The 239720-nt window shown below is 43.0% G+C and overlaps 2 protein-coding genes across 2 annotated transcripts; one reads left to right on the forward strand and one right to left on the reverse strand.

The window, feature by feature from the left end:
• The first annotated feature begins 36600 nt into the window (after positions 1–36600).
• On the forward strand, positions 36601–158645 carry SLC7A10 (solute carrier family 7 member 10). The gene is made up of 11 exons (XM_033940099.1): positions 36601–37056; positions 97257–97461; positions 107065–107216; positions 112870–112995; positions 115952–116105; positions 118781–118904; positions 119001–119104; positions 125598–125694; positions 146479–146628; positions 153294–153471; positions 157000–158645. Exons 1-11 carry the CDS (start codon positions 36954–36956, stop codon positions 157116–157118), a joined length of 1512 nt encoding a protein of 503 aa, XP_033795990.1. The 5' UTR covers positions 36601–36953; the 3' UTR covers positions 157119–158645.
• Positions 158646–169631: 10986 nt separating this feature from the next.
• On the reverse strand, positions 169632–229513 carry LRP3 (LDL receptor related protein 3). The gene is made up of 6 exons (XM_033942377.1): positions 229141–229513; positions 190375–190513; positions 184117–184325; positions 178091–179177; positions 172301–172433; positions 169632–170695 (listed from the first exon to the last, which is right to left on the reverse strand). Exons 1-6 carry the CDS (start codon positions 229205–229207, stop codon positions 169916–169918), a joined length of 2415 nt encoding a protein of 804 aa, XP_033798268.1. The 5' UTR covers positions 229208–229513; the 3' UTR covers positions 169632–169915.
• Positions 229514–239720: the final 10207 nt, after the last annotated feature.

Consider the following 239720-nt stretch of genomic DNA (forward strand, 5'->3'; position numbering starts at 1 on the left):
AATTCATATAAGTGATTTGGGGAACATTATGATGTTGTGACGGTTCACCAAACTGATGGTACGAAGAACTATGACAGCATGGTTGGAGCACTGAGCACACAATTCACATAACCATAAAAAATAATTTTTAAAAATGTCTTTAATATATTGAATTTTATGGAGAGGGTGGTTGATGCATGGAATGCGCTCCTGAGGGAGATGGAGAGGAAAACGGTGACAAAGTTCAAACAAGCACGGGATGAACACAGAGGATCTCTAATCGGAAAATAATGGGTATATATTGAAGGAACTAAGGCCAGTACTGGGCAGACTTGCACGGTCTGTGTCCCGTATATGGACATTCAGTTGAGGACGGGCTGGGAAGGGCTTCGATGGCTGAGATGGTTAAGATGGGCCGGAGTATGCTTTGAAGGAGACCCAATAGATAGAACCTAAGCACATTACCGGGCAGAGCTCTGGGTTTGTGGCCCAGAAATATCTAAGAAAAAGGACCATTTAAATTAAATGATTAATTTCTAGAGCGTGTATGCTTGGGCAGACTGGATGGACCATTCAGGTCTGAATCTGCCGTCATGTACTATGTTACTATGAATTTGAATGGGGTACCACATTGTGACAAATGGGTGAGGAAATCCATATCCTTAATAAGCCCATGGGGGGAGTAGGAGGGAAGGTTCTGTATGTGTGATCATTTTAATTTTTTTTTTAACATCATACTTTCCTGCATATTTTCAAAGTGCTTTTGAGTTTCCTGGTCATAGATCATTGCTAATGCCTGATTAGATATTGGTGGCGTTTCCTACATCTAGATCTTCTCTGTGGCGATGTGCAGTGGTGCCTTGCATCTGTGCAGATTTATCCTTATCTAAGTTCATGCTTTCTGCATTGCTAAATGTCTCTCGTTTGTGATATGTAGTGGCACAAGCTGCAATGTGATGTCTTCGGGAAAAGCATAGAGGGAGCACAAGTTTCTCACTGAGGTTTAACTGCTGTGAAGGTAATAAATTAATTCTTTAGGAAAGCACATGGCACCCTGATACAAGGTAATGAGCGACATTTCCATGTGTATAGATGCACCTTCTTGTTCAGTTTGTCTGTCTTGACTAAAGTATAAGCTCCTTTGAGCAAGGACAATCAGTTCTATATTTTGATGTACACCACTGTGTGATAAGTAGTAGGAGTAGTAGTATTCACATGGTCCCATTATTTTAAATTGCAGGCTGCAGGCGTTAGGAATCCCCTTGTCACAGGCATGAGGTCAGGGCTAAGTATTATAGAGAAAATCATGCACAGATGCATAGTGTTGGAATAGAGAATAATTGTATTAACAAAAGTGAAAAAGAGAAACTTATTAGAAAAGGGATGATAAACAAGACTTAGAATGGTATAATGCCTCTGCATCGCTCAATGGTGCGACCTCACCTTGAGTACTGCATTCATTTCTGATCTCCTTATCTCAAGAAAGATATAGCGGCACTGGAAAAGGTTCAAAGAAGAGCAGCCAAGATGATGAAGGGGATGGAACTCCTCTCGTATGAGGAAAGACTAAAGAGGTTAGGGCTCTTCGGCTTGGAAAATTGATATGATTAAAGTCTACAAAATCCTGAGTGTTGTAGAACGGGTACAAGTGGATCAATTTTTTACTGCATCAAAGATTTACAAAAAGACTAGGAGACACTAGATGAAGTTACAGACAGGGCAGGATTAACCAGTAGGCCAAGTAGGCACCTGCCTAGGGCCCAAAAGGGTCAGGAGGGCCCAATGAAGGAGGGCATCAACATTGGTTTTTCTAAATGGCGATGGGCCCCTCCAGCATCGATTGGCAACGCGCCCCCACCCTCCATCGATGGAAAGTAAGACAAGCAAGCAACGCAGGTAAGAAAGGCAACGGAAACTGTAATTGTGCAAGCGGTGCTGCTTGCCCAAAGCTTCCCACTGACGCAGCTTCCTGTTTCCGCCTGGGCGCATGGTAGGGTGGGGCGGGGCAGGGGGGCCCAGTGTACTTGGGTGCCTAGGGGCCCTCGATGAATTAATCCTTCAATGGTTACAGAGTAATACTGTTAAAACCAATAGAAGAAATATTTTTTCACTCAGAGAATAGTTAAGCTCTGGAATGCGTTGCTAGAGGATGTAGTAAGAGCGGTTAATGTAGCTGATTTTAAAAAAGGTTTGGACAAGTTCCTGGAGGAAAAGTCCATAAACTGCTGTTGAGACAGACATGGGGGAAGCCACTGCTTGCTCTTGATTGGTGGTGTGGAATGCTGCTACTATTTGGGTTTTTGCCGGGTGCTTGTGATTTGGATTTGCCTCCGTGAAGACGGGATACTAAGCTAGATGGACCATTGGTCCAACCCAGTAAGGCTATTCTTATGCTCGTAACATGCGTGCAAGCAATTTGTTCATCTATGTTTTTGTTGTGACATACAGTCTGACCTGTGTATAACAAAGGTGCATAAGGGGTAAAAGGTTATACACCGACTTGATTGAACTCCTTCAAAAAGGCAGTAAATAAATAAAAAGGTGAGAACAAAATGGGATTTTATCCTCCTCTGATACATTTTATGTCTTCAGATACATCCATGAGTTATCCCCTAGTTTTGCAGCTTCGGTTGTCTTGCAAAACATAGAGCTGAATGGCTGACCCTAAGAATCCAGCAAATATCCCTAAACTAGTCCTGCCACATCTTCTGGAAATGATAGGGCATGTGGCCCACCTCCATCCCACCATCTTTGGATATTTTGCATTTAGTAGAATAATGGAAATCTACATATTGTAACAACGCAAACAGATCTTTGCCCTTTTTGTCACCACTTATACCTCCTGTTCAAGCATTGTGTTATCATTGAAGAAGAATCAAGTTGATAAAGACTGTCAGCTTTGTATCTTTCCTAGACTAGGATGGAACGGGACTTAAGCACATGTATGGGCTTGTGAGTGTTTAGCAACTGAATGGAAAAAGCAGTTTTTGCTAAGTACATCTTCAAAAGAAAGAGATGAAAGACACAAGTTTAGAGATTCACAGTGCCTTCAGTTTCCAAAGGCATTCTTACTCCCTAAAACAAATTGCTTTTCATTTTGTCTGAGTGGCAGCTTTACAGATGAATCCAAATGCACAGAACTTAAGCTCACAAAGCACATTGAGAAGTTTGTTTTATATGGCACCAAGAAATAAAATAATTTTTGTCTCCAAAATGGGGGGAGAGGGATAATTTTGGATTTAAGAAGATAAGAATTGTCATACTAGGTCCATCATTTCTAGTATCCTGTTTCCAACAATGGCCAAACCAGGTCCCAAGTACCTAGCTAGATCCTAAGTAGTGATACAGATTTGGAAACATAGAAACATGATGGCAGATAAGGCCAAATAGCCCATCTAGTCTGCCCATCCGCAGTAACCATTATCTCTTTCTCTCTCCGAGAGATCCCACGTGCCTATCCCAGGCCCTTTTGAATTCAGACACAGTCTCTGTCTCCACCACATCTTCTGCAAGACTACTCACCACGCAATATGAAGGAGTTTAGTTAAGATTTGTACCTGAGTCCCTTTATATCAAGTCTACTGCACTGACCACTAGGCTGCCCATCTCTACTGCGATGTCCATGTGGCCAGTTTACTAGAGATGCTGCCAGACAGATGTCCCATGGCTTGCTTTTCCCTGGGCCTTTTTTTTTTTTTTAATGGTACTTACAGATGGATGTGTTCACTATTGTATTGTGCATTACTGATCTGTTTAATAAAAAAAAAAAAGTGTCCTTCCATGGTGTCTTCCATGGGGGACAGGAAGTCTAAGAAAGTGGAATAGCATGCCAGTGTTGTGTATGGTGCCTTCTTCCACATCCCTCTGCCATCGGCTTAGCTTTACCTTCACACAGAGAAAGGCCAGAAGATATACATCTTTCATAGGGTCCCGGAGACTTTCTACCTCACGGGCTTATGTGCAAGTTAGGCGTTATCTTAGAGGAGTGGTGTTCTGCACATGATGTGGTTCCCGTTCGCACCTCTTTGCCTCACATGTTGGAGTTCTTGCACGATGGCCTGGACAGGGGCCTTGCCTGGTCGTCCCTCCGGGTTCAGCTTGTGGCTTTGTCTGCTTTTCGCAGTGTGCTGCATGGTCGGCATTTGACCTCTTCCCCGGATGCGATTCGTTTTATTGAGGGCGGCCAAATTGTTCCGGCCTCCAGTGCGGCCTTTGGTTCCGGCCTGGGATCTCAATCTGGTACTGTTGGATTTCCAAGAGTTTGCAGCTTGTGTCATTGTTTGCTCCTTCATTCAGTGCATTTCTTTCTAGAAAAATAAAACAGGTGCTGGTACTCAAATGCCAGATCATCGTTCAAAAATAGGGTGATAACCGAGGGACCTAACTTACAAAAGGCAGGCACCCCTGCAACTAGCCACAGAATCTATGAAATGTCAGAATTGATGAGCAGTCTGAGATTTTTCATTAACACTTGAGGACAATGGGTCAGTTTAGCAAGCAGTGGAAAAGATGCCAGCACTCGGTACCCCTGACTACCCCCTGCAAAAAAAAAAAAAAAAAAGCCCTGATATTATTCATTATGGTATAATCATTTCTATAGCAATTCAGGTGCTGGGAAACTAAAGACAAAACTTCTGAGCTGAACAAAGCAATTTCTAGAAGTTTAGCTACTTGTAGAACTGCAGTATGATAAACCACACACTGGTTAGGTCAGTTTATACACTCAGATCTTGGTTCTGTAAAATTCCTGAGCTGTTCGAATGGTCAGACATCTGGAGATAACCAGCCCACAATATTTTGTCTTGCACTGCAAACAAGATACTCAGACTGGGCTATGGGATATTTGTGTCTGACCCACAGAGCTTAAATTTATGAGTACCTCAAACTTTTGCAGGACAGAGGGCTGATTATATGATACATAACACAGAATTGTTTTGTTAAAGTCTGTTTTCAAATGAATGTTTAACACAGTTTTCCTGAGATTGTTTTGTTTTGTGGTATCGGCTCACAATCGTCCATGGTGATGTACACATTTTTGAGGGAGAAATATTAATCGAAATGATATTTGCAAAACTGAATTACGGGTTCTGTTGACAGTAGAGATGGGGAAACTCAGACATGTTTGGGATCTTAATGTTTTGAAAAGTATCAGATGTTTTTGGGGGGTTTTCCAAAAAATTTGAAGCTTTGCAAAATGCATCTTAAATTTTAAATGATATTGTATAAAGAAATTTAGTTTCTTTAAGAGAGATGGAAGAGAACAGATTTGTACAATCCCAAATACTAAAGAAAATAATTGGCAAACTGGTCATCTTATTTTACTTCCTGACCATCACTCCATCATTGATTGTCCCATCCCCCATTGCCTAGAGGTGCTTTAGAATTTGATTGGGACGTTTTTATCTATTCATTCGCTATAGGAGTTGCACGGGCAGCTGGAAGACCTCTTTCACTGGTAGAAAATGCCCCAGATTTATGAAATATAAGATCCCATAAAATGAAGCTAACCACAACTCAAACTCCAAAGTGTTTTTTTTCCTTTGCCAAGAGTCAAGCTGGAAAAAGTTTTAGTGGGTTCTAAATTTTGCTAAATGAAATTCATCCTGCCAGCCTTCCATGCATGTGTTAGTAAATTAGGATAACTACTGTATGTAAACTCCTGGGAGTATTAGACCTGCCAAGTCCAAAATCCAAAGTCTGATACTCCCTACTAGACCTTGGATTTGGGATTTGACAGTTACAATCCTAAACAAAAGCACAGAGGAAGTGACATGGGGCTGTAGTATTCTAGCCACCTTACTGGGCAGACCAGACAGTAGAGAATGACACGGTGACAAAATTCATCACCGTTCCCGTCCCCGCGGGAAACCATCTTCATGTCATTCTTTAAGGAGAGAGGGAAGAATCAGAGTATGAATAGCCACAACCACTGACCCGCAAGCTTTGCTTTGAAGAATGCTGGTGTAGAAGGACTGAGGTTGAAACAGACACTACAGAATAATAGTCTCTGGTATCCAGAGCAGATATTGTGATGTCATATGCCTCATTCCACCAGTGCCTAAGAGCCAATCACATCAGTGATGTCACAATGGCTTCATTATCCTTGGCTCACATAAGAATCAGAGTATGAATGGCCACAACCACTTTGCTCTGGAGAATGCTGGTGTAGAAGGACAGAAGATGAAATAGACACTAGAAAATGACATGTGATTATTTCCCGCGGTTATACGCGGGGATGGGAACGGTGATGAATTTTGTCACCGTGTCATTCTCTACCAGACAGACTATGCTATTTGCCATCAGTTACTATGATGCTCATTTTCAAAAGAGAAAATATCTCAAAAGCAGCAAAAAGTGGCAGATGGACGTCTTCCTCACTAAAACGTCACCAGAAGCGACTCTGATCCTCCGGTACTTGTTGGGCGGCTGACACTACTTACCCCCCCCCCCCCCCCCCGTCCCGTCTCCCCCCCACATTCCTGAAGCAATTAATAAATTCACTTTTCTAGTGACACACACCTAAGGTAACCAGACGTCTGTCTTTCCCCAGACATGTCCTCCTTTTAGAGGACATGTCCGGGTGTCCGGATGGCTTTTCAAAACCCAGCACTTTGCCTGAGTTTTGAAAAGCTTCCAGCTAGGAGCAGCGTTGGGACGGCATCTTCATGTGATGTCATCACGTAACACCAGCGCACAGGGCCGCCATCAGAAATTTCTGGGCCCCTTACTGAGCAATCCTATTGGGCCACCCACGCACCACTTCCCCCCCACCAACCCCCCCCCCTTCTTCCATGGGCCGAATACACACATACTTTTCTCTGTCGCCGCACTCTTTGACCAAAAGATTTGTAAGCCTGCAACCACGTCAAGGTAGACTCTTTCAGCAGGGCCCTAACCTAAACTAAACTAATCTATACCTATCTATTCTAAACTAACATATGTCTAATACTGAACTAATAACAAACTAACAAACATCTGCATAATAAATAACTAACAAATAATAGTGCTAGTAGCTATAATTCACTTTTGAATGTAAAATCTCAGTTAAGGATTTCTTTTGATCTTTGTAGGCCAGAAGTAGATCACAATTGCACAATATTTTTTGTAACAAGTATTAAATGTGTTTTTATAAATACTGTAAGCTTAATAAATATATCAGAAAAAACTACACATCTGAGCGCATATCTGAACATACACATCTGTATGATCCCATCCTCCTCTGCTTGCCTATAGCTGCATCATGCATGTTAAAAATGTACGATATGTTGATATGTGCACCTTCCTCCTTCCTTCCCATCCATCCTCCTCAGCCTGTCCTTACACATCCACAGCTGCATGTTAATGATGATGTATATGTTATGATGATAAATAAGTGCATATGAGCCCATCATTAACATGCAGCTATGGATGAATATAAAAAAGAAACAATATTCTGTACAATTGTCTATTTATAAATCAGCGTCTTCTCCCCATTCTATCTTCCCCATTTCCCTTCAGCGTCCTCATCCCACTCTCTCTCCACTTTCCTTCAGCACAAGCACATAAAAACAAGCAAATAATTTATATCATTTTCATTCTATTCATTCATAGAAATTAAAGTCTAAATAATGCCAGTCACATAACAAAACATGATTTTACAAAAATAATTCCCTGCACAGTCAAGCCTTCAAGGATAACTAGATGTCTTTCAGCAGTTCCCCTCCCTCCCACCCCCTTACCTTCGTGGCCAAGTCAAAATGATCTACCAACAATAAAATTTTAAAAACACAAAGCACGCTGTACGCAGAGAAATGTTAATTACCATTTATATTTCGCGGGTTTTCAAAGAGGTCAAGGCAGATGACTTTATGCAATGTCACCTCAGTAACAACTATACAAAAATAGACAAATATTCCTCCTCCCTTTTTACTAAAACGCGATAGCGGTTTTTAGCGCAGGGAGCTGCGCTGAATGCCCCACGCTGCTCTCAACGCTCATAGGCTCCCTGCGCTAAAAAACGCTATTGCGGTTTAGTAAAAGGGGGGCCATAGTGCAAAATATAGATAGCATATATAAATTCTCAAAGCAGACACATTTTTGATCACTAAATTGAAAATAAAACCATTTTTCCTACCTTTGGTAATTTCATCAGTCTCTGGTTGCACTTTATTCTTCTGACTGTGCATTCAATATTTCTTCCCTTCTTTCAGCCTCCTGTATGCTTCCTTTCCTCCAGACCTCATTCCCTCCCCAAACTTTTTCTTTGTTTCACCCTGCCCCTTCTTTCTTTTTCTCTCTCTCCATACCCCCCTTTCTTTCTGTATGTCTGTTTTTCTCTCTCTCACCCTGCCCCCTTCTTTCTCTCTCCACACCCTCTTTTGTTCTGTATGTCTGTCTTTCTCTCTCTCTCTTTCCGTGCCCCATTTTTCTTTGTTTCACCCTGCCCCCTTTCTTTTTTTCTGGCTTCCTGTCCCCCCTTTCTTTCTTTCTCCCTGCCCTCCCCTATGCCACCACCATTGGGAAAATGCTGCCACCGCCCACTGGGGAATAGGCTGCCACTGCTGCCATCGGGAACAGGCCGGCGCCTGAGTTCACCCTGCTTCTCTTCCCCGCGGGGCGACCAACCTCTCGCCACCCGACGTCAATTCTAACGTCGGAGAGGACGTTCTAGGCCAGCCAGGCAGCGATTGGCTGGCCCAAAACGTCCTCTCCGACGTCAGAATTGACGCGAGTGGCGTAGAGTTGGCCGGCCCCCCACAGGGAAAAGCAGGGAGAACTTGGCGCCGGCCTGTTCCCGATGGCAGCGGTGGCACTCAAGTGGCTAAAGAGCCGCAGTTGCCGGCCTAGGGAGAACACTGGAGGGTGGCCAGCTGTGCACCCCCTTGGGACGTAAACCCGGGGCGGGGCAGGGCAGACCGCCCCCCCACCACCCTGGTATACCACTATCTGTACCTCACTCCCTCCCTATGACCAAAAATTCTCCCTTTCTTCTATTCCCCGTGTACACAACCATCTCTTTCCCTCCCTTCCTCTCTCCAAGTCCATGCCTTCTGTGTCCAAAAACCCATTCCCTCCCCCACCTCAGCATCTCTTTCCCTCCCTTCCTCTCTCCCAAGTCCATGCCTTCTGTGTCCAAAAACCCATTCCCTCCCCCACCTCAGCATCTCTTTCCCTCCCTTCCTCTCTCCCAAGTCCATGCTTTCTGTGTTCAAAACCCATTCCCTCCCCCACCTCAGCATCTCTTTCCCTCCCTTCCTCTCTCCCAAGTCCATGCTTTTCTGTGTCCAAAAACCCATTCCCTCTCCCACCTCAGCATCTCTTTTCCCTCCCTTCCTCTCTCCAAGTCCATGCCTTCTGTGTCCAAAAACCCATTCCTCCCCCAACCTCAGCATCTCTTTCCCTCCCTTCCTCTCTCCCAAGTCCATGCCTTCTGTGTCCAAAAACCCATTCCCTCCCCCACCTCAGCATCTCTTCCCTCCCTTCCTCTCTCCCAAGTCCATGCCTTCTGTGTCCAAAAAACCCATTCCCTCCCATACCTCAGCATCTCTTTCCCTCCCTTCCTCTCTCCCAAGTTCATACCTTGTGTCCAAAACGCACTCCCTCCCCCTTTTTGTGTTTCGCGTTTGCCTCCCAGCCCATCTTTGCAACTTTCTCAGCAAAACGGAGCTCGAGCCGCGAGGCTTGTCTTCTGTTTCCTGCCTGCCGTACCGCGCACAAATAGCCGACCGGAAGTATTCTCTGACGTCAGCGCTGCGTCAACGGGCAGGCTTTGCTTAAGCCCTCCCTCCGACGTCAGCGCTGACATCGGGGAACACTTCAGATCGGCTATATGTGAGCGGTAGGGCAGGCAGGAACAGAAGACGAGCCTCGCGGCTCGAGATGTTTTGAACTCCGCGGGTCCCCCGTCCAGCTCTCTCCTGTCCACCTGGGGCGGACCGCTCCCCCCCCTAGACTGTGGCCTAGGACCCTGGGGGAGCCCGGGCCCCTGAATGCAGGACTGGTGGTACTGCCCTGATGGCGGCCCTGCCAGCGCATGCGTAGATGCCCTGCCGACAAGTGAACCGGTTGAGGGGGGTGGGGCTGGGGGCAGAACGTGGCGTGACTCAGGTGGAACTGGGAGGGCCTGTGGGTGGGACCATGGGTCCAGATTTTTGTTACGGAAAATCTGGTAATCCTACACACATGGGAGGAGCATACATAAGGAGCAAGTCGCGCTCCTCTGTGCACTACTTGGGCACTACTCAACTGCAGCTCTTAAAAAATAAATATCACCTCATTACTAATTTCATTCATGCTCATAAGCAGGACTTACTTTGCCTAACCGAAACATGGCTTACTTCTTCTGATATAGCCTACCCTATATCAGGCTACCCCCTCTGGATTCTCTTCACATTGCTATCATAGGCCCACATGTCTTGGAGGCGGGCTTGTAATAATTCACTCTCTCTCAATTTACTCTCTCTTAACTTTCTTCCACTCCTTTTCCTTCTCTGGGATTGAAGTGTTCAGCTTCAAGAACATAAGAATTGCCATACTGGGACAGAGCAAAGGTCCATCAAGACCAGCATCCTGTTTCCAACAGTGGCCAACCCAGTTCCCATGTACCTAGCTAGATCCCAAGAAGTAAAACAGATTTTATTCTTCTTTAAGAATAAGCTTTTCTCTTCTCCTTCATCAGACTTTCTCTTTCTCTATCACCCTCCCCCCCCCCCCCCTCCTTTAAGCTAGTTACCTAGAAAATCTTATCTTTAAGAACCTGGATTTGCAGCTCTGACAGAATTGCTCATCGACTATCAAGCCACATTTTGAGTTAATTTGCACTCAAAAACAAGTACATCCATTGCATTGATTAGCAATTCTATTCTATCTACTTTAGTTTTCACTGTTGTTTACAATTACCCATACATTGCTTAAAGAACTTTAAATACGAGTCACCTCATGTGCATTTAGGCATTTAGAATATGAACCAAGCATGGGCAGTATCTCTGACACCTTTATCCCATAATCTAGCTAACAGGATAGAGTGATCAACAAAATTGAAAGCAGTAGACAGGTCTATTGAAAGTAAGAGGACAGTCTGTGATCAGTCTAGATCAGTGTCTCTCAAACTTTTTTAGCTCCGGCACACTAAACGGAGCAAATGTTTTTCATAGAACATTATAATTGAAATGGTAAAACTGCAAAACCAACAAAAAAATTAAATTTGAGAATATTTAAACATCTATCATATCTCCTCCCGCCTTCCCTCCAAAGTATTACATATTGAGTTCTTGAAGTCTGTCCCCCAAATGCCTTCTGATGAAGACCACCTACCATTTTAGTAGCCTTCCTCTGAACCGACTCCATCCTGTTTATTTCTTTTTGAAGGTGTAGTCTCCAGAATTGTACACAATATTCTAAATGAGGTCTTACCAAAGTTTTATACAGGGGCATCAATATCTTCTTTTCCTTACTGGCCATACCTCTCACCCTATGCACCCTAGCATCTTTCTAGCTTTTCCCATCATCTTTTCGACCTGTTTGGCTACTTTAAGATAATCACTAAGCTTGTTTGGTTTTATGCCTTCCAGACAGGATTCCTTTGTGTTTATACCAAGCATTTTTTAAAATTCCGCTACTATTTTCAACTCCACCACCTCCTAAGGGAGGGCATTCCAGGCAAAGTCATTGAAAATGCTACTCCACACTACTATGTTATTATGCTATGGATTTGAGATTTTTATTCACATTCTACCCTAGTAGTTTTGGTGTACGATAATGTGAATCAATGACTTAGTAAGAACATAACTCCAACCCTTGTCCTTATTCCAAGTAACGGAGATGACAAAAGACAAGATAATTCAGCACTGGGGATTTTTTTATTTTTATTTTTTTGTATAAGGGGCCTGATTAAAACAGCAGATTTCTCCATTCGGTGTCTATGTGATAAATCTTAAACAAACACTATGAATAATACTAAACAACATCATTCCATGTCAATCATGATACATCAAAATTCTTTGTTGCCTCTTAGATATTTCTTGGAATACAACATCATGGAGAAAAGCTGCTTGTAAAGAGAGAGGCCAGTTGCTTCCACTGTACATTAGAAATCTGACTCATTTTACTGCTGTAAGAAACCAGTATATAGGGCTCTTTATTTGCAACTGGAAATGCATGTAGTCTTTATTTGGAAACAATTTACTAAGAACAACAGTATGAAAGGATCTGAGAAGTTCTGATAGACCACAGACATAGAAACATGATGGCAGATAAAGGCCAAATGGCCCATCCAGTCTGCCCAAACATGGCAGATCTTTTATTTTTTTTAATTTTCACCTTTAACAACTATAAGCGAGGCTTACACTGGTACAACAGAAGCTATCATAGCCTACTAAAGGCTGATTCACTGAACTTTAGCAAATCAGGCCTAAGACTCCACTTTTCTCCAAGACTCATATGGATCCCCACAAATTCTGCACTCTTTTCTCTCAATCTGAAACATGACATTAAAAGTACACATTCTTTTGAAGAACACAAACTGGTCAGAAATTTGGGACTTTTATGCTATTTTTGATTGCAATAGCCTTAAGCCCTGAAGATAAAAACTGCAGATTCATTGTGGTCAAGATCTGAGGGCTTCAGAGGTTCCTGATTAAGACTGTTTTGTTCAGATGTTTGTTTCTGAGAAACCTTTGACAAGAATCACTTTTTGAGGGGGGAGGAAATCAAGGGTGCTGCTGCCAGCTAAGATTAGGCCTATTTCACAACCACCTCTGTTTTAAGGGTATCTGGGCTTTTGCAAATCAAGGGAAGTTCCTTACTCTACCTAAAAGACTGCAAATGTTTTATATTTGCTTTTATGTTTAAGTGTTGTTTTTTTTTACTTAAAGCATAATCAATAAAACAATTATAACAATAGATAACAATGTGCACAGAAGTATTCAATATAAAAAAAAAATCATGTGTAACAAAATATTACACTCTGAAATTTGAATTACCTTTATAGAACCCTAATCCCTAACTCTCCCCACGTTCATGGTTGATTACAAGTTATTAACACCAAACACAACCCGACTAAAGATTCAAAATATGTCTATGTGCCATTGGAGTAAGAGTTCCCAAGTTTGTTGAAATAACATGGCTGGGTGGGAGTGCATGTCCTGAACTGAGATCCTTTCCATTTTAATTTGAAAGATCATATATGTTCTCTAAGATTGCAAGGTTGGTTGCATTGGTGAAAGCCAAATCCGCAATATAGCACAGTTACTTACCGTACCTATTGTTATCCATGGACAGCAGGCAGCTATTCTCACATATGGGTGACGTCATCCACGGAGCCCGGATGCGGACAGCCTCTTAAGCAGACTTGCTTGTAGAAACGTAGAAGTTTCAAGTCAGCCGCACCGCGAATGCGCCCATCGCAGGGCGAATCTCCTCAGTTTAGATAGCTAGCATAGAAGCCAACCAGGGGAGGTGGGTGGGTGTGAGAATAGCTGCCTGCTGTCCCTAGATAATAACTGTTACAGTAAGTAACTGTGCTTTATCCCAGGACAAGCAAGCAGCCTATTCTCACATATGGGTGACCTCCAAGCTAACCAGAATGGGATGGCACTGCCCATGTGCCTAACTAGTACACCTGTGACAGAAAGTGTGAGCCCACCAAAAACCCACTGTATTGCTATGTAGGTGATATCTGCAGGCGTAAGGGCTATTGGGGTTGTAGACGAGTAATTTAGGAGAATAAATTCTGTAATACTCTCTGGCCAAAATGGCCATTCCATCTGGAGAAAACATCCAGACAATAGTGAGAAGTGAAAGTATGAACCGAGGACCAGGTAGCAGCTTTGCAAATTTCCTCAATAGGTGTGGATCTGAGGAAAGCCACTGAAGCTGCCATTGCTCTGACTTTGTGGGCTGTGACTCGACACTGTAGTTGTAATCCAGCCTGGGCATAGCAGAAAGAGATACAAGCAGCCATCCAGTTGGAGATGGTACGCTTAGAGATTGGATGTCCCAACTTGTTTGGATCAAAGGAGACAAAAAGTTGAGAAGCAGTTCTGTGTGGTTTGGTGCGTTTCAAGTAGAAGGCCAAAGCACGCTTGCAGTCCAGAGTATGAAGAGCTGATTCTCCAGGGTGAGAATGAGGTCTTGGAAAAAACACTGGAAGTACAATAGATTGGTTGAGATGAAATACTGAAACCACTTTAGGTAAGAACTTAGGATGAGTACGGAGGACCACCTTGTCATGATGGAACACAGTGAAAGGTGGATCAGCCACCAATGCTTGCAGCTCACTGACTCTTCAAGCAGAGGTGAGGGCAATGAGAAAAACCACTTTCCAAGTAAGATAATTAAGATGAGCCATAGACATTGGTTCAAATGGAGGCTTCATCAAGAATAACATTGAGATCCCAAACCACTAGAGGCGGTTTGAGAGGAGGTTTGACATTAAAAAGTCCTTTCATAAATCTGAAAACCACCAGATGAGCAGAGAGGGGTTTCCCTTCAATAGGCTGATGGAAAGCAGCAATTGCTCTGAGATGGACTCAGATCGATGTAGACTTGAGGCCAGAGGTGGATAAGTGCAAAAGATAATCTAGAACAGAAGATAAGGAAGAATCTTGAAGCTCCTTATCATGAGAGATGCACCACGCAGAAAATCTAGTCCATTTTTGGTGGTAGCATTGTCTAGTGGCAGGCTTTCTAGAAGCCTCTAAAATGTATCTTACAGGTTGAGAAAACTGAAGAGGAGTTATGTTGAGAGGTACCAAGCTGTCAGGTGCAGAGACGGCAGATTGGGATGAAGTAGAGATCCTTGACTCTGTGTAAGCAGAGATGGAAAAATTGGTAGAGGGTATGGCTCCCTGCTCCTGAGTTGAAGTAGAAGGGAGTACCAAGGTTGTCTAGGCCACCAAGGAGCTATCAGAATCATGGTGGCATGATCATTCTTCAACTTGACAAGTCTTGAGAATGAGAGGGAATGGAGGGAATGCATATAGAAAAAGATTTGTCCATTCCACTAGGAAAGCATCTGCCTCAAGGCAATGAGGAGAATATATCCTGGAGCAGAACTAGGGCAGTTTGTGGTTGTGGGCAGCTGCAAAGAGATCTATCTGAGGCGTTCCCCACTGCGAAAAAATGTGATGAAGAGGCGAGGAATTGAGTGTCCATTTATGAAGTTGCAGAAGATGACTCAAGTTGTCCGCCAAACAGTTTTTCGCCCCTTGGATGTAGACCGCTTTGAGGAAGGCGTTGTGGAGGATTTACCTAATTCCAGCAGCAGAACAGCCTGCAGAGAGGATCTCCAGTACTTTAGTGATCTTTCAAGGTTGCCATCAGCCTCTGGAGCTGTTTCCTCTGCTGTGATCCTGCCTCTGATGTCAGAGGAGGGGGCGGGTCCGCGGAAGAAGGAAGACAACTCCGGAGGCCTATGGCAGTCTGCAAAGATCGCTAGCACCAGCAATCCTTTCTGCAGGCTGCTCTGCTGCTGAAATTAGGTAAATGGATGCATGGGAGGTCAGGGGGGAACACACAGGCCTTCCGGTGGGGGGGGACAGGCCTTCAGGGGGGTGCAGTCCTTCAGGAGGGACAGGCCTTCAGGAGGAACAGGCAGGCCTTCAGGAGGATGTTGCAGGCCTTCGGGGGGGGGGGGAACAAGCCTTCAGAGGAGGGGGACCCTGGTGTAGAAGTACACAGAGGGAGGGAGGGAAGGGGGATTCAAAGAGATGTGCCTATGTCGGACTTTGGGGGAAAGAATTAATGGGTCTAAAAACAGAGGAGAGGGAGAGACATGGTGGACAATGGGATTTAGGGAGGGAAGGAACAGAAAGGGAAAGAAGTTGGACACATGGCATGGTATAGAGGGGGATTGAGATACTAGTTAGGAGGGTAGTTGGAAAGAGAAAGGGAGAGATGGTGGACCCTGGGGTGGTGGGGAAGGAGGGAGAGATGAAGGATGAAAAGGTAGTTGAGAAAAGGTGGATCTGGGGTTGGAGACAAAAAAAGGAAAATGCCAGACCTCCAGGGGAGGGAAGGGAAATGGAAGGGGAGGACAGAGATGGAAGATGGATGGTTAGCACCGAGAAAGAAGAAAACGACAAATGGCCAGGAGACCCTGGCAAGCGAGTTATCAGAAGACAACCAGAGCCTGGGATCAAAATGATTTGAATAATGACCAGACAACAAAAGGTAGAAAAAATAATTTTATTTTGTGATTACAATATGTCAGATTTGAAATGTGTATCCTGCCAGAGGTGGTGTTGGACCGCAAACGTGAGCTAGGATTTAACAGAGAGAGGAAAAGTCTTTTTTGTTTCTTTGTTTACACCACAGTGCCAGTGTGGGTAGGAGAGGGCAAAGGGAGTGAAGAGGCTATAAAAGGGGTGAAGAGGCTATAAAATAAACCCTCCAGGATGTTGAAAAAAACATCCACTTGAGCAGGAAAATTGAATCAAATTGAAAAATCAATTCAATAGGCTGAATCGAATTGAATTTTTTTTTTCCTGAATCGGACAAAATGCTGCCACCCTTGGCCCAGTAGCCGATGCTTATGCCTTTTTCTGTGTCTGATAAATCATGCTTTTTTTCCCCATGACAGCCAGTTGCTATATTGGCAACTTGCTGACATCCCACCTTATATAACCACAATGTCTGCATGCAACACATGCATTCGTTCATTGGCTGTGCATTCCTGACATCAGAGGTAGACGGTGGGCATTATAATGTGACACGACTGTGTATATCCCAATCAGAGTTCTCAATTACCAACATCCCCGTGACCACCACTAAATCCAAATTAGCCTCTTCCATCACAGCCTAGATCCAGAATCTGGAGACCTTGATCACCCAATTCTAATCTGAAGCCCTCTTCAAGTTAACCAGTCTGCTGCTGAAGATACTTCTTTCCTTCTTTGATAGATACTCTCGAAGAACCCACCTGTGCAGCAAAGTATTCATGTCCAGGATGCAAAAGGAGTCAGGATGCTTACAGCTTTTGCTGATGATCATTTGAGTTATGTTACCTGCAGTTATTCTGTTCACTTTGTTTTTGTAACTCTACTGATGCAAGAAATAAAAACTTTAAAATACTGTATTATCTGTATAACTTCTAAAATACATGAATACGTTATATATTCTCCATCTGCCAGCAAAGGCATAACTCAAGGTTGGTTGATGCCTGGAATGCCCTCCTGAGGAAGGTGGTGGAGAGGAAAATAGTGACAGAATTCAAAAAAGCATGGAATGAACACAGAGGTTCTCTATAATGAAGGACATAAATTGAAAAACTAAGGCCAAAACTGGGCAGGCTTGGACAGTCTAGGTCTCGTATATGGCAATTCGATTTAGGATGGACTGGGGAGGGCTTTGATGGGAACTCCAGTAATTTGGAACATGAGAACAGTGTTGGGCAGACTTTTATGGTCTGTATCCCGTAAATGACAAGATGGTTTGGATAGGCTGGAGTGAGCTTTGATAGTTGGATCCTAAAAACATTACCGGGTGGACGTTACAGTCTATGGCCAGGAAATATCAAAGGCAAAAGACAATTTAATTTAATCATGAATTTATAATCCATGTAACTATTGGGCCTTTATCTGCTGTCATTTATTTTGTTACTATGAATATTGGACCCTTCTTTGTCATCTTCAAAAAAAATCACAAAGTGATTATAGGGGATTTTAATTTTTTTAGATTTTTATCTTATACCTTTTTCAGTAATAATTCAAGGTGAGTTTCTTTGAGGTTCAATAGGTATTTTCCTGTTTCTGGAGGGCTTAAAATCTGAGGGGCTGTTTTACGAAAGCTTAGCATGTGTTAACGGACATTGGCATGCACTAAAGCCTGGATTCTCTATAAAGCACCAATATTGGCTGCCGCCAATCGCGTGTCAATCATACAATGGTGACATATAGAGAATCACGCCTATGAGAAAGATAGGTGCCAGGAATGTAGGTCAGAGTTTCCCAGGCCATTTCTGGTGCCTATCTTTGAAGTGAATTGTACCTACGTAGGTGCTTTAGGTCGCCTAATCCACTTCCAGCATTAGCCACACCCACAGTGGCATTAGTCAGCCTAAATCACCTATAGAGGCATGATTCTGGTGTTGATTTTTTAGGCATTGGTAGGTGCTTTGAAACTCATGTCATTTTTTATCGAGCTTGTACACTAATTAGAGAATGCGAGCTTAAGTGCCATGTGGCTCATAAGTATAAAACAGGATATGTGACATTTAGCATGTGCTAGTCTGTTAGCAAACAGTAAGCTTTAGTAAAAAGGCCCCTGAGTTTCTACCTGAGGCATTGGAGAAAAATTAACTTGCATAAGGTCACAAAGAGAATCAGTGGAATTTGAAATGGGCTTCCTTGGTTTTCAGCCATGATGAACCTTCAAAATATTCTTGGGTTGTTGAATTATGCAGCAAACCTATTTGTGTCCATTTTGTATCTGAGGTTGTGAATTACAGTTTTTTAGTGCCCTCTGCTGGTAGTTCATGTGAATGTCAAGGACTTTGTGATTTTATATAGCACTAGCAGGTGAAAGCAGAGCTCTAGAGAATCTATCCTTGCTCTGTAAAGTTTGAAGTCTAGGTAAGACAGACAGATAAGAAACATAATCATTTGAGAAGAATCTGGGATAAGATTTAAAGGTCTCAAAGGTAGGTTGATAGAAGGAATTTAATTGAAGACAGAAACCACTTTACCTAATTTCATAAATCTGCAAAAATGTAAATCTTCACCTGAAATAAAGAACTATACTGATTTAGATTTGGCAAAGCGAAGATTCAGTCCACCAGGCACAGAGAGGTTGTTTTTACATAAGAATCTCTGCAAACTTTGGGCCTGATTCTCTAAAAGTGCATCCCGATTTTAGGCAGCTGTAGGCGTCCTACAGCTGTCTAATCAGCCAATCGGGATGCACGTTTTTAAAAAAAAATGCTCCCCAGGCAGGCCGCCTATATTGAAGGCGAGGCCCGCAAGACACCTAGGCCCTGATTCTGAATAGGACGCCCGGGAGAGGCGTCCTATTCAGAATCGGCCTAAACTAAACCCCGATTCTGTAACCGGCGTCCATGTTACAGACGCGGGTTAGAGAAACAGGTTAGATTAGACACGGCCCGCTACACTTATCGCAAGGGATCTCTCTGCCGCTATAAGTATAGCGGGCCGCGGCCCCCTGACCAGGAGGGTGGCCAAACCCTCTGCCCGAAGACGCACCCCCCCCCCCGACACTACCGACCGCCCCCCCCGACACTACCGACCCCCCGACATTACTGATCTCCCCCCTCCGACAATATCGATAGCTGGCAGGAGGGTGCCCAATCCCTCCTGCCCGAAGACACACCCCCCCCGACACTACCGACCGCCCCCCCCCCGACATTACCGATCTCCCCCCCCCGACAATATCTTTTGCTGGCAGGAGGGTGTCCAATCCCTCCTGCCCAAAGACGCACCCCCCCCCCCCCCCCCCGGTGCTAACAACCCCCAAACCTCCATTCCACCAAACCTGTTCTTAGATGGGTCTTGCACGTCTTGAGCAGGCAGGCACGCCTCGTCGAAATGAAGCGGGCCCGCCCCTTCCCGGCCCATCCCGCCGAAGCCTAAGGCCTGATTGGCCCAGGCTCTAGAAGCCTGGACCAATCAGGCCTTAGGCATAGCGGGTCCGCCCATCCCCACTAAGTCTAAGGTCTGATATCTGATTTCGCGAAAGATATTGTCGGGGGGGAGGGGGAGATCGGTAATGTCGGGGGAGGCGGTCGGTAGTGTCGGGGGGGCGGTCGGTAGTGTCGGGGGGGGGGTGCATCTTCGGGCAGAGGGTTTGGGCACCCTCCTGGTCAGGGGACCGCGGCCCGCTATACTTATTGCGGCAGAGAGATCCCTTGCCGCGATAAGTATAGCGGCCGCGTCTACTTACAATGTAGGCCAGCATTTTGCTGGCCTACATTTTAAGCTTCTCCTCTACTAGGGAGACGCATAGGGCCGCCTAGGTTCAGCCTAAGGCCCGCCTAAGGCCCTTAGACGAGCTTAGGCATCTTGCGGGTCTCCCTAGGCTCCCGGAGGCGCCTTCAGGCTTGCCTGGGGAGCATTTTTTTTTTTTTTAAACGTGCATCCCGATTGGCTGATTAGACAGCTGTAGGATGCCTAAAATCGGGATGCACTTTGGAGAATCAGGGCCTTTGTACCTTTGTGCCACAGAACAATCCCACTGAGAATGTGTGTTTAGCCCTTTAATTGGCAGATGGTGAAAATGGCTGCTATACATAACTTGATGTTGAACGGGAGCAACAGTGCCAAGTAGCAGGCATTTGGAAATGCAGATCTTCCATAAGAGCCCTAGAAACATGTTGCTTCTGAGCAACAATACCAAATAAAGAGTTAAGTAAATCCAGATAACTGGATCTGTCTTTTGGCTGTGGCCGATGGGGAACAATTGTGTGGTGAGCATCGTTCTGTTCTCAAGCAGGACTTCAGTGGTCCGATTGGGCTGTATTATTATATGCTTCATATCATTTGCTGAGCTTCACAGCATCTACTGTCTTGAAGCAATGCATGTTCTGCGATTGTGGAAGACCAATAAAGGGGTCACTCACAACCTCTTATTCAGTGTCTAGTCTATTATTTTGTAAGATTATGCTATAGGAGCGCAAGGACCAGTTGTGACCAGGTATTGTGGCTTAATATGACTTCAATTAGGGTTTGCATTTGCACTTTATCATATTTTTGCCATATATCTTGCACTTTATGAACTGTTGGCAAGCACCTTGCACTTTGTATTCTCTTAGAATTATTTGTTAGATATATATATTTTTTTACTTACGGTATTTATTTATCTATTTATTTATTTCCTGCCTTTTGCACTTCACACACAGACATTGTTTTATTGCACATGTTCACCTTAGGGTCTAGTATATTCATAGTATTTATAGTATTTATTATTATAATTATTGTTCTATTTATTGAGGCAAGCTTTCATTCACAAGGTGTGTGTTTGGGAAAGTATGTATGTGTTATGCCCGCATAACCCCTTCTCCTTGGTGTAAACAAGTCTATTTGGTTTTGGGAGTTTGATTTGATCCACATTTTTTTGACATAATATGGACTACATGATGTATGAGGCTACTCTCATTTAGACTGCGGTCTGGTACTGGTCACCTTTTGAGATATTGCCTGAGCCAGAGGTTTACGTTTATCTATCAAGGGCTCATACTGATGTCCATTGTTTAATAATTTTTAGATCCGTTTCATTCCCTTAGACCTGTTTTCTCCAAGGATTAGGTGTGCTAGCCAATTCTGTATTTTTCTTATCATTATAGGTGGGTTCACAGCAGCCTTTGGAATAGCAGTTATTGCAAACAACTCCAGGTGACACATGCATCAGACAGGGCGTTGTAACAGCATTCCTTTTCTCTCCCTCCCTTCACAGAGGGCAGGAAACCTGTGTAATAGCCTCAGAAACTTGATATCAGTTAGGGAAACCAAGGACGTTGAAAAGAGAACACAAGACACCCATATTAACAAACAACTCATATAAAATATATATGTTATGTTATATTGAGGGGCATTTTCGATAAGTCTGACTTTGGATGTTTTGAGCAAAATGTCCAGAAATCAGGTGGAGAAAATGACTATTTTCAAATTCGCAAAACGTCTATCTTCGAAAATGGATGTTTTGTCCAGCTAGATATCTAATTTTTTTGCCATTATTGAAAAACAAAATAAAAAATAAGCCATTTGCAAGTAGGAGGGGCCAGCATTTTTAATGGACTGGCCACATAGATATGCCAACAGAGCAGTGGGGCACTGCTATGAACTTCACATTAAGGATGCCAGGTACATATCTCACCATAACCCCTGTACATTATTTGGTGAGCTCTCCAAAACTCTCTCAAAACCTACTGTACCTACTCGTCTACAACCCCAATAGCCCTTACGCCTGCAGATATCACCTACATGGCAATACAATGGGTTTTTGGTGGGCTCACACTTTCTGTCACAGGTGTACTAGTTAGGCACATGGGCAGTGCAGTGGACTCCAGAGAAGGGGACCCAGGCCCACAAGACTACTCCAGAGATCTGCTTGCAGCTCTACTAGGATAGGATCTGTCAAAGAGACAGATATGCATGCACTATTTCATGCAAATATTTGGGAGGTGGGAGGGGGTCATTGACCATTGGCGGAGTGTGTGGGGGTCATATTTTTATCCCTTCAGTGGTCATCAGGTCTAGCCCAAAACATCCAAACTGTGCCCTGGATGTTTTCCAAAAGGTTTATCACTGTAAAATGTCCAAGTCCTAAGCCCGCCAAAAGCACACCTCTAACATGCCCCTTTAAGATTTAGATGCACTGGGGACAAAATGATCAGAAAGATGTCAAAAACTCAATTTAAAAAAATGTCCACTTAAAGACGTTTTGACTAGTAAGATGTCAAAGTGCTGGTTTATGCCATCTTTTGGACGTCTATCTTCTTTTTTTAAATGAGCCCCATCATGTTATATGTAATCTTATATCCTGCCAAATCCTCACCAAGCAGAGTTTGAGGCAGTTGATGTATAATAACATACTAACAATATATAGAATAAAAATGTAAAAACTATAATGACCCATAGAAAATAATAAAGGATCCAAGATGGCTGCTGTCTATATGTGTGGGTGACACGCATCCGACCAATGCTCTCCGGTTACCTGTTTCTTTGCTGGCGACTTAGTTTTCCCAGTTAACTACGGTTTTTCTTCCTTAACGAGGAAGAGTTGTTCAGGCAGATGCAGGGAGCAGCGCCGATAACTCTGGATGTTATCCCACTGAGGATGCCGGATGTGGGCGAGACTGGAGGGATTCCTCTAGGACCTGATGCAACCCTCAGTCCGAAGGTTAGAGCACTGCCTCCTCCGCCCCAGACCACCAGTTCTCCCAGGGGTGAGGAAACTACGAAGACAGGGGCGATCCTATCCCCAGAGGCAGACTGTACAACATCGGGGAGTATGGAAATGGAGATCCCGGACCAGGGAATCTCTGAAGAGGATTCTGGGGCAAATACAGCGCCAGGAGGAGGCTTGATCCAGAAGGAACAAAGCCAAGGATCTCCTAAGGAAGGTGAGCGATTATGTACTCAAATACAAGTTTCCTTTTGGGATAGGCATGCTGAGGTGACTCTAGAATCCCTATGGAATCTGGTAGTGAACTTTGGAAAAGACAATTAGTCCCAATTTCCAGCAAATTGAAAAAAAAATTGGTTCAGCACTCAGAAGAGCTGGAAAAAATAAAGCTGGATATGACTGCTTCTAAAACTTCATTTTACTGGTATCAGTAAAACAAATGGAGGAAATTCTAATTAAAAATAATATGAATCTTAGAAAAAAAGTAGTCATTAGAGAATCAAGCGCGTAATAATAACTTGAGACTGATAAACATTCCAAGAGTAACAACGGTTACACCTAGAGACATGCTCAGGAGATATTTGTTAGAAATCTTAGAAGTTGCAGAGGAAAATCTTCCACCATTTTCTCAAGTGTATTATCTTCCCAGCAAGATTCCATACCAACAACTTGAATCTACTGAACAACAAGCGTTGAATGTTTCTGAGATTCTGGAGAAGTCATATACGGAGGTGGCAATACCAGCAACACTGGTCATAAAGTTAGCTTTTTCTATTGATAAACCATGGTTATTGAGACTATTTCTTAAAAATAAACAGAAGGAATTTCTTGGTTGTAAAATTCAAATGTTCCCTGATATTTCAAGGGAAACACAAAAACGTAGACATGATTTTCTTCTCCTAAAACCAGGGGTCATCTCATTAGGGGCTACATTTTGTAAGTGCATTGTTCGTTACCATTCAACTAAATATGTCTTTTTTGAGCCTCAACAATTTAACTAATTTTTTGGCTTTGTCCCATTTGGATAAAGATACATCTTGAGCTTATAAATAAAATGTGTAACTCCGCTCCTGCCGTATAGAAGATAGCATTACTTTTGTTGTATAGATTATACTTTTCCTTTAGTTCGCCAGTTTAAAACTTCTTGGATCCAAATAGAGGACTTGAGCTAATTTTACCATTATAATTACTCTTTTTATTTTTTTTGCTTAAATCTTGTTAAAGTATAGATTTACTATGCCTCGGCTTTGTAAATTTGTTTGGTTTAATTTGATTTCTGTACAAGTTGAAATTAATGAAAATAATAATAATGAAAATAATAAAAAATAAAGTATAATTAAAATAATAAGAATAAAAGTACAAAAATGTATAAAAATAGGATTCATTAAAAAATAATATAAAACCATATACACTGAAATAAACAGGTTTGGGAAGGGGAATGGATCACTGTGGGCAGGGGGAACGGAGGAGAGGGGAGGGATGCTACCTCAAGAGCTATTGGAGTTGTATCAGGAGGTGGGACAGACTAAGGGTCCTGAGAGGGGTATGGTCATGGAATCCCAGCATTCCTTAGGTCAGATAAGGTGCACCCTAGAGCAGTGTCCCACAAACTTGTATTACTAAGCTTTGTATGTTTTCATAATTGGCTAGTAAAACAAACAAATTAAAAAAGATAGACATCTAACTGGACAAAACATCTACCTGGGCCATTTTAAAAAAAAAAAAAAGATAAGACATATTGCAGGTTTGAAAATGGAGATTTTCTCCACCCAATTCTTGGATGTTTTTCTCAAAATGTCCAAAAGTCAGACATAGACATCCTATCGAAAAGCCCTTCTATGTTTCCTGGTATAGTAGGATAAATAATAATAATAATAACTTTTTTTTTTTATATATACCGCCATACCATAAACAGTTCTAAGCGGTTTACAAGGGAAGAGACTGTATACAGAAAGCGACATTACAGCGAACTTACGAATTTACACTGGCATGTTAAGTTTAGCCAGGTTTATCTAGAAGTGTATTGAAAGTACATCAGGTTGAGATGGGGGTCAGAGAAATTTGTTGAAGAGGTAGGTTTTTATTGGCTTTCTAAATGTTAGGTACGAAAGTGCGTTTGAGATTAAGTTAATTAACCATTTGTTCCATTTACCTGCTTGGAATGATAGTGTTCTGTCGAGGTATCTCTTGTAGGTGCAGCCCTTTAGGGATGGAAAAGGGAACGAGTGGGTACTGCGTGTATTAGTTGTGCCTGGGAATTCGAATTGGTGAGACAGATAGGTTGGGGATGAACCTGTCATGGTTTTGAAGCAAAGGCAAGCAAACTTAAAAATGACTTTTGCTTCCACAGGTAGCCAGTGTAGTTTTTTGTAATATGGGCTTAAATGGTCTGATTTCTTCAGGCCATAAATGAGACGGACTTCAGCATTTTGGACGACTCTCAGTCGTTTGATGTTTTTTTGGAGAGATCCCAAGTATATGATATTGCAGTAGTCTAAGCTACTTAGGATCAGGAATTGAACCAGCAGTCGAAAGGAAAAGAAATCGAAGTATTGTTTAATGGTACGAAGTTTCCATAGAGTGAGAATGCATTTTTTGACTTGAGCATTAGTGTGATCTTCAAACGTCAGGCTTCAGTCCAGGGTGACACCAAGGATTTTGGTTGTGGGGTTAATTGGGTAGTCTGATCCATTTAGTCTCAAGGAGGTGTTCGCAATCTTGTTATTGGGACTTGCCAAGAAAATCTTGGTTTTTTTCAGGATTCAGTTTTAGTTTGGAGTGCATAGTACAATGTTCAACCTTGGTAAGGACGGATGAGATGAGTTGTTCTGTCTCTTGGGTCAGTGAGTAAATATTTTTCCATGTCCCTATACTTTTTACAAGAATAGCATGTATCATCTAATCTAATCTAATCTAATCTAAGCCTTAAGTTTATATACCACATCATCTCCATGGAGGTGGAGCTCGGCACGGTTTACAAGCTAAGAAATATAATAAGAGGGAGGGGGGAAGGATTTACATGAGGGTATATAAATAGAGGGAAGAGAAGGGGGGGAAAAAAGTATTATATATTATATATTACTAGCTGATGCCCCGGCGTTGCACGGGTATTTAATTATAGCAATAACACTGTAAATGGATTCAAATAAAGATACTTTATAGTGGTGAATGAAATTATTTTTTTACAGCTTAATAAAAAGTACAATATTCAAATTATAATGTGAAATATTTGACAAAATGAATACAATACAACTAACGCAAAACGTGATTATAAACAACATTTTTAGTTTCACCTCCTGGAGCAAGAACATATAAATTCTTGGGTGAACCCACCCTTGAGCAAGCAACATAGAGTTGTGGGCCGCGAGACCCCCAGAACATATCACCCCAGGTAGTGAGGGATCTGCATACCAAGTTTCGTTCAAATCGGTCAAGTCGTTTTTGAATTACTGTGAGAATGGCAGCTTTTTACATTTTTTCCATTGACATGAATGGGTGAAATCTGATTTTCTGTTTGTAGCTCCGCCCACGTGTGCAGGTGGGCCGCGAGACCCCCAGAACATATCACCCCAGGTAGTGAGGGATCTGCATACCAAGTTTCGTTCAAATCGGTCAAGCCGTTTTTGAATTACAGTGAGAAAGGCAGCTTTTTACATTTTTTCCATTGACATGAATGGGTGAAATCTGATTTTCTGTTTGTAGCTCCGCCTACGTGTGCAGGTGGGCCGTGAGACCCCCAGAACATATCACCCCAGGTAGTGAGGGATCTGCATACCAAGTTTCGTTCAAATCGGTCAAGCCGTTTTTGAATTACAGTGAGAATGGCAGGTTTTTACATTTTTCTCCATTGACATGAATGGGGGAAATCTGATTTTCTGTTTGTAGCTCCGCCCACGTGTGCAGGTGGGCTGCGAGACCCCCAGAACATATCACCCCAGGTAGTGAGGGATCTGCATACCAAGTTTCGTTCAAATCGGTCAAGCCGTTTTTGAATTACAGTGAGAATGGCAGCTTTTTACATTTTTTCCATTGACATGAATGGGTGAAATCTGATTTTCTGTTTGTAGCTCCGCCCACGTGTGCAGGTGGGCCGCGAGACCCCCAGAACATATCACCCCAGGTAGTGAGGGATCTGCATACCAAGTTTCGTTCAAATCGGTCAAGCCGTTTTTGAATTGCAGTGAGAATGGCAGCTTTTTACATTTTTTCCATTGACATGAATGGGTGAAATCTGATTTTCTGTTTGTAGCTCCGCCCACGTGTGCAGGTGGGCCGCGAGACCCCCAGAACATAACATCCCAGGTAGTGAGGGATCTGCATACCAAGGTTCGTTCAAATCGGTCAAGCCGTTTTTGCGTGATCGCGGCACATACACACACACATACATACACACATACATACCTCCGATTTAATATATATAGATATATATATATATTATATATATATTATATATATATCATGCAATATTCCTGCTAAAGTTTTCTTTCAACTCAGTCCCTTAAAGAATTCAGGTTTTAAAAAAGCCTAATTTTAACCCCTTTCTCCCTCTTTGTAAGAATAGAAATAAACCAGCCATACCCCCCCCACTATCAGACCTTGGAGGGGCCCCCACCAGTACTTCCACCATAGCGGGAACCTTGGAAGAATCCGCCGCCCCCTGTTAAAAATGATCTGAGTGTTCATAACTCTGTCACTGTGTTCAAGCTGTGCAGATACACTGAGAAACCTAGAAAGCTGTCTTAAGAGGGAAGACCATTTACATTTCTAGCTATTAAAAGGAGTTGAATATCAGGCTGCAGAATGCACTCGTGGATAAAATCCAAAAGCTGGAGTCAGAACAGAAGGCATGTTGTTTACAAGGCTCTCGTGTTAGCTGACGAGGAACTTAATCCTCTTCCAAACTCCTAAATAGACAGGTCTTTTAGGTACACGAGGCAGTCCTTTCACCAACATTGTAAATAGCGCTGCTTCTTTTTTTGGCAAGTACTGGTAGGAAAGAGGCATTCAGTTCTATTATTAATAGTATCTGAGATATATCTGGAGAAGTCAGAGCTGGTTCTAGAATGATAAATGTAACTTATGTAATTTCTTTTTTAGCATTCCTCTTCATTCTCTGTTCCAAGATAAACTCATTCAGAGGCCGAAGTGCTATGTTTTTTTACCAGAACTTATGCTTTATCTGGTCAATAACTAGGGTTACCAGACGTCCGGGAAAACCCAGACATGTCCTATTTTTAGAGGACTGTCTGGGTGCCTGGAGGGATTTCCAAAACCCAGCAGTTTGTCCAGGTTTTGGAAGTCCCCGACCTCAGGGCTTCATCTGGAGGGTGTCTGCGCATGCGAGCATGTCGACATGATGACATCATATGCATGCGCACATGTGTGCGATGTCATCACGTCGACATCCATGCATGCACAGATGCGGTCCCAAGCTCGGGGGGAGAGTCACGTGGAGGCAGGGTGGGGGCGGAACAGAGCAAAGCTGGAGGCGGAACAGGCCGGAGCTGGGGGTGGGATAAGGCGGGACCAGTTAGCTGTCCTCTTTTTTTCACAGAGGAAATCTGGCAAACCCTATAAATAACTATCAACTACATTTTCCAAAAGGAGCTACTATGCCCTAAGACCCCTTAATGTGCATTATTTATTGCAGATCCCTTACATTTAGGGCTCCTTTTATCAAGCCGCGCTAGCGGGGTTAACGTGCGTGACTTTTCATCACGCGTTAACCCCCGCGCTGGCTCAAAATTACCGCCTGCTCAAGAGGAGGCGGTGGCGGCTAGCGTGGCCGGCGGTTCAGCGCACGGTATTACGCGCGTTAAACCGCTAGCACGGCTTGATAAAAGGAGCCCTTAGGTACTCAACCAATATTCATAACAATAAAATCAGAAATTTGGAAAAAGAACTCCAATTTAACACAGGAAATTTAACATTCAACAGAATCACTTATAATTTAGAAAAAAAGTAAAATAGTCTTTCACAGGATGCACTGACCCAGGGAAAAGATTCAAACCTGTTTATCACCTCCAAATGCCTGGGTGAAGAAGTTTTTTAAATTTAACCTTAACATTTTTTGAATACCCTGACTGAAGCCACAATTACCTTGACGTAATCTTTCCCCTTTTTATGTATCAACAGTATATATTTCTTGAGGGGTAGGTGTCAGCAGCTGCTTCTCAATTAGACGCGGGTAAAAAAAATTGTCCCTGTCCCCGCGAACTCTGTCTCTGTCCCCACCCCATTCCCGCAAACTCTGTCTGATCCCATCCGCACAAACCTCGGATAGTTATGATTTAAAATTGAAATCATTTTATTAGAGTATAAAAAGAAACTATATTCTGTACAACTGTCATTTTTATAAATCACAAATACAGAAAAATGATCAACAGAGGGTAGGAGTGAAGGGCCACTACTCGGACTGGAGTAGGGTCACGAGTGGGGTCCCGCAGGGCTCAATGCTCGGGCCGCTGCTATTTAATATATTCATAAATGATCTAGAAACAGGGACGAAGTGTGAGATAATAAAATTTGCGGATGACACCAACTATTTAGTGGAGCTCGGACTAAAGAGGACTGCGAAGAATTGCAAATTCTGGAACTTGAACAAACTAGGGGAATGGGCGACAAGATGGCAGATGAAGTTCAACGTTGAGAAATGTAAAGTATTACAGAAACCCGAGGTACAACTATACGATGGGAGGGATGTTATTAAATGAGAGTACCCAAGAAAGGGACTTGGGGGTAATGGTGGACATGACAATGAAACCGACGGCACAGTGTTCAGCAGCCGCTAAAAAGGCAAACAGAATGCTAGGCATAATCAAGAAGGGTATTACAACCAGAACGAAAGAAGTTATCCTGCCATTGTATTGGGCGATGATACGTCCGCATCTGGAGTACTGCGTCCAATATTGGTCGCCGTACCTTAAGAAGGACATGGCGTTACTCGAGAGGGTTCAGAGGAGAGCGACGCGTCTGATAAAGGGGATGGAAAACCTTTCATACGCTGAGAGATTGGAGAAACTGGTTCTCTTTTCCCTGGAGGGGATATGATAGAGACTTACAAGATCATGAAGGGCATAGAGAGAGTAGAGAGGGACAGATTCTTCAAACTTTCGAATAATAAAAGAACAAGAGGGCATTCAGAAAAGTTGAAAGGGGACAGATTCAAAACGAATGCTAGGAAGTTCTTCTTTACCCAACGTGTGGTGGACACCTGGAATGCGCTTCCAGAGAGCGTAATAAGGCAGAGTACGGTACTGGGGTTCAAGAAAGGATTGGACAATTTCCTGCTGGAAAAGGGGATAGAGGGGTATAGATAGAGGATTACTGCACAGGTCCTGGACCTGTTGGGCCACCGCGTGAGCAGACCTCAGGTCTGACCCAGCAGAGGCATTGCTTATGTTCTTATGTCTCCCCTTACAATATTCCCTCCACTATAAAGAAAATTGAATGCTACATAGAAAATTCATCCTAACAGAATACCTCGGTCACATACACAGAACACAAATGCCAAATACATAAATTAAGCCAAAATCCCAAGAAGCCACACCTTTCATGAAGTACAACACCAAAGAAATAGAAAGATCCATTTCCTCCTATTCTGTGAAAAATATAAAGATTACACATGCCAGTGATGGTGGTAGGCCAAGGAGTGCAATTAGGGCAACTTCTCCCTGGCTAGAGAAGCTGAAGATGACACAGCCTAGTAGTGGGCTTTTCGGTCCCCTTCCCAAATTTCTGCCCTACCCATGTCTAACACCAGCACCAGCACTTTCCCTCTGTGTCCATATACCCCCATGTCTGGCATTGCCCCTCTCTGTCCATGTACCATTCCCGTGCAGCATCTCCCTTTGTGTCCCTCTCCCTATTCTCCTCCCCATGTCCATTATTTCCTCTCTGTTTCAGATATCTCCCTTTGTCTCTCCCTCTCTGCTGTGTCAGTATTTCATTCTCTCTTCCTTCATCCGTTTAGTATGGCATCTCTTTTTCCTTTCTCTTCCCTTCAACCCCTCCCCCTATAGGTCCAGAAGCCCCTTTTCCACAGGTATAGCACCTCTCTCCCTTTCTTCCAGCAGCCCCCGCCCCCTTCTACAGGGTCAGCACCTCTCCCCCTTCCCTCAAGGTTTCCCTCCTGCAGATCCTGTAGCTCTCTCCCTTCCCTTCAGTACCAGCCCTCACTCCATAGATCAAAAATAGGGAAAAATGCTTGAGTACCGGAATAAATTTAATGTAAACCATTCTGAGCTCCCCTGGGAGGACGGTATAGAAAATTTAATAAATAAAAATTAAAAAAACACCTCTCTCTCCCTTACCTTTAGCCCCAGTCCCCTCTTGTGCCCTTACTTCCTGCCCATCTGCTTTGCCTTTCATTCCCTCCCTCTTCCTCGGGGCCAACGGCTCCAGCTCCCCCCCCCCCTCGTGGGTCTAGTGGGTCCAGCCCCTCTCCCTTGTGGGTCCAGCCTGCCTCCCTCCCTCCCTGCTGCTGGCACACACCCTGAAAAGCAAGCCAATCTCTACACACGCCTGCTCAACGGTGCTCGCAGCCTTCCCTCTGCTGGGCTCCTCCTTATGATACAACTTCTTCTCTTTGCAAAAAGAGGAAGTTGCATCATAAAAAGAGGCCTAGCAGAGGGAAGGCCGCAAGCACTGTCGAGCAGGCGTGTGTAGAGATCGGCTTGCTCTTCAAGGTGTGTGCCAGCAGCAGGGAGGGAGAGAAGCCAGCTAGAGCCACCAGACCCATGAGTCGGGGGGGGGGGATGTTTGGAGCCATTGGACCCACAAGCAAGGGAGAAGGGCTGGAGCTGCCAAACCCACAAGCGAGGGAGGGCTGGAGCCACCAGACCCACGAGTGAGGGATGGCTGGAGCCGCAAGAGGTGTGGGTGGGGTACCCTACAGAATCAAAGCTTTTTACCGCTCCTATGGAATGGTAAAAAGCTTTATTCACGCACTTGCAGTAAACAGTAAAAAAGTTTGCATGTTCCTGTGGTTTTACTGTGGTTTGCCAGAGTTTACCATGGGATCGGGTCACCGTGTCATTTTCTAGTCTCAATGGGAATAATATCCTTACTTGCAGAAGGAAGTTTCGGCCTCTGAAAAATGTATTAAATTAGTCCTATAAAAAATTATCATCTTATTTTCCATGTTTTATTTGTATTTATTAAATTTTAATTTAGAGAGTAGAATAAGTCACTTTTTATAATTTACATCTGCCATCTTTATATTTTGCTTTAAAGATACAGAATGCAAACACAATAAGCTACTAAAAATTTTTTAGTATATAATGTGAATCCTCGGTGTGAGGTAACGAGCTCAGAAAAGCAAACACCCCGAAGGGGGAAAAGCTCCAATTATCTACTTGGCCTACATTTACCCAGCGTGAGAACCCTTCTACTGCTTTGGGCACACACCTTCATAGGATGTGTGCATATCACAAACCACATGTACAAACTAGTGGAATAAGTGAATCAAATCAAATCAACAGTGCAGGGGGACACACATAACTGTTTATCTCTGGTATTTCATTGTATGCAAATGTGGCTTTGATTTAATTTTTGTCTACATATTTCTTTTTTTAGTTTGTGGTTAACATAAGAACATAAGAAGTTGCCTCCACTGGGTCAGACCGAGGTCCATCTCGCCCAGCGGTCCGCTCCCGCGGAGGCCCATCAGGTCTGCGACCTGTGAAGTGGTTTCTGACCACTTTTATAACCTACCTCAAGTTCTATCTGTACCCCTCTATCCCTTTATCCTCCAGGAACCTATCCAAACCCTTCTTGAACCCCTGTACAGAGTTCTGGCCTATCACTTCCTCCGGAAGCGCGTTCCATGTGTCCACCACCCTCTGCGTAAAAAAGAATTTTCTAGCATTTGTTCTAAACCTGTCCCCTTTCAATTTCTCCGAGTGACCCCTAGTGCTTGTGGCTCCCCTCAGTGATGGTAAATCTGAATTCTGTATGTATGAAAAAAGTCAAGCATTCTCTTAGTATTGAATATCTATTCAACATTGATCTGTTCTAATCCAATAGTACTTCCGGATATGTTACATTATGGTACAGTAGATATTTCCTAGCCTAAGAAGGTTTACAACCTAAGCCAGGGCTTCTCAACCTAGTCCTCAGGTTACACCAACTCCCATTAGGTTTTCAGCAGCAGCTCACTGTGTGCTTTTAACTTCTCCACACAACTGCTGCTAGTGTTAATTAGCTGCAGTTCCATCAGAGAGTCTTGCGGCCTTTGCTAGGCCAGCCCACCTCCGATGATGCATCTTCCACTTTCATCAGAGGTGGGCCAGTCTAGCAAAGGCCTGATGCTGCCTGATGGATTCACCGGCTAAACTAACACTAGAGGCAGCTGTGAGAGGAAGTTAAAAGCACACCGTGAGCTGCTGCTGCTGGTCTGGGGGGGAGGCTGGGGAGAGAAGACGAGGAAAGCGGGAGATTCACAATGGCAGAAGGAAGGTGGGAGACATACAGCACCAGCGCCGTATACCCTGACAATGGTACACGTACCCACTGGGGTACGTGTACTATGTGTTGAGTACCTCTGATCTAGGGGTTCAAAGGCAGGAGCAATGTTCACTCTCTCCTGCTTATTCTATTCTTTATATTTGTTAGTTGCCTAATCCCTAATATTAGATTCTAAGCAACATACTATAATTAATTCTGATGCATATGCTAGGAGCTACAGGATTAGGTATTATGGCTTCGGCCTCAAAATGGCCACTACAACTTCCAGCAGAAGCCTTGCAGTACTAGTGCTAGTACCATGAAGCTACCACTAGAAGTCATGGTGGCCATTTTGTGACCAGAACTGTGATGGGCAGGAATGAGTGGGCATCACTACTGCTGGTTGAACCTCTAGACAACTAGGGATCTTGAGAGGTTGGCGGATGGGGAGTGTTGTTGGAGAATCTAGTTCTCTTTGAGGGGAGGGAAAATCAGAATGGAGGATGGAAGGGAGGGGTATCAAAAATGGTTGGGGGGTTGAGAGAACTTGTTTTCCCTTATGCAAACCCAGTCAATATTCAGTCAGAGCCTGCGTGTCTCATGTATGTCCCAGCATACCATCTGGTGACCAGCATAATATGCCTGCAACTGCATTGTAAACTGTTTAGATTTTCTGGATAGATGGTGTATCAAGTAACTAATGAACTTGAAACTTGCAAGGCCCCAGATATTTATTGCTGGTCCACAGACATAGTCAAGTATTAAGGGCCCCTTATACAAAGCCTTGGTAGGAAGTAGAGAGTTGTGCAGGAACAGAAATCCCACCCATCCCCACCCGTCCCTGCGAGGAATCCCTCCGTCCCCACGAGGAATCCCCTCCGTCCCCGCCTGTCCCTATAAACTTCAGAAATAGTTATTTCATTTAATTATGCTACTGAATTAAAGGCTCTGGTAGAGACCCATTTACAAATAAGCAAAGAGACTTTATTAATTTGGAAATATTAATTGGGAAGAATACATACTTTGTAAACTGGTTTCTACCAGAGCCTCTAATGTAAATATAAAATATAAATACTCAGCTGATGAGAACCCCAAAGCTGTCAGCTGAGGACTTCCTTTGCAGTTGGCCGGGGGTCCCTTTTGCCAAGCTTGGCAGGCAGCAGTAGCATCCCTGAGTCACAGTTGCTGGCACCTCAGTGGCTCATGGATGTTGCCAGCGACTGCTGTGCTTGATGGAGGGGAGTTCTGGCCGTCTCTAGAGGAGGTCCTCTGCTGGCGGTGCTTGGGGATCCCCCACCAGTCACAGCAAGGGTCATCAAGTACTTCAACACTGTAGAAATAAAACCAGAAATGCATTTCCTTTTCTTTTGAACACAATAGAAAGACATCTGCTATATACATTTCCCAAAGCTAACATATTTTAGTCAATACATTCCGTTTTTTACCTTTGTTGTCTGGAGACTTATTTTCCATAAAGTTGGTCCCAGTTTCTTTTTCCACTTTCCCATCTTCTGTAAATTCTTCTGTTGCTGTCAATTGGTTCCTCCTACCATGGTCCAGCATTTATCCCTTTCTCATTTTTCATGCTTGCCCACCAGCCCCATGCCCAACATTTCTCCTTCTATCACCCCTCTCCAGCACCATGCCACATCTCTCCCTCCATTCCCTTCACCACTATGTCCAACATTTCTCCCTCTTGCATCCATTTCAATCTGTCCCACTGTTCCCTTTCCACAATAATATTTGTCCCTTATCTGTATCTCACTCCCTCCCTATGACCAAAAATTTTTCTTTCTTCCATTCTAGTGTACACAACCATCTCTTTCCCTCCCTTCCTCTCTCCCAAGTTCATGCCATCTGTGTCCAAAAACACATTCCCTCCCCCACCTCAACATCTCTTTCCATCCCTTCCTCTTTCCCAAGTCCATGCCTTCTATGTCCAAAAACGCATTCCCTCCCCCACCTCAGCATCTCTTTCCCTCCCTTCCTCTTTCCCAAGTCCATGCCTTCTGTGTCCAAAAACATATTCCCTCCCCCACCTCAGCATCTCTTTCCCTCCCTTCCTCTTTCCCAAGTTCATGCCTTGTGTCCAAAAACGCACTCCCTCCCCCACCTCAGCATCTCTTTCCCAAGTTCATGCCTTGTGTCCAAAAATGCACTCCCTCCCCACCTCTGCATCTTTCCCAAGTTCATGCCTTGTTTCCAAAAACGCTCTCCCTCCCCCACCTCAGCATCTCTTTCCCCAGTTCATGCCTTGTGTCCAAAACGCACTCCCTCCCCCACCTCTTTCCCTCCCTTCCTCCATCCTCTCTCCCAAGTTCATGCCTTGTGCCAAAAACGCACTCCCTCCCCCTTTTGTGTTCTGCCTCCCAGCCCTCATCTGCAAGCAAAATGGAGCTCGAGCTGCGAGGCTCGTCTTCTTTTCCCTACCTGCCCTGCCGCAGCACACAGCCGACCGGAAGTCTTCCCGATGTCGCGCTGATGTCGGAGGGAGAGAAGGCTTTGCTTAAGCCCTCTCTCCGACGTCAGCGCTGACATGGTGGAAGTCTTCTGGTCGGCTGTGTGCTGCGGTAGGGCAGGTAGGGAAAAGAAGATGAGCCTCGCTGCTCGAGTACATCGAACCCCGCAGGATCACCGTGACCCTAGGTGGCATCCCCACGGGATCCCCGCGACCCTAGGGGGTGTCCCCACAGGATCCCTGTTACCTGAAGGGGGAACCAGCGGAATTCCCGCAGGTCCCACGGGATTCCCGTCGTCCCCATGCAGCTCTCTAGTAGGAAGTACTGGCACTGCAAATGCAAAGCAGCCCATAGGAACTGAATGGGCTATATTGCATTTGCCATATGGGAATCACTATTGCGGCCTTGTAAAATGAGCTCTGATTTGACATCTAATTATGCTGTGGCAGCATAAAAAAAAAGAGACCACTTCCAGCTGATTATTACCGAGATAGCTTTTAAACTTCCAAATTAAGAAGAATATTCAACTGTAAAACTTATGCTCTCAAGTCTGGCTAAAAATAGAACAGAAATTTAGGAGCTTATGGCGCCCTTTAGCTTTTGAGCACACTTTGCTTGAGAGGGTAATCAGTTTTCTTTTGGAGCACACCAGTTAATCTTGCACCCCTGAAAGCCTCACTAATAACGTTTAGTTAGGAAGCCAAAAGTCGTGTGTAAAAGCAAGGAAATCCCTGTCAAGAGCCAGCTGTGTCTTCTGGCTTTTTCAAACAGGTCCCAGAAAGTCAACTAACTCCTGGCTCGAGAGCAGCAAAGTTACTTAAAGGTCCTCTGCTTACAGAAATAGTTGCAGTGCTGTGGGCGCTTGAGCGCCCCCCAGTGTTGAGCAAACTCCTTCACTGTAACCAGTAAGGAGCAAGTTATTTTGGAAAAATTCGCTCCTGTACTTTACAAGAAAGACCTCTCGGTGGAACGGGATTCATATTTAAAAACTGCAGCACTGCCACCAGTACCCGCGCAAGTGCAGCGACTGCAGTGGCCCAGCCCCCCCGCTGCCCTGCCCTTCACGAGCTCTGAGCGGCTCGCGCAGGTCCTCCCGGGTTTTTGATATTCTGTGCTGGGCAGCACTGGCCTCCCACGCATGCGTCTCCCATTCAGCACGCGCTGTGTCGTGGCTGGCTGCTGAGCTGGGCAGAGGGACTCTGTGGGGGACTTGCAAGCGGATCGATCAGCTGAGCAATGGCTGGAGGAGAGCAGCCGAGCAGCCCGAGTCAGCGGGGCACAGAAAAAGTGACTTTGAAAAAAGAGATCGGACTCATCAGTGCTTGTGCCATTATTATCGGTGAGTTCCAGGGGGGGGGGGGGGGGACTGCAGCCAGATTTTATTAAGCAAGCGTGCAATACTTTTTGTGTTTTCTCTCTGTATACTTTATATCTCGGAGCACTCGTTAAGACCTGTCAAAAGCTTGGTGTTTTCAGGCTATTTTTCAATACAATTGGACACTCGGATTCTTAATATTTATTCTCTGATGTTGATCTCAGAGCTGCTGCCTTCGTTCGTTGAAAGTTCATATTATTCGGGGAAAGTTTGAGGGAGAAGTGAGCCTAGAATTTCAGTTTTAGAAAAAAATATGTAACTTTTTAAAATGAATCTTGAAAGAGAAACTGTGTAAGGAAAAAAAAAGTTTATGGAGGGAGAAACAAAACAAAGTGTAAGAGAAGCACCGAATAATGTTAATTAAGCCCATAGGGAAGGACTCAGATCTCCAATAATTTATACAGAGCAAACGTCACAAGTAACAAGATCTTAATCTGCAAAAGCAATATGTGCTCTTTGTTATTATTTTGGCTTTGCGTTTTATATTTAATAACTTTCTAAATCCGAGCTCACTGTGAGTTGCTGTTGTATGCTTACTCGAATACATATCTTCTAACTTTTTAATATTACTATTGGCTTCATTTGAGCATTTGTTTTCTGGTCATCTCACTATTTTGTGCCATTGGTGACTTCTGTTTAGAATAATCTACAATACTAAAAGATAAAATTAATCCCAGGAGGAAAATTATACCTGCCCCTATAAGATATAATTTCTTGATTTGGATGTGAGAGAAACTTCATAAATTTGTAATTACTTGGCTTTCCTGAGGGAGAGAATATAAACTACTGTATTCCTTAAATTTGTCCCAGAAAAAAACGGAATGAGAGTTGAATTGTACATTGTTGGATCGAGATAAAAGTAAGGAACATTGGAGGATGCACATGTCTCAGACTTGCCAAAGTCATTCCTTGCATTCACACTCTGAATATGTACAATAATAATGATAATTACTACATACAGTTAAGTCTGCAGGCAGTAATAATGGGACAGCTCAAATTAATGTTTAATGGACTTAATTATTTTAAAATAAAGAATCAAATATTCAGTGGGAAAATTCAAATTATAGAGGCCTCGTGTTAGGGAGGGGAGGAGTCTACCTCATAACATCCAGGAGCAGAGGGGAGGAGTCTACCTCAGAACATCCAGGAGCAGCTGTAGGGCTCCCATTCATTGCAAGGGCTCAATGGGCAGAATTTACCCCACCAACTCCACTGCAACATTACATGTGAAATCAGGACTATTTGGGGCTCCAGTCACTTTCCTTATCCCCATGATACTTGTGTAGCATTACCTTTAAAACAGGGACAGTAAAAAACGTTTTTACTTGGAGAGTCCCAAGCTCCACCCCTGTCTCCACCCTCTGCTCCTCCATTCACTTCTCTGCTCCTCCATCCTCACCTTTCCCTGCATATGCCCTTCCTTCTCCTCATAGGAGCCAGCTCTGCGAGTGCTTGAGCACTTCCGATATTGAACCAATTCTTTGACTATGTTCAGGAAGAGAAAATTTCTGTTGGGCTTAGCACCCCCAATCATTTTGAAAAGTTACCTCCCATGCTTCTCCCTCTCCCAGTATCTAGTCCTTCTTTCTCTCACCACATGTGTAACTTGTAATTGATCTTACCTCCAGCCTCTCTTGCTATCACTAGTCCATGTCTTCCACCTGCTTTCTTGCCAGCTCTGGCATTGGATCCCTTCTCCAACCCCTATGCTCAGTCCGCGTATTATCTCCGAGTCCCCTTCTCCCTTCCCTAATAGAAGACTCTTCTTCCAGACCTAGCATAAGACCCATTCTGCCCCCCTGCTCCTAGCGTTAGCCCCTTCTGCCAGTCCCATCATCTTCCAGTGCAATCTCCCTTTTTGCCATACCCAGTCTCACATCAGCCCCAGCCCTCCTTCTTTTTTTTTAATCCCCTAACCCTTATTTTATTGTGAACTGCTTAAATTTTAACTTTGGTTTTATAAATTGAAGTTGAACTTCTCCAAGCCTCAGCCCCTCATTAGATTCATCTCAAGGCCCCAGCCCCTTCTTCCACCTGTCTCCTTGTCAGCCTCCAGTCCCCCCCACCCCCCCCCCCCCCACACACATACACCTTTAAATCACTTGCAGAATGACAGAAGCGTCTGCTGCTGTGTTTGTCCTTTGCCAGATCTGGCCACTAGTACTGTGTGCTTGCTAAATCAGCAGCAGGGGAAGTCCAGTTCCTATCACTCTGCAAGGGAAAGAAGACAGCAGTGGACACACAGATTTTGTTGGGGTCAGAGCCTGTAGACACCCCCTCTCCCCTGTTCTAATGCCAGTGCTTTTAAAGTGTTTCATGAGACTGTCGTAGCTTTCAGCTTAGATCTTTCAGCTTAGTGTTTTAGCTTTAACTAAATAATTTTGGGGTGCACTTTGGAACCACATCTTATCATTCCTTTTCCATCCTGTCTCCATAACTATGGGCTAGATTTATTAAAGCGTGCAGTGTGTTATTGATAAATATGTCCCATTGCATGAAAAGGGGCCTGAAGTAGATAGTGCACATTAATTCTTGTGCATCCTTTAATAAATGTGGCCCTAAATGTCATAGCAGCAGTAACCCCCAAACTCTATTAAGCGCAAAAAATTGCATATGCAGTTTTGGCCGTGGACCCAAATTGTGTGTGCAAGTTAATTGAGCAACAAGCTAATTGACGCCAATAATTGACTTAAGCAATTATTAGTGTTAAAATCAATTTACAAGTTACATGTGTAAATTCAGGCTGGAGTCAAAAAAGAGGGCACAGAAACGGGTAAGTCTCCGGGGCTGTTACTTTCAGTTACGAATGTAATTTATAGGATATGAGCATTTGCCCCTAAATTCAGGCATGCACAATTTGCACCATGTTTTCCGTGGTGCCGAAATTTAGTCACGGTTCTTGGGCATAACTATAAACCGCACTTAGAGTGACTTTATAGAACAGCGCCTTTTTTGGTGCCAGTTTTTTTGGTACCATATATAGAATTCAGCCCTAAATGACAGCAAAGGCAAACACAGGCCGAGTCCACAGGAAGGGTGTTGGGATTGTATGTGCTGCACAGCGCAGGTTACTTTTCCCATGCTTGTGTCACGGGGATGTACCGGCCACTTGCTGCCAGTGGCATAGTGAGGGTGAGAGGCGCCCCCTCCCCCACCTTCGTCTCCACCCCCCTGCTCCTTCCCCCAACCCCGCTTGTCGCACGCGTGCCCCCACTTCCCTCCCCCGTACCTCTAGTTGCTCGTCGTCGCAAGCAACAGCGTGGGCGTGCTCTTCGCCACCGCATCCTCTCCCTCTGACGTCGCTTCCTGCGCACAGCACCCAGAAGTGACGTCATCGGGAGCCGACACAGTCGCGAGGAGCACGTTGACTTTGTTGTTTGCGGCGGTGAGCAGAAAGAGGTGTGGGGGAAGGGAAGGGGGTGCGCGCGCAGCGGAGGGAGGAGTGGGAAGAGGCAGGGGGCAGAGAAGAGGAGGGGTGCCAGCGTTCCCCAACTTCCCCCCCCCCCTTTTACTACGCCACTGCTTCCTGCAGGTTATTTTCCCCGTACTTGTCCCGTTGGGGTTGTACAATGTCTGCTTCATGACGCAGGTTACTTTCCCCATGTTTGTGTTGCTGGGGTTGTACCCGCTGTGAAAAAAGAATATCAAATTTCTTTAAGATGATTTTAGAAGACTCGCATGCAGTTTGTGCATGTAAAAAAGTGTGTTTACCTGTGGAAATTGGCATTCACATGTAAGTAGAGATTTAAGAAAAGATGCTACTTATGCTCTATGTATGTGGTGCGGTGTGCAGAGATTTCTGGGAGGGATGTTTTGGGTGTGGTTTGAGCAGTCCTTCAGGGTATGTGTGTTCCCTTTATTCTAGAACAGCAGTGCAAGAAGTACGTCCCTCTCACAGATCGCCTTCAGCATTAACTCCTGCTCTGAGTCATGCTGATTCTTGGCTAACTTCTCCTTTGGACCCGAAATGTGGAGGAGAGCTGGAGAGGAGGGATTGTATGGCTTACTCCTCTCGCACGTGGAACCGCTTCAAATTGCCCAAAGTTTAGGTTTTAGAGGACGCTCTCTAATCAGTACCTCATGGAAATGCAGATTTCCAAATCTGCCACGTCTGCATGGAAGTGGATCTCCTCCAAGAATGTAAAAAGGCAGTCTGAGAGTGCACTGTCATTATAGTAAAAGTTCTCATTTATGCCACGGTTTGACATTATAAATGCCTAAGCAATACATCTTGTTACAGTGCATAACTTAGAAACTCATAATATCATACAGAAAATTGGAGGTAACAATCTGTACTTGATAAATGCTTCTGTGCCACAAGTTAGAGCCAAACAAAGTAGCACAGTTAAAAATTCTGTTAGCTAAAGTTTTTGCTCTGTAGCCTGATGGCTCCTTGGTGCTGCTGAACACTTGATATGGGGACAAATTTTTCCCCGTCCCCACAGGAACTCAATTTTCCCGTCTCGTCCCCCGTGAGTTATGTTGCTTTCTCTGCCCCATTCCTGTAAGCTCTGCCTTAACTCCACAAGCCTCGAACACTTATGATTTTAAAATGTATGAGGCTTGTGCAGACGAAGACGGAGCTTAGGCATTGGTGAAATGAGGCATTATGACATCAGTCTGAGCTCTAGAATGTTGCTGCTTATGATTTTAAAGTGTTTGAGGCTTGTGCAGATGAGGACGGAGCTTAGGCACTGGTGGAATGAGGCATTATGACTTCACAGTCTGAGCTCTAGAATGTTGCTGCTTATGATAAAGTGTTTGAGGCTTGTGCAGATGAGGACGGAGCTTAGGCATTGGTGGAATGAGGCATTATGACATCACAGTCTGAGCTCTAGAATGTTGCTGCTTATGATTTTAAAGTGTTTGAGGCTTGCGCAGATGAGGACAGAGCTTGCAGGAATGGGGCAGGGACTGGAAAAGAACTCACCGGGATAGGACGGGAAAATGAGTTCCTGCGGGACGGGGGAAACTTTTTCCCCGTGTAATTCTCTACTGAGCACTGTCGTGCAGAGGGACCTGGGGTTGGTTTCTAGCTCAAGTTTTTCTCTCTCAGGTTTGGCAAAAAGTTGTAGTCACTGTTCAATGAGGAGACATAGTGGCTTCATTCAGGTCCCTAATTACTGGGTTACAGAAGGAGTCCTAGTGAATACCCTAATCCCCCTCTACCTCCAGCCTTGGTTCTAACTGAGCTGAAGCTCAAAGGAGCAGAAAAATATGCCAGGTCCAAAAAAGCCCACTTGCTTATCTTACTGAAGTTACTAAACTTGCATTTTACTCTGCTCTCTCTCTCTCTCTGTCCTAGCAAACAGTTGTAGAGAATATAAAAACCATGCCAAGCACAATGCTCTGAAATGTATTCTTTGGTCGGTAGTATATAGGCATCTATCAATATTTGATTGGCTGGTTCAATGCCAGCTTATGAATCTAGATATATTTGTACTGAGACAGTCAGATGATTGTCAAAAGTCTGAACATGCATAATTTGCCTTTATGAAGACTTTATTTTGATTTATTTATTCAGTTTTCTATACTGTTCTGCCAGGGGTGCTCAGAACAGTTTGCATGAATTTATTCAGGTACTTAAGCATTTTTCCCTCTCTGTCCCGGTAGGCTCACAATCTATTTAATGTAGCTGGAGTAATGGGGGGATTAAGTGACTTGCTCAGGGTCACAAGGAGCAACATGGGTTTGAACCCACAACCTCAGGATGCTGAGGCTATAGCTTTAACCACGGTGCCACTCTAGAAATCAAAATGTAGTAGAAGTGAGCCAAATATAGGACAGTCAAGTCATTGTGACATCACTGATGAGGTTGGCTCTTAGGCACTGGTGAAATGAGGCATTATGACATCACAATACCAGTTCTAGTTATCAGAGGCTGAAACTTTTCACATTATTTATTCAGTTTTCTATAGTGTTCTCCCAGGGAAGCTCAGAACAATTTACATTAATTTATTCTGGTACTCAAGCATTTTCACCTGTCTGTCCCACAATCTATCTAATTTACCTGGGGCAATGGGGGGATTAAGTGACTTGCCCAGAGTCACAAGGAGCAGCATGGGGTTTGAATCCATAACCTCAGGGTGCTGAGGCTGTAGCTTTAACCATTATGCCACACACTCCCCTTTAATTCTAAGTTTAATTGACAGGCAGTGATGCACAATTCGAATTGGTTCACCGATTCACTTCGGGTGAATCGATTCGAATCGATTTAAAACAAAAAAAAAATCAACCTCCCAATTTGGTAACTGACCCTCCCCCCCTCATCCCCTAAAGCAGGAGCGGCAGCGCTGCCTCTTGCTGCCCGGCTGCTGCCGCACCTGCTTTAGAGGGTGAGGGGGGAGGGTTAGTTGGGAAGTGCTGCTGTCCGGCTTTCCCCCAGCCTCCCACTGGTATCCGGCTTCCCCCCTGGCCTCCCACGCATCCATTTACCTAATATCAGCAGCCGGCAGAGAAGATCACTGGTGCTAGCGATCTTTGCAAGCTGCCATAGGCCTTCGGAGCTGTTTCCTCTGCCACAATCCTGCCTCTGATGTCAGAGAAGGGGCGGGACCGCGGCAGAGGAAACAGCTCCAAAGACTTATGACATCATGCAAAGATCGCTAGCACCGGTGATCTTCTCTACAGGCTGCTGATATTAGGTAAATGGATGCTCGGAAGGCCAGGGGGAATACACAGGCCTTCCGGGGGGGGGGGGGTGCAGTCCTTCGAGGAGGGGGTGCAGTCCTTCGGGGGGGTTGGTACAGGCCTTCAGGGGTGGGGGACAGGCCTTTAGGGGTGGTGGTACAGGCCTACAGGGGGGACAGGCAGGCCTTCAGGGGGATGCAGGCCTTCAAAGGGGGGCACAGGCCTTCAGGGGTGGTGGCACAGGCCTTCAGGGGGGTTCAGGCCTTCAGGGGGGAACAGACCTTCAGTGGAGGGGGGCCTTGGTGTAGAAGTACACGGAGGAAGGGAGGGAAGGCGGGGATTCAAAGAGGCGTGCATATGCCAGACTTTGAGGGGAAGAGATAATGGGTCTAAAAACAGAGGAGAGGGAGAGAGATGGTGGACAATGGAATTTAGGGAGGGAAGGAACAGAAAGGGAGAGAAGTTGGACACAAGGGATGGTATGGAGGGGGATAGAGATACTGGATAGGAAGGTAGTTGGGAAAAGAAAAGGAGAGATGGTGGAGCCTGGGGTGGTGGGGAAGGAGGGAGAGGGTAGGTGGATGAAAGGGTAGTTGATAAAAGGTGGATCTGTGGATGGAGACGATAAAAAGGAAAGATACCAGACCTCCGGGAGAGGGAAGGGAAACCGAAGGGGAGGACAGAGATAGAAGATGGATGGTTAGCACGGAGAAAGAAGACAGAAGGAGACCCTGGCAAGCAAAATATCAGGAGACAACCAGAGCCTGGGACCAACAAGATTTGAATAATGACCAAACAACAAAAGGTAGAAAAAATAATTTTATTTTCTGTTTTGTGATTACAATATGTCAGATTTGAAAAATATAGCCTGCCAGAGCTGGTGTTAGACCGCAAACCGTGAGCTAGGATTTAACAGAGAGAGAAAAAGTCTTTTTTGTTTGTTTATTTTGTTTACACCACAGCGCCAATGTGGTTAGGAGAAGGCAAAGTGGGTGAAGAGGCTATAAAATAAACCCACCAGGATGTTTTATACAAACACCCAATTGGGCAGGAAAATCGAATCGAAAAGTCGATTCAATAGGCTGAATTGAATCAAAATTTTTTTCCTGAATCAGGCAGCACTACTTCCCAGTAACATCCCTGCAGGACACATTCACTATTCTATGGGTGGTAAAATGTTCCAAACCAGTAGCATTCTTTTCTAAAGATGATAGCATTGAACACAGAACCACTTCACTTCTTTATGGTCATTACCATCTATATTTCCATGGCTGATTTTTTTTGTTTTTTGTTTTTCCTAATATGCAGTTGACAGCCTGGGAAATTCATCTACTGCATCCCAGCTTGTCATTCTGCTCCTGATGGCTTTCTCTTTATCTTTCTAAGGACTAAAGTATCATAAAACTGCTACACATTTCCTAGGTTCCTGTTCATGCTGAGTTTTTAGCAAATGGAGTTTGAATTGGCTTAGAGTCGAGAACTGGTTAGAAATCGTTTTCCAAGCACCTTGATCCTGAAAGGTAAACACCGCTTTGCATAATTTCCTTACTTTTTTGCCAAGAACGAAGCACAAAAGTACTTTCTGACCAGAGAGCTGATTTCATAAAGCTGGCAGTTGTTTCCTTGCAAATATTGCAATGATATGTCTGTCAGCATCTCTAGCATACGAAGTCCTCCAAACTATTTGTTCCTGAAAATATTAATTTAAGTTGCATCATTGTAAGTGGAAACTAATTGTTCCATAAGAGAATTCTTATAAATGTGGCATTGGATCCAGCTCCAAAGCCCTGTATTCTATGTTCACCAACACTACCCAGAAATTAGCTTAATAGGTAGTAATGTAAAAAGCACAGACATGTTTTAAAGCACTCTACTAAAGTGTTAAAATATTTGTAACACTGATATTGTTCCAATGAGAAGTTCTCAACTCATTTCATACCGTCTGGTCTTAAAGTCATCAATATACACTTACCATGAGATGCTCAGGTATCTTACAAGGTATTATAAGTCAGATGGGTACTAAGCATCTCTCTTCCTCTCTCTTCCCTGCCGCCACTCAGGTCCAGCATCTCTTTCTCCCTCTTCACTACCTCCACCTCCAACCCCTAAATTCAGGCCTAGTATTTCTCCCTTACCCTCCAAACTTGCATGTTTTTCACTGGCATTAAGGAAGCCAGACTGCCTCTGGCCAGCCTGGGGGCATTCCCTCTGCCATGTCCCATCCACTCAGCAGCAGGAAATTGCCTCACAGAAGGTGGGCTGCAGTAGAGGAAAGACCCATGGGCTCTCCAGAGACAGTCTGGCTTCATCACCTCTGCTGAAAAATAAGTTTGAAGGGCAAGGGAGAGATACCATACCTGCATATGAGGAGAGACATAAGGAGGTACTGGACCTGTTGGGGGTGGAAGGATAAAGAGAGGCTGGACCTGTGTGGGGGAGGGGACAGAGATAAAGAGATATCAGACCTGCAAGATATGGGAAGGGAGAGGCACTGAAAGAAACCTAATTGGCTGCCAGACTGTGTGGGTCTGAGCTAAAAATGGGCAGGCCTGTGCCCAAACAAACCAAATATGCCACGATAGATGCACATCCTATTGGTTACCGCCAGACATATGGCTGAAAACATTCTAGAGCTGCTGATGCAATTTCTAAAGTGTCTATTCATTCATCAGTGCAGTAAGCAAACAAACTGGACAGGAAAAGGTTCCTGTAGAAGATGCTTTATGTAAACAATACAGTGGCTTACATTAATCACATAGATTCAAAAAGAAAAAGGAAATGTTTAAAGGAGCTCTACCGTATTTTGAGATATGATTAGTTATTTGACCAATGCAAATACTGAATGTCCCATGTAGGGTAGATAAAAATCCAATGATTTTTTTTTTAATCAAAAAATTTAATTTTTAAAAATTTAAATTGGATTGTTTTAAATGAAATGCTTTTTTGAGGAAAAATCTAAGATATATAAATGAGTTTTTAATTATGCAGTATGAGGCTGTATAGTCATGCAACGTTTAAGGGTTCCTTTTACTAAACGGTGCTAGAGGTTTTTAGCACGGACCGGCGAGGTAAGTGCTCCAATGCTTGTAAAATTCCTTTGAGCGTTAGAGCATTTACTTTGCCAGCCCGTGCTAAAAATCTCTAGCACCGTTTAGTAAAACCCAGCGTAACGTTTTTTTGTAAATGAATTCCATTAATCCATTCAGAATGTCACGGGCAATTTTTCCATCTAGAACATATCACGCAGATGCTTGGTTTTGCATTTCTCAAAACTGTGAATTTGTGTCAGCAGAAATAACAGGCTTCTTCATCACAGCAAAAATCTTTCTGTAGAAAACCATGATTTAAATCAAGTCTCTCTGACTAGTGATTTAAAGCAAATCTACCCTGCAGTCATGTAATACAAAGATACTATCAAGTAGGGTTTTGGTGGGCTCATACTTAACACCATAAATGTAGTGGTTAGAGTGGCTTATGGTTCTGGGTCCTCCTCTCTATGGTTCACTAGCTCATCCACCGGGCTTACTTAACCTGTGTGATACTCTACTAGGCTTTCCCATATCAAGTGCTGCTGTTCTAGAGACATGTGCGTACTCCTTCATTCAGATTTTTGGGGAGTGGGAGGGGGCCAATGAGCATTGGGGGAGTGTGGGGGTGGGCATGCCTTCATGTACCCAGGGGTTATCTGGTTAGTTTGGGTACCTTTGTGGCACTTAGACCCTTCTAAAACATCTAAGGGCCATCCATTATGTTTTGCAACAGGTTTGATTATCCCCACAAGATGACCAAGTCTAGTCTGTCCAAATCCACCCATAATACGCCTCTTAGCACGCCCCCTTGAACTCTGGATGTTCAGCAGGTGAAATGTCTCGCTGCACATCCAGGAAAACAGTTTTGATTATTATCACTTGGATGTCCTGGCGATTAGGATGTCCAAGTGCCGACTTATGCAGTTTTTTGGGACTTTTTGGCTTTTTGACTATGCCCCTAAATATATACAGGATATGTCCCTTTGCAAAATTTCCTTTCCTAACACATTCTTGATCTAACTCATGTCAAAACAAAGAAATATTTTCTGCTTTCTTTACATCAGATGGTTGAAAACTTACATCCAGGCAAGGTGGGACCACCATAGACCAATTAAATTCAGACGATTGATAATGAACGTGCTGCGGTGACTGACCTCAAGTTAAAATCGATCCTACCTGCTTTCATATCTAATTGGTAACTAAATGATAGTTAATAATTCAATGGTTACCCTATGGTAACCCTACTTTTAACTTTTACAGGCCAGTAGTCTTTATCAGGAAGTTCGCTAAGCCAAAAATAATTATAAAACATTGTTGACTTAACTCTGATGTCCTGACCAGCATTTCATAAAACTAAATTTGTATAAGAACAGTAAGGTGCCAATGCAAATATACCATTGCAAAATTTGGGATGATAATTTAGGACTGTGCGGAATTTTTTTTTTTACTTCTGATGTAATAAGAAAATGAGAAGCACAGTGCAGAATAGTTGAAATTGTGTGTTAAAATGGAATTTAGTGTTAGCTTTACTTCCTAAACTAAACCTTAGGTTTGTATACCGTGCCATCTCCACAAGCGTAGAGCTCGGCACGGTTTACAGGGTTAGATTGAAAAGGAGCTACAATGAAGGGTCATAGGAAAGGAGCTAGGAAGATAAAGAGGGACAGGGAACCAAAAAGTGGGAAGTGTTAGATTTTTGAAAAGAGCCAAGTTTTCAGGTGTTTGCGGAAGGATTGGAGGGAACTTGAAACTCTGAGCGGGGATGTGAGGTTATTCCAGAGTTCTGTGGTTCTAAAGAGGAGGGATGTTCCTAGTTTTCCTACGCGGGATATACCTTTTGTAGAGGGGAATGATAGTTTCAGTTTTTGGGAGGATCTAGTGGAATTAGGGTTAGAGGAATTCCAGAAGAGTGGGATAACGGGAGGGAGGATGCCATGTAGGATCTTGAAGGCTAAACAGGCACATTTAAAGAGGACTCTGGAGTGAACTGGGAGCCAGTGAAGTTTGGACAGGAGTGGGGAGACGTGGTCGAACTTGCCTTTTTGCGAAAATAAGCTTGGCCGCGGCGTTCTGGATTAGCTGAAGTCTATGGAGTTTTTTTTTAGTTAGGCTTAAATAGATGGAGTTGCAATAATCCATTCTAGAGAGGATGGTAGTTAAATATAGAAGTCCATTTTAATAACTTTTTTTTTTTAAAATCTTTATTCATTTTCAAACATACAATAAGTGTATCAATATGTTAAGACAAATTAATCATACATATATCACTTAATAATCATCAGTAGTACAAATAATATGCTATTATCTTCCACCCTACCCATCTCCCACACATCTTGAAATTTCCTAAAACACCCTCGCTGTATTGCAATGAATCTTTCCATTTTATATATGTGACATAGAGAATTCAACCAAAAATTATAATTTAGTCTACTCCAGTTCTTCCAATTATAAGTAATTTGTTGAATGGCAACCCCAGTCATTATTAGCAACAATTTGTTATTTGAAGAAATCTGACTTTTTGCTCTCATTGCCATACCAAACAGCACTGTATCATATGATAATGCCACAGGGTTGTCTAATAAACAATTAATTTGGTCCCAAATTGATTTCCAAAAGGTCATAATAAATGGACAGTAGAATAACAAATGATCTAAAGTCCCTGCTTCAAGATGACAGTGCCAACATTTATTAGACTTAGAGCTGTCCAATTTTTGTAGCCGAACAGGGGTCCATAATGCTCTATGCAACAGAAAAAACCATGTTTATCTCATAGATGCTGACATTGTACATCTCATCCTCCAAGTCCAAATTTGTGTCCATTGAGATGCAGAAATTTGATACTTGATCTCAATGCTCCAAATGTCTTTCAGACCATTGTTTGGTTTCTTTTTAAGAAGTCCAGATAATAATGTATACCACTGGGCAGCCTGATGACCCAGGAAGTCCGCCTGAAAGCATAAGAACTCCATACTATATTGATCTTTAAGGTTTTTCCATTCAGGGAACCCAGCCTGAATGGCCTGCTTCAATTGCACAAAAAATATATGTAAATCAAGAAGGATGTCAAATAAATCAAAATCCACACAAAAAAACACCCTTAATGCTCAAGATTTCATATCAAATCAACTTCAAAAGGGAGAAAAGACCTCAGTGTCTAGGGGTTCACAAAATGGCTATCCACATAGACAAACTGGTCTCAAATGGAACTTGAGACCAGAACACACATCCTTGGTCAGAAAAACTCCCAAAAGAGAAGAAGACGCAATAAGATAACAATTTACAAAGTGAGTCTATTTCAAAAGTAAAAACAGTCTTATAAGTCTTAGCTCACAGATCACTTATCTGAAATTCGCTGTCTTCTCAATCAATCAATATTAATGAAAACTTAGGGCTTGAACGCAGGAAAAAAATGGCTCCAAAAGGGGATCAGCTTAATTGCTTCAATTGCAACCATCTAAAACTTTCTGATTTATTAAGGCCATATTTATATTGCAATTGTGAAAACTCGAGCAGTTTACCATTAGAGATAACATCATCCAGTAAACGTATTCCTGCTCTCATCCAATGCTTCCAGGCAACCTTTTCTCTGCCAATTTGAATCTTGGAGTTTAACCAAATAGATTGATTTGTAGATTTGCAAATTGGAATAGTTGTTAAAATTACTTACATAACGCAATGTTTTCCATGTATCTGCTAATATTTTATTATCTTTACTGTACCTAGTCATTTTGATACTGAGCACATGACAAAGGCGCGTTGGAGACATGAGCTGCCATTCTAACCACAACCAATCTGGGAATTTTTCCATGAGTTCTGGGAGGATCCAATACATACCTTGGCACAAAATATAGGATTGATGATACCTATAAAAATTGGGAAAATTTACCCCTCCCTCTGAAATTGGTCTTTGTAAAGATACCATAGCAACTCTAAGAGTTTTACCCAGCCAAATAAATTTTATAAGAGCGCTATTTAATTTTTTATAAAAGGACCCTTGAAAATAAATCAGCAACATGCCCATCTGATAACAAACCACAGGCAAAATCATCATCTTAATAGTTTGGACTCTCCCCCACCACGAAAGATGTAAAGGAATCCATTGCTCACACATTTCTGTTACCTTCTGTAATAAAGATTTTTCATTTATTTTCACTGTTTCTTTCATCGTATTTTTAATCCAAATGTCTAAATACCTTATACCATCCTCTTTCCAAAGAAAGGGAAATGAATCAAACAAACCTTTTGTACAATGAGTGGAAGAATTTCTGATTTATTCCAATTTATCTTGTATCCTGAAAATTTTCCAAATTTCTCAATCAGTTCAAGTAAACGAGGAACGGTTGTTTCAGGATTTCTCAAATAGAGCAATATGTCATCTGCATAAGCAGAGACCTTATATTCCCGATTACTATAAGGAATACCCTGAATCTCCTTCACTTGCTGAATAGCTAATAACAAGGGTTCCGGAGTACAATATCAAAAAGCAGAGGAGATAAAGGACAGCCTTGTCTAACCCCCCTCTGTAACTTAAAACGTTCTGAAAAATTGTTATTAATATACAGTTTAGCAACAGGGGAGCTATACAATGTTTAAATTATTTGTATAAATCCTGAACCAATACCAAACCATTCCAACGGTTGATACATGAAGGTCCATTCAACTCGATCAAAGGCCTTTTCTGCATCGAGGGATACAGAAAAAGTCGGATCATTTAAGGCTTTTGACAAGTTCAACATATGAAATGCCAGCCTAGTGTTGTTAGAAGAATGTCTTTGAGCAACAAATCCTGTTTGGTGCATTCCAATAATAAAAGGGAGAGCTTTAGCTAAACGTATAGCCAAAGTTTTAGCCAAAAGTTTTCCATCTACATTAATTAAAGAAATAGGCCTGTAGTTTGAAACCAGTGTGGGATCTTTATTTGGCTTTGGTAAGACTATAGTTAATGATTCCGCCATGGTACTTGTAATACAACCTTTGATTAGTTGATTCTGATATAAATTTAACAAATATGGTAATAGGGTAATTTGAAATGATTTGTAGAACTCTACTGTAAAACCATCCCCACCTGGAGTGGATCCAACTCTAAGGGACTTCAATGCTGCTTGTAATTCTTTTATTGATATAGGCTTTTCTAAGCTTTCTTTTATATGCTCAGGAATTTTCGGCCCCTTGATTAATTTTAAAAATTCTAATCCATCCTTTTCTCTATCTAAATAAGGCTCAGAAGAATATAGATCTTTATAAAAATGTAAAAATTGTTTTAAAATAGGACCAATTTGTGAAAAATCATTTCCTTTGTCATCCCTTATCACCACTACTTTTTGTTTTTTTGCTTTTAAATAATTTGCCAATAATCTTCCCGCCTTATTTGAATTTGCATAATACAATGTCTGTTGAGAAAATAAATCTTTCCTTATCATTTTGGAAGAAATCTCATTATATTTCCCTTTAGCTTTCAAGAGATCTTGTACTATAGAGTATTCCCATTTGTCAATCAATTTTGATTATAATATCTTTATATCTTGTTCCAAACTATAGAATTATTTTTTAATTTGTTTTTAATGTATGCCGAAAAAGAAATAATTTGACCTCTCATGGTTGCCTTAAAAGCATCCCACAACATTTCCATAGAAATATCTTTCACATTATTAATTTGAAAATAATCATTCATTTTCAACGGTATTTCCTCAATAAAATCTGGTTCCATCAGCAATGTATTATCAAATCTCCATACAGGTCTACTATCATCTTGGTCAATTTTTTTAATTTTAATCCACACCTCACCATGATCAGACAAAATAATTGGATCAATGGAGGCTTGTCTTACTTGCTGAACTAATGCATTTGAAACAAATATATAATCTGTTCTTGAAAATGATTTGTGTGCATGGGAGCAAAACGAAAATTCCCGATCATCAAAATGAAATATACGCCATATATCTTTTAAATCACAATTTTGAACCAAATTATCCAATCCTAATGATTTTATAATTCTACTAGGTTTTTTGTCCATTAAAGGATCCATAACAGCATTAAAATCCCCTGCCACAACTAATTTAGAAGCAGCCAGTGGTAACATCAATTGTTGTGTAGAGATTTTAAAAATTCAATCTGATTTGAATAGCGCCATGGTAGTATTTCCCATGCTCATGTCTACATGTATCCATCTTCCTGCAGGATCAGTTGTAATCAACTTAAAGGTAGCATTACATTTATTACTCACTAATATTTCTACACCTGCCTTTTTCTTAACAGCTGGGGCAAAAAAGCAATGTTTTATCCAACCTCCTTCTAGCTTTTTGGACTCTATAGCTGATAGATGAGTCTCTTGGATATAGCATATATCTACATTCTGCTGTTTTAAAAATAAAATAGTTTTCTTCCTTTTTATTGGATGGTTGAGGCCATTAACATTTAATTAATAAAATTTAAGCTCCATTAAGATAATTATTTCTATGACATCTGAACTTGAACAAATACATCATCTTTTTATAAACTTCTTACTTAAAACACTCTTCCCTTAATTTACAATATATAACAACCCTTCTTTCCCTTAATTTTATAAATTTTATATTTATAAAATTACATAAACCCTTCCCTTCTCCCTCTCATATCCCTCCCCCACTTATATTACGATAACTTGAAGACATAAGGTTAGACCAGCCATCCACCCCTCCCCCAAATATCCTACTTCACTATTTCATTTCACTATACACATATACATAGACATCAATCAAGCTATATATTAAGAAACCCTTTAATTATTCCTTTAATTATATCCCAAACCTATTACACAAAATTTGCATAAATTCATTTTGTTAAAGAAATGTATATTATAAATTACCTTATGTTTACAATATCATTCTAAATATATAAATACATTAGAATTTCCTTTATCCTTACTTTTAAAATAGTAAATTAATTGCAAATCATAAATGCATTACAATATTACAACACATCAAATCTCAAAAAACTAGGAATTCCATTGAATTATAAATTCAATCCTTCATTCAATATATAAAATATTTTTTAGAAATTTAATTTTATCTAGTCCTTCACTACATTTTATGTATTCATTTTGAGAAATAATTATATAATAAAGTATCTTATAGAATAAATTTAAATGCATTATAATATTTCATTCTATCTTCACTCCATTTATTATGTATTTCATATAACTCAACCTTTCATACATCTCAATTATCTATTCATTAAGGAAACGGATCATAAATATAAATGTATTTATAGATATATTAAAGTATTATTAGAAATCATCTAAAGCAATTAATTAATTTTATTAATATATTTCTTATTATAAAATCAGGAGTATGCTATTAAACAAACCTGTCATTCTAGATCTGCCTTTGAAAAGAAAATGTATGCATAGATAGAGCAGCATACCACAAAATCAAAACTTTAAGGGCAATACAGTGTACCTATTCAATATGTATACTATTAATCTTATATATTAGTATACAAGTCTGCTGATGAAACAACACCAGGGCCAATGATATTGGAAGCCATTATGTTTTTCCTTACTAGCCATTATGGTGGCATCCTAGAATCAAGGGTTAAACTAGAAACCCCATCCAGAGGTTGTAAGATTCAGGAGTTGCTCTTTCCCATAGGATATATCCTCTGATACAGAAAAGTTGTTTAGAAACTTGGATCTCAGCGTGACACATATCCAGGGGACACACCAGTTTGATCTCATTGGAATTTCCTGAGCTATCATTTTATGAGCTCTCAGCAGTATTCTTTCTCCAAATTAGTGACCCATAAATACCTTTAAATAAATTGCTTCCAGGTGAGGAGTTAACATGCGACGTTGGAGAAGCAAACTCAACAGTTCAGACTTCAGCCCTCATCCTCGTTCCCACCTCCAATGGGTTTCCCCTCAGGCGGCAGCGAGGGCAACAAGGAGCAGCAACCGCGATACTGAAGGACCAGGTCGAAGTTCCCAAAAGAGCCGCCATCAGAGCAACCACGAAACTCCATCTCGACAGATGGCAATGCGAACAAGAAAAGAGATACAGGAGGTGAACGCCGTCATAGTCCACCCCACCATTGCCTACATAATAGGAGGAGTCACAGCGGGAGCACCCGCCAGAGGAGGGAAATGCAACAGACACAGGAAAGGCCATCCGATCACACAACCGGAGGCAGCTGGAACTCCGCATCAAACCTGTCCCAACCCAGAACCATAAGTCATCAATGATCTTGATGGAGGGGAGCGGGGCGATGCCGGTGGCCGACGCGTTGTACAATGATCTTGCAAGTAGCGACAAGAGGGTTGGCACTCAGATCCCAAGCCTGCACATCCAGCTCGCATATTTTTCACTTCAAAGACCACCAGATCAGCCATATTCAGGCGGCCGGTTTTAGGGTCTATTTGAAAGACCTGGTGCATCTCCAGAGATATCTGGGTACTGAAGTCATAGATGATGTCTCCATTCAGCCCTTCATTCGAGTAGTCACCACTGCATTGCCGGACCAAAACGAGCAATCTCCATCCTTGACCACCATCTCTAAGGTGTAGGAGGCTTGAGTCTCTCTGCCCAGTTCTTTCACCAGCACCGGATCATCATAATTCACGCCATCCATCCCCACCAGCACAGAGAAGAAGGAACAGAATTCAATGACCTCATAGATCCACATTTAGAACTTCCAAACGTCAGGTAATTTCTGCATTCATTAAATTTCAGCAGCAGGTAATTTGTTAAAACTTAGAATCTTCTCCTGTTTTAAAATGCTTCTAATTCCAACAATTCCATTTCAGTTAAAAGTCTGTTGTAGCGGCCATCTTAATGTTAAAAAAATAAAGCTTTAAATATATATTCATTAATTTCAATAGTTATGAATTTTTATTATTCTTCAAGCTAAATTTTTCCTTTTACCAGTATTTGAATTCTTAATTCATGGGTGTCTCTTGAGAAGATAGAAACGCCTTAAGTTTTTTTGGGTCATCAAAGAAATAAAACTTATCTTTTATAGGTGATTTTCATTTGTGCTGGGTAGAAAATTCCATATTTTGCTCCAATTTCTTTTAATGGTTCTCTTAGCTGTAAAAATTTTTGCCTTATATAAACAGTTTCCTTAGCCAAATGTGGAGCAAAAAACAATTTAGAGTCTTTATATACGACATTTTGTATTTCTCTAGCCTCTTTTAAAATATCCAGAACATGTTGGAATCTCAATAGTTTAAGAATTACTGTTCTTGGCTTACCTGAATTTTGGGACTTTTTTGCTCCAGTTCTATGAGGTCTTTCTATCTCTATTGGTGTTTTAATCTTGAGTGAAAAAACCTTTGGAATCATTTCCTCTAAAAATGAAATCATATATTTTCCTTCACTTCCTTCTTTTAATCCTATAATTCTCAAATTCTATTTTCTAGAACGATTTTCAAGATCTATCATTCTCTTCTGCATTACTTTTAACATTTCATGATCTTCTTTATTTTCTTGCTGTTTTTGTTTAATTTTTCCTACTCTAATTTCCATATTGTCAATTCTGTTGGTAATTATATCCAGCTTGCTGTTCATCTGGTTCATTTCCTTTCTCATCTCTACCAAAGTCAAATTTATGTTTTCCAATTTATCCATCACATCTATAACATCCAATGCATCTATAGATGATGAACTTCCGCTTGATGTCTGAGGATCTTCTTTTAGTCTTATTTTTTCCTACAGACTTTATTGAAAATTCCTGTATCTTCTGTTTAGTAGATGTCATCTTTGAAGATTTTCTCAAAAACAAGTCAAAAACTATAATTATTATATGTTGAATTCTTGTATCAGATGTTCAGAGGAGGGAGCCAGCCATGCACTCAGCCTCCAGGATCCGGAATCCATTTTAATTATTCTTTAACCTTGGGAGAGGTGGGTGAGGGTAGGTAGGTTGGTAGAGGTAGAATGGTTGCTGACTATAAGTGATTGGTAGGGTAAATATGTTGATGAGGGTGAGATGATAGTGAGGAGTAGATGAGCAGGGTAGGTTATAGGATCACGGTTATTGAAACCTCTTTATTGGGATTCCCTAAATGTCCTGCTTCAATAGTATCCTTCAAAGATACTCCACAATGAATCATGCACTCTTGGGCAACTGTTAGATCAACTTTTAAATTAAAATGGAGGGGAAAGCTATCTCCTTTTTAAATGTTAGCGCCAGCAGCTTGGTTAAGGTGGAGTCCATCCCTTCTAAATAGTCTCTCCCTTTCCCAGAATGTTGCTCAGATGCTAAGAGATCTATTGAAAATCCCTCATCCTTGTACTATCATCTCAACCACACATTGAAATTTTGGAGTTCTGCCTGCCTCTCGGGGTCCTGCTCTTAATCATCAATTATTGGGTGCCAACAAGCAATTATTGATATTTATTGACAGGATGCCTAACTCCCATAGAATGGATCTCAAAGGAAGAAAGGACGGAACTGTCTGAACCGTTACTCCGGAATCTGTAAACTTTAAAAAAGGATCATGGCAGGATAACGCTTGCAACTCGGATATTCGCCGAGCCGAAGCCATGGCCACCAAAAATACCATTTTTAGTGTCACATCCTTCAACGTCGCCTTGGCCAAAGGCTCGAATGGGGTCTTTTGTAACCCCCCCCCCCAAACACCAACTACAGACTCGAGTCCGCACAAGGCTGCTTAGCAGGTGGATGAATGAGTTGAACCCTTTTGAGGAACCAAACCACATCAGGCTGCGACACCAGGGAAGAGTGAGATAGCCTGCCCCTGTAACAAGCAACAGTCACCATTTTAACTTTAAGGGAATTATACGCCAACCCCTTGGCCATTCCATCCTGCAAAAACAAAAGAATGTGAGACAGAGATGCCTGGAAGGGCAAAATATCCTGAGCAACACACCAAGAACCGAATACCCTCCAGACTCTAGCATAAAACACAGATGTAGATATTTTTTTTGCCTGGAGAAAAGTCGAGATAACCATGTCTTCATCTCACTACAGCTCCCTTATAGGTCATGGTGAGCCCCCAAACCACCTCCAGAATCCCCTAGACTCACTTATCTACCACCCCAATAGCCCTTATGGCTGCAGGAGTCACTTATATGCTAGTAAAAAAGGGTTTTGGGGGTGTATAGGGGAGTGCACATGTTTCAATATCAATGCAGTGATTACAGGGACTTATGGGCATGGGTCCACCTCTCTATGGGTCCCTAACCCACCCCCAAGACGGTTTAAGATGCCTCTGTGCAGCAGGACTAGGCTTTCCCATGCCAGGCTGCCGGGTAATGATGTTCTGGAGGCACAATTTTCAAGTTGTGATTAATATTTTTATGGGGGGGGGTCGGTGTTCACTGGGGTAGTGTGTGGGGGTCTGTATTATGTGTTTGCAGTGCTTATTTGGTCACTTTAGGTGTTTTTTTGTGACAGACTATGTTTTAAATGGTCTAAGTCACAACGTCCAAGTTCCATCGATCCTGTGCTGTGTACATGCAGTACGACTAAGCCTGCCCATGTCCCTCCCAAATCCCGCCCTCGACATTCCTCCTGAAACGCCCCGCTTAGCTATGGTTGTTCAGCAGCACTATGAATGTCTAGGTCATTTAGAAATACGTCCAAAACTCGGTTTGATTATCAGCATTTGGATGTCTTTCATTTATGATCATCCAAGTGCCGACTTAGGCCGGTTTTTGGACGTTTTTCTCTTTCGATTATGAGCCCCTTAGGATATAAGTGGTATATAAATGATTAATTAAATAAATAAATAATGAAGTCAAACAGATTGAAAGGGCAAATAACTATACATCAAAAGTGGTTCCCATAATTTAGAAGGTCTTTTACCAAGGCACACTAGCCGATTTAGCACGTGCTTATCGGCTAGCCCGCCTTAGTAAAAGACCCCCCCCTAGTAAAAGAACACACAGCATTAGTTCTTTCAGCTAGAACCCTCTCATATTTGGCAGTGAGGCAAACAGTGTTCCACCAAGTAATGTACTCAACCGCAGATGCATCCTTCCAGTGACTTAAAACAATTTTAATAGCCAAATTTAAAAGAATATGCAGGAATTTTGATTGGTCTGCTGTCAACATCTGCTTAAGGGCAAAGGCACTTAACAGGATGATATCGAAGGTCAGAGTATCACTAATCTGCAATAAAGAACAAATGGTCAACCAGAGTTCCTGAGTAACTAATCCAACCTCTTGTAATGTAATCTGACCTCGAACTGAATAGGTTAAAGGTGAAATAGAAAACCTGATTAACATAATATAAAATATTAGCAGGCTACGGTAATCTAAAAACAGAGCATAGTAATGATAAAAAATGGTTAAGGGGCTGGAGGAGTTGCTGTACAGTGAGAGAGAGAGTGGTAGAAATCTGGAACGCTCTTCCAGAGACTGTTATAGGGGAAAGCACCCTCCAGGGATTTAAGACAAGTTCCTGCTGAACCAGAACATAAGCAGGTAAGGCTAGACTCAAATAGGGCACTGGTCTTTGACCTAAGGGCCACCGCGTGAGTGGACTGCTGTGCACGATGGGCCACTAGTCTGACCCAGCAGCGGCAATTCTTATGTTCTACCTGAAAATTTGCTCAAAGTATGTCCAAAAATTTGGCAGTTTGTTGCAACAGATTGACCAGCTGCTATATCCCTAGAGCAAGAGTAAATACAGATTTTTATCATAGATTATCCTTGCATTGGACTACACTCTCATAATCATAACATTCCTTCAGATTTGGCATCTTTGACACGAGGGCTGAAATTCATCAATTTTCAGGGTCAATTATAAAAAAAAGTCCGAAAGAGAAAATTTTGCTCTATAAGATGCATGCCTTTTGGTTTTGTAATGCCACCATCATAAATGTACAAATTCACCTCAAAGTTAGGAAATGCTTAGCAATGTGACATGCAATATTTGCATTTATGTTAGATAATTTGAATACCACTGTATTTCTGTTTTATGCTTGTCAAAGATTTCTAAAGGTTCTACAGTATTGTTGTAATATGTGTTTTTCTGGTGGTGAGTGAGTTTAGTGTTTGGTATTATGGGATCTTTTTACTAAGGCATGCTAGCCATTTTAGCGTGCGCTAGCTAAAAATGAGTGCATGCTAACGCTTCCATTATATCCAATGAACACATTAGCATGAGTTAGAGTTTATAGCACACGCTAATTTTTAATGCGCGCTAAAACAGGTAACATACCTTAGTAAAAGGACTACTATATTTTGTGCTTCATTTGCTGTTCATTCTTCAGTGAAGGCAGCGCGGGGTTTATCAGTTGGTTTGCCATATATAACATTTGTGTACCATTCGTATTTTCCGGGTATTAAAATAGTTTTTACACTCAGAAATGATAGGCTTAAGTAGGCCTTGGGCTCCTTTTACAAAGCTGCGATAGCGTTTTTAGCGCACGCAGAATTTTAGCACGCGCTAAACCCACACTGTGCGGCTAGAACTAACGCCAGCTCAATGCTGGCGTTAGCGTCTAGCGTGCGTGGCAATTTAGCGTGCGCTAAAACCACTATCGCAGCTTTGTAAAAGGAGTCCCTTGTTGAACCCATTACCAGTAATCATTTTAGCCATTTGTTTATTGCTTTGACTCCATTCACGTGCTTTAGTCAGGTATTTTTAAAATTTTTGAACATGTGCCAAGATATCTGATTCAGATTGTGCTTTTCAATTTTTTTGGTTGATGTCAGACTTTGATGAGGATATAACTTTGTCTCCCTGTTCAACTGGACAAAGGTACTGGTACATCAAAGTGCCATGTAATTTTCCATGCAAAAAAAACTGCATTGAAAGAGTTGAAGATTTTACTGATCATGAGCAGAAGCTCAGGAGCAAAGCTAGCTCAAGCATCCCAAGTTTGCCTTCATAATGAAGCTCTTTTCCTCACTGAATATGAGTCTTTAGAGAAGAAATGCTGTAATCCCTTTGGCAAGATAAGCCATAATGTAAACAGACTTGGGATCCTGTGGACAAGAAACCCACAAACAGGCTTGAGAACCTGCGGAAAAGAAACCCACCTGTGGCTGTTGTTGCAAGGCTATTAGGCATGGCCCCTAGGGCAATGGGGGATACTGGTTTGCTCATTTGGAAACCAGTAATGGCAAAGCCACCATGGACCAATGCAACACCGATTTCATATACATTTTCTAACCTTGTGATATGTGTATATCATGGGCCATGCACACAAAATATCCCACACTTTTAAGCAAATTTATGTTTCAATAAGGGTTGCATTGCAAAACAAAGAAATATAAATCTTGTAGAGTAATATTTCCTCTTTCAGATGGTACTAGTTAAAAAAAGATTCATGCAGCCTCTTTTTGTATAATTGACCCTGAAAATTGACAAATTTCAGCTGTTGTATCAATGTGCAAAATTTGAAGGAATGTTCTGATGCAACTATTCATACTGAATTGCTGCAAATTTGACAGTGTAGAGTCCAGTGCAAGGATGGTCTATGATAAAAATCTGAAGTCTGTATCTACTTTTGCTCTGGAGCTATAGCAGCTGATAAATTGGTCAAAATCTGTCATGACAAACTGCAACACGTTTCAAGGCACATTTTGAGCAAACTTTTAAGCTGGCTTTTGCATCCGTGGTGCTCACACTAGCACTGCTGAAAATAACATAAAAAGTTGTGCTGGACTGCCAAAAAGTAGCAGTTTTCATCAATTATTGTCAGCTTTATGAACAGCTAAAAATGACATTTTATTCACTGCTGTGCTATCATCACCCAGTAAAACAAGAAGGTCTAGCTCAGTGACTATTGCAACTAAGGATCTGATAATTTGGGAAACTTTTTTTAAATGCTATGCTAGTTTTTCATATAAATTTTGAACAAAATCTGAGACGAAAGCTAGAAGGATGCTAGGGTGCATAGGAAGAGGTATGGCCAGTAGGAAAAAGAAAGCATTGATGCTCCTGTGTAAGACTCTGGTGAGACCTCATTTAGAATACTGTGTACAATTCTGGAGGCTGCACCTTCAAAAAGATATAAAAAGGATGGAGTCGGTCCAGAGGAAGGCTACTAAATGATGCATGGTCTTCGTCATAAGGTGTATAAAGACAGACTTAAAGATCTCAATATGTATATTTTGGAGGAAGAAGGGATATATGATAGAGATGTTTAAAAACCTACCTTGGGTAAATGCACAGGAGTTGAGTCTCTTTCATTTGAAAGGAAGCTCTGGAATGAAAGATCATAGGATGAAGTTAAGAGATGATAGGCTCAGGAGTAATCTGAGGAAATACTTTTTTACAGAAAGGATGGTAGATGCATGGAACAGTCTCTCAGAAGAGGTGGTGAAGACAGAGACTGTGTCTGAATTCAAGAAAGCATGGGATACACACGTGGGATCTCTTAGAGAGAGGAAGAGATAATGGTTACTGCGGATGGGCAGACTGGATGGGCCATTTGGCCTTTATTTGCCATCATGTTTCTATGTTTCTAGTGTTTCCAGTTTGTAGCACTCCCTTTCAGATTAGTCATGGCTCTCGCACCTTTACCAAGGTGATAGTAGTTGTAGTGGCCCACCTGCACAAGATGAGCATCTAGGTGCATCCTTACCTGGATGATTGGCTGATCAGGGCCCCCTCACAAAAGGAAGGAAAACACACAATGCAGGTAGTGAACCTCCTCCAGAGCCTGGGTTGGAGAGTCAACTTCAGAAAGAGTCATCTTCATCTAACTCGGTGCTTGAAATATCCGGGAGTACGTTTTGACATGGCACAGGGCAATGTTTTTCTTCCTGAGCCACGCAAAGAGAAGCTCTAGAAGCAGATCTTGGAGATCCTGGCTCTACTGAGCCCAATGGCTTGGCATTACCTTCAGGTACTAGGCTCAATAGCAGCTTTCCTGGAAGTTGTTCTGTGGGCAAGAGCTCATATGCACCCATTCCAGTACTCCAGGGGTGTCCAACCTGTGGCCCAAGGGCCGCATGCGGCCCCGTGAAGTATTTTGTGCAGCCACAGTCGAGGGCAATGCAGTGTTTTCCTTAGGTGTTTACCATCTTGCCGGCTCCCTCCTCTGTCTTGTTGCAGTGTTTGCATGGCCCCAGAAAATATTTTTTGGGCCAATGCGGCCCAGGGAAGCCAAAAAGTTTGACATCCCTGCTCTGTTCTCTCCCTGTGGTCTCTGCAATGCCACTCTTTGCAGATGCTGCTTCCCTGGATTGCGGGGCAAAGCGAAGAGGGATTCCCTGTTGAGGGGGATGCCTCATAGGATCCACAAAAGAGTGACCTTCACAACTGATGCCAGCCTTAGCAGCTGGGGGGCTCACTGCTGTGGTCAACCCTTCCAGGGAAAGTGGTCTATAAATCATCTGGAACTGAGAGCTATTTGCTTGGCTCTGAAAGAATTGCAAACCTTCCTGACAGGGAAGGCAGTCGGAGTGTTTTCAGACAATGCCACTGTGGTAGCTTATGTGAACAGACAAGGAAGCCCCAGAAGCGCTCCCCTATGCCTGGAGGCACAGATGTTATTCCAGTAAGTAGAAGTTCTCTTGCAAGCCCTCTCAGCTGCCCACATCACATGGGTAGAGAACATCCAAGCATACTTTCTCAGCAGGCAGACTCTGGTTCCAGGGGAGTGGTCTCTGTCCCAGCGAGCGTTTGCCTTCATCGTGCAACACTGGGGAAGACCAGATATGGATCTAATGGCCACAGCCAAGAACGCGAAGGCAGACCACTTCTATAGTCGAAGAGCTGGACAGGGAAGGGCAGGACTTGATATTCTCGTTCAGCCCTGGCCATCCGATCTACAAATCTATGTATTTCCTCTTTGGGCCATGGTGGGTCAGATCATCCATGGGATAGCGAACCATCAGGGGCTGGTGATTCTGGTAGCTCAGACTGGCTGCACCAGCCTTGGTATGCAGATCTGGTGCTTCTCCAAAGAGGCAGATCTCTCAAACTGCCAGTTCACCCAAGGCTCCTCAGTCGGGGCCCAGTTCCTATGGAGAATCCAGAGCACCTTGGTCTTACAGCATGGCTCTTGAGCACACAGCCCTGATTAGGAAGAAGCCTTCAATATTTGTGGCTTATGTGAAGACCTGGAAAGCTTCTAGTTATGGTGCACCAAGGAACAGGTGAATGAAACCTGAGAAGGCTACTATCCCCATAAATCTGGCTTTTTTACAGGCCAGTCTTGAAAAGGGCCTGGAGGTTTTGTCCCTCAAGTTGTAAGTAGCTTTTTCTTTTGTTTTTTGAGCCTTGAGAGGCATGCAGGCATTAGCATCTCATCTAGATGTCATTCGTTTTTTTTGATGGGAGCACTCAGATTGCGACCACCGTTGTGCAGGCAATTCCCATCTTGGGACCTAAATGTGGTTCTGAAGGGTCTATCTTGGGTTCCCCACAAGCTTCTGTTGGACTTGTCTCTTACGGTTAAGACTGTTTTTGGTCACCGTTATCTCGGCAAGGTAGATCTTGGAGTTGCAGGTCCTTTTTTGTAGGGAACCCTTCCTCTAGTTTACAGAGTCGGGTTTTCTCTGCAGACAGTGCCTACCTTCCTTATTAACTAAGAGGTTCGTTTACATGCTTTTCACCCTACAGGTTCAGCAAAACAGGACAAGATTTTGTGGAGGCTGGATATACGTAGAATCCTCCTGCACTACTTTGAGAGGGCTAATGATTCCTGGCTTTCCGATCACCTTTTTCTGCTAACCAGCCACTTAAGACGAGGCAAGCCAGCCTCCAAAACCTCAATTGCCAGATGGATTTGCATAGCAATTTCATCTTCCTACATTGCCTCCGGTAAACAGCCCCATATCTCTATCGCAGCACATTTGACTAGAGGTGTGGCTGCATCCTGGGTGGAGTTCCAGGCTGTTTCACCTGATGTGATTTGTAGAGCAACTACTTGGTCTACTCTCCACACTTTTACGAACTTCTACAGAGTGGATCTGATGGCTCGAGAGGATGCCACATTTGGCAGGCTCATCTGTCCCTCCCTAGATGTGTGGTATTGCTTTGGTATGTCAGCTAACGTAGGAAATCCCATATTTATGCTAAAGAATGATAATTTTCTTTTTTTTTTTTTAGAAGACTTTGGATTTTGTATAGCCCACCCTATACGGATTTTGATTCATCTGATTTCTTCCTTGGACAATGCCAGTGGCCGTCTCGGGACCTCTTCTCCTCTATCTAAGACTTAGCAGAAACATTAATACAGGAACATGGGGGGCCCCTGTTCCCTTTCTTCTTTGGAGGGTTTTATTGCCCCTACTAGTTGAACTGAGCAGGTTGGTTCCTAGCTACACATGTGCATGATTGTTGTTCGCTGTTAAATTGTTACATGTTCAATGTTTATTAATTTTGTTCCTTTATCATAAGTCACAGAGCAGAATGTGGATTGTGCCGGGGAAGCCCCCTGTGTCACTCCTTCTCTTTTCTTGTGTTTCAGTGGAGTTCAATTGCTTTGGTACCAACTGAAGTGGGAGCTGTTCTCCACTGCAGATGGGGAGGAGTTCAAAGATTTAAAGTGATACCCATCTACAAATTCACAACATATGGAATCTCATGTTTTCTAAAAAAAAGAAAATTAGCAAGGTAAGAACCTAATCTATCATTCTATAAAAAGCTCTCACTATGGGCTAGATTCATGAATCTGCCCGATCCAGGCAGGTCCGATGAATTCAGAAAACTGCAATAAGCAGATGGGGGCAATCAGAGGAACGCCCCCATCTGCATGTTCGGAACGCTCTATAGCGATCCCAGCACATGCGCAGACCATCTGTAGATGGTCTGCGCATGCGCTGGAGCTCCGGGGCCAGCATACTTTTTTGGGGGGTTTTTTCTTTTTTTTTAGGAACCTGTGGTTTTAACCTGCTTCGGGTTAAAACCTTGGGTTGCACTGGGACAGGCAGGCGGTCAGGGCAGGTAGGCAGGCATGTTCGGGGCAGGCAGACTGGCATGTTCGAGAAGGAGACGTGAAGGAGATCAGCTGGGGCTGGTGGCGAGAAGTGCAGCCCCGCTTTTAACCCGCGGGTTAAAAACACGGGCTCGCAGCGGGGCATGGCCGAAGAGAGCAGGGCGGCAAGGCAGAGGCAAGGGAAGAAGAGAGCAGGGCAGCATGGCGGAAGAGAGGAGAGCGGCAGAGAGCTGGGCGCTTTTTGGATAGTTTCAGGGCTGGGATTTCATGCAGAGAGCAGGACAGTCGGAAAGGTGGTGAGCGACTGGTCCCCAGCAGTCGCTTCTTTTGATCAGCCAGCTCAGTGTTTTTGTGAATCGCTTCCTTCCTATATTTGCATGCAATTCCCCCTCATTTGCATGCGCAGATCGGATCGGTTAGCGGGAGTAAGGTTAGCGAATGGGAGCGGGGTCGCAAACTGATCAGTACACGATCGGTTTGCTTTGTGAATCTAGCCCTATGTACAGAATCACACTTAGCAGCCAAACACCACATAACATTAGGCGTACCCATTTAGGCCAAAGAAAACCAAGCTTAAATATCTGCATTTAAGTTGTGTGAAGAATATGCATATTCTGTAACTAAACCTAAGTTTTAGGAACGTCCATGATCTAACACTGACCACACACCCTTTTGAGACTTGTGCACTAGAAGTGATGCATGCCACTTTATAGAATGCACCTACAAAGTTGTGTGCATAACTTCTAATTAGTGCAAATTAGCATCAGTTATTAGGTGTTAATTGCCAATTAATGTCAGTTGACTTGTTAATTAATTTGAACACACAAATCAGCTAGGCACACCGATTTGCACATTCAGCTTGGGATACCATCTGTAGAATTTGGGCCTTAGCACATAAATGCAAGGGGGAATACAAGTGAGTTGGGCATAGGTACAGCTTTGTTATGGGCTAAAATTCAGCAGTTACTACTATTACTACTACTGGGCCAGCCAGAAGGACTGCAGGCAGTGTGAGGAGAGAAGAAGAGCTGAGAGCCAGCTAGAGGAAGAGATGGGGCAATCAGGAACATTGGAGCAGGGATAGCCAATCGGATAGACTAGTGTGAAAATGGCACAAAAAGCAACCAATCTCAGGGTTCTGGAGAAGGAGCAGCCCATGATTTTGAAAAAAACAAAAAAACGAAGGAGAAAGATGAGCAGCAAGATGGAGGGGAAGCAAGCCCGGACAGGGTGTGAGAGGGCTTGGGTGGAAACTTTGGGAGGAAGACAGGAGACAAGAAGATGCTAAGCTAGGCAGTAGGAGGATGGACAAGCTGGGACAGAGAGAAGCATGTCTGGGCAGGCAGACCCAGACTTTGAGCTGAGAGCCTGGCTGCTGAAGGAGGGAACTGCAGGTGAGCTGTGAGAGGGCTGCCTGAGAGAGAGAGCTGCTGAGACAGAAGCCAAGATTAGAGACAGCCCAAGACAGAGAGAGAGAGAAGCAGACAAGCCCAGGTCGGACAGGAGTTGCTGGTGGGCCCTGAAGTGAGAAATAGAGCTGCCTAAGAGAGCTATATGAGAGGGAAAGAGCCTGGCCGCTGAAGAAACCATGCTACAGGAGAGAGAGAGAGAGAGCCCAGCTGGAAGCAGAGAGAGGAGCTGCATACTGGACTCCAGACCCCTTGGAGTAAGAGTGAGCCCCAAGTAGCCACTGCCCATTCCCCTAAGAACTATTAAAAGCATGCCTCCAAGAACTTGATTTAAAAGCCAGAAGAGAAGCCAGACTGAAAGGAGTGCAGAAGTCACTTCTGTTGGGGACAGCTAGGTAGAAACCCCTTTCCTTATCTTTTATTTTGAATTTAGCTAGTCTACATGGTCCCTCTGCTGAAGCCTTCCACTGATTGAAATCAGGAGGTCTTCACAACGACGACAAGAAATCAGGGGTTTTCTTTATTGATTTGTTTAAGTTAGGTTAGTAGGTAGCCTGGAGTTCCTGAGTCAGCGAGCTGATTCCAACTGCCTGCAGAGACGTGGTCCCAAGAGTTGTGATAACCAGCTGCATCGTTTCTAGAAACTTTCTTAGACTGGTAACATTGTGTGTACAAATGTACTGTGATAGGCCAGATTTAGTCCAATGCAATACACTTTAGATCTGAGTATTTAAATTGCCTGTGTTTATTGTATGATATTTTCCTGAAGGAATCCTGGTTAACTGTGAATCTTTTGACACCTGTAAGGAAAAATATAGGAGAATTTGAGAGCAAAGAACCAAAATCTTAGTGGAGGGAATTGAATTTATATAAGTGAGGAGGAATAGTTTTGTACTTATCTGATGCTATGTTCTTTAAAAGTTGTTAGTAGCAGAACTGAGTTCCAGTAGCTGAATTACTGAGAGGAATAAAACAATATTTAAGTTTTGGGTATATTAATAGAAATAATTCTGTAGGTTATAGATGTTAAAGTGAATATTGGACCTTTGCCAGCTTTAGAGAGTAAACTGTTACATCCTGTTACCTTAATAATTTACCCTGAAATATTAACATCTTGTATCATCTGCTATAACCATTGGTACCCTTCTGTAGAGCTTACCTAATGCTTTTCATTTACTTCTATTTAATAAATTGTTACATTTTTTCTTGTTGAATCCCTTGACTTTGTGGAGTTATTTGGGAAACCTACTAGACACCATGACATTTCCATCAATTTATATTTAGTAGCACTAGTTGCACTGCTCCACACCAGGGGGTTCACAGTAAGTTCAAGATTCAGAAAAGACTGGAGTAGGATCAAGAAGTATCTAATGAAATGAGAAGTGAGAAGGAGAGAGTCAAAGCACAATACAACATGAAGTAGGGCAGATCAAGCTTTGGCAATAAAAAAGATAAAGAGACTAGGTTTATAATGAAATCCAGCTGACCTCTGGCAGGAAACAGCGGCCATGGTTCGAACAGACATGGCTTGACATGCTTCATGGGCACACTGCCACCAACTGGTAGGAAGTCGGAAGTTCACCCTAACAACACTCCTAGAAACTGAGCCCCCTGCAGGCTGGTGGCAAAACCTCACAGCAACAACCCCTTGCAGGCAACATAAATCTCAAAAGATAATGACAAATATATTAGAATAGTTCAAGAATAGATATTGTCTGCCACTTGTTTGCTGATCTTTATTTGCAGTGCCTAAAACTAAGGGGATGAGATTACTCCATACTACAAATGACAGGCTGACCTGGTTTTCAGTTTCAATTTTCCTAAGAAAAGTGGGACTGCAAGTCCATGAGTGCAGTGCACATAAGCCAGGAATACCTTAGATTTCCCATTATGATCTGGTCACCTTGAATTTAGCAGATTGACACAGTGACCACCACAGTCCCACTGCATATAAGGAAGACTCATTGTACTGAACTTTCTGTGACAGCATAGAACAGGGAGCTTAACGTTTTAGATTCAAAGATAAAAAAAAATAGCAACTGTTTCTACCATAGACAAAATAAGAAACAGGCAAAACATTTGAGGTACAATAAACAATGCTGGGCTTCCAGCACTAACGAGCTTATGTGAGGCGGTGAAATTACACTGGTTCTAAAAAAGACGGTAGAAAGCTTTGCAGGCTTGTAAAAAGGTTTTCTCTGAATGAGCTCCTAATTACTCAGCTTTTGCACAAAGAAATGCTGGAAAGAAGGAGGAATGTGTGTTGGGGTTTTAACCATTCATCGGTGTCTTTTGCGCACTAAATAAACGTTACAGACTGCTAGATTTGTGTGCTGTCTGGCAGTAGTGCAGAGGGAAAGGGAGATAAATTGACAGAGAAGCAAGCGTGGTAGCCCAAATAAAACATTATCGGCATTAAGAGTAACCATAAATAACTTAGGTCTGTGGAATGCAAGCGCTATGATACGATTTTACTTCTACACTTTTTCACTGATCCTCAGCTGCTAGGTTAGCCGGTTCATAGACAAAACCGCCGAAGACAAAGGCGCGCGCCGACAACTGAGCGTACGACGGAAGTGCGCGCCGAAGAAAAAGAGTGTTTTTAGGGGCTCCGACAGGGGGTTTTGTTGGGGACCCCCCTCCCCCACTTTACTTAATACAGATTGCAGCGGCGTTGGGGGTTTGGGGGGTTGTAACCGCCCTCATTATACTGGAAGCTTAACTGTTTCCTTGTTTTTTAGGAAAAAAGTGAAGTTTTCAGTAAAATGTGGGGGGTTACAACCCCCCAAACCCCCTATAACACCCCCACAACGTGGCGCGATCTGTATAAAGTAAAGTGGGGGGGTTCCCCCCCACACCCCCCGTCGGAGCTCTTTAAAATAGTCATTTTCTTTGGCCCGCGATTCCACGTTGCGCTCAATTGTCTGCGCGCGCCTTTGTCCCGGCGCGCTTTTGATCTGACACCGGTTAGCCAGTTCCAGGAGAAAGATTTTAGGCCCGTCCTGGATTTCTCACCACCCAGCCATGTCGCATTATGGGACCTGAGGTACTGATTTCAATGAGTAGTGTCGGGGATTACAAATACCGCACCGCTTTGTCTCCCTCCTGGAACTGGGTTACCTGGGAGTTCTACTGCTCTTGGCTGTAATCACATGCAAGTTTAAGGTATGTGCCAAGGACATTTTCGTGTTATCCTTTCTGCTGAGACTGAGACTCTTTTCACCACTAATAATGTAACTTCACCCCTCCTTTCCTTGTCAACCTCACTTTCATGTTTGTCATCGTCAAATGTCCTTAATGTCCACTTCCCCTTTGCTCTTTTATTAATTTTACTATCTATAAGCATAATTTTACTTCTATTTTATCTTTTATTGTAAACCAGCTAGATACCCGTTGATGGTCGGTATATTAAAAATCAATAAACTTGAACCTGAACATAAGGCACCCAGTTCCCTATATTCAGGGCAGGATTAGCTTTTTGGTAGACAAATAAGAGGATGGTACTTAATATACCACTTTTTCTGTGTGGTTATAATCAAAGCGGTTTACATATTTTAGACAGGTACTTATTTTGTACCTGGGGCACTGAATTGTTAAGTGACTTGCTCACAGTCACAAGGAGCTGCAATAAGAATCGAACTCACAACCTCAGGATGCTGAGTCAGCTGTTCTAACCACTAGAACACTCCCACTATTTATACAAATATATTTTTAACCCACCATAAACGTGCACAATAAATCTCACTCCTTTTATATACCCTCCAACGTATGTTTAATTATCAGCTTGATATTCCACCTTTTCTGTCTAGCTCACAGGCATAATTATATATCCCTCCTCTGATCCCTTGCAACCTTTATCCCTCTAATCCCTTGCACTGTCATCTTATCCTTCCTCCTCCAATGCCTGATCCTTTCACCAGTCTAATTTGTGCACAGTTAGTTAGGCATGCTCACGCCAAGTCAACAGTAGGTGTAACTGGGTATACATAAGCGCTACATGTCATGCGTGTAGCTTAGTAGTACAGTGTTCTTCAACCACCGGTCCATGGACCAGTGCCGGTCCACAGAAATTTCCTGCCGGTCCACAGGGCCAGCACGTGCATCAGGCCCAAAACAGTGTTCTTCAACCGCCGGTCCACGGTGCGATCGATGCGGCGTTACCTTCGAGCCAGCTCCCTCTTCCTCACTGATTCAGTGCACAAAGCCACGGGCAGTGGCTCCTAAGGGCATCCTGCGCCTGAACCGGAAGCCTTCTCTCTGACGTTGCAAAGTCAGAGGGTAGGCTTCCACATGAGGCACGGGACGTGCAAGGTGCAATTAGTACTATTATGGGGCGGGGTCTGGGGTGGAGATTGGGTCTGGCCCACAACTTAGCCCAGTGTTCTTCAACCGCCGGTCCATGGACCGATGCCGGTCCACAGAATAATTCTTTTATTTCTGACGGTCCATAGGTGTAAAAAAGTTAAAAAAAAACACTGGCTTAGTATTCAGTAAGTTACACGTGTAAAAGGAAAACACCCTTGTCCTGCTCCAATTCCACCCACGTATACACCTTTATGCAGTTATGTGTTGACGCAGTTATGTGCCACTGTATTGAAACAGCACTTAAGTGTCGGTTAGTTCAGCCCTTCATACATACTATGATTTGAGGATCACCTAATAAAAATATTTTACATAAATGTGCCTTTTGCACTCCATTATCTTTATGCCATTATGTGAAATATTTCCTCCTTGCCCTTAGTCTCATTCCATCTGAGACCCTTGGAGCATTCTGGTGATCCCTTAGGCAGAAAATTTTGTGTGTTTTCTTTTGGGGTTGTTTTTTGTTTTTTTTGTTTTTTAAATATCTTTCTTCATTTTAAAAGCCAACATCAAGTGCAACATATTATCAAGCAATGTATAAATAGACAGCACGTAATTCCATCAAATGATATAATGAAATAAAAACATATCCCTTCCCACCCACCCACCCTTTTATATAGCATAAAGACAATCAAGAATAATACAAATGATCAAGACCAACAAATTACAAGCAAATGATAAATTAAAGGCAAATTCCCTCCTCCCCCCCTCCCCCTCTCATGGACGTGTATAATCAAAGGGCTAAAACAAATAATCAATCTTTACAAAATTTTATCAATGGGCCCCAAACCTCCTTGAATTTATTGTAATGTTCCAATTGTATTGCTCTCATATGTTCAAATTTATAAGTTTAGCACAAGGATTCCCACCAAAAACTATAGTTTAACCTGTCCCAATTTTTCAGAATAAGTTGTATGGCAACTCCTATCATGATGAAAAGTAATCTATTATTACATGAAGTTATTGGACTCTTGGCCCTCATTAACGAACAGCACCGTATCATATGTCAATGCCACTGAAGCTTCTAGTATTCTAGTGATTTGACTCCAAATGGATTGCCAAAATCTAAGTATCAAGGGACAAAAGAAGAGTAGATGACAATGCCAGCATCTATTTGACTTAGAACTATCTAATTTTTGCAATCTAACAAGGGTCCAAAAACTTCTATGCAACAAAAAAAACCCAAGTTTGTCTCATAGATGCTGACGCTGTACATCTCATCCTCCAAGTCCAAATTCGTGGCCACTGAGACGCAGAAATCTGCTGCTTTATCGCAATGCTCCAAATGTCTCTAAGACTAGTTTTTGGTTTCTTATTCATATAACCAGATATTAATTTATACCACTGGGCGGCCTGATGTCCTAAGAAATCTGTCTGGAAGCATAGGACCGGCAAGCTAAACTGATTTTTTAGATTTCGCCAATCAGAGAACCCCCTCCTGAAAGGCTTGCTTCAACTGCAACCACTTATAATTTTGAGACTTTGAAATACCGAATGATTGTTGCAGAATTTTGTGTGTTTTCTGAGTTTCAATCAATAGGCTACTCTGTGCAAATATACAGTTTATTTTTTTGTCACGGTCATTGTAATTTGACTATGCTGCTCCTGTTCTATCACAAGACTTAGTTAAAGCTCTTACATATTGCAGTTATTGTTGACCTACTTTTGCAAGTTCTTGGCCTGCTTGCTGAATCCCTATAGCCTTCAGGAATGCTAGACTCTAAAATGGTATTTCTGAAATGTTTCATAATACCTGCTGTGCTTCTTTACTGTCCTACCTAAAACCAAAATAAGAAACTTAACCTGGACAGACTTGCTCATATTTCTTAGGATTCTTTCCTCCTGTGTACAAAATGAAAGAAAATTATTAGGGTCAAATTTAGGTAGGTAGGGCAAATAAGTGAAACAAGCTAGTTAATTTTCTTGTACAGTTCTGAAAAGACCTTTTATTTGCACAGGGTTTTAAATTTCCTGCAGACTTCTGAAAGTGAAAACTTCCCAAGAAAATGAACCATGAAAGCACCGAGTCTGAAATGTGGCAGTTTTAGGAAGAAGTCTCATAGTATATTTTACGGAGGCTCAGGATGGCATAATTTTCCCTTTCCAGAATTTACAGGAAATTAAATTCATAGGATAAAGCTACTTTCTTCCAGAATGAAGGGTTTTGCAAAAATAGAACAAAATGAAAGGAACAAAACCCCCACGTACAATCAGACAAAGAGAGAACAATTGGGGAGTGGAATAGAACATGTCAACCTTGGGACAAACAATCTTTTATTTCTATAAATTCAAAATAAATACAGAAGCACAGGAATAAAAACACATGTATAAAAGTCCTATGGACGTAATGTCCTAATATAAAACCACATGTATAAGGGCATTACATCCACAGGACTTTTATACATGTGTTTTTATTCCTGTGGCTCTGTTTTTATTTTGGGTTTTGCAGAAAGCCAGACTCTGTGGCCACTGCCAAGAACTCTCGCTATGACAGCGACATTATGGAGGGCGAGCGCCCCCTATTTAATAGAAGAAAGCTCGGCACTGCTACAAACAAAGAACAGCACCTTGGCTTTGGAAACCCCCTGTTCAGAACAGCATTTTGCCGGATAGATTCAGGTATGAAGGGACGTGAACAAGGCCAATACATAATCCTTCTTAGAAAAGAAGAGACTTAAGGGCTCCTTTTACTAAGGTGCGCTAGCGGGTTTTATCGCTTGCTACAATGCCCCGCGCGCTAGATGCTAATGCCTCCATAGAGCTTGCGTTAGTATTTCTCATTTAGCACGGGGGTTTGTGCGCGCTAATCCTCAGCGTGCGCTAAAAACGCAAGCGCACCTTAGTAAAAGGAGCCCTAAGGGGCCCTTGTACTAAGCTGCGGTAAGCGCACACACTAAAAAAATATACACGGTTTAGTGCACATTCGTGAAAGGGCACTGAAGTGCACAAAGTGTGTTATTTTATGTTACTAAATACAAGCTTCTTGCAGCAAAATAGTACCCGCAGTATCTAAAATATAACTTGCTTTGAAAGCAGGTTTTAAAAAGTTTGAGTCTTGAACAAGGTTATCTTGTGTTTATTTTGAAAATTCAATAAAGATAAAGAAAAAAAAATAAAAAGTTTGAGTCATGAAGTCCAGTTCTACAGTGGTGAATAAAACCCCCAAGCAGATCCTCGCACTACCACCAGGCCCATCAATATCTTTTTCCTCTAAAATTTTTCCCATTTACTTTAGAATTGATTTAAATTATATTCACCACTACTGATGTAATACTCCCTGGTTAGTAGTTAGGAAGATAGAAAAAAAAACAAAGAACCTTACAAGAAGCTTGCATGCTGCTATTCGGTGAGTTAGTGCTGCCTGGTGATACCATACTTGCCTCTATTTAAAAAAAAAAAAAATGTGGGCGTCGTTACTGAACCAGGTTTAAGCTTCTCTGAACAGCTGGAGGTAGAAATACCAGAGGCGTATGGTAGTTTTGGTTCTGAGCTTTAGGAGTTTCGGGCCTAGTACAGTAGTGACACCTGGAGGGAACCTCTGTGATGACAGTGTTAGCTGAAAAGAGTAAAAATGGGGAAGGAGATGATGGCAAAACACAAGAAAAATCCAACAAGTCTGCAGTGATTGTCGAACAACAAAACATCAAAAAAGAGACTGCAAAGGTGATATACAAAGTGCCAAGTCTTTTATTTGTATCCATAAACAATTTGTATCCAAAGAAAATGTTTCATTGTAGGTTTGAGACCTGGGCCCGATATAGTCCGTGTTTCGAAAAAAACTTCTTCCTCAGTGGTCCTATTGGGAAATATAATAAGATAAACTGGTTCATGTATGTATGTTTTAGTTACTATCAAAACTGAGTGAGAATTTGTGTCCAATGGTGTAGAATGACTTTCTGAGAATAATGTTCCGATACATTATCTGTTGTCATAAGGTGATAATTTGTGTCCAATGGTGTACGTAATGGGAATAATGTTCCAATTCATGATCTTAAGTGATGTGTTATCATAGGGTGGCCTGTGAACTTAGAATCCAGTGTGATCAAAATATGAATCGACTTGGCAACTTGCCAGAGTGGAACAAACCATGACCAGTGGAATCAGAGATAATTGTGCACGTAAGAGTGAGAGAGAACCGTGAGCGTGGAATGATATAAAGAGAGCATAAAAATGAAGATAAATGGTGTATTAAGAACAAAACACTCATACATACCTAGATGTGTCAAAAGCTCAATTTTTGAGAACCATAAGTAGTACAGCTGGATTGGAGTGGTTTCTTAAAAACATCTAAACCAAAAATAAGAAATAGAGTTGAATGTGGCTAAAGAAACTGAAGGACCTTTATAATATAGTCAGAACGAGGGCCAGCTAGACCTATAAAATGTCTATATATGGGATATGACTGTAAACCGCTCTGAACTGCTTGTGGTATTGCGTTATATAAAAATAAAGTTATTATTTAATGAATAATCAATTAAAACAACAATTAAATTAACACCTGAGAATTAAAAATTAAAGGAACACCTTAATAAAAGAAAAAAATATAATAAAACTGATTACGAGGCAAGCATGGACAGATGTCATAGGTGCTGTGAAGTAAGCCGGAATCTTTAATAAAAAGCGTCTACGCATAAAAAGTGATCGATTTAAAAGATCAATTTAATTAACAACTGAAAATTAAAAGTTAAAAAGACACCATGATAAAATTAAAACTAGATTCGAGGCAAATTGGACAGAAATTTTCACTCATTCTTGACAGTACCCAAAACATACACAGGACCCCTGAGGAAGAAGTGTTTTTCGAAACACGGACCGTGTCGGATCCAGGTTTCAATCCTAAAGTGAACCATTTTCTTTGGATACAAATTGTTTATTGATTCAAATAAAAGACTTGGCACTTTGTACATCACCTCTGCAGTCTCTCTTTGGTTTTTGGAGAAGATGAAGGGAGATCACCCGATAGTTGTGTATGAAGATTCACCTTGATAGAACCCAAAGGACAGGAAGGAAACTTCTGAGTTCAACTCTCCTCCCCCTCCCACCCACCCCCACAATTGATCTGGAAAGACCTCCTAGAAAGGAAATCAAGAGGGAGGAAAGTTTTAATAATCCCATAGCCATGACTTCTACAAAAGCCAAAATAAATCTGCTTTGGATTTTGTGTGTATATAAATGCAGCATGATACAGCAAAAGATCCAATCCTAAAACAAGTTACTGTAAACCAGCCAACTGCAACACTGAATTATTATTATTATTATTGCTATAATTACTGTTGATACTATTAAAGGACCTCAGGGCCAAGACTCACAGGATGGAAAGCTTCAGTTTGGCCAGAATATGGCAGCCAGAGTTGTTGTGGGTAAACCAAAATATTTGCCTGCCATTCAGCTGCATTCCGCAGAGGTCTCAGTTTAAAATTTTGATATTTGTGTTTTATAGGTTTCCATGACTGTAGTTATCTGTCTACATTGTCCATTTCAAGTAGTGTCCAGCAATTGACCAGATCTGCTTTAGTTAAAAAAAACCAAAACAAAAACCAACTTTGTTTTCCTCTGCCAAAGTTATGTTTACAAAGCTGTGCCATATAGTGATCTAGTTCTCTTTATTGGAATCATCTTCCTGACAGCACAAAGAGTTAAAATGGTTATTTGTCATTTAGAAAACAACTTAAAACCTAGTTGCTCCAAAAGTATCTAACTGGATCTATAGATTGCAGAATTCTTTACATTCAATTTGCTTTATTTAGTACTACATAAGAACATAAGAAACGCCTTCACCGGAACAGACCAAGGTCCATCTAGTCCGGCGATCCGCACACGCGGAGGCCCATTTAGGTGCTCCTTGTTGGAGACCCGGATTTCCCGTATCCCTAAATATGTTTTGCAAGAAGGTGTGCATCCAACTTGCGTTTGAAACCCAGGAGTTTGATGGTTTTAATTGTATTATACAAAATATTTTTTATGTTTTTACATCACAATGAATTTATTGGGATGAAGTGAGATATAAATAATTAAAGGAAATTAATCTAAACGTACCACAAGCTGCTGTGAGAGGTCACAGCAGTCATTTTTGCTACAGCAGCAGCAGCAGCAGCAAGGGGCAGGAGTGAGTGGGCTTCAGTTCTGCCCCCATTGACCCCACTGGGCAGCTAGGGATGCCAGGTAGGCCTGGGGAGGGGCTATCTGGACAGGGAGGTGGGAGGGGATTGTGAATCATGGGCTGGGGGCTGCATCAGGGGCAGGAAGAATATAAGAGACGCTTAAAACTAAGAACAAAAGTTATGTGGGTTCCAGCTGGGACACACATCTGGGCCCCAGCTGAATACTGGTCAGGACCCACCTAAGCCCTGGCCTCAGATATTCACTAGAAGTTGGTCTTATCGGACAAATCTGATTAATTTCTTTGACTGGGTGACCAGAGAGTTTGACATAGGGACAACACTAGATGTGGTATATTTAGATTTTAGCAAAGCCTTTGACATTGTTCCATACAGGCACCTAATAAATAAACTGAGTGGCCTCAATATGGGCCCCAAAGTAACAGACTGGGTTAGAAACTGAATCTTTATTAGAAACTGGTTGAATGGAAGACGACGGGGGGGGGGGGGGGGGGGTAGTGGTAAATGGAGCTCAATCTGAGGAAAGGGATGTTACCTGTGGTGCCCTGCAAAGTTTGGTTCTTGGACTTTTTCTTTTAACATTTTTCTAAGTGATATTGCTAAAGAGCTGCCTTGTGTGTTAGGAGTCACTGCCCAGGACAAGGATCTAGGTGGCATTGTTGAGGATACGTTGAAACCCTCGGCTCAATGCGCGGTGGCTGCTGAGACAGCAAATAGAATGTTAGGAATGATCAGGAAAGGAATGGAAAACAAAGATGAAAATGTTATAATGCCCTTGTATCGCTCTATGGTACGGCCGCACCTCGAATACTGTGTGCAGTTCTGGCCGCCATATCTCAAAAAAGATATAGCAGAATTAGAAAACGTACAAAGAAGGGCGACAAAAATGATAAAAGGTATGGGACGACTTCCCTATGAGGAAAGGCTAAAGTGGCTAGGGCTCTAAAGCTTGGAGAAGAGATGGTGCGGGGTGATATGATAGAAGTCTTATAAAATAATGAGCGGAGTGGAAAGGGTAGAAGTGAATCGCTTGTTAACTCCTTTGAAAAGAGGAGACTGAGAGGGGACTTGATCGAAACGTTGAAAATACTGAAGGGAATAGACTTAGTAGATAAAGAAAGACTGTTCACATAAGAACATAAGCAATGCCTCTGCTGGGTCAGACCTGAGGTCCATCATGCCCAGCAGTCCGCTCACACGGCAGCCCAACAGGTCCAGGACCTGTGCAGTAATCTATATATATAAAATCGGAGGTGTGTATGTGTGTATGTGCCGCGATCACGCAAAAATGGCTTGACCGATTTGAACGAAACTTGGTATGCTGATCCCTCACTACCTGGGGTGATATGTTCTGGGGGTCTCGCGGCCCTCCTGCACACGTGGGCGGAGCTACAAACAGAAAATCTGATTTCACCCATTCAAGTCAATGGAAAAAATGTAAAAAGCTGCCATTCTCACAGTAATTCCAACTACCTGGGGTGATATGTCCTGGGGGTCTCGCGGCCCACCTGCACACATGGGCGGAGCTACAAACAGAACATTAGATTTCACCCATTCATGTCAATGGAAAAAATGTAAACAGCTGCCATTCTCACAGTAAATCTAAAACGGCTTGACAGATTTGAACGAAACTTGGTATGCAGATCCCTCACTACCTGGGGTGATATGTTCTGGGGGTCTCGCGGCCCACCTGCACACATGGGCGGAGCTACAAACAAAATCAGATTTCACCCATTCATGTCCATGGAAAAAATGTAAAAAGCTGCCATTCTCACAGTAATTCCAACTACCTGGGGTGATATGTTCTGGGGGTCTCTTCACCCAAGAATTTATATGTTCTTGCTCCTGGAGGTGAAACTAAAAATGTTGTTTATAATCAAGTTTTGTGTTAGTTGTATTGTATTCATTTTGTCAAATATTTCACATTATAATTTGAATATTGTACTTTTTATAAAGCTGTAAAAAAATAATTTCATTCACCACTATAAAGTATCTTTATTTGAATCCATTTACAGTGTTATTGCTATAATTAAATACCCGTGCAACGCCGGGGCATCAGCTAGTCCACTATATATACCCTTCTATCCCCTTTTCCAGCAGGAAATTGTCCAATCCTTTCTTAAACTCCAGTACCGTATTCCTCCCTATTACGCTCTCTGGAAGCGCATTCCAGGTGTCCACCACTCGTTGGGTAAAGAAGAACTTCCTGGCATTTGTATTGAATCTGTCCCCTTTTAACTTTTCCGAATGCCCTCTTGTTCTTTTATTCTTTGAAAGTTTGAAGAATCTGTCCCTCTCTACTCTCTCTATGCCCTTCATGATCTTGTAAGTCTCTATTATATCCCCTCTAAGTCTTCTCTTCTCCAGGGAAAAGAGACCCAGTTTCTCCAATCTCTCAGCATATGAGAGGTTTTCCATCCCTTTTATCAGACGTGTTGCTCTCCTCTGAACCCTCTCGTGTAACGCCATATCCTTCTTAAGGTATGGCAACCAATATTGGACGCAGTACTCCAGATGCGGGCGCACCATCGCCCGATACAACGGCAGGATAACTTCACCCTTTCCAAGGTAGGGAGAACGAGAGGGCACTCTTTAAAGCTGAAAGGGGATAGATTCCGTACGAACGTAAGGAAGTTCTTCTTCACCCAGAGAGTGGTGGAAAACTGGAACGCTATTTTGGAGGCTGTTATAGGGGAAAACACCCTCCAGGGATTCAAGATAAAGTTGGACAAGTTCCTGCTAAACTGGAATGTACGCAGGTAAGGCTAGTCTCAGTTAGGGCACTGGTCTTTGACCTAAGGACCGCTGCGTGAGCGGACTGCTGGGCACGATGGACCACTGGTCTGACCCAGCAGTGGCAATTCTTATGTACAACCTACTATGTTTGCTTTCAGTATCCCAGTAGCTGTTTTTTAACCATCGTAAAAGAGCTTCTGCCAAAACTTTTTTTTCTTTAGTAATTGCTGACTCCTTTTGTTTCATATTTGTTATTTTCTGTATATATTTGCTGAAAATATAATCCTCCCCCCCCCCCCCTTTTACTAAACTGTAGTGCAGGTTTTAGCACCGGCCGTGATGGTGGCAGCTCTGACACTCATAGAATTCCGATGGGCGTCAGAGCTGTTAGCGCCGCGGACGGCACTAAAAGCTGTGCTGTGGTTTAGTGAAAAAAAGAAAGAGTTTCTGCAGATGAGAGACGTTAATCCAACAAGGCTTGTATTAATTTAGGCAGTTTTTATAGCCTTTCCACATGAATATCTCCAGGCATTCTGCTAACTGTTGAATTCTCTGCTGCTGTTGTGTGAGCATTGGCAGGTGCTGATCTAAAGGACTCGGTCAACAGGTCTGACTGAATATAAAAGTGAATCAAAATCTGAGGGTCGACATTCGACCCGTGGCAGTCTGTAGTTTTTCAGCTGCTGAACTGAGCCTGGATATTCACTGCTGCGGTCATCCACTTACTAGCTGATGTTCAGACCAGTTCACTGTGGATAAAATTAGGACAGTCTTTTTTTGCTGTTCTCACTTTAACCAGTTAGCAAACTGAATATCGCAGCCCCAACTCTACCCACAGCTTACTTCAGCACTAATTGGACAGTGTCTTGGTGGTCACAGGCAATATTCAGCAACACTACCTGCTTTGTATGGTGTAATGGTTAGAGCTATAGCCTCAACACCCTGAGGTTGTAGGTTCAAACCCTGTGCTGCTCCCTGTGACCCTGGGCAAGTCACTTAATCCTCCACTGCCCCAGGTACATAAGATAGATTGTGAGCCCACCAGGACAGATAGGGAAAATGCTTGAAGTGCCTGTATGTAAACCACTCTGAGTGTAGTTGAATAACTATAAAAAGGCAGTATACAAGTCCCAATCCCTTTCCCTGATGTCATAATGCCTCATTCCACCAATGCCTAAGAGCCAACCTCAGCAGTGATGTCACAATGGCTTCATTGTTCAATACTTGGCTCACTTCTGATATCATATTGGAGGAGAGTGTGGTGCAGTGGTTGGAGCTACAGCCTCAGCATCCTGAAGTTCTGGGTTTAAACATTGCTTTCTCTCCCCTTGCCTATCTCATGGTCTGGTATCTCTTCTCCCTCCTCCCCAACACAACTTCCTCTTTCACCTTTGCATGCCGTGATTAAGTGTGATTAATTATGCGATTAAAATTGTCAATCAGACTATTAACTCTTAGTTAATTCAAAAATAGCGGCACTTATAAATATCTCAATCACTATACCATATACCACATACCACATCATGCTGAATATATATTCTTCTTCACACACGGGGGGTTCTCAGAATGCCACCCTGATGATTTATCACAGTGTGGCAGCACTCCTCACTGACTCACCCTATGTCATGTTTGAATTATTTTAAAATATTTTTTCTCAATTACTGCGTTTATACTTTACTTTCAAATGGATTCTTTATATAAATTTTTCATTGCATTTACTTTCTCTTCTTCAAATTGTAAAGAATTTTAAAGTCAGCTTAGCTTTTAAAGTTGCTGCACCAGCCCCCACCCACACAAGCTATCTTTATTGACAAATGGTCAACATGGTCTGTGTTTCGACCCAAATAGGCCTGCCTCGGGGGTCACAGCGATATATCATAAATCAATCTTCTTAAGAATGCGAAGACAAACAATTGTTCAAATGTATCCAAAACACTATGGGCTCCTTTTAGAAAGGTGCGCTAGCATTTTTAGCGCACGCACCGGATTAGCGCACGCTATAGCGTGCGCTACCCAAAAAACTACCGCCTGCTCAAGAGGAGGCAGTAGCGGCTAGCGCGCGGGGCAATTTAGCGTGCACTATTCCGCGCGTTAAGGCCCTAACGCATCTTTGTAAAAGGAGCCCTATATGGATAAAATATAGTGCATATATCTGAGTGGAGCTTCTGTAGCTTACATTACAGTTGCAGAGGCCCAGAGAAGATAAGCCCTACTGCGTCTTTAATGTAAACTACAGAAGCTCCACTCAGATATAGGCAGTTTATAGTACTCAATTTTAACCATATGGTGTTTTGGATACATTCATAGAAACTTAGAAATTGACGGCAGATAAGGGCCACGGCCCATCCAGTCTGCCCACCCTAATGATCCTCCCCTGCCTTTACTTTGCGAATAGATCCCACGTGTCGATCCCATTTGGGATCTATTCGCAAAGTAAAGGCAGGGGAGGGTCATTAGGGTGGGCAGACTGGATGGGCCGTGGCCCTTATCTGCCATCAATTTCTATGTTTCTATGAATGTATCCAAAACACCATATGGTTAAAATTCGAACAATAATTTGGCTTCATATTCGTAAGGTTTATGATATATCATTGTGTCCCCCGAGGCAGGCCCATTTGGGCTGAAATACGGACCGTGTCGGGCCTTTACACCATCTTGCTGCAGTGCATTATTCCTTTCGGATGTTCCAGTGACTGGTCCCAATTTTTATTCCCACTTTTTTTTATTGTCCACTATTAACTGGGTCATGGGTATGCATGATCTGCTATTTATCAGACCAGTAAAAGTGTCAAGTTCAGTTTTATTTTTACTCAACCAAATTTATTTCTTCTGGAATTAATTTACTATCAGTTGAAATAAGCACTAAAATTCTGGGTGCTAAAGGATTTTATTGGGGGAGTTTCAGATGACCTTGGTTGCCTCAGATCTAAATGCTCTGTCTACAGTTTTTGCAATGATAACAGAAAGGGTGTAAGTGCCGTCATCTTCCTTTCCCTGGACACTTGCATAACCAGCACCAAAAATTAAAAAAGCTTTACACTTCTTGGAAGGAGTCAAATTTTTTTTGTGCTTTTATAAATAAAATAATTTATGCCTGTACAAGACTTTAGCATATTTTTAAGCTCCAATTGAGCTTACACCCATCTTGCTACAACATAATATTCAGTTTTTTTAAAAAAACTTTTCACACTCCAAGAGCAAAAATAATGTACTTTCTTGCACCCTGCATCTGATCATTTTTGCATAAGTTAATACACTCAACTCTTTGGTTTCATTGCAGGTTTCCCAGATCATCATCAAAACATTTGTCCTCAAAGCATTCTACAAAGTTTTACGTTCAGGCTATGAAGCTATTCTTTCCTTTCTTAAGCTCTTTCATAGCCTAAAGAATGGACTTTTGATACAATATTAAGTAGCTTAATTTTTTTTTCAATTGTCAAAGTTTGGCAGGGTGTGATCCGATTACAAGTTCTTAGTCTGGAAAAATCCAGTTGGAATGCTGGAATTATCATGCATGAGGATTGGTCATGTTGTTACTTGCTAAGAATTTCAATGTAAATATTTCCCTGACTAATGCTAAAGTCAGTTTTTAAAGTCTGTTTTATTCTCTGTAGCACAAATCTTCAGTAGGCACAGAGGTTAGAGCTACAGTCTCAGCAGGTTGTGGGTGAAAATTTCCCAAGCTGCTCCTTGTGACCCTGGGCAAGCCACTTAATCCCCTATTAGACAAGAGAGTGAGCCTACCAGGACAGATAGGGAAAAATGCTTAAGTACCTGAACATAAACCACTTAAGTGGTATCTAAATAAATAAAATAAATCCCGGTTTCAGTCAGCCTCTTAATTTCTATTATCTGTACATCACAGCATCATAATTTCCATGACCATAAAGCATCTCTACAAATTTAGCCTTCCACATGCACATCTCAGTCTATTCCATGTTTGACGTATGCGAACACCGAGGAGAGAACAAGAACATACGGTGAAATATTTTCCATTTGAGTGTAGTTCAGTGTCAATCTGCAGAACTTGTTAGTTGACTGGTTTATTGTAGTAAATGCTAATCTGTTTTCAGTTTTACTGCCACTTACATCATGGCTCCCGTTGACCTCTGGACCACTTTAAGGCTGTGCTAAGGAATTACTGAAGGAGTGCAGTGTCCTGAGGGGGGGAGGGTAAAGTGTACTGTTTCTTTAAAAGAGGTTTCTTATTTTCTCCAAGTGTTTTCTGCAGCACCATACCAACGATTACACAAAGTTTGCACTAACCCCTGCCAAATTACAGTATGCTCTGGTCTTTTTCCTGCAAGTTTCAAGTTTTAGTTTATTTGATACACGGCTCAAGGCAAAAAAAAATCCAAAGCTTAACTCAAAAAACAACTGCAGTTTATTTCTTAAAAGTATCCTGTATCGAACATGAGCATACTTTTTTTTTTTTTTAAATAAGTAAAGAAGGGGTCCTTTTATTAAGGTGCGCTAACCGATTTAGCGCGCGCTAAATTCTAAGACATCCATTATGTTCCTATGGGCTTCTTAGCATTTAGCGCGTGCTAAATCGATTAGCGCACCTTAATAAAAGGATCCCTAAATAAATATCAAGTTAAAAGATGCTGTTCACCAGAGCACTCATCGCCATCACAGACACATTGCATACATGGGATTGTGATGAATTTGATTTGGAAATGTTGTTGCCCAGTGAAGTACAAAGTGGGAGCTGTCTCTGCTCAACAGACCAAGTGAGGAAGGCTTGGAAGAGAAGTGTTTTCAGTGCATTTGCTATATTTAAGAGTTTTGTCCTGGAACCATAAAAAAATTTGAAAATTAACACTTTAATTTATGTTGATGAGAGCAGTTTGCTGCCACCATGTATTGTTGTGTGATAGACAGTATAGTCACTTTAAAGAGAGGCTTTTCAACCTATGATGCCAAGTCTGAGGCTTTTCCTACCCTGATAAATGGCAGTGGATATTTATTTTTAGTTTTTTTTTATTGATATATTTTCTGACCCCCCTAACCTCATCTTGCATTGGAGGATATTCAGCCTTAGCCAGTCAAATTTAATCGATCAAATAGGACCACATATAAAGCAGGCCTATCTTTGTACAGTTTAACCGGTTAATGCTGAATGTCGGCGCTTAAGCAGTTAAGTGCCAGCTGAACATAAATACCCGATATTCAATGCCAGTGTCCAGACATGAGCTGGCATCCGATGAGAAAAAAAAAAAAAAATCGCCTACTGACATTAGCTGAATATTTACCCTCTTAATTACAGCATTTTCCCCATACACTCATTTGGCCTGTCTGTCTCCCTGCCTTGATTCTGACTAGATTTTTCAAGCTCTACAAAACAGGAACTCTCTTATGCCATGTACACCTTGTAACTGTAAAAATGTCTTATGACAGTACGTTGTAGCTATCTAAATTTGCAAGACATAACAGGTTTATTGCATGTTTAGTCCCTGCCCCTCCTGAGCTACTTACATCGTTGTAATGCTCAGCAGGGGAAGGGAGGGAGAAGCAATAGCGTCCGTCAGAGCTAAAGTGTCATGGAGGTCTGTCAGATCCCTAACCTAAGCTGAGACTAAAAGTGGCGGGGTGCTGGGTTAGTCCATTTTGTATGCTGGTTCTACTTTGTTGTTATTCCACAGTTGCCTGTACTTTGTAGGTTGCTATTCTGTTTGAAAATAAAATTTGATTGCAGATAAAAAGTGGCACGGACCTCAGATTTTTAAGGATGTGCGGGTTTAGATCCGCGAGGTCCGTAAGGTCCGCGTTTTACCCCTTTCCCCTCAGCACTGAAACCATACGTGCTGTCACAGAGAGCAATCTTAATATTATCTGTGTCCTAGCCAGCGGTTTCAGACAAAGTGAAACCATTTTTTTTTTTTTTTAAACCCTCTCGTAATACAAACTCCTTTTTCTGCTTGCTTTGGTGGCAAGCTAGGAAATCTCACCAGCTGTCTTTAAAAACAAAGAGAGAGAGAGAAGAAACCGATACCGGCTTCAACAGCCCACAACATCCCTGCAAGGCAGAATCTGAGCCAAGAAGTCACCAGAAAGTTTAGTGTTGTGTCCCTTTTGTGTTTCCCCGAGGCTGAATACCTGGCTGCAGGCCCTGCATAATAAGGCAAGGGCATCGTTTCCCCGAGGGGTTGCCTGGGACAGCAGAGACTGGAAATGTGGCAGAGATTGTTGGCTTGACCTTGTGCCACCGAGCTCAGAGACATTTGCAGTGTATAAAGAGCTCTACTGGATACTAGAGAGAATTCCCTTCCGCTAAGGGAATCTAGGACAAGTCCTCTATTTATTCACAGTGCTGATTCCACTGTTACACTGTACTTCTGCCCGGTGTCTCCCTCCCCCGAAAGGGTAATTATGTGTCGTCTGCAAGTTTAATGAGGTCATGTTTGGCTTCTCCAGTTTATTTGTGTTATGAAAACCCATTGAGGCACCTGACATGGAAATCCACTCAAGACATTCACTCGCCTAACTTAATTTCACTGTATTATTTGTTTGATCCACTGTTTCTCAACTCGGTCCTACCCCCTTGCCAGTCAGGTTGTCAGGATCGCCACAATGAATATGCATGAAAGAAGTTTGCATATAATGGAGGCAGTGTATGCAAATCAAGTTTATGCATATTCATTGTGGAGATCCTGAAAACCTGACTGGCAAGGGGGTAGGACCGAGTTGAGAAACAGTGGTTTTAGTCCACAACTTAGCTTCTAGTGGATGTAAATCACCTTGAATGTCTGAGAAAGGGTTGAACTAAATTTTTTTTTTTAAACCCCAAAACACCCCCCCCAAAAAAAAAAACAAAAAACCCAATGTTACATATAGCAGAGTTCCAAAAGCTCCCTCCCTCGTTTTGGCAGTACACTTAATAAAGATGTTTTTCAGAAAACTATCCCCTGGACTGGACTTTTGTTTCGTTAAAGTAAGGCTTTTCCCAGGATGATCAAGTCAGCTATGCCCGCCAGAATTCTTTTTACAAATTTTTGTTGGCTAGCTCATTCCTCTCCAGCAATGAAAGTAATATAACAAATCAAGAAGGAACAATAAACAGAGCAGCAATTTCTAAAAAGACTAATATCTGAATGATATTAACAACAACAAAAAAAATCCAGACAGAAAGAAATATCCACATAACAATCCCTAGGAAAAAAAAGTTTCTTGAAAGAAAACAGAATTTCTTCCCAAGAATAATGATAATATCAAACTCTTGTCAAAAATCATCTGAAAGATTATCTCGTAACACTGGCCCTGCCGTGAACAAAAAAGCGGTAACTGAAAGGAGAGACCACCGAGTTTTTCTGTAGAGCGATGAAGCCTGGGGCGAGCTCCAAGATTTTGTAGTTGCAGATCGCCGGTAGGTAGGGCCAGAAGACCAAAGACCGGGGTGATGGGCTCCCCTGAAAAATATGAGTTGTCACATTTTGAAAACGAATCGGAGAGCCAGCGAATACAGTTCAAATACGGTTACCCTCGCCGTTCAAGACCGTGGACTGACTGTGAGTTTTCCAGGCGAGGAAAGAACTTCAAAAAGCTTGACCAAATTGAGCATCTAAAACGCGCATGCAACTACTGAGGTCACGCACACCCTTAAAATTATAGACCTCTAATCCAACTGGATTAGACGTCGCCCACTAGTGGCTTAAAATGATGGTGCAAAACAGTTGCAGCTGCATAACTTCAGTTCGCTTAAGATTCACAGCCAGATGTTTTGTTCCATCCAGTCTGTTTATAGCAGTCTTGGGCACCTCGGCACTTTATTTCTAAATGCTACCTCCATTCAAAAACCTCATCTTTTACAGTGCCACGTGGTCAAATCATACTCGCACCACTGAATACTGGATTGCAGAGTCAGGATTTAGAGAACAATCTCTGTTATGTTTTCTGCCTTCTAGTTATTGGAGTTAACCTTTGCAGTTTGTACTTATATAACTTTAAAAGACAGTTATTTATTAGGATTTATTTACTGACTTTTTAAAGAAATTCACTCAAGGTGGTGCAGGGGCTGCTGAAAAGTTCTCAGCCCAACCAACAAAGTTGGCACAGTCTCCACCGAGGGCCATACGCTAGGTCCAGCGATTTCTCACTTCTTTTTTTTTTTTTTTCATTCTGTGTTTTTCTGACTGAACGAATAAAAGTGGGAAATCGCTGGACTAAGCGTATAGCCCTCCGAAAACTGACCCCGACGTTGGTTGGGCTGAGAAATTTCCAGCGGCCCCTCGTAAACCAGATTACGGATGCGTACGGTACCGACAATGTCATCCCAACACAAATTAAAACATCTTAATCGACAGCAAAGGGGCAAGTGGAGGTGAGACATAATACAGATGCTCCTGCAATAATTGTTTTAAATAGCCGTGCGCTGATGCTAAGATTAGTGCATGGCCGTACATTCTGGAAATAGGAAAAGACCAGATTTATGGCCGCACTAGAAATGGACATAGCGTGTGTCATACATAAGGATGCACTAAGCCAGGGGTAGGGAACTCCGGTCCTCGAGAGCCGTATTCCAGTCGAGTTTTCAGAATTTCCCCAATGAATATGTATTGAAAGCAGTGCATGCAAATAGATCTCATGCATATTCATTGGGGAAATCCTGAAAACCCGACTGGAATACGGCTCTCGAGGACCGGAGTTCCCTACCCCTGCACTAAGCCCATTTCTTAGCGTAGCTTAGTAAAAGAGGCCCTATGTGTTCCATATATGGGCTTAGAAGTTCTGCTGTCTATTAAAATGTTTTACTGCATACTCTGTTGACATTGTAAGTGACACACTATGCCAGGGGTCTCAAAGTCCCTCCTTGAGGGCCGCAATCCAGTCAGGTTTTCAGGATTTCCCCAATGAATATGCATGAGATCTATGTGCTTGCACTGCTTTCAATGCATATTCATTGGGGAAATCCTGAAAACCCGACTGGATTGCGGCCCTCGAGGAGGGACTTTGAGATCCCTGCACTATGCCATAAGATATATTGTTATGTGCATATGTTACTGATCAGTCCAACACAAAGAAAGAGATCCACAAATACACAATAAAATCAATAATATCCAAAAACAAGTGCACAGGCCAGCAGAGCTGGGACCTAAAGTTCTTTATTCAATGAAAGACAGGTCAATGCTAGTGTTTCGGCCTTCGGCCTGCTTCAGGTGTCTTCATGATCTGTTATTTGATTTCTTTTTAAAAAATTAACAAATGATTGTCCCAGTATCAAATAAAAGTGCTGTCCACGGCTGCCATTCATCAAGAGCTTTTTTTACATGAATGGCGGCTGCGGATAGCGGTTTTATTTGATATTGGGACAATCATTTTTTTAAAAAAGAAACCGAATAACAGATAATCATAAAGATCCCTGAAGCAGGCCGAAGGCCCAAACACTGGCATTGTCGGGTCTTTCGTTGAATAAAGAACTTTAGGTCCCGGTTCTGCTGGCCTATGCACTTCTTTTGGCGGTATTATGTTTACTGATGTAATTGTCCATTGCCTATATTTGAGTTTCATTTCGCCTGAATTTTTTTTCAAGAAGGAGGGAAATAAATCCTAATAAATAAATTAATATAGAGAGATAAGATTGATTCATTGGATCATCAGAATTCCAAACTGGGGTGAGTGCTCCTATTACAAGGAGGGATGGGAAATTGCATGGACCTTTTCTACCCTGAATCATTCATAATTAAGGGATTCTTTTACAAAGGAGCGCTAGCGGTTTTAGCACGCGCTAGCCGCTACCACCTCCTTTTAAGCAGGCAGTATTTTTTACAGGTAGCGTGCGCTAAAAACGCTAGCGCACCTTTGTAAAAGAAGCCCTAAGTGTAATGCTGACACTGGTTTTGAGACTGAGACTTGTAACCTTCAGTTCTCTTACACTGAATATATTGACAGACTGTACCGAGGTTGCTTATCGTGGAATGAAAAGGCAAATACGTATATCTGGTCAGGTGTTATTTGTTTTATTTCATTCATTGTATTCCTGGTATTTTCAGGGTCATTTTGCAGTCAGTGGTCCTATCATGTTTGGACTGTTGTAACCTTGTGCTCTTGGGTTTACCAGGAAATTTGTTGAGTGCATTGCAGGTCGCTCAGAATTCAGTGGTTAGAACCCTTTTCCATTTGGAAAGGACTGAGCATGTCACTGAATACTATTTGAAGCTATACTGGCTGAAATTAGAAGATCGTATACATTTCAGCTTGCTTGTGATGGTATATTTGTGTTTGAATGGTTTGGCTCCTGCAAGTCTGCTGGGTACTATTTATGCTTATGTCCCTTTGTCAAAATTGTGCACTGTCCATCATGGCGATTTGTCTGTGCCATCTCTAAGGGAACAGAGATTAAATTCCTCATGTGTGACTATGTTCTCCTGTAGGGGACCCCAGTAATGGAATCTCCTACCTGTATATATCAGAAAGCTATGTAATCTCGATGGGCTCAAGAGGTTATTGAAGAGACACTTTAATAATATGAAATATGGGCATTAAGACAGCTGTTTAGATGTAAGCGCTGGTCACTTATTTGTGTGATTGTTTTTATATGTATTTTATGTACTTTTTATTATGTATGTTTATACTTTTGAACTGCTTTGGAAAAAGCGGATTATACATAAAAGAAAAAAAAAACATTGATGGAGGGATCAGTACAAAAGTGACTTTCCATTCCAATTATGATTGTTACATAGTAACATAGTAGATGACGGCAGATGAAGACCCGAATGGTCCATCCAGTCTGCCCAACCTGATTCAATTTAAATTAAAAAAAAAAAAATTTTCTTCTTAGCTATTTCTGGGCACAAATCAAAGCTCTACCCGGTTCCAACAACTGAAGTCTCCGTCAAAGCTCACTCCGTCAAAGCACATCCACACCCTCCCAGCCATTGAAGCCCTCCCCAGCCCATCCTCAACCGAAAGGCCATATACAGACACAGACCGTGCAAATCTGCCCAGTACTGGCCTTAGTCCTTCAATATTTACTATTATTTTCTGATTCTAGATTCGCTGTGTTCATCCCACGCTTCTTTGAACTCCGATACCGTTTTCTTCTCCACCACCTCTCTCGGGAGCGCATTCCAGGCATCCACCACCCTCTCCGTAAAGTAGAATTTCCTTCCATTGCTCTTGAATCTACCACCTCTCAACCTCAAATTATGTCCTCTGGTTTTAAAAGTTGTGTAAGAGATTATATTTACATAATAAATGAAAATTAAAGTTTATAGAAAGAATTTTGATAGATGATAAGATTGAATAACCATCTGCAGTCAGAGAAGGTGGAGGAAAATGATCTCAGAGTACGTGAGGTAAGTATTGCTGCAAACAGGAGACCACGTGGGGAACAGACTGTACACATCAGCCCTTGAAACAAAGAAGTTTATTAAATATAATTATATGTTTAAATATAGCAGCAGAGGAGCGGACTTTGTATTCATACAAGTGATATGTTTAAACATATAATTAACTATATTTAATAAACTTCTTTGTTTCAAGGGCTGATGTGTGCAGTCCATTCCCCATGTGTTCTCCCCGTTTTGGTCTATTTGACATGGGCTGGTTTCCTTTTTCTTGAAGTATTTCTGTAGCGTGTGCGCAGCTGGCATTAGTCCTTGTGAGGGTAATTCTCTAGAGGTAGCTGCTGGGATGATACCCACCAAACACAAATTCTAGATTGGTAATTATCTGCCGGATCCTCTAAATCAGTGTATCGCAAACTGTGTGCTGGCGAGATTCTGGGTGTGCCACAAGTTGCCGGCGAGGAGGAGAGGCACCGGCGCTAGCTGACTGCCTTCAGGATGTGCCTCTCCTGCTCCAGCACCCACCACCATCACCACACTGGCGGTTCAGGGCCCCGTCGGGAGGACCTTCGCGCATGCGCAGGCGATGTGATGACATCACGCATGCACGTGACCTCATCACATCAACGTCCGGGCATTTCCAGGTGCCCTCCGGCCGCCGCCCAAAGTTTACTGGGTCACAGAGTAAAATAGTTTGTGGGTCATTGCTCTACATGGCGCCGTTGTTGGCGGCTGCCTCAAAAGCAGCCTCCCATCGCGTGTCGATCACACAATGGCGCCATTTATAGAATTGCACCTCGGCAAAGTTAGACGCCCGAAATGTAGGCCAGGGTTTTCCAGGCCTACATTTCCAGTGCCTACTTTTGATGTGAATCTTGCCTTCAGGGGTGCCTACCGTCGCCTACCGCACTATCTGTGCCTACAGTGGCATTATGCACCAGTAGGTGCTTCTGGAGGCGTGATTCCGGTGCTGTTTGTTTAGGCGCCAGTGGGTACTTTGAATTTTTATTTATCATAGTTTCATAGTTTATTAAAATTTGATTAAATGGTAAACATAAAATTCAAAGCGTTGTACATTAAAATAATACATGACAATTAAAAAAGGGGGAATTAACATCAAAAAACATCAAAATACCGTTTAAAATGGCTTTTCCCTCTTAGGTGCCAGTAGGGTGCCTAAGTTAAGGTGCCGCTTAGAGAATTTCCCCTTATGCGTGTAAGTCTACAGTTACATACCTAACTTCAGTCCAAGGGCTAATGCTAGGTCAATGGCTGGTATAAATGCTCCCACCTAATTGCTGTCAGTTAGGCGCGTGACTAATATTATTCTATAACCTGCGCGCATAAGTGCCAGTCATGCATCTGAGCTTCTCATGCCTCTCCCAGGTCCATGCCACCCCCCCCCCCCCCCCTTCTTGCAGTTGAGGTACTATGGATTTTGCATGCTTAATTTGTAGCATTCCAACTACGGTCAATTACATGGGCAACTGCAGATTTGTTTCCACTAGCGCCAGTTATGGCTAAATATTGGGCATTGATACCAATTACCATCTAATTTAACAATTATGTGGTTCATGTAACTGGTGTTGTACTTCAACTGTGCAAGCAACTTTGCACACTAAGCATCGAATTGGGCAAGTTTTTAGAATTAGTGTGAGAGAGAGAGAGATTAACTCATTAGCTCTCTCTTCCATTAAAGGCTTTAGACGAGTCACAGAAACACGATGTAGATAAAGGCCAAATGGCCCATCCAGTCTGCCCATCCGCAGTAACCATTATCTCTTCCTCTCTCTAAGAGATCCCACGTGCCTATCCCACGCCTTCTTGAATTCAGACACGGTCTCTGTCTCCACCTACTCTTCAGAGAGACTATTCCACGCATCTACCACCCTTTCTGTAAAAAAGTATTTCCTTAGATTACTCCTGAGCCTGTCATCTCTTAACTTCATCCTATGCCCTTTTAATTCCAGAGCTTTCTTTCAAATGAAAGAGACTTGACTCGTAGGTATTTAAATGTCTTTATCATATCTCCCCTCTTCTGCCTTTCCTCCAAAGTATACAGATTGAGGTTCTTTAAGTCCATCCCCATATGCCTTATGATGAAGACCATGCACCATTTTAGTAGCCTTCCTCTGGACGACTCCATCATTGTTATATCTTTTTGAAGGTGCGGTCTCCAGAATTGTACACCATATTCTAAATGACGTCTCATCAGAGTCTTATACAGGGGTATCACCTGTACAATAAAGAGGTTCTTTTTTTGGTAGGGGGGGGAGCTATGTGATTACAAGTTTAAGTGTTGCAGCCAGCTGTTAACATAGAGATCCTTTTACTAAGCTGTGGTAAGTGCTAGTATGTGTCTAGTGCTCCTTAACAGGGCTTACCGGAGGACACACTGGTGTCCTGCCATAAGTTCCCAATTTGCATGCACTACCTATACACTAAAATAATATTTTTAGTTTTTTCTCAGAGGGGATGTGTCTGGGGAGCAGACCGCCAGAACGTTTATCTTTATACCACATTCTCTATCAAAATTTTGTCCAAGTCCAAAACGCCTAGAACAAGATCTTTTGGATGTGGGAGGAGCAAGCATTGTGATGGACTGGCCACCTAGACATGGCAAGAGAACAGTGGGGTACTTTATAGGGCACTGCTGTAAACTTCACAAAGAGGGTACCACATAAACATCTCACCAGAACTCCCTTATAGGTTATCGTGAGCTCCCCAGAACACCCCCAAAACCCACTATACCCACCTGTCTACAACCCTAGTATATGGCAGTAGAGTAGGGTTTTTAGAGGTTTTGGTGGACGCACATGTTCCACCCACATGTAGTGGTTAGAGTGGCTTATGGGCCTGTGTCCTCCTCTCTATGGTTCACTAGCCCACTCACCCCCAGGCTATTTAAGAGACCTGTGTGACACTGCTAGGCTTTCCTATACTACGTGCTGATATTCTGGAGACAGGTATGCACATTTTTATTCCGATCTTTGTGGGGGGGTGAGGGGGTCAGTGAACACTGTGGGAGTGTGTGTGGGTCTTTACTTTGTCTCTGCATTGGTTATTTGGGCACTTTGGATACTTTTGGAGCAGTTATACCTGTTTTTACATCGTCTAATTCACAACATATAAGTTCTGTCCTGGAAATCTAGTAAAACATTTGATTATCCCTGCAGGACGACTAAGGCTAGGTCGGCCCACATCCCATCCCAACCACTCCTCCAAATACGCTCCTTTCAGCTCTGGGCGCAACGGCGACATTCAGAGGCCTAAAACGTCCCTGGATACCTCCAAAAAATAGGTTTGATTATTGGTACTTGGGGCTCCTTTTACTAAGGTGTGCTAGCGTTTTTAGTGCGCACTGCCTTGCCACGCGCGCTAACCCCACGCTACATGACAAGAACTAATGCCAGCTCAATGCTGGCATTAGCGTCTAGCATGCGGGGCAATGCAGCACGCACTAAGCGAACGCTAAAACTGCTAGCGCAGCTTAGTAAAAGGAGCCCTTGGACAACCTGTCCTTTAGGTCATGCAAGTGCCGACTTGGACGGGTTTTTAAATGTGTTTAAGTTTTGATTATGAGCCCCTTAGAGTATAGGCCCACAGCTATCTGAGCTTTCAAGTCTTCTAGGCCAATTTTAAACCTCCATCAGTGGCATAAAAACCTCCCCCATCTACCACTTAGATAAATTATATTTTTGGTTTTTTAAACTTTTGTTTTTTTAAAAAAAATTTTTTATCAAACCGTCCTTCACTGAATGTTAATCCAAAACCAGCAATAATCCATTTTCAATGTGCAGCAACTATGAAGTAACAATTATTTTCTATCTTCTTTTTTTCTTTTATTTTTTCTGTGTACTCTTATATAGCCTTTATCATACACTATCCCCCTTTTACAAAGCCGAGCTAGCGGCTGCCGCGTGGCAACAGCCCCGAAGCCCTTTAAATCTCTATAGGCCTTGGGGCCATTACCGCAGCGGCCCCCGCTAAATTGCTTTGTAAAAGAGGCCCTATGTCACGCTATATCTCCTGTATATCCTCCTTCAGTATATGAGGTCTAACAATTAAGTCCGCAAATTTGCCTCCATGTGCTCACTGTACAACCAACTTGGTAAGGTTTCATAACCTTGGTATATCAGTGTCTCACAGCTGTGTTCATGTCAACGTGTTGCGGTGTCTTGCTGAGTGCGTTTCATTATTGTTGCGTGTTTTTGTGTACTGTCGCAAGAATGTCGGAGCTTGAATTAGAGCAATGAACAAACATTAAATTTCTTGTTAAACTTGGCAAGAGTGGAAGTGAAATCAGGGACATGTTAGTCCATGTTTGTGAGGATAATGCCATGAGGAAAACGTCAGTGTACAAATGGATTAAACATTTTTCCAAAGGGAGAGAAAGCGTCGCTGATGAAGAAAGGTCAGGGTGGCCAGTAATGAGCAGAACTGACGAAAACATTGCAAATATTTGTCGAAATCATCAGCTGACTGTGAGAAGCATAGCAGTCCAAGTAAACATCGATAGAAAACAGGAAAATTTTAACTGAAAATCTTGGCATGAGAAAGGTGTGTGTAAATTTTTCAAAAAATTTATTTAATAAACAGAAAAATAATGTATCTAAGTGGTGGATGGGGAGGTTTATATGCCAATGATGGAGGTTTAAAGTTGGCCTAGAAGACTAGAAAGCTCAGATAGTTGTGGGCCTATACTCTGAAGCTTTTCCAAACCCCACTATAGATTGAATGACAGCATGAAATCTGTTTAGTGGTTTTTGGTCTGATAATCATAGGTGTAGTTTGTTTGGACTGCTACCTCGGTGGGATTTTGATGGTGTAAACGTTAACCTATGGCCATTAATGGGAGAAACGGAAAATAGAATAGCATGAGTAGACATGAATTGCTTTTTTACCCTCATTTACTTCTGAGTAGTAAATTTAAAACGAGAGAAAATATTTCTTCATGCAACACGTAAATACATTCTGGAATTTGTTGCCAGAGAGTGTGGTAAAAGTAGTTCTGGATAATTTCCTAGTATTTCTAGCATATTTCTAGTATAAGCAGCATAAAATCTGTTTTACTCTTTTGGTATTTCACCAGGTACTTGTGACCTGTTGGGAAACAGGATGATGGGCTTGATGGGCCTTCGGTCTATCCCAGTATGACAATGCTTATGTTATTTTGGTTAGCTAACAGGCAAAAAACTGCAAACGCATTAAAGTTTCAAGGTAAATTATTTTTTGCATACTAAATGTGTGTTGGGTCCTAACACCCTTTAGTAAAATGAGACCCTAAGTCCACAAATCACAATGGCTTCCCTTAAGACCTGTCTTTTTAATAAGGCTTTCAGTAGCATCACATAGACCAGTGGTCTCAAACTCGAGGCCCTCAGTATGTTACCATTGTTCTGGAACGTTGCCCACCTCACTGCTGTGACCTCACACAGGCGCTTTCCTGCATCTTTCTGCATGTTGCACTGCTTTCAGCTGTGTATAGCTGAAATTATCAGAAGCAACGAGTTTTACCTCATGCAAAGTTATCATTTCTTTAAAAGGACATTAACTATTTTTTCTGCAGCCCTCCAAGTACCTACAAATCCAAAATGTGGCCCTGCAAAGAGTTTGCATTTGAGACTGCTGACATAGACCATGTGGCATGCTAGTGATAGTGCAGTAATATTGGCTCTCCCCTTTACTTTATCCCTTCTTATTAGTTTTTTTTATTACACAGAATTCCTAACAAATCTCTTCTTTATAACAGGTAATATAATCGGGTCTGGAATCTTCATTTCACCCAAAGGAGTTCTTGAGCATAGCGGCTCGGTGGGATTAGCTCTGATAATCTGGGTACTTGGAGGAGGAGTGACTGTTCTTGGATCTTTATGTTATGCTGAACTTGGAGTTACTATCCCTAAATCAGGAGGAGATTATTCCTATGTCACTGAGATCTTTGGTAGTCTAGCTGGGTAAGTGTATCTGACCTGAATTTCATTTGTTTTAGGTACTTTTACTTTTTACTTTCTTTAGGTCTTAGGAATTTTCGGTCAATTCCTTCACCATGTTTCTTTGCTAGGTGGCATAGCCAGCCCTCCATTTTTGGGAGGCCCAGGGGTAACATGGGCCTCCCAAAATTTCCTCCCCTCCTCCCTTTTGTATTACACATATTACCTTTGTTGGTGGGAATGCCAAAGCCCTACCAGCCAAAGAAATTGGTTGCCCAAGCCACTCCCCTCCTCTCGCTGCCGTAGTAAAGAGGAAGTCGGCAGCCAGCATCCAACTGTTGATGCTGGGACGCCTCACACGTGCTCAGTTCATGCCAAAAACGAGCATGCTCAGGGAGTACCTGCATCAGCGGCTGGAAGCAGTGGTGTAGTATGAAGGGGCAGGGGGGGCAGACCGCCCCAGGCGCAGTCTTGGTGGGAGCGCTAGCACCTCTCTGAACACCCCCATGCCACGCTTGCGCCCTCCCCTCCCCACCCTCTTACCTCTTTAAAATCTTCGCCAGCACGAGGAACTACTCTAGCTTGCTGCTCGCACTGGCCTGGCTCCCTCTGAAATCACTTCCGGGTCGTGGAGCCAAGAAGTGATTTCACAGGGAAAGCCAATGCCAGCGTGAGCAGCAGGCCAGAGAAGCTGCTCAAACTCAAGAGGTATAGGGGTGAGGAAGAGGGCACAAGTATGGTATGGGGGGGCAAAGAGGAGGGCATGGGGGGGCGCCACCGCTCTGGGTGCCTCCCACCCTGGAAACAGACCACTGATTTCCTCTTTACTGCCGCAGCACAAAGAGGAGAGGGCAGCTTGAGTATCAAATCTCTTTCACTGGTGGGACTTCAGCTCCCCACCTGCTGTTTAATAGGTGCTGCAGCCCAAAATAAGGGGGTCTATTCCCCCAAGGCCCCCCTGTGGTTATGCCAGTGCTATAAAGACTGTTCTGAAGAAAGAAAAATATGTTGCTATCCAAAATATTTATTTCTTTTGCTGCTTGAATTCCTTTAGGAACTGTCAAGTTATATTTCCTGCATTTTTCTTTTATTTATTTCGATTTTTATCCCGTTTTCCCAGAAGCTCAGAAAGGGTTACAATTTACAATTCTTGTGGTCAGCTTCATGCTAAACTGAAGCAGAAAATTAATATACCTCAGATTTACTGCTATTGGCTACACAGACATTCAAAGGGAGTATGGGAGGAAGCAGAGCAGGGTGAATGTGTCATCATTGCCATGGAGGAGGGGGACAGAGCAGGACGAATGGGTGGGCCTGGCAAGGTGAGATTATGCCATGGGGAGGATGTTGAGGGGGGAACAGGACACAGCAATAGAATGCGATAGGGGGGGTGAGGTAGAGTAGTGTGCCACTGGTATTAGGGGATATCAAACTTGAGTGGGTACCATGGGAAGAGGAGGGAAGAGATACAGTGATTTCTGGGGGTGAGAGCCTGGGGACAAGAAAATAGGAGGTAGAGATGTGGAAGGGGAGGAGGAAATGAAAAGTTTGGGTACTGCATGTAGGAGAACATTTGGGGGCAGAAAGAATTAGGGTTGTTGCTGGGAATTATAGGGCGAGAGAACTACAGTTAGAGTGAAAGAGAGAACTGGGAAGCCTGGAGCGTGAGGGAAAAGATGGGAGGGAATTTCAGGCCTTATGATGGGGAAATTCTGTGCAAAAATACTAAAAATTAAAAATGCAGAATTTTGTAGAATTTTCAAAAATTGTGCCAGAATTCCCCCAGGAGTAAGATTGCGAGCAGGACTGAATATATGGATAGAGCTGTGAACACCACCATTATCCACATAATGGAGAATCAGTCCACTATCCAGCTAAATCAGGATGAGTTTAGGATAGCCTTGCACCTCACCTAAATTTATCTTGATAACCATACAGAGAGCGGGTTGTAAATCCCCACTATCCACATAATTTCTGGAATGCCCATGCTCCATTCCAGCACTATAAGGACATTACCTAGGTGGTCTGGAAGAATTTTCAGCAGTACTGTTAAATATTCTCCCATAGTGCTGCTGAAATTGTGTGCTGGCTAGAGAAAATACCCAGATAACTGCCTCTATTAACTGGATATTTGCTTTGAAATATAAGGAATGAACACAAACAAAAGAAAATAAAGGTCTCCACAGGAACTGCAAATAGGAACAACAAAAAGTGGAGTCTCAATAGTATTCCAATTGTGGTAGTCGAGAGTGCTGAAAGTCTATAACAAGAGTCTCTGTCACAAAGTCTTTGTTCTTAGAATGACTATTGATATGACCCAACACGGGCCATGTTTTGGTTCCAAAGATCCTTCTTCAGGGGTCGTATAGTCAACAAACCAAAATCCATTGGATCATTGAAAGGGTTTCCAGATAAAACTGGAAAATGTAAATCTCTTTAGGTCGTTCTCTGGTAAATATGACCAAAAGATATTTACATTTTCCAGTTTTATCTGGAAACCCTTTCAATGATCCAACGGATTTTAGTTTGTTGACTATACGACCGCTGAGGAAGGCTCTTCGGAACCAAAACACGGCCCATGTTGGGTCATATCAATAGTCATTTTAAGAACAAAGACTGTATGACAGAGACTCTTGTTATAGACTTTCAGCACTTTCGACTATCACAATTGCAATACTATTGAGACTCCACATTGAAATATAAGGATCATACATTCTGAAGATTCCTTTATTTCTCATATTAAAGCAAGCAATGTGCAGCAAATTTATTTTTAAATTAGGATGGTAAAACAACATTGCCAGTTTCGTAGTGGTTGTTTTTTCATTCAGTATTGCAGGCCATTGTAATAACTGGATTTTTCTAAGGCTTTGTATATAACACAACTTGGAAAAACTGTCATGCAGGACAGTATATAGTGACCCATTTTATATATATATATATATAATGTCTGTTCTGAGAGTTTTGAAATGGCCCATTGATGGGTTCATATCCTAGGGCCTTGGTCTTCACTCCCAGTCTTGAAGGACTGCCAGCAGCTTAAATTTATTATGTATATCTCTAATGAATATGCATGAGGAAAAAATGTATATGCCTATGAATTTCACTGTAGGCGAATTTCTCTCATGCATATTCATTAGCAATATTCTGAAAACCTGACTTATTGGCAGCCCTTGAGGACTGGGAGTAAAGATCGCTACCCTAGGACCCCCACAGAGCATTTATTTTCTCCCAGTTTTCTCTCCTCTTCGCTGAATGCATGCACACTCATCCAAAGGATGAGGTTCTCTCTGAGGGAAAGGTTTTTCCCTTCAAGATCAAGGCAAAGAGATCACTTTGGATAACTACTCAGAGACAGATATGGGTGCTCCAACTTACTTTACTGAAGACAGATGGGGAACTAAACGTTTCCTGGTTTCTGGGCAAACCTATTCCTTTCTGTCTACATTAATAGTCTCTTCAAAAGGTAAGAATTTCCCTTCTGCATAAACTTCTGTCTCTCTGGAATACAGGGGGTTTCCTGGTTATTGGGTGATCCCTTTCCCTTCTGGACAAATACTCCACAGTCTCTCATTTCTGGAACCCTCTTCCATGCAAAATTTAATAAATACCTCCTCCAGTAGTCCAGCTCCTGGCTGGGGCTTCTTTGCCATTGTTCCTTTGGCTTTGAGGGATCATCAGATTGCTCTTCACTCGTTAATTTGCTAGCAGGCTGTAAACCTCTGTCTTTTACATTCACTTCACACTGGACACAAACTCCAAGCATAAGGGAGATTTTAGGCTGTGCCTTAAACACACAAATCTATTCCACAAAAATTTAACACACAAATCCTATGGGGGGATGGGGTCTCTGGCTTATATAAGGGTAGGCAGGGCCATTGTAGCCACCCCAACAGGGGATGCTGCAGCAAATGGTATACACCTCTTCTCTACAATAAGTTGGTATGGTCCTGAATGCAGGAGCACTGAAAGAATCCTTATATTGTGAAAGAAAATATTTAAAAAGAGAGTGCCCATCCACTATTGGTACATTTGCACTGCCTACCTGTATTACAGTGAGTAAAATCCAAGATTTTAGGTTTTTTTTCAGTTTAAATTTTATCTACCCAGCATCTGATATTCAAAGTGATATAAGCGGGCAAGAGAAGCAAGGCTGGAGCTCCCCCTTCCAACCTCACTACCACTCAGGAAAAGCCCTCTGGGTCAACTTGAAGTCCCTGATGGTCCAGATAGGGCTCTTAGCGACTGGTTCTCAAAAATGGCTGTTGTGACCTCTAGTGACAGCATGACTGTTCTTCAGCTAATTTAGCCAGTGACAGTTTAAAAAAAAACAAAAAAAAAAATGCTACCACCAGCTGAACAGCAGGACAGTTCATTGGTATACCCTTAATGGCCTTTTTTTATTCTCTCTTCTTTTCATTCTAGCCAAGGTTGCTTGTTGGAAACTTCTTCAAAAATAGTAATTGAGAAAACTCAGTGGATGGTGGTTACTATGTAATGGAATAAAACTGCCCTTTGATGTGTGTGTTGAATTTGCTAGCATTTAGGAAGAAGCTGAAAAGCTTCCTTTTATGGCAGAGAGTAAAACCAGTATCTTCAGTTTAGAGGGGCTTTGAAATCAGCTATTTTACTGTAGAAATGCTGACAAATGTATGAAAGGCAATACAGACTTAAGAGGGTTAAAAAAAGGGGCAAGGAGCAAAGCTAATTGCCAGACTTAAGGCAAAATGGAGATCTGTTTCACAAAAGAAGGAGCTTGCTACTTACCCAGCAGGCATGAAGCTAAAAACTATGGCCAAAATAAGAAAGCCAAGTGACAGTGGAATGAGGAAGAACTAGACAAGTCCGCTGAGTGTGAGCAGGGAGACACATCACATGCATAGAGAGAACCAATGAACTTAAGAGCTATAACTAACAGCAAGTAAGGCCTGTGTCTGAGGTCACTGCCTATATGTGAAGCAGATTCTGTACCGTACTCAAGGTGCCCAAATTTCACATGACACATGAAAAGGATTTCATTGCTTACACAGAAGCCTTGTTTTATGGGAAACATGTTGCCAGCAGTGGAAAGGAAGCTCTGGAAGGCAAGGCACAAAGGAGAAAGCCTCAGAAGGAACAGGCCAGCTGACTTACTCCTTCATGCTCTGCCTTCCAGGACTTCCTTTACATTGCTGGCAACACGAAGGTTACTAGACGTCCAGATTTACCTGGACATGTCCTGTTTTTAGAGGACATGTCTGGACAGCTTTTCAAAACTCGGCGCTTCGTCTGGGTTTTGAAAAGCTTCCACCTCAGGACCGTGTCAGGAGGGCAACCGTGCATGCAAGGATGAGAACAGGCTGAGGGGGTTGGAACAGGGCATGACTTGGGTGGAACAGGGCAGGGCTGCATGGAACTGGGAGGGCCTGGGGACAGGGCAACGCATTCCCCATAAGAACAGTGAAGCTTCTCTGTAAGCATTGACATACCGGTATTTTCCATGTGTCATGTGATATTTGAGCACTGTGGGTGCGATACAAATATCTGCTTCATATACAGGCAACGACCCCTGATGCAGGCATTGTGTTGAAACAAGACGTGTCATCAATCATTAATTATTTGTATGTGGGCAAGTTATTTCACCTCAGTTTTTGCCCACCTCCACTCCTTGGTTTCCATTTTCATCAGGGTGTTTTCTTTCTAATAAATTTTAGTATGCTGAGAAGTGAGGCACAAATTTGCAAGAAAAAAAAAAATTAGACACTATAGGGATCGGGTCTTTACTCTGCCTGCACACAAGACTGGTGGACATGAACGAAGCCTGCCAAGGTTTGAAAGCCTTTAAAAAGAAATTTGAGGAAAGAAATCATGTAGAGAAAATGTATCGATGTAATAGAGCTTATGAGCAAAAAGATGTGAAATGTTATGGTTATAGTTCAAAATGAGGGAGCTTCTTTCCAAAAAGGAAGACTGGGTGACTTTGACTAGCTACGTCCTCTCATTTACCACCCCCCCCCCCCCCCCAACACACACACACACTTTTACAAAACCGTAGTGCGGATTTTAGCACCGGCCGTAGCGGTAACAGCTCTGACTCTCATAGAATTCCTATGAGCATTGGAGCTATTACCACCGTGGCTGGCGCTAAGAACTGCTTTTGGTTTTGTAAATGGGGGTTAGTGTTCTCCTCTCCCATACAGTAAGGTGTCATTTCTAATCTACAGTATATTATAAATCAGTTCAGAAAAAGCACAGATCTCATTTGATTTCTCTTATCCAGTCAATGGCTTACACAGGGTTTCTTGGAGTTTTCAAAAGTCCCAAAGGTTGACGTCTAAGTTACACCCTTTGATATCTTACAAGAACAACAAAAAAAGAGGATGAGTCAATACCCAACCCTATCTCTCTGAACTGAAACATCTTAAGGAAACATGTGATGAGCAAGAAAGCTCTTAACCTGAAATTTTTGAAATTTCTGTGTTTGTTTTTCAAGCTCATGATCCCATATTGCAGAATTGTGAACCAGGACTTTCTTTTCTCTTGTTAAGTTCTCAGGCTGGCAGTACTGAGACTCCCCTCCTTGCAGGTTCCAAGTTTAACTTTGTTTAAATATAGGACTAACAACTCACGGATAACAGGATCTTGTTACCATAAGCATTCAACTTACCTGCCAACTCTCCAAGAGTAAGAGAAATAACACACAGCAGCTCCTCGTGTCTTAAGCTCTAGCCCCAGGTAATTCATGTTAGAAAAAAGGTACTCGCAATCAGATTAACTCCAATTGCAACTTTAGTTCTCACAAATCTCTGTATTCAGGTTCTACAGAAGAGCTACCGTAAGCAGAATTCCAGCTGCTGGGATGAGCATCCTCATTTCCAGTAATCTCTTTTCCAGTCATGAGGAAAATCCAGTTCATTAGGGGGGTGGGGGTGGGATTACCCAGATCTCTTGGCAGACATAGCATAATGTCTCATCAGTGCCCTCCAGCAGCTCACTGGGCAAAGCTCGTATCAACCTTAAAATTGTCTAGAGCCCTTAGTCTAAGACCCATTCCATGGCCAATCCTATCATTTTCTTTGTGATTGTCCCAGATAATAGGATTGCAATTTAAAAAATCCCACACTTGATTAATGAATTTCATCGGGTGATGGGCTGTGGATTTCTTGATGACCTTGTCATGTAATCTACTGTTATGAACCAGTTACTGGTGTACAATCCACTCCTATTAAACACATGTCAGATAAGCTTATACTCCATTTACCTATATGATTAAACTCCAATACTGGGTGGAAGGGGGGGGTCAATGATTTCAATGACCAGTTATTTTAGTTTGACACACCAGCTATAAATTGCATATTCCATTTACATGAAAGCTAGAAGGATGCTTAGGTATATAGGGAGAGGAATAGCCAGTAGGAAAAAGGAGGTATTGATGCCCCTGTATATGGTGAGAACTCATTTAGAATTTTGTGTACAATTCTGGAGATCGCACCTTCGTAAAGATATAAGTAGGATGGAGTTGGTTCAGAGGAAGGATATTAATATGGTCAATGGTTTATGTCCTAAGGCATACGGGGACAGATGCAAACATCTCAATATCTGGTAGAGGTGGTGGAGATGAAGACTATGTCTGAATTCAAGAAAGTGTAGGACAGGCATGTGGGGTCTCTTCGGGAAAAGAGGAAATAGTGGATGCTGCAGATGAGCAGACTTGATGGGCCATATGGCCTTCATCTGCCATCATGTTTCTAGTATTTTTGATTGGCCCAATTGGCAATATCACTACATTTTGATGTACAGTTGTTCAACTGGACAGCCTACCTTGTGTTCTTTCTTTTTGTATGCCATAGCTGCTGAAGTCATTCAGTCCCTCTGGCACACACAGAGCACTGATCCTCATTGACTCCCGGCCTTGTGATTTATTGCTGCCTGTGTTGTGCAGCAGTTATACATCACAAAGTTTAGAGGCGAGGAGCAACCCAGGACATGTCTGGGGAAATCTGGACGTCTGGTAACCCTAACTGGAAAGATTAAGGCATGACACCTCTATAATCCCCCAGTGGTTACTGTTCCCCTCCCCCACCCCCTGAAAGTGAAACTGGAAAGGAGTACCTACCAGCCTCTATGACAGCTTCAGGTATTACTCTACTATTTATTATTTCTTTAGTGCTCTGAACAAAGCATCATGCAGATCTGAGGAGTAGCTTAGTAGTTAATGTCCTGTAGTAAACCAAAGGGTCCAGGGTCAAATTCCACTTGAACTCTTTTTAATTTATTAAAGCTGTGTGGCCTCCAGTACAGTGGTGTAGCAAGCGTGAGAGGTGCTTGGTGCCCCTCTCGCCGCCCCACCCCCATCCGCTTCTTCCCCACCCCCTCCTCTCACGCTTACGCCCGCCCCTACCCTTCCCCGGTACCTCTTTAACATTCCCGGCACGAGCAGCAACTCCAACCTGCTGCTGGCGCCAGCGTCGGTTCTTCCTCTGATGTCACTTCCTTGTCGTGTGTCCAGGAAGTGACATCAGAGGAAGAGCCGACGCTGGCGCGAGCTGCAGGTTGGGGTTGCTGCTCGCACAGGGAATGTTAAAAAAGTATAGGAAAAAGGAAGGGGCGCATGGGGAGGGGGGCGGGGAAGAAGCAGGGAGGGTGGAGAGGAGGATGGGTATTGGCGCCTTTATTAAGACAGTGCCCGGGGTGGACCACCCCCTCCCCCTACTATGCCACAGCTCCAGAAACAGAAAAATACCTACTGTACTTAAATATATAATCCATCTGCAAGTCTGAAAGCTCCTGAAGTGGTGTACATTCAGGTAAAGTAGATATTTTTCTGTTCCTGGAGGGCTCGCAATTACAAAAAATAAAATGTAAATGAGATTTGAACGTGGGTCCTCTGGTTTACAGTCCACTGCACTAACTTCTAGGCCAGTGTGTTGCAAACTTTTAAAGATGCTGGCACACTAATCTCGGGGGCTGCGGCTGGAGGGCACCCAGAAACGCGCAGACGTCGACGTGATGACATCACGCGCAGGCATGGCGTCATCACATCGATGTCTGCGCATACGCGCAGCCACAGCCCTGAGCCTCCTGTTACCTCTGGCGAGGGGGTGATACAGAAGGTGGGGAGAAGGAGCAAAGGCGCCATCAAGGAGGGGACGCGCCGGCTGACTGACTACAGGATGTGCTTCTCGCCACAAGAGGCACGTCCTGTAAGCAGTCGGCCGGTGCTAGCATCTCTCCTCCTCGCCGGCATCTCGGGACACATCCGGTGGCACACAGTTTGCCGTACAATGCTCTAGGCTGTCCTCCTGTTCTGCGTGGACGTCTGTGTCACAATTTTCAAAGACTGCTGTTACCCTTGTGTCCCCCACCTCCTCGGTTCATAATTTGAATGTTTCCAGTTTGTAAAATGGCTGTTCATGTTGGACTTCTCCAGCACACGGGCAACATCTCGTGCATTTTTGAACAAGAAATCTCTACACATTTCCTGTTCGAAATTACATGTGAGATGGATGTCCGTTTTGAAATGTTCTCTCGTGGGCATCCGTATTCTGACTCAGACATCCTTTGGAAAATGCCTTGCCACGTTACTGTGAAAATGTTGTACAGGCTACTGCTACCATTTGAAGAACTAATTCTTTCTTAATCTGCTTCCAGATTTTTGCTGCTATGGAGCGCTGTGCTTATCATGTATCCTACCAGCCTGGCTGTCATTGCCTTGACATTCTCAAACTATATTCTGCAACCAGTGTTCCCTAATTGTATTCCTCCCTACGATGCCACACGGGTTCTTGCCATGATGTGCTTATGTAAGTGGCTTTAAAAGTGCATGGGTGAAAAAAGCTGCTGTAGCCAACGTATCGTTATTCCCGTCTACTATTGCCCACAAATGCCAAAGCAATCTAGATCTCGTGGGTCGGGGAGCACAGAATGTGCGATGTCACTGGTTACTGTTACTGTATTCAGTTGTACTACATGAGGTGCACAATCAAAATGAAAATACGTCTAAAAACCTGCCTAAAACTGCACTTGGATGATCGAAAAGACAGGTCGCCCAAGTACCAATAGTTGAAACGGGTTTTAGATGTATGCAAAAGCAGCTCAGGCCTTTTCACTGCCGCTGGGTGCCCAGAGTGAAAAGGGTCGGTTTTTCGAGGAGTGGTTAGGGCGGGAGGTGGATGGGATGTGGGCCGACCTAGGCTTAGTTGTCCTGCAGCCATAATCGAAAGTTTGATGAGGTTGCCTGTATGGAACTTATACATTTTGACAGACCAAGTCAAAACAGGTATAAGTTCGTGATTGGGCCGCTGACCTGATCGCAGCTGCCGCGATCAGCTCAGCGGCCCAGGCAACCTGTCCTCCTGCCCCCATAACGATCACGGCAGGAAGGATGCCCAATCCTTCCTGCCTGGCACCAACCATGACCCCCCCCCCCCCCCCAATGATCGCCAGCAGGAGAGATGACCAATCTTTCCTGCTGGAACCTTCCATGACCCCCCTCAAATGATGACTGGAAGGAGAAATGCTCTCCTGCCCAACACCCACCATGACCCCTGATAGTTCTCCAGCAGGAGAGATACCCAATCTCTCCTGCCGGATACCCCCCTAAATGAACGTGGCAGGAGGGATGCCCAGTCCCCCAAGATAGCCCACATGGACCCCCCCCAAGGCCACCAGGACCTCCCTAACCCCACCCAGACCCCCTAACCATTTTTAGATGGATGGAGGGGCCTAAGGCCTTGATTGGCCCAGATGCTTATGGCCCCTAGACCTAGGGGATCTGGCCAATCGGAATCTTAAGCCACTCCCATCGCATCCCAGAATGCACTGGGTGATGGATCTAAGAGTCCGGTTGGCCCAGGTGCCTAAGGCCCCTCCTTCAGGGCCTTAGGCACCGGGAAGGGGTAGGCCTGCCATTCCAGTGAATGCGGGCCTGCCAGCCATACGCAGAAAAGAACCATCCGGCCGGCCATCTAAAAAAGGTTAGGGGGTCCTGGTGTGGTTAGGGGAGTCCAGGTGGGGGTAGGAAGGTCTTGGGGGGTTCGGGCATTCCTCCTGCCGTGATCATTCGGGGGGGGGTGTCCGGCAGGAGAGATCGTGTATCTCTCCTGTTATAGAACTATTAGGGGTCGTGCTGGGCAGGAGGGACTGTGCTTCTCTCCTGCCATGATCATTTGGAGAGTTGCAGTGGGTGCCAGGCAGGAGAGATTGGGCATCTCTCCTGCTGGCAATCATTTTGGGGGGGTTTGCAGCAGATTCTGGCAGGAGAAATTGGGCATCTCTTCTGCCTCTGATCATTTGGGGGGGGTCGCGGCAGGTTCTGGCAGGAGAGATTGGGCATCTCTCCTCCCGCGATTGTTGCCAGGGGGGGGACGGTTCCATGAGTCTCTAACTGGCACTTATGACATGGCGGTCAGAGAATCATGCTTTTAGGCGAATGACTGGTCCCTCCCATGCCTAAAAGGACTTGTTGTGGGCATTTGAGACTTGGGCAATTTTTTTTTTTTTTTTAGAATAGGGCTTAAAGGTATATGTGGTGGCAGTCTGGACAATTAAATGCCTGAACATGCAGGTAGGCCATTCTTTTAAAAAAAAAACAAAAAAACCCAACAACACATTCTGGATGATTTTTTTTGAGAATGGACATTTCCCTGCTGCCTACTCTGGGCGCTTAAAGCCTTAGGCCAAAAAGGGACTTAGGCTTTTTTTTTTATTATGCCCCTCCACCTGTCCATGCAGCTACCCCACCGAGGATTGACAAGTGGCCTCATTTATGCTGTGTGGATTGATCCAGTTCTGGCTTTACCCAGGGGCATAACTACCACTGTGTGAGCTCAGCAAAAAACTAGGGCCTGACTCCTCTGCCTATATTGTCAAGCAGAAGACCCTTCCCCCCCCCCCCCATGAGAGCCAGCAGAAAGAAAATAACTTGGAGCCTATATGCATTCTTTGCATCTTTCAATCCCTCCCTCTCTAGCATCATGTCAGAGGGGATGAGACTGAAATAAGCTAAGCTTGTGTTCAGGCTCTGAGGTACCAAACTGCCATTTTCTTTTTGCATCTAGCCAGAGGCTGGCGGCAGCAGTAAAAAGGTGTGTGAGAGGATAGGGTTGTTGTAGAAAGAAAGGCTGGGTGAGATGCTTGCTGAACATGGGGGAAGGAAACGGGAATATTGGTGGGGAGGGAGATACTGGGTATAGGAGGTAGTGGAAAGGGAAATCCTGAACATTGGGCTGTGGAAGGGGAGATTGGGGAGGTGGAAGGAAAAACTGAGAGCAGATGCTGGGAAAGGGCAGGAATGGATGAGAGTGGAGTTGCTTGATTTGGAAGGAGAGAGATACATGACATGGATGGAGGGGAGTTGTTAAACCTGGATGAAGGAAAGATATAAATCTGTAGAGAGAAGCAGTAAAAAGATGGCGCATGAGATTGAGAGAAACCACATTCACACCAAAAACAGAATTAAAAACAGGAGAGACAGAAAAATTAATAAATATAAGAAAAATGGTGAAAAACAGGCCTCATCCACAGGTATCTGGGACTGCACAGTACCCTAAGCCACCACTGGTCTGAAAAAAACTCCATACATATATATTCTCAATCAATCTTTCATTTCATAAATAACTTCAAAAATTCATTTTCTGTCAAATATATCATTCTTGTGTGAACATAAAGTTAATTCTGTGTAAAACTAATTGCAATGACTAGCTAGGGGCAAAAAAATTATTTCAAATTCATATTAAGAGATGTGAAGGTTTTGGCAAAACTTATCTTGGAGAACACTTCTTTCAGAGCAGGTAATTTTTTCATCCAAAATATCACAAATGCTTATACTTGTACCCGACAGAAAGCACTTCTGTTTCACCTTATCAGGGCTACTTCAGGGGAAAAAATCTGTGAAATTTGCTTAGTATTATTCTCTCCCAACACTTCCACGTAGTAAGCAAGCAGGAATGGTGATCCTCAAAATGGCCGCGGGACTGAGAGACGCGCCCAGCTCATTCTAAAAAAGAAGAGAGCTGGCCTTCATGACATCATCACAAACCGTGATGCGTGATATGCTGGGCACCAGCCTGTCAGAAGGAAAAAAAATCCCTGTAGTCTTTATGAAAAACCTTAGACATTTTCCATAGTAGGAATGTCAAAAGACCAAAAAATAAAAATAAGAAATAAAAATAAAAAATAAATATGGCCAAAAACATTTGAATCATGAGAGCACGATACGTCCATCAAGTTATATTGAAAACATGGTAACAACAGACTTCTATTCGTAGCGCAATTACTGATAAAAACTACATGTTAGAAATGTTATCAATTTAATAGAACCGTTGCCATTCATGTGTGGTATTTAAACCTAAAGGGTCCAAAGTTTTTAAACGATTAAACCATTGTTCTTTTTGCCATAATAGCCTCTTCTTAGCGATGGAATTAGTTTTTATTTATAAACTGCCTGAATTTCAATATGTACTAAGATGGTGGCGGTTTATTGATGATATATTTTTGATTTGGGGTGGCACTATACAACAACTTCTAGAATTTGAAAAAGTTATTAACCAGTGTCATACCTCTATTAAATTTACCATGCCATATAGTATGACCCAAATCAGCTTCTTGGATGTCTCGATTCAGTGGATGGATGGAAAATTAATAACTAACATTTACTGTAAAAATACTGTTGAAATTTGGCAGCATGCACCCCACTCATTTGAAAACAAGTATCCCTTTTGCACAATTTCTGAGATATCGTCAGATATGCAATTCCAAATAAAAAATTTTTCATGAAGCTAAGATTTTGGAGCATAGACTCACATCTCAAGATTATCCACGCTTTTTGGTTAAAAAAGCGAAGAAATGTGCCTTAAACAATTCTAGGGAGGCTCTTCTAGAATGCAGACAGCCTCAAGAAGAGAAAGAAATGATTCCTTGTGTAATTAACCAGATTCAAGCGTCACATAAAAGTTATTAAAAAATATAAAAAACATTTACCTCTTCCATGTTTTGCAAATAAGAAATTTATTTTTTCCTAGTCAAGGAACAGAAGTTTAGGAGATTGGTTATGCCATACATCGAAAGAAGTGTTTGATAATGTGGAAGAAAGTACAGGGTCATAGTCCTTGCGGACACTGTTCTAATTGCAGTATTATGGCCACTATCTTTAGATTTATTAACCCCACAGATGGTAAAAGTTATAAGTTAAAACATAATTCCAACTCTCATTCGTCTAATGTTATTTATGCGATTCAATGTCCTTGTGAACTTTTATATATAGGTCAGACATCTCGAACTTAACAGTTAGACTGACAGAACATAAAAGCTGTTTGAATACTCGCAAAATGTCAGCTTTGATAATCAGGGTTTGCCCGACTTATTTACACAAGAGCTGTATTTACCATGAAACTTGTGCACATGCACCATAGGAGGGGCCTTAGGTGCCTGGCCCAAGATGCACCGGGTAGGGGAAGGCCCTCCATTTTGAAGAGGTTGGGCCTGCTGGCCAGAGAGAGTAGGCATCCCTCTGCCAGCCTTCATCTTAAAGGTATGGGGATTAGGGGAGGGAACAAGGAATGTGCATCCCTCCTGCCAGCCTTCAATTTAAAGGTGCAGGGAGTGTCAGTGGCGGAGGGCATCCCTGGGGGGATTGGTGAAAGGGAGGGAAGAATGGGGGGTCTTATTTTTAAAATTTTCTAGGTGGGGGGATCTGAGCTGTCAAGCCTTACTTTCTTGTCAGTGCCTGAGCCAATCAACACTCGAGAAGTGACCGGAAGGTAAGGCTACGACAGCTCAGACCCTGCCAGAAAACTTTGCCCACAAATGTAGCACAACGAGGTTATAGAATCACCCGGCGATGCTAGAGAATCGCTCGGACTGCTCGTTTAAATATTAAGGAGCCCATTTGACTACCATTTTAACATTAATGACCTCGTTGTACTACATCTGCATGGCAGAGTCGGAGTCTGCAAGGAAGCTCGGAAAAGATCCCGGTGAGCTGTCCTGATAACCGGCGAGTAAAAATGCCTGCACGCTAAACCGGCTGGTACTGGTTTAGCGACCCATCGTTAAGGGCACGGTACGTTTTAAGAATCCTGCCCAAAGTCAGTACGTAATCACCTCAGTTCACCAGACAAATTGGACTGCAAAAAAACCAGAATCCTCTCTTTATCTGGTTTTGCTTAAGCGGTCAAGCGCTGAAGATTGTGCTATAAACAGATAAGGGAGAGCCAGGCACATAGTTCCAGATATTCAATGCCAGTGCCTGGTCGTGGCTGGCTTTGAATATCCAGGGATATTAGGGTCAGCCCAAAAAACGCTGACTGCTGCCAGCTGACTATCTACCCCTATATGTTTTTCTGGCACCTAGAAGAGTCCCTATATTACCCATCTGTACTTTCTCTATTTCAAGGTATATTATTTTCTTTAAATCTATCCATTTGCTGTAGTATATGTATTCTCCGTTTTATCCAGTGCTTCTGACGTGGGTGAACTGCTCCAGTGTTCGATGGGCAACTCGCATCCAGGACATATTTACAGCAGCAAAGCTTCTAGCTTTGGCTCTTATCATTGCTGTGGGATTTATGCATATCTTCCAAGGTATTACTAGCTTACAAAGAGTATGTTTGGGGAATTTGAAACTTTTATTGTAACCTTTTATAGCCCCTCTTCCCCAGATCCAGTAACATGGGAAGAGAGTACAGGCTCAGTAACTATGATGCTTCTTTTCTTTTAATTAAATTTTTTATTTAAGAATTGCCATAAACATATACAACACTGAGCAATACAACCAATATCCCATACGATACAATCTCCCCCCTCCACCCCCCCAAAGCAAACAGTTATACTGGCAATCTTCAGTACAAGGCTAAACATTCCAACCCCAAACAGAGCCCTCCCACTCCCCCATCCCCCCTCACTATGGTGCTCATTTTCGAAGTAGATAGATGTCTCAAATTGACCATAAAAAGGTCCATCTGCTGAAAACATCCAAAATCACAATTTTTGAAAGGCAAAATTTCGATGTTTTCCACCGCTGTTCATCCATATGGCAAGGGAGCATGTTGGAGGCATGTTTTGGGCAGGACTAGGACAGGCCCAAAATTAGGACGTCTTGGGAAGAAACGTACAAGGCAAAAAAAAAAAAAGGAGGATGTGTTTATCTAGGCCCGTTTCAAACACATTCAGGGTGCAAAAAGGGACCATTGGAGGGATGAAGGCATTACCTCTCCATCTTTCAGTGGTTATTGACCCCCTTCCACCCCTGTTAAGCAAAAGTGATAGTTGGTACCAGGATCTTTGAAGGCTTTATGTATTACGACCATTCCTAACAGAGCAGTGAGCAAGTGTAAGGAATAGCCAAGCAGTGGACTTTGAAGAATGGGACCCAGGAGTAACTCCCGCTTTAACTCTTCTATTTCTGTGCAAAACATGAGCCCTCTGTGAACACAAATACCTATTGTCAGTGGCATAACGAAGGTGAAGGGCATCCAGGGCAGTGGTGCCCCTCCCCCCACCCTCTTCTTTGACCCCCCCACCTACATTTGCTCTTTCACCACCCCCTTACCCCTTCCATTCCCCTACACCTCTTTAACATTCCCAGCGCAAGCAGCAACCACAACCTGCTGCTCGCACCAGCATCAGCTCTTCCTCTGACATCACTTCCTAGGTGCAGGTCCAGGAAGTGACATCAGAGAAAGAGCCAACACTGGCACGAGCAGCAGGTTGAGGTTGCTGCTTGCCCCAGGAACGTTAAAGAGGTATGGGGGAAGGGAAGATGTCGGGCGGGGAAGGAGCAGGGAGGGCAGAGAGGAGGACAGGTGCCAGCACCACCACCAAGACGGCGCCTGGGGCGGACCGCCCCTGCCTATTGTACCTGAATTTATAAGACACCTGCAAGCGGCTATTGTAGTGATCAAGTTTATTAAAAATTTGATATACCACCTTATCAGTATTCAAGGTGGTTTTACAACGTTAAAAATACAGAGGAAGCAAAAAAAAAGACGTAGATGAGGTTTTTATCTGTTCCTGAAGAGGTCACAATAACATACGGAATTAAGATGAGATTTGTGCAGTTGTTTAAAGTCCACTTCACTGATCACTAGGCTGCCTTTTGCTCTACAGATATGATCATTTTTGTAGAAATGATAGCAGATGTTTTTCTGCCTCCTTTATTGGCGTTCATATTTTGGATGTTTCATTTTGGAAAATGTCTGTTTATTTTGGATGTTTTCAGCACAAAAATATCCTTCTCATATATTTTTGAACATGAAATCCCAACATTTTTCCTGTTCAGAAATGGCTGGGAGATGGACCTTTATTTTGGATGTTTTGAGCCAGACATTCCAATTCTGACTTGGGGGTTCTTACGAAAATAACCCTCCACATGTCAACTGGCCTCCAAAAATGATCTGCAAGAAAACATCCCTTTCAGAATGAGTTATTCTGGCTTCTTCTGCAGAACTCTTCAAAGACAATAACATAAAATAAACTGATTACTTCCTTCCTTCCATCTTCCATTTGTGAACTGATTTTCTGAAGTTATAAAGCATTTAAGTTAGTGGCTCCCTAACCTGTCCTGGGAACCCCCAGCCAGTCAGGTTTTAAGGATTCCCACAAGAATATCTATTAGACAGATTTGCATGTGAGTATTCTGGAAACCTGACCACCTGGTCAGGTCCTCCAGAGCAGATTTGGAAGCCACTGTTACAGGTCACGGCACAGGGTCATGCCTGGAGGAAATCTTCAGTGAACTCTGGATATGACAATTAGAGACTGCATCCTTCAACAATGACACAAGGTTTGACAATGCTGAACCACCTTGCCGTCTGCCTTGTAGAACAGTTTCTTGCGGCGGGGTTGATTTTGGGTATCTCACGCAGAGAACACATCACTCCGGTGTTAAAACCACTGCACTGGCTTCCAGGGGCTCAAAGGGTTTGGCTTTAAGATGTTATCAGTAATACATCAGAGTCTGTATGGATTTGTGCCAGTGAATTTTAAAACTTTGTGGGAGGTGTACCAACCGAGGAGGGCTTTGAGGTCAGAAGGTACTATGAGACTGACCTCTATGAAGGAGAATACTGTCCAGTAGGTTAAATCTAGAACAGCAACGATGTCTGTAGTGGGAGTAAAACTGTGGAATTAACTCCCTGGCATCCTGAGGACCTGTCCTGACCGGCTAAAGTTCAGGAAAATGTTAAAGACCAAATTACTGTATATGTTGAGGCCTTTTTCTAAATTCTTGACTGTGATTGTCACGATATAATTTAGCACAGATTGATAACTTGTAATTTCCTTTGGTTACCTTAAAGGGGGTAATGTTAGTATGTGATTGTACTGTAATTGATGGTGTTATCCATGTATGCTGTCTTGAACTACAGGGAATGTTTTACTGTTAACCACTTAGGTATGAGCGGTCTAGAAATTTTAGAAAGAAAGAAGAAAAGTCATGGATATTTTTGACATAGAGATTCATGTGGACAAATTTCTAGCACTGAAGAAGTTCTGACTTCTTTCAGCAGATTAAATGCTATTCCACAATTTTTGTTTGCAGGACATTATGAAGAGCTAAAGCCAAGCAATTCATTTAGTTTTTGGATGACCCCCTCTGTGGGACAGATAGCATTGGCCTTTCTTCAAGGGTCATTTGCTTTCAGTGGCTGGAATTTTCTCAATTATGTAACGGAGGAGTTGGTTGACCCTCGCAGGCAAGTATCTGTGTACACCGCGTCCAACCATTCTGGTACATGTGAGATGAACACTGTGGGCTGGATTCTATATACGTAGGGTTACCAGACGTCTGGGAAAACCCAGACATGTCCTGTTTTTAGAGGACTGTCCAGGTTCCCGGACGGACTTTCCAAAACCCGGCAGTTTGTCCGGGTTTTGGAAAGCCCTGTCGAGCTCCAGCCGCATCTGCAGAGCATGTCAGGATGACATCAAACACATCCGCACATGCTCCAGGCCCTCCAGACGCGGTTGCAGCTTGTCGAGGAAGTGAGGAGGCGGGGCTGGGGCAGTGCTAAAGGTGGAACTTGGTGGGGCTGGGCGGGGTCATGTGTCTAGGGTTTTGTGGAAGAAAATATGGTAATCCTATATATACATTACAAGAAACTGGAAATACTACCTCCACAACCGTGAAAGCAGAGAACAAACAACGAAGGTGACTAATCGGTGTTCAATTTCCTTTAAGGTTTGAAATGACTCGACACAATTGTGTTTCGGCCCCAAAGGGTCTGCCTCAGGAGTCTGGGTTATGATGATGCATCAGTAAATATAAAGGTTCATAGTTTTCTATTTCAGATGCTCTTAATGAAATCTTAGACATCTGATTCTATAGTTTAAAAATGTATGTGCCGCTGTCTCTGTAAATCGATTTACAGACAGCGGCACACACATTTTTAGACTACCAAATCAAATGTCTAAGATTTCACTAAGAGCATCTGAAATAGAAGACTATGAACCTTTTTGTTTATTGATGCGTCATCATAACCCAGACTCCTGAGGCAGGCCTTTTGGGGCCGAAACACGATCGAGTCGAGTCATTTCAAACAATATTTAACACCGATTAGTCACCTTCGTTGTTTGTTCTCTGCAACCCTATATAGACGGTACCAAGCAGCACCTACATTTCAGGCGCCACTCAGCACGGTCGTCAATCAACCACTAGACACCGTTTATAGAATCACGCCTAGCGGCACCTAAGCAGACTTAGGTATCGCTAGGCATCCTAGACATAGGCACTGCTCCATTAGGCCGCTCCATTAGGCCTAACTCAACCACTCCTTTTCTCCACCCCGAACCACACCTACTTTTTCAGATAGGTGTAGTTAGGCATCCTTAGGCTTGGGAGGGCACTTCCACTTAGGCATCGCTAGGCATCTTAAGAGTTTGGTGCCGAAAACTTAAATTAAAGTTTTTGTTTTTTTGTTTGGATGAAAACCGATGCGGTGAAATACCATGTCAATTAAACCAGTGGAAGAAAAGGTGCGGATCCCGAACTTAAGCGGCAGTAGGCAGCCGCATTTAGGGTGCCTAGCAACACTTAATATATGCATCGTATATAGAGATTGGACTAATGTTTTCTTGAGAGGAAAAATATAAAGGGACCCTTTTACTAAGCGGCAGTAAAGTGTGCTTTACCGCCAATTACAAATGGTGCTAGCAGGCCATGCTCAGGAGCCATCATCGGTCTTATGGTATGACTACAAGGAATTTTTATTAAATCAGAATTTGGAAAGCTTAAGTTTAAAGAAGATTAAGAAGACTGGTATTATAACATCATAGATATATTGACTCGGTATTTTAAGTCATAGATGCTGAATATATGAAGTGGAGCGACTGTTCCAATTATATTTACAAAAAGACAACAATAAGTATTGTTATATCAGATAATATTTGGAACATTGAGACAATAAGAAATTGAAAGTAGTGTAATATTTTTAATGAATATGTTATTAATAATTTGATTATTACATTGAGAGTATAGATTTATAGTTAATATTAAGCTAGTTACATTAAGGGCTCTTTTTATGAAACTTCTGTAGAGGGTTTTACCACGAGCCAGCAAGGTAAATGCTCTGACTATCACTGGCCCGCAGTAAAATCCTCTACCACAATTTCATAAAAGCCAGCGTAAATTAAGATTAGCTTCAATAGAAAGTTGAAGGAATTTATTTATATAGAAGCTATATTTATATTTGTCCACATAAGTATATTGTTTGATTAATGAATATCAGGGTGGATTTGATTTAAATCAAATCACTTTAAAACACTAGACAGAAAGACTTGATTAAAATTATGCCGGTGACATTATGAATGGATGAATGGAATTCATTTACCAAAAAATGTAAACATTGCATGAATATAAAGCCTCATGCTACATAATTAAAACTAATCCTTACTTCATGATGATAATTTTGGACTATAATGTATCATAAATAGAAAACTATCTTTAGATAAAATTTTTCCTCATTTAATTTTTTAAAAAATCCAATTTAATTTTTTTTTTAAAAACTCAGAATTTTTTTTTTTTTTTAAATCATTGATTTTTATCCATCATGATGAATATGCATGAGATAGATCTGCATGCATAATCCCTTCATTGTATGCATATCCTGCATGCATAATTTATTAGGGATTTTCTGAAAACTTGATCCACTGGCAGCCCTCAAGGACTGGAAATGAATACCACTGCCCTGTAAAGCCATTCAGTACAACCTCATAAACTATTCATTTGGAGCATCCAGCACCTTTAGGTGAGAGAGATGAACTTGATTGTGCCTACTACATAACACCTAGTACTTAGTATAAAAATTCACCCAGCTCATATTATTAATTCTGCACCTTTATTGTAAATGCAAATTCTGCCTTTTTTTATTAGGAACCTACCTCGTGCCATATTCATATCCATTCCATTGGTGACATTTGTGTATGCATTCACCAACATAGCATATTTCACTGCCATGTCCCCTCAAGAGATCTTGGCTTCAAATGCTGTTGCGGTAGTAAGTAAATCATTAACGTGCACATCTAAAATATGCTTTCATTTCTGTTCTGTTCTTTGCAATATATTTCAGTTTCTCTGCCTTCTGTTGCTTTAGACATTTGGTGAAAAGTTACTAGGCTATTTTTCCTGGATCATGCCAGCTTCAGTGGCCCTTTCTACCTTTGGAGGAATAAATGGATACCTCTTTACCTCATCAAGGTTAGATGAAGTGCGGTTGTTATCTGGCTTTTTGCTTTTGAGAATAAATGTAACTTATGGTCTTATCAAGTGGAATTTGAACAGAGCATTTCATTTTGTGGGTCTCCCAGACAGCTGTATTTTGTTATGCCTAATACACAACTTCAGCAGCACATGTGTAGTGATGTAGGTACATAGAAAGGTGTTTCAGTTCAGGTTATCGAAGGACACTTATGGAAAGTGTAAGTCCATATTGTGTAATCAAAGAACGTGGTGAAAGCAGTTAGCTTAGCTGGGCTTTAAAAAAAGCTTGGATAGTTTCCAAGGAAAGTCCATAAGCCATTATTAAGATGGCAATCCACTGCTTCTTTCTAGGATAAGCAGCATAACATCTGTTTGACTCTTTTGGGATCTTGCCAGGTACTTGTAAGAACATATAAGAACATAAGAACTGCCATCTCCGGATCAGACCTTCGGTCCATCAAGTCCGGCGATCCGCACACGCGGAGGCCCTGCCAGGTGTACACCTGGCGTAATTTATAGTCCACCATATCTTTATATGCCTCTCTTAGGGAGATATGCATCTAGTTTGCTCTTGAAGCCCAGGACGGTCGATTCCGCAATAATCTCCTCTGGGAGGGCATTCCAGGCGTCAACCACTCTCTGAGTGAAGCAGAACTTCCTGACATTAGTCCTGAACCTGTCCCCCCTTAGCTTCATTACATGTCCTCTAGTCCGTGTCAAATTGGACAATGTAAATAATCTTCTCTGCTCTATTTTGTCGATTCCTTTCAGTATTTTGAAGGTCTCGATCATATCCCCACGCAGACCTGGATTGGCCACTGTTGGAAACAGGATATTGGGCTTCATTGATCTTCAGTCTGTCCTAGTATGGCAACTCTTATGTTCTATGTGGAAGCTAAAACATCTGAAAAGCATTTATGAGTCAAGGGGACAAATACACCAAAGTTCCATTCCAGGACAAAAACAGTTCCAGATCCACTCATGAAAATGTCTTGGCATTTTGAAAAGTGGGGAGAAAGGCTGAAAAGGGGCCAAATTTGAACACACTTTGCACACAGGGGCAAAATCTGGACTGAGATTTTTGGCCCCTTTTTCACTCTGTCTCGACACTCCCTAAGGGAGAATGTTGAATATTTATTTTCAGTGATGGATACAAACACTGTTCTCTCTGAGTGGGTGTCCTGCAACGGCATTGCTACCAGTAGGGGGTGGTGTTTTTTCAATCGCTATGGACAGGCAGGTTTTCTGGAATCCTGCCGAACTTGCCAGTCCCTCACCGTTGGAAATGTGATAGTGAAACAGCACGCCCCCCACTGGTAGGCCTAGATGGCTCCCATTCAGCTTAGAGGGAACAGTGGATCTAGAACTGACGTTGTACAGGAGAAGAACTTGGGTTCATCTCTCTTAGTTGCATATATGGACTTATGTTTTCCAGTGAGTATCCTTTAATAAAATGAAAGCCTACCCTAAGGGGGCAGTTCTATAAACCAGAGCCAGCGTTTACTTATTTATTATGCACATACATCTTTAGAATACTAGCACATACTCACCTAAACACTATTCTGCAATACCCACTTAACTTACATAGCACATAGTTACAAGGAGGCGTACACAGGGTTGGAGCATAGGCAAGACAGGCAGGGCTCCTACTTATGTGCGTAATTTAAGGAACACTGAGATCCTTTTACTAAGCTGCATTAAATGCTAGTGCCAGGCTTGCTGTGGGATAGATAATGACACGGGGACAAATTTTTCCCCATCCCCACAGGAACTCATTTTTCTAACCTGCCCCAGCGAGTCCTTTTCCTGTCCCTGCCCCATTCCTGCAAGCTCTGTCCCCATCTGCACAAGCCTCAAACACTTTAAAATGATAAGCAGCAACATTCTAGAGCTCAGACTGTGATGTCATAATGCTTCATTCCACCAATGCCTAAGCTCCGTCCTCATCTGCACAAGCCTCAAACACTAAAATCATAAGCAGCAACATTCTAGAGCTCAGACTGTGATGTCATAATGCCTCATTCCACCAATGCCTAAGCTCCGTCCTCATCTGCACAAGCCTCAAACACTTTAAAATCATAAGCAGCAACATTCTAGAGCTCAGACTGTGATGTCATAATGCCTCATTCCACCAATGCCTAAGCTCTGTCCTCATCTGCACAAGCCTCAAACACTTTAAAATCATAAGCAGCAACATTCTAGAGCTCAGACTGTGATGTCATAATGTCTCATTCCACCAATGCCTAAGCTCTGTCCTCATCTGCACAAGCCTCAAACACTTTAAAATCTTAAGCGGCAACATTCTAGAGCTCAGACTGTGATGTCATAATGCCTCATTCCACCAATGCCTAAGCTCTGTCCTCATCTGCACAAGTCTCAAACACTTTAAAATCATAAGTGTTCAAGGCTTATAAGGTTAAGGCAGAGCTTACAGAAATGGGGTAAGGACAGCGACACAACTCACGGGGACGGGATGGGGAAATTGAGTTCCTGCGGAGATGGGGAAAAATTTGTCCCCATATCATTCTCTACTGTGGGACTCAATGAGGCATTCCATGTGTGTGCAGAAACTATGCACTACAAAAACTACCTGTATTTTTCTTGGAGGGGGGGGGGGTCTGTCTAGGGTGCGGAGAGTGGATGTGACAGTACAAATTGTTCATGCTAAGCAGCACAGGATTAAGATGTGAGCCCTAACTGACTACAAAATGGATGGAATTAAGGGGTCATGCGCTAATTGTTGTTAATGGCTATGTGCTAATGCCAACATTAGCGTATGGGAAAATAGAAAGTTGGCCATTTTCCAACTGTGGTAGAAATGGCCCCAGCAAGCAGGAAAAACTCACCTAAGGGGACACTAAAGGCCACTTTTTACTGCAGCTTTAGTTAAAGGACCCCACTATAAGTTACGCACATACCTGCTCACACTTAAACCACTTTTGCGGCTGGCGTAAATGCTTGCACCTAAGTGTTAAGTACATGTTTATCTAGAAGGGTACCATAACTAAAGTTCACCGGACAAAGGCGCGACAACATTTGCGCGCAAGAGAAATGCGTGCCACCATTTCCTGAACTTTGAAGGCTTTCCATTTGCGTTGTGAGTGGGGGTGTGGGTGGGGACCGGACCCCCCCAAGTAAACTTACAAGTGCTTGTGCTCCCATTGGGGGGGTTGGGGGAACCCCCCACAGTACAGTGAAAACTCCCATTTTTTCATTCTTTGGGAGTTTTCAGTATACCCAACGGGAGCACGAGTACTTGTAAGTGTAGTGGGGGGGGGGTTCCCCCCACACACACACCCGTCACAGCGCAAAGGGGAAGCCCTGAAAGGCGGCACTCATCTGTCCTGCATGCACATGTCGCTGAGGGATTATCGGCGCATCTTTGTCCGGCGTGCTTTTGACGGGTCACCTCTAGAAGTGCCCCCTGTGCACCCATGTCAGTAAACACTAGGCATATGTTAGCAGGGTATTTTATATAATTGTGAATGGAGTCGAGCAATTCTGTTTAAAGCGCAAACCATCATTATTTTAGCCATGCAGATAAATACTTTCTGATTGTGTATGTCATTTTAAAAAGCATCTGCATTTGGAAATTGCGGCATTTACACATTTAGGAGCCCTTATACCAAACTGCAGTATAAAGTGGTCTTGTTGCATACTTACGGAGTTTATTTCTGCGTGCCAAGGCCATTTTTTTTCTGCATGGGTAAAATGGCCACAATTCTCTGTTTTTTAATGAATGGCCATGCGCTAATTTTTGCGTTAGCAGGTGAGCCCCTACCACCACCTTTTTGTAGGCGGTGAGGTCTCACACACCAACCACATGCTAATCAGTTAGTGCGTGGCAATCTGACTGCAGTAACTAATTAGCGCAGAGCACGCCTTCCCCCCACGCTAAAAAGTGAAAACTGTTTTTTTAGTGTGGGAAGCACATGCCAGAGTCAAAATTACTGCGGGACGCCTGAATGTGCCCCGAGGGAAGGCATTTTAAGTTGTGGTATGCACGTGTTAGTTCTTACTGCAACTTAGCAAAGTTGGCTATTTACTCATGCAGATGGTAAGGATACAGCAATTTCAAGGGGCATGTTTGGGCAGGCTGAATATTTTCTATGCATTTTTCCCATTTTACAGTGGAAATGTTTATCCATACAGATTTTCCCGTTGGCTTTTGTGGAGGGAATGTTAGTGTTCTTAACCCTTTCAGGACCATAAGGATCGTAGGCCAATTTTTGTGGTTTTGACGACATTTTTATGGTAAAAAGGGCTTGCAGATGCCAAAAAATTGATTTTTTTTGTGAAATATCATTATTTTTTTTTTTTTTAATCAAACTTCTGGCTTATGGACAGTGTGGCAAGTGAATCTTCTCGTCAATCTGGCAACGACGCTAATGAATGAATGTCGGAACCAGTTTGTTTACATAAAGGCAGTATCATATGGAATCCGCACATATCAAATTTAGAACTGTAGACTATCCCAATCAAAATTTATAGGATTTTAAAGTTATGGGACAAATATGTCCCTTGGTCCTGAAAGGGTTAATACCCCGTTTATTATTGTCCTTCATACAAAATTGGGCATTTGCATGGAAGCTGCAAAATCTCTACCTTTGTATATAAAGCTGGCACTTACAGTACATGTGAGTGCTAAATAATGCCATTCATTTATATATATATATATATGCAGCTTTGGAAAATCGCTGCTAGCAATGTGCATGTATTTACCAGTCTCCTTCTATATATTTTACAGTCTCTGCACTTGGCAGGGCTTTTTGTAAAATACACGTGAAACTGTGAGCATTCAGACCTGGACATTCCAAATTTTCCCTCGACAGCCTGTGCAAAATGGGGCCTCATGCATATCAGAAATAAGTGCAAGACGTTAGCAAGTTTGGTTTGCTTAAGTGTCTTGCTGTGATTTTCAATGTGTAATAAACTTTGTGGGTAGCAGGGAGGGAGGTTGAAGGGAAAAGAAATATGCACTGTTCTTCTGTTTCCAGCACAAGACTAGCTCATACCTGCTCAGCAGACAGATAGAGAAAGCAACAAAACATGCCTTTATAGCTAAGTGCACTGGGTTTATTTCATGACTGCATATATTTTGCAGATCCAGATTGACACACTGTACTCCCTGAACCTGCATAGAAGAGTCTTGTGTCGTAATCGATTCTAACCTAATGGTCAGACTTGATTCTGGAGTAGCCTAATGGATAGTGAAGCAGCCTGGGGACCTGGTTTTATTTCCCACTGCATCTCCTGATGACTCTGGTCAAGTCACTTAACTATCCATTGTCCCAGATACAAAATAAGTACTTGTGTGTGATATGTAAATCCTCACACTTAGGGCTCCTTTTACAAAGGCACTAGCGGTTTAACGCGCGTAATAGCGCCTGCTAAACCGCCAGATGCGCTAGCCGCTGCCGCCTCCTCTTGATCAGGCGGCTTTGTAAAAGGAGCCCTTAAATTAGTCATGGATCTTCCATATTCTGTAACACTGCATGCAAATTCTAGGAAAACCTCTGACCTGCCAATGGCCACGCCCCCTTTTCAGGTCCCTGCATAAAAATTTACATACGCATCTTTATAGAACATGGGACTACAAAGATGCACATGTAAATTCAAATTATCGGCAATCGTCAGTAATTGATCGTTGGTGTCCAATTACCGGCCCTAATTGGCTCGTTCAAATAAATTTCATGTGCCCAAATTTTGAGCGCCATATATAGAATTAGAGGGTAAATATATCCATATAACTGTATGAATAGCGGTTTAATTTCACTGACTATCTGTAGACTTAGGTGGAATGCCCATATTTAACCCTTGCTCTGCCTTAGCATTACCCACATGTTGCCTGGGTGATCTGTAAGAATATTTGGTGGCACTATCTATACAGTGCTATTGAAATTCATAGATAGGGCACTTATCTATCCAGCAGCTGCGGCCATAAAGGCAAGTGCTTTTCAATAGCGAGCCCTTCATCTTCAACCAGATAGCAGGTCTAAAATAATCAGATATCTGCTATATCTGTGGCTGAGATAACTGGAGATCATGACTATCCAGTTAACGGTCAGCTTCACCCCTGCACACCTCCGTCTTCTAAGTGGTTAAATGCTGGTCAGACATCCTGTTGTCAAGGTCAAACTCGGAATGCTTTGCAGGGGAGAATTTTCAGTCAAACGAATTATCCAGCTAATTCCTAAAATTAACCAGATAAATGGCTTAGAATATCCACCCTATGTGACCAAACACCTGGGTTTAGTTAGAGGAATAAGGCAATCTCATCCAGACTCAATTGCCCATTTATGTCTTTTCCAGAGAATAACACCCCCCCCCCCCCCCTTTCCATAGTCTCCTATTGGCTGAACCAGGCCCGGGTATTTCACACTGATATTTGTGTTCACTGTTAGTGTAACACTATGCGTCATCTAGATTCCAAGGAGATGGACAGCACAGAAATATTTTTAAACAAATACTTTTTACTTCTGTTCTTTAGGCTATGTTTTTCTGGAGCCCGAGAAGGTCATTTACCGAGTCTGCTCGCAATGATTCATTTTAAACAGTGCACCCCAATCCCAGCCCTTCTCGTCTGTGTAAGTTATACTGTTTCCATGGTGACGTCTTTAAACATTTTTAGGATCAATAGTGAAAATAATTTCTGTGGTCAGCGGCATAAATGTTTTTAAATTTCCAGTGGTTGAATGTATAGCTTTGGATGAATAAATTGTTATGCACCCAATAATTATGCATTCATATGGGAGGCAGGATTTTGGGCACACCGAGGTTGGCTCCACGTAATCGTTTAATTTATACATGTGGATTAAGGTTGGAGAGAAACTGTAATCCAGTCAATATCTGTTTTAAGCAAGCAGGAGAGACTCTTGCCCACTTAAATCGCCCCCAGCGGGCCTGCCGCCACTATTTGGCGCCACTTAACCAGGCAGTGCCACTGAATATTGGCACTAACCAGCTATTTACAAAATGTGCCCGAGGGCAGAGTCAAGGAGGAACCAGGGGCTATGCGTTTGCTGGTAATATTTGCCTGTGCCTCTTAGTTAAAAGTGGCCAAATAGGACCACACATAAATGCAGTCCTAACTTGGGTCGCTGAGTATCGGCTGACATCTGCAAAGTTTTCAGGAAGTGGCTGAAGTAGTTGGGTGCACTCCTTTCCCTCCACCCAGCCACCTCCATCCTGTCAAGCCCCATCCTCGTGGGCCTGCCTTACATCCCTGGTGGTCTGAGGAAGGCAAGTCTACCCAGTGGCATAGTAAGGGTGAGTGGCGCCTCTCATCCACATCCCCCCTCCTTGCCGTGTGCCCACCCCATTCCCTTTCCCCATACCTTTTAAACTTCTCTGGCATGAGCAGCATGCTTCCCAATTCAGTGTCGGCTCCCCTTTGATGTCACTTCCTAAGCGCGGGGTCCCGGACGTGACATCAGAGAGAGCGCCAAAAAGGTATGAGAGAAGGCAAGGGGTGTGCACGACAAGGAGAGGAGTGGGGAGTGAGCGGGCAGGCAAGCAAATGAGCGGGGGAGGCAGAGAGGAAGATTGCACTCGGGGTGGACCACACCCCCACTTACTACACCACTGAACTACACCACCCCCACTTACTATCACTAGAACTCGGCAGCTATTTTATCCAGGATAAGTGAGAGAAGGCCTCAGGCCTATAAAATTCCAGTATCACATGAATGGTTGGATATCTGGGAACATTTGACAAGCAGATTTTTTTCCCCTCTTTCATTTCAGAAAATGGTTAGTCTTTAGTAACCATACATGGAGATTATGGTAGTACTGTATATAATATTGCAAGGTTCCTATATTCTCTCCACAAATTCTTCTCACACTTTATCTGCATTTCTTCATAACTAAAGATCCTCTGAACCTGTCTGATGCTTTTTGGGTTCCATGTGTCCATAAATATTTTCTTAAGTCATTGCCAATCTGTCCCAACCTTTCAGCCTCACTGCATGACCAGTTTCTTTTAGGGATTCCTCTCCTCTGAAGTGTTTAACTCATGTTCAGTATTTATATCTTCAAAGTATTTCAATGTCTCTTTCATATTCCCCTTTCTCTCCCACCTAGGTTTTCTCTAAGTTGATGTGTATTAGGATTTCATTATAGTTAAGGGAGGAGGCAGACTTTGGTGCCATGGAGATGGCTCAGGGATTGTCAGCAACCTTCCCTCAGTGGCTAATGCTTTTGCATTTCCCACTCATTGGGAATGATCTGGAGACATAAGTCTCTCCAGACCATTCCCAAACCTGAGCAGGTGTTAGTAATGGGATTATGTGGTTCCAGAATTCATGATGTTCTGTGATTTCCCCCCCCCCCCCCTGAAGATTGCTGGAAGACTCTGAATATAAAAAAAACAGGTTCTGGTTGTTTCTTTCTTTCCCTGTGATGTTGGGGATCTATTCTTTTCTTTATATCATATTGTTTGGTCAGTAGATATACTAGTTGGCTTTGGGTTGCACAGAACCATATAAGATGATGTCGCTCAGTAGTTCTCAGTCTCCCCATTTGCTGGTAGGAGGTCATATACCCACCTATCAGAAATAGTCTGAAGAGACTCAAGGAAAGAAAATTAGCAGGTGAGATATATCTCCTAAACATTAACTACTCCAAACACCACTTCCAATTCTTTTTTTCCTAATATGCCCCCTCTGAAAATTCTTAACAAATTGTATTCTATAATTCGCTACTTTTTTTCTAAAAGGGCCCCTCTGAAATTCTAAACAAACTATATATTGTAATTCACTGCATTTTTAAGATTCTGCATACTGTAATTTCACTGACTATCTGCATATTGTAACTCGCTGATTGTCCAGCTCTCTTCGATGTGAACCGCCTAGAAGTCGCACGATTATGGCGGTATAGAAGAATAAAGTTATTATTATTATTATTAATTTCTCCTCAAGTCACTTTTGGGGTTTGCTTGTTTTTGGCTGGTTATTCTTCAACCTCTGGCTCTTGCCTCTTTAAGATTGCACTGTTTTGCATTCCTAAGATCATCAGATACGATGCCTCCAAGGTGTCTCTCCTGTTTGGTGCATATGACAACCTTGTTCCCATCATGCACGATCATGGTAGACCAGCTTATATTCATGCCTTGGTTTTTTGCTGTTAACAGTTATTTATGAAATGCTAGACCAAGTCGTATGTTCTTCATTCCAGATAGAGATTGCATCCTTCTGCAAGTTTTAGTATAGTCTGCCAAAGGGCAGGCCTTTCCTACTAATCTCCCTGTAATGGTACTTATGAGAAAATGTTATCCCATGTGTTATTTTCTCAGAGCTCTAAATTTAAAGGAATTGAGGCCAGACTGAATGCTTCTAACATTAGTAGTTTGTGACCTGCTGTGTAATTCTGAAGAAATCTGCAAAGAAATTAAGTAGATTAGAATGTTCTGTCATTATACAGGTAGAAGAAAAAAAAAGGAGATTATGGTAACTTGAAAACACATGCTTGTGTTGGGTGAAGAAAAGCGATCCTAAAGTATCTAAGGGCGCCTTTTACTAAGCTGCGATAGCTTAGTGTACGCAGAATTTTAGCGCGCGATAAACCCACACTATCTGGCTAGAACTAACGCCAGCTCAATGCTGGCGTTAGGGTCTAGCATGCGCGGGCAATTCAGCACGCGCTAAGCACGCACTAAAAACGCTATCGCAGCTTAGTAAAAGGAGCCCTAAGTCAACAGAAAGGATGGAAATATTTCTGCAAATGAGAAGGCTTATTAAGAAAATGTTTTAACACAACAACAAATTTCTAGATCGCGTAACCGTAAGTTCTATGCGGTTTACAAAAGATTATACTAGTGAAGAGAGAACAAATAATTTTATGAAGAATACAGAAATAACTAATTTGCAACATAAATTTGGTCTTAGTAAACTGCAAAGTTTTAGGTGGTTGCAATTGAAGCAGGCCATTCAGGCAGGGTTCCCTGAATGGAAAGATCTTAATAATCAGTATAGTCTGGAATTTTTGTGCTTTCAGGTGGACTTCCTGGGACACCAGGCTGCTCAGTGGTATAAATTGATAGCTGGATTTATAAAAGAAAGAAACCAAAAACTGGTCTTAGGGACTTTTGGAGCATTGAGATTAAGCATTAAATTACTGCGTCTCATGGCCACAAATTTGGACTTGGAGGATGAGATGTACAGTGTCTGCATCTATGAGACAAACTTGGTTTTTTCTATTACATAGAGCTTTCTGGATCCCACTTCGGTTACAAAAGTTGGATAGCTCTAAATCTAATAAATGTTGACGTTGTCATCTCAAGCAGGGACTTTAGATCATTTATTATTCTATTGTCCATTCATTTTGGCATTTTGGAAGTCAATTTAGGGTCAAATAAATTGTTTATTAGAAAATCCAGTGGCATTGGCGTATGATAATGTATTATTTGGCATGTCAATGAGGGCTAAGAGTCAAATATCTTCAAATAATAATAAGCTTTTACTTATTATGACAGGGTTGCCATACAACAAATTACGAATAATTGGAAGAATTGGAATAGACTAAACTATAGTTTCTGGTGGAATTCTCTGTGTCATATATATAAAATGGAAAGGGTAATAGCTACGCAGCAGGGGTATTTAAAAAAATTTCTGGATGTTCGGGAGCCTTTAACAAATTATTGTAATGAGTAACAAAATATTGTAATGAGTAAAAACCTTTTTTCCCTTTAATTGTGTATGTCCAAGGTTGGGGGAGGGGAGAAGGGTAGATTTTGTTTTTTGTATAATTATAAGGAATGTTAAGAAGGGAATTTATTGTATGCTTTTTTTAAGTTCAAATGGTTTTTATTGGTTTTGAGTATTGAACAATACAAACAGAAAAATAAGGAATATCAACAGGATATAAGTAAAGTCCAAATCCAATGTCCGTATATGGGAAAAAAGAGTAAGAGACGTAGATAAATTCACATAATACATTGTGCATTAGGTGTACATGCTTTTATGTGAGTTAAAAATTGGTATGGAATGGAAGGAAGGGGGGAGATAAGTTTTAAAGTGGATTATTGGAGAAAATTAAGTGTTGTATTTAAGTTAAAATGTTATTATTTGCTGTCACACTTATAAGTTTTAAAAATGAATAAAGATTAAAAAAAAAAAATAACTAATTTGTCAAAAATTTAGAAAAGAGAAAAGTTTTCAGCAACTTTTTAAAATGCTCATATGAAATGGAACTGGCTAAGAGTAATCAGAAATCTTTGTCATGATATGCTGCCTGATAAGCAAGGGTATGTTCATGATATGTCTTACTTTTGCAGCCCTTAACTGAAGGAAACGCAAACAGAGCATGTGATCTATTATTCTTCTGCTTTAGCCACTCTTGCTTGCCCCATTTTGGACAAATTTCTCTGATTTACACTTTCAATGTATTTCAATGTTCTTGGCTTACTTCAGCTCTGCTGCAGAAGTAGTACAGTAGACTCTCAGTTAACCGGCACCCGTGGGTAGGGTTACCAGATTTTCTGTTTAGAAAATCCATACCTCTAGACGTGCCCAGGCCCGCTTGTAACCCGCCTAGAACTCTAATTACTGAGGATTCAGTGGGATATAAGATTGCACATAACATAACTTCCGTCATCAAGTAAGATCTCGTGGTACAGTAAAGCCACAGATGTCACCTGATATGTCACCACATGGAATCTAACATCTTTGTTAGTTAAATGTGGCGCAGTGATTAAAGCTACAACCTCAGCACCCTGAGGTCGTGGGTTCAAACCCATGACGCACCTTGTGACCCTGGGCAAGTCACTTAATCCTCCCATTGCCCCAGGTACCTTAGATAGATTGTGAGCCCACTGGGACAGACAGGGAAAAATGCTTGAGTACTTGAATAAATTCATATAAACTGTTCTGAGCTCCCCTGGAAGAATGGTAAATTGAATGAATAAATAAATAGAACATTGTCCATGGTACAAGGGCATTAGAAAAAAAAAAAAGTGGCATATATCCCTTGTATACCAACCCAGCTGAGTGCACAAACCAAATCTGCTGTGATTTGAAAGCTTTGACTTTAATCTAATCTAATACTTGGTTTTATATACCAAGACTTCAATCTAAGGGTGCTCGACTTGGTTTCCAATAGTTGAAAGAAGCATATTAATTGGATAAGCTGAAAGAAGCATATTAATTGGATCTTAAAAGGGTTAATTACCAAAATGTTTGGCGAACAGAGTAGTTTTCAAAGCCTTGCGAAAGGAAGAAAGGGAGCCGAAGCGTCTCAGGAAAAGTGGAAGATCGTTCCAAAGTTGTGTGAACTTAAAGGACAAAGAGAGGCTAAAGATCTTGGTTCTTTTGATACCTTTACTGGATGGGCAGGAAAGCTTAAATTGTTGATCTCCTCTTGCAAAAGAGAATCTATAAAGATTCCAAGATAAAGGAACTAAAGGGATGAAAATACCTAGAAGAATTTTAAGGCGCACTTGAACTGGACTCTAAGATAGCCAGTGGAGGTTGAAAAACAATGGTGTCACATGATCAAACTTACACTTCCCAAAAATCAGCCTAAATAAAATGAGATCTAACCAGAACGATGTAAAGGCAAATCAATTATCCCTGCAACCCCTTGTGACTCTGGGCAAGTCAATTAATCTTCCATTGCCCGGACTGAAAAAGTGAGTTTTGGATATACAGTAGTTTTAAAATTTTGCAGTACTGGGTGAATCCTAGCGGTTGGAAGGGAAGTAGGTTCCATAGATCAGTGTTTTTCAACCTTTTTACACCTATGGACCGGCAGAAATAAAAGAATTATTCTGTGGACCGGTGGTTGAAGAACACTGGGCTAAGTCGTGGGCCAGACCCGCCCATCTCTACCCAATCTCCACCCCAGACCCCGCCCCCATAATAGTACTAATTGCACCTTGCATGTCCCGTGCATCATCTGGAAGCCTTCCCTCTGACGTTGCAACGTCAGAAAGAAGGCTTCCAGTTCAGGCGCAGGACGCCCGTAGGAGCCGCTGTCCGTGGCTTTGTGCACTGAATCAGTTAGGAACAGGGAGCTGGCTCAAAGATAACGCCGCATCGATCGCACCGTGGACCAGCGGTTGAAGAACACTGTTTTGGGCCTGATGCATGTGCTGGCCCTGTGGACCGGCAGGAAATTTCGGTGGACCGGCACTGGTCCATGGACCGGTGGTTGAAGAACACTGCCATAGATGGGTGGAGCAGGCAATGGGTGGAGCAGGCAATCAAGAAAATTTTTGCTTCCTATGAGGACCACAGAGGAGTGTCTGAGGAACTGAAGCACAGGGAAAGGGACAAGTGAGAAAACGGGAAGGGGTAAAATGCGGACCTGACGGACCTCGCGGATCTAAACCCGCACGTCCTTAAAAATCTGAGGTCCGTGCCACCTGTAGTTAGTCTCTGGCTCTGACAGACCTCGGTGACATTTTAGCGCTGACGGATCCTAATACTTTTCCCTCCCTATACTGAGACGGATCCGTCAGCACTAAATTGTCACTGAGGTCTGTCAGAGCCATTAACTAACTACAAGTAGCACGGACCTCAGTTTTTTAAGGACGTGCGGGTTTAGATCCGCGAGGTCCGTCAGGTCCATGAGGTCCGCATTTTACCCCTTCCTTAAGAAAACCAAGCAGAGCCATGGAAGTTAGGAAGACACCTTTGAAATATAAAACAAAATTTCACTGGAAGATAGTGTAAATCTGCAAGGAAGGAGGGAGCTCCTGGAGAAAAGAGGCAGCAGATTTTAGGAGAATCTGAAATAGATGGGAGGGTAGAATTAGACCCGCTAACAAGCTTGTGCAGTAGTTGAAATTGATTTTTATTAGCTCGAGTTTCTGACAATAGGTGTTCAAGTTTATTATAAATTTGATTGATCACATTCAAAATTCTAAGCGATGAACATATCAGTAAAATTACAAAGTTTGAGGGGCAACAAAACAAAGAACTAAACCTTACAAAATATTAAAACAAGAGGAAAGGATGGGAAAAGAAATACAATTGTTGATAGGAGAGAAGATAATTATGGTAAGAAACAATAGGAAGAGAGAGATCAATGAACCTCAGAGAGATTATGGAATTGGAATGAAACTCCTAGTCAGCTTTCTAATTATCAAATGCATCCTTAAAAAGAAAGCTTTTTAGTTTGCTCTTAAAATTTATCCATTATCGGGTCAGGATATTTGAAGCGATTTAGCCAGCCAGAAATGGAAGTGGTGGCTTACGAGAGCAGTGTTGCTGGCTCTTGTTGCAAAAGATCTGGTTAAATGAACTTCTGCTCTTTTGTTCCAGAAACACAGCGCTCGCAGCGAGAGGCCAGCTTAATCACCCACGTGCTAAACACAGTGCACTGAACTGCAGTGCACAGTGTTCTGTCGCAAGTGCTGATAAAAACATTGAGCCAGTGCAGTATACTAATGACTTACTAATTACCATGGCACTGAAAAATGGGCACTGACAGAAAAACCAGCATATACCACTGAGTTTCAAGTTTATTAAAATTTGACCTGGGGTTGGCCACTGTTTATTAAAATTGACTAAGCGGTGTACAGTACTTGGAGAATAAAATTATAAAAGCTTTGGGGGACTATAACTGAGACAAAAATCATAACATGACGTACCGGAGTGTGTGGTGCAGTGGTTAGAGCTACAGCCTCAGCACCCTGAGGTTGGGTTTGAATCCCACACTGCTCCTTGTGACCCTGGGTAAGTCACTTAATCCCCATTGCCCCAGGTACGTTAGATAGAGTGGAAGCCCACCGGGACAGTTAGGGAAAAATGCTTGATGAGTACCTGAATAATTTGTAATCCGCATAGAATTGTAGGATATGCGGAATATAAATTATTAACAAAAAAAAACGGGAAGGAGGGCTGAACTACAATCGTAAAAGAAGAGAAGGATGAAAATGGGCAACACAGTGGGGGGAGGGGCCTATGCTCTTCCTTTATTAGAGTTTCAATGGAATTGGGGGCCTTAGGGGAGAGGGGGTGTCATAGGTCATATGCATCCCTAAATAAAATGTTTTTAAGTTTGCATTCAATTTATCTAGATTTTTCTCTTCCCTTAAGTATAGTGGAATTCGATCTATTTCTAAATTTCTATGTTCAAAATCACTCAATATTCTTATTCACTCTTTGGTGATTTCTAAGATCGATTATTGTAATTCTCTCTTCAAGGGAATTGCGTTGAACGAAATAAAGCGTCTTCAAATCATTCAAAATGCTTCCATTAAGCTTATAACTAAATCCCGAAAGTTTGACCACGTAACACCGCTTCTTAAAAATGCACACTGGCTTCCAGTTATCCATCGAATTACGTATAAGCTTTGTTTACTGACTTTCAAATCTCTTTGTAATAAAACCCCAGCATTTATATACAAATTATTAATTCCATACTCTCCAAATAGAGTTTTGAGATCTAATGAACAGAATTTATTGACTATTCCTTCGCTGAAGGTTATTAATACAAGACGGCGATTTATTTTTTCGGTTACCGCACCATAGACTTGGAATGCCCTCCCAATGTTTTTAAGGGAAGAACAGGAACTTGGAAAATTTAAAAGTAATTTAAAAACATTTCTTTTCAAAGATGCCTTTGAAAACTAATTTTAATACTCCATAGCCCTAACAAGTTTTATCTTATAATATTTTAATTGTTATTTTGTTTACCTTCTGTATCTTTCCCTTTTTGTTTCTACTTTACTATGTTGATTTGTATTTCACTTCCCTATTTACCCAATGTTATGAGTATGTTAAGTTAAATTTCAATCCCTGGTCATTATATAAATTTTGTTTTGTATTGTATTGTTTCCCATCAATATGTAATTTTAAACTGTTCATCGCTTAGAAGTATGATTAAGCAATTAATCAAAAAAACTATTAAACTTGAAACTTGATATGCTGTTGTTTAGGGATTGACCGTAAAGAGTCTCCCGGTCCCGTCCAGTGCAGAGATTAGTTCATGCACTGACAGAAAGGAGAAAACAAAAATCCCAATAAAAAAATTATTTGGTGCCCAATGAGCCCTCTCCCTGCAAATCTTATCCTGATGACCCAACAGAGCCCCCCCTCCCTCCTTCCCCCCCTCCCCCGGCCGGGCAAGATTAAGACAGAGAAAAACTAAGCACGTGCCTAGGGGCCTAAACATTTAAAAGAGGCTCTCTCAGTTGTGCTAACTCAGTGACTCTCGAGGCAGATTTTTGCCCTGGAAAACCAGCTGTTGGGTTAAATATGAATGTGAGGGGGTGAGATCAGGGTGGGAGTCAGAGGTCTCTTTATTTTCACTACCCCACTTGCAAATGTGATCCATGGAAATACCATCTAATCAGTCATAAGAACATAAGAATAGCCTTACTGGGTCAGACCAATGGTCCATCAAGCCCAGTAGCCCGTCTTCATGGTGGCCAATCCAGGTGACTGGCACCTGGCAAAAACCCAAATAGCAACATTCCATGCCACCGATCCAGAGCAAGCAGTCTGTCTCAATAACAGACTATGGACTTTTCCTCCAGGAAATTATCCAAACCTTTCTTAAAACCAGTTATGTTAACCACTTTTACCACAATCTCTGGCTACATGTTCACAGAGCTTAACTATTCTCTGAGTGAAAACATATTTCCTCCTATCAGTTTTAAAAGTATTTCCCTGTAACTTCATCAAGTGCCCCCTAGTCTTTGTAATTTTTGATGGAGTAAAAATTCGATCCACTTGTACCCATTCTGCACCACTCGGGATTATGTAAACTTCAATTATATCTTCCCTCAACCATCTCCGCTTCGAACTTCACGGTATAGCGGTATATAAGAAATAAATTATTATTATTATTATCTCTTTCCAAGCTGAAGAGCTCTAACCTCTTTAGTCTTTCCTCATACGAGAGGAGTTCCATCCCCTTTATCATCTTGGTCACTCTTCTTTGAACCTTTCCTAGTTCTGCTATATCTTTTTTGAGATAAGGTGACCAGAATAGAATACAATACTCAAGGCAAGGTTGAATCATGGAGCAAAGCAGAGGCATTATAGCATTCTTAGTCTTGTTAACCGTCCCTTTTTGATAATTCGTAGCATTTTGTTTGCTTTTTTGGCCGCCACCACACATTGGGCAGAAGATTTCAGCATTTTGGGTCAGACCAATGGTTCATCTAGCTCAGGGGTGTCAAAGTCCCTCCTCGAGGACCGCAATCCAGTCGGGTTTTCAGGATTTCCCCAATGAATATGCATGAGATCTATTTGCATACACTGCTTTCATTATATACTAATATATATCATGCATATTCATTGAGGAAATCCTGAAAACCCGACTGGATTGCAGCCCTCGAGGAGGGACTTTGACACCCCTCATCTAGCCCAATATCTTGTTTCCACAGTGACCAATCCAGGTCACAAGTATCTGGCAGAAACCCAAATAGTAGCAGATTCCATGCTACCAATCCAACGGCAAGCAGTGGCTTCCCTCTTGTCAATCTCAATAGCAGATTGTGGACTTTTCCTCCACAAACTTGTCCAAATCTTTATTAAACACAGCTACACTAACTACTGTTAACACATCCCCTGGCAACAAATTCCAGAGCTTAACTAGTCATTCCTTCTATTGGTTTTAAAAGTGTTTCCCATAGTCTGGACAAGTATGGCATAGTATACAATGGGTCTCATTTTCAAAGCACTTAGACACACAAAATACCATATAAACTTATGGTACTTTATGCGTCTAAGTGCTTTGAAAATTAGCCCCAATGTCAGTTGCATGCCGCCTTGCTGCATTTGTAAGTTAGGTCTGTGCCTGGTGCGACTAAGGGTGTATAAGTTTGATGCGGCTGATACCAGGTTGCGCTAGTATTTTACAATGAAATCTAGGCACTAAGATGCTGTCAGAGAATAAGGTCCCTGTGCAGCACTGGGTGACCTAACAGTGGGTGCCCGGTGCCCATTGGAGTGTACTGCCAACTGCCTACAGCAGGGGTATCCAATGTCGGTCCTCGAGGGCCGCAGTCCAGTCGGGTTTTCAGGATTTCCCCAATGAATATGCATGAGATCTATTTGCATGCACTGCTTTCAATGCATATTCATTGGGGAAATCCTGAAAACCCGACTGGATTGCGGCCCTCGAGGACCGACATTGGACACCCCTGGCCTACAGCATGGATCAAGCGTATGTGTTTCTAAGTACATGAGAGTCACATGAGGGAGCTTGGAGGGGAGGGGAGAAGCAATAAGCAGAAAATGCCTGCCTGTGAGAGCGGCATGCTGGTTCTAACAGAGAACTTTTAATTCCTCTGAAGTTCTCACCAGAAAGCCAGATTTGAAAATTCACGTAACTCTTTCCATGAATAAAGTTCTTAATACCTTATGAACATTCTTTTAAAATTCTACGGGCGAGGCTATACAGTAGTTAATCTGAGAAAAGCACCAGTCCTGAAAAGGGAAAATTACTGAAGTCCACTCGCCGCCTTTATGAAGAAGTTCACTCAAAGCAGTATGGGGGAGCCTAGCATTGTAATATACCGGCCACTAGGGTGAACCCAAAAAATTAATTAACACATTTTGTTTGTCCACAAGGCTAATTTTATTCCTTTATATAAAAATGAAAAAAAAAACCCACAAAAAGTTTTAATTAAAACAAATTTTAAGGGTCGCCCTACCTCACTGTTTTGTTTTTTTTTAATTACCGCTAAGCTTAACAGTATATTGTAATTCTTGTGCACTCGATAAATAATCAACGCAATAAGAGCCGCCTTTGATGCAGAAGGAAACGTCTTTCGATGGCTGGCCACTAGCCAAAGAACAAATTGTTTCTGTTCTTCATATTTTGTCAAAGTATCATTGTATTTTTCAATGAGGCTTATCCCTCATAAGAACATAAAGAATTGCCATACTGGGACAGACTGAAGGTCCATCAAACCCAGTATCCTGTTTCCAACAGTGGCTAACCCAGGTCCCAAATACCTAGCTACAGTAGATCCCAAGTAGTAAAAGACATTTTATGCTGCTTATCCTAGAAATAAGCAGTGGATTTTCCCAAGCCATCTCAATAATTGACTATGGACTTCTCTTTTAGGAAATTAACCAAGCCTTTTTTTAAACCCTGTTCTGCTGCATCATTAACAACAGTTAGTTTGGATGCCCAATTCCAAAGTTCCTTGAAAATTGGATCGTCAGTCCACTCTGGGATATTCTTCAGGAATAATTTCGCTTTTGTTGATCCTCCTTTAATCAAGAGATCAAAACTTGGCTTATGAACTTTTGTTTTAGGAAATTATCCAAACCATGCTAAGCTAACTGCTTTCATCACCTTCTGCAATGAATTCCAGAGTTTAATTTCATGTTGAGTGAAGAAATATTTTCTCTGGTTTGTTTTAAATCTACTACTTAGTAGCTTCATCGCATGCCCCTAGACCTAGTATTTTTGGAAATAGTAAACAAGTGATTCACATTTACCCTTTCCACTCCACTTAGTATTTTCTAGACCTCTGTCATATCACTCCTGAGCCGTCTCTTCTCCAAGCTAAAGAGCCCTAGCCCTTTAGCCTTTTCTCATAAGGAAGTCATCCCATCCCTTTTATCATTTTCATCACCCTTCTCTACCTTTTCTAATTTCGCTATATCTTTTTTGAGATACAGTGACCAAAATTGCACACAGTACTCACTCAAAGTGTGGCGATTCAAAGGCATTATAACATTTCCATCTTTGTTTTCCATTCCTTTCCTGATGATTCCTAATATTTTATTTGCTTTCTTAGACACTGCCACACACTGAACGGAGGGATTCAATGTATTTTCAATGTTGACACCTAGATCCTTTTTCCTGAGTGGTGACTCCCTGCATCGTATAGCTATAGTTTGGGTTCTTCTTTCCCATATGTACCCCATGAGCGTCTGCTAAGGAAACTGGAACCACAGCGTGGAAGGGGACATGCACAGATGGATCTGTAATTGGCTGGTGGACAGGAAGCAGAGGGCAGGAGTAAAAGGACACTACTCTGACTGGGAAGCAGTCACGAGCGGTGTCCCGCAGGGGTCAGTGCTGGGACCACTGCTGTTCAATATATTCATTAATGACCTGGAAGTAGGAACGAAGTGCGAAGTTATAAAATTTGCGGACGACACAAAACTCTCCAGTAGGGTTAGAACTGTTGAAGAATGTAAAGAACTACAAAGGGACTTGAACAAACTAAGTGAATGGGCAAATAAATGGCAAATGTGCTTAAATGTAGAGAAATGCAAAGTCTTGCACATAGGGAAAGGAAACCTGATGTACAACTACAAGATGGGGGGATGGTATTGGGGAAAAGCAACCTAGAAAGGGACTTTGGGTTTTAGTGGACCAATCAATGAAGTCGGGAGCACAATGCGCAGCGCCTTAAAGAAGGCGAACAGAATGTTGGGCATTATCAAAAAAGGAATCACTACCAGAACCGAAGAAGTTATCCTGCCGCTATATCGGGCGATGGTACACCCGCATCTGGGATACTGCGTTCAATACTGGTCGCCGAACCTTAAGAAGGATATGGCGACACTCGAGAGGGTCCAGAGAAGAGCAACAAAAATGATAAAGGGCATGGAAGACCTTTCATATGCTGAGAGGCTGGAGAAACTGGGGCTCTTTTCCCTGGAAAAACAGAGATTTAGAGGGGACATGATAGAAACTTACAAGATCATAAAGGGTATAGGGAAGGTAGAGAGGGGCAGATTCTTCTACTGGCGGGGGAAACAAAAACAAGAGGGCACTCAAGAAAATTGAAGGGAGACAGATTCAGAACCAATGCTAGGAAGTTCTTCTTCACTCAGAGGGTGGTGGATACCTGGAATGCGCTTCCGGAGGAGGTGGTAGAGCAGAGTACGATTTTGGGTTTCAAAAAGGGGTTGGACAAGTTCCTGAAGGAAAAGGGGATTGAGGGGTATAGTTAGAGGGGTACTATATAGGATAAAATGTCTTAAGTAAAGGATCACTTACAGGTCACTGACCTGGGGGGCCGCCGCGGGAGCGGACTGCTGGGCACGATGGACCTATGGTTTGACTCGGCAGAGGCGATGCTTATGTTCTTATGTTCTTATTTTGCACTTGCTCACATTAAACGTCATCTGCCATTTTGATTCCCAGTCTCACAAGGTCCTCTTGCAATTTTTCACAACTTTGTGTCATCAGCAAATGTAATTATCTCACTAGTTATTCCCATTTCTAGATAATTGATAAATATGTTGTTGGGGTTTTTTTTTGTAAATCTTTATTGACATTTCAAACTTTATAATGTAGACAATTGAAGAATCAGAAAAACTGTATGAAAATACATTATCATCACAATTATTACATTAAACAATTTTTTATCCCCTTCTTATCCTAATTATAAACAATAATATTATACATTATACTATCAATATAATAAAAAATTAATTTTACTCTTCCAAATAAATAATCCACCCCCCACCCTCCCTGGATGTGTAAAGGAGTCTAACGAAAAAAAAAAGGAGAATCATAATTTTAATTATAACGTAATAAAATTAGTCAATGGACCCCCCATAAATATGTTAAAAAGCAGTGGTCCTAGCAGATCCCTGGGGACCTCTTCTCCATTAAGAATATTGACCATTTAAACCTACTCTCTGTTTTCTATCTTTCAACTAGTTCTTAATTCATAATAGGACCATTGTTTACCATTGTTTATACCCCTGTTTTCTGTACCATATTTTACCACTGTATTTGCTTCTGTTTTGATGTCAAATTTTTACCTGTTTTTCTGCTCAGTCTCTGCACCACACTGTACTCTCTGCCAAAGGTTTTGTTACCAGTCTCTCACTCCAGTTGCCCCGTTCCCCTAGCACATCACTGTGCAATCCCCCTATTACCCATTTATTACCCCAAGTCTCTTCCGCTCTAGGCACCACACGGAAAGCGCTTAGCCACAAATCGTCCCCACTAGCCCCTTTAGCCCAAAAAAAAAAAAAATAAAAAAAAAAAGGCTCTCCTCCCCTCTCTCGGCCCCGTACTTAGTAAGCTCAATTCAAATTCCCCTGCTCCTCCCCCAACCAACTCTACTCCCCCTTGCTGCAGACTCTCACACACCAACCACCCCACCATGAATCCATCCTTCTGGATCCTTCTCCTCCTACTCTGCTCACCTCTCTATTCTTCCCTCTGTCTGAAACCTCCCTCCCCCAACCTTCTCGACCCCGCTAACTCCAATACCATCTGCCCCGGACTCAGAATCCCCACATTGATACGCACCAGAATTTCCCCTCCCAAGAAAAACCCCCGAAAAGTCAACCAAGATTCCCTAAAGCCCCTACCCCCTGCCAATCCTCCCAACACTGCCCCAGACTCTCTCACCCCAGTCCCTACACTTTACTGCAATGCCAGATCCGCGTGCAACAAGACCCAAATCTTGAAAGACCTTCTAGACGAGCTCGACCCTGGATTCCTGTGCATCACAGAATCATGGATCGCCAAAGACGACCTATTCACGCAAAACGAACTCCTCCCCCACGGTTACCAAGGCCTCTTTTCTCCCAGACCCAATCGAAAAGGAGGTGGCCTGGCACTCCTCTACAAATCTTTCTTCGACGTCCAGCTCCTCGAGACGGGCACCCATCCTTCTCTAGAATATTTGCTTGCTTCAGTCAATGACGAACTCCGCACCCACCCACTGGGCATCCTATTACTATACCGGCCGCCCACCCCTTGGGCAAAATCTTCAAATCTCGTCTATGAGACCATAACAAATGCCTTCCTTAAATTCCAAAGACTTCTGATTGTTGGTGATATCAATCTCCACCTCGACGACACAAACAACAATGATACATCCGAATTCAACAACTTCCTTACCTCTCTTGGCTTTCCCTCACCCACCCCATCCCCAACCCACGAAAAAGGGCATACTCTAGACTTCACCACCTTCATCGATCTTACCACCTTCAAAACCTCAACCGACGACACTCGCTGGGAACAAGTCCCCTGGTCAGACCACTTCTTAGGGACTACCTGTCTCCCCGTCTTCATGTCACACCTTGACTCCCCACCCCACTCCTCCCATTCCATAACCTTCCGAAAAAAAACCTCGAGCAACCTATTCTGGCCCAAATTTCTCAACAAACTCTCCTCCAACCCTAGACCTATAGACCCCGAATCACATTGGCACAACTGGACTGCCCTCTCCGAGTCCACCTACCACTCCCTTGCTCCACTAACCACCAAAACCATCTCCTACCCCCGAAAGGCCCCCTGGTACCTACCTCTTCACAGAGAATTAAAACAGAAGTGTCGCGCTTTGGAGCGCAAATGGAAAAAATCCAAATCCCCCTCCGATAGACAGACCTGGAGGGCTTACATTAAATCTTACAATTCAACATTAAAAAAAGCCAGGAAAAACTTCTTTGGAGACAAGATCTCCAGATCCAACAACCAGATCAGTGCGCTGTTCAACATCTGGCGCTCCCTAACTACAAAAAAAGACCCGTCGTTGCTTCCACCATCTCTATCAGCCGAGGCCCTTGCAAATTTCTTTAATGAAAAGATTTCCACCCTAAGATGCTCCTTCCCCCCCACAGTCTCCTACAATCCCCTGACCTCTACTGTTCCCAACTCTACCTTACCTGTATCCATTCCTGCCGACAGATCCTGGACCGCCTTCGAGCTTGTCTCTGAACCGCAAGTCTCTAAACTCTGCCTCAAATTAAAAACTTGCAAGTGCATTTTGGATCCTTTCCCCTCCTACCTATACGAGAATATCCCTACACAGGCCATCACTTCCCTCACCGAACTTATAAACTCTGCCCTAACATCAGGCCTTTTCTCCCCCGACATGGGTCACATTTCACTGTCCCCTCTACTGAAAAAGGCCGATCTCGATCCCTCCATTCCATCAAATTACCGTCCTATAGCAAATATCCCTCTCCTAACCAAACTATTAGAATCCATCATATCCACCCAACTCTCATCCTACCTAGAACGATTCTCTATCCTCCTACCCCACCAATTCGGCTTCAGACCCAACTTCAGCACCGAATCCCTCTTGGCCTCACTAATCTCTAAGGTGCAACAACTCCATTCTCGCAACAAACTTGCTGTTCTTCTTCAATTCGACCTCTCCGCAGCCTTCGATGTCGTTCACCACGACATCCTAATCTTCCAACTCTCCGAAATAGGCATAAGCTCCACAGTCCTGGATTGGTTCTCGAAATTCCTACGCTCCCGCTCCTACACCGTTAACACAAACGGTACCTCATCCCCCGCCTGGAAGCCAAAATGTGGAGTCCCGCAAGGCTCACCCCTCTCCCCTATCCTTTTCAACATCTACATGTCCTCTCTGAAACTCCTTCATTTATCCCCCCTAGAAACTCTCTACTCCTACGCTGACGACATCCTCATCCTCCTCGAAACCGACTCGAACCTCTCGAACCTTGCTGAGAACATCTCCACATGTATTACGAACCTCCAATCCTGGGCCCAATCTGTACAAATGAAACTGAATGAGTCCAAAACCAAACTACTTTGGCTCGGCCCAATCTCAGACCATTTACCCACCTCCATCCCTCTACCCTCCGGCCCCACTCTTCAGCTTGAGTTTTCAAGCAAAGTCCTAGGCATCATCTTAGATTCCTCTCTCTCCTTCAACGATCACCTCAACTCCCTGGTAAAAAAATGCTTCTTTAGCCTCCATATGTTGAGGAAAGTAAGATCCTGCTTTCATCATTCTCATTTCGCCATCCTCGTCCAATCCACCATCCTCTCTAGACTGGACTACTGCAACTCCATCTATATAAGCCTAACTAAGAAAAACCTCCATAGACTTCAACTAATTCAGAACGCCGCAGCCAAGCTTATTTTCGCAAAAGGCAAGTTCGACCACGTTTCCCCACTCCTCTTCAAGCTTCATTGGCTCCCAGAATACTCCAGAGTCCTCTATAAATGTGCCTGCATAGCCTTCAAGATTCTACATGGCGTCCTCCCTCCCATTATCCCACTCTTCTGGAATTCCTCAAACCCGCTCTCGACTAGATCCTCCCAAAAACTGAAACTATCTTTCCCTTCCATAAAAGGTATATCCCGCGCAGGAAAACTTGGAACATCCCTCCCCTTTAGAACCATAGAACTCTGGAACAATCTTTCATCCCCGCTCAGAAATTCTAGCTCCTTCCAATCCTTCCGCAAACACTTGAAAACTTGGCTCTTTTCAAAAATCTAATCACCTCCCGTGCTCTAGTATCCTGTCCCCCTCTATCTCCTCAGTCCCTCTCCTATATCCTTTCTTTGTAGTTCCTTTCCTTTCAAACTCTGTAAACCGTGCCGAGCTCTGCGCGCGCGGAGATGGTGCGGTATACAAACCTAAGGTTTAGTTTAGTTTAGTTTAGTTTAGGACATTACCTCTCAGAATTTTTTCATGAGATACTTTGTCAAATACCTTTTGAAAATCCAAATACACAGTATTGACCAGCTCACCTTTAGTCACATGTTAATTTAACCCCTTTAAAGAAATGCAGTGGATTGGCGAGGCTAAATTTCTCTTGACTAAATCCATGTCAGATTTGTCTCATTCATTAATCCATGCTTAATGTATATGTTCTATCATTTTGTTCTGTATAATAGACTCTACCATTTTGCCTGGTACCGATGTCAAACTCAGCAGCCTGTAGTTTCCTGGATCACCTCTAAAACCCTTTTTAAAAATCGGTGTTTTGTTCCAGTCTTCTGATGCCATGCTGGATTTTAAAGATAAATTACAGATTACTAACCATAGCTCTGCAAGTTCATTTTTCAATTCTATCAGCACTCTGGGATGTTTACCATCTGGTCCAGATGATTTGCAGTTTGTCAGATTGACCCATTACATCTTCCATTATTACAGAGATTTGTTTCAGTTTCTCTGGCTCATCAACATTGAAAACACTTCTCATCTGTATGCAAGGGGGCACCTGGACTTGAACCAGGGACCTCTTCATCTGCAGTCAAATGCTCTACCACTGAGCTTTGTCCACCTTTGGAATTGATGCAAACCCGTCATAGTCAGATTAGTGTACTGTGCATTTTAGTAATCCAGAATCACAGAATTGCAAATGTGTTTCATGCCAGTTGCTTGAATAATGGTCGTGCCATGGGTCTATGAGGCAGTGTGACAAAATCGGTGAAAAGAACACTCACAGCTCTAGGGAAAACCCAGCTCACCTATTCTTCAACAGCAGCTGACACAAAAGTGAGATGACCATTCAAAAACTTAATGTTTTGAAGTTTTAAATTCAAGGTCTCTGTGAAAAAGGCCTTAGTGCAACCAATATATCCACACATTTATAATGACAGATACTTGTCCAGGGACAAGAGATACTTCAGCTCAATTCTAGCAAATCCCCTAGCCAGCTGGGTTTTCAGGAGGTCCACAATCATTATGTATGACATAGATCTTCATGCACAGCTTCATTGTATGTCCATCTCCATGTTAGATAACTATGGCAAATTGTAATTGGTAAGCTGTATATTATGTTTGTCAGGTTAGGATAAAAACTTGTATCGTAAACTTGTACCGAAATTATGTATGTTTAACCTGTAAACTATTCTGAACTCTTTGGGGACAACAGGATAGAAAAATGAATTTAATTAGTTAATTAGCTGTGGATATCACAAAAGCTCAGTGGCTTGGAGGATCTTCCAGGAACAGCACCGCTGTATTACGTTGTAAGTTGACTGTGGTATTATTATAGTTTTGGGGATCAATATTCAAAAGCATTTAAATGGGGAGGTGAGGCTGTGACCTCCAAAGCTAGGTTAAGGACGGTCCAGGGGTGTAATGATATTCAGTCCACTAACCGGTTAGGTGAGCAGACAAAATTAGAGTAGCTGTATTATGTTTTGGTTTCCTAGTAATATTGAGATCTCTCTGTCTTTTCTTTAATTGTTTCTCACCTAATATTGAGGACTTTCTAAGAGTTAAAAATTATGTTTGATCATAATTCTTAAAAATCCAAAGAATTGCCTAGGTTATGGTGCTTTATTTGATTTTCATGTTAGCTTTGGAAATTTTCTTTTTTTATTATAGGATACTCTGATTTGCTGTAACAAGTGGATGCTTGTAATTTTATTAGAAAATGCATAAATAAATAAATAAAAATTAGAGTAGCTTAAAGGCTGTTCTAAAACTTTATCTGCCAAGCTAGCTGCAGTGCACACCAGTCTGAACTTTGGTGGTAAGCATTTAGCTTCTAGGTTGCTGCACGAACTGGGATTTTTAGTGCAGTAGGGCCAGACATGTCTCGGCATTGAATATCCGGGGTACACATTTCAACGCTATAGAAATGATAAATAGTAGTAGTAGTAGTTTACCACCTTGGCCTGAATATTGATCCCTATATTTCTAATGCAGTTGTGTTAATAATTTCATCACGCAGCAATCTGCAATGTTAAATTACTTCTTTCCATTGTAGTGTGGGACCACTGCAGTCATCATGCTGATTGGTGACCTCTACACCTTAATTAATTATGTGTCCTTCATCAACTACCTCTGCTATGGAGTGACAGTTATGGGTCTAATTGTACTGCGTTTGAAGAAACCCAAGCTCTACAGACCTATAAAGGTAAAAATCATTCTTATGTTGTGTACACTGTATTTATATACATACAGAAACAGTGAAAAAAAGAGGCTGGGGGTAATATAGACAATCAAAACAAATGTGCTACTTTTCATATGTGCGGATTAGAAACGCGTTTTTCCTCTGGTTTTTGAATTAGGCAAGTGTTTTTTCTGCTTATGATGGTTGGATAGTGGAGTGGTTTTCCCCTTCCAATATAACTAAGGCTTTTTCTTTGGGTTTATTATGATTTAGAGCAGTGTTTTTCAACCTTTTTACACCTATGGACCGGCAGAAATAAAAGAATTATTCTGTGGACCGGCATCAGTCCGTGGACCGGCAGTTGAAGAATACTGGGCTAAGTCATGGGCCAGACCCCGCCCATCTCTACCCAATCTCCACCCCAGACCCCGCCCCCATAATAGTACTAGTTGCACCTTGCACGTCCCGTGCCTCATCTGGCAACGTCAGAGAGAAGGCTTCCGGTTCAGGCGCAGGATGCCCGTAGGAGCCACTGCCCGTGGCTTTGTGCACTGAATCAGTTAGGAAGAGGGTGCTGGCTCGAAGATAACGCCGCATCGATCGCACCGTGGACCGGCAGTTGAAAAACACTGTTTTAGGCCTGATGCACGTGCTGGCCCTGTGGACCGGCAGGAAATTTCTGTGGACCGGCACTGGTGGTTGAAGAACACTGATTTAGAGAATGACACAGTGGCTGTTACCCACGGCGAACCACGGGTAACCCGCCAAAATGGGGAGAGAAAAAAAAGTGGTGGCCGTGGGTACGGGGATAAGGCTATTCGCCGCCCCATGGAGCGGTGAATGGCCTTATCTCTGCAGTGAAGTGAGGGAACGTGAACGGTCACCGATCGCGCGGTCCAGCATTCTTCTCCCTCCTTCCTTTCGATCGCCACCGGCCATCTCACTCCCCCTCACCTTGTCTCCCAGCAGCATAAGCGTTTCGACAAGTCACGCGCGGCTGCTTCAAACTTCTCCTCTGACGCAACCGTAAACAGGAAGTTGCGTCAGAGAATAAGTTTTGGGCAACCGCACGCGAGTTGATGAAAGACTCAGGCAGAAGAATAAAACTTTTGAGCAGCATTGGCTGCCTGATGCATGTCTGCAGTTCCCAAATCAAGGCTCTGGCTCCCAACCGACTGCCATATTTCACCCGTGTCTCAGGGGAGAAGGATGTTGGAGTAAATAGCGGTGCTTGGGTCTCCCCTGCAAGAATCGGGCCTCAATTGGGACTTCACTGGAAGGCCCTAAACTCAGTGCAGGGACAGGATGGCGACAAGCTCACAGGGACGGGGCGAAGACAGGGACAAATTTTTTCCCCAGGTTATTCTCTGCTATGATTGTTATGATTTGTGCTTGGTAGTTCTAAGTTTTTCTGAGCGGAGTTGTTGATTTGTTTTGATTTTTTATATACATACACACATTAACGACCTTACTTACTTTTTGTGAGGTAGGGGGTTCCCAAAAATGTTATTGTCTGGATGTTTTAATCATATTTGTGTTATTGATCTTAGTACTGTTATCATTATTTGAAGGTGGTTTTATTTTGATGTCTTCTATGGTTCTGCAGGGGCCGGGAGGGGAGAGGTGATTCTGAAGCAGACACTAATCCCCGGATTCTGGATACAGTATTAACAGACTGGCACCAGAATTTGTGCACAGGTCAGAGATCCACGTGCAGCCTAGTTGCCAAATTGGTTCAATTACTGGTTAATTAAGGCAATTATGAGTGCTAACAAGCACTTAACTGATACCAATTGGAGGTTACAGATGGATCTGGATTTTCCACCAACTGCGCCGTTCTGATCTAGTATAGATCTTAAAAAGAGCCAAGGCCATGGGAGGGGCATGGGCAGGATGTTTCTAAAAGCATAGTTTTAAAGAATTAGGCTATCCGTGTGTATCTTTGGGCATGGAAATTACACCTGTTTTTAAGAGGCATTAAGTCTTTTGCTGAAAGTTAGGTTTGACTTGTGTACTGCACTTGAATTCTTTAAAGGTTGAGTGACCTTTATAGCAGGGGTAGGGAACTCCAGTCCTTGAGAGCCGTATTCCAGTCGGGTTTTCAGGATTTCCCCAATGAATATGCATTGAAAGCAGTGCATGCAAATAGATCTCATGCATATTCATTGGGGAAATCCTGAAAACCCGACTGGAATACGGCTCTCGAGGACCGGAGTTCCCTACCCCTGCTTTATAGAATGATCCTTAGCAAGGATCATTTCAGCGCTGATCTTTTGGTGCTATATATAGAATCCAGCCCTACATAAGGATGAATTAGTAAAAGTTTGAAATGAACAGGAGTACCATTCTTTAAAGCTCCAGCACTAGTCTTCATGACTGGCATTTCTGTCCATAAATTTCAAACATGTGCCAACTAAACTCCTCTTTAAGTTTGTTACCCGGGGCTTAATTTCTGGCAGAAAAATTTAGAACAGTATTTCAAGACCTTTTTTCCAGGCCCCCCAAGGAGCTAGCGGTGTAAATGAGTTCTAGCTAAGCCAGGGAAACAGAACAGATCCACTGATTTAACATGGATCATCTCTGGCCCCACTATCTCTCAGAGGATGCAGAGCAGAGGAGTATCCTTAGATGGAAGGAGGAGAAGGGTTCCTTGTTTTTTTGTACGATTTCCACTTACAGTTGAAGTGGTTGCAAGAGAAGACAAGCAAGGAAAAGGGAACACATTTTGAATTTAGCTCATACCTTTTTCACTAGCAGCTCAAAGCAATTTACATCCAGGTTCAGTCAGTTTTTCCCTGTCCCAGAAGGATCTGCAATTAAACTAAACTAAACCTTAAGTTTGTATACCGCATCATCTCCATAAAGATAGAGCTTGACACGGTTTGCAGGTAATTCAATAAATGAGGGAAGGACATAAGAAATTAGAGGTTATGAAGAGGATAGCTAGCTTTACATTTTAAATAGATAGCTTTACGTTTTGGAGAAAAGCCAGGTTTTCAGGTGCTTTCGGAATATTTGGAATGAGCCTAGGTTCAGCAGCGGGGCAGGGAGGTTATTCCAAAGCTCAGTGAATTTGAAGAAAAGAGATTTCCCTAATTTACCTGCAAACATGACACCTTTTAACGAGGGGAAAGATAGTTTGAGTATGTGGGCGGATCTGGTAGTGTCAGGTCTCGAAGAATTCCAGGATAGTGGGATTAGGGGAGGAAGAATGCCATGCAGGATCTTGAAAATTAGGCAGGTACATTTAAAGTGAATACTTGAAATCACCGGAAGCCAGTGAAGTTTTGACAGAAGCGGGGAAGCATGATCGAATTTGCTTTTTGCGAAGATCAACCTAACCGCAGTGTTCTGGATCCGCTGAAGTCTTTGAAGATTTTTCTTGGTTAGACTTAGATAGATGGAATTACAGTAGTCCAGTCTGGAAAAAATGATTGATTGTACAAGGACAGCAAAATGTTGTTTGCGGAAGCAGGATCTCACTTTCCTCAACATGTGAAGACTAAAAAAACATTTAGAGAATGAAATGGGGACAAATATTTCCCTGTCCCCGCGGGAACTCATTTTCCTGTCTTGGCGAGTTCTTTTCCTGCCCCTGCCCCTTCCCTGCAAGCTCAGTCCTCATCCGCATAAGCCTCAAACACTTTAAAGTCATAAATGTTTGAGGCTGAGTTTACAGGAAAATGAGTTCCCATGGGGATGGGGAAAAATTTGTTCCCTTGTCATTCTCTATCTTCAATCAAAGTGTATACCTGCAGCAACGAAGGGTTAAGTAACTCACCTAACCATTAGTGAATGAGGTGGAGCTGTACCTTCACAACTCTTCCTCTCTCCAACCCCTTGAAAAGGCAAAAAAGCGAACCAGACTTAAAATTGCAGGACCTCTCAATCTTCTGAGGATACCAAGGAAAGCAGACACTTTGGTTCTTCAACCGCCGGTCCGCGGACTGGTGCCAGTCCGCAGAAATTTCCTGCTGGTCTCTGCAGGGCCGGCGAGATCAAGGCTTGCCTGCAGCAATGCAGTGATTCACTTTGGCAGCCTTGGGGCTTTTACTGAGTTGCGGTCCGCCTCTGATGATGCAACTTCCTCTTTCCTCAGAGGCGGCACGACCCATCAAAGGACCCAAGGCTTTCTAAGTGAATCGCTGTGCTGCTGCAGCAAGTATTGAGAGCTGCTGGGAGGGGAGCACAGGGAAGAGGAGGAAGCCACTGTTGGAGGCTGGGAAGCTGCTGGACAAGGGAAAATAAAGGGGAGTACTGCTACTGGACCTGGAGGGAGAGGGAAGGAGAGATGCTGCTGGGAGGGGAGGAGGGAAAGGGAAGAGAGTTACTGCTGGACAGGGCAAGAGGAAAAAAGGAAGGAAACAGGGAGATTAGAGGAGGGGGAGGGGAAGGAGTCAGGGTGGAATGGAGAGATCAGATGAGAGAAAGGGGAGAGACAGGAATGAGAAAGTAGAGAGAGATTGATGCTGGGAAGGGGGTCAGCAGAGAAATAAGGAGAGAGGGACAAAGAAGCTAGATCTGGTGTAGTAGAGATAAAAATGAAGAGAGCAGTGAAACTGGAATAAATCATGTAAAAAGGAGGGGCATAGAATGAAGGCAGATACCATATGGAAGGGGGAGAGGGCAGACAGTGGATGAAAGGGGCAGATTCTGGATTGAAGAGACAGAGAGGGCAGAGAGTGAAAAGAAGATGAAAGCAGAAACCAGAGACAACAAAAGGTAGAATAAAATGATTAGAATATATCAGATTTGAAATATGTATCGTGCTAGACCTGGTGTTAGACATAACTGGGGACCGCAAAGCACAGGCTGTGCTTTTTTAGCTTCCAGCTGGCGTAGGCCCTAGTTGCACTCCCCTAACACTATTCCTGTCATGTGTGACTGCGGTATTCTGTTAGCATGATATTTCTGTGTAGCATTCTGTATCAATTTGGCTTATTCAGTTTTCTTGATAGTAGAGGGGGTATATGTGAAAGGGAGGGGTGACAGGGGTTTTGTTTATCCTTGCTCTGTATTATTTGTATTTATAAAATGACAATTGTACGGAATATTGTTTCTTTTTATACTTTAATAAAATACGTTCAGTATAAAATCATAACTATTTGAGGCTTGTGCGGATGGGATCAGATGGTTTGCGGAAACGGGGCAGAGACAGGGTTTTTGATTTCAGTCTTAGTAGTTGGCTGGTCCACAAAATAATTCTTTTATTTTCGCCAGTCCACAGGTGTAAAAAGGTTGAAGAACACTGCTCTAGAGACTCCTGAGGGGCTGTCAGTCAGATTTCCAGATATGCTTAATGAATATGCATGAGACAAATTTGGATGCCTATTACCTCCCATGATATGTCAATCTGTCTCATGCGTATTAGGCATAGCCTGAAAACCCGACTGGCTGGTAGTCCTCCAGGACAGTTTTAAGAACCACTGCTCTAGAGCACTGTACTTCAACCACCGGTCCATAGGGCCGGCACATGCATCGGGTCCGAGACAGTGTTCTCCAGCCGCCAGTCCAATCGATGTGGCGTTATCTTTGGGCCAGCTCCCTCTTCCTCACTGACACAGTGCACAAAGACACGGGTAGCGGCCCCTACATGCGTCCCGCACCTGAACCGGAAGACTTCTGTCTTGACGTCGCAGCATCGGAGGGAAGGCTTCCGGTTAAGGTGCGGGACCCGCGCGGAGCCACTTCCTGCATCTTTGTGCACTGCGTCAGTGAGGAAGAGGGAGCCGGCCTGAAGATAACACCGGGGGCACCATAAAATGGCCAGAAGTTAAGGCACAGCATGGAGGGAGGGAGACAAAGGTAGAGGGAATGGTTTTAGTTTTTAATTTAGTGACTGAATTGTGTTAATTTTGAGAATTTACCTCTGCTTTCTGTATAATCTGTGCTTTGGTAAGAATTAATGTTGAAAAGCATATGTACAGCATGCTTTGTGTAGTTTAATTTTGTGGTTAAGATATTTTGTGTATATATGAAAATGGAAAAAAATAGTTTTACAATTAATACTATTATGGGGGCCGGGTCTGGGGTAGAGATGGGTGGGGTCTGGCCCACGAATTAGCCCAGTGTTCTTCAACTGCCGGTTCACAAAATAATTTTATTTCCGCCAGTCCATAGGTGTCAAAAGGTTGAAGAACACTGCTCTAGAGGATCACCAGATATTAGGAGTTTAGACTCAAGAGCTTGGGATAGAGGACCAGGGACATAAGAGGAGAGCAAAGGAGAGTAGAGTAAAAGGGACCCATTCTCACTACCCTTCTCTTCTTTACCTCATTGATCTTCCATTCCCAGCCACCATCATGCACCAGTTCTCCATGAGGATTAGGAGGAAGAGTATGAAAAGTGTGTTGTTCGCATATCTGTTTATTGTGGAGGGGGGAGCTGAAAATTCACACCCACCCCACCCCCTTTCTCTACGCCACAGTTTCATTTCCTTTTGACCTACATGTTAAGACGTGGATTGCAAACCTTGGCTGGAGGGAAAGGAGAAGGGAAGGTCTTTATGTCATTCATCATGAAAATCAACTGGATGAATATGACTACATTTTCATTGCTACATTCATTTTATACAAAAGTTCCTTATCTCTTGATCATACAAATGTGGTGAATATTTTGTGTTCCTGCTATGTCTGACTCCAAAACACAGGTGGTATTTCTGAGCAGCTCATCCACTTTCTTTCTTTCAGATAAATCTCCTTATTCCAATCACTTACCTGATATTCTGGGCATTTCTCTTGATCTTCAGTTTCTATTCTGAACCAGTGGTGTGCGGAATTGGACTTATCATCATATTAACAGGAGTGCCTGTGTTTTTCCTGGGAGTGTATTGGAGAAAAAAGCCAAATTGTATACATAGGTTTATTGGTAAGAGACCAAGTATTGTTCCTTGACTAAGCCATTATCATTAGTATTGTTTGTAGAATTGTTAGCTGTCTTTATCTTTTTTAAAAAAATTTTATATGTCGATTTATTGCTTTGCATTCAAACCATTTAATTTTAAATTCAAACCATGGCTAAAATGTGATTTAATTTATGAATGCTTATCCAGTATGCTGTCCAGTATGGGTATAATATAATATGTCTCTACCATCAAGTTAAAAATACAGTACATAAAAATATAACAGCATAAAACAAACAAATCTAAAGCAAAAGCATCATAAAAATTGTCCTAATATAATAACAATATGAGGAGGTGCTGACAAGTTCTCAGACCAACCAAGAAGAGAATGATGTGGATATGGTTCAATCAGTGATATGAAACAAGGTCAAAACAGAATTTCGTTTCTGCAAATTGGCACTTAACAAAATAAGATAACTCTCTTTTCAGCTACAGTGGCAAAATAACACTCAGAATTTAGGAAGTTGGTTAGTTGGGCTGAGAACTTTTCAGCACCCCCTCGTATATTTTAAAAATTAATTCTCTTAAGATTACTTTTATTACAGTTACTGTGTCCTCTTATAACTGTTGTACACTGCCTTGGGTGAATCTCTCCATAAGGGTGGTGAATAAAGTGTAATAAATATATTAATTAAACCCCATAAAATAATTGTGTCAATTGACAGGGGACCAGAGGCAGGTCTCCTTTGTGATAACAAAGCAGTGGAAGGAGCGGGATGGTGTCAGAGTTTGGACAACTAAGAATTTGACACATCCTTAGGACTCTATGCTGCCTTAGTTTTGATAGCAATAAAAATACTTGAGAGTTTTATATAAGAAGAGGCTGACATGCTAATATCTTAGGCTCCCTTTTACAAAGCCCGACAGTGCGGTAAATGCTCCAACGCCCATAAGAATTGCATGTGAGAGATTGGAAAAGCTGGGCCTCTTCTCCCTTGAAAAGAGGAGACTACGAGAGGACATGATTGAAACATTCAAAATACTGACTTAGTAGAGAAAGACAGACTGTTCACCCTCTCCAAGGTAGGGAGAACGAGAGGACACTCTCTAAAGTAGAGAATGACACGGGGAAAAAATCTGTCCCCGTCACCGGCCCACCATCCTCTGCACCGCCCCGTCACCGCCGTTCCCTTCACCGCCCCGTCACCGCCATCCCTTTCACCGCCCCGTCACCGCCACTGCCATCCCATTCACCGCCCCGTCACCGTCCCCGCTGCATCCATATAAGCCTTAGTACTGTAATATTTAGCTTATTCCTTTCTTATAAATCAAAGTTCCTGCTGCTGAACTAGAGAAAGAGATGTTCAGCTGGCAGGGCTTTGTTTATAAATTTTTATCAACACAACTAAAGCAAAAAATAAATAGAATTTTTTTTCTACCTTTGTTGTCTGGTTTCTGCTTTCCACATCTTCTCATTCAATTCCTTCCATCCACTGTGTGTCTTCTCTCTGCGTCTTCCATTTGCTGTTACTGTGCCTCTCCCTTCACTCCCCCCCAATTGGTCTAGCACCCATCTTCTTCCCTCCGCTCCCCCATAGTCTGGCATCTGTCTTCTTCCCATTCTGTCTTCCACATTTCCCTTCAGGGTCTGTTCCTCTCCACCCTCCTTCAATGTCTGTCCTATTCCTTTCCACCACCACCCTTCCCTCCCTCCTTTACCATCTGTTCCTTTCTACCACCCTTCAGCTCCTCTCGCGTGGCCTATCTATCTACCTTCCTCCCTCTTATTTTCATGGCACATTACAATGTAATTTGTGCAAGCCACTGGAGCCTGCGAGCTCGGTCCCTGTCCCATCCCCACAAACCATCTCGCTTCTGTGCTCCTATTTTCCCCATTTCTAATATCTCCCCTATGTATCTGCCATTGCCCCCCCCCTGTGTCCATATACCATCCCCATGGCATGTCCCCTTTATGTCTCTGTCCCTATGCCCCATGCACATAATTTCCCCTCTTTCTGTTACCTTCCTGTGTCCAGATTTCCCCTATCTTCCTCTTCCATACCAGTGTGTCTCTTCTTTTCAACCCCATCTAGCTTTTTTCCCTCTTTCTTCCCCCCCCCCCCCCTGCTTCTAGCATCTGGCTCACCTGCCTGTCCTTCCCTTTCTTTCCTGCTGTGGATTTTTCTTCCGTTTTCATCCCCTTGGCCCAGAATCCTTTTCCCTTTCACTCCCTCCTTCCAATTTGAGCCGGGAACACTAGCGATCGCACGGTCCCCGCAGCCACTACCTGCCTGCCCAATCGATCCTAGTGTTTAGCCAGCTCTCTCCCTTCTCCTCACCTTAGTTTATAGGTTTTCTTTTTCGGCGACCCGCACACTATCAGAGAGCCGCGCACGCGCGGCTGCTCAGTGTTCAATCTTCTGCTCTGCTGCAACTTCCTGTTTCCGGTTGCATCAGAGAAGATTGAACACTGAGCAGCCGCGCGTGCGCGGCTCTCTGATAGCGTGCGGGTCGCCGAAAAAGAAAATCTACAAACTAAGGTGAGGAGAAGGGAGAGAGCTGGCTAAACACTAGAATCGATTGGGCAGGCGGGTGTGAGCTGCGGGGACCGCGCGATCCTTCATGCCTCACTGCGGGGACAAGACCATTCACCGCCCCGCGGGCGGTGAATGGCCTTGTCCCCGTCGCCGCAGCGACTGCTAGTTTTCTTCCCCGTTTTCGGCGGGTGACCTGCGGCTAAAATGCGGTGGCCGCGGGTAAACCGCCACCGTGTCATTCTCTACTCTAAAGTTAAAAAGGGATAGATTCCGTACAAACATAAGGAAATTCTTCTTCACCCAGAGAGTGGTAGAAAACTGGAGTCTGTTATAGGGGAAAACACCCTCCAGGGTTTCAAGACAAAGTTGGACAAGTTCTTGCTAAACTGGTGAGACTGGACTCATTTGGAGCACTGGTCTTGACCTAGGGGCCTCTGCGTGAACGGACTGCCGGGCAGGATGGATCATTGGTCAGACCTAGCAGTGGCAATTCTTATGTTCTTATGGGGGTTGGAGCATTTACCGCACTATTGGGCTTTGTAAAAGGGAGCCTTAATGACTTTGCAAATGTAATAATGTATGCAAAAATGATAAATAATGCATATCACAAGTTTTTATCAGTTTTATGCATGCTATTTTTGAGCATGTAATTTTATATTTAAGAAATTAGTAAATACTCAAACTTGCCAATGAATCATACAAATGGACCTATTAGCCATGTTCACGTTCCAAACCTGCACATGGGAAATGCTGCAACTTTCTGTGAAATTCAGCTCAGGAAGGTGTAGCACCTTTTTTTCTTTTTTGGTAATAAACTCCACAATTTCTCATGGGCTATGTTGCAAAATAAATGCCATAACTCCATGTCATATTATTTAAATGGATTGTTATCATGAGAAAAACTTTCTGTGGTACTAAGTCCTTTGCCTGCAAACTAAGTCCATTGCCTGCAAGACTGCAATATGTCAACAAATTAATAACATTTCCTCTTTCCTTTCTCTTTTTGTGTGCACATAGAATCCATGACCTACTGCGGACAGAAAGTTTGCTATGTTGTTTACCCGCAACAGGACTCCCCAGAAGATGACGTATCTTGCAGTCATTCCCAGCTACCAGAAAATGAAAAACTTTCATAAAATAATGGCATTTTACACAAGACAAAAAGTAGCTTTTGTTTACATCATGATTTTTTTTTTTTTTGTCAAATACTTTCTCAAAAATATATATGTTTAGAGGTGATCATAGTTCTTGTGCTTCACTAGGGTGCACTATTAAGTCTGTATAAAGAAGCATCAACTTGTTCTGTTTTCTTGTTTCCTAAAAAAAACAAAAAAAAACAACGAAACAAGGAGCCAGTTCAGTGTAGTCACTGAGGGGGCATTTCTATTACTCATTGATAGGCGCTTATTCTGTAATGGAACCTAGGTAACTGGGATCCATTATAAAATACTAACATAATGGTAGGTGCCAACACTTACACAAGCCCTGAGACAGCCCTAGGAAATCTTAGACCCTCAGTGAACCTTAAGACATGTGTCCCCCACCCCAGGGCAACTCGAGGCCTTATAAGAACATAAGAATAGCCTTACTGGGTCAGACCAATGGTCCATCAAGCCCAGTAACCCGTTCTCACGGTGGCCAATCCAGGTCACTAGTATCTGGCCAAAACCCAAGGTGTAGCAATATTCCATGCAATATTCCAAGCAGTGACTTCCCCCGTGGCATTCTCAATAACAGACTATGGACTTTTCCTCCAGGAACTTGTCCAACCCTTTCTTAAAACCAGCTACACTATCCGCTTTTACAACCTCTGGCAATGGCTTTCTCTCCACCCCTCTCACATCTAGCATCTCTTCTTCCTTGCCATAGTGCTGCTTCTCCCCTTGCCCCCCCCCACCCCTAAGGTGTCAACATCTTTCCTTCCCTTACCTACCTATCTCCTCCTTGTGGGTATCCAGCATATCTCTTTTTTCCTATCTTACTTCCCCATAGTATCCAGCATATCTTTCCTTTTCTCCCTCCATGGTGTCCAGTACCTTTATCCTTACCTACCCTACCCCACCCCTAGGGGTGTTCAGCATCTCCTCATCCTCCTTCCAGGGTGTTCATCAGCTTCTTTCTCTTCTTTACCCCCTCCATGGCAGCCACAGCCTATCAGTCAGCTTGCTGACATAAAACTTCACCTGGCAAGTTCTAGGCCTGCCAGGTCCTACCTCTTCTGAAACAGATATATCACACAAAGAGGGTTTGGAAGAGAAAGGAGGACATAAACACCTTGGAGGAGAATTGGGAGATGCTGAACACAGATATATTGATTGCTGCAGCCCCCACATCATGTCACCCTAGGCAGATGCCTAGTCTTTAGAGGGCAGCAGAAACTGAATCTGCAGCTGAAATTCATCACTCTGTTTTGGCCGGAACTGAAACCAAAACCAGCAACCTCTCCCCACCCCACAGAAAGCCTGTCCCTCTGAGTCAACCCATCTCCTTGACCGTTCTGTGCCACCTCCCACCACCTAGAGGCCCTCCCTGGCCCCACCTATAGGCCTATAGGATAAAGTTAAGAGGTGATAGGCTGCAGAGTAATCTAAGGAAATACTTTTTTACAGAAAGGGTGGTACATGCATGGAACAGCCTCCCAGAAGACGTGGTGGAGACAGAGACTGTGTCTGAATTCAGAAGGGCCTGGGATAGGCATGTGGGAACTCTCGGAGAGAGAAAGAGATTAGGTTACTGCAGATGGGCAGACTAGATGGGCCATTTGGCCTTTATCTACCATCATGTTTCTATGTTTCTACCTTCGAAGCCCTGGTGGTCTAATGGCCTCTTTCAGGCAGGAGCAATCCCAAATTGCTCCTGCTCTTGCTGGCTCTGCAGTCAAAAATGGCTGCTGCAACTTGCTGCCACAGCCATTTTGAAACTGAAACCAGCATGGGCTTTTTGGACCGAAACTGAAGAATGGCCGAATCTGGATTCCGCCTAGTTGTCAATTTGACCATGCACCAGCCATAAAGTTGTTGTAAGTGCAGGCACCTAACTAGGGTAGTATTCTGTAAATTACTCGCATAAGTGGGAAGTATGTCCTTCCCATGTTGCGCCCATGTATGCCCCTTTCCAAATATGCGCTACGTAAATTAAGCGGCTATTTGAACCCTGGTACCACTTACATGGATAAGGTTGCCAGATTTTCCTTTCAGAAAATCTGGACCCCCCCAGCCCCCCTCTCCCAGGCCTGCCTAGTTACACCTACCCCTGCCCTAATTCCGCCCACATGCACAGACTTCCTCCCTGCCTGGCACAGCTTTTCAAAACCCAGACAAAGTGCTGGGTTTTGAAAAGCCATCTGGTCCTCTGGACATGTCCTCAAAAGAATGACATGTCCGGGGAAATCTGGATGTCTGCTAACCCTATAGTGTGCACATAAATGCATAAGTGCAGGAATACTAAACATACATATAACAGATGATAAATATGGACACTTAGGTTATAGAATTGACCTTTAAAGCATCTGAGTCAACTCATATCAACCACATGGCAAAACTATGTTAAATCAAAAGCATCCAAACGAGCTGATTTGCCCTTTTCCAGATAATAAAATCACACACTCATCATAAGGAAATCTATAACCTAGGCCAGAGGTGGGCCACATGTAGCCTGCCACTGGATTTTAAGCTGCTCATGTGACCCTGGGAAAAGTACACAGAAAACCCCCCACACAAACGTCATTAATCAGAGGGGGGTTTTTGTAAATGGATACCACAACGGGACAAGACTCATTTGACAATGATAGAAACTGTTTGGAAAGCCAGATGTGTATGGTAACAGATCTTTATGGCAATAATTTTTTGGTCATTACATTAAGTTTTGTTGGCAGTGAACTATAGGGTGCATTCGTTAATTTTCTATGTGTGGCCTGTTAGTGATAGTACTGACATTCATGCAGTTCTCTGTTTAAAGATTGCTCACCCCTGAACTAGGCCCCATAGTTCCAAGCACATTACACATGTAAATGTTTAAAGTGCTATATGTGCAAAGTGAGGGGGGAAGCCAGATATTTTCCTGTTCCTCTCAATTATCCAGCATGATGAGAGCCAGAGCCGGTGGCATGGCCGGGGAGGTCAGAGCCCAGAGCTGTGATGCCCAGCATCGCCCCACTGTGCCCCCCCCCCCACTCTTCCCCCCCGCCCCTCAGTGCATGAGTGCCTCTCCCGCACGCCTCTTGAAACGTTCACCGGCACGAGCAGCGTCTTCCACACCTGCCGCTCGCATCAGCCTGAGCTCCCTTCTGACATCACCTCTCGATCCTGTGACCAGGATGCGATGCCAGAAGAAAGCAGCCCACGGATGATACTGCTCGTGCCAGCAAACATTTCAATGGGTGCAGGGGCGAAAAGGAGAAGAGGCGCCCGTCCCCCTGCGAAGATGGGCCCCCCTCCTTACTACGCCTCAGGCCAGAGTGCATTGATTCTTTCTATATTCTGCTGCTTTAATCAAGAGCAATGAACAAGAATAAAACCTGCCTGTCTTTCTGACCAATCTAAGGTACACACAAACTGTTTATGAAAATTTGGTGTGGGTAGGACACCCAAAAAAGGTTATTAGGGGTGTGTGCAAACATAAATAATCTATTAAGCATTCTTTTCTTTTGGAAAGTAGGCCAAAAAACAGTATTTTTAGATGTCACAAGAAAGCTATAATCTTGCTATAGCCTCATAAGAAATTCCTATTACAAAACTATGAGGAATGCTAGACATAGCGAGAAGCATTTGATTTAAGGAATATCTCCTGTTTGATAGCCTGAGGGGGAAAAATATCCTTTGATAAATTCAGCCTGAAGTCTTTCTCGGGGATATTTACATAAGATAAGTTAAATCAGCCCATGTGTGTAACTTTTTTTTTTTTAAATTCCTGGATGCCAAATTGGGAAACCAAGCTTTTATAAAATCTAAATTACAATCCAAGTTCCAAACCTTAATTGTGGATTTCTCAGCATATGGCTTCAGGAATGATTAACCATCATAAACAGCTGTCAACGTTACTATCTCACTGTAATTTGGGAAGTTGGTGAAAAACATTGATAGTCTCACAGATATCTTAGTGAAAAAAAACAATTAAATATATATATATACACTGTAAATATATAAATGGTCTAAATGTGCTTGCTATAGATTCTAATTTGTCCAGGAGGCACTTTATTTGAAGGTAGTAAAATGACCCTGAATTATTTAAACTGTATTATTTCTAATGTTCATGAAAATGTTTCACATTTGGTATTGTTTATACATTTCATTGTATAGCTTGCATCTCTATAAAAAAAAAAAATGTGATTACTGGTATACCAAAGAATCTTTGTAGAAGTGAGATTACTTTGAGCAGTGACAGTACTTGAAAAATGCAAAATATGGTGGAACAAAACTTATTAACAAGTCACAATGGAAATAAGTGTTAATTGTGTTTCATTATTCATTAGACAGCAAAGCTCTTAGAAAATTTGCACTGTAACACCTTTAAAACAAGATAAAAGTAAACCTTGTACTTCATTGCTGTGAAAGTGTCATGCATTGTAGACAACTCTTGCCCTAAATGGTGGAAATGCAGATGGCCACATTACAGCCTTAGAGGTCACATATACAGAATACCTCAAGACAATCATAGCCCCAGACCAGCCCTAGGTAAATAGTTTCCTCACCTTTAATTAAGATTATGGTTCCCTGTAGATTTGTAGTTCTCTGCCTCCCCTACACATTTTCTTTCCAAAATCTTTGTGACTTCTGGAGAATTGGGCAACAGTATAATAATGGGTGTTTTCAGTTACCCCAACATTGATTGGTTAAATGTTACATTAGGGAGTGCTAGGGAGGTAAAATTCCTAGAAGTCATAAGTGACTGCTTCTTAGAGCAACTGGTCCAGGAACCGACAAGAGGAGGAGCTATTTTAGATTTGGTCCTTAGTGGCATGCAAGGCATAGTACAGAAGTTGTGTTGGGTCCACTGGGAAAGTGATCATAATGTGATCAAATTTGAGCTGATATTGGGAGTGACGTTGCAAAGAAATCTACTGTGGAGGCATTTAGTTTTCAAAAGGGCAACTATGATAAAATGAGGAAAATGGTTAAAAAGAAGCTGAAAGGATCAGTTGCGAAGGTCAGGACTATAAACCAGGTGTGGATATTATTAAAAATACCATCGTGAAAGCCCAGACTAGATGTATTCCACATATCAGCAAAGGTGGAAAGAAGAGGAAAATAGAGGGAATGACACACGGATATGGGTACTTTACAAGTGGGTTGAAGTTAGGATTTAAAAGCAGCTTCAAAAAAGAGCATGATGTAACGAGCCAGGCAATTTGTTCCAGACATACGGTGTAGCAAAGTAGAAGGGACAGTGTCAGGAGGTAGCACTAGCCCAAAAGGGGGTGAACTACATTTCCCAGAATGCACTGAGATCTGCAGCTCAGAACCGAGCCACAAGAGAAGTAATGCAACCTTGCTGAGTCAGAGGGGCAAGACTCAGGCAGGGAAGAGGATATATGTCCTAGCCTGGAGTGATTCCAGAGAGGTCCCCGAGAGAGAGATCCCTGAAGAAGAAATTTCCCTGAGCGGAGAAAAGTCTCAGAGAGAAAAGACTTCCTTTCTGTGGGCTGGAGCAGAGCCCTGGGAAGAAAGAAAGTATGGAGCATGACAAAGCCTGAATACCATAATAGTTGGACTTGGTATAGCACATGATTATGAGCCTCAATCTGTGGAAATATTGATGTCCTTATGTTGAATTAAGAGTTTATTTTGAACTCTGAGCCTGTGAAGAAACAAGACTCAGAGCTATACATAAATAAAAGCTTTTGTTGCACCTTCTAAAGTGGTTATACGGTGAATGTTGGGTGAATGTACACAGGGTTCCAGGAAACCCAGACTGGACTCTGCCACAGTCAATAAGAGGAGTTTGAACTGTTGTGGAAACGGATAGGGAGCCAATGAAGTGACTTGAGGAGAGGGGTAATGTCGGCATAGCAACACTGGCAGAATATGAGGTGTGCAGCAAAGGTCTGAACAAACTGAAGGGGAAAGAGAAGGTTTAGCGCAGGGGTGTCCAACCTTTTGGCTTCCCTGGGCTGCATTGGTCGAAAAAAATGTTTCTGGGGCTGAACAAACATGCAAACGCTGCAGCAAGACAGAGGAGGGAGCCGGCAAGATGGTAAACACCCAGGGGCAGCAGAGGAAAACACTGCATCACCCTCGACCGGGGCCGCACAAAATACTTCACTGGGCCACATGTGGCCCTCGGGCCACAGGTTGGACACCCCTGGTTTAGCGGAAGACCTGTGAGAAGCAAATTACTGTAGTCTAGGAGAGAGGTGACGAGTGTGGTTGAGGACTGTAGCAGTGTACTTGGAAAGGAAAGATTTGATTTTAGCGTTGTAGAGAAAGAAACAACAGGATTTGTCAGTCTGTTAGATATGTGAAGAGAAGGAGAGAGATAAGTCAAAGATGACCAGAAGGTTGCGATCTGAAGAGACATAGAGTATGAGAGCATTATCCACAGATATAGAGAACGGAGGAAGAGGAGAGGTGGATTTAGGAAGAAAGATAAGGAGCTCAGTCTTGGCCATGTTTAATTTTAGATGGCAGTGAGATATCCAGGTAGCAACGTCAGACTAAGAAGCTGAGACTCAGGCCTAGATTCCTATAGAAATTTCCGTTGTAGAGAAGTAGATCAACAACATAGAGGTGATACTCAAATCCAGGAGGAGATTAGAGCACCAAGGGAAGAAGTATAGATGGAGAAAAGAAGAAGTCCCAGGTCGGAGAACTGAGTTACACCGACCAATAGTGGGATAGCAGTGGAATTAGGATCCACCAGAGCATAAGCTATAAGTGCGATGGGAAAGATAATTAGAAAACCATGAGATAACAGAACCCTGAAACCCAACTGAGGACAGAGAATCAATGAATAGGTGGTGATCTACAGTGTCAAAAGCCGCAGAAAGATTGAGGAGGATAAGGGTGGAGTAGAGACCTTTGGATTTGACCAAGTACAGATCACTGGAGACATTAGCAAGGGCAGTTTCTATAGAATCTATTACAAGATATCCAGCAATGGACTTATCTTAAAAACATTTGCTTCCTTTATAAACTGCTTTGGTACATACTTTGAATATAAGAGAATAAAAAAGCCTCAGAATTAAGTAGAAATGTGTTATGCCTTTCAAATTTCCATGACAACCATAATATAACATACCCCTTACTCAATTTCAATTAGGCTTATTTCCTTTATAATTTAAAAAAAAACACATTCTTGTATTGACAGTATGGTTTTAGTGTGGCCGTGGAGGCTAACAACCCTATTAATTTAATGTACTGTGTAATGAGACCTTGTAAAAGTGGAACGTGCATGCACAAGAATGTTGGAACAGTAAAACAGTAATTTAAAAAAAAAATCCTCTAATTGTCAGTACTTCAGGCTGCCGAGCAAAAGACCTAGGTTTAGGCTGGCAGAGATAGAGGGAATCTCTGTACTAGAATAGTGACACAGTCAGGGCTCAAGATGCCTGCATTATCAGCTTCCAGAAAGCTGTGGTCTGTGGCAGGAGTGTAGTCAGACCTCTATTTTTGGGTGGACTTAGGGGTGAATTGGGTGGATATAGCCCACACATTCCCTCTCCATCCACTGCCCCTCCCTTCCCTCATACAATATAAATTAATACCTTGACTGGCAGGGATCCTCAAGCCCCACCAGCTAAACAGTCCTCTCCAGAGCCTTCCCAAGCTGTCTAAAGGCGGGAGAGGGGAGATATGATAGTCATATAAATATCTACATAGTATAAATATGCATGAGTTGAGTTTCTTTCATTTAAAAGGAAATTCTGCAATGAGAGGGCATAGGATGAAGTTAAGAGGTGATAGGCTCTTGAGTAATCTGAGGAAATACTTTTTTACAGGAAAGGATGGTAGATGCGTGGAACAGTCTCCTGGAAGAGGTGGTAGAAACAGAGACTGTCTGAATTCAAGAAGGCCTGGGATAGGCATGAGGGATCTCTGAGAGAGAGAAAGAGATAATGTTTACTGCAGATGGGCAGACTAGATGGGCCATTTGGCCTTTATCTGCCGTCATGTTTCTGTTTCTAAATCTCATGGAAATCAGCAGCTTCTGTCCAACGCTGAGAACCTCCATGCATGCTCAATTCACGTGCATTAACTGAGTATGCAAGGAGAGCTCTCAGCATTTGAGGTGAAAGCATGCTGCCAACTGCCCTGAGGTTTTGACAGCTCAGGGAGTCCAGAGAGGACCCTTTAGGATCCCCATCAGCTACACTAACAATGCACATTGGCACTGGGTGGACCCCTGCTCACCTGTAGTTTTTGGATGCTTGAGAGTTATTATTAAAAATAGGCCTAATACTATATCCCATACTATGCCATACCATAAACTGTTCCAGACAAACTACCGGACATGTGGTGAGCATAGTATTACAGCATTTCTTTGATTTTTCTTTTCTGGTGGCTTGCGAGTTCTAGTTAACTGAGTTAACCGGTTAACAGAGAGTCTACTGTAGTTAGGTTACACATTCATTCTAACTGCAACCATAATTACTACTGGGGATGGGACAGATCTGGTATTGAAAATGATGCTGGGTTAACAGCCTAGAACCTTCTATGGGAACAGAGTCTAAAAACCACAGGCTGAAGCCTCTCCTGAGTTGCCCATCTGAAGTCCACTTCCCATTTTGCCCTGAAAGAATAAGATCCAGGCATAGACTTTGTTCTTCTGGCAACTGGTCCCCAGTTGTGAAAGCTTCAGAGCATTTTTGGGAACGGCAAGATCGGCAGTGATGCACAAGGAGAAACAATGTCATCTGCCAACATCATCTTAAATCTCATGACACTGTTAACATGTCATTACTTCTGCAATATGTGGCACATGTGACATGATCTCTTTAGACAGTGGCCCAGTAGCAATGGAGTGAACTTCCACTTTGGGGTTCAGTTCCTGAGTTGGGTCATTGGCTGGGATCACTGTTCAAGGGTAACGTCTAGTGACCAAATACAGGCCCAGGATTGCAGAGTTCCAGAAAAAAAAACAACCCACCCCCACTCAGTACCATCACTGCAGTAGCCAGCTCAGATATCTTGGCAGGGAAGAAACCATTTAAAAACAAGGGGGGAAATTTCAGACAGTTGTAAACGAAGGCCCACGGTCCCAGAATGCAATCCCTTGTTCCAAAAGAGCTGGAAATTCAAAGAAACAGGCGGAGGAACACTGCAAAAATCATAAACAAAGTAAAACAGGAAAAATCAAGTGAATGCAACCAACAATAAACCTCCAACTGTAAACCGTAGGAGAATGAGAGTAAATCCAGACATAAGACGTAATGCAGATAAATGAAGCCTGTGATAAAGCAACAAAATTAGTCAGATTCCAAGACTGCAGACCAGTTTTACGTTTCAATGCTGGCATGAAATTGTGAGTGGGTCCTATGTTTTTTTCTCTACAGGTCATCACTGCTTCCAAGTAAGGCTTTATGAAAATTATGTGGGGGGTGGGGCTTCCTTCCATGCCTCCCTAGCTTTAGTACTCCAATAGAATTTCCTCAAGTCAACAATAACTTAACATCTCTTCACAGAACCTCAGCGGTAAAACTCTGGGCTCAGTTGTTTCATTGCCCTAAGCTTTTCGTAACATTTCTTCATTGGCTCTTTTATTTAATATTTCTCTTATCATTTTAAACTTTTTGACTTTTCATCTTGTCCCGTAAAGAGTGGAGATTGGATACTGACAGTGCGGTGCGTATTTAAAAAGGTCGATTTGAACTTGCTTAATAGTTGTTAAAGTATGTTGAGACAATTTTTAGATTTAATAGGATTTTAAATTTGTCATAGGGAATGTTCTTGAAAAAGCATTTGGCATAACATGTTGAACAGGAGACCCCCCCCCCTTGAGTAAAGGCGCATGAGACTTAATTATAAGCTAAGTAAAATTTTAAAAATCTTTTTATTGAAAGTCAAAAAATTTTAAAATGATAAGAGAAATATTAAATAAAAGAGCCGATGAAACAATTGAGCTCAGAGTTGTACCACTGAGGTTCTGTGAAGAGATGTTAAGTTATTGTTGACTTGAAGAAATACTATTGGAATATTATCGATTATACCCCTGCAAATTAAATAATTGCCTTAGAAGATTGAATGCTCTAGCGTTAGTACATTCCAGTGACATTGGGAACTTCCTTATTTACATACTTCACAGTACAGTATAAACATCTTTTTTTATTGAGCAGAATAATTATGAATGCTGTCCTTGATACATACATAATTGTGGTGGGGTTTTAACAAGCCCCATGTTCCTTAGATGTGCATAAACCAGCATCTAAATTATGATTTTAGAAAGCTGGGATGTACACATTCAAATTGTGAAGATGTGCACATGGCATAGGGGTATGATCTGGAAGTATTCTAGATGGAAATCAATCAGGGCAAAAATATACACTTGCATTTCCCATTTCAGAAAGTGCTTGTTTTGAACAGCACTCAACTGGAGGCTTTAGGGGAGATCACCTCCTTTTCCCCCAGGGTTTTCAGTCTTCTCCAAAAATGATACTGGAAATTGGGCTCTGTGACAGCTTGGAGAAACACAGATGTGTAGGTTTCCAAAATGGCAGATGTACATAGGTGTGTGCTGGATATATATGTGTATGCTCTGAAATAGCAACATGCACTTGTATTTGCCGGGATATAGATGGGTACATTGCCATGTTGGCCCTGTTGATAATTTAGATTTTGACACTTGTAAAATAGATGCTCTCATTGTAAATAGATGGGACGACTTCCCTATGAGAGGCTAAAGTGGCTAGGGCTCTTCAGCTTGGGGAAGAGACGTTTTAGGGGTGATATGACAGAGGTCTATAAAATACTAAGTGGAGTGAAAAGGGTAGATGTGAATTGCTTTTTTTATTTTTTCCAAAAATACTAGGACTGGGGGGCATGCGATGAAGCTAGTAAGTAGTAGATTTAAAAGAAACCAGAGAAAATATTTATTCGCACACCACACAACTTCTCTGGAATTCGTTGCCAGAGAATGTGGTGAAATCAGTTAGCTTAGCAGGGTTTTAAAAAGGCTTTGATAATTTTCTAAAAGAGAAGTCCATAGGCCATTATTGAGATGGCTTGGGGAAATCCACTGCTTATTCCTAGGATACGCAGCATAAAATCTGTTTTACTACTTGGGATCTAGCTAGGTACTTGGGACCTGCGTTGGCCACTGTTGGAAACAGGATACTGGGCTTGATGGACCTTTGGCCTGTCCCAGTATGGCAACTCTTATGTTCTTATTTCTGTAAGTATTTCAGAAAAGGCTCTACATTGGAAGATTCCTTTCTAAACTACTAACAAAAACTGACATGTTCCGACCTGGACATCATAATTCCTGTTTCTCTATGTTCTATCTAAAATGGGGCTCTGCATGTCCAACTGTAATGCTCAGTTATAAAATAAGAGAAAGAAAGTTGTGCTTCTCCTCAAACCTCTCATCACTGAACTATAAATACTGTCACAACATTCTATGGCAGAGCTGACTCCAGATGAAGAGCCCAAAACTTGATGTAGCAGTCATGAAGTGCAAACTTTGCTCCCCCCCCCAAAAACCCAGCAAGTCTTTGCAAATTTCATCCAACACTTAGGGCTCCTTTTACGAAGGCGAACTAGGGCCTTAAAGCGCGGAATAGCGCGCGCGAGCTGCTACCGCCTCCATTTGAGCAGGCGGTAGATTTTCGGCTAGAACCATGTGCGCGATAAAACCGCTAGCGCACCTTCGTAAAAGGAGCCCTTAGTCAACACAAATTAGAAAGGCAGTGATAGCGTCATGGTAGACCAGGTAGAATCAGCTTTGCAATTTGAGTGTCACTGCTGCTAATACTAATAAAAATAATTTTTGTGTTTCTAGAGTCCACTTTTTGTTTACCCTTTCCTCAGTGGACGAGCAGAGTGTGCTTCAGACCATATCATAAATGCAAGGTATTAACGTAACTCTACACCAAGAAACCACCAGATTTAAGCCAAGAGGCAGAATGGCACATCTGGCTGTAAATGTTGGTATGTCTTGGTCAGTATTGATTATGGGGTCCTTTTACTAAGCTGTGGCAAAAACTGGCCTCAGTACACTCTTGCGCTAAAGCTATTTTAACTGCAGCGATAAAATGTCCAATTTTCTATTTGTTATATTAATGGCCATGCACTGAAATAGCCATTAGCCTGAGGCCATAAAAAAAAATGATCACTTACTACCACCCATTTTGTAAGCGGTTAAGGGCTCAAGTGATAATCCTAAACTACTTGATTAGCAAAGGAATTCTCACTCTCCTCCTCAACACACCCTCTTAAGAAAAGTATTAAAAATATTTTCAGCACCTGGATTAGTGCGTGTTGGTATGGCAGTTACCGTGAGAAGTCTGAGCGTGTTCCACAGTATGCCATTTTAACCTGCAATAGGCATGTGTCGGTGCCTAACGCAGCTTAATAAAAGGTCCCCCATGTGTTATCACCAGTATACACAGGGAAGTGTTTTCTGGAGTGCTTAACTTTGCTAGTGCAATGGGTTTCTGAGCATTCTGTGCAAAGGAGAGACGTGGGTATTTCTTCCCATGATTTTATTGAGAGTTTAGAGCAGCAGAACATAGTCTGGAAAGTTAAAATTCTGAACTGTGATTTCATAATGGATGTCGGCACACAGCTCTTATATCCATTCAGATGTATTTACCTCTCCCCCCCCCCCCCTTCCAAGGCCATGTGACTTCCCGGCCGGCTCCTTCATGGCTCAAACTACAAGGCAAACAAGTTATGAATGAAATGCAGTACCGTATAAAAATATATGCTGCAAAATGAAGACTATATTGTAAAATTTCAAAAATACAAAATCTAGAGACCCGGTAAGTGAACAAAGCATCCCGTTAGCAAACAAGTAAGGATTCATCATCACTGGTGTTGATTTCCGAGAGAGGGGTAGAGGGCTCGAGCTCTGGCACTTCAACAGAATAATGACAAACACTGTGGACTCCCAAAGGCTCTTCCTGACAGGACGGAGTGCAGCATGAATGATGTTCAGGCACCCGAACCTGTGCATTCATTAGGCTATCGGAGAAGGCAGACCCTGGTTTTTTCAAAGGCAGTCTGGAAGGTTCTTTGATCCTTTGGCAGCTGCCGTTCAAATGGCTACTTTCTGAAGCAGTCCTCCTTGAAGCAGGTCCCTCCTGAGCAGCTTCTGTGGCACTTTCAGTTTTCCCTGATTCTGTGTTAAATTTACTGCTGGGCGCCTCTTCGGAGCCTGAAGATGTGTTACACCATCCTGTGTCAGGCTCTGAGTAAGTGTCTGTGCAAGGGACAGAGGAGTCACTGGAAGGCAATGGCTCTGCAACACTGCAATCCACATAAAGAATACTACCGGCAACTTCCTGCAGCATCTCAATGTGACCATTAGCATCCGTGTCGAGTCCTTCAGGAGTGGCCAGAGGACTCGGGGCGTTTCCTTCAGTTCGGCTGAAAACTGCCTCGCTCAGAGCTGTCTGGGTCGTGTGCGATGGGGTCAAGAGTGGGATCTGTCCTCTTACTCGGGGTCGGTGGAATAGTCTGTTCCACAGCCTACCCAAGCGTCTCCTGGATGAACTTCGCCTTGAAGTGTGGCGTCTCATTTGTCGTCTCATAACCGTACGGATATTCTGCAGAACAGATGCCTGACAGATGGACAAAAAAAACACAAAATATATTAAAAAAAAGATTAGTTTCTCACGCTCGGCGATTTCTCTGTGAAAACATTTCCTGCTTTGGAAAAAAACCTTGTTTGAAAAGCAGAATTGCACAACTGCAAATTTTTTTTTAATTCCTATTGTAAAAACAGAAGCATTACATGACACAACAGCTACAATCTGTCTCTAGAATATTCTCTACCTTTCCTAGAAAAAATATTCTCAAGAATGACATTTATTTCAGTTTAAGACTGAAGAAAATGCAACAAGTATAAATCTGTCAATTCTCATAACAGTAACAAAAATATTTCAATGCTGTATTTCTTTTTATGTAGTACCTTTTCCCCGAAAATAAGACCTACCCCGAAAATAAGCCCTAGCAAGATCTTCGGGGTAGGTCTTAACATAAGCCCTACCCCTGAAAATAAGCCCTAGTTGTAGGCAGCCGCGCTTCCCCTGCCCTGCCCCCGCCGCGCAGCCAAACCCCCACTGACCCTCCATCCTTCCCTCCCAACCGATCCCTGCCGACCGCTGCCATAAATACCTTGCTGCAGAAGAGTGTCGGGCCAGCAGCACTCACAGGCTGCTTCACGGCCTTATCGCTGGGGCCTTGCGTGCTGCATTACTGATGATGTCATCAGTGCAGAGAAGTTCCCCAGCGAGAAGACCGTGAAGCAGCATTTGAGTGCTGCTGGCCCGACACTCTTCTGCAGCAAGGTATTTATGGTCGCGGTCGGCAGGAATCGGTTGGGAGCGAAGGATGGAGGATCAGCGGAGGTTCTGCGGTTTCAGCTGCGCGGCGGGGGCTGCGGCGACGGCGGCGGGTGCTCAACGGTTCTATTGCACGAGGGATGGGAGGGAGGGAAGGATGGAAGCTGGCAAGGGTTCTGCACAAGGGGGATGGGAGGGATGGAGGGATAGAAAGATGCTGCAGAGGGAAGGCACAAGGGGGATGGGTGAGAGGGGAGAAAAGATGGTGCACATGCGGGGAAAAGCAAAGAGGAAGAATTGGGGTGAAGGAGAGGAAGGGAGAGATGATCGTGTACATGAAAAAAATAAGCCCTACCCAAAAATAAGACCTAGTGCCTTTTTTGGGCCCCAAATGAATATAAGACACTGTCTTATTGTCGGGGAAACACAGTAGGCTAGTAAGCCATCAGACAACACATCTGAATTGATAACAGTTGCGCTGAAATAGAACTTTATGTATGACACCTGCGTTTCAATGAGAGAAAAAGACCTCAGAAAATTGGGCAGAGTCCAATTTTCAAAGTCTCAGCTTGTACACTTGGGTTCAAGTCATCTTTCCTAGATCATACATATAGGGCTCCTTTTATTAAGCTGTGCTAGCGGTTTTAGCGCACGCTGCAATGCCACGCGCACTAGACGCTAACGCCTCCATAGAGCTGGCATTAGTTTTTCCACGGAGCGCGGGGGGTTAGTGTGCGCTAAAAACTCTAACGCAGCTTAGTAAAAGGAGCCCATAGTTCTTCTTCAGGGCAACTGTTCTCAGTTCAGTTGTTGTAGTTTGAACACGCCTTGTCACGCCTGGGTGGAATGCTCCAAATTTAAAAGCTTTTCAAATTAATTTACCTGTGATGCATTGTAAACTGGGAAGTCTTCCACCGGCGGTATCAGTCCCTGTGCAATCAGTTGTCCATATGATGGGGGTGCCTCACGACGCACAAAGTCAGCCTCAAGCCGTGTCATCTGGGTCTCGAACGCTCTGAAGTAATGTGTTCAGAGACATAAAGAACAGATGCATCACGCAGGACGAGCACAAGCAAGGAAGACTTTCAGTAATAATGTCAGAGACAAAACAAACGACGATGCCCTTTTACTAAACTGCGTTAAATGCTAATGTACGCTTTAATGCATAAAAAAATGGCCTCTAGCGCAAGATGTGCAAAAGCATTCTGTATTATTTTTGCCATCTGCACACATCAAACCTGCAATTTTATTAAAATATTTGTGGTGGTGGCCATACTGACATTAACAGTGCACTAACTGGTCAATGTGTCCAGTGCAGATGACATTACTATACTCATCCCTCAAACATCTGTTACAGTAGATATAAAAAAAAAAAACAGATCTCATTCATCTTGACACAAATAGAACAATGGTCTCTCCAGTTTAAACGCAAACTTTCCGTTTCCGATTCGGGCAGGTCCGACTGATTCACAAATCAGTCATATTCAAATAGGGGCGATCGGAGGAACACCCCCATTTGCGAGCAGAGATCGCAAATGTGCGATCCCCGCTCATGCGCAGACCTTGACAGTAGTGACAGGAAAAGCAGCAGGCTCTGCCCCGATCTCTCCTGCCTGCTCGCCCTGACTCTCTGGTTCCCCCGATTCTCCTGCTTTCTGGCCCCCTTCCCCGCAGTGCGAGCCCGTGGTTTAAAAGCGGGGCTGCACTGCTGGAATGGCAGCAGAGAGTAGGAAAGGTGGGGGAGACAGAGAAAATTCTTCGACAGGAAATAATTCCTACTTTTGGTACAATCCCTTATCCTTGGACTAATAGACTACTGCAACATACTATACCTCCCATGTACAGCGACCATGATAAAACAATTACAAACTATACAAAATACAGCCCTAAGACTCATCTACTCATTGAAAAAATATGACCACATCACAGAAGCATACCATAACTCTCACTGGTTCCCAATACAAGCAAGAGTACACTTCAAATTCTTCTGCCTACTATTCAAAGCTATTAACGGAGAAAGCCTAACCTACTGGAATAACCGACTAACTCAATCCTCCTCATCCAGGCACAGGAGAACCCAATCACTTTTCACACACCCACCATCCAAAAATGTCAAACGAAAACAACTATATGACAACCTAATAGCCACCAAAGCAGCTAAACTGGACAGACAAATCACCATTCTGTTGTCATTGACCACAGACTATAAAACCTTCAAGAAAGACACTAAAACCCTACTCTTCAAAAAAATACATAAAACCTATCTAATATGACCAGTTCCTACCTAAACCCCACCTACCCACTCTACACCCTTAATATACTCTAATATGCTTCTAACTACCCAACTAATGCTAAAATTCCTCTATTTACCCAACACTTACCACCTTAAGATCTCGACAACTCTTTGGTAATTCTTATTACCCAACATTTATCACCTTAAGATCTTGACAACTCTTTGGTAATTCTTATATAACTCTTATGATATCTCTTATGCTATTCCTGTAAACTTTTATGTAATCTCTGAAAACTTTTATGTAATCTGCCTTGAACCGCAAGGTATTGGCGGAATAGAAATCACTAATGTAATGTAAAATAACCGCCCAGCCCAGCCCCCATCTGTATTTCAGGAGCACGAGGGATGCTCAGACCCTCTTGCTCCTTTGGCCTCACCCCCGACCACCCCTCCACCTCACCCCCGACCAGCCCCACCGCAGCACTATCAGCCCACCTCAGGTCGAACCCCGCCCACCTGCCCTGCGTACCTTTTAAATTGTTGGGGGCAGGAGGGATGCCCAGTCCCTCCTGCTCCTCACGGCAAGGCTCCTCTTCAGGAGCAGGAGGGGTGCCTGGTCCCTCCTGCTCCTAGGCCTCCATCTTCGGAAGCAGGAGGAAGAACGAAGTCCTCCTGCTCCTGCACCCCCACCTGCTGCTGTGCAATAGCGGCCTTAGGCCACGCCCCAGCACATCATCTGATACACGAAGAGGGGCCTAAGGCCTTGCTTGGCTGAAGCACCTCAGGCTCCTCCCATTTATCTAGGGTCATCTAAAAAAATTATTAATAGACTAAGATTAATACAAAATACAGCAGTCTGTCTGATTTTTGGTCTGAAAAAATCTGATCATATTAGCCCGTTTTATAAACAACTCCATTGGCTACCGTTTGAAGCCAGAGTGTTCTTTAAGTTCGGTTGTATCTGTTTTAAAACATTATTTGGTTCGGCTCCTATTTAGCTTATCTCCCATTTTGAAATATTTAAGTCCAACAAAAACACTGGTTTGCATTCCCGGCACCAAAGGCTTGTCGTTATAAGAGATTTTTTAGGAAAAACAAATCTATGATAGAATACACTGTTGCCACAAACCCAGTCATACTATTCTTTTAGAAGGTTATTGAAAACTTATTTATTTGATAAATTTGTTACTGGATAGATATGGTGAAATGTTAACTGACTGAAATGATTTGTAATTTGAATATCACAACTGTACCATATGATATGTAATGATCACTGTTTTTAACAGTCCTCTTGATGCAAACTGCCCAAAACTAACATGGTGTGGCGGTATATAAAAATAAAGTTATTATTATTATTATAACGCAGGAGTCCTAAGTGCTTCCTAAATAGGAGGCAGTAAGCGCTCCTGTGTTAATTTTTTTTAGATGGCCGCTCACTGATACTAATGTGAGAACACATAGAAAAATGCCTATTTTATGACCATGCTAGAAATGGGCTTAGCACACACGAAAGTTTGTATTAGGGCATGCTAAACTCATTTACTAATGTAGCTTAGTAAAAGAGTCCCTATGATATCTGCACGTAACTTATACAGTAGAATACTGTAAGTTATGCACATATCTCTGAAATTTCAGCACAAAAACCTATGCCAGTTCTATGGCTGGTGTAAATGTTCATACCTAAATTATATTAGTATATAGGCTTATAGATGGAAAATATTTATAGAAGAATGCGTACTGTTGCAACCTAAGGGGTGGGATACACTATAGCCCTCCCCACAATATCTTCTATATTACAACTGTTTATTAACAAAAGTCTTCAGGCCCTCAGAGGTGCCACCAGATGCTCAATTATGTCTCATAGCAACTGGCTTTATGCCCCCTATCGTCATCGGGTCTCTTTAGTTTTTTTAAAGTTTTTTTTGTGCAATGCTATATTTTTGTGTTAATTCAATAAATAGTTGATAAAAGTTAGAACTTATCTTAGGTGGTTCAGCCAAGAGGGATAGAGTACTGCCAACATGTTTCACCCTATTCAGGTTTCCTCAGGGCACAATCCCTCAGAACTGTGTGTGCTCTATACGACGTGGCCACCCGAATGATCTACAGTTGTAATATAGAAGATATTTTGGGGAGGGCTATAGTGCATACCTAAATTATAAGCACATGTTGCACAAAGGAAAGCAGGTGCCTATGTTCCTTTACAGCAGGGGTGTCAAACTCAAATCAGATAAGGGGCCGAAATCTAAAACGCAGGCTACGTCGTGGGCCGGATTTTTTATTAAGATACTTGCCCCCTCCTTTGCCAACGCGCAGTGTGGGTTTTGGCGTCGGTGGTGGCTCCGATGCTCAAGGACTTCTTTGAGCGTTGGATCAATCGCTGGCACCGGCGCCAAAACCCACCCTGCTTGCCAGCAAATGAGGGGGTTAGTCTTAGTAGAAGTATAGGGATGCAACCTCTCCAACCCCACGCCAACTACAAAATAAATTTTAAAAAAAAAATTCCTCTCTTTTAGGTCCTAGTTCACGCTTGCTGTCTAACACCAGCTCTGGCAGGATACATATTTCAAATCTGACATATTGTAATCACAAAATAGAAAATAAAATTATTTTTTCTACCTTTTGTTGTCTGGTCATTTTGCTTTTGGTCCCAGTTTCTCTTTCTGATTTTGTCTATCTTCTAATCCTCTTTCCAGTGTCTGCTGTCCATTTTTTTTCTCCTCTTCTCTCTTGCTCCAGTCCCTGTCTCCAACATATTGATTTTTCCCTTTCAACTTTTCTCCTTTTTTCTTTTCTGTCTCTGTCCACTCAAATCTTGCCCTCTTTCTCATAAAGACACATTTGAGACATAGATAGAATAATTCATCCATTATTAATCCTTATTCTCAAATACCCAATCTTAATTAAACCTTATGTATAGGTCACAATCTCCCCTACCCTCTCCTTTATGCTTAGGGGTCCTCTTACAAAGGCGCGGTAGCAGTTTAACGCGCGGAATACCGCGCATTAAAGCGCCTGCCGTGCTAGTACCTAACGCCTCCATTGACGAGGCGTTAGGATTTTAGGCTGCTGCGGGGGTTAGCGCGTGATGAAATGTCCGACATGCTAACCCCCGTAGCGTGCCTTTATAAAAGGAGCCCTTAGTCACATTTTTTAAATTATTCTTCATTACCCTCTGGATGTTTTTTCCCTAAATGTATCTTTATCTTCTTTAAAAGATTGTAGTTCACACCTCTTTCCTTTTGTATCGATAATTATTTGTATGTATACATTGTACGTTTATTTGTATAAAATTGTTTTATTTTTGTCTCCTAATTTTAAATTGTTATACACATTGAAGTTCTTGACATTGCGTGTACAACAAACTTTTAATAAACTTGAAACTTGAAACTTCTCTTTTTTAAATTTTCAGCTTCCTATCAATTTTCCATCTTCTCTTATTCTGTAACTCTCCCATTTCCCATCTCACTCCTTTCCCAACCTCCTATTTCCTTCTTTCTTTCCTCCTCTCTCCTCTTGGTCCAACATTTTGCTCCGTCTCTTTTCTGTTGTTCTTCTTCCTTCCCCCTTGATGCTGAACAATTATATGGAAGGGAAAACAAAAAGAGATGCTACATCTCTCTCTCCCTTCCACCCCCAGGCCTAACATTTCTCCATCCCCTTCCATCTCCAGATTCAACTTCTCTCCCTTTCTCTTCCCAATTGCCCCCCATCCCATCTCTCCCCCTGTCTGCCAGCCTCCCTCCCCCCAGGTCCATCATTTCTCCCTTTCTCTTCCCAACGGTTCTCCCTTCAAGTAACTTTTTCCCTCATTCTCCACCCTACCCCAGGTCCAACCTCTCTCCCTTCATCTCACTCTCTTCATAGCCCGTCGTGCCTTTCCCTCCAGTGCCGGTCTGATGTCGTTGCCGGGCCGGGGAATCTGCCAGCCTCGGTGATTCGGGAGTGCTATGCGTGGCTCCTCCTCCTGCTTTCCGCCTGCCATGGTCTGTCTCCAATGACACACAACTTCCTGTTTCTGCCAGGGTGGACCACAGCGGACGGAGGGCAGGAGGGGGAGCCACAAACAGCACTGCTGAGTCAATGCCGAGGCCAGCAGACTTTCCGGCGTGGCAGCGTTGGCGTCGGACCGACGCAGAGGAGAGGAAACACTGGGCTCAGAAGAGGAAGATCAGGAACGTTGCCATGGGCCACATAAAAAGGCTAAGAAGGCCAGATTCAGCCCGCGGGCTTTGTGTTTGACATATGTGCTTTACAGAGTAAGCTCCTACCAAGCTCCTCTGGTGTCCATTTCTATACACACACAGTTAAAACCTCCACATCTTTCATACCGCTGTATCTCACCTCAGCTTGGCTTCAATAAGTGCATTTTACAACTTAACAACAGAAGAAAGTGTACAAATACTAGAGGCAATTAAGTCCATGCACAAGATTGGCACCTGTATTCCCTGGTCCTGAGCGAATAGAGTTTAAATGCACATCCCAGGGCTATAACCAAGAGCAAGCCGCACACAAGGCTCCCGATAAGGGCAGCGGTAATTACTTTTCTGGGCACAATAACTAAGCAATTAAGCTCATCGCTTCCATCCTGGCAGTCCTCTTGACCATCACAGCGCCAGGTTTCAAAAATGCAGAGATTGGTGCCGCAGTGGAAATTGCCCGGCTGACAAGAAAAGCAGTTCTTTTCATCCGACCCGTCTGGACAGTTTTTTTGATTATTGCATCGCTCAAGTACAGAGTAGCAAAGCCCGCTGTTCCCCTCGCAAGGGTATTCATTCTTCTGGCAGGCTGGGCAGTTCTCTTCGTCTTTCCCATTGGGGCAATGCCACCAGCCGTCGCAGTGCTGCCTGTCAGAGAAACACTCGTCCTCGCTGCCACAAGGATGCTCCCATGGGAGGCAATAGCCCTTCACCTGGTAAGTAGCATTGAATCCGTGGCCTGTACTTTTGGCTCTAGCATGATATGAAACTGTGAGCTGACCAGTAGGGGACTCTATGTTCACAGAATGCTTATTGTTGTGATAAGAAAGCGTCTGTACCAGTCTATCGCTCCTCTCCCCAATGCCATCATACACTCTGACATAATCGTTGTAGCCAAGCTGTAAATCAAGCTGTAGGATGACGTGTCGATTGTCTTGTGTGTCCACATACCAGGTACAGTACAGGTCCGCCTTGCTGTGATCTGCACGAAACAAGTCTGGGGATGCAAAAGATCCATAGAAATTACCAAGATCCTTGCCGCAGGAGAGATCGGGACAGTTCTCCTCATCTGACCCATCCCTGCAGTCTTTAGCCGCGTTACATCTCAGTTCATTTGACAAGCACTGAGTAGAGCCACCTACGCTGCACTGGAATGTTCCAGAAGGACAAAGGCTGATCTGAGGCTCTGTTGGGGCAACGGTGCAGTTTTTCTCATCTGAACCATCCCCGCATTCATCTACTGAATTACACTTCCACGTATGAGGAATGCACTTGCCGTTGCCACATAAATATTCATCCGACAGGCAAATGCTCTGGCCTGCTTTCCCTGTGGGAGGAACAAGAAAAGAGAGGAGAGGCAAGAAGGTTGACAATCAAAATCTTGGATATTTCCCACCCCTGAAATCCACATTTTTAAAAACAATGAAAATGTCAACTGTTTTTTTTCTACGCTTCCTCCACAGATGTGTATTTTGATATTTTAATGAATTTGTTTTCAGATAGTTTTAGATTATATTAGTTAGTTGCCTTTACGTGGTTTTGTTTTATTCTTTTTCGTGGTTTGTTTCACCTGTTATGATTATTTAGGTGCTGTCTGCAAGCCGATTAGAAAAATAGAGAAGAGGTACATAAGCGTTTTTGAAGCCCCTGCACTAAAGAGCATTAAGCCCTTTGTGCATGCTAACAGACTACTGGAAAATGCATTAAAACATTCTGTGGTATCTAGGAAGGTTCTCTGGTGACTTCTCTGCTCCTCCTCTATCTGTTTGGGGTGTCTTGTTGATGCTCTCACATAGACCCAGGCCTGTATATGGGGGGAGGGGGAAGGAGGCAGTACTTGGGAGGGATGGAGGTGGAAGGGTTGCTTCTGAGTGTGGGTTGGGTTGTTTATTATTATTGCCATATGCCGAAGAGTGACGGTGTATGTTTTGTTTCATTGGAAACCCCATGGCTATGTATTTGATGTGTGATGTTTTGTTTTCATATTGGTGATTGTTCTTATTGTATTGTATTTTGATATTCTGATAATAAAAAAAAAAATTTTTTTAACCGTTCTGTGGTATTTGCCAGTTTGCATGCAGTAACCCGAGCGTTACCTATTTCTTTAAAATATTTTTGGGAGAAGGTGTGTCTTGGGTACAGAGTGGGCATTCCTGTGTATTGTGATTAATGTGTGCTATCTGGATAACACAGGATTGATGCAGAAACATTTTGCACCTCCTAAACAGGAGGTGGTAAGTGCTTCCACATTCATTTCTTGCAGGTTCTATGTGCTAATGGCAACATTAGCACACCACATACCAAAAAAAGCAATGCCCTTCAAAGTGCTGCATTAAATCTGGGTATAACACACAGGAAAAACCTATGTTAACCACATTAAGAACAGTTTTTACTTCAGCTTAGTAAAATGACCCCTTAAAGAATTACATACATACATATATCTTAAAACAGGCCTATCAGAGATTTAAGTAGCACTATGTAGGAATCTGGCAACTGTGAATGAACTGGGGAGTTGGGAGGGAGTCACGGCGTTAGCACCGGCCTGAAAGGAGTGTTAAAGAAGGAGCTGGAAGATCAAAAACAAAAAAAAGTACAGGGTCTCTGTGATGTGGTGTATGGAGGATGGTCCCAAAAATTCACTGGTCTGAAAGCTTGATGCCTTAATCTTAATCTTCAACAGTAATAATATACACTCAAATTATATGTGTATATATATATATATATATATATATATATACGGTATAGCAGGATGCTCTGCCCGAGCGGATAAGAATGTAATGCACTACTGAACCTTGGGAAGCAACGTTTTATTCTCACATTCACGATAATTCAATTGACACTCCTCCTGAAGAAGCCACTTGGGGCGAAACTCAGAATGAGTTGGGGAGATGCCAAGAGATTTGCACATATGATTAGACACGAGGTGGAGGATTCCTGCGTAGCCACCCTGTATAAATCATCATCGCTGGCAAGTGTGATTGATTAGTATGTCAATAAGGATATCCCATTATATACCAGCTCTGGTGATTATTCAATGATCAATAGGTAATAACTTAATGGAATCAGCCAAGGGACGCATAAGTGTCATGATGGTCCCAATTTGATCTCGCTGTGGCTTCAATGCATGAGATTGGGCACTGAACACTTATGATTTGATTAATTATATATATATATATATATATAATTTGAGTGTATATTATTATTGTTGAAGATTTAAGATTGAAGCATCTAACTTACAGTATTTCAAGTTTGATGCTTCAATCTTAAATCTTCAACAGTAATAATATACACTCAAATTTTATATATATATATATCTAATATAATAAAATGGTAAGCCGCGCATGCGCACTTCCTATGCGTGCGTCCATTTTCCGTGAGCTGTAGCTAGGAAGTGCGCATGCGCGGCTTACGGTCTGGCCTTCCCTGCTCTCGAGGCGAAAGGCGGTGCAAAGGCAGTGCGGAGCGGCAGCTGCTGGGAGGAGGCCACCGCGGCTTGAGGCGAAAGTTTTATGTCTACTGCTGGCGGCCGGCGAAACCCTAATGCTGACCGAGGCTGCCTAAAGGAACAAACGCAAACCGACGCCGGCTCTCCTGTTCGGAGCCTTCTCTTCCCCCCCCCCCACTCTGCCCTTATGACTTCTGCGTTCCCCGCTGCACCCCCCAGAAGGAGGACCGAGCGCGGGTGTGGCGGGTGGGGAGCGGTACCACCGGCATCCGAGCAGGATATTTCAGAGAAGTACCAAACTGACGACTGTGGGCTAGGGAGAGGAAGAAGGAGGTAGAGAGAGATCTGCAAGGTAGAAGGAAGGGAATAGGTGAAGGGAAGAAAATAGAGAGACTAGACTGGACAGACAGGGGAGGGCTGCAGGGAATGAGAAATCAAGTTTCAAGTATTTACATAAAGATGTACCATTCAGTGTCCCAGTGCTCCAGAGCAGGGGGGAAAAGGAAGGGAGGCCTACTGCAGGACAGGGTAGGTAAAAGGACGGGAGAATGGACAGGGGGAGCAGGCAAGGGGTGGTGGTTGACAGCCAAGGAAAAAGAAAGACAGAAAGCGCAAAGGAGACACAGAGAGAGAGAGAAAGAATTAAAGACAGACACACACACATATATTCTAGCACCCGTTAATGTAACGGGCTATAAGACTAATATATATATATAATTAATGAAATCATAAGTGTTCAGTGCCCAATCTCATGCATTGGAGCCACAGCAAGATCAAATTACAGACCAGTGAATTTTTGGGACTTCTCATGTACACACTGGAATAGTACCTAATATATTCCTGATAATTATATAGTTGAGGATGGAAGATGGTGCCAGAAATGTGAACGATACTTAATAGGCAATGGAAACTCCTGTTATGCTACCGGAAAGAGTTTAAATGATTTGATACTTTTAATGCTAGTTTCTTTGAATGAATGGTAGACTTTACCATCCTAAATTAGAGTTCCTTCCTCATTTTGTTTGGTGATATTAAGTTTTTATTGTAAACAACTTTGATCTTTGGATTAGCTAAAGCGGTATATTAAATATTATAATATACAAAGTTACTGTTACTCTTAATGAATCCAGCCCTAATTCCATAGCACATTAGCCGTCAGCAAGTGCTATCTCTCTCTTAAATATGTCACTGTGGGAAGGAGAATATTTATTTATTTAATCCATTTTCTATCTCGTTGTCCCCAAAGAGCGGCGAACAGGTTACAGGTTAAACATACCTAATATCAGTACAAGATTGCAATGCAAGTTTTCATCCTAGTTGGCACATATTAGGTGTAGTTATTATTACGTGACAGACTGGTTCAGTTGAATTAAATAAATAATTATTCTCCTTCCCACAGTGGCATTTTCTGCGTTAGCTATTTAACAGAGAGGTAGCACTTGCTGACGGCTAATGTGCTCGTGGAATTAGGGCCGGATTCATTAATGGTGCTCAAAAAATCGGCCCCAGAAAAAAACCCGCTGCTTAGTGCCACTCTATAAAGGTTGCTCAGAGCAGAGCGCCCTTTTTGAGTATCTGTGTTATATTTACTCAATAAAGTATATCTCAGAAAACAGGAAGAGTATCTGCGTTTAATGAATCCAGCCCTAATTCCACAACACATTAACTGTCAGCAAGTGCTACCTCTCTGTTAAATAGCTGACGCAGAAAATGCCACTGTGGGAAGGAGAATAGCCAGGGACTGCAATTTACAGTTCATAGTCAAAAGCGCGCGCCGACAACCGAGCGCAGACAACTGAGCGCAGGACCAATCACGCCGAAGAAAAACCGTATTTTAAAGGGGTCTGACGGTGGGTGTTGGTGGGGAGCCCTCCCACTTTACTTAATAGAGATCGCGCTGGCGTTGTGGGTGGTTTGGAGGGTTGTAACCCCCCTCATTACACTGGAAACCTAACTTTTTCCCTGTTTTTTTAGGACCCTTTTAAAATATGGTTTTTCTTCGGCGCGATCAAGCCCTGCGCTTAGTTGTCTGCGCTGGGTTGTCGGCGCGCCTTTGTCCTCGTGCGCTTTTGACCCGTCACCGCAATTTACAGTTAAGCACATAAGAATAGCCTTACTGAGTCAGACCAATGGCCCATCTAATCCAAGGCAAGCAGTGGCTTCCCCCATGTCTGTCTCAATAGCAGACTATGGACTTTTCTCCAGGAACTTGTCCAAACCATTTTTTTAAAATTAGCTACATTAACTGCTCTTAACAAGGAAGATGATGCAGCGCAGTTAACAGAAGCTCAAGAGGCAAAGCTAACTGTACTTTGCATTACTGGCCATGTCGTTAACACACAGCAGTAACTCTCTCTCTCCACATCAAATGCATGGTGCCCATAAAGTTAACTCAACGGTAAACTGAATTTCGGCTATTACTATGTGCAGAAGCTAAGAAAAGAACATAAGAATTGCCATACTGGGACAGACCGAAGCCCAGTATCCTGTTTCCAACAGTGGTTAACCCAGGTCCCAAGTACCTAGATAGATCCCAAGTACTAAAACATTATGTTGCTTATCCAGAAATATGAAGTAGATTTCCCCAAGCCATCTCAATAATGGCTTATGCACTTCTCTTTTAGGAAAGTAGCAAAACCTTTTTTTAAACCCTGCTAAGCTAACTGATTTCACCACATTCTCGGGTAAAATCTTAGTAAACAGGGACCTGAAAATGAATACCACTGTTTTTGAAATAAACACCTATTCCATACTCACAACTCCAATGTTCATCTGCAGGAGAGTAATAAGCTGAATAGCAAATAATGACCTATCTTTGTACCTCTTATGTAAGACAAACGAAACCCCTGAGACTGTCCCGAACTTGACGGGTCAGAATGGAAAAATATCCAGACGTGATCCCTTGCAGAGATGAAGGCAGGAGGGAGGAAGGGACCACAAACTTTGTATTCTTGTTTTTTGGAGGATGGGCCAATCATGAGCCAGTCCGTGTTACACTTGTGGGAATCTTCCATATCAAAATTCTTAAAACTGCAAGTACAAAATATAAAGAAACCCAAAATGGAGTCAACTGACGTTGTGTTCTGTGGTTACCCGGAAAACAATAATCACAGAAGCCAGTGTTGTTAAGTGTGCTGAACACTGTCAGAGCATGTGCATACTAATGGGTGAAATAAATGATATGCAAATGAGCCACAGCAGTAAAAGAATGCACTCTATCACAAAATATTTTAACTACACCTCACAAAGTACAGTTAAATGTAGAAAATAATTTTGAGCACATATTTCATATACCCAGATATACATGCACAAGCCATTATTCTAACGATTCTCTAAATGACACAGATATAGTGAAACGCCACTAATAATAATATACAACACTTTCACATGGACAGTGCAAAGTAAAGACAGTGAGAAACAACACAAGCACAGGCCAAAGATGATAAAGTCAAGGGAGGAAAAAGCTTCAGAAACAAACCCTCCCAGCCCACAAGAGTGGTTTAATGTGGTCGGGCAAAAACCGCCTTGGTCGATGTGCACGGAGTCAAAGTTTTCGATCGGGCAGCAGAATTGTGAAACGCTGGGGTGTACCCAGTGGCGTACCTAGGGGGGGGCGGGGGGGGGGCGGGCCGCCCCGGGTACCAGCCCTAAGGGGGTGTTCCCGGCCTTGCCGTTCAGTCCCCCGCCACCCCCGAAGGACCGCTCGCCCCCCTGGCCTCCCCGCACCACCTATGAACAGCCGCAGCAGGATCGCGAAGTCAGCGTCAGCATCCCTGCGCTGCTTCCTACGACGCGATCCCGCCCCTCCTCTGACGTCAGAGGAGGGGCGGGACCGTGGCGCAGGAAGCAGCAGGGATCGCTGACGCTGACTTCGCGATCCTGCTGCGGCTGTTCATAGGTGGTGCGGGGAGGCCAGGGGGGCGAGCGGTCCTTCGGGGGTGGCGGGGGACTGAACGGCAAGGCCGGGAACACCCCCTTAGGGCTGGTACCCGACGCTGACTTCGCGATCCTGCTGCGGCTGTTCATAGGTGGTGCGGGGAGGCCAGGGGGGCGAGCGGTCCTTCGGGGTGGGTCGGGGCATCAGGCCTTCAGGGTGGGGCGGGCGGGCAGGCAAGCAGGCTTTCAAGGGGGAGGGGGTGACAGGCAGGCAGGCAGGCCTTCAAGGGGGGACAGGCCTTCGGGGGGGGGGGGTGCAGACATTCAAGGGGTGCAGGCCTTCAAGGGGGGCAGGCAGGCCTTCAGGGGGGTGCAGACCTTCGGGGGTGGGGGTGTAGGCCTTTGGGGGGGTGCAGACCTTCAAGGGGGTGCAGGCCTTCAAGGGGGGAAAGGCAGGCAGGCCTTCAAGGGGGGGACAGGCCTACAAGGGGGGGGGGACAGGCCTTCAAGGGGGGGTGCAGGCCTTCAAGGGGGGGTGCAGGCCTTCAAGGGGGGGTGCAGGCCTTCAAGGGGGGGTGCAGGCCTTCAAGGGGGGGTGCAGGCCTTCAAGGGGGGTGCAGGCCTTCAAGGGGGGTGCAGGCCTTCAAGGGGGAGACAGGCCTTCAAGGGGGGGAAAGGCAGGCAGGCAGGCCTTAAAGGGGGGACAGGCCTACAAGGGGGTGGGACAGGCCTTCAAGGGGGGGACAGGCCTTCGGGGGGGTGCAGACCTTCAAGGGAGTGCAGGCCTTCGGGGGGGGGGGGTGCAGTCCTTCAGGGGTGGGGTTTAGGCCTTCAGAGGGGGACAGACCTTCGGGTGGGAGGTAAAGTCCTTCGGGGGGTGCAGGTCTTCAGGGGTGGGGTGTAGCCCTTCGGAGGGGGGACAGACCTTCGGGGGAGGGGGGTCCTGGTGTAAAAGTACACAGAGGGAGAGAGGGAAGGGGGGGTTCAAAGATACATGCATATGCCAGACTTTGGGGGTTAGAAATAATGGGTCTAAAAACAGAGGAGTGGGAGAGAGATGGTGCATAATGGGATTTAGGGAGGGAAGGAACAGAAAGGGAGAGAACTTGGAAACAGGGGATGGTGTGGAGGGGGGATAGAGATACTGGATAGGAGGATAGTTGGGAACAGAAAGGGAGAGATGGTGGATCCTGGGGTGGTGGGGAGTTGAGAAAAGGTGAATCTGTGGATGGAGACAAAAAAAAGGAAAGATGCCAGATCTCCGGGAGAGGGAAGGGAAACGGAAGGGGAGAACAGAGATGGCAGACGGATGGTTAGCACGGAGAAAGGAGACCCTGGCAAGCAAGACAACAAGAGCCTGGGACCAACAAGATTTGAATATTGATCAGAGAACAAAAGGTAGAAAAAATAATTTTATTTTCTGTTTTGTGATTACAATATGTTAGATTTGAAAAGTGTACATGAGACAGCTTGAAATGGGAACTTTTCTATTTTTGTGAATGGCAAGGCTGAGTTCAGTTAAAATATATGCTTTATAAGAAAATATAATAATGTGTTTTATAAAGTTTATAAGCATTGCTGGCATACTCGGTGAGGTGTTCCTAGTGTTGGTGGTGGTGGTAGCATGTCAGTGTGTTGAGAGGAAGAGGTAGTCTGGGAAATTCTGCTGAGCAAACTCTGGGCCCATTTCCACCCTCAGTTAGTCCACTCCACTCAACTGGTTCACACACTGAGTGGGTCTTTGGGTGTTATTTCTGGGTAGTTGTTTTAGAATCTCTTCCAGTGGTTTGTCAGTATCTCCTTCTGGTCCAAGGAAGGAAACTTTGTCAACCTTAGCATTGACCTTCAGAATATGTTTGTAACAGCGCTGCTTGTGTGGCATTAGGCTATGTAGTGATCGAAAGAAAAAAACAGACCTTTGCACATTTTTGCACTATATGGTGGGTGTATGAGGAGATTCATTTCCTGCACAGTTAAGTCCATTTTTTCTACTGAATAATAGTATAGGTACAATGAAAGTAAATAGCAAAAATGTTTGAGTAGATAATTAAGGAAATCTTTTTCATATTGCTTGCTTATGGACTGGGAAAAAAGACTGTTCAAGCAAATGTCTCCAGAACTGCTTTAATGGAAAAATGTGATTTTTTTTTTTTTAAGTACTTTGTGAAATTTATTGTTGTTGTGAAATTTATTGTTATACTTTGTTTAAACTTAAAAAGCGGTGTCATTAACAGTGAATCTAATCGAAAAATCGATTCAACAGGGTGAATCGGATCGAATGAAATATTTTTCTCTGAATCGGGCAGCACTATTGGCTACCATGAGAATGGGCTACTGGGCATGATGGACCATTGGTGTGACCCAGTTAGGCTATTCTTATGTTATGTTCTCATCTGTAGGGGCCTTTGTTTTCACTTCTTATTTTAATGTATTTTTTTCCTGGGAACTTATCAGTGTTTTTTTATAATGGGAACAAAAATGGAAGAGAATTAATGTGTGTGGAATGGGGGGGGTAACTAATTTCTTCAGCTAAATAATTCAATCCACTTCAAACAGACATAGGAGAACTCACGCACCATTCACACACCCTCCAACCAAAAACGTCAAAAGAAAAAAAACTGTTCGACAACCTCCTAGCCATTCGAGCTGCAACACTTGACCCCCAACTCTACAACCTATTGACCTCGACCACAAACTACAAAACCTTAAAAAAAGAAATAAAAACCCTTCTATTAAAAAAACACATAAAACCAAACTAACATAATCAGAACTGTCCCAAGCATCACCTGCAACTACTCCATATGTACTTCTGATGTCATGACAATTCAGACATAATTTATGTTATGTTATGTTTGGAATAATGGTTACATAAATGAGGTTCAATAAAAGAAAATTTTCTGTGGGAGCATTTGTTGGAACTTCTGTTATCCTGATTTCTTCTATCTGTGGGCTTTCTTTAGCTAACCTACTTATCTGGGGCTTTCCACTTCTGCAGCTGCCCTTTTCACGGTCCACTTTGCGCTTGCACTCTCTGGGGAGGGGGGGTTGGGTCTGGGCTTGGTGGGGTAGGTGTGTCTGGTAGTTTTGTCTGGGTGGTGGCTGGGTGTTTCTTGGGTGCTTGTTGTGCGGATTGGTGTGTCTGGTAAGCGGTCTGGGTGTTGTTGCTTGTGGGGGTTTTTTTCATTATAAAATATGGCTGAGGGTCTAGTCCGGCTTATTATTCTTGTGGGTTCTGGGGTGGGATTTGTTTGCTTGCCCCAAGTTTTGGCCTTTTGTTGTGTATTGCTATGCCTCTCATTGGCAATTTTCTCTTGGGAGAGGCTTGTTCATGCTTGTTGTTGCTGTTACTCTCATTCTGTGTTCTTTTTGATAATGTATAAGTTTCTGTACAGACCATGGTTGCTTGTCTGGACCTTTTGCCATTCTCAATAAAAATACTTTGGAAAAAAAAAAAAAAAAAAAAAGAAAATTTTCACTGCCTGTTTCTATTCTGACCATTTATTCCATTTCATGGTTATTGCAAAAAAAAAAAAAAAATTTTACATGAGGGGGGGGGGGGGGTGTCAAAAAATGATGGGCCCCGGGTGCCACATACCCTAGGTACGCCACTGGGTGTACCGATCGTGGAGATCACCTATCTTAATTATTGAACCGCACAGAGCCTTTAGATATCCAACGGGAGGTTTTTTATGCCAATGAGGTTTTTGCCCGACCACCTTAAACCACTATTGTGGGCTGGGAGGGTTTGTTTCTGAGGCTTTTTCCTCCCTTGAGTTTATCATCTTTGGCCTGTGCTTGTGTTGTTGCTCACTGTCTTACCTTGCACTGTCCATGTGAAAGTCTTGTATATTATTATTCTAATGATTTACAGGCCTAATCGTAATCTCACACTTAGATTACTGCAATCTACTTCTAACTGGTCTCCCGCAGTGCCATCTCTTCCCCCACCCCCCTGCAATCTGTGAAAACTATGCTGCATGACTCATCTTCTTCCAACCTGGCTACACTCATGATCCCTATCTGCCCTCATATATATTGCTGACCTACAAGTGTGTTCATTCTGCTGCCCCTCAATATCTCTCTCCTTATACACCTCCCAGAGAACTCCGTTCCTCCGATAAGTCACTCTTAACGTTACCCTTCTCTTCCACTGCCAATTCCAGACTTCGTTCCTTTTATCTAGCTGCCCCCTATACCTGGAATAAATTACCCGAGTTTGTCCACCAAGCCCCTTCCCTTGTTTAAAAGCAGACTGGAAACCCACCTTTTTAATATAGCCTTCAATCCATAATCCCACTCCCCAATGCCCTCCAACCCAGCCCACTGATTAACCATGCCCCTTAACTATATCCATGACATCCTGTTTGTCTGTCTTGTCTGTTTAGGTTGTAAGCTCTTTCGAGCAGGGACCGTCTTCTTTGTGGCTCCGTACAGCGCTGCGTGGGTCTGGTAGCGCTATAGAAATAATTAATAGTAGTAGTAGTAGTAATCAGTTTGTAATTGTCTTCAAGTATTTTAAAGAATTCCCCTCCCTCCCCCCCCCCCACGTGTTTGGTCAGTGTTTTCCTCTCCTCCAGCATCCTCAAGGGACAGGAGACCTGGTCGAATAATCAAACTCTGGTCCCTCCACATGGTTGTGCGAAGCACAACCAAGCTGAGCCATTCACTACACTGTAATAATGGACTTCTTATCAGATATGTCCATGGGAGCAACGAGCAATTGATGCAACAATTTTCAGCTGTGGGGACGGCATTTATTAGTTGGATTGTATTTTTACCACTGACTTTGACTATAGTCTACTTTAGGGTTCTATTGAGGAGAAAGCAGGTAGTAAAAAAATCAAATTATAAATACCTCCCCTCCCCCAACAAGAGTGTGGCACGGTGGTTAAAGCTACAGCCTCAGCACCCTGGGGTTGTGGGTTGAAACCCACGCTGCTCCTTGTGACCCTGGGCAAGTCACTTAATCCCCCCATTGCCCCAGGTACATTAGAAAGCTTGTGAGCCGGGACAGAGAGGGAAAATGCTTGAGTATCTGAATAAATTCATGCAAACCGTTCTGAACTCCTCTGGGAGAACGGTATAGAAAATTGAACAAATAATTAAATAAATTTTATTCAGCAACAAACCAGTTATGTTTACATAGAATATGAAAGCATTACAAAACAAAAGGTGTGCACGGTTGATTATCTGCAGATCGTACCTAATGGTAATGATGTCTCCATGGTCCCCTTGGATGTACCAACTGCAGTTCATGGCCGGAGGATAGTTCAGTGGCCAGGAAGGACTGTAAATCACCCCGCGTCTTTCTGTATGCTGTTCCAGTTTTCCACTGCAAGCCGCTGTTGGCCAATGAAAAGAGGAACACATGACATTCTCATCAAATATGCTAATGAAAAACAAATTCTGCATGGGATTCCCGTCAACCACTAAATGGCTGACAGACTGACAGAGAGGACGAAATTTGCTGTGGGTAGTGTGCCGCACAGGTTTATTCTGCCTTCCTCTACAATGCCAGTGCGATTTGTGGCTTTCACCACATCAGAGTTTCGCAGCAAAGGGAATGGGCGTTTCACACATCCACATCAAACAACACTACGCAGTAGAGAATGACACGGTGACAAAATTCATCACCGTTCCCGTCCCCGCGGATAACCGTGGGAAATAATCCCTTGTCATTTTCTAGTGTCTATTTCAACCTCAGTCCTTCTACACCAGCATTCTTCAAAGCAAAACTTGCGGGTCAGTGGCTGTGCGTATGTGAGCCAAGGATAATGAAGCCATTGTGACATCACTGATGTGATTGGCTCTTAGGCACTGGTGGAATGAGGCATTATGACATCACAATATCTGCTCTGGATACCAGAGACTGTCATTCTATAGTGTCTGTTTCAACCACAGTCATTCTACACCAGCATTCTTCAAAGCAAAGCTTGCGGGTCAGTGGTTGTGGCCATTCATACTCTGATTCTTATGTGAGCCAAGGATAATGAAGCCATTGTGACATCACTGATGTGATTGGTTCTTAGGCACTGGTGGAATGAGGCATTATGACATCACAATATCTGCTCTGGATACCAGAGACTGTCATTCTGTAGTGTCTGTTTCAACCTCAGTCCTTCTACACTAGCATTCTTCAAAGCAAAGCTTGCGGGTCAATGGTTGTGGCCATTCATACTCTGATTCTTCCCTCTCTCCTTAAAGAATGACATGAAGATGGTTTCCCGCGGGGACGGGAACGGTGATGAATTTTGTCACCGCGTCATTCTCTACTACGCAGGTATGCCAAGCCAAGAGACTCTTCCCCGGCTGCTCTTCCCCTGCCAGTTCGCTACGTCATGCCAACCACTCAAAGGCTGCAAGTGAAGTGCAACTGACTCACTAGACTAATTCCTTACCCGGGGACTGTATGCCGCGTGACATGACTCAGTCAGGAACACAGTTAAGTGTCAGGTCACCACTTGACTTGGTCACAGTCAGTATTTTTTTTTAGAAACACTGAACACCGCCAGCTAATTTAGACCTGGATATTCAACGCCAGGTCATATCTGGTCAGCAGCAGCACCCAGAAGTTATGTGGGCACAGCCCAATATTCAGTGATCTACCCGCATATACTTAACCAGGCAAAAATCAGACTGCTGTTTAAAAGGTCCTACTTAATCAGTTAGCCGTGCAGGTGCCCACATAACTCCCAACTCTGCTCAGACTCCACCGAGGGACTGCTCCAGCAATGCCCGCACAATGCCGTAGTGATCAGAGGGGACATTCAGCGGGACTAATTTAACTGAGCAGGAGCGTCTTCCGCCTACGGAAATCATTTTGAATATAGAAACATAGAAATAGATGGCAGATAAGGGCCACGGCCCATCTAGTCTGCCCACCCCAATGACCCTCCCCTACCTTTCTCTGTGAATAGATCCCACGTATCTATCCCATTTGGCCTTAAAATCAGGCACGCTGCTGGCCTCAATAACCTGAAGTGGAAGACTATTCCAGCGATCAACCACCCTTTCAGTGAAAAAGAATTTCCTGGTGTCCCCGTGCAGTTTCCCCGCCCCTGATTTTCCACGGATGCCCCCTTGTTGCCGCGGGACCCTTGAAAAAGAAGATATCTTCTTCCACCTCGATGCGGCCCGTGAGATACTTGAATGTCTTGATCATGTCGATATGAGCCCTGAAATACTACTTATCTGTCATAATCGGGAGTTAAATTCAGTCAGAGTCATCCAGAAATGCATTTTTATGTTTAAATCGGTTTTATTTGTCGAACCAAGATATAACAGCATGTAAACCAGGGGCGTCCAACCTTTTGGCTTCACTGGGCCGAACTGGCTGAAAAAAATGTTTCTGGGGCCGCACAAACTTTCAAACGCTGCAGCAAGACACAGGAGGGAGCCGGCAAGATGGTAAACACCCGGGGGCAGCAGAGGAAAACACTGCATCACCCTCGACTGGGGCCGCACAAAATACTTCACGGGGCCGCATGTGGCCCTCGGGCCGCAGGTTGGACACCCCTGATGTAAACAAAAGCAGACAAACATCAGTGCAACAAACTCAACTTTTTCAGGTTCGTCCCCCCCCAACCCATCCCATACCTACCAATTCCCTAACAACCCTCCCCCCTCCCCCCCCCCCGAATAAACCAGCTACTAGTATGAACAGGAACATATCTCAACATTTATAGTCATCAGAGAGCTGTGCTCTTATATTCTCTAACTACCTACCTTCCATGCCAACCCACCCCCCTTACTATCTCCCTCTCCCACCCCCCAAAAAAACCCTGTACACATTCATCACCACACACACCAGACAGCACCAGAAGTCAGAAGAAAGCCAATTTAAAACGAATTCAGAGCTAAACTCCGACCAGAAATATATTTTTAAACATGGTCAGCACCACTAAGGGGCAAATTCTATAAGAAGCACCCAAAAGTTAGGCGCCGAAATAGGCACCATTCAAGTAAAATTGGGCGCTGTTTAGTGAATCACGCTGAGCGGTACCTATTTTGGAGGCGCCCAATAAACAGGCCACCTCCAGGCACAACTAAAAGTTAGGCGGCCATGCGAGTGCTTAAGCTCACTTAAGCTCAGCGATTCTGTAACAAAGCACCTAACATGTAGTCACGCCCACGCCTAACATGTATAACGCCTATTTTTTTGAAGGTCACCTAAATTTTTAGAGGCGCCTTGTTACAGAATGCTATTTCTTGGTAGGTGCCTAAGTTTCAATTATTGCTGATTAAAAAGCTTAATTGAGCTTGTTATTCAATTTAGATAGGCGCTTATCTAGATGGGCGGCTTCAAAATAGGTGCCTAACATTAGGTGCTGGTTACAGAATTTGGGCCTAAGTGTTTCCAAACTTTGCTGGGGTTTTTTGTTTTTTTTTTGCAAAGCAGAAGGTTAGCACAGTTGGCCTATAAGCCTTGAAAACAGTAATCTGAGGCACCATGATAGCGGTTTTTAGTGCAGGCTGGCGTGCTGAATGCTCTGCTCTGCTCCCGACGCTCATAAGAACTCTATATGAGTGTCGGGAGCAGGGCGGAACATTCAGCACGCTGGCTTATGCTAAAAACCACGATAGTGGTTTTGTAAAAGGGGGGGTAATGAATTTAGGTAATATTTTAAGCATTAATTTTTTGTTTTCCGGTTTATCAGTTTTCTGATTTTGCAAACAAGTTCATTATTACTTATATGAACTGTATATGTTCATAGCAAATCAATCATCCTACCTAGTCACATCTAATATTAGGTTTACGATTGCAGCTAAGTACGCAATATTTACACACCTCCTAAGGCAGGGGTGTCAAATGTCGGTCCTTGAGGGCCGCAATCCAGTCGGGTTTTCAGGATTTCCCCACTGAATATGCATGAAATCTATTTGCATGCACTGCTTTCATTGTATGCTAATAGATCTCATGCATATTCATTGGGGAAATCCTGAAAACCCGACTGGATTGCGGCCCTCGAGGAGGTACTTTGACACCCCTGTCCTAAGGAGTTTGGCCTATTCAATATAGTCTATATACATATCTTTAGAGTATATTCTCTCTGGGGTGGGTTTTTTTTTTTTTTTTGGGGGGGGGGTAATTCTATAATAAGGCATCTAGGATTAGTTGTGTTATAAGTGTGAGTGCCTAAGTATGGCAGATATCTGCATAACTTACAATATTCTATACGTTGTGTGTGTAAGTGGGATCCCCGCCCCCTGTGTCAGTTGCATTGCCACTGGGAGCTTTGGGGGGCCTGGATAGGGTTACCAAATTTTAGATAGGGGAAAAGAGGATATCTGACCCCGCCCCATTGTACTATGGCCCCACTCTGTTCTACCTCCAGACCCGCCCCTTTCCACACCTCAGCGCCATACAAACCTCGTCTCTTCAGAGCGAGTCTGGAGTGTACCTGCGCATGTGTGGATGCGACGGGTTGATGTCACACACATGCAGGTGATGCCATCCTGTCACACATGCGCAGATGCCCTCCAGATGCGGCCCCAATCTCAGCGCTCACAAAACCCAGACAAAGTGCCGTGTTTTGAAAAGCTGTCCAGAAACCCGGACAGTCCTCTAAAAAGAGGACAAGCCTGGGTAAATTCTGATGTCTGGTAACCCTAGGCCTGGGCCTTCCACTTTGGACTGCAGAAGGCCATCATTATGACTAGAGCTTAAATTCCTATAAATAATTTCCTGGTGCCTTCCCCTGTTGAAATAATGCCTCTGAAACTTCTGGGGTGGCAACCAGAGTTCCCTGATAACAATCCTCCTCCTCCTGTATCATGGTTTTGTAAAAAAGGGGGGGTGGGTTATGTAAGAAGCCATTTTAAAAGCACAGATGAAAGTAATTCCACCACTCAAACATTTAAATAAGTTTAATAAAAAGCCACATAAAATTTTCAGAGCCCTCCAGATTGCGAGGCCCTAAACTAGCTTATTTAGCTTATAAGTAATCTGGCACTGACTACCTCATACCAGCGTTGGGAGTAGCACGGGCCATTCAGCATGGCTCACCACGCTACAAACTGCAAGTGCAGTTTAATAGAAGAGGCCTTTAATCTTTCCAATTCTCCTTAGTGCCAAAATGTAATAAAATCTAGATAAAGGAAAACCCATTGAATTTCGAGAAAGACGTCCACGAATAGTTGCGTTTAATTTCTTAAATGACATACGATCTTTACTGAATACCGAAGTGAAAGATGAAAGTCACTGCTGAGTCCAACTTGGTACCTTTTTTTTTTCCAAGAAGATTTAGATGTAAAAACTAATCGCTGAAAATAGCCCCATATAATTGACTCACAATTATATTGTTTATTCGGTGTCATGAAGCATAGGACAATGAAAATGCAATTAGCCACTGCTCTAAAAACTAATAGCAAATTTTCAGCTCTACTGGTTCATTATTAGCTTTGTAAGAGAGACATGATAAGACATGACAGGGAGCTCTGTTTCTATTCATACTTCACAGATGAGCCACTTCAGATCCAAGGGACTAGAGCAAAATATCACCATAAACAAAGACAAATCCGTGTTGTCTCAAAATATATATATATATATATATATATATCAGACTTAATCCTAATTTAATCATAGTGCAAAACTAGTACTATATACAGCTAGGAAATTGAGTTTAAGGGGGATTATATGATTCAAAGAAGCTTCTCCAGAAGAAGCTAAAATTTAAAACAGATGGCTCCATTGAGCTTAAGATAAATTTCCCATCACTATTTGTAGTTGCTTGCTGTGATTTAAAGAAAAAAGAAATACAAAAAAATATTTTTTTTGCAATGCAACTTTAGATATGTTCAGCTAATTTGTAAAATAATCAAGGAATTTTTTGAACAATGACAATTATGCTGTAAGGTCTTCATCAACGGGGGGAGGGGGAGAGTTCTTGGAGATTAAAGGCCACTGAAGTCTTTTTCCTCCTTGTTGTTGATGATAGCTGTCTATTAATACAGTGGCATCCAATCGTTTGACTCACATTACCGTTGTGTGTCGGACATCAATTACACACTTACCCAAATGCACTTAATCAGTTTTTCCATTCCAGTAGCCTAGCCAGAGAGCTGATTTTAGGTGGGCATAAGGGGGAAATGGGTCTGCCTAACAGTTCTCTCCACCCCCGCCCCTTCCCCTCCATTAACATTTAAAAGAAACTATAAGTACCTGAGTAGGCGGGGATCACCAAGCCCTGCCAGCTGAAGATCTCCCTGAAGGTGCCCAGAAACTCCTGTGCACAGCTCGGCAGTCAGCAGCCACCGGCGTCGGCAGCTGCCAACTGTTGAGCTGTGCAAAGGAGTCTCTTGGGAATCCTCGCCAGCTACCACAACAGTGTGTCACTGTGGAGTGTATCTGTGCCCATCCAGGCCCACCTGGGGCTACGTCACTGTTCCACTCTGTATTTCATCCACCAAAATATATGCGTCACACCAGTGTGTTCTTTATACTGGCCTTCATATGCAACTGCAGATCTCAATGAACACCTTTTCACCCAGCCAACCCTATTTATTTCTCCCTTTTTCCTTTATTCTTTTATTCCTTATTTGCATATATATCACAATTCATAAATGAAGGGATACTTTTCATGTGTCTTGCAGTTTTTCTTTCAACTGTGTTTGAAGCTGTAAATCCAGACACTGTTTGCCTTCTCTTGCTGAAATACTGCAAGGCCATTTTATGTTTGAGAAGATGTGTGTTCTTATCTTGTTGTGAAGTGAATTCAATTGTTTTCATAGCTGTATTTGCAAGCAGCTTTAGAAAAGAAAAAGGCTCTTCTGACCAAAGCACCTTTTGGACTTCAGCCTTTAGATAGAAAGATGCTTGTTATTTCTTTAAAGTTTCATGTGATCTGTGTCCATATATGGTTTGTATTTACGTCACATGCTGACGACATTGACTCATGTAAAATGATATAAAAGAGTTGTAAAGCTGACAATAAACTGGACATGTTTGGGAGCTAATTTCTTGTCTCTAAGATACTGTCCCCAGATGCATCTGTCTTGCTAATGACAGGAGAGTGTGGGGCAGTAATTGGGACCTAATCCTTTTCAATAAACATGTCAAAGTGGTTTACAACAAGCAAAACTATAATCACAGAAAGAAGGAAAGAGAGAGAAGAGACGTGAAGGGTAAATTTAAGAGCAACTTGTGTGCACTAATTTACAGAACAGGGGCACTTACAAGGGGATGGGACTTGTATTCCACCTTTTTGTGGTTACACATTCAAAGTAGTTTACATATATATGAGGGGGTGCTGAAAAGTTCTCAGCCCAACCAAGAAGGGAATGACATAGAGCCATGAAACTTACAAGTTATTCCACATATTCACCCCTAAGTTCAACACACTTGGCATATCGTGTCTGAAGTTTCTGTAACCCTTCCAAAAACACTCCGATATCCAGTCTCTGAAATACTGCTCCGCTGCTGTAATCACCTTTGAAACACTCAAAAATTGTCGTCCTTTCAAACTCTTTTTAAAGTTTGGAAACAAAAATAGTCAGATGGAGCAAGATCTGATGAGTAGGGTGGATGGTGTAAGCACTGAAATCCTAACTGCATCAATAACATCCATCATTTTGCCAGCCTTGTGAGCAGGTACGTTGACTTGCAAAAAGAGCTCCTTTCCACAGCTTCCCTCTCCTTTTTTCTTCCAATGCCTCCTTTCACTGACTCAGCAAGTTGCAGAAGTATTCTGCATCAACTGTTTGGCCCCTTGGAAGATAGTCAGTCATTACAACACCTTCCTAATCCCAAAACAATGTGGCCATGATCTTTCCTGCTGACTTCTAGGTCTTGAATTTCCTTGCCCTTGGAGAACCTGAGTGCCGCCATTGCATGGACAGTTGTTTTGTCTCAGGATCAGTAGTGTAACCATGTTTCATCAACAGTAATAGCTGTTATGCTCCATGTAAGTAGTGCATCGATTTGATAGAATAACACCTGGCACATATATTTGTAAATGCCAATCTGTGACATGGTTCACGCTTGGCAAGTCACTTAATCCTCCATTGTCCCAGGTACAAAATAAGGGTTCATAGACAAAACCACGGAAGACAAAGGCGCGCGCCGACAACTGAGCGCAAGACGGAGGCGCGCGCCGAAGAAAATGACAGTTTTTAGGGGCTCCGACGGGGGGGTTTTGTTGGGGAGCCTCCCCACTTTACTTAATACAGATCACGGCGGCGTTGTGGGTGGTTTGGGGGGTTGTAACCCCCCTCATTATATTGTAAACTTAACTTTTTCCCTGTTTTTAGGGAAAAAGTGAAGTTTTCAGTAAAATGTGGGGGGTTACAACCCCCCAAAACCCCCACAACACCCCACAACGCGGCGCGATCTGTATAAAGTAAAGTGGGGGGGTTCCCCCCACACACCCCCATCGGAGCCCCTAAAAAGTTATTTTCTTCGGCGCGTGCCTCCGCGCTGCGCTCAGTTGTCGGTGCGCGCCTTTGTCTTCCGCGGTTTTGACCTGACACCCAAAATAAGTAACCATAACAAGGGGGGTTCTGAAAAGTTCTCAGCCCAACCAACTTCCTAAATTCTGAGCATTATTTTGCAACTGTAGCTAAAAAAAAGAGTGTTATTTTATTTTGCAAAGTGCCAATTTGCAGAATCATAATGCTTTGTTTTGTCATTGTTTCAGATCATTGATTGAACCATGTCAATGAAAAGTGTGGCATTTTCAAGTGTGGAACTCTGAGCCATCATGAAGTTCCTATTCCTGCAGAAGAAAACTCCAAAAGAAATCCATGAATTCCATGAATCCACTTTATTCATGGGTGACAAATGTCCATCATACTCCACAGTAACAAGCATCTGTGAAGAAGTGGTGTGCAAACTTTCATCATGGAGATTTTGAGACTGAAGATGCAGCAAGGTCTGGGAGGCCTCAAATGCTGTCAACTCCTGAAATTGTTGACCATGTCCATGACCTGATTTTGGCAGATTGGCGAATATCGGCTAAAACAATTGCTGAGACACTTCAGATATCCAAGGAATGTGTTGGGTATATACCGTAATCCATGAACAGTTAGGTATGCAGAAGCTGTTGGCCAAGTGGGTGCCCAAATGTGGGTGCCCAAGTGGGTGCCCAAAAGAGAAAAGGCATTGAGTGGACACGTCCAAGTTGATTTTGCAGCATTTTCAGCGAGCTGGTGCCAATTTTTTGGAATGACTAGATCAGGGGTGTCCAATGTCGGTCCTCGAGGGCCGCAATCCAGTCGGGTTTTCAGGATTTCCCCAATGAATATGCATGAGATCTATTAGCATGCAATGAAAGCAGTGCATGCAAATAGACCTCATGTATATTCATTGGGGAAATCCTGAAAATCCAACTGGACTGCGGCCCTCGAGGACCGACATTGGACACCCCTGGACTAGATGGACTGCACCAGTGAGCGGAGCATGGGCATGTCTAACATGGGCTTTCTACCTAGCAACACACAGAAAATGATGGCAGATAAAAGACCTACACAGCCCATCCAGTCTGACCAATAAGGCAGCCAGAGCCACACCCGCCACTCTGTGCAGGTTTTAGTCATTCATGATTAAACAGTGGTTGGCAGTTTGCCATCATGCCAACTACAGGGGCGGTTGAAAAGTTCTCAGAAGAGAATGATATGAAGCCATGAGGCTTACGAATTATTCCACACTTTTCTTGACACTTCGTTTCATTGCAGATCATTGAAACAAAAAGTGTCAAGAAAAGAGTGGAATAGCTTGTAAATTTCATGGCTCCACATCTTTCTCTTCCTGGTTGGGCTAAAAACTTTTCAGTGGTCCCTTGTACACGTACACAGTTAAATATGATGCAATCTTGGAACAATACATGTTAAAACCAAAAGTACTGCTAACAGTATGTAATGTAACTTGTTCATTTCAAGATTAAGATGTCTTCCTCTCCCCCTCACTCATAGCATAAGATAATATAGTGATATATTTATTTATTTCATTTTCTATCCCATTGTCCCCGAAGAGCTCAGAATGGGTTACAGGTTAAACATACATAGTATACAGTTAACAAGTTACAGGTTACAATTTACACAGGATTTATCATGATTTCAGTACCAGTTTCTGACTATGAGTTTTTTCCTAGCTAGACACATATTAAGGGTCTAATACTAATATACAGTGTACCGTGCAAGTTTTCCCATACAAGTTTTAACCTAATTGGCACAGAGGCAGTGTTGGATTTGCCATAGTTATAGTACGAGATTTTACCTTACAAGCTTTCCATACATAACACATACCAGGTTCTGGTACCAATGTACATTTCTTTGTAATCCATCAGGCATCAATGATAGGGGGATAGGTGAAGAGGTATGTTTTTATAGAAGTCTTTCAAGGGATCTGATATGCAGGGGCAGTCGATTCCTGTGGCTCGGTATGTAGTGGGAGCAGGAACGTTGTTTGGCGGTTTGCAGTTGCAGGGCACAACCAGGAGGCATATTTCAGCCCTGGAGCAGAGAGACCAGTTCAGTACATATGGAGGAAGCTTTGCCATGTCATGCAAGGATCTGAACACTAGAATCATGCTCTTGAAGACACACACTTGATTTTAATTTCGTTTGCTGGATTGACAGGGAAAGACCAGTTCTTGATAAACTGCTCAAAATAGTTCAGTACAGAATTCCATCTAAAATCTTGTGGGAGTGTTAGCTTGGTTCCATCCATTCTTTTCAGAGCTGCTGCTGCTGCAAAATGATTGTTACAAAAGTATTTAGCAATTTCAATAAAATTAGTCTTTATTTATGGGAGACTGAAGTCATTGGCTGGAGGTGCAGCAAATGAGCACTGCAACCTTATGTTATTTGCTTGGTCAGTCTCTTCTTGCTCTTCTAAATTTCTTCTCATCTTGGATACATTTGCAGCATTGTCTGTGACTAAACTGCATACTAAAATTTTTGTTCACATTTCATTTTAGCTTTTGTTGCTACTTCCTGTAAATATTCTGCTATATGTGCATTTCATGAGGTAACAATTGTTTCTGCAAGACAGACATTCCCCTATTCTGTTGTTATACAAGCACAACACAACAGGATTGTTGTGGACATTATTGCACCCATCAAGACTTACCAAAAAAATTTAAACTTTGTATGAATATACAGCCTCATGCTACATGATTAAAAACTAATCCTTATTTCATGATGAATAAATTTTGGACTATAATGTATCAAATAGAAAGCTATCTTTAGACAATTTTTTCCTCAGAAAAGCATTTTATTTACAAAGATCTGATATAAATTTTAAAAATCCATTTTTTTAGATTTTATTTAAATCATTGATTTTTATCCACCCTGATTAGCATAATATTTTACAAAATAAAAAAATTTCATAGCCTGACAAAAGCTCAGAAAAGAAATGTGTCTCCTATACAAATGGAATGCATTCTAAAGTTTAATTTTTAGAGGCTGGAAAGAGTCAAAAATGTGTTTATATCAAATATCTCTGCTAGATGGAAAGACAGCAATGCCAACTCAATGTCCCATTTAGGTGTAAGTAAAGACAAAGAGTGTACAACATGCCACTTAAAAAAACAGGCCTGAACTAGCATCCATTGCAATCTCATCAATATCTTCATCATTAAATACCAATTAGTGTAAACAGTGTCATCACACTGATGTCACTTTTACACAGCAGAAAAAATAGCAAGTTCTAGCGGTCAAATATTCAAACGCCCATTTATTTTGGTACAAAATTGCACAGCTAAACAAAAAAGTTAGATGACCTAATTTAAAGATTCACTTTTTCCCCATTACCGATGTACATCTACTCCTATTCTATTTCTATCTCTCTCTGCATATGTAGAGACAAACAGATAAAGACCCCCCTTTTTACAAAGCATTTTAGTACAGGCCAGCATGGTAAATGCCCCAAAGATCACAGGGATTTAAAGGGCTTCAGCACTCGCTAGCATCACTTTGTAAAAGGGGTCTAAGTGTAGTCAAAAGTCTCGATGCACAGGGACTTTTCCATCACCCTAAATATATGGAGAAGGGGGTTCGTTTATTTTTAGGCATGTTTTATCAGTGTGAAGAACCTATAGCTTCACCTATCTTAGTGTGCCATCTATGGATGGGAAGGGTAGTTTTATAACAGGGCACCCAGGCTTCTTCTCTCCCCCCCCCCCCCCCCCCAGATACAACTGCACATTATTTCTCTGTGCTTGCTTTTCAATTCTGAATACTGGGAGCAATTTTAAGAGAACGTACCCAAGTGTGTAAAACACTGTTCCACAGGAGAGTGTGGTGCAGTGGTTAGAGCTACAGCCTCAGCTCCCTGAGGTTGTGGGTTCAAACCCCACGCTGCTCCTTGTGACCCTGGGTAAGTCACTTAATCCTCCACTGCCCCAGGTACATTAGATAGGGGAAATGCTTTGAAGTACCTGTATGCAAAACTACAAAAAAAGGTGGTCTACAAATCCCAATCCCGTTTCCCCCCTTTCCCCTACAGGCTCAAGCTGCTTCTAAAATTACCTGATCGTGGTGGTCGATGCTGTGCACACATACGACAAAATAGTCTTCTGGGGGGGGGGGGATAGTTACTAAGCAGCCTTAAAAGCTGTTGGGTTGGGCAGGTATACAACATGTTGAAGAGATGACACACACGCTCCTCCATGTCCGTAGAGAGGGGAGAAGCAGTGTCACCAGCTCAGGAGCAGCACTGAGTTTAATCTCAAAGAGATTAATTAAAGAAAGATGAAAAATGATATTAGATAAAGGAGACGGAGGGGAGCCAAAGAGAAAAATGCACAAATCTGAAATATGCAAACCAGTCAGTCAGTCAAAAAGGGTCGGAAACGGGAAAAGAAATATCTGAATGACATCAGAGACTGAACTCTTATACCACGGGGTATCCATCAAGATTAAGAGAATGCAAGACAATCTCACAGCATGGAAACAAAGGAAAACAATGATGAGTTTGATTCAAACAGACAAGAATTAAGTCATCAAACACCTGCCCAAAGGATTTTTTCATGCATAAATGGGTTTTTAAGAAATTACTATAGGGTTACATGTATGTACACACAGCGAAATTTTCATATGGTTAAACATGTACATGTATATGCAGTGACACATCCTGCGGATAGGTATGCTCCAGGGAATAATCTGGGCAGAGAACAGGCGAAGTTGCGATTTACGTGTGCATTTTATAATATATGCTAACATTTATGCCTGCTCCTGAGACGTATATATATGGGCACACTTTTTCTGATCTGAAATGCTGGATTTCAGAACAGATGCAGCCCCCACTGAGGGGTGGAGACTCTAAACAATTGTTACGACAGCGGGAACAGCAATGGATTTTTCTGCTTAATTCCTGTGAGCCAGTCGGGTTGAACATTAATATTGAATGGCGAAGGGTTTTTGGGGGGGTTTTAAACATTCCGGCAGTTTTAATTCAGGATGGTGGCTGAATCTGATTGGTTTTTCAACTCTTTGACGCTTTGACGTCAACACATTTCAACTGCCTATATAAACCGCTAGAAATGCCAGGGAGCCATGTTTAAACGTTGATTGATGGCAGTGTTTAGTAAGGAATATTTTTCAGCTATTCTTTTTCATTATTTTTTTTTTTAAGTTTTTCTAAAGTTTGTTTATTATTTTGGCAGTGTTTCCCCTGATGCAGCAATAGTGAAACAGGGGCCCTGGTCATTATTGGAACATCATTATTTGCAAACCGAGTTTTGGATTATCCCTTGCTCTTCTGGAGAATGCCTGAAAGATTGGATGTATTTTCTCCCACTTGTGCATTTTTCAGATTGAAGACTTCAGTCTGAATGTCTAACTCTCCCCCCCCCCCCCCCACTTTTTACAAAACTGCGATAATAGTTTTTAGTGCAGGCCGCCACGCTGAATGCTCTGCACTGCGCCTGCCCAGTACACTCCTGGACTGCAAGAACTCGCAGCAGCCATTCAGAGGGGCTCAGCATGAAACGGGAGCATGAAAAGCTCACTCCTGCCTGGTACACCGCTGGACCACCAGGGATTCAAAATGGTACGCAGGGGGAGGCAGGAGGGAGGTAAAAAAATTGTCAGACTAAACCGGGACAGGAGAAAGGAGGGATCCCTCCTGTTCCAGCCCACCAGGTCATACGGCAGGCCCGGCAGAGGCCTGTAACAAGTCCGGGAGGGGACAAGTGGGCACTGACCCACATATAAGACAAGACCCCCATTTTGGGGCCATTTTTTTGGCCCAAAAATCTCATCTTATATTCAAGTATATATGGTATTTCCATTGAACGCAATGGAAGTAAAACCCGGATGTCTCAATCCATCTTCCTTTTTCTGGAGCCATATGGTAACCCTAATTAAGGAGGAATTACTGACCGAGAAGAAGCTGATGGTGGGACACGTTAAAGCACATGAGAGGTCTTACCATAGAAAGTAAGACAAGTTTGTAAAGCACAACTTTATTGTCAATGTGTAGGGGCCAGAGCAAATTACTTGGCTGAGATCTTTATTAGGAAAAGTCAGACAAACTTAATGTTACAACTTTATTATTTAAGAAGTCCTTGGATTGCACTGAATTAGATTTATTGATTTTATATACAGTATTGCTCTGTACAAAACAAGTATTAATGCAGTTGACAAGAGAAAAAAAAATAATCAGTTGATACAAAAGATAACTTCCATATCCAAATACTGTACTCAAATTCAAGTACTGTATATAAAGCATAAGTGAAATAGCCAAGTCTTTAGCATTTTGCAAACTGAAATAGGACAGAGCATTATGCAGTTCCTTGGAATACCGTAAACCATAATGGAGCCTGTATGTTTGATTGTGAAAGCCTCTGACTAGAAGCATAAAGTGGATCATCTACTTAAATTTGAAAATAAGGCAGGAAAAAAAGGTCCTCCCTCATCTACGGCAAAGGGAAGATGATGCTACAGTTCTGACCCAGAGGTTGATGCAGAAAGACAAGTGGTAGAACCACGCATGGATAGCTGAGCGAGTGGCTTCTACCACAAGTTTAAAACTATGCAATGCAGACTCAAAATTCTATGCAAATTTTGTGCACACAAAATTTGCCTGTTAATTAGGGGGGTGCCTGCTAGACACGTGCACACGTGCACACACGTGATTAACAGTATGAGCAGCTTCTTGTGCATGTCTTAAGAAAACAAAAGTGCCAGCACACATCCGTGGCTGCTGTTCTGAACATTAGCCTCACAAAAATTCCTTGCCATATGAAACTTTTCCAAGGCTAATATTTAAATGCAAGACATCAGCTGCCACTATGTGCTGGCATTTTTATTTTTGTTCGGACATGTGCACAATTGCTGTTACCTCTCATCTGTGATTTAAAGCTGCAGATACTGTTCTGGCTTGACAAAAAAAAAAAAAAAAAAACAACCAAAAACCAAGGCATTTTAAACTGCAAATAGGGAATGAAACCCTCTTAAGCAACCCTTCTTTGCTGCAAAAAAATTCTCATTTTTTTTCCTTCTGTGCACAACAGCAGAATATTTAATATTCTCACTGCCTTTCATTTTAATGCTGTGTGCGCTCATGTCTGCTGAATGAGTTAACACCCACACTCATCTGCTTGGCCGGTAATATGTGCATACAACCTGCAGAAACCACACAGTTAGGCTTGCGGTAGCTTGCTGCATCAGCCTCCCAGAAAGCTGACATAGAGGGACCAACCAGTGTCAATGCAAACAGAATTATAACAAAAATCATGCACTATGAATCAATCAGGAGCCACGTAATAGTGCAATAATACTGTATTCAATACAATGCATCACAGAATTCTGGTTTACTTATTAGCTACAATAATATTTTAATTCAGCTTATTGTGTTGTTTGTTTTTAACCAGTTACTGCTGTGCTGTACCTTTATCCTGAGGCAGAAGGCACCTCACAGGAGGAATTCCAGGTACTTCTTATTCTGATTTCAGAAAATTGTTAAAAAGCTGTTTGATAAATGGATGCCTTAATACGTTCTGTGTCTTTTATAACAACTTGTTTTAATCAAATCTTCCCATTTCATCTCCTTATTTTATCTTTTATCTTATTTTATCATTCACATGTATGTATTATTTTATCCTGTTGTAAATCGCTTTTGGTATAGCGATATACAAAAAAAAAAAAAATTATTATTATTATTACCGTATTTTTCGCTCTATAAGATGCACCTGACCATAAAACGCACCAACGTCTTGAGGAGGAAAACCCAAGGAAAAAAATTCTGAACCAAATGGTGTGCTCTGTACCCTTCCCCCCTCTGGTGGTCTAGTAGTAGGCTGGGACAAGGTACAGGGCACATCTAGTGGTGGGCACATCTAATGGTAGGCACTAGTGCTCCCAAACCTCCAGCCAGTGCCAAGCCAGCCAGCCAGCTCCAAGGCAGCCAGCCAACCAGCCAACCCACCCCCAAAGCCAACCAGCCCAAAGGCAACCAGCCACCCCAAGCCAGCCAGGCAGCCCAAATGCAACCAGCCAACCTACCCCAAACCAGCCTGCCAGCCCACAGTCAACCCGGCCGGCCAATCCCAAGTCAACCCACCCAGCCAGTCCCAAGCCAGCTAGCCCAAAGGCAGGCAGGCAGGCACCCCACCCCCTTTTTTTTTGTCATCCCAGCAGACCATCGCATTTTCCGCGCTCCTGCCTGGGTTCCGCTACTCTCTTACAACAGCATCAGCGGTACAGCAGTGCAGGAGGCAAGCGCACGCTTTTTCCGTGCCTGCTTGGTCCCTCCCTGCACTCCGAATGGCTGCCTGTCAGTTCTCCTTAAGATGCACCCTTATTTCCACCCCCTTTTTGTGAACTGACTACAACTAAATGGTATGGCAGTATACAAGAATAAAGTTTATTATTTTGGGGCCCAAAAATCTTGGTTTATATTTGAGTATATACAGTAGCTCTTAGAAGGACCACAGGAGTATAGCACATGGCAAACAAGTTTACTATTAACCATAACACACTGTGATATTCCCCAAACTGTAAGTTCTCACTGGCAAGTCCTATATAGTCCACCTACAGTTAAGCACCTACATTGGCAAGCCTAGCCAATGTAGGCATCTGACTTAATTGTTTAATAGACTTAATCAGTGCCGAAAATTAGCACCCCTTAACTGATATAAATTGCACTTAATTGGATGTTAGGCTCCTACCTTGGTAGGCACCAGTCCAAGGTGCCTATTGCAAAGTAATTGTGGTTAGGAGGGCACTTCATGGGTGTGTTTTGTATGTAGGCACTTGTTTTGGTCTTAGGCGCTGGTAGGCACCTAATAGCTGCAGGTACTTAGGCGAAGAAAATCCTGGCATAAATAGGGTCAGTGGCGTAGTAAGGGGGGTGAGGGGTGGACCACCCCAGGCGCCATCTTAGTGGGGGCACAGACACCTTTCCATCCCCCCCATGCCACACTTGCACCCTCCCTTTCTCGCCCCCTCTCGAGCCTGCTGCTCATGCCAGCCTGGCTCCCTCTGAAATTACTTCTGGGTCCCAGGGCCAGGAAGTGACAGAAGGAAAGCAGTGCAAGCAGCAGGCCGGAGAAGGGTGAAGATTTAAAGAGCTACAGGGGTGAGAAGGGAGGTTGCGAGCGTGGCGCGGAAGGAGTGGGGGGAGCGGAGAGAAAGGTGCAGAGGTTGGTGTGGATGAAACATGGGGTGGAGAGGAGGGTGTAGGGGGTGTCACCACCCCTTGCTATGCCACTGAATAGGGTACACTTAAAGTTAGGATGCCTAGCAATGCCTAACGGTTCACAGACAACCCTGCGAAAGACAAAGGCGCGCGCCGACAACTAAGCGCAAGATGGAGGCGTGCGCCGAAGAAAATTACAGTTTTTAGGGGCTCCGACAGGGGTTTTTGTTGGGGAGCCCCCCCAGTTTACTTAATAGAGATCGCACCGGCGTTGTGGGGGGTTTGGGGGGTTGTAACCCTCCACATTTTACTGTAAACTTAACTTTTTCCCTAAAAACAGGGAAAAAGTGAAGTTTTCAGTAAAATGTGGGGGGTTACAACCCCCCAAACCCCCCACAATGCCCCCACAACGCGGCGCGATCTCTATTAAGTAAAGTGGGGGGATTCCCCCCCACCCCCCGTCGGAGCCCTAAAAACAGTAATTTTCTGTGGCGCGCACCTCCGCGTTGCTCAATTGTCTGCGCGCGCCTTTGTCCCGGCGCGCTTTTGACCTGACACCATGCCTAACACTGCTTAGACGGCACTAAGCGTGATTCTGAAAAGTACACCTAACTTTTATAGAATTGCACTCAGCATAGCACTAGTCAGCGCTGATTTTTTTTTTTTTTTAAATCAGGCCCAGTATGTAAACTATAACACAGCGAGCAGCATTTGTCAGCATTTGTCATGGAATATTGCTACACCTTGGGTTTTGGCCAGGTACTAGCGACCTGGATTGGTCACCATGAGAGCGGGCTAATGGACCATTGGTCTGACCCAGTAAGGCTGTTCTTATGTAGGAAATCTGTTACTTTTTTGGACTGTGACATTGTCCACCGACCAAAAATTACAAAGCAGAATTCAGTGACACAGGCTGTGCCATTCAGCTAAAGGTCGCCAGTTTTGGAGGTGGACTATTAGTCAGGCACTGCAGCCCTCAAAAGGAGCAATAAAGACCATCACAAAGAACTTAAATGACGCCAAATGAGTCAGGCTGGGGCCCTCAATGCAAGCATCAAAAGGTTTAGCATCGAAATACAAGAAATACCTCAGGACAACAAAAGAGAACCAGGGGCAGGGCCTCCTCAGCACTAAGCACCTTAAATTCCATAAACAAGCCTTAGAGAATGCCATTTTTTTAAAAAAAAAAACTGCTTTGCACCTACTTCACCAGACAAATTAACACTTTCTCACAAAGTTCATGATCTGCAAGCCCTGATATTAGAGGCAGATCTAGATATTGTTGCTATCACAGAGACATGGTTCAGTGAATCACATGGATGGGATGCAAACATACCGGGATATAATCTTTTTAGGAAGGACAGAGATGGTCATAAAGGTGGAGGAGTAGCTCTCTATGTAAAGATCAATATCCAAGCGACCGAAATGCAAGGGACCTGGGGAGAGGAAGAAGCGATATGGATTGCTCTGAAAAGAGAAGATGGAACTTCTATCTACGTGGGTGTAGTCTACAGACCTCCGACTCAATCGCAGCAAATTGATAAGGATCTGATTGTGGATATCCAAAAGTTTGGAAGGAAAGAGGAGGTTCTGCTGTTGGGAGATTTCAACCTGCCGGATGCGGACTGGAATGTTCCGTCTGCGGAATCGGAAAGAAGTAGGGAGATTGTGGATGCCTTTCAAGAGGCTCTGCTCAGACAAATGGTGACGGAACCCACAAGGGAAAAAGCGATATTGGATCTGGTCCTCACAAATGGAGAGAGTATCTCTAATGTTCGAGTGGGTCCTCACCTGGGTAGTAGCGATCATCAAACGGTTTGGTTTGATATAACGGCTAAAGTGGAGAGGGGCCGCACGATACTTAAAGTCCTAGATTTCAAACGTACAGACTTTAATGCAATGGGAAAGTACCTGAAGAAAGAGCTGTTAGGATGGGAGGACATAAGAGAAGTGGAAAGACAGTGGTCTAAGCTGAAAGGAGCGATAAAAATGGCTACGGACCTTTATGTGAAGAAAATCAATAAAAACAAGAGAAAAAGGAAGCCGATATGGTTCTCCAACCTAGTGGCTGAGAAAATAAAGGCGAAAGAGTTGGCATTCATGAAATATAAAAAAACCCAAGAAGAGGAGAGCAGAAAGGATTACAGGGTGAAACTGAAAGAAGCCAAGAGAGAGATACGTTTGGCGAAGGCACAGGCGGAAGAACAAATGGCTAAAAATGTAAAAAAGGGAGATAAAAATTTTTTCAGATATATTAGTGAAAGGAGGAAGATAAAAAATGGAATTGCTAGGCTAAAAGATGCTGGGAACAAATATGTGGAGAGTGATGAGGAGAAAGCAAATGTGCTAAACAAATACTTCTGTTCTGTGTTCACAGAAGAAAATCCTGGAGAAGGACAGAGATTGTCTGGCAAAGTTACACGAGAAAATGGAGTAGATTCTGCGCCGTTCACGGAGGAGGGTGTTTATGAGCAACTTGAAAAACTGAAGGTGGACAAAGCGATGGGACCAGACGGGATCCATCCCAGGATACTAAGGGAGCTCAGAGAGGTTCTGGCGAGTCCTATTAAAGATTTGTTCAACAAATCTCTGGAGACGGAAGTGATTCCTGGGGATTGGAGGAGAGCGGATGTGGTCCCTATTCATAAAAGTGGTCACAGGGATGAACAGGAAACTACAGGCCGGTGAGCCTCACTTCAGTTGTTGGAAAAATAATGGAAGTGTTGCTAAAAGAAAGGATAGTGTACTTCCTTGAATCTAATGGGTTACAGGATCCGAGGCAACATGGCTTTACAAAAGGTAAATCGTGCCAAACGAACCTGATTGAATTTTTTGATTGGGTGACCAGAGAGCTGGATCGAGGACATATGCTAGATGTAATTTACTTGGATTTCAGCAAAGCCTTTGATACAGTTCCTCATAGGAGACTGTTGAACAAACTTGACGGGCTGAAGTTAGGACCCAAAGTGGTGAACTGGGTCAGAAACTGGCTGTCGGTCAGACGCCAGAGGGTGGTGGTTAATGGAAGTCGCTCGAAGGAAGGAAAGGTGACTAGTGGAGTCCCTCAGGGTTCGGTGCTAGGGCCAATCCTGTTCAATATGTATGTGAGTGACATTGCTGAAGGGTTAGAAGGAAAAGTGTGCCTTTTTGCAGATGATACCAAGATTTGTAACAGAGTAGACACCGAAGAGGGAGTGGAAAATATGAAAAAGGATCTGCAAAAGTTAGAGGAATGGTCTAATGCCTGGCAACTAAAATTCAATGCAAAGAAATACAGAGTAATGCATTTGGGGATTAATAATAGGAAGGAACCGTATATGCAAAGAGACTTGGACAAACTAGGGGAATGGGCAGAGAAATGGCAGATGAAATTCAATGTTGGGAAGTGTAAAGTATTGCATGTGGGAAGCAAAAACTCGAGGTATAATTATGCGATGGGAGGGAAGTTTTTGAATGAGAGTGCCCAAGAAAGGGACTTGGGGGTGATGGTAGACATGACAATGAAGCCGACAGCACAGTGCGCAGCTGCCGCTAAGAGAGCGAATAGAATGCTAGGTATAATCAAGAAAGGTATTACAACCAGAACGAAAGAAGTTATCCTGCTGCTGTATCGGGCAATGGTGCGCCCACATCTTGAGTACTGCGTCCAGTATTGGTCACCGTACCTTAAGAAGGATATGGCATTGCTCGAGAGAGTTCAGAGGAGAGCAACACGACTGATTAAGGGGATGGAAAGCCTTTCATATGCTGAGAGATTGGAAAAACTGGGACTCTTTTCCCTAGAAAAGAGAAGATTAAGAGGGGATATGATAGAGACTTACAAGATCATGAAGGGCATAGAGAGAGTAGAGAGGGACAGATTCTTCAAACTTTCAGAGAATAAAAAAACAAGAGGGCATTCGGAAAAGTTGAAAGGAGGCAAATTCAAAACTAATGCTAGGAAATTCTTCTTTACACAACCGGTGGTGGACACCTGGAATACAATTCCAGAGGAAGTTATAGGGCAGAGTACAGTACTGGGGTTTAAGAAAGGTTTGGACAAATTCCTGCTGGAAAAGGGGATAGAGGGGTACAGATAGAAATTTACTGCACAGGACCTGAACCTGTTGGGCCGCCGCGTGAGCGGACTGCTGGGCGCGATGGACCTCAGGTCTGACCCAGCGGAGGCATTTCTTATGTTCTTATGTTCTTATGCTGGGAGGAGAGAAGCTGATATGCACGGACGGGGAGAGGGACCTTGGGGTGATAGTGTCCGAAGATCTAAAGGCGAAAAAACAGTGTGACAAGGCAGTGGCTGCTGCCAGAAGGATGCTGGGCTGTATAAAGAGAGGCATAGTCAGTAGAAGGAAGAAGGTGTTGATGCCCCTGTACTGGTCATTGGTAAGGCCCCACTTGGAGTATTGTGTTCAGTTTTGGAGACCGTATCTGGCGAAAGACGTAAGAAGACTTGAGGCGGTCCAGAGGAGGGCGACGAAAATGATAGGAGGCTTGTGCCAGAAGATGTATGAGGAGAGACTGGAAGCCCTGAATATGTATACCCTAGAGGAAAGGAGAGACAGGGGAGATATGATTCAGACGTTCAAATACTTGAAGGGTATTAACGTAGAACAAAATCTTTTCCAGAGAAAGGAAAATGGTAAAACCAGAGGACATAATTTGAGGTTGAGGGGTGGTAGATTCAGGGGCAATGTTAGGAAATTCTACTTTACGGAGAGAGTAGTGGATGCCTGGAATGCGCTCCCGAGAGAGGTGGTGGAGAGTAAAACTGTGACTGAGTTCAAAGAAGCATGGGATGAACACAGAAGATTTAGAATCAGAAAATAATATTAAATATTGAACTAGGCCAGTTACTGGGCAGACTTGCACGGTCTGTGTCGGTGTATGGCCGTTTGGTGAAGGATGGGCAGGGGAGGGCTTCAATGGCTGGGATGGTGTAGATGGGCTGGAGTAAGTCTTAACAGAGATTTTGGCAGTTGGAACCCAAGCACAGTACCGGGCAAAGCTTTGGATTCTTGCCCAGAAATAGCTAAGAAGAAAAATTAAAAAAATAAAATAAAATAAAAATATTAAATTGTATCAGGTTGGGCAGACTGGATGGACCATTCGGGTCTTTATCTTCCGTCATCTACTATGTTACTATGTTACTATGGATTCTAAAATAAATACTTAGGGCTTACTTTCCTAAAATATTCATCCTTAAACCAGGAGGTGACCCTTCATTATACAAAGACTAAAATTGCAGGTGTCTGTCATACAGAGGTTAATTTTTTTTTAACAGATTGCCTGTGCACTAGGGCCTGTTATATAAGGCCATGCCCAACTACAAAGGGGGACATAGACATGGACATGGGGCCTGATATTCAGAGCCGTTTCTAGATGGCCGATGTATGGTTAAATTGCTTGGCCAGGGTTAGCTGCCCTTCTACAAATGGCCAGAAGACGATCCTACTTCCAATTTCGACCAAACAATTGGAATCAACTACCCCACCCCCCCCCCAAATCAAATCCAACAAAGGACTCCTGAACTTAGGAAAGCGATAAAAACGTACCTCATCATCCAATCCCCTGCCTAGTGCAATGAAAAAAAGATGTTACTGTTCCCTTAAACAACAATCAAGAAGAAATGTATATTAAAACTAGATCCTCTGTCTAGACCAGGGGTGGGCAACTCTGATCTTTGAGGGCCAGAATCCAGTCGGGTTTTCAGGATTTCCCCAATGACTATGCGTAAGATCTATTTGCATGCATTGCTTTCAATGAATATTCATTGGGGAAATCCTGAAAACCTGACTGGATTCCGGCCCTCGAGGACCAGAGTTGCCCACCACTGGTCTAGATCAATTCACATAAACATATTGTTGTAAATACATAAACTGTAACCTGTCTTGCCCGTATTCTATGTATGTTAACCTGTCATGACTACATTCTATGTACGTTAACGTGTAACCCATTCTGGGTTCATTGGGGAGAACGGGATTTAAAACTAAATAAATAATACTCTGTGGCACTTAATACAGTGGTACCTCGGTTTATGAGTGCACTGGTTTGCGAGTGTTTTGCAAGACGAGCAAAACATTTGCAAAATCAATGCCTCGGAAACCGAGCATGGCTCGATTTACGAGCACCCTCCACCCCCCCCCCCCCACAATCCGGCACCCACCCCTGCGATCCGGCACCCCCCCCCCGACACGATTGTGCACCCCCTGCCACGATCCGACCCCCCCCCCACCAACACGATTGGGCACCCCCCCCGACACAATTGGGCACCCCCCCTGCCGCTTCTTACCCTCATCTGGGCACTCTTGAAGATCGGCCTACTCGTCTGCTGGGCCTTGAGCATCTGAGCATGCTCAAGGCCTGCGAGTTCATGTTCTGAACGTGAACTCGCAGGCCTTGAGCATGCTCAGATGCTCAAGGCTCAGCAGACGAGTAGGCCGATCTTCAAGAGTGCCCAGATGAGGATAAGAAGCGGCGGGGGGTGCCCAATCGTGTCGGGGGGGGGGGTCGGATCATGGCAGGGGGTGCCCAGTCGTGTTGGGGGGGGGGTCGGATCGTGGCGGGGGGGTGCCGGTTCGACGCAGGGGGGATACCGGATCGCAGGGGGGGTGCCTGATCGCAGGGGGGGCCTTCAAGGGGAGCAATGCCGTTTCTCAGGGGGGGGAACGCATCAAAGCGAGTTTCCATTATTTCCTATGGGGAAACTCGCTTTGATAAACGAGCATTTTGGATTACGAGCATGCTCCTGGAACGGATTATGCTCGTAATCCAAGGTACCACTGTATTTGGGTTTCTGTCAGGTACTTGTGACCTAGAGTGGCCACTGTTGGAAACAGGATACTGGGCTAGATAGACAATTGGTCTAATCTAGTATGGCTATTCTTACGTTCTAATACTGCGGTTAGCGCCAAACTTAAAACAGGGCTACGATAGTCATCACTTAAGCGGACAGGTTTACCACATAAATGGGACAGCATAAAAGTCTGTCCTTTGTTTATGCAGTAACCCATGGCCGCTTAAGTGATAAATATAGACTTAAGCAGCTATGTCTTAACTTAAAAACAGTGGTTCCCAAACCTGTCCTGGGGGACCCCCAGCCAGTCAGGTTTTCAAGATAACCCTAATGAATATGCATGAGAAAGATTTGCATAAAATGGAAGTGACAGGTATGCAAATCTCTCTCATGCATATTCTTTAGGGATATCTTGAAAACCTGACTGGCTGGAGGGGTCCCCCAGGACAGGTTTGGGAACCCCTGCTTAAAAATAAGCAGGATATGCCCTAGGACAGGTGTAGGCAATTCCGGTCCTCGAGAGCCGGAGCCAGGTCAGGTTTTCAGGATATCCACAATAAATATGCATGAGATAGATTTGCATCTCAAGGAGGCAGTGCATGCAAATCCATCTCAAACATATTCATTATGGATATCCTGAAAACCTGACCTGGCTCCAGCTCTCGCGGACCGGAATTGCCTACCCCTGCCCTAGGACATTACTGGCCAGGGAATCATATTGCCTGTAATGTCCTAGGGCACAACCTGCTTATATCATTGTGTCTTTTAAGTATCTGATTTTCTCTTCTGGGGCATTTTTGTATTAACTTAAAAATAACCAGCTGTTCAATGCCAAAACCCACAGAGGTCCCAGCTTTGAATATCTGGGAATAAAGTCCTTTGGCGGTAAGCAAAATACTCAGCGCCCAATGGCTGAATATTGAATCCATAATTCATAAAATCCGCCCAACCATAATGTAATCCAATCATCAGAAGAAGCACAAGAAAGCAGCCAAAAGCACTTACCACAAGATCACTAAAGAAACATCTGTGTACTCTGACCAGTCCCACAACAGCCCTGTCTAGCTAGTTTTGAAGTTGTTTGGGTTGGTGGGTTGTTGTTTTTTTTTGGCATCACTGATAAAAACAGAACAAAGAAAAATGATACAGATAAAGACCATATGACCTGTGCAGTCAGCCCATACATACCATCTACTAACCTTTCCTCTCCCTTAGAGATCCTATATACTTGACTCAATCTTTCTTGAAAATATTTGGAGCATTAAAATCAGTCCTTGAAAGTCAAAGCCAACAGATTACAACAAATGAAGGTATCCAAGCTATGGTCTTTTCAAACAGTACTGCAAACTGGCAAAGTGCCCTGCATGGCACAGCCCAAATGCTAATGGCGTACTCCTGCCCGCACCCACTTGCATTGCGCCAGCAAGGGAAACCAGTGGACAGGAAGCAATTTTGACACCCCCGGCTTCCCTACGCATAACTAGCTACGGCCCTAATTTCAATTTAAAACTACTGCAGAGTTTTTTCAGTGGGTCTGCCTGAGCAACCGGGTAGCATGCTTTAGTTGAATGTCCAAAAGCTGGCAGCAAGAGAGTGGTTGTTGGCTATGCATGTAAGAACTACATCTCACCTGTTCTTAAGAGCCTCACTGATTGACAATCAAAGCTCAAATTGAGTTTATCCCTAACAATTGAATTACATCACTGTACGAAACAGGCCCGGATTAGCCTGAATAAAGAACCATCTGAGAATGCTCAGATCAGAAAGGAAGTTACTATAAACACCATCATTAAAAGATCAGGTCCTGAAGCAGTACCAAACTTTAAGAAAAACAGTTTTTATTGACATCCAGAAGCAAGTACATGACCAAAAGGTACAACTAGGAAAGTGGAAAAAAAAAGGCAACTAGTGCAATATCGAACATAAAAGGTCATCAATACATTTTTTGGTCTTATAAACCCCACCTCCCCACCCCCAGTCCCTCCCCATCCAACAGATAGCACAGAGGAAGAAATAAAAAGAGGGGCCCTCAGGCAATAAGTGATAGAGGTAGTCTGATGTGGTCACAACTGGAGCAGTATCAAACTTTAATACAATTCCTAAAGCAATACAGGAGCATCCTGAATTTGCACAGCAGAATTTTATAAAAAAACAAACAAAAACCTGGCATAATATGGAGCTATTTATAAAGTAGGGCTGCAGAAAAATTCTATGTAATTTGGCACAGTAGACGTAAGAAACCATTATGCCAAAGCAAAACATACAAAAAGCCTGGGATCACCTGGCGATATAATCAGTGGCAGAATTTGCAAAACTGCACCTGAAAGAGATGCCAAGCTCCAAAGCTCAACTTTTTGCATTTCAAGGCAGTTTGTAATCCCATCAAGATAAGTGCGCAGCCCCCTCCCCCCCAAAAAAAACCTCCCCCACTCAGGTCCAAATGAAAAGGTATCTGACACTTATACCTAAAGCAATTCAGGAATGGGATAAAAGCAACAAACTGTGTCTGACATCAAAATCTATTTTGAGAGCTATAAACACTCCCTTAAGTCACAAGTCAAGTACCCTGGGGTACAGCTAGACTCAAGACTTAGGGCCCGATACACAAAATGTTTCCTTGCAAGTAAAACTGGTTTTAACCAGTTTTACTTGAAAGGAAACTCTCCTGGCAATGCACAAAACGGTTCTCTGTGGCTGCTACTTCGTCGGTAGCAGCTCCCCGAGAATCCTATGCTATTCCATTACAAGGCAGTATACAATGCCTGCTCCTTTTCCCTTTCCCAATAGGGTCTGAGCTGTCATAGTCTTACTCTGATTAGCTCAGGCACTAACAGGAACGTAAGGCTATGACAGCCAACCCTGCCAGTAAAGGCCCCAACTATTAAAAAAATAAACACATTTCTCCCTCCCTCCCACTGATTCCACCCGTCCATGTTCCCCCCCCCCCCCCCCGATGCTGGCCCTCCACACACCCGTACTTTTTTTCAAGATCGACAGAAGGGATGCCCACTTCCTCTTGCCTCGACTGACACTTCCCAGACCCCCCCCCCACACACTCTTACAACATTGTATTTTTCCCTCTCCCTTTTTCCTCCCTTTATTTTTATTTTCTATCTCGATGTATTTATTAACTTACCACGTCCCTCCTTCTCTTTGTTTCCAGTATGTCAGTGTATCATGTATCCCTCTCTTATATTATTTGGTACTAGTATTTTAGCCCGTTACATTAACGGGTGCTAGAATATATGTCTGTCTGTCTTTATTTCTGTCTCTCTCTCTGTCCCGCTGTCTTTCTTTCTGTCTGTCTCTCTCCCTGGTCCCCTTTGTCTGTCTGTCTTTCTGTGTCTCTCCCTGTCCCTGCATCTTTCTTCTTTTCTTTCTGTCTCCCTTCCTCCTGCTGGTGGTAGAATATATGTCTGTCGAGGCAGCTGTGGCCAAGATGGCGGCGATGTAGAGAAGCTGCGAGAGACGCTGTTAACAAGCTCCTAGCCTGCATTTTCATTATACCTGATATCGATGCCTCCTAAGAGGAAAGGGGTGCTTAGGGTCTCTGCCTCGTCGGCCCTGACGTCCACCCCGATTCAACAGACGATGGATCGTTTCTTTGCGCCCTCTCCGGCGCTCACACAAGCTGGAGTGGAGAGCTCGGCATTGGGCGGTGACGGAAGGGAGTCATTGGCCCTTTCGGGCACTGAAACATCGTTGTCTCCTTCGGCTCCCATGACGCCTCCGTGTCCGGCAACAGCCGAAACGCTGTGGTGAGAGACACACGCTTCCGGAGGTGAAAGCGTGGGGTCTCCCGGCGAGGGCACAGCGTTGTCGGCGGAACGGCAGATGGAAACAACAGCAGAGAGAGGGGATCTTTCTCTCTCCCAGACGGAGGTTTCTATGAGCAGCATCTGGCGATTGCTACAGAGAATGGAAGGGAAAATTGAAAAATCAACTGAAGAGGTAACAAAATTGAATGAAAAACTGGAATTATTGACTGGGTCAGTTGAATCTATGAAGTTAGAGTATACAGGCCAAGCCAAGCAAATGCAGGTGGATATACAACAATTGCAACAATTCAAATTGGCTTCAATTAAAGATAGCTCCACCATTCATAAGAAATTAGAACAATTTGAAAATTTTAATAGGCGTTTGAACCTCCGTTTTCTAAATTTTCCTCAAACTTCAGGCATGTTACCTATTGATTTGTTGAAAAGATACTTCACTGAGAATTTGGAAATTTCTTCAAACTGTATTCCTCCAATTAACAAAATTTATTACCTACCAAATAAAAAGATGTCTAACGGAAATGGAAAGGTAAATGGAAATGAGATTGGGAAAGTAAGAGAAGGAGAGACAAATGTGATAGATTTTGCAAATGTGACGGCTTTATTGGAACAAACGATAACATCTGAAATGGACAGAGCAACGCTACTAGTATCATTTGTCTTTGAACAGGATGTGAATATGATTATGAAATTGTTTTTTAAAAATTCCCAAAAATTATTTGGGGGACGGAAAATATGGATATATCCTGACGTAGCTAAGACTACACAAGAACGGAGGAAAGAATTTCTTGCAATGCGACAACAGACTATAAATATTGGAGCAACATTTTTATTGGTGTATCCCTGCAAATGCATGGATAGGTACTTAGGTGTTAAATATGTTTTTTTCTCTCCTAACCATCTGAAGGAATTTCTAGATGTTAAGCAGATCATCAAGGATTAAGGGATAATAATAGTAATGGGCGCTTGATACATTATGCCTTTCTTCTTTTGGTATTCCTCTAAATTTCTCTCTAATTTTGTTTTGGTCACCCCCTGTTATTGTGGTCTAAGAAGGGGTTTATCATTACGATGATTGTTGTAAAAGTATTATTGTGCTGAAATTTTCTTCCCTGTATTCAATGTAACAAGAATTATTTCTTGTAAAATAAGATTGTATAACTATAAATTAAAAAATAAAAAAAAAGAATATATGTCTATCTTTCTTTCTGTTTCTGTCCCTACCCCTGTCTTTTTCTTTCTGTCTCTCTCCCTCCCTGGCCCCCTTTGTCTTTCTGTCTCTCTCCCTGTGTCTTTTTTCCTATCTCCTTCCCTACTTCCCTGTGCAGCAGCCGCAGCATTCCCTCTCCCTCCATTTACCGCGAGAGGAGCCTGCATGGACTGAACAGCCCGAGCCCCGACCAGTGTAACTTTCCGGCAGCTCCTCTCACGATCGCCGCCTTCTCTGACGCAGGAGCGGCTCGTGAGAGGAGCCACTGCAGCGTCTTTTAAGCTAAAGCAGAAACTTCGGCCCGGCCTGTAGGTCAGGGTTTTCTCGGGCTGACTGCCACCCGCTGCTGGTGGCTCCGTGCTCGCCCGTTGCGGCCTGCAGCTGCCGAAGCCTGCAGTCACCGGCAGCCACCACGGCCAGCAGCTGCCGACAGTCGCCATGGCCGACATCCGCCTTGGGGGAAGAGAGAAAGAGAGAGAGATTCGTGCGCATGTGCACTCTTGCCTGCGGTGCCCTACAGCGCATAGAAAATGGGAGCACGCAGGTGGGAGTGCGCATGCGCGGCTTAGGGTTTTATTATATTAGATATTTTAATTTTTAGTTGTTTCCCATTGTAAACCGTTTAGGTACCTGTTTGATAAACAGTATATCAAAGAATAAAGAAACTTGGATCCCCCCACCTTCTAATGTAGACCAGCAGGAGGGATGGTCACGCCCTCCTGCCAACAGGCCCTCCTCTTCAAAATGGTGGGCCTTTCATTTACCAGTGCATCCTGGGATGCACTGGGAGGGACCTAAGGCCCTGATTGGCTCAGGCATCTAATGCCCATTAAAAAAAAAAGCTGCTCTTCCTGTCCCAAACTGTTGAGCAGCAGGGGAAGCCCCGAAGCCGTTGATGGCTTCGGGAAGTCCAGCAGTTAGTTGATCGAGTCAGGGAGAGCAGCTTGACAGGAGGAAGGAACTGTGCCTAGTAGTTGCTCTTCTGAGAAAATGCCAGATACAGTTCTTCTACCCTTTTACCAGTGATTCTCCGCACAATTAGCATGCATATAATTTGCATGCTATTGTGTTGATAATTGCTAGTAAAAGAAAAAAAAATCACTCTATCCACAGTATTTCTTACCGTGGTGTTGGAGCTTTGTGCATCTGGGCCTTACTCTAATTCTCCAAATCCAAGCAACCATTGGGAGAGGCCTCTGTCATCTTTAGTATTTACATCACCTTGCCCTGTTATATCAGTTAAAAGTAGTATAGTAAGTCTGCAATAAATCAATAAATAAAATCTCTCTCCATACATCAAGAAGGCAAGTTTTGTTACAGTGATCCAAACCATGGTAATATCAAGACTGGATTGCACCAACTCCAAATGATCCAGAAAGCTGCAAAATGACTGAAAGAAGGATGAAAGCAATGCAATCACATCAAACCATTTCTGCAAAAACTTCAATAGAGGGCTAAATTTAAAAAAATAAAAACTCAGCCTGATTTTCAAGGCCCTTTATGGAAATAGGCCAGAGTAAATGAAGAACAAGATCACCTTCTATACATGTCCAAGGTTGCTAAGGTCTACCCAAGGGAGGGTCATAGTGCAGCTGGTTTGGCCACACAGAGCACAAATCTGCAGTCCGTCCATTAGCTTTTCTTGCTAGGATGACTCAAATGGACAGGACAAAAGCATACTGGGGACATGTCAAACAAGGTGCATTTGCAGGGTGCAGAGCTCCTGTCCCAAGGTATAGCATTAATCACACCGGATATCACACAATGTAGCCCCCACACTCTGATACACACTTCCAGAAAGCCATGCATAAAGCAAAGCCTATCTCTACTTCAGGAAGCAGGTTTAAGCTTGGCTCTTAGCCCAGTTTTTAACTGATGAAGCACCTAACTCAGTGATCTCAAACTCACTGCCCGGGGGCCACATGCGGCCCGTCAGGTACTATGATGAGGCCCTCGGTATGTTTGTCATAATCATCACAAAAGTAAAATAAAACAGTTTCTTGATCATATGTCTTTTTAGCTATAAATCACAACTTTATTATTAAGACTTAGCCAAAAAGAAAGATTTATAAACTATAAAGAGTTTTTACCTCATGCAAAATTGTTATGAGACATTAACTTTTTTTTTTCTGAGGCCCTCCAAGTACCTAGAAATCCAAAATGTGGCCCTACAAAGGGTTTGAGTTTGAGACCACTGACCTAACTAGTCACATACAGAGATACAGAGGTAGGCAACCACGGTCCCTGAGAGCCAAACCCAGTTGGGTTTTTAAGATTTCCACAATGAGCATGCATGTGATGTATCTGCACACAATGGATGCAATACATGCAAATCAAATCAATCTCATGCATATTCACTGGGGAAATCTTGAAACCCCGACTGTGCTGTGGCCCTCAAAGCTAATGATTGCCCAATGTTAATAGGACTTGTTCATCCATACCTACCCTAGCTGAGAACATAAGCATGCATGTTTTTGTCTCCACATTCTACTTTCTTAGTCCCCTTATTTTCCATCTGTCTTTTTTGTTATTGAGATTTATTAACCACTTTTATGAAGAGATTCACCCAAGGCAATAGAGTGTGAATATATAAAGAGGTTTTTAATGTATATCACGTTAAGAGGGGCATAATCAAAACAGTCTAAGTCTAATTTGGATGTATGGCACTAGACACCCAAAGTTGGCAGTGGAAAAATGCCCATTGTTGAAAGGCAAATCAGCATACTACTAGAATTTTTTTTTCCGAAAATCGTCTATCTGGACGTCCAGGCCATTGGGTCGCCCAGACCACCAGGATATCTATCATTATATCACATTTTCAACCAAAATTTTGTTCAAGTCCCAAATGCCCAGACCATTTGGATGTGGGAGGGACCACCCAGACATGGCAACAGAGCAGTGGGGCACCTTACAGGACACTGTTATGAACTTCACATAAAGGGTGCCACATAAACATCTCACCAGAACTCCCTTATAGGTTATGGTGAGTCCCCCAAACCCCACTATACTCACCTGTCTACAACCCCAAAAGCCCTTACAGCTGCAGGCAGCACCGATATGGTAATAGAGTAGGGTTTGAGGGGGTTTGCGTGGCCTCACATGTCCATAAATGTAGTGGTTAGAGTGGCTTATGGGACTTGCTACTCCTCTCTATGGTTCACTAGTCCACCCCCCCCCCCCCCCAGGCTATTTAAGACACCTGTATGCAGCTCTTCTAGGCTTTCCTATACCAGGTGCTGATGTTCTGGAGACAGGTATGTACTTTTTTATTCTGGGGGAGTGTGTGAAGGTCTTTACTTTGTCTCTGCAGTGGTTATCTGGTCACTTTGGATACCTTTTTTGCACCTATACCTGTTTTCACATCATCTAACTCACAACGTCCAGGATGTCTAGTAAAACATTTGATTATCCCTGCAGGACGTTTAAGTCTAAGTCAGCCCAAATACTGCCCTGACCACTCCTCCAGACACGCCCCTTTCAGCTCTGGGTACACAGCGGAATAAGAAGTCCCGTTATGCGTCCAGAAAGTCAGTTTAATTTTCGGCACTTGAACGTCCTGTCTATTAGCTATCAGCCAGATCCGCATAAAAAAATCACTCCCTGCATCCTCCCTCACGAGACTTACTGTCTCTACCCCTGCAATGCTAGGTCCCCAACCATATCCAGAGCTGCCCCCCTAATCCTCCCACTACTCAGGATAGCCCTTCCATCCCTGATGATCCAGTGGGATGACAGAAGCTAGTACTGCAAGACTGCCGTAAGAGGATGCAGTGCCCCTGTTTAGGGTTGTGAGACAGGGACCCTGAGCCTGCCATTGCTATACCAGTAGAGGGTGCTGAAGTAGGAGAGGCACTGGCAAGGAGAGGTGCTGGTGCCTGCTGACTGCCTACAGCTGCGAAAGGCACGTCCTGTAAGCAGTCAGCTGGCACCTCTCCTCCTTGCTGGCATCTCACGGCACACTCAGAATCTCGCCACCGTACACAGTTTGAAATACACTGATCTATTATATGAATGTTTCACTGTGTTAATGCCACTGTTTCATACCGTATCACATGTTAAATTGTGAGCCCACTGGGACAGAGAAATATTTGAGTACCTGAATGTAAACCGTTTAGGATATAAGCGGTGTATACCACTGCCCTAGGTACATTAGATAGACTGTGAGCCTGCTGGGACAGACGGGGAAAATGCTTAAGTACCTCGATAAATTCTTGAAACCGTTCTAAAATCCCCGGGGAGAGTGGTATAGAAAATTGAATGAATGAATAAATAAATAAATAATTATTATCATTACACTTCCCCCTCCGTATTCGCGGTGGTTAGGGGCAGAGCCGGCTTGCGAATATTAAAAAAACACAAATAATATTCGGGCCGGTTCTGCCCCTAACTCCCACTTACCCCCAGCTATTTTAAGCCCTGTAAACGCCCCCCCCCCCCCCCCCGTAAGCCTTATCTGGTGGTCTAGCGGGTTTTCGGGGCAGGAGCAATCTCCCCACACTCCTGCCCCGTGCAGATCACTCATAGGAAATGGATGCCTTGAGCTCCCGTAGTCTCTCGAGCCATTTCCTGTGAGCGATCTGCACAGGGCAGGTGCATGGGAAGATTGCTCCTGCCCCGAAAACCCGCTAGACCACCAGGTAAGGATCAAGGGGGGGAGCTTACAGGGTTTAAAATAGCCCACAAAATGAAAAAGCATTTTTTGTTTTAAAACTGCGAATAATCGAATCCGTAGATACAGAAACCGCAAATACGGAGGGGAAAGTGTACTGTAAAAAGTTCTAATAACCTTGAAACTAATCTAGCTTACCTATTTCCAACCTTTGTTGTTCTGCTATAGTTACGCTGTTACTATATTGGAATTTGCCTAGGTCAGTGGTTCTCAATCCTGTCCTGGGGGACTCCCAGTCAATCGGGTGTTCAGGATATCCTTAATGAATATGCATAAGACATATTTACATGCCTGTCTCTCCATTATATGCAAATCTCTCTCATGCATATTCATTAGGGATATCTTGAAAACCTGACTGGCTGGGGGTCTCCCAGGACATGTTTGAGAACCACTGGCCTAGGTCAAGCTTGTTTAAATCTCTTCATTTAATTTATTTACTGCCTTTTCATGAAGAGATTCATCCAAAGCAGTTTACAATACATTGAATAGGAATCAGGTACTCTTAAGTTTTTTCCCTATCTGTCCCAGCAAGCTCACAATCTAACTGTGGTACCTGGAGCAATGGAGGGTTAAGTGACTTGCCCGGAGTCACAGGGAGAAGGCTGGGATTGAACTCACAACCTCGGGGTGCTGAGGCAGAAGCTCTAAGCAATAGGCCACTCCCCTCTTCATAAAAGTGTTTAGTAAATAAAATCTTTTCTTGTACCACTGTCCTAACTGATTGCTAGTTATGGGAGCAAGTTTTGTGTTTGGCATTCAGTTGTCCATCTGTGCTGGTTAAGATCAAGAGTAGGTGGCTGAGAGACTCAATGCATGGCTATAATGATTGGTTCACTGCTCACTGCTTAAAATTATATTGTTAAATGTGAATTTCTATAGTGCAGTAAGAGAAATACACCACCAAGGCTCAAACCAATTGAGGGGGGAAGAGCAAACAAAGCAGACTAAGAAATAGTTGGGTGAATTACTGGATTCTTCCCAATCTTTCAAGCCACAAGTGACTCCTGCTGCATGGGGGGATGGGAGGCAGGGATGAAAAGCTACTGAACAGGGGGGATAGGAAGGAAGAAAGCTGCTGCACTTGGGGGGAAGAGAGGAGAGGAGAGGAGAAAGGAAGAATTGCTGGCGATGGGATGGAGAAAAGGAAGAAAGAGATGCAACAGAGGTAGAAAGGGATGAGGGAGATATCCTGCATATGGCGGAGGGAGACATACATGGAGAAGAGAGAGGGGTAGAAGGCAGGGAGAGATGGTGCATGGGAGAAAGAAATGGTGCACATGATAATGGAGAGAAAGAAGGGAGAAATGCTGCCTGGAGGGCAATAGAGAGGTTTGATCCAGGGCACAAGGCAGGGAGGAAGAGAGAAAGAGAGAGCGAGAGATGGCAGACAGTGGAAAAAAAACAGAAATGTTGGATATGGCAGTGGAAGGGAAGGTACAGAGATGGAAGATGTATGGTGAGTATGGAGAAAGAAGAAAATGTCAAATGGGCAGGAGACCCTGGTAAGCGAATTAACAGAAGATAAACAGAAACCAGAGCCTGGGACCAACATGATTTGAATAATAAAATGACCAGACAGCAAAAGGTAGAAAAAATAATTTTATTTTTTGTGATTACAATATGTTTGAAATGTGTATCCTGCCAGAGCTGATGTTAGACAGCAAGCCTGAACTAGGACCTAATAGAGAAGAAAAGTCTTTTTGTCTATTTCGTTTACACTACAGTGCCAGCATGGGGCTGGAGAGGGCAAAGGAGGCTGGGGATGGGTGAAGAGGCTACAAAAAAAAACCCACCGGGAAGTTTGTGAAAAAACAACCTATTGGGCGGGAAAAGTGAATTGAATTGAAAAATCAATTCAATAGGCCAAATTGAATCAAAATATTTTTTCCTTGTATTGAGCAGCACTAAGCCACACCAATATAACTGCCAATTAACAAGCAATTATTGGTGCTAATTAGCACTCATTAAGAATTTACATGCAAAACATTCTAAGTGTATTCTATAAATTGGTGCATGTAAATTCTAGTACACAGATCTCTAAAAGAGGCGAGGCCAGGAGAGGGGCATGGATAGGCAATAAGGCACATAACAACTTAGGCTCGGGCATAACAACTTAGGCTCGGGTATAACAACTTAGGCTCGGGTATTTAGGCCTGGTTTTCAGCTCCATAAATGCACGCGCCTAAATGCTAGTCGCATGGACAGACGTTACAAGTGATTCTATAAATTGTGCCTTATTCTGGAGGTAGTTTATAAAACCTAACCAAGTACCAACTTTTTCAGCGCTGATTTTTTTAGGCAACATATATAGAATTTACTACAGGCCGCGTACCAGAGACAGGCTCTGTACACTGAGTATTTTTCTCATAGACATAAAATGAGAACAACCCCTTTAACATTTCAGACCCCTGGACAAATATATTTATCTGAAGCATGCAGGTAGGAAGAGCAATTTCAAGACTTTCCAAACCCAGCATGGCCCAACCCCATTAGATGAAAACAAGAGTAGGCGGACCACCCCAGCCAATTTACCTACAAGCAGGGGTAAAAGAAGAACAGCAGGTGCTCTCAATTAGAGAATGACATGGTGACAAAATTCATCACCGTTCCCGTCCCCGCGGATAACCGTAGGAAATAATCCCAAGTCATTTTTTAATATCTATTTTAACCTTATTCCTTCTACACCAGCATTCTTCAAAGCAAAACTTGTGGGCAGTGGTTGTGGCCATTCATACTCTGATTCTTATGTGAGCCAAGGATAATGAAGCCAATGTGACATCACTGATGTGATTGGCTCTTAGGCACTTTTGGAATGAGGCATTATGACATCACAATATCTGCTCTGGGTACCAGAGACTGTCATTCTGTAGTGTCTGTTTCAACCTCGGTCCTTCTACACCAGCATTCTTCAAAGCAAAGCTTGCGGGTCAGTGGTTGTGGCCATTCATACTCTGATTCTTCCCTCTCTCTTTAAAGAATGACATGAAGATGGTTTCCCGCGGTTATCCGCGGGGACGGGAATGGTGATGAATTTTGTCACCGTGTCATTCTCTACTCTCAATCTCCCCTTCATGGGATCTTAGGGTAGGAATATGCAGGGGGTAAGAGGTACCCGTGAGCAGTGTATTGACACCCCCCCTCCAGGACCTGTTCTGCTGGTTCCAAGCTGGAAGGAGAGGGAAGACAGATGTGGGAAGGTGGAGAATGAGGTGACAGAAGTAGCAATCCACTTACTTATTAATTTGTTAATGTATTTAGCATGCTCTCCCAATAACGTCCACCACAGGTTACACAAATATATGCATACAATGAACATGATTAAATAAATATAGAACATATATCTTATACAAAGATAAAAATGATGGTACCATAATCACCTGAAAAATCACAAAGATCCACTGTTTGGGAATAGTTGATAAAAGATGAAGGGGCCCTTGTACCAAATAGCAGTAACTTCAAGCTGAAGGAGGAATAGCCTGAAAGTGTCCCACTCCCCTTTCTGGTTTCAGCCTTGAAACGTGTATGCCAAATGCTGGCCCTGCCCGGAAGTATTCCACAGAGTTTCTTTTGGTATTCTCTGCTACAACACACTTGGTAGTCCTGAAAGCCAATAAATGCTACCACAGTGCTAATTCGTTGCCAGAGAATGTGGTGAAATCTAGAGAATGACACGGTGACAGAATTCATCACCGTTCCCGTCCCCGCATATAACTGCGGGAAGAAATCCCATGTCATTCCTTAGTGTCTGTCTCAACCTCAGTCCTTCTACACCAGCATTCTTCAATGCAAGGCTTGAGGGTCAGTGGCTCTGCCCATTCACACTCTGATTTTTCCCTCTCTCCGTAAAGAATTGACATGCGGATGGTTTCCTGCGGTTATCCATGGGGATAGGAACAGTGATTAATTCTGTCACCATGTCATTATCTAGTGAAATCAGTTAGCTTAGCGGAGTTTAAAAAAGGTTTGGATACATTCCTGAAATCCATAGGCCATTATTGAGATGGCTAGGGGAAATCCATTGCTTATTCTTAGAATAAGCAGCATAAAATCTGTTTTATTATTTGGAATCTAGCTAGGTACTTGGGACCTGGGTTGGCCACTATTAGAAAGAGGATACTAGGCTTGTCCCAGTATGGCAATTCACATGTTCTTATCTTAAAACAACCATAGAATATGGGGATAAAATGGAAAACATTACAGATTAATACATACTATATGGTCATCCTTATCTAGCAATGATGATACTTGATTTTGCTTTTATTTTTCAAACAAAGAAAATCAAATGAAGAAATCACACCACAAATAAATTCTGATCTTCAGATCTAAGAAGCCAAGGATAGTTTAAGTGAACTGGAAAAAAAAGGCCTGCAGGAAGCTGGCAGGTTCTCTTTAATGCAATTGACCAGGAAGGCTATATTGGAGGATGATGTAATGTACCAGGAACACTGAAGACAGCAAGATCCGTACAAGAAAAAAAACACGGCAATATACTCTCGTTCCTTGCGAAAGAGAATGAACGCCGTCTGGAAAACACATCACTAAGTGTTTCCGATTACATAAGTACCTTAAAAAAAAACTACCTGACTCGTGCATTGGAAATGCTAACTTCCAAGGTAGCCCGGAGATGCTCCTGGAAGAACACCACTTTAGTAAGCATCACACACACACACACACACACGCAATCCACACCACAAATCCAGAATGCTGCACTTTACATCCATTTCACATTGGGGATCCCAGATGCGCGCGATTTCATTTGCACTTGCACAATAAATGCAGGATGCATTTTCTTTGAAACAGAGGTACAGGTCTAGGTCTCCAATTGCTGAGCCTCGTTTCTGCAAGTGCAAACCCAAGCCAGAGAAAGCAATCGAGCATCATTTCCTAGAAAGACCCTGCCACGGGTGTGCTTTGGCGTCACGGCTACACGATCTCAGGTACTCACCGGAGCAAATCACAGTGAGCTGAAGAAGTGCGCAATGAAGAAGCTCCAGCGCCGCGACCTTCTGCATGGTGAAGAAAGGGAGGCCGGTCCGTCCCCTTCGGAGAGCGGGGAGAGGGAGAGCATCGGCCGCCCCTTTGTCAGCCTTGGAGCCGCGCGGCCGCCCCCGCCGCCCGTTCCAGCAGGGGATGCGATCTCAGCCGGAGTCCGCGCGACCGCTCGCCCGAAGCACGCGCGCCACGCTCCAGCTCGCGCTTCTCCTGGGGAAGCTCTTATCCCCTCCCCCAGCCAGGAACTCGGAGGCAGGTGGCTGGTGGGCGCGCGAGGAAGAGCAGCGGCTGCCTCGCTCCACCACGTCACGCGCGTGGCCCGAGGGCCTCTCCGCCACCTTAGCGGGCGAGCGCGCGCGCACAAACGCGTCTCGCGCGGCAGGGGAGCGAGGGCTGGTTGCACCTGCCCGGCGCGTGCACTGGCGGACGCCCGCGTGCTAGTGGCACGGTAGGGGAATTGGGCACCAGCTGGCTCGGCTTGTGAAGTTATAACCTTATTTACTGAAGGGCTGCTGGAAGCTTCTCTCAAACCCGTGGCTGGTTTCAGACAATGACAGTTGTCAGGTCTGTTTGTCCAAGCGATAATACACCTATGGTCAATCGAGCACAACCCACGCAGCCCCAAAGCTGAAAACTTAAAAATCCAAACAAAAATTACTTGAACTGTATTTCTGTTTAATTCATTTGTTATAATGTTGTAATAATATTAAAACAATGGGGGGGGAAATATAAGGGGTAGAGGATAAGGGGGGGTCGAAAATTGAGGGAATATATTGAGAGATGCAATAGGTAATTTGAAAAATTTATTTTGAAGGAATGAAAACATTTATTAGAAGTTAATATGGTAAATTTAAATGTAATGACTATTTTACTGTATTATATTATTATATACGGTAGTTATTGCATTTCTTCAATAAAATGTTATAAAGAAAAAAAATCCAAACAATATTGCTTATATCGTCAACCCATCCAACACAGATGCTAGAAATACAAAATCCAAGGAATAATACTCTTTCCTTTTAGATTGGCAGATGACTTCTTTGAAATGTATTTCCATAACAAAGATAAAGACCAGAATTGCTGTACTCTGTAGTTATGTTTTCAGGGGCTGGAGGAGTTGCCGTACAATGAGAGGCTAGAGAAACTGGGCCTCTTTTCCTTTGAAAAGAGGAGACTTGAGAAGGGACATGATCGAAACATCCAAGATATTGAAGGGAATTGACTTAGTTAAAGAGAGATTGTTCAGCCTCTCTAAGGTGGAGAGAACGAGAGGGCACTCTCTAAAGTTAAAAGGGGATAGATTCTGTACAAACATACGGAAGTTCTTCACCCAGAGAGTGGTAGAAATCTAGAACGCTCTTCCAGAGGCTGTCATAGGGGAAAGTACCCTTCAGAGATTCAGGAAAAGGTTCAATAGGTTCCTGCTGGTCCAGAACATACGCAAGTAAGGGAAGGGGCAAAACACGGACCTCACGGACCTGACGGACCTCGTGGATCTAAACCCGTACGGCCTTAAAAATCTGAGGTCCGTGTCGGTCCGTGTCCCTGCCGCTTGTAGTTTCTGTCGCTGACAGACCTTGATGAGATTTGAGCGCTGACGGATCCGGCTCAGCATATGGAGGGAAAAGTGTTAGGATCCGTCAGCGCTAAAAATCTCTTAGAGGTCTGTCAGAGCCAGAGACTAGTGCTGGAGCGGCAGAGCAGAAGCCAAGAGAGCGGGGAAAATAAGTCTCCAAACTCCAGCACTAGTCTCTGGCTCTGACAGACCTCTAAGAGATTTTTAGCGCTGACGGATCCTAACACTTTTCCCTCCATATGCTGAGCCGGATCCGTCAGCGCTCAAATCTCATCAAGGTCTGTCAGCGACAGAAACTACAAGCGGCAGGGACATGGACCTCAGATTTTTAAGGCCATACGGGTTTAGATCCGCGAGGCCCGTCAGGTCCGTGAGGTCCGCGTTTTACCCCTTCCCCGCAAGTAAGGCTAGACTCAAGTAGGGCACTGGTCTTTGAGCTAAGGGCCGCTGCGTGAGCAGACTGCATGATGGACCACTGGCCTGACCCAGCATTGGCAAATCTTATGTTCTTATGTTCATGTTTGATTACTCTTTATTTGCACTGAAACCAATAAAAATACTTGAACCCCCAAAAAAGAGTACAGTTGCTTATCCAGCAACTGGCCAACTGTAATTTATCAATTTGGGGTTACATGGCACACACATTCCCATATGGAAACCAATGCCCAGTCCCCCTTTCCCTCACCTAAACCCACTAGTTCCACCCTTGACTTTTAGAGCCATAACTGCTGCTGGATGTAGCTTTCACATAGATCGGATGAGTTTTGGGGTTCAGGACTGTAAAGGCTGCCACATGACTTCTACAACAGCCAAAACAATAGTGCCAATTAAGAACATCCTATTAATTGAAATACATTTCAACAATTTACATAGTTATAAAAAGTGAATCCTTTAGATAATGTTTATTTAATTCTTTTTCAATCCTGTTGTCCCCAAAGAGATCAGAATGGGTCACAGGTTAAACATATATAATATATAGTTAATAGGTTACGATTTGCACTGTATTTGCCATAATTTCAGTACAAGTTTACAATACAAGTTTTTATCCTAACTTGACACATTCTAGGGGTCTAATACTAATAAACATAACATAACAAAAAAAAATCTCGGTGTCCAGCTGTTTTCTTAGGTCCTTCACTCTATGATTCTTATTTGTTCTGATTGTTTCATTCATTGTCACTTTTGTTATCTAGGATAAATGATGGAGGCAGAGGTGCTCATTTTAAAAGCACATAGACTTATAAAGTTATACAGAGTGACATTTTCAATATGATGTCTTAATCTGAGTTTAAACGTTTTGCAAAGAATATCCAAAAAAATCCAGTAGCAAATGTGACCATTTTCAAAACTCACCCAAACTCTATTGTTTCCAACTGTATACCACCCCAATAGCCCTTATGAAAACATAGAAGCATAATGGCAGGTAAAGGCCAACTGGCCCATCCAGTCTGCCCATCCGCAGTAACCATTATCTCTTCCTCTCTCTATGAGATCCCACGTGCCTATCCCACGCTCTCTTGAATTCAGACACACACACCCTCTTTTACTAAGGTGTGCTATGCTTTTTAGCACACGCTAAACGCTAACGCGTGCATGTTATCCTGTGGACGTGTTAGCGGTTAGCGCATGCGTTGATTTAACGTGTACTAAACATGCACTAAAACGCTTAGCGCACCTTAGTAAAAGAGGGCCTATATCCGGGGTGTCCAACCTGCGATCCAAGGGCCGCATGCGGCCCTGTGAAGTATTTTGTGCGGCCCCAGTCGAGGGCGATGCAGTGTTTTCCTCTGCTGCCCCCTGGTGTTTACCACCTTGCCGGCTCCCTCCTCTGTTTTGCTGCAGCGTTTGTGCGGCCCCAGAAACATTTTTTTCGGCCCAGGGAAGCCATAAGGTTGGACACCCCTGGCCTATATGTTTTACCTGTAGAAAGAAATACCTTTGATATTTGAAGGTGTGGTAACCCTCTCCACTAGCACTGAAGAAATTATTTAAGGAAATACACTTTTACAGAAAGGGTGGTAGACGTGTGGAATAGTCTCCCAGAAGAGGTGGTGGAGAAAGAGACGGTGGCCCTCTTTTTCTAAGGTGCGCTAAGTGTTTTCGTTATTTAGCATGCGCTAAATCAATGCATGCTCTATCTGCTAATGCATCCATAGGATAACATGCGCATGTTAGCATTTAGCATGTGTTTAGCACACGCTAAAAAGCATAGTGCACCTTAGTAAAAGAGGGGGATAGATTTGGTTATTGCTCCACCTGCTTGGGGGCATGATAAACTCCTCTGGAAACAAGGCACGTAGGGGCAGTGGGTTACTGAGGGTGAGAGGCACTTAGGGTGGTGGAGCCCCTCCCCTGCTCCTTCCCCAATCCCACCTGCTGCACACGCCCCCATCCTTTCCCTTCCCCCATACCTCTAGTTGAAATTGTTGCTCACAGCAGTCAACAATGTGCTCCTCACAACCCTGTCGGCTCTCCCTCTGATGTCACTTCCTATGTGCGGCACCCGGAAGTGACATCAGCGGGAGAGCCAACGGGGGTACAAAGAGCACGTTGTTGGCCACCACGAGCAAAAGCTTCAACTAGAACAGGGGTCTCAAAGTCCCTCCTCAAGGGCCAGAATCCAGTCGGATTTTCAGGATTTCCCCAATGAATATACATGAGATCTATTTGCATGCACTGCTTTCATTGTATGCTAATAGATCTCATGCATATTCATTGGGGAAATCCTGAAAACCTGACTGGATTCCGGCCCTCAAGGAGGGACTTTGAGATCCCTGAACTAGAGGTATGGAGGGGAGGAATGGCAAGAGGCAGAGGGGGGCGGAGGGGTGCCTGCACCCCCACCAACATGGCGCCCAGGGCAGATCTCCCCCCCCCCCCTTTACTAGGGGACCTTTTCTAAAATGCACTAGAATCTAGGTTTAACATGTGATAACGTGGGATTTTACCACACACTAAACCCAGATTTAATGCAGCTCTTTAGGGGGATTTTCTAAAATATATTTTATTGCAGGTTGTGTGCTAATGCCATCAGCATGTGGTAAGTGCCTGGAGTTAATGAAGGAGCACTTACTGCCTCCTACTTAGGAGGTGATAAATCTGTGTTTTTACTGTCTTCTATTTAGGAGGTACTCAGTGCTCCTGCATTATCTCTGGGCTAGCCATGTAAGTATAACGTGATTACTGGTTAACATTTCCATGCCCCTTCCCAAACATGTTTTTATAAAATCCGTAACGTGCGGGTCAACACATGGAAACAGGCAAAATACCACCAAATGCTTTAATGTATTTCTGTGGCAGCCTATTTGCATGGACCAACTGTACGTTAAGGGCTTTAATGCCCTTTAGTAAAAGAGCCTCTTAGTTGGAATTATACAGAAATGCACTTTCCAATCCCCTGCCCATTCTCTATCACCCCCCCCCTTCCCCCATACTTCTGTAACCTATGAATATTTGCATTATTCACATCATAATTTTATGCATACAAGGTTAAGCAATAAAGACCTGATTCCACAGGTAAAAGGGTTGTTTCTTTTCTGTAGAATTCCCTTTGATATATCAAAGGGAAGGAGCCCTTACCAGCATTTGAAGGCTGACTCCCAGTTTCAAGTGCAGAATTTTTTTTTTAATGGGAAGTTTAATCCTTCTGCATTGACAATGCTGACAATGTAATCATGTCCCAGTGGAATCAGGTGGCAGGACCTTGAGCCCTACCCTATCCCCCCCCCCCCCAGTACAGATTCTCAGTCTCAGCCAAAACACCACAAAGGGGCCATCCTCCTCGCATTGCTCAGACCCTAAATTAAATCTTAGGTATCAGAAAGACCTCTTTGTCAGTTTTCAACCTTTGGCTAAGATCCAACCAAGCTCAGGAGTTCCTCCTTGGTCTCTTGGCTAAGAATAATTACGTATAACATGGGGAAGGAATTTATGCTCTACTATGAGCAGTGCTAAAGCTGAAGAGTATTGCTTTAACAAATGCTTAAAAATGCTATTTTTAAGAAGATATGGGTCTTTGTATCAGTAAATAAAAAAGTTTGCACATTGCTTAGAAAATGAAGGCCCTGTGGCCATTCTTTTGAAATGACTAGCCTTTTAAGCAATCCTTTCTTTTCTAGAGTTTGATGAAATGATTCAGCAGCTTAGCTTAGCATCTAAAGCAGGGGTGTCAAACTCAATCACATAAGGCAGGGGTGTCCAATGTCGGTCCTCGAGGGCCGCAGTCCAGTCGGATTTTCAGGATTTCCCCAATGAATATACATGAGGTCTATTTGCATGCACTGCTTTTCATTTTACAAAGGTGCGCTAAGCGTTTTAGCGCATGCTAATTGATTTAGTGTGCACTAAACACTAACGCGTGCATGTTAGTTTGGTTTCTAAGGATTTGTAGAAGGATCTTGGAACAAGTTTGGGAAGCATTCCTAGGTAATAATTAACAATAGACATGATAGTCATCTTAATTGCCTCTGCATGTCTCCACCAAGATAAAGACATAGGGGACCATTTGTTAATAAAAAAAATTGGGCGTACGACTTAGCCTATGTTTTAGATTTTGGCCCCTTATTTTGGCCCCTTTATCAACAAAGGTCTAAATTCCTTATTGTAGGAAGCTGCCTGGAATGGCAATGTATGATCCAAAGATTTCTTGCTTTCACTACCCTGAACAGATGGAAAAAGAAACAAAGCATGTGACCCTCTTCTAGGTTTATAAGATGCTATAAGGAATCTGTCAGTTATATAAATCGGAGCAATACCATACATGACTTTATAACAAAGACAGCCCAACTTAAACAAAACGCAAGCCTCCACCGGAAGCCAGTGCGACTCGCGATAGAAGGGCATCACATGGTCATATTTCTTCAAACCATAAATCAATTTCACTGCCGTATTCTGAATTAATCTAAGTCTAGCCATTTCTTTCTTGGTGCATGTTAAATAGATTATATTACAATCGTCAAGAAGACTCAACAACAATGATTGAACTAGAAGTTTGAAAGCAGAAAACTCAAAATATGGTTTTGCAACTTCCATAATGTATAATAACAGCATCTATTTGCTTTTTCATCATCAGATGGTGATCAATAACTCCCCCCCAGTATTTTAATCGTCGGATTAATTATATACGGTATTGATTCTATATTAATTGATGGTTCATGTAAAATCTTATGTGGAGACGCCACAAAGAACTTGTTCTTATCATGATTTAATTTAAGCTTAAATTCCTGCATCCGTGAATCCATCGCTTTCAATAAAGACTCAATCGTCTGAGTGATATGGGACAAAGCTGTATTACAAGGAATAATGATCGTAATGTCATCAGCAGAGCTAAACAATCTTGAACCCAATTCACTCAAATGAAGACCCAAAGAGGAGAGATACACATTAAATAATGCAAGTGAAAGTGGGGAGCCCCAAGGGACTCCACATGGGTTTTTCCAAACCGCAGAGAGCTGATTATTAAATTTAACCTGTTAGAGTCTAGATTCAAAAAACCCTTTAAACCACGAAAGAACATTACCTTGTAATCCTAAAGCATCTAAGCAGGCCAATAGTTTGGTGTGATCCACCAAATCAAAGGCACTACTCAGATCAAACTGGAGAACCAATGCACTTATTCAATAAACTTTTTAGATGATCTAGCATTGTAGCCAATACCATTTCTGTTCTATAATGGGTTCTAAAATCAAATTGAGAATCATGAAGTAAAGAATATTGCTCAAGATATTTTGTCAGCTGGATTTGGACCAGACCCTCCATGATTTTTACAAAAAAGGGAATTGATGTGACAGGTCTGTAATTGGATGGTAGTGATATAGATTCTCTCTTATTTATAATTATTGGAGTAATTATTATCTTTTACAAAGGTGTGCTAAGCATTTTAGTGCATGTTTAGCATGCACTAAATCAGGGATCTCAAAGTCCCTCCTTGAGGGCCGCAATCCAGTCGGGTTTTCAGGATTTCCCCAGTGAATATGCATTGAAAGCAGTGCATGCACATAGATCGCATGCATATTCATTGGGGAAATCTTGAAAACCCGACTGGATTGCGGCCCTCAAGGAGGGACTGTGAGACCCCTGCACTAAATCAATGCATGTGCTAACTGCTAACGTGTCCATAGGATAACATGCATGTGTTAGCATTTAGCGCGTGATTAGCACGCGCTATTTACTGCGCGCTAAAAAGCATAGAGCACTTTAGTAAAAGAGGGGGTTAGTTTCTCCTATTCCCATAGTTTACCTTATGTTCCTATCCATTTGATTCCTAAAATTCTCGGCACTATCATATCTACAATAGACGCCATTCAGCTTTCAGATTCTCACCTTTGAGATTTGGCCCGCCATTCCTTCCCTCCCTCCATCCTGGCTTCCCGGTCTCCTCTTCAAAGCAGCCTGCAGAGGATTGCCGGTCAGCTGTAGCGAACCTCACAGGCTGCCGTCGACTTCCGCAGTACTTTCCCTCTGTTGCGGTCCTGCCTCTCCTCTGACGTATGGGACCATGGCAGAGGGAACGTGCTGCTGAGGCTACGGCAGCCTGCTAGGATTGCTACAGCCGACCGGCGATCTTCGGCAGACTGCTTTGAAGAGGAGACCCGGAAGCCGGGATGGAGGGAGGGAAAGAACGGCAGGTCAAATCTTGGACCAGATCGCGGGCCAAATTTAATTACCCCGCAGGCCAAATTTGGTCCGCAGGCCAGAGTTTGACACCCCTGATCTAAAGTAAGATACTTTGTGTGCTGCACAGTGTACAAAATGTCCTCTGTTCTTTCTTGGTCATGAACTTCAAAGTAGTATATCTAGACCACTACAGAAGAGGACATCATAGACCCTCAACAACAATGTTATTGTTACTCAGTCACTTTTGTACTTGTATCATTCCTTAAATTGACAACCACACTCCCACTCCCCCCGACTTTTTATTTTTTTTTTTTTTAAGAATAAAATTCTTAGATGTTAAATAAAAGATTATTATTGTTCAAAACTGTAAACTGAGTCAGGTTTATTAAATGGCAGGACATTAATAATTTTATACAAATTCATTACATTTAATTCTCTCCCACTCTCATTTCTTTTTCCAGCTGAATCAGGGTCAAGCTGAAACTGGTGCCATGAACCTTTAATTGCATTAACTGCGGGTGGAGGGGGAGGGGATTCTCCTATTTTTCTCTCCCTTTTCTCACTCACAGTCACAGACACATTTGGTTGAGTTATTAGGCTGACAGTCCTGAGCCTGGAAAATATGTGACAGCTATTTGTCTCTAATTGGCAGTCCAGACTTCACTCACAATGACTGCAGCTTCTTTCTCACTTGGAAGGCTGTGAATGCTGCCTGATGGCATCGCTATCCACAGCTCTGGCTAAACTAGGGAATGGAGATCTCAACCTAGAAAGCAATAAGAATAGTTAAGCTCTGGAACGCCTTGCTAGAGGATGTGGTAACAGCGGTTGACGTAGCTGGGTTTAAAAAAGGTTTGGACAAGTTCCTGAAGGAAAAGTCCATAGTTTGCTATTAGACAGACTTTCAATCTCCCCTAGTTTCCTCCTTCTCTGCCCCCCACCCTCACACTTGAATACCTTAGGTGTGGGGATCCCATGAACGGAACATGTGCAAGAATTGAGCATGTGTGGGGTGCTGGCATTGGCAGCTAAGAGTGCTGTTGATGACTGCCATGGTGTTCTGATGGCCCAGGAACTCAGGTTGAGGATGTCTTCAGCTGGCAGAGGTTGGGGATTCCCAGTGAACGTGGGTGGACCTGAGCAGAAAGTGGACAGACCCAGGCCCTCCAATGTCTTTACCTGGCACTAAGTTCAATCCCTGCCATCTTGTTTCAGATGCTCCCGCAGAGGTGTCCTGCTCCAGTCTCTGCCTTCCAGGCAGTATACTGTATAGTGAAAATGAGGGAATGGGGAGCTTGGTACAGGGCAAAGGGTGTCTCCTTGACTGGCCCATCAAGCCACCCCTCGCTGAGCTCCACAGTTCTATTTCTTTTTTTTTGTCTACAAATTAAGCCCTGATTCTAAGCATTAACACAGTACAAATGACTGCATCAGGCCCTCAAAGGCTGCAGGAATAATTTTTTATTTATTTATTTATTTCCAGAGTCAGTCACCTTTCATAATTACCACAAAATGGGTTCTAATAAAAGCCACGTAATTTAGAAATGACCAATGCAGATTTGGAGTCTTTCTATGGAGATTTTACATCCTTATCCAGCTTATTTGTTATTCATATCCTCATTCTATAAACTGGAGCCAACAGCATACCAACTTTATAGAATACCAACACTTTCACATATGATTGGTGTCAATACTTGGCAGATATATGTGTCAGTGCTAGACGCTATTCTATAAACCAGTGTTCTTCAATGGAAGACCCAGAGACCTCGGGGACAGCCCCCATTGTCTTTCTAGGGGAGGGGTTCCCGCTACTCTGCCTCTCTAGGCAGATAAGGGAAAGTGGATGGAAGAAAGAACCGCATGCTAGAAGGGAAAGGAGAGGTTATTCTTTATGTATTATTATTGACTGATTATAAGTGCTTACTTTGGTGATTAATGTATGTATATTGTCCTGCATTTTTTGTTGGCTTTAAAATTAATAAAGTTTTTTTGGTGTGTTTTTTTTTTTTTTTAAAGAAAGAACCACATGCTTGAAGGACAAGACATTTCTCAATAGACAAAAGAGAATACATTTGGAAATGCTCACAAGTTTGAGAATACCCCCCAATGAAATTTGAAAGTGGGCTGGTAGGGCTGGATGTCATTGACACATACTGGTCGGAAGTGTCGAGGCCCTGAATGGAAAGATATTTGGTGGCACTCCTTCAGCTCATTAGAGCCCAAAGTGGCCCCAGCTTAAAAATTAATGAAGACAACTGCTATAAATAGCACATCTAATTCACATAGCACACACTTGAAGGGATTGAATTGGATTTTATTATTTGATTTGCCGCTATCAACAT

This window comes from Geotrypetes seraphini, chromosome 4, assembly GCF_902459505.1.
Source record: "Geotrypetes seraphini chromosome 4, aGeoSer1.1, whole genome shotgun sequence".
NCBI classification, from domain to species: Eukaryota; Metazoa; Chordata; class Amphibia; order Gymnophiona; family Dermophiidae; genus Geotrypetes; species Geotrypetes seraphini.

Coding starts and splice junctions, on each gene's coding strand:
- SLC7A10 (XM_033940099.1), top strand. CDS start 36,954: ATGGCTGGAGGAGAGCAGCCGAGCAGCCCGAGTCAGCGGGGCACAGAA. Junction 107,217..112,869: donor TCTTGCCATGATGTGCTTAT/GTAAGTGGCTTT, acceptor CGTTTTATCCAG/TGCTTCTGACGTGGGTGAAC. Junction 146,629..153,293: donor AGCTCTACAGACCTATAAAG/GTAAAAATCATT, acceptor TCTTTCTTTCAG/ATAAATCTCCTTATTCCAAT.
- LRP3 (XM_033942377.1), bottom strand. CDS start 229,207: ATGCAGAAGGTCGCGGCGCTGGAGCTTCTTCATTGCGCACTTCTTCAG. Junction 184,326..190,374: donor GGAGACATCATTACCATTAG/GTACGATCTGCA, acceptor TTGTACTTGCAG/TTTTAAGAATTTTGATATGG. Junction 170,696..172,300: donor CAGTTTACAATGCATCACAG/GTAAATTAATTT, acceptor TCCATCTGTCAG/GCATCTGTTCTGCAGAATAT.